The sequence below is a fragment of the Vulpes lagopus genome, chromosome 1 (genome assembly GCF_018345385.1).
Source record: "Vulpes lagopus strain Blue_001 chromosome 1, ASM1834538v1, whole genome shotgun sequence".
In the NCBI taxonomy this organism is placed as follows: domain Eukaryota; kingdom Metazoa; phylum Chordata; class Mammalia; order Carnivora; family Canidae; genus Vulpes; species Vulpes lagopus.
Genome location: NC_054824.1, coordinates 174,842,374 through 175,130,731, shown reverse-complemented (window position 1 = coordinate 175,130,731; position 288,358 = coordinate 174,842,374). Strand labels below are relative to the sequence as shown.

Here is a 288,358-nt window from a genome sequence, read left to right as displayed (position 1 = left end):
CTTCTAAGTCCACTCCACAGCCTGGGCCTCACAGTGAGGATGTGGGTCAGTGACAGAAGCTGGGGAAGACGTTCCTGGCTTACAGAGATGGACACTCTGGGCCTCGGGTGATGATGACGAGAGTGAGCCACACTAGTGATCGCTGAATTTGGGGGTGTAACTGGAATCTTCTGGCAAACCAAAAGGCCAATGAACCACACTCACATACTGCTGAGCCAGACAAACAAAGGAAGTTTGAGGATCATCTATATTAGGCTCTTCGATAATAATTATATATCGAATAAAGTTTAAAGTATGAATCCTGGGACGCCTGGGTAGCTCAGAGGTTGAGCCCCTGCCTTCGGCTTCGGGTGTGATCCCAGGGTCCTGGGATCGAGTCCCGCATCGGGCTCCCTTTGGGGAGCCTGCTTCTCCCTCTGCCTGTGTCTCTGCCTCTCTCTGTGGATATCTCTCATGAATAAATAAATAAATCTTTAAAAAATAAAGCAAAAATCCTATCATGCTTTTCTCGTGCTTATTTTAGTGACAGTTCCAAACTTTCAAGTCTGCAGCAGAATATTTATCTTAAATATTCTCCAAAACCAAAGCTCCCTTGGTTTGGGATAACCTGTACCATGAGGTGGCTGTGGCTCACCTGGTGAACTCAGGGGAGGAGCAGAGCATCTGGGAACCACCATCCAGACTCGGCTCAGGACTCACCTACACCTGTCACTTGTGGTGGCCAGGCTGCTCCAGGGACCCCATCTGTCCCTCCTCTGGATAAGTGGAGCAGTGACTTTGCTCGCTCCTCTCCCCTTTCCATCTCAGGCTCTGCTCTGCATCCCTGGTTGGGAGCCCAGAAGGCAGAGATGGGCACCCTCTGGACCTTAGGCTTGCTCCAGAATGGAGAGTCTCTCCCTCCCACCGAGGGACCCGGCCAATGTCTCAGGTCCTGGGTTGGCTGGAGCTTCCTCCCTTGTCAGAGATGCTACTGAGCCAACGAGGGGCCTGGGAGCGGAGGGCAGGGCAGTTAAGCAGGGAGATGCTCGGTGGCTCTTGGCTCCCGTGGGTCTCCGGATGCCTGGCATAGCCGGCCTGGAGGCCTCTGCAGTGGGGGTGGCCAGTAGAGAGCGGTGGACGGGGCGTACACAGGCCCTTGTGTTAGATCGCGGAGGAAATGGTTGCCTGCCTCTTACTAGCTGTGTGACTCTGGGCCGGTAACCAAACTCTCTGAGCTGAGTTTTACTGTGTGTGCAGATCAAATGCGACCATGACTCTGAGTTCCCCACACAGTGCAGGATGCCCCACAGACACTGGTTCCTGGGCCCTTCCTCCTCCCCCAGAATCTGCCTACCCAGCGAGCTGGGCACATCCCCCGGGAACCCCACAGCTACCAGGTCCTTCCATAAAAAATACAAAATCAGTCAGTCCCCAGAGTGCTGAGCCTCCTGCCCCCGCTGTGTCTGAGGCCAAGAGACAAGGGAGACAGCAAGTGGTCTTTGCCTCTGGACATTTCCTCCTCATTCAGCTCAGATGTCACCCCCCTCCCTGCAGTTCCCCATCACACAGGCAGTAAGGAGAGGGTGGCACCCTGAGGGATCCTCACATTTTTCTCTTCTCCCTCCAGCCTCCCCCTCAACCCCCAGATCCCCTGGCAGAGTGGAGTACCAGAGCAGGGGAGCCCTGGGGCCTCAGGGGCCTAGCTGGCAGGGTTCCGGGTGGAGTCCTATGCCCTCTCCGAGATGACGGATCTCTGCTGCTTCTGGTTCCCTGTGAGGATGATGGAGCCTGCCCCTGATGGGGTCATCAGTTTGGCCATAGAGGCCTCTCCAGCCGGCTATGCCTGGTCCCCATGAAATATAAATGCAGGTGGGTTTGGCCTTCTAGCAACAGAATTTGGGTTTGGCTCTGGCCTGGACTCTAGGCTAAGTCTTAACAACCACCCGTGAGGCTAGACTTGGGTGAGTCCCTTGCTACACCTGTGGATTCCCCTGTGCTTTCCAGAACTTGCTTCTTGATCTACATATTAGCACTGCTGTGTCCTCAGCCAGAGTCGGTCCAGAGTTGGAGGCTGGGCTGCTGTTTGCTCTGCAGCCACTGGGTGACAGTGTGACACTCTCCTACCTGCAGCGTCCTGCTGCTGCATCCCGCAGCCAGGATTCTCAGACTTGTGTGCACCAGAATCACCCGAAGGCTTGTTCAAACACTTTTGTCCTGCTTCTTACTAGCTGTGTGACTTTGGGTGGGTTACCAATCTTTCTGAACTGATTTCCTGATTCAGCAGGTCTAAGGTAGGGGCTGAGGATCTGCATTTCTAACAAGTTCCTAGGTGATATGTTTGCTGCTGTTCAGGGGACAGTCTGGGACTCAGAGCTCTCTCAGGTCCCTGGGAACCCAGTGGCCTGGGATCAAACTCTCTGATTTCAGGAAGCAGGTGGAGGTGGCCACAGCTCTCGCTGAAAAGGCTCCTCTGCTGACACCCCCGCCCCCAACATCCTTTGTCACTGAATCCCTAGAGCACCTCTCCACCAAAGCCCTCAATGGCCAAACAATTAACCTTTCTCCAACCGCAGGAATTCAACAGAGTCTAGGTGCCACTGGAGAGAGAACAGGAATTGGAGGAAAGTAACTGGAGAAGGTCAGAGAGGAAGGAGACAGGAGGGGGAGCCCTACACATGCATAGCAGTCCCAGGGCCCATCCCAGACGGGATAACCACCATGGGTTCTGGGCGCCTGAGACCAGGAGACAGACCTCGCCAGCTAAGAAGACCCCTGGAGGCCAGGCACTAGAGCCCCCTCGTGTAATGGGTGCTAAGTTCTGGCCAGTGGAATGGGTGCTAAGCGATGCCATTCTTGACCTGGCCCATGAAAGACTCCCCTGTGATCCTCCACTCTCCCAGCATGTGTGCTAGTTGGATGTCAAAATCCTGTCCTTCCTCGAGGGTGACAGAGCCTTTGGCATCCTACGTCATTGCATAGAGCACAGCACTCCCCCTCCGTCCCCATGCTGTTAGACTTTACATGACAGAAGCGTGAAGTCTTACTGAATTAAGCGGCTGTGATTTCAGGATCTCCCTGTTACAGCAGCTAGCATCCTCTTGACCGATGTATCCGATGCCTGCCCTGCTGGGAAATGGGAAAGAGAGAAGATGTCACTACAACATACAACCTTGCTGGTCTCTCCATGAGCCTGATCAGAATGGCTCTAGGACAGTAACAGTCACCACCTGCTGAGTGTTGTCAGGTGCCAGACACTGCTTTGCCTTCATGAATTCATTACTTCTCACAGCAGTGTGACAGGTGATGCTATTATAGTCCCCATTTTGAAGGTGTAAATCTGAGGGGGGCGGTTGGGGTGTTGTTAGGTATGGTGCCCAGATCACATCCTGATAGCTTCAGGCAAGATGCAGAGCTAAGATCCAAATCCAGGATATCTGTCTATAGCCCACACACATTCTAAACTGCACCATCTGCTCCCCCAAGGACTCAGGGCCCAGTCCTCAGCTGTGAGGAGCTTAAGCTGGATTGGGAAAACATGATGTAGACCTGGGAACATGAATTTGGGAGTCAGAATTTTTCTGACCTTTGGGTTGCTTGCTGGGATATCGTGATCTATAATAAGAAATAAATATTTGGTCTTCAGTCACTGTTTCTGGCACCCAATCCCAAAACCCTTGGGATTTCCTGTGATAAGCGCGATAAAGTGTCCCTGGTTATGGTAATTAGAGACTTTTGGAAATTACCTAAAGATGGGAACTGGTTGCCACAGGAACAAGCCATGTGATTAGAAGGATAGAACTTTTGGGCTCACCCCCCACCACACACACACACACACACACACACACACACACACACACACCTACCTCTAGGAAGGGAAGAGGGGGTGGAGGTTGAATCAAATGCCAATGGTCAGTGATTTAATCAATCATGCCTATGTAATGCAGCCTCCATCAAACCCCAATAGGACTGGGTTTTGAGAGCTTTGGGTTGGTGGGCACACAGAGATTCAGGGAGAGTATTGTACTTGGAGGGGGGCATGGAAGCTCCAAGCCCTTTCCTCACACCCTACCCCACAGTCTCTTCCATATGATTGTTCCTGAGTTATATCCTTTTATAATAAACTGCTAATCTAGTAACTGAAATGTTTCTCTAGGTTTTGTGAGCCACTGTAGCAATTTTTAAAAAAAGATTAATTTATTTGAAAGAGAGAGTAAGTGATTGAGAATGAGCATGGACAGGGAGGAGGCAGAGGGAGAGGGAGAAGCAGACTCCCCCCTGAGCAGGGAGCCCGACACAGGGGCTGGATCTGGGACTCTGGGATCATGACCTGAGCCAAAGGCAGACACTTAACCGACTGAGCCACCCAAGCATCCCTCACTGGGGCAAACTAATCAAACCCAAACAGGGATCACGGGAAGCTCTGAGATTTCTAGCCAGTTGGTCAGAAGTACATGGAACCACCTGGACTTGGAACTGGTATCTGAAGTGGGGATGGAGGCACAGTCTTCTGGGACTGAGCCCTTAACCTAGAGGAAGTGACCCTATCTCCAGGTAGATACTGTCAGAGTCGAGTTATATTATAGCACAGCCTGCTGGTGTCAGAGAGCTGCCTGGTGATGTTGGTCATCACCCCCCACCCCACATGTTGGAATTGGGTGCCAGAACTGACTTGCTAGATGCAGAGACCACTGACTCCACAGTGGAAGGGGAAGAAGGAAAGGCAGGTGGGATTAAGGCGACAGGAAAGATCCCAGTAACTTCATTACTCAGCTCGATGAAATGATGTGTAAGAGTGGGGAACTCTGCATGACTCATCACATTCCCAAACCTCCCTTCCTTTCGGGCTCTTTGCACCATCCTGCACCCTCCCCAGCTTGTGGTTCCAGATCTGTCCCAAGAGTTGAACACAGGAGATAGTCTGTTCCACTGTTGTATCCCCAGTACCTAGAACAGTGCCAGGCACATAGCAGGTGCTCAATAAATACTTCTGGAACGAACTAAGGAAGCCAGAAACACATCGGGCTGGCACTTGGTACCGAGAGTCTATCCCTCCCCTTGGAGTCTCAAATCCTGGAATCTTATGGGCAGTGGAACTCTTGAGAGGCCATTTGGTCCACACCTTGCTTCTACTGAGGACTGCCTGCCAATCATCCTCTCTCTCCTTAAAGTCTTAATGAATGGCAGGGCTGAAAGAGACCTTTAGGGACCACCTGGCCCCGAGGGTCTCAAACTTGGCTGTGTACAGTATTCCTGGTTGTGGCAGATACTGATGCCTGGACCCTCTGCCAAAGATTCCAATTTCATTGGTCTGGGCTGCAGCCCCCAGGTGGTTCTAATGTGCAGCAAAGGTTTAGAACTAGGAAACCAGTCCAGCCCCCTCATTTTACTAAGTCTCAGAAAGGGGGGGAGGAGGAGTGCCCAGGATTATTCAGCCAGTTCCTGGTAGGGCTGAGCCCCAAATCCAATGAGTGCTCTTAAAAATTCATTTAGGACCTCCTGGCTCTTGTAGCAGGATGCCCTTCCCAAGGTCACGCCTGTTACTTATTCTTCTTTTCTTTTTTTCAAGATATATTTACTTATTTTAGAGAGAAAACAGGGGGTGTGTGTGAGTGGAGAGGAGAAGGAGCAGAAGAGGGAGAGGATCTCAAGCCGACTCCACACTGAGCCCTGAGCCTGAGCCCGAGCCCCTACGGGGGGATGTGTGTGGCAGGGGTTGGATCTCATGACCCATGAGATCATGACTGAGCCGAAACCAAGAGTCAGATGCTGAACCAACTGAGCCACCCAGGCACCCCCCAAGGTCACACATTTTAAGCCTTCCTTCATCAGAGTGGATTTAGATTTGACCCAGAGTTTCAATGCAGCCCAGAACACACCTTTACTCTATCCTCCTTCCTGCTCTGTGCTGCCCTCCCTTTACAACCAACGTGTGTCAGTTCCTTGGCTTTTTTTTTTTTTTTAAGATTTTATTGATTTATTCACGAAAGACACAGAGAGACAGAGACAGAGACACAGGCAGAGGGAGAAGCAGGCTCCATGCAGGCAGCCCGATGTGAGACTCGATCCTGGGATCCCGGTATCATGCCCTGGGTCGAAGGCAGGTGCTCAACCGCTGAGCCCCCCAGGCGTCCCAGCTCCTCGGCTTCTTGGGCAGTCTCCAGCACCCCTCCCCTGGAGCATCTCTTGTTCCACTCACCTTCCCTGGCCAGTTCCTCTCTGCTCTTTCTTCCTCCACCTCAGCTGCCCTGAACCCACTCATTCTTTTGCTGGCTAAACTCCTCCCCAGAGCATCCCACCCTCACTGAGCTGCTCCCTGGCAAGACCTAGAAGAAGAAAGGGAGTTCTCCTTCTTTTTTCTCATCCTTTTCATTGGCGACTACCCCCTCCCTCCCAGCCCTGCAAAGGGAGGGCTGGCCCCAGAAGACCCTGCACACAGCTGGCAAACAGCTAACTTGAGTCATAGCCTTGGAACTCACATAATCTGCTCTCATTTGTTTAAAAAACAAACAAAACAAAACAAAACAAAACAAAAAAACCCCCCAAACACCAGTAGTCAAAAAAACACTGATAAAGGCTTTGGTGAAAGATGATCCAGAGTAGATAAACTGTTCCTTAATCAGTGGTGCAGTAAATAAACCCCCTCCTGGGGGGCCTCGCTGAGAGTATTTTGGGCTGTCTGGTGAGTTTTTAACCCTCATTAGCCCCAACTAAAAATGGACCTACTGGAATTTTTACAGGCAGCTATTAAGCCTGAGCCAAACTTCCAGAGCATTATGACAAACACTCTTACTAATTATGCCTCCAAACCCGCTCAAGAGCAGAGGAGGCTGTTCTGTTCCTGTCTTCCAGGGCTGGAATCTCTGCGGCTCTCATCCTTGACAATTCCTCCTCCACCTCCCAGCCATGCCCCTGGCCTCTCCAGAACACCCTCTGCTCTTTTAGAACTTGGCCAATCGCTTCTACTTCAAGCATGTTACAGCCACCGGAGCCCAAGTCGCCTATACGTAAGGAGCTCCAACACACTACCTGCCAGTTGCCTCCTCACACCCTGTCTTATGTAATCCTTCCAGAACCCCCGTGAAGTAGGTATTATTGGATCAATTTTCAGAAGAAGAAATGGGCTGGGAGTCACATGGCTCAACCAAGTCTCCGTAGTGCTCTGTGCACTGACTGTACCTTCAAATGTTTTCTGGATCATGGTGGGACTCATTTTCCTAAAGGCAGGGGGCTTAGAGTCTGCCCACGGGGTGGAATACTGCCAGAGGCAAAGAGTCATGGCCAAGTGAAGAGGCAGGAGGAGAAAAGTGTGTAGAAAAATCATCTAGTTCCGAGGGGGGCAGCCTGGACATGGTACTACTGCATGGCCCATAGATAGGTCTTAATAAGCCTGCACACTGGTTCATGGTGGAATGTGGGAGAAATCGGATTTCCTTTTTTTTAAAAAAAATTTTATTTATTTATTTTAAAGATTTTATTTATTTATTCATGAGAGACACACAGAGAGAGGCAGAGACACAGGCAGAGGGGGAAGCAGGCTCCATGCAGGGAGCCTGATGTGGGACTCGATCCCAGGTCCCCAGGATCAGGCCCTGGACCGAAGGCGGCACTAAACCGCTGAGCCACCTGGGCTGCCCAGAAATTGTTTTTCCTAAAAAAGATTCAGACTTCCAGGTGTATCTTGAAAACTATAGATCTGAGCACACCCGCCATTTGGCCAACAAGTTGTTGAAGCTGACGGGCAGCTGCCCTCCCTAAAGGGGCCTGCCCTCTTCAGTTCGCAACGGGACCCCTCAGCCAACTGCCCTTGTTTCTCTTATCTGACCCCTGTTGACATTTGAGTTTATGGCTCCTGATTGGTTTCCACCTGCCCCCTTCCTACAGGAGAAGCAGGACCTCGAGAGGTGAAGAGACCAGAGTCATAGGTAAATGGGGTGACCTTAAGAAGACCACTTAGCTTCCCTGTGCTGCAATTTCCTCATCTATAAAATGGGAATAATATGGATAGTTCTGTCTCAGTCAGCTCAGGCCACCATAACAAAAATACCCCAGACTGGGGTGTGTGTGTGTGTGTGTGTGTGTGTGTGTGCTCATTTTCTCATGGTTCTGGAGGCTGGAATCATCAAGGTGCCAGCAAATTTGGTTTCTGGTGAGAGTTCCCTTCCTGGTCTTGTAGACCGTGGCCTTCTTGCTGTGTCCTCACCTGGCTTTTCCTCAGACTGAGCACTTGGAGGGGCGGGGGCAAGCTCTCTGGCGTCTCTCCTTATGAGGACACTGACCCTTTCGGATCAGGACCCCACCTTTAGGCGCTCACTTAACCATAATTACTCCCTTAGAGGCCCCACGTCTGAAGAAAGCCACCCTGGGGGGTTAGGCCTTCAACATACGACTTTAGGGCAACACCAACATTCACTCCATGACAACGACGCCCACTTCCTAGGGTTGTTGTGTGAGGGAGGGATGAGCCAGGCTTGAAGAGCACTCAAAACAGCATCTGGCACATAGTACGTTTTGGGTAAATATTAGCAATAATATATGATAAGAATATTGAGGGTGAGGGCTTCCTCCGGCGTTCTGGAGGGCTCCTTCTGCCAAAAGCTACGTCATCATGGGCACCCTCTCTGCTTCCCTGTTATCTTTCATAGAAGCCAAGGAGAGTGTTAGAATTAAGAAAGGAAGACGTGCTGGCACATTTCTCAGGCGGACCCCCTTCCTCGAATGGGATACTCAGGGAGCACCAAGGGGGCTGCTCAACGCGAGACACCGGGGTGCTCTCCTCAGGGCAAGCCCAGCCACCTCCTCACAGCGCTGGGCCCATGTTCTTTCTTCAGCACATCCAGGAAGGCCTTCGGCCTCGGAACGTGCTTATCCATGGTCTGGCTACGCGTGTTTAGTTAAGTCCTCGTTCCATCTTACCTGCCCTTGCCCTGCGTCTCCACGGGTGTGAGGGTCCCTGGGAGGCACTGGGCCTCTGCCTGGGTCGTGAAGACCGAGGCCAGGGGTCACCTCCGTTCACCCCCAACCCGCTTTCCGCTCTGCCCTCTGCCCTGGAGGCTGCCCTGGGCGCACCGCGCTCCTGTCTCCTGCTCCCCCAGGGCTCCTTCAGGCCCAGGGTAGGGACCAGCTCCGGGCTCCTCAGATCCTCAATGATTCCCCCCATCTTGTCGGTGCCTCTGTCAACAGGCCCTTCAAAAGCTTTATTACACATAAACCTTTCAAAAATTTTTTTGATTTATTTATTCACTAGACACACAGAGAGAGAGGCAGAGGCACAGGCAAAGGGAGAAGCAGGCTCCCTGCGGGGAGGCTGATGTGGGACTCGATCCCAGGAGCCCGGGATCATGACCTGGGCCAAAGGCAGATGCTCAACCACTGAGCCACCCAGGTGCCCCTCACTTAAGCCTTCTTGAGACTTCCACCTGTTTCTCACTCTTCTCTGACTGATACAGGAGGAACCAGATCCGCACATAGTTTTTCAGGGGACAGAACAGAGATCTGAATCCAGAGAAACTTCTCAGTGGCCAGGCGTGATAGGGTTTGCATGCATTGTCTTCAGGGAAGGTTGTCCGACTCCAATTTCCCAGGATATTCATAATATTCATCTTGAGGCGTTCCCTACACACCAAGAAGTGGCTTCCTGCCTCACCCAGGATGTTCCAGGCAGAGCTGAGATTAGCAGGTGGTGTGCCTCTCACATCCCAGAGGGTTCCTGGACCGTCAGAAACCCCCCAGGGTAGCTCCTGTATGACATCAATCCTGTGCCTCTGTAGTAACTGCTTTAGGTCTCATTCATCAGCGGGGCAAGCCTGGGTCAGCGTGTTCCCATTTTCCTTCGGGACACAGAGGCTATATTGTTCAGCTTACTTCATTTTCACCTTCCTAAAGTACCCAAGAATCAAAAGGAGAGCTTTCTTGGGGCGCCTGGGCGGCTCAGTGGGTTAAGCTTCTGCCTTCGGCTCAGGTCATGATCACAAAGTCCTGGGATCCAGCCCTGCATGGGGTTCCCTGCTCAGCAGGAAGCCTGCTTCTCCCTCTCCCTCTCTTCCTCCCCCCTGCTCATGTGCTCTCTTAAATAAATAAATAAATAAATAAATAAATAAATAAATAGCCTTTTTTTTAAAAAAAGAGCTTTCTCACATAGCCTAACCATCACACAGCATGTGAGCAACTGGTCCTCTCTGTGTGAATCTCAGGAAAACCCCACGGAGGGGTTTCCAAGGGGTTTTGGCTCCAAAACCAAGGGGTTTTGGCTCCACGGAGCCAAATCCAAGTATTGGCAAGAGGACTGCTGCTGCAGAGTGAATGTTTGTGTCCCTCAGAAATTCATTCGTGAAATCCTAACCCCCAATGTGATGGTATCAGGAGCTGGGACCTCAGGGAGGGGAGGAGGTCATAAGAGTGGTGCCCTCGTGGAAGGGATCAGCACCCTTATAAAAGAGGTCCCAAGGAGTTCCTTGGTCCCTTCCACCACGTGAGGACACAGGGAGAAGATGGCACCTATGAGGGCCAGGAAGCGGGTCCTCAACCAGCAGCTCCTTGAATCTGCCAGCGCCTTGATGTTGGACTTCCCAGACTCTGGAACTATGAGAAACGAATGTTTGCTGTTGAAAAGCAATGCAACCTATGGTATTTTTGTTAAGGGGTAGGCACAGAGCCTTCAGCTGCACTGTCCGGAATGGGACAACAGGTTTCTCCTCTGAAAGCGGCCATTGTGACAGAAGGCAGTAATTTTACAGCAGATGATTCTCTTATTCTCTGGGTGAAAAGTAGCTGTAATCCAAGGAAGTCTTAAATTTCTGCTCCCTTGGGCCAAATGTCCTCAAAGGACCTCACAACCCTCAACCTGGTTGGAAGGACCATTGTCCAGGGTCCCCGTGCTGCCAGTGGCCTAGTCAGGCCCCAGCACCATCCTTTCCCTGGTGGCTCCCCTGGTCTTGCTCATCCTGTTTCTCATTCTCCTCATGCTCCCCGCCCTCTGGTACCCTCTCTTCAGGGGATATTAGAAAAAATAAATAAGCTTGAAATTCAAGGGACTCCCCATGAGGTAAAAGTTTGAAGCATCAGGACAGGTAAACTTTTTGGTCATAAGGACATCTGGGAATTATCTGTGATTACCACTTAAGTCCATGTTCTTCCTGCTGTTAAAAAAAAAAAAAAGTGAAAAGAAGGAAAAAGAAAAGCACTGGATCAGGAGGATCTAAGTGTAATTCCCAGTTCTGACACTTACTAATTTTATCATCTTGTGCAAGTTACCTAACCTTCTAAAGCCTCGGCTGCTTCCTTTGTAAAATGGAAATAATACCACCTATCTCACAGGCTTATTTTTTTTTCCTACAGGTTTATTATAGTAGACATTTACTCTGTTCTCAGGGGTTATTCAGTTCCCCTGCTTTTTAAAATGTTTTACTTGGAAATAACTTTGAACTTAGGGGAAAATGGTGAGTATAGGAACAGTGCAAAGAATGTCCATATACCTTTTACCCAGATTCATCTACTGTTAACATTTTGCCTTATTTCCTCTCTTTTTCTCTGTACATATGCATGGCAATATGCACACACACAAGTGCGCACACATGTGCGCACACAGACAACAGTGCTTTTGTTTCTGAACCACTTGAGAGTCAGTGGCCCTTTCCTTCTCTATGCCTCGATGTGTGTTTCCCAAGAATGAGAATCGGGATAGTCCCTGGACATCACTAGGGTAGAGTTTATCAACTTCAGTAAAGTTAATATAGATACATACTTTAAAAAAAAAAGATTTAAAAAAAGATTAAAAAAAAAAAAGATTTTACTTATTTGAGAGAGAGAGAACACATGCAAAGGAAGGGGCAGAGGGAGAGGGAGAAGCAGACTCCTCACTGAGCAAGGAGCCAGACTCGGGACTCGATCCCAGGACCCTGAGATATGATCTGAGCCAAAGGCAGGCAGATGGCTCACACAGGTGTCCCTCAACATAGACACAATACTTTTATCTAATCATACATCTATATTACTATTTCATCACTTTGTCCAATAATTTCATTCACATCATTTATTTCCCTGCAGGTCAAGAGCTAGTTTTTGGTCAGGTGTCACACTTAGTTGCCATGTCTCTTTGGTCTTCTTTAATATGGAACATTTCCACAGATGTTGTCATTTACTACACTGACAGCTAAAACATACAGTTTTAAAAACAGAATGCTCCTTATTTTGGGTTGGTCTGATGCTTGTTCTTTTTTTTTTTCTTTTTTTAAAAGATTTTATTTATTTATTCATGAGAGACACAGAGAGAGAGGCAGAGACATAGGCAGAGGGAGAAGCAGGCTCCATTCAGGGAGCCTGATGTGGGACTCGATCCCGGGACCCTAGGATCACGTCCTGGTCTGAAGGCAGGCGCTAAACTGCTGAGCTACCCGGGCTGCCCTAATGCTTGTTCTTTTTTATTTATTTTATTATTTTATATTTTTTAAAGGTTTTATTTATTTATTCATGAGAGAGAGAGAGAGAGAGAGAGAGAGAGAGAGAGAGGCAGAGACATAGACCGAGGTAGAAGCAGGTTCCATGCAGGGAGCCTGATGTGGGACTTGATCCTGGGATTCCAGGATCACGTCCTGGGCGGAAGGCAGGCGCTAAACCACTGAGCCTCCCAGGGATTCCCTGATGCTTGTTCTTTTTTTTTTTTTTTTTTCCTGATGCTTGTTCTTGATTAGATTTGTGCTATGGAGGGGGGTCCCTGGGTGGCGCAGCGGTTTAGTGCCTGCCTTTGGCCCAGGGCGCGATCCTGGAGACCCAGGATCGAATCCCACGTCGGGCTCCCGGTGCATGGAGCCTGCTTCTCCCTCTGCCTCTCTCTCTCTCATTCTCTCTCTCTCTCTCTCTGTGACTATCATAAATAAATAAAAATTAAAAAAAAAGATTTGTGCTATGGATTTAGAAAGACTGAGTTCCCATCAATACCTCTAACTCTAGTTCATCTCACATGGTCCTTCTTTGCTTCTCCCCATCCCATGCTGTTCCCTCTTCCGTATGAGGACACTGTCTCCCAACACTATCAAGGCTGAGACTTGTCTGCTTAATCCTATCAGACATCTCAAATAGTTTCAGAATTGTGCAGCCTCTTTTGAACACGCTGGTTATGTTTGGGGGATTTCCTACCTTGTGAATCTTCTTTCTCAAGGTGAAATCTGGAAAACTCCCTCTCCTATTTTCTTTGCAGGTGGGGCACAAAGTGGCGACTTGGGTTCCACCAGTGACACTTACTACATTCAACCAACACGAAATCTTGATTTCCAACAAGACAGAGGAGGACAGAAGCTCTGCACTAAATATCTGTTTTGCTGGTGAGGGTGGGTGAATAGTCCAGATTTGAGGATTTACCCTTTTTCCAAGAAAGATACAAATCCCTTCAGTCATGAAGTTTCCTTCAAGGTTGTGGCAAATTACAATCTCCAAGATCATCTAAGGGAAGAGAGTCAATGAGTAGAGCTACAGTTAGTTGGATTCAAGCTACTATAGCTCATCCTAAGGCTGGGATTAATATTCATCATCTCCCTTCCCCATGACCCATTCTAGACTTCCTTCACTCTTGTCTAACGCTTCAGCTGCTTTATCTGGATTGGTTACCTGACTGGGTCATCTTCATACGTGGGAGAAGGTCAAACACTCTTTTTTTCTTTTTTAAGAATTATTTATTTATTCATGAGAGACACTCAGAGGAGGCAGAGACATAAGCGGAGGAAGAAGCAGGCTCCCTGCAGGGAGCCCGATGTGGGACTTGATCCCGGAACTCTGGGATCACGACCTGAGCCGAAGGCAGATGCTCAACCGCTGAGCCACCCAGGTGTCCCAGGTCTAATGCTTTTAATGGAACTGCCTTTAATGAGTTTAATTGCTATTCCTGCAAAATTATTGCTTTCCCTGGAGGTACTCCAGTGAGTCCCTAGAGTTCCCTGCAATCCAGGAGAAGCAATCCAGGCCCCTTGAGGTGATCAGAATCACAATACTGTAACTCCTTTCTTTGCCCTGTGGCCTGAAGTGGCCAAAGCAGCCAGGTAGCAGTCACCGCTTCCAGGGCAGTGGAATCTTACTGTGTACCCTGGCAGAGCTATCTCCCTGGAAACCAGAACCTCTTACCTAACAGACTCCGAAGTTTCAGGGACAAAGAGCCCAAATTCCTCAAGTGGGTCATGGGCTGTAATGGTGAAACGTGCCACTTGTACTTCCATCCCTTGGTTCCGGGATGCATTCTTTCTAGCTATTGAGGATTAAGTGCCATTCGATGGTCGATGGTCGTTAGCTGAAAGCACATCACAACCTGGAGGACGTACCACAACTCTGCAAAGTGTTATACGCTAGCTTTGCCTGAACTGATTTTCAATAGGCTTTTTCGCTATATTATGGGGTCAGCTGTTTCTGGGTGTGGGATTTGTGGTAAGACCAGTAGATCATGGTCCTGAACTCATCATTGCCCCATTTTTCACCATAAAATGGGTCTCTTGCTCTGAGGAAATGTTGTTGTAAAAAAAAAAAAAAAAGAAATGTTGTTGTATAAGGTAACATGTCAATAGATAAGGTATTCTGGAAGCTTTCAGATGGTGGTACTGCCTGAAGCCCTGTGGGCAGGGAAGGCAGTAGATGTTTATATTCATTGTGGTAAAGTCCACTCACTGTCCCCTCCAAGGTAGAAAGTCCATATAAATTTATCTGCTCCCAGGTGGCTATCTGAGCAATGTTGTGAGACTGAGTGCTTGGCATCAGTCTCTCTGATCGGCCAGTTGGGCTCACTCAGCAATGGCAATAGCTTTGGGCCAGATGTGACTTAGATTTGGAAATGAGGTGAGGATCTATGATCTTTCCCTATGGTGACCACAGTCAGCCTTCTGCTCACCAGCTATTTTTTCTGGTTCTACAAATCAAGCAATAGCCTGAATGGCTGCTCCTCTGTCTCAGCCTCAGTAGGGTGACCACAGGCGTCAGTTTGACTGGGATGGTCCCCGTGTATACCACTTGTCCCCATGTAATCATTACTAGCACACCTTTTCACTCTCGAAAGGAGCTCAATGTGGAAAATAAGTTCTATGAATACCCGTCCCTTAGGGACACCATGATCTATTAGCCAGCATGAGTCCACGCCGAGTCTCATGGATCACTCTTCTCCTCTGTTGTCTGTTGTGATATGTTCACCTTGTCTTTTATGATTAAGTGCTCTCCGCTCACCTCTGCAATTTGGGGATTTTTGCCGTCTTTGCTAATAGTAGACCACCCACTTACACAGCACCCTTCCCCCTACCATCACCTCTGGACTACAAGGACAGCCGCTCCCAAGTGCCTCCTTAGCAGTGCATCCTTTATTGCCTTTAGTGAAGTGAGCGTCCTAGGGGCTAGCCCAGGGAACTAGTCCTGTGACCGGTTCTTGAGCCTTGCTTAATAAAACCTTCTAATATTCCCTCCTTCCTGACTCTTCTGATAGCTTCCTCTATATTACACAAGGAAGTCTGCTTTTCCCACTTTGCTTATTATGGAGACCAGGCTTCAAAGACCCATCCAAGCCAACAAGGGGATGAGAACAAGCTCCAGGCATCCTTGCTAAAACATTGAATGCTGAGTTCTGTATGAGTAACCCCAAAGCACTGAATTGTTTCCATTGAGCTCTGCTTCCCGCCCCCACACACTACCCCCAAATAGAACATCTTCAGGATCCACACACTTTTCCACAGTTCCTGCCAGGACACATTAGCCAAGCCCTACAATATCTTTGGCTGATAGCTTTTTCTCCCTGGAGTGGGGCTTCTTCTTCTTCTTCTTCTTTTTTTTTTTTTTTTTAAGATTTTATTTTATTCATGAGAGACACACATACAGAGAGGCAGAGACACAGGCAGATGGAGAAGCAAGCTCCATGCAAGGAGCCAGATGTGAGACTTGATCCCGGGTCTCCAGGGTCACGCCCTGGGCTGAACGTGGCACTAAACCGCTGAGCCACCCGGGCTGCCCGAGTGGGGCTTCTTCTTTCCAGTGTGGGCCATACTAGCACTTGACTCTGGGTATTAGTGGAGGCAAGAAGTGGTCTTGAGGAGAACAAATCATGGAGAAGGTGGTTTCTCTGGGCAGGAGCATTCACAAGGGATTTGAAGAGTCAAGAACCCTCATCCACTGAGACAGCCCTATACCAGGACCCCCGGTCCCACTCTTCCCCTATTGGGGCTCTGACTATGACATGGAAGCCAGCGAAGTCTCTGTATTTAGTATCCTTTGCAGTTCTGCTACTGTGTGATCAGGTCCTGGGCTTGATTTTAAGAGTCTATCCTATGGTTATAGGAAATAAGACTCTTAAACTTGCCGTGGAGGCTCTCTGGCTTTCAGAGCATTCCATGAGCTGGTAATTAACTGCTCTGAGCCTGTCATTTTCTGTTTCCAAGGTCTCTCATACCTTATAATTATCATTGTTTCCAAACTGATTGAGTGCCACAGCCACTTGATCTCCTAATGTCTTGCTCTCCACCCAATTCACCCCAATTAAACACAAGTGAAAGCTGTGGTGCTCTTGAGTATCAGAGTTACTACCTTTCCTCTTATCACCAGCAAAGGGTTCCACTGACTTCAGACAGGCAACTGGAAGTCCATCCTGAGCTCTATAGATACCATTTGTGGAACCAATTGTTTTAGCTGTTTCTCTAGAAAGCAGAATCTGAAGCAAAGATGAAATCTGACTAAGAAGGCAGCAAGGGTGAGAAAAAAGGGAAAGGGGATAGGATAGGATGAGAAGCAATGCAAGGTGGTATGTTATCATGCCAGTAACTGCTTCCTGACCAGCTGCAGAGAGCCATGGCCAGTCAACAGGCATGTCTGCTCAGCCACACAGGACGTCTCCAGACAGGCTATGTTGAAAAATCATGACTCCGAATTGTCCACAGAAGGAAGGAAGGAAAGTGACCTTATCTGCCCAGCTCCCTCCCACCTCCTGTTTCTCATTGATCAAGAGGCTCCCCACAGGGAATTGATTCCTTAAGATGCAGCATCCAGCCCCTCGGATGGCTGCTCAGAAGCCACATCCTGCAGTGTGGCATTTCCTCTGAGTCTAGAAGTAGTGGGGGAGTCAGACACTCCGCACATGTGGTTGGCCAGCCTGGCTGTGGAGCAGCGGCCAAGAGGGACTTGCCTGGGGCAAGTGCTTAGTCAGCTCCAGGCGGCTGACCTGCACAGATCTAGTTGGCTGTGGAGGTAGCTGTAGAGCCAGGAGAAAGGTGAGGTTTAGCCAAGCTTGTTTGATACACACTTTGGTAGGTTATTAACATCAACAAGTGGTGGAGCTAGAAATCCATCCAGGTCAGATTTTGTCTGAAGTCTCTTTGAGACCCAGCAGCTGACACTTGAAAAATAAGATACTATTTCGACCCATTTTTCTTGTCCCACACCTTCCACTACACATCTCTGCTATTCTAGTCATTATGTCAACAAATGAAATTGACCGTGCTCTCAGAGGTCGAGCATCTAGTCACCACGTGTCCCTGTTCAAATCAAAAGTTGGCTCTGTCCCACTGTGTGGATATATATGTGGCTACATCACTCTTACTATTTGAACTTTCAAAACCCATAATCTGTCTGGCCTGGGTTCAATGTAATGTAACACTAAATACACAAGAAAATGAAGAATAGAGTTGGCTGGTCTATGCAATGAGCACAGTTCTCTAATGCAAAAGAATTCTCAACAAAAGGGCCCCTTGTCTCTCCGCCCTTCATTGGGACAGCACAGTTCACTTCAGAAGCCTTCTTACCACCTTTCAGGAAAAGTAGGCAAATCTCCTAGCTCTCTTCCTATGCTATGTCACCTGGGTCCCTACCGTACCCCGCCCCCAGAGAAGAGAACAGACAGTTGGAATTTTGGAGATGAACAACAAAATCTTTTCAGGGAGTTCTGGGGGGCCTAGAGCAGGAACGTGAGCTGATAACCTTCTCTGGACCATAGGATTTGATTCAGGTAGCAGGATCCAGGCCCTGGTATAACAGGGTAATTATACTTGTTTGGACTTGGCCTGAGTGGGACACTGGGAATTGATGCCAAGGAAGGTGAAACTTGCCAGACATTCTTTGACGTTCGCCAACTGATCACTTGAGCTTTGAGAGCTCAATTTTCTCCTGTGGGATTGCGAGGCCAAATTCTCATCCCATGCCTACAGGTCTTCATCCTGGTATCCTCGCCTCTTGGGCTTGAAACTAGGAGGAAGTTTCTTCTTGAAACTAAGGAGAGAGGGGGCAGATTGGAGAGACGAATGAGCAGAGAGGAAGGATGTTCACGGTGAGAAAACAGATCACTCACTGAGGCATGTTTTTCAACTGAGAAATAAAACCTGAGGCAATTATATGGTGAGAGGATCATTTTCTTTCAGTTTCTTGATTTTCTTTTCAGGGGTGCTGTTTCATTTGCATCATTCACAGAATTTCCTGAGTCAGCCCATTTTTTGTTGTCTGAATGGACTTAAGTTATTGTTCTCATTGTCCAGAACGCAGGTCTCCCTGCCCAGGCCCCGGCTCTCAGCTGTGCTCCAGGGCCTCTGCTGGCCCTGGCTGCTTACCATGCCCTCCATCATCAGCGGCTGTTTGATGATCATGTTCTAAACTCCAGGTTACCTTGGCATTGCTCTCACAACTGCTTACCCTCTCAAAGCTGGCATGGAGTTTAAAGAGAAAGGACATTATGGCCAGGCTCCTGAGTGTCCCTGAGAGAGGAAGTCAGAGAATCACAGAACCTTGTAGCCAGAATAGAACTGGGTGGGGGTGGGGCGGTGGGTGGGATCTGTTCTTTTCAAAACGAGAAATTAAAGCCTAGAACAGGCAAGTGGCTTGTCCTGGGTCACACAGCTTAGCCAAGTGATAACCCTGGACTTTAAGCCAGCCCCTAGGTCAGTAATCGGGTGCTCTTCCCATCTCAGTTTTCTTTTTCTTAAGGGAAAAAAGGGGAAGGGGATGCCTGGGTGGCTCAGTCAGTTGAGTGATGGACTCTTGATTTCCGCCCAGGTCATGATCTCAGCGTTGTGGGATCAAGCTCCACATCTGGCTCTGTGCTCAGCGTGGAGTCTGCTTGTCCCTCTCCCTCTGCTCCTTCTCCCCTCAAAAATAAAATCCTTAAAGAGAGAGAGAGAGAGAGAGAGAGAGAGAGAAGGTGCCTTTAAGGCCAAAGTGTGTTGGGGACAGTGCGGAAAGGCTCCCACCTCCCCATGGCTTTCAAGCATCTCTCCAGCCCCTTCTCTAACTCCAGCTGTGATACAATAGTTGGGGCCTGGCTGACCTCCTGGATTTTAGTGTCGCATATGAGCTTGGGTTTAAAAGGAATTTATTAATCACGACTAATGTCAGAGGGTACACGCTGTGCCCCCTTTGTTGGTTTTGGAAAATCTGTGAATTGGCTGCCTTCGTGTGACAGCCCCTGCCTAAACCGCCCCTCCCTCCCTCCCTGCTGGGGGCAGGTGACTGTGTCCAGCCCTCCCGAGGGAACCAAGTTCTAAGGCCGAGCCCTCCAATACCTGGGGGCGGGGGGTGCGTTTCCTGGGCGCTTTGTTTCCGCCCCGCGCTGCACACCTGCAGCCCTTCGCTGCGCCCCGCTCCGGCCTCAGGGCCCCGGCCCAGCGCTCCGCCCCGCGGGGGCCGCCAGGACACTCCGCCCGGGACTCCGCGCGGCCGCCGGGCTCCCCCGCGCCCCGCCCTCCGGCCCGGGAACCCGCGGAGCCAATCAGAGCGCGCGGAGCTCGCGGCCGCGGAGTCCCGAGCGCGGGGCCCGCCCCTCTTTGTTGCGGTGGCCAATGGGCGCGCTCGGAACATCGGCGGCCGCCCGGGTGACTCGGGTCTATGTCACAGGATAACATTCGAGAATGGGACATGGAGTGAGGCGACGGCCGCTGCAGCCCGCGCAGCCCGCGCCGCCCGCGCCGCCCCAGGCCCGGCCGCCGCCGCCCGCGGAGGCTCCGCGGCCATGAGCCCCGCCGGCCCCAGGTAGGGTCGGGGGCTGCGGCCGCCCGCCTCGCGCCCCGCCCGCGGCCGGTCCCCGGGGCGCCGCGACCCGGGCGAGGGGCGGGAGGGCCTCCGGGCGGAGGGGGGCGCCCTGCGAGCCGCCCGCCGCTGCGCTCACGTGCCGGCGCTGCGCCCGTCCGCCCCGGGGCCCCGCGGCCTCCCGCCGCGCGCGCTCCGCACCCTCCACGCCCCTCGGGTCCCCGGGGCCGGGAGCTCGCGGCGAGGGGCGGGTCGCCCTCCGCGGAATTGCAGGGCTGCAAGCTCGGGCGCGGTTGCCGGCGCGCGGGGAGCGGGGAGCGGGGAGGGACGCGCCCCGGCCGCCGCCCCCGTGGGACTCAGCGCCCCCCGCCCCGCCCCGGTCCCCCGGGTCCGCTCACGTGTCTCCACCTCTGCAGGCCCGGCCCGTAAGCGGAGCTCCACCGCGCTCCCGGCTCGCGCGCCCCGCGGCAGCCAGAGGCATGGAGAAGGCGGTCCCCGCGGGGCGCTGACCCCCGCGCCCCCCGCGCCCCCGCGGCCCCGCCCCGCCCCACCATGACCGGCTCCGCGGCCGACACTCAGCGCTGCCCCCACCCCAAAGGCGCCAAAGGCACCCGGTCCCGGAGCAGCCACGCGCGGCCCGTGAGCCTCGCCACCAGCGGGGGCTCGGAGGAGGAGGACAAAGACGGCGGGGTGCTGTTCCACGTGAACAAGAGCGGCTTCCCCATCGACAGCCACACCTGGGAGCGCATGTGGATGCACGTGGCCAAGGTGCACCCCAAGGGGGGAGAGATGGTGGGCGCCATCAGGAACGCCGCCTTCTTGGCAAAGGTCAGAGGCTTCGGGGGGCGGGGCGGGGCGGGGCGGGCAGTGATGGGAACACCTGAGTCCGGGAGTCCGTACGGAGCAGGTGCAGGTGATGTCCATCTTCCTGGTCCCGCCGTGAACTCCTTTATACTCCCCATTCTAACGACCAGCCCCCACCCCCTTCGCTTAATTGAGATGTTTGTCTTGGAAGCCTTAGAAATGGGGGAGGGAGAGGGAGCGCGCTTGCCGTCCTGGGACTGTGTGGTCTGGTTGTGCCAAGGTCCCTCTGAATCTCCAGCCCAACTCCGTGTACTCACCACCCCGTGTATATCCTCCTCCAGCGAAAGCTGTAGCCGCCAGGTAACACCAGGGGTGCTAAGAACGCGCCCCCCCCCCCAAGGATCCCACCCTGCTTTTCCTCTTTGGAGACTCTAAGTCCCCCCTGTCTCTCCCTTGCAAATGATTTATCAGGCTGTGAATGAATTTTGCAATCAACCAGTCAGACTTCTCAGCGTGAATCATTTCTAGACTTTTTGCCAATTTTCTTTTTTCATGGGGGTGACTTTCACCTCTGAAACTTGCAAAGCAGTGAACGATCTCTTTTCCCAGCTTATCTGGGCTCCTCGTAAGGAAGAAAAAAAAAAAAAAAAAGGAAGAGTTTTGGCTATGGCTTAAAAGGGACTTTCCAGGACACATGGTGCATTAGTCTCACTGGATAGAGAAAGAGGCTCAGGAGTGAAACTCTTTCTACCTTGGAGAGAAGCCAGCGCGCCGACTGAGTTTGGTGGCCAAGGATATAGTTAGTAAGAAGGAGGGAGGGAAGGAGATGTGCGGTGGTCACTATATGAGACATCAAAATGCAGGCTGCGGAGAAATGCTGCAGATGGTTTCCGTTTCCCTCCCGGGAACACTGGTGTGGCTGAGAAGATTCCTGGGCTGGTCTAGGAATTCCAGACCTGAGACCTGAAAGGCCATCTGGCTGAGTGCCCAACCTGGAGCATCTGGTGACCTGAGCATCTGAGCCCTGCAGGCTGGAAAGCGGTGTGTGCCCTTGGGGAAGTGACGGAGCCCAGTGAGCTTCCTGCTGCAGCCCGTTAGTGTTTTATTACCAGCAGGTCGAGGAGCTCTCCGTTATGCCCCACGAGGCTCTGTCCTGCCTCAGTGTCAAGCTGCGATCACTCTTACTGGGTTTTCCTTGAGCATGAGAACGACACTGGTTCTGGCTGGTTGTTCTGACTTCAGATCTCATGCTAACGTGAGTGAGCCTTGCTTTGCTTAGGGAGGACCCGGGGACCCTTTAAACCTGGAAGAGAGGTGGCCACAGGGGCCACAGGCCTGTTCCTGCTGTCCCATGCTGCCATTCTCATTCAGCCTCCTGAGCACTTGACCCTGCTGATGTCATCTTCCTCCTGGCCTTGTGTGTGTGTGTGTGTGGGGGGGACCCCTTTTCCACATAGGAATCAGGGGATGTTTGTTTTGGTGGAGACCCGTCTCCCACCTCTCAGCACAATCCCTTCTTTCCTAAGACCTTGTTAGGGCTAGAGAGCTTGCCACCTCCCGGGCAGCTGGCCCTGGGGCCCTGCCAGATTTGGGTCTTGGTGGTTGGGAAACTCTTAGTTGGAACAGAAACTCCCCTTCTTCACCTTTAGCCCCATGTCCCCACTGATTCTCATGCTGCTCTTTGAATCGGGGCAGCACACGTCGTCGACCTCCTTTGAGCACACAGCTCTCAGCTCCCTAGAATGTTAGGACCCGGCGCCCTGAGAGTAAGGAAGGTTGTGGAGTAAAAATCAAGGGCCTGAATTCTAGCCCTGGTTGTGCTCCCTCTAGCTTTGTGGCCTCAGCCACTCATTTAAAATCTCTGGCCTTAAGTTTTCTCATCCATACAATGGGAGTAGACCAGATTTCATGTCAAGTTCTTTCCAGCTCTCATGAGATATGACCCATGCGTCTCCAGGTTTCCCGTGCCGATCTGTGTGACAACAGAGTTGACTTGGGACAAGTCCTCAGAACTGTCACCTTCCCTCATTCTGAATATTCCTTTAGTTCTTTGTTCACACTTGTAGCTCCTTTCACTGTGTTGTAGTGTCGCAGTCCCCAGATCAAAGCACTCTCCTCATCCTCTTTTTTTTTTAAATTTTTTTTTTAGATTTTATTTCTTTATTTGAGATAGAGAGAGAGCGAGAGAGTGAAAGAGAACATGACTGAGCATGAGTGAACAGAGGGAGAGGGAGAGGGAGAAGCAGCATCCCCACTGAGCAGGGAGCCTCATGTGGGGTTTGATCCCAGGACCCTGGAATCATGACCTGAGCCGAAGGCAGATGCTTAGCCAACTGAGCCACCCAGGCACCCCTCCTCATCCTCTTTCTAGGACCCTGGCTAGTTTGTCACCTCCAAAACAAGCACATGTGAAACACAATATTCGAAATGTTGCCTGAGCAGTTTCGAACACAGATTACTACTCCCTGAGGCCTGTACCTGATGCTTCCATTATTGTGGCTGAATACTGTGTTCTTAAAGAAAAAAAAAAACAAAACAAACCAGTTCCCTTTTCTGTATAGCAGTCACACCGTATTATATTTTCACAGTGACCTGAAGTCACATGAGAATTCCTGCCAAGCCAGGAAAAACCCTGGCCAAGCATAGGCCTTGGCACTTTGAACCTAAATAAAGAAAAGACCTTTAACATTTCTTTTCTTTTTTTTTTTTTTAATATTTCTTTTACATTGCATCATAATAGCTGGTCCTGCACCTCTAGCTCTTCCCTAGGCATCCCCCTCCCCCAGGTCCTGACATTCCCTGACCCCTACCTAGGTCCTGAGATGGGAGCAGCTTCAAAACAGCTCCTGGTTCCAGGGGGTCACTCCTCTCTGGTCCAAGGGCTGTTCATGCACTTCTCCCTTTGGGCCCATGTCCTTTTCTCCTTTAACCAGTGTCTCGCTGAGGACTTCGTACAGAAGCGGGCTGGGGCGGAGGTAGTAAAGGATTGGAGTTTCAGGGAGACTAACCTTTTTTGGCAATTAAATATAGACTAAGAAGCAAAAGGTGACGAGGGAAGATACCAGAGTTTAAGAGGAGAACTGAATGACACTTCTTTGCAGGACATTTTGTTAGCAGCCGTGGGAAGTTCTGCCCACAGGTCCAGGTACCTCTGCCTGGGGTCCAGGTACCCCTACCTGGGCTGCGGAAGGGGAGGCAGCTACTGCTTCTGCAAACCTCCTTTTAAATGTGTGGCTTCAGGCCTGTCCCCAGGTGGTTACTGGGTCCAAGGTAGCAGCTGACTAGGTGGAGGCCAGGGCTTTTCAGGGAAAGTATGAAAAAGCAGCAGAGTCAGTTGGAAGATGATAGAGGAAGAGAGGGGAGAGGCCGAGACAGTGGATGGCCCAGAAAAAAAAGCGAGGTGTGCTAGGAAATCGCTCTTCCTGCTCCTGTACCCGCTGAGCTGGACTCTCCAAGGGATGACTAGAATGGACTCAGCAGGAAACAGCAGTGGTTTCTTAGAGATCCCATGTTGTTGTGCCTAATCCTCATGTTGATTCTAAATTGGGAAATTAAACAAACAAACAAATAAATAAATAAATAGGGAAATAGGGAAATAATTCACTTTTAGAGGGCTCAGCTTTGCCCGAGTAGAGAAGTGTGAGCCTGAGTGGAGATGTGTAAGTCAGGACCCTGCTGCTGCCCCCCACTCCCCACAAGCTCACACAGGTTGAGCCCACTCTGGCCTCTGTCCTGGATTCAGAACCATGGTCTGTCCTTCCTGCTTGGCCCAAGGTTGAGCCCCCCCGCCGAGCTCTGTACCAGGCCACCACCAGCAGGTTCCTGGCTGCCCTCGATGCGGAGGTCTGGGGCGTCCATCCTGGGCTCATGAGTGGATGTTCCATGCTGCTTCTCCAGGTTGCCAGAGAAGACTCTTCAGCCTGGTGTCTGCACAGGCACCTGTATTTTCCAGAACAGGGACAGCAAAAGGCTTTGCTTTCTCCGTGTTCTTTCATGTTGAAGATTCCTGGTGCCCGTTCTGGCTTGCCTCGCCGGTTCCTTTTCTGGCTTCCCCCTTCTCTTGCTTGTGGGGATGCCAGTTCCACACCTGTGTCCGTTCACATCCCTCTCTGCATTCTTTGGACAGGTAATTACGTTTGCCACGAATGGGATGAGAGAGAGCCTGGCCGCAAAAGCCTTGCCTGTAGTTTGTTTCGTGTTTCTTGAACAACTGTCTTTCTGTCTACCCTGCTCGCTCCTACCTCCTGTCCCCCACTTCCCGGGGTCCCCCAACTCCAGACCATAAGCACAGTGCCTGTGTAGATCTTCCCTCTGGATTCCACCTTCATCACCTGGGCTGTGACGTGAGGGGCTGGGGGCAGGCAGCAGGAACCTTGAGAGGAAGGACCATGGGAGGTCTAGGCTGGGGTTTCAGGTGAAACAGGGCAGGGAAATAACACCAGGAGGGACTCTTAGGACCTGTCAGGGAGAAAAAAAAAAAAAAAAGGAGTGTGCTATGGGCATAAAAAGGTTGTTACTAATTTATGTTTCCATCATGCTTTATAAAGAGCATCCCTGACAGCATTAGGCGTCCACATTTCAGAATATCTCTGCTAATTGGAGGTGAAAGTGGCATTTGATATTTCTTAAATGATCAGTGAGCTTGAATATTTTTTTTCAAATCTTTATTCACTTCCTTTGGGAATTGTCTTTTCATGACTGGTTAAAAAATTGTAGTAAAATGTACATAACATATAGTTTGCCATCTTAACCACCTCTAAGTGTACGGTTCTGTGCATGAAATAATCACACGGTTGTGCACCAACACTGTTCCATCTCCAGAACTTTTCCTTCTTCCCTTGCTGAAACTTCCCTCGCTGAAACTTCCCTTCCTCCCATCGGTCCCTGGCAACCACCTTTCTGCTGTCGATATGAACTTGATGACTGTAGGAGCCTCATACAATTGTCCCCCCTTGTCCACTGCTTCGCTTTCCATGGGTTCTGTCACCCAGTGTCCCCTGCCATCTGGAAGCATATGATCCTCTTTCTGAATCTGTGCTCAAAAGGCCAATAGTAGCCTAATGCTACGTCACAATGTACCTCATTCTCCTCATTTCATTTCATTAGGTAGGCATTTTATCACCTCATATCTCAAGAAGGGTGAGTACGATAAAGAGATTTTTGAGAAAGATCATACTCATATAATTTTCACTAGAGTATATTGTTATCCTTGTTCTTTTTTATTGTTGATTATCATTTTAATCTCCTTCATGTGCCTAATTTATAAATTAAACCTTATCATAGGTATGTATGCATGGGGGAAAAAACATGGTATATATAGGGTTTGGTACTATCTGCAGTTTTAGGCATCTGTTGGGGAGGGGATCTCAGAATGGATGCCCTATGGATAAAGGGCGACTGCTGATGAGAGGTATCATATAATATTTGTCCTTTTGTGTGTGGCTTATTTCACTTATCATAATGTTCTCAAGGTTCATCCATGTCGCAGTTTGTGTCAATATGTCCTTTTCTAAGGCCACTGTATGTATATAGTACATTTTAAAGAATAAGGTATACCCAGCGTGGGGCTCAGACTCACCATCCTTGAGATCCATAGTCGCATGCTTTACTGACTGGGCCAGCCAGGGGCTCTGATACCACATTCTGTTTGTCTGTTTTTCCATTCACCTGTCAGTGGACATTTGGGTTGCTTCGACCTTTTAGGCCTTTTTTTTTTTTTTTCATTAAGGCCTGAAGAGTTTTCTTGTATTTTGTATTATTTTAAGTAATTTCTACACCCCGTGTGAGGCTGGAACTCATGATCCCTAGACCAAGAGTCGCATGCTGTCCCCTCTGAGCCAGCCAGGCGCCCCTGAAGAGTTTTCTTATAATTTTGTTGGAGGTCTTCATGAATAAAGGTTATTAGCTCATGGTCAAGACATGTCCCCATGGGGAAGTGGATGTGTTCTCTTCCATTAGGCTGAGAAGGCATCCTTGTGATGTTCTACGCAGAATCTGTCTTCTAGTTGGAGAAAAGTGAAGACCATTCATGCTTCCCCGGTCTAGATCCTAAAAACACGTCGTTGATGAATAATAACATAGCCAACCCTTCCAGACTTCCGAGGGCTGATCCCAAGTTGCCTGCTTTATACATTAGGTCCTCCAACCCTTACAACTGACCCAGGAGGTTTGAAGTAGGTGATAGTCTCCTATTTTATCAGGAGAGAAACAGAAGCTTAGAGAGGTCATGGAGCTTGACCAGGGTCCACTGTGAGTAGGTGACGGAGCAGGAACTCAGATCTTTGTCTCATAATTACCGGCCAAGGAGCCCGTCTGGTTTATTATATAGTCCATCCTCCGGTGGGGGCAATGCTGGCCTGAGGAGCTGGTTGGGAGCCTGCCCCCAGCCTGAGCCCCAGCCAGCTCTCCCAGACAGCGGGGTGAGTTGTAGCCTGATGACATCAGCCCCTCAGCTGTCTCAGTTCCTCTCCCCACTGCAGCCCTGATCCCCAGCTGGGGCTTGTGGAATGTGGCCACAGCTCCTGCATTCTCTCAGCCTGGACTGAGGTAACCAGGCAGCTGTTTTCAAAAGCCCTTGGGCGCCACGGGGCTGCTATTCTGAGGACCAGCTGCTGCCTGACTCTCCCCGCCCCCCCTACCATCATCTGGCTCTTGTGGGCTCTGTTGGGCTTGGGGAAGTTGAAATGATTTGGTGGTTGGCCTCTAGAGACACCCCTGAAACAAGTCTCTCTGGCTATGGCAGGGCTCTGGCCAAGGGACACCCATCTAAGTATCCCTTAGGTGGCCAGTGATTCTTTGGGGACATTTCTCCACGCCTACCATCTTTTGTGTTAAACAACACTTTTCTGAGTAGAAATACACTCGTGCCTTAATGCTCTATAATTTCCCTCCATCCTTCCTCCGTCTCTGCATTCCCTCCCCGTTGAGCTTGGAACGTGGCAGGTGCTAAAGAAATGTCTGTTCACATCTCCCCTTCTCTCCTCACTTCTCTGTGAAATCTCTGGCACGTTCTTACACAGACTTCCAGGTACGGGTAGATCAGTGGATGTTACTGTGAAAAAACAAGATTGAGGCTTCTAGCCTTTGTAAGGGCAGAAATACAAGGATACATAATATATACATTTAATCTCTGTGTGCCTGTGTGTGCCTGTGTGTGTGCCTGCACACAGCTGCCCACATGGGAGGGTCATGGAAGCCAGTGGCCAAATGGGCACATTTTGCTCCCTAAAATTAATTCTCCAAGACAGAAACAAGATTTTTGATGTGTTGTAAACAAGATGTAGTTTGCAGACCCGCTGTGCGTGCGTGTACACACACACCCCCTCACATTCACACACACTCAGCACCTTGGCTGTGAAATAGGACGCGTGACAAGTTTCCTTTCTGCTGAAGGGGCAATTGCTGCGAAGTACAAAAGTTGCAAAGCCAAGAGGAAAGAGAAGCTCCGAGAGGAAAAGAATGTCAGGTGGCGTTTTAAGTAAATGCCGCAAATGCCACTAAAGGTGTAGAAGGTGTGGAAGGTGCGGGAGTCTGGAACAGGCCCTGCCGCAGGCCCCGGGGCAGCGCACCCCTCCAGCGTCCCTGCTGCGCCTGAGCGTGCACAGCAGGGAGAGAGCTGGGTCCTTCGACGGTGTCCGTCCCTTGGGGCCCAGCCAGCCTCCCCCGCGGGTGCCTGGATCTCTCCACCAGCCGCTTCACCTTCCAGCGGCTGAGCACTAAATCCCCAGGGCCTCCCATTCCCTCTTTTCTCCAGGATGAACTAATCCGTCCTGCGGCCCCTTCTGCTCCTCCCTAAGTGGCTTAAGCCTGGAGGAGCCTTTTCTTTCCTTCCTGGCGGCAGCCCTGCTGGAGCACAGGCTCACATGGGCCACCAGTCTCTGTCACCAACAGCCCCGCCTCACCAGAGGCCAAGCTGAACAGAGTGAGAAGCGTATGGGGGAAGAAGGTGCACACCGTCCCTTGCCTCCCAGGAGTGGCTGGATTGGCCGCCCCTGCTTGTTTTTATTCTTGGCCTCGTTGGCAGGGGCGCTCAGAGCTGCCCGGCGTCTCAGAGCTGGTATCTTAGCTCTAAATTCCTGAGAAGAGGCACTTATCTCCCCCTTTCCTTCCTCTTGTTAAGACTTTATTTATTAGAGAGACAGTGAGAGATAGAACTATGGCAAGTGCAGAGGCAGAGGGAAAAGCAGACTCCCTGCTGAGCAGGGGGCCTGACGTGGGGCTCGATCCCAGGACCCTGAGATCATGACGCTTTGCCCACTGAGCCACCCAGGCGCCCCTTACCTCCCTATTTCCAGTCCTCGCCTGCTGCTGCTCCTTTCTCTTCTCAGCTGTGCTTAGAACTTCGTGCCCTCAGTTGTAGACACTTGGTGAGTGTTGACTCGGGCAGGAGAGGAAAGGAAGGGGCTCCTGGGCAGCTGGGAGGGGTGAAAGGTTAAGATGGCTCATGAGTCAGAGGGGCTGCACTTACCTGGAGTCATGCCAAGGGGGGAATCTTTCCTAATCCATTGGGGCCAAACTCAGGGAGGTGGCTCATGGGTGCCAGGGGTGTGGTGTTGAGGAGAGATGGCACCTGTGGCGCCACGTTGCATTTCTTCAGGGCACCATTCATCCTGTGTTCAGTAGTGCCTTGGAGTATAATGGGTCACACCAGCCATGTGATGAGAGGTTAGTCATGCAGAAAAAATGTGAGGGTCAGTGGGGCACCTCTGTGAACATCCTGGGCCGGGCTCAGTGGGGGACGCTATGGGACATGGTCCTTGGTTTCAGGGAGACGCTGAGGCTCCCAGGGGGAAGCTGGCTGCGTTCACATTCACAACACACAGAGGGCCATAGAGAGCTGTGCTGCCCCAGGGCAGAGTGTGTATGGAGGGAACACAGAGAAGCAAAATTTCAACAAGGGGACTACCTGGTCTGGGGAGACCTTGTGCAGGTGGCCGTCTGCTGTCAGGAGCAGCTCTCTGGTGCTCTCAGCCTAGTGCCTGCCTTCAGGCCTTGGGCCCTGGGGCACCTCCTTGATAATGAGCTCTCTCTCTACTTCTTTGCAGCCTTCAGTACCCCAGGTTCCAAACTACAGGCTGTCGATGACCATCCCAGACTGGCTCCAGGCAATCCAGAACTACATGAAGACACTACAGTATCCTTCCAACCAGGGTCTGGGCAGACTCAGCCAGGGGACGGGCGTGGTGATCTTGAGCCTGCTGGCAGGTCTGGCCCTGGCTGCTCCGCAAATGCTCTCTAAGGTTGGTGAGGCCGGGCCTAGAGGGATGCCCCAGTGTGAGTCTAGAAGGCACGATGCTAGAGGATGTACTTGCTGTGATCAGAGCCTTCCCCCTTCAGGGAGGTGCGGGCCGGGACAGCAAGGTGCAGTGAGGCAGCAGTGGCCACCTGGAGCCCTCTTCCTTCCTCCCTCCTTTCTCTCCCCTTCTGGGTCATCTTTGTCTCCCTCCCCTCTTCCTCTAGTGTCTTTCTCCCCTTCCCTCCTGGGCCTCTTTCTGCTCTTTTTCTCTCCTTTCTCACCTTTCTGCCTTCATTCTGACCACTCACAGTCTGTAAGAGGTCCACCTCGTGCTGCCTTTGGCTCCCCAGGTGCCCCAGACTGGCGGCCTTGCTCCCTTCCACAAGAATAAATGGTCCTCTCCCCTCATGTGAGTTTGGAGAAGCGTGGAGGAGCCCTGTGGGTGCAGGCTGGATTCAGACCAGCCAGACTTCAGTCTTTCTGTCCGCCAATGTCCTCGGGTTGTTTGTAGCCAGGATTAGATCTGCTCTGCGGGCCGTAGCAGCAGCAGCAACACTGTGAGAACAAAGGGGCAGAGGCGGGTGGTTCACTGGCTGCTGCTGGTATTTTTTTCAGGGATGGGAATCAGATGGGAGCTGGGCTGACAGAGGCATCTGTGAGAGGGACAGACCGTTTGCCCGCCAACAGCGAGCATCGCAGAGCTAAGCCAGTATCAGACCCCACCCAACCCCCCGAGGCAGCTGTCAGCACCCTCGTCCCCAGCACGTTGTCCAGGAGGTCAGTTCTCTGCTGACCTCTGTCCTTTGTCCCGAAAGAAGAATTCAGCAGAAAGGATTTCATGGGGCACTGCACACATGTCCCACGTGCCCCAGAAGAGGCCCTTCCTCTCTGTGCTACATGCAAGAATCTTTCCTGTGGATTTTTGTGTCTTCTCTGAAGGAAAGGGCATACCAGAGGGGAATAACACCAATTTCTGCTCATTTGGGCAGGGAGACTACTTCATTAGCCTCTCAGTTCCCACTTCACAGAGGATGAACTCCCCTGCATGGCATCTTCCCGTGGAATCCTGAAGCAATAGTAGAGGGGCAAGTGGTACCAGCCTCCAGGGGTGAGGCAGACAGGACAGCCCTAACCCTGAGCACACTATCTGCTATTGGTGCCAATCCCCAAAGTGGGATCCCTAGGGAGTTCGTGTGGTCCAGAGCATCAGCTTCTGCCAGGGTAGCCTTGGACCCCAAGAGCCAAGCCTTCCTGGGTGTGACGGACTTCTCGTAGAACATTCCAGAAGGTGACAGGAATTAGAAAGACTCCCCACTTCTTTTTTTTTTTTTTTTTTAAGATTGTACTTATTTATTCATGAGAGACACACAGAGAGAGGCAGAGACACAGGCAGAGGGAGAAGCAGGCTCCAGTGGGGAGCCTGATGCGGAACTCGATCCCAGGACCGCAGGACCACACCCTGAGCCAAAGGCAGACACTCAACCACTGAGCCACCCAGGCATCCCTGGCTCCCCACTTCTGTGTAGGACATGATCTTTACAAGGATCATGCAGCCAGAGATTAAAGAGAATAAGCCTGGCTCAGGATGCCCTGATGGGCGAATTTGCATGTGCTTTACATCTCATTTGCTCATTCTCCCATAAACCTTGCAGCACATTCTCAGCCAAGTTTTCATAGTTTGCCTGAAGGATCTGCTTTTTTATTCTCTTCTCTGACCCATTATGATGGTCACTGACCTAGATCACCGACTGCAGAGAAGGCCGGAAGAGGGAAAGCACTGCAGGCTGCTGGGATCGTGCTCCTGGTCACCTAACCATTGGAGCCACCACACAAAGAAGGCAGAGTGTGATCGCTTTGTTTTCTCTTCTGACCAGACTTTTACAGGCACACCTCAGAGACATTGCAGGTTTGGTTCCAGACCACTGCAATAGAGCAAATATGGCAATAAAGCAGATCAAATGTATTCCCAGTGCATATAAAGTTATGTTTACACTACCCTATAACATATCTAAAATAACGTGTCGAAAGCATGCAATAACATATCAAAGATAACAAGCTACATATCTTAATTTTATTTTTCTTTAAAGATTTAATTTATTCATGAGAGACACAGGTTGAGAGGCAGAGACATAGAGAGAGGGAGAAGCAGGCTCCCTGTGGGGAGCCTGAGGTGGAACTCGATCCCAGGACCCCGGGATCACGCTCTGAGCTGAAGGCTGATGCTGAACCACTACAGGCGCCCCTACATACCTTAACTTAAAAGGTTTTATTGTCAAGTAATGCTGACCATCATCTGAGCTCTCAGTGAGTCATAATCATTGATCACAGGTTACGATAAGAAATTATAATAATGAAACAGTTTGAAATATGAGAATTACCAAAATGTGGCACAGAGACACAGAGAGAGCAAATGCTATTGGAAAAATGGTGCCAACAGACTTGCTTGATGCAGGGTTGCCACAAACCTTTGGTTTGTTAAAAAAAAAAAAACAAAAAAAAAACTAAACTAAAACCTGCACGGTACCTGCTAAGGGCAGTAAAGCAAAGGGAAATGAAATGAGTAACGCCTGTATTTAGGTTGTTGGGACGTCCCGCTGCTTTGTCCTGGACACAGTAGGGCATCCTACCAGGCCAGCCCTGACTACAGACATGCTCATGTGGAGATATGAAAAATGAATCCTTCCTTCCCTTCTGACAGCTTCAGAGTGTCAGCCATCAGCGTCAGCTGATCGTGCATGGGCTTCTGGAAAGACAGGTGCGCCCTGAGCTCTGCTGCATGGGGAGAGGCCTTCTGAGGGTCAGCTTGGGCTCAGTCAGTCTCACTCTGAAGGCAATGTTTACAAGAGGCTTCTCCCCTGCCCCCAACTCACTTTCTGGGGCTCATAACTTTAAGGAACTGAGAAAGGAATGCCAGGCAATTTTTTGATATTTTATTTATTATGGGTTTGTCTCACTTTACACACAACGTATATAGACTAGATCAATGAACAGGGAGAAAGTTAGGCATACAGAGAGAATTTTTGCCTTTTGAATTCTACTTTAAATATACCAGGCATCTCACTGTTTGAATGAGATCTTTGGTAAAGTAAAAGAGTCACTTTATAATGAGGTCATGTAGCCCCTCATTTTTTTTCTTTTCCCTCTAAGGTTTTTTATATTGCATTTTTCAAAGGCTGGGCAAGCCTATATACTGTTATGGGCTATTCTTATGGCTCGTGCTGATAATTTCCAGCTTGGTGAGCTTGTTAAAATCATCATCTGGCTCTCACCCTGGAATCTCAACACAACGGTCCAAGGCAGGGTGTCTCTGAGTGACATCTAGGGTTAAGACCATGACCTGAGATCGGAATCTCCAGGGGTGGAGCCCAGAATCTGCTTGTAATGAGCCCTTCCCTCCCTACTAGTTGTCATATGTGCTCGTGTCGGAGGAGGGGAATCCTGACCCTCCTCAGGAGGGTGTGCAGTGCCTTTAGGTGCTCAGCCCCACCTTCTGCCACTGCCTGTACCACTGTAGGGCCACACATCTAATCTCATACACCCTGTTGGGGTTACAAGTCCTTGATTCATTGGCACCTTCCCAACATGCACTTTTTTTCTATAGGATTTTGTTTGAGGCAGGAAAGAGAAACGTGTAAAGCAACTTTTCTTTAGGCTCTGAAAAAATTAAGCTCTCGTCTCAGCATGCCATCAGGGAATCTTTGTTCTCTCTCAGCATGACCTGGTGCAGGCTTGCCAGTCCCTGACACTTTCTGGGCAACCAGCTAAATTCCAAGCTGTGGGCAATAGTGTCGTCTTCTCAGGCTTAGTAATCCTTGTCTAGCGTCAGTCCAGTGAAATGAAGATGATGTCTCCACAGTAAGCTTAGCTGCAGAGACTGTGCACTAGTGAGAAGCCCTACTGCCATCTACCTACCCTTCTACCCACAATTCTTCCATCTTTCCATTCCATCTATCCATACATCTGTCCAACCAGCCACCCACCTGCCTACTTACCCATGTATCCATCCACCTTCCATTCCATCTACTCCTTCCGAACACTCATCCACCTCTTCTATCCATCCACGCACCCTTCCAATCCATCACCCTTCCATTCTATTCATTCTTTCCATCAGCCATCCATCTATCCATCCACCCACCCACCCACCTTTCCATTCCATGTATCCATTCATCCTTCCTTCCTTCCATTCATCTATCCACCCTTCCACCAATCACCCATTTATCCATTCATCTGTTCACCCATCTATTCATTTATTTCTCATTCATTTAATAATATTTGCTAACGAATATGTTGGACTTTTGCCAGGCTTGTGGGTGATAGAAAGATAATAAATAAATGGTCCTAACTCCCAAAGAGCTTATAGTCTAATAAAATGAATTAAGACATGTATTCAACTAAACAGAATACAGAGCAGATTGAAAGTAGCTATTATAAAGGTCCAAGGCGTTTGGGAGCTTAAGTTAGAAATTAGATTTTCAAGGCAGGTCAGTGAGGAGTAAGAGGCTCTTGGCTATCTTCTGGCCACTGAACTTTCTGGAAAGCCCCTCACTCCTCACTCCTCATCCCTTTGAGAAATCAATGCCTAGCTTCCTCTGCTGAATCACTGGGACCTTTGGAATTTTCTATCACTTTCCCTTTACATACTTCACACAGATACAATCATACAGGGACCCAGTTCTTTGAAATTAGGAAAATGAGACCGCTGAGTGGGTAAGTGGTGCATGATCTGTGGGCCAAGGGTTGTCTCTCCTACTTGAAAGCTGCCAACTCCCTCTCCCACCCTTTCTCCCTGTATCCCCTGCTCAAACATCCTGGTATAGACCAGGATGGGGGTTGGGGGTGAGGGGTGCCCCAGGGCCAGGTTGGCTTGGGCTTAGGGGCTGGGCCACTCTGACAGCTAAGCTCCATTGGGGAGATTAGCTCTTAACAGGAATGCAGGAAGCCTGTGAAGTTGTTTTTTGTTTTATTTTTTGAGTGGGCTTCACTCCCAGCATCACACAGTTTCAGCCTTCTTTTTGGCAATGCAATTTCAGAGTATATTGGTTTTTAAAAATAGCTTCCATGCCCAGCGCAGAGCCCAGTGCAGGGCTTGAACTCATGACCCTGAGATCAAGACCTGAGCTGAGATCAGGAGTCGAACGCTTAAATGATTGAGCCACCCAGGCACCCCTGAAGTTTGTATTATGTGGCCTCCTTTACTTGCTCCTTATAATGCCCTTTGTCCTCGGGCAATGGGAGGGTGCTGTGGAGTATAGGCACTAACCTCCAGGAACTAACTCTTGGAGAGGGGAGTGGAGAATTGAGTTCTGCTGGGTCTAGATGTGCTTTGGTTCCATCCTGCACAGTGAGCTCTCCCCTTTCCCTCCATAATCCTGCATGGCACCTAGTGTGGAGACAGGCACGCTGTTGGACTGACAGACAGACTTCATAATTAAAAAACTCCTGAGATGCTTTGCTGTGCTCTACCCCACAGGTTAATGGAAACAGCGAAAGAAATGACTCGGGAATCCTTGCCTATCAAATGCCTTGAAGCTGTCATCCTGGGCATGTATCCTTGAAGTTATGTTTGCTCTAGTTCACTCCATAGTTGGTGGCCTCCAACTTTGGGGTTGACTATGCCATCGTTTGTTCTAGACTCACAGAGAAGATGCCCGTTGTCTCCTTGTGAGAGAGTGTCTGTCTTCTCTTTAACTTTCATCTTCTGGAGTTGAATCAAATCAGAGTTGGGCTCCTTAGATCATCGTCAGTGTAACCTGTTAGCTGAGGCCTGCATTAGGGCCAGCTCTCAGGCCAGATCCACTAGTCACAAGGAGAATTCCAACTTAGAGACCCTACAGAGAGAGCGTGATTCATTATTTTGTGCATTTATCTGGCATTGCAACAGGATAGACACTCAAGGGGAAATGGCATTAGCCACACGCACCTCTGGGGAAAATTCTAAGAGTGGATGGTGGAGGAGACCAAGCAGTGGTGTAGAGGCTTGACTCTGCAGAACCTAGAGCTGAAACAAGGGTCTGGTCTCTCCCATACTTTCTGTTCCATTTTCTGCCTGACTCCTGGCTCCTCAGCCTGAGGGGAATGTGGTCCAGAAAAGCTGTGATGGCACCGACTTGGTGCTGATGGCAATAGAATATGATGTGTTAGGAGAGCAAAGAAACTTGCAGTCCTTTGGGGTGGGTGGCCAGAAGGGGCAGTGCCCAAGGCAACACAGCAAGACATGAACTTGGTGGGTGGTCCCAGGAAAGACCAGTTGGGTCCTTGAGTGCTGTGCTGAGAAGTGTGACCTTCCTTCAGGAGGCAACGGGCAGTCCCATGAGCTCTCCGGAGCAGAGTCATGACACCATCAGGCGTGCATGTTAGAGGGGCGGTTCTGCAGGCAGATTGAAGGGCAGGCTGGAGAAGGAGCCGGGTCTGCAAAGCCAGTTAGGAGCTGCTCCGTGAGGGAATGGTGATGCTCGAACCATGGTCCTGGCCAGAGGAGTGGATGTGAGGGGACATCCAGGACATAGAATCTCCAGGACGTGGAGGCCAGCTGAGTGACAAGTTGATGAGGAAGGACCTGTCAACCAAGACAGGTTTCTGGATTGGGCGACAGCCTGCGGAGGACAGGCTGGAGCGATGAGGGCGACCGAGAGGTGACGTATTTCGGCCTCAAAGCCGTGAAGGTGGAGGAAGGAGCTGGGGGGTCATTGATGCCCCCTGTGGGCTGGTGAGCTGTCAGAGAGGAGACCGGCAAGGAGCCCACGTGTCCGCCTTGGAAAACCGGCTGGTCGGCTAACTGCGCTGCAGCCTGCTGAAGGACTCAGCGGGGAGAGTCAGATTTATGGGGAGCCGAGTTCAGATTCGAGTGTGTTCAATTTGAGAGGCCTAGAGGAGGTTGGGGTGGGGCATTCAGGGCGTGATGCTCAGGAGGGGGCTCCGCACCGGAAATAGAAATTGGGGAGCTGCGAGTGTTCAGGGAGCGGAGGCTGCTCTTCAGGGAGCGAGAAGGGATAAAGATAAGGATGAAATCACCCTTTTTTGGTTTCGTTGGACACGGCGAGCCCACAACAGAGACGAAGAAGGAAAGTCAAGAGAGGCGGAAGGAAACCCCAGAGAAAGAGGGCAGCATGAAGTCAGCGGAAGGACCGGGGGCTCAGAATCAGACTGGGGACCGTGGGACAGGTGCCGTCTGTTGGCTTGGCCTCCTGCACACGTTCACGGGAAGGCGTTTCTGGCCGTCTGCGGGCGCTGGCGGGCCTCCTCTGAAATGAGATCGTCCACAGGTGCCCAGGCTTGAGAGATGGGAACTTGAGCCTTATCGTGGTCCTCCCCCAAAGTTCTGTCCTCCCTCCTCCCCTCTTCCCTGCTCCTCCCAAAGGAGAGGAGATGTGTGCCTGGGGAGCCCAGGCAGAGGGCAGGACCGGGTGAAGGCAGCAGGTGGCTGCGGGGAGCGGGGGCTTCTGTGGCAGGAGTCAGCCACAGCTGTTGGGCAGAGCCTCCTGCAAGGTTAATGGGGGTGAACAGTTGCTGGGGATTTGCTGGGGGGGGGCAGTCAGTGAGGGAGAGCCCCAGCACAGGTCCTTCCCTGGGTGGACCAGCGACCTGCAGACTGCTGACGGATGTCTGGGTGCACCTGGGCCATCTTGCTTTACGTGGGTTCTGAGGGCTACACCTGTGACTGGCCTCTGGGCTGGTCCAAATCAGAGGACGTTCTTAGCCATATGACCCTTTAGGGAAGTGCAGGGGAGGTGGGGAAGGGTGGAGGAATGTGGCTCACACTGCTGAACGCAGGGAAATTTGACACTTGGGCACAGACCAGAAACACCGACCCGGATTCTGAAAGTTACAGCATCTTTGTCTTTTCTCTTTGCTCTTTGTCAGCATCCCTGTGGCCTGCTTTTCCCCCCGAGCCCAGTGAAGGGCATGACTTGGCCCATCGGTCCGTGTCTCCCACAGGCCCCTCTGCAGGTCCTGGGAAACAAATGGCACCTCAGCAACTTTGAAGCAGGTCAGCTCAGCTGCTGCTTGGAAGCCCATGTCCCTTGTCTTGTCCCCTCCCTTTTTTTCTCCCTTTTGATGCTAGTCCAGGGTTCAGGATTCGCTCACGAAGAGCCCCTTCTTTTGCTCTTGCTTTGCACACTTTCATGTGCTGCCGACAACAGAGACCTTTGGTTCCAAGTCACCTTCAGAATCCTGGCTGCAATTTTGGGGGCCTCACTGACCCTGAAGGGAGTTAATCAGGGTACTAAAGTGTCATGGCGCATTCAAGTGATGGATTTGTTGTTAGAAGTAGATGCTGGGTGGATCTTCCAGGAGCTTGGGCAGCTACCCCCTCCTCCCTAGAAAAGTTCAGGCCACTTCCCAACCCTTCTCTGCACTTCCTTGTCCCCTCCCTCTCCGTGCCCATTTGCTCCAGGTCCCAAGGCTTTCCTGACAGCCATAAAGATGGAGCCAATCCTAGTGATGGTGACTTGTGTCAGGATGGACCGGTGGTCTCTCCCCCCACCCATCTCTTCACCATGTGGCTGACACTACTTGTCCCACAAGACAAATGTCGGTATGGGCACCCCGTGGCCTCTTCTCTGCTTTCCTTCAGGATGCTGGCTTGCCTCTTGTACAGCACACACCACACTGAGGTGGTTCTTTTCAGTTTCATCAAACACCACTGATGTACATGCTGTGTAAGTTGAAGGTGAGCGGCATAATGGCTTGACCTACACATATTGTGTGTGAGTGTGGTGTTTTTCAGTGAAGTAAAGTATTCATACCATAAATTTACCATTTTAATGATTTCTCAGTGTACAGTTGAGTACAGTTGAGTGAGAACATTCACGTTCTGTAAGCATGGGCACCATGCTTCGTCTTCCCCAGCTGAAATGCCGTGCCCCGTGAGCACTATTTCCCCATTCCCCCCACCTCCACCCCTGACAACCACCATTCTACTTTGGTCTCCATGAATTTGACTACTCCAGATACCTCATAGAGTGAAATCATATAGTATTTGCCCTCTTGTGACTGGCTTATTCCGCTAAGCCTAATATCCTCAAGGTTCATCCATGTGGTAGCACATGTCATAATTTCCTTACTTTTTAAGGCTAATAACATTCCATTGTATGTATACCCCACATTCTGTTTATCCATTCATCCATCCACAGCACGTGTGTTGCTTTCCCCATTTGGCTCTTGTGAACAAGAAATATCTGTTCGAGTCCCTGCTTTTAATTTTTGGGGGTACATACCTAGAAGTGCAGTTGCTGGATCATATGGCAACTCTGTGTTTGTTTCTTTTCTTTCTTTCTTTTCCATTTTTTTCTTTTTTTTTTGAGGAACTACCATCCTGTTCATACTGTGTCCATGTTGAGGTCTGTCTCCCCAACAGGCTTCCAGAGAAGGGTTGCGTTCTTCATCTTTGGCTCCACGGCCCTACTGGTAGGCAGTCTGGCACAGGAGATATGCACCCTGTCTAAGTGTTTGTTATAACTAAAGATTCCCATTGTTCCAGCCCCAGAGAACTCAACCCCCCAAAACAAACAAGAATTGATGTAAGAGGACTCAGAAGGTTGTGATTTCATTACTTACTGCTGGTTAATCTCACATGAAGAAGTGAAGAGAAAACAGGTAACTTTTTATAGAGAAGAGCTATCTGTGCTTAAATTAAGGGCAGAGGACAAGGCTGACCTCGAGGCAGTGGGCTGGCTTCTATTAGCGTTTTTTTAAGGGTACTGGATTGGCCCCCACCGAGGCAGTCTTGTTAAGTGTAAGGAAGGTATGTTCACCTGGAGTTCATCCCTGCAGCAAGCATTGGCAAAGCACTTCTGTGTGCCAGGCCTGTGCAACGCCCACAGATGCCAGCTGGCAGGATGCAACTCCCACCCTTACGAGATGCAAACAAATAATTACAATACTGGATGATTAAACACCAAGTGCTACAGGGGTTCTTGGGTGGTGGAGGGAGGTCCTTAACTCATACTGAGAAAGGTCAGGGAAGGAGGTAAGGGGGGAGGGGATGGCACTGAGGCTGTTCCAGCCAGGGTGCCGCCCATTAGAAGATACGCCCACAGCATCCTTCTCACTCATGATTTTTACGAGACCCCAAAGATCTTTGCCAGGTTTGACTCCCCTGCATCAGAAGGCTTCTGTGTGAGTGAAGCCATAAAAGAAGTCATACTACAATAGGGGGCATCGTGTAGTGCACAGAGGGCATTTAGTGGCATTTTGTTGAAAGTTTCGTAGGTCACTTGGTCTCTCAGTTTTGTAATGTAAAGGTTACTTAAAAGTCATTTGAGACTTTCACTTATATGTGACTTCACACTATGAGGGAATATATGTGCCAAGGGTACAAGTGTGGATTCTTTATGGTCTTGGAATAGCCTTCAAAAATGTCTTGGGTTGACTGTAGGTCCATGAGCTAGTCCCGGGTATGGGTTTAATGAAACTGGACAAAGGAATAATAAGCAGGGGCTGAATGGTGGCAGGACTTTGGTAAGGGATTTGGACCAAGTCTGGAGAAGATGAGAGACAATGAAAACTGAAGCAGAAGAGTTGACACATGCCAAATTCGGGCTTGAATAGAACATTCAGGCCTTTGTGTGGAAAGTAGATTGGAGTGGGGCAAGAAATAGCGAAGACACTCTCAGAGAGTGGAGAACCGTACCTGCTGACCAAGCACAAACCACCTCGTGGAGCGCCTGGATTATGATTTACCTTAGAAACACCCTGGAGTCACCAATGGTTTGTAGCAGAAAAGTGACACCATGAGTTTTTAGCATCTGTCTCCAGAAATACTGGCTCCTTGCTGGAGTATCCTGGGATTTTGAGATGGGCTTGAGCTTGTGGTACTTCTTGTCCATCCCTCCAGCATGTGGAGTCAGTGGGGTAGTTACTTGATGCTGCCCCCTGTGGGATTGCTGGTCCCTAACCAATATGACAGTGAGAGAAGAGGTTGCCCAATCCAAATGGGCTGATTGGTAGAGAAAGCCAATCTTAATACCAGGTGCATTGGGGAATGAGGTTTGGGTGTTGGAGGCAGCTTTCTGTTTGGTACCCATGGCTGTTGGCATGGGTGTGCTGGGACCCATGAGAGGAGCAGATGAGGGACAGACGTGACTTGTTCTGATGCCTTCCCATACAGATAATCAGCCAGTCTATTTCTTTTATGGCTCATTGCCTTGCCTTGATTCTGGTTTTCATTTCTCTCCTGGAACATTGCAGAGGCCTTCAATTTCTGCTCTGTCCCACACAGGCTCGCCAGAATTAAATGTCTGAGAACATCATTCTGATTACAGAAAAAAAGGCTTTAATACTCACATGCCCTGTAGAAAACCAAGGGAGGGGTAAAGGTCATTATTTTGTTTTGCATTTATCTAATTACTAAAGTGGAAGGCAAGTTTTTCTCATTGCCCTGTTTTAATTTGGCTTCAGCATGCACCGTATAATAAGGTACTCAAAGATACTGAGTGAATAATTTTTATTTATTATTTATTTATTTATTTATTTATTTATCTATTTATTTAAAAAAGATTTTTATTTATTTATTCATGAGAGACACACATAGAGAGGCAGAGACAAAGGCAGAGGGAGAAGCAGGCTCCATGCAGGGAGCCTGACATGGGACTCGATCCCGGTCTCCAGGATCAGGCTCCGGGCTGAAGGCGGCACTAAACCACTAAGCCACCTGGGCTGCCCCGGAGTGAATCATTTTTAAAAGGATTAGTCTGGAAAGGTAAGATGTGGGCCTGCTCAGAGATAGAGGGACAGACACTTACTTTGCTCATATGGGCCACTTCCCTTCCTGGGAGGGGTCCAAGCTCTGAATTTTCAAGGCCTCCTTTCTCTTCCTTGACTCAGATGGTCTAAGATACCTAACCAATGGACAGCCTTCCATCGAGCGATTCCCCATCAGCTTTAAAACCTACTTCTCAGGAAACTACTTTCACCATGTTGTGCTGGGGATTTATTGCAATGGCCGCTATGGCTCACTGGGCATGAGCCGAAGGGCTGAGCTGATGGACAAGCCGTTGACCTTTCGGACTCTCAGTGACCTCATCTTTGACTTTGAAGACTCCTACAAGAAGTACCTGCACACAGTCAAGAAGGTCAAGATTGGGCTGTACGTCCCCCATGAGCCTCATAGCTTCCAGCCCATAGAGTGGAAGCAGCTAGTCCTCAATGTCTCAAAGATGTTGAGGGCCGACATAAGGAAGGAGCTGGAGAAATATGCCAGGGACATGAGAATGAAGGTAGGTGCTAAGAGGGCGAATGAGTGACGCAAGAGTGTTCCATTCCCACCCTCTCTGTCTCCCTCTTGCCTCGTGCCCCACGTTTCTGGGATGGTCAAAAAAGCCTCTTGAGGTTATCTTGCTTCGTAGCCACCCTATTAAAACAAAAAAATGTAAATCATTGGCTATTTGACATGGACAATTAAAGCTTCTCTTTGTATGTACTGCTTCAAAAACTGGAACTAAAGTCAATTTAGATGTTATCGTTAAAGCAATGTCTTGGTCTCTACTTCCTCCTATGAAATCAAATCTAAAATGTTAGTCATTTTAGATTAAGGCTCTAGTCTTGTTTTGTTTTAGTGTTTATAATAGGGTGACCAGTCCTCCCAGTTTGCCTGAATCTGGGTGGTTTCCTAGGCCATGCAATTTTTGGCACTTAAAACCAAGAAGGCCCTGGGCACACGGTGGGGGTGGGGGGGCGGGGAGTGGGTCACCCTGCTTTCTGATCTTTCACTAAGTCACCTTATATCTCTGAATTGCAATGCATTTTGGCATGAAATTCTGACCTGGTGTCACAATAACAAAGAAGCATTCACTGTGCTGGCTTCATATAAACTGTACTCATAAGCCCTTCTTCCTTCTATCATGGCACTGCCATGGTGATGTGATGGCTGCTTGTCCTCGTCCCTCTAGGCCTTGTGGAGTCACTGAGAGAAAACCTGTGTGTACCCTGAGGACCACCAGGGAAAGTGATTTTGCTGACCTCAGGCTTGGTTCTGTTTAGCTCCTGGAGACTTGTCCTCTTCACCGTGAGGGACCTGGAGAGGAAATTCTTGACCATTGAAAGCACTCTGTGCCTGTGGGTGGGGTGGGAGGGTCAGAGGGAGACGAGCTGGTTACTGGGGACAATGTATTTGGGGCTTTGCCTTCATGGGACAGCACTGGGCCCCAGATGCAGCCCCAGGTGGCTGAGGCATCGGGCTCTGCTCCTCTGCTGTGGAAGGGGGGCACAAAGTCATCATTGCAGCCTCTGGGAGGGGGTACTTTGCTCCTTGCAGGTGCAGACCGAGCGATCCCCCTTGAAGTCTTCCAACTCGGTACCATCTAAGCCCTGCAGTCGTGGCAGGTGGGGGGCTGAGATGCTGTAGGAGGATGTGGAGGTGGTTCCCTTGCGGAGCCGGTGTGGTAACTCCTCACATCTCTTCCAGATCCTGAAACCTGCAAGTGCCCATTCTCCAACCCAAGTGAGAAGCCGGGGGAAATCCCTGTCCCCCCGAAGGAGACAGGCGAGCCCCCCAAGACGGCTCGGCAGGAGAGACAAATCGTGAGTAGTGTTACCTCTTCCCCAGCTAAAGGCCCAACACACACATCTGGGGGGTTGTCCTGGCCCGAGGGGACAAACCTCTGTCCTGGGTGTGGCATCTGAAGCAGACGGAGCTCTCTAAGAGGACCGACCCGCATTCAGGGGGCATCCCTGTGGAGAAGGATCCACTATGCACGTGACTCCCCTTGCTCTGACGCCACCACTGCCAGTTATGGACTCAGATCAAGGGACAAACTCCGGACTGCAAGAGATTGAAGGATATCCCCAAATCCTGGCAGTGTGGGAGGAGCAATGGATTTAGAATTAGAAAGCCTGGGTCTGGGGCCGGGTCGGGTCCTTGTGAGCTACATGATGTTAGGCTTATGTTCCCTTAGCCGGAAGATGGGATGGTTAGAACTGAGGAAACTTCCCTAAAACCCTGTAGCCCTCCGTGCAGAAATCAGCAGAAATCATGACCGTTCTTTGGATCATGGCATCAGAAATACCCACAGGCTCATCCTCTTCCTTGCTGACTCTCCTATCTCTGTCTTAGCTCTGAGGCTGGTGATTCCACACCTACTTTTTAAGGTCAAAATGAACCGCTTGAGAAATGACAGATTGGAGAAACTGAGGAAGCCCAGAGTAACCTGTGATAATCCCCTGGCAAATATTTGGGCCATAATTATACAGGGGAAAAAACACCACTTTTCTTCATACCAGCAACATGCTGGGTCACAGTAGGCTCTCGCCCTGCCAGGGACCGTGGGGTTCAGTGGACAGAGGCCTAGGGTGAGTCCGGCTCTGCCGCCCGTGTTAGCTTTGTGGCCTGGGCAAAGCTTTTAGGAACCTTAGTTTGCTCCTCCGTCAAAGAGGACAAGAATGCTTTCCCTGCCTGTCTCTCAAGGAGCCGTAAGATCAACTTAGATGTAGTGAGGGCGATTAGCTCATGGTGAACTGCTTTTCACACGCATGTTATTGTTGTCGCATCAATCCTGTAGACTAAGGAAGGAGAGTTTGAGTCTTCACTTTCAAAGGAAGAAACCAGAACACAAACAAGGCTTGTTATCTTGTGTTGTCTTGTAGCTGGTCAGTGATGAGACAGGGGCTGGAACGCAGGTCTCCTGGCTCTGGGAAGGTGGCGGGGGAGGGAAGTGTGGGTTCTGGTTTTGGAAGAATAGGACAGGACCAAGTGTTGTCCGTTCCGAGGAAGATTCCCTGTTGTCTCCACCCTCTCTCCCACTCCCAAACCCAGGGTGCAGAACTTACAGCCAAAAGGTATTGGCTGAGATAACTGGGGTCCAGGCTTTGAAAGGGGAGGGGAGAAGAGGGTAGAGGGGAGTGTGAGTGTTGGAAGCTCCTGCAGCAAGAGAAGCTGGAAAACATGGAGGCTTCAGCGTGGCTTTGTCCTTTCAGGGAGCGAGATGGCTTCGGATCTTTTGTACATGCCCCTGACCCTAATCTTGCCTCTGCTGCTGACTACTGCCCTTGCCTTTTGACCCTGACCTTCACCCCAGCCCTATCTCTCCCCGCTCTGATACAGTCATCCATTCATTGGCATCCCTGAACAAAGTAGCAGTTGTCTCAGAGGGCTGCGCACATGTGAACCCTTCCCAGAGGGTCACGGAGCATAGAGCCAGTGACCCAGAAGTAGGAATCTGGTTACTCAAAAAGCAGAGGAGGGGCCCTTTTCTCTGGTTTGTTAGCTTTTCTGTCCCAGGAGGGTTAAGTCTTCCCTTAGGAGCTCCCAGTCTGCCGCAGACATTGAGCTGTCCATAAAGCCTTGCTTTGCCCTCTAAACCCTAAAGTCCTGAGCATGCCACCTGATGGATTTATGCACGGAATGGCAGTGTGGGTTATTCGGACCATGCTTGTTACATGCATTTTACTTGCATCCCCAGGAACTTTGCAGTCCAAGGCATGTTAAGTTTTTAACCAGAAAAAGTTAACCGTGAGTGTCCAGAGATGGCAAAGCCAGCAGGATCTCAGACACGGGTCATGGAGACAGAAATCAGATGCCACACTAGGTGGTGGTGGTCTGAGAACACTAGAAGAAGAAAGTGCATTTGAGCCTGGGCTTGTGGGATTTGAAGCCACTTGTCCGGCATCCCAGGCGAGCGTCCTACAAGCAACTGAGAATGCAGAGCTGAGTTTGAGGAATAGAGACAATGACATTAGAGCCATCTACTTAGAAGTGACAGTTGGAGCCATAGCTGGCTAAGTCGGTGAGGAAGGAAGGAAGCGCTGGCAGGCCCTGAGTAGCCCAGAGGAAGAAGGACCAGAACAGGAGACGGGGAAGGAATAGGCGGAGACGATGGATCAGGAGTGTGAAGGGGCCTGTCTGCACCTGCAGGAGCCAGCTGTTAAGATCATAGGAGCAAGGGAAGGGGGAAAATAAGGGAGAGTTTAAGGTCATGTAGAAGAGGGTAGAAAAGGCATTATGTGGCGTTTATCCTGCGGGGGAAGGAGGTGCGCCGTGAGGTGGGAGTGAGGAAGAGCGGGTGGGTTTTCCGCGCGGGGTGGAGAAGGGGCTGCACGCATCCTGAAGGCCCATCTGAGGACAGATGGAAGGATCCTACGCCCTGTTCTCAAAGTTGAGCAAGCACAGAACCCCCAGAGGGCTTGTTAAAACAGACTGTGGGGCCCCTTCCCCCAGTGTTTGTGATTCAGCAGATCTGGATGGGGCTCCAGAGCCTGCTCTTCTGGCAAGTTCCCAGGTGATGCAGATGCTGCTGGTCCAGGGACCATTCTTGGAGAGCCACAGTTTGCTCAATCAGGATGCGAGAACTGATTTGGGGGTTGACTCTAAAAACAGCAGCAGAATGTCGGGGTGCAGGCACCCCAGTCTGCTGAGGGGGGCAGATGAGGCTGAGTGTGATTCCGGGGCTCAGCTCTGCCCGGGCCTGCCTGGGCCTCTGGAGACCAAGGTGCTGAGGTGAAGGCTGTGACCCTGGCCTCACTGCCATGGTTGGGCTCCACCGAAGACACTCTGGGAAGGGCCCCTCTGGTCCTTCTAGGGGCCAAGCAGAGAAACTGGTTTTCAGTCCCCGCCAGGCCATGTCCATACCCTAATCTCTGGCTACTTTGTCACACAGCCAAGGCAAGCGACCACGCCTGTGCCTGCAGAGGACAGCTCTTAAACTGCCGCAGTCGTGAGTGCAAAGCCACCTTCTAGTGCCGGGGCCCCATGGGCCCTTGCCCCTCCTGTGGGCCTAGAGGCATGAAGTAGGACTGGGGATGGGGAGAAACACAGTAGGGAGAGGGCAGTCATCACTGGAGGGGTCAGGAAGAAAGACCTGCAGGAAGATGGGGGTTCAGTGCTGCCCCCCACTTCCCTCCACGCCCCGAAGTTGATCCCAGCCCCAGCAGGCAGGCCCCAGGAGCACAGAGGTGATGACAGCTTGTGGTTCAGTGAAAACATAAACTTCTCCAAAATGGCAAAGAGTAGTTGCAACCAGTTCCGGAACCTCCCAGACCCTTATCCTGTCCCCACAGCCCTTTCTCCTGGGCACAGCACTGGTTCCCAGGAGTCTTCCTCTATCAACTCCCCCTAGTGGGTCAGGGATTTTCTTTTTCACAACTGGGGGAGGGTGGCTTTGGAAGAGTTTGACCATCAAGGGAGCCCAGGTGGCTTTCAGGTTTCTGCGGACCACTTGACATGAGCCAATCCGGGAAGACCATAACCGTCCCTGGTAGTTGAAGCCCCTACCACTTCTTTTCCCAGTTTGGAGGTCAGGAGGGGAATCTAGAGAGCGGGCATCTTGGCTGAAGATTGATTGATTGATTGATTGATTGATTTCTGAAGTTTCAAGTGAACTGAGGTGTTACAAGGTGTCCCTGATTCCTCCTAAACCCCACCTTCTGGGTTGCAGGACTGGGTAGGGGATTACAGGGGCTAAAGGGGCCAGAGAGGCAAGGGTGGAAAGTTAAATGGAGGGCTGCGTGAGGAAGGGGTACAGAAAGGACCGAAGCTCCGAGCCCTCCCTCCCCCTCCAGATCCCAGGTCCCACCATTGCCACAGACTAGAAACCAGGACACCCTGGTTCCTAGAGGTTTGTCTGGAGAGGAGCAGCTTCTCAGCTTCCACCCATGGCCTTCACCAAGCAGGCTGTTCTCTAGGTAATCTTGATGAGGAAACAAGAAAGGGACACATCTGGTTGTGACCCAGTAACTCCGCCAAAATTCTGGGCATCCTACGGTAGAATGGCCAGGGACTAGGGAGGGTTTGGTGGCCCTGTCACCGTGTTATTTTTCCAGCATTACACAAGGCCATCAAATCATTTCTAAATGTGTTGGGTGCCATAATGGAGCTTGGGAGTGGCCCAGAGGGTGGAATATTACCATAACAGGCAAGAGGCCCAGCAGCTGTGGGGTCCCAGCCCCTTTCTGTGCCGGGATAATTTTAGTGGCTTTTTATCCCTGTCAACCTCATGCCTACAGCCGGAGCTACTTGTAGCCCTGCATTCCTCTCCATTTTTGCACTTGTCTGAATAATCCTTCTGGAAAGGAGGATCGGTGTCACTGGGTTGACAGAGGAGTCAGCTGGGAGGGAGGGCAAGCGGCAGAGCCTGCCCTAGTGTCAGCCAAGGCAAGGTTTCAAGAGGGAAGCAGGGACTCTCCCACCCTCCGCCCACAGTCCTTTGTCATACTCTGCTCCCCTCCCTGAAGCCCCCTCCACACAGAGCAGTCACATCCTTCCGTGTGGTTCTAAAAGAGACAGGGAGACCGAGGTTGAGATCTACATTGAAAAGACCTGCTGTGAACCTCTACCGGTTGCTTCCCGATGCCGGGCCTGGGTCCCCTTGCGGCTCTCGGCTGAGGGCGGTCGCAGTGCTTCTCCACGGCAGCCAGGAAGGACATCCTCGGGGCACAAGGGTTAGAAATGAAGTAGGGGGGCAAGTTTTTGCTTATAACCATGATCGGTCCCGGAGTGGGTGCCAGGGATGGTAAACCCCCTGCAAAGCTCATGCTCCCCCATTAAGAACCTTTCCACCTAAAATGCCAACAGTTCCCCTGCTGAGAACCACCGATGCTCCTTGGGGTCCTTTTTGTCTCTGACAGTCCACACCTCTTGGCTTACAGTGTTGGCCTTGATCTGGGAGCGTAGGCTTGAGCAGACAGTGGTTTTCTGGCTGGGCTGCCTGTGTCAGCATGAAAGCTGCTCATGCCAATTGGAGTGACTACGTGGAACATTCTTCGCAAATGGGGCAAGAGTCCCTAAGGACCCCTGGGAAGTCTTTGTTCTCCCTCCACTTTTGGACTCCTCTTTCCCCCTTCTTGACCCTCCTCTGCTCTTCTTGGCTATTTATGATTCTCTTCTTTCCTTTTTCTTCCTTTCTGATTCCCCGTCTTGGTCATCCGTCTCTGTGGTGGTTTGTGGCTTTAGGGGCCTTTCCTCACCCTGCTGGAGACCCTCAGGGTCACAGAGGTTACTAAGCCCCATCTTAAGATAAGGTCTCCTTTCACTGCTGGCCCCAAGCTAGACAAAGGAGTTCCTGCTCCATTCTGTCTTGAAGGATTGCAACGATGCCTCCGGGCGATTGCTCCGGAGTGAGGCCAGGAAGTCATAATGAAGTCATAGAGAATCCATTTGATTCCGTGGCCTAATCCGGTGGAAGATATTTTGAATGAGGATCAAGAAGGCATCCCATTCTCCTTTGATCCTAGATGAGAAAATGTCCCCGAAGGTGAAAAGGAGGTAATTTCCTTAGCAAGGAAAGTAGAGGGGAAGCAAAAGATAGATAGATAGATAGATAGATAGATAGATAGATAGATAGATGATAGATTTAGAGCTAAAAATAAAAAAATAAAAGGAAATAAAAGGATGACTGTGGAAGGAGAGAGAGAGAAAGAGAGAGAAGTAAGCCCTCCTGGATGATGGGGAATTTCCTTCTAGAAGCTCAAAGTAGTTTCTTTTTTTTTTTTTTTAATATTTTATTTATTCATGAGAGACGCACACAGAGAGAAGCAGAGACACAGGCAGAGAGAAAAGCAGGCCCCATGCGGGGAGCCCGATGTGGGACTTGATCCCGGGATTCCAGGATCACGCCCCGGGCCCAAGGCAGTTGCTCAACCACTGAGCCACCCAGGCATCCCACAAAGTAGTTTCCAACTCAGTTTAGCTTCCCTGGGATTTTTATAGGGTCTGGGATCCCTGGGGATGCTTGTAAAAACCAGGACGGATGATGAGCCTTATCAGCAAAGACAACATGACCCGAGTGAGCAAGAGCCTCTTGGAGTAGGGTCCTAGAGAGGTTCTCAGCAAGGACAGGAAGCTGTGCCCTGGAATCTCCAACAGTGGCCTGTGGCTCTCCAGCTCTGGCCAGAGCCTCCTATCTAGGGAGGTCTTGCCAGAAAGGGCAGGGCCTGGAGAATCTCCTCTGAGCCCATTCTCTTGGGCTGAGGCCTGTCTGCTTACACAGCAACTTCAGCTATCTTCCCAAGCTCCCTCAGCCCCCCACTCCCCACCATCTGGCAACTGCCAGCAGGGTTCCTGCTGTCCTAGGAAGTAGGGAATATGCACAGGGAGCAGGACTGGCTTGGAATGAGGGTGACAAGTGGGAAGAAATCGTCCCTCCTCCTGTGGCCCTCCAGCTGAGGCCTACCCAGACAGGTCCTAAGTCCTAAATCAGTGCCCAGCCTGACCCACTTCCTGCCAGACTAGACAGGAGAGGAGGATCTGGGGTCTGTGCCTGAACTTGTAAATGCTGGGCCGGCCCCATGCCTGATTTAATCTGTTCCACACCTTTAGCACTGAGGACCGAGCGGTCAGTGTTAGAGTTGCACCCTTACTGCATATCCCTTTCTAGAACCCCAAGTCCACAAGGAATATAGCTAAACTGGTCCCTGTGGGTGTGCTTGTGTGTGCTGGTGAGTGGGTGAACCCATGGACAATGCACTGCCCACCCCAAGGGGCCGTGACCTCAGGAGGACAGGAGTAAGAAGCGTGAATAGGCCAGTGGCCCATGGCTCCCAATCAGGCAGCCCTGAACTGGACACAGATGGGCTGCGTCCCCCAAAGTATCTCCTACTCATTCGGGAGAAGCAAGAGTTAAACATCCATCAGGAAGAAAGGGAATGGACTTTGGGTCCAGTTAGAGCAGGAGCTGCTGTTTGTCCTGGTATAACCCCAAGACCTACAAAGTACTTGGCACAAAGTGTTATTTAACAAATTGTTTTGAGTAAGTAGAAAGCAAGTTGCAGGCGTTTTGTTCTCCCGGCTGCTGCTCAGGCCCCCGATCTCTGCTCCCCAGCAACTGCTTGGGGTGGGGGCAGGAGATGCGCCAGACGCGGGCCGTAGTCAGAGGTGCAGAAAAGGGATGGGGGGCTGACGGGGAGCCCTGTAGGCTTTCCCTCCACTTTACTGCTTCCTCTCTTAAACCCAGTCTCACACAGACACAGCAGCTGGTATGCTCAGCCCTAGCATGTGCTGTCCCCACTTTGGTCCTCCACATGCTGCCGTGAGCTCTTGGGTTCTGAGGCTCCTTATGGCTTCACTGACACCAACCTAGAACCTAGCCACGCTCCTCCTGGGCACGGAGGCTGCCTCGGGGTGTCTGCGAGACTCGAGGTGCCACGTGGCACACCTAGGAGAGAGTTCGCTCTCCCCAGACCGTCAAGGTTTAGGAAGCAGTGGCGAATACTACTAGTTTTTTATATATGTACATTTGGGTCGAGTCGATGAATCACAAGCCTTATAAGATGGAGACAAACTGCAACACTCAGAGACCCCTGTCTCCCCCCAGCTGCCTAGGACCAAAGATCACATTGAAAATCTAGAGTGGGGCAGCCTGGGTAGCTCAGCGGTTTAGCGCCGCCTTCAGCCCAGGGTGTGATCCTGGGGACCTGGGATCGAGTCCCAGGTCGGGCTCCCTGTATGGAGCCTGCTTCTCCCTCTGCCTGTGTCTCTGCCTTTCTTTCTCTCTCTGTGTCTCTCATGAATAAATAAATAAATAAATCTATTAAAAAAAAAAAAAAGAAAATCTAGAGTGTAAGGCCTCTGGCTGGCTCACTTGGTACAGCATGGGACTCTTGATCTAGGGTCGTGAGTTCAAGTCCCACGTGGGGTGTCGAGATTACTTAAAAAAAAAAAACAAGCCACAAATCCAGAGGGTGAATTTCCACCATGTGGCATAAGGATGGAAAACAAGGTTTCCCTGCTACAGAATATCTTCTCTCTGGAGCCACCATCCTGTCTTCCTCAACCTACCTCCCCTCTGCTGTAGTTGGCTCTAGGAATGTAGGCCTGAGGTTGGGGTTAAGGGGACACCTGGGACCAGGCCATCAAGCCGTCACCCTAAGTCACCCTGGATATGTTTACATGACAACAGACGAGGCTGGGATTATCCATTTGTGTGCGGAGAGAAGTGCCCCCTCCTTCCATCCACAGAGTCCCCTTCCCTTCAAGACCCGGACCCTGCTGCCCCTAAAACAGAAGGTGGGCTGAGGGTAGGAACATCCTTCAATAGGAAGATCCTCTGTGATCTTCCCTTAGTTCTGGACTGGGGAGGGGCTCAGAGAAATATATTGTTCAGTCTAAAGTAATAACCGTGATCCGATGAGAGGTTCTGGGCAAGTGCAGATCCAGCTGAATCATCATCCCGGTGCTCGTGTCTCTTAAAAATAAATCCTTTTGCAGAATTCTAATTATAGCCAGGGGAGCACTTGGAAGAGGTCTCTCCACACGCAGGCTCACCCAGCTCTGGCCCTGAGACAAGCTGGCCGGGAGGGAACCGGATTTCTGGCTGGGGTCCACCGGCAGGTGGCAGGATGTGATAATCCCCTTCTGCCCTTCACCAGGCCAGGAAATTGTAGCCAGTATCGTGGTGAGAGAAAAGAGTTTCCTCTTTCAGGCAGTTCACTGGGGCTCTCAGTTGAACTCCTTTTCTGCCAGTATTAACCTTTCGTTCTTCCCTTGGTTCTGGATACCTAGGAGGAGCGGAGGGGGGGGCTACCGAGGAAGGGGACAATCTAGTCCCTCTCCTTCGGAAGCCCTGAAGCTTTCTGTTGTTCCGGGTCCACATTTAGCTTTTCAAAGAGGCAGCTTCCCCAAGTGGCTTTCAGAGGTTAGGTAAAGCCTCTCCTGTACAGACCAAAAAAAAAAAATTTTTTTTTTCTTCCTACTTGTTAGTGCTTAGAATGTCATGGGGGTGACTTGAATTCCTGCCTTCATGCTTTGTTTAAAATATCCCATGATAAGGGTAACATAATGAGCCCCCTATCAGCCATTTACATGCTAGTGAGAACTTGACCCGAGTTTATTGAGAAGTACAGGCTATTCAACAGTAGGGCTTCGTAGCTGAATTTGACTTGATCTCTGTGCTCAATTTGTCCAGTCCCTGAGGCAGGCCTAAGGATTATGAACCTGCAGGATTCTTTAGCAGATGTGCCCGAGAAAATGCCCTAGCATATAGGGGGCAAGGAGTAATGCGTTGCGAGGGAAGAAGTCAGAAAATGCTCCATGGGAGAAGTGGTGTTTGGGTTGGACCTTGAAGGGATGACAAGACATGCAGGGAGCCCGGTGCAGGACTCGATCCCAGGACCCCAGGATCACTCCCTGAGCCGAAGGCAGATGCACACCTGCTGAGTCACCCGGGCGTCCCCAAATGTGACTTATATCTGGATAGGGAAAGTATGCTTGCGTAGTTCTACAACCAGGAAAGGGTGCGTGGAGATTATATTTTAATTGCGCTAGGAAATGACCCCCACATAATCCTTTTGTAAAGCGACGAATGCACAGGGGATACTTCAAGCTTATCCTGTAGCGAGTGATTTTGTTTTTTGTTTTTGTTTTTGGTTTTTTTTTTTGATTGCTGGATTTTCTGAAAGTGGGGCGCGTTGAGGAGGGCAGAAGTAGATTTGCCTTTCTAACCGCACTGGCCTCAGGGTGATGCTAACTTTTAGGGGGTCTGTCTTAAGGAGAAAATCCCATATTAGCTGTTTGAAAGGATGACCCGCCTCAGGCAAGCAAACAAAACAGAGACTCCGTGGCAGGCTCTTTGAGAAAGTGAACCAGGTACAAGTGGACTGTGAACCAGACTGGTCTGCAAGAGCCCTGGTTCTCTGGGTGTCAGAGGGCTGAGGCTGAGGGCAGAGAGGCACATTTAAGTTTGAACCCTCGGGTGAAAGTGTGCTCCCTTTAGCTGTCAACTCAGGAATGGTCCTCACAGGGGCCCCAGTGGGCTCGGTTTATAGGGAATGGCCGATCTCTAGGGTATATATGGCTGGAGGACACCATCGCCCTGAAGGGCAGAGGCCTTGAGCTCTTTGGTACAGTGAGCAGGGGTCTACATGCAAGGAAGCGCTGGGACTTCTGTCCACTGTCCCCCGTATTTGTCAGCACCGTCTGTGTCCCTGCGGCACCATGGGCACCGGGCGCAGGACTCCTGACCAGTAAAGCAGGGCACGTGGTCACGCTGAGAAACCAGGCTCGGGCAGCACAGAGGCAAGGCCGTCCACAGGTTCCTTGGTAATGCCAGCTAGCAAGTCGGGGAGGGTTTCTTGACCACTTTGAATAATCAGGTCCAGAGGGGATGTTCACAGGCTGTTGAGAGAAAGGGAGGGAGGGGTGAAGAGGAAGGGGGAGGAGACGGAGGTGGGTAGAGAGAGAGAGAGAGAGAGAGAGAATGAGCATTTGTAGGGCGCTAGAACTTGTTGCCAAAATTTGAGCCTCATGTCCTTACGCAGCCCCCTCTCGACGTTTGCAAGCCATTGATTTCTGTTAACCCCAAAGGAGTTGGAGCACGTTCGTACCAGGGGAAGACTGTTTGCTGTTAGGAAACCCTTCAAAGGAGAAACCAAGAAACTTTTAAACAGTTCTATTTTCATCTTGGTCTCTTTTCTTCAAACGCTGAAAACGAGGATCACGTGTGGCCTAAGAATATCTTCAGTCATGAATGAATGAATGAATGAATGAATAAATAAGTTAAAAAAGAATATCTTCAGTCTTCCGGTAACAATGGCTACCTGTGATAAATAAATAAATAAATAAATAAATAAATAAATAAATAAATAAATAAATAAATAATATCTTCAGTCTTCCGGTAACAACGGCTACCTGTGAAACTTCTGAATTAGAACTCTCTAGTGATACCGAACACGCTAAGCTGGTTCATACGCTCGGTTCCCTCTCATCAGAGAAGGTAGGAGGTTCACTAAGTGATGGAAAAACTGAGAGAAGCCGGGAGCATGCTTGGGCGGAATTTTGTAGCGGGAAGTCATTGAGGAAAATGTCTTCAATGAAGACAGGGGATGTGCTTACAGATTTTCTTTTTCCAGCTTGAAGTGCTGTCTGACATGACTTCACATAAATGCTTATTAGTACTTTAGAAAATGTATTCAGGAAGGAGAAGCGATTTGCCATGGGATGATTTACCCCACTGACAGGCTTTTTCAGATGGATTGTAAAGGATTTACCCCAATTTTACACATTGAGGCCTGAAAGAAGTGATTTTTTTTTTAAGATTTTTATTTATTTAATTTGAGGGAGAAAGAGAGAGAGACAGAGTTTGAGTGGAGAGAGGAGCCGAGAGAGGGACAGACACCTGGCTGGGCAGGGAGCCCTACATGGGGCTCCATCCCAGGACCCTGGGATCAGGCCTGAGCGAAGGCAGACGCTTCACCCACTGAGCCACCCACGGGCCCCTGGAAGAGTAACCCTCTATCGAAGATAGGCGAGCATCTCTCCGTGGGAAACTGTCGCCTGAGAGGTCCTGTAGTTGCTGGGCTTCCCCCCAGGGCACGAGCACCAGGAGGCCAAGGTTTCAAGGAGACTGGCTGAGGTGTTTGTTCTGTTGTACTGTGTGTAATTTTTTTAGACCCTTGCAAGGTTTTCCAGAAGTTAGTGTGACCAAATTCAGCTTCGAGTTGGACAAACTCATTTGGCAACCTGTCAGGCCTTTTGAACCCTACGCTGGAAGCTCATGAAAATGTTCCTGAAATCCCATCAAAGTGGCCTTGAGGACACGTCGGGGGAGCTGGGGACCGGGGCTGGCGGGGTGGGGTGGGAGCCAGGCAAGCCTCGGAAGGGTTAAAAAACCAAGTCAAGCTCCCTGAATCAAATACTGAGTCATCTTTCTCTCTCTCACCACCTTCCCTTGACCCTTAGGCCTGCACTGCCTGAGAAGAAGGTGACTGACCTCGGCACGCTGAACGAGGTGGGCTACCAAATCCGGATCTAGGCAAGCCATATCAGCCAGCAAGAGGGCTTCCGTGGTGCTTCTCTCTGCACTTTACCGCAGCATCTTCAGGAGGAACTGCAACTATTTATTGAGAACCTGTGAATTTTATTTTTAAGGATTCCCTTGGACGTGGAATCTGAGTGGGTGGTGACAATGAACTCTGAAGAAATTCACGAAGGGGCAACCCGGAAAGGCTGAAGTAAGAAACCCCACGGGGGTTGGACTGCAGATAGAAAGGGTAATTCGTAACTGTGGTTTTTCTATCTTCCCATTTTTACTTTTGTTTACTTGCTTTTGAACACGATGCCTCACCAGTAGTAAATGTGGCCGAAACCCTCCCTCCCACTCCAGGTACAGTAAGGTAACTCAGCCAGTAGTCATGTCTTTTTCAGCAATAACAGAGGCAGATTCGGTGGGATTTCTTTTTTTTCTAAGCAGTCAAATATTACCTCAGCATCTTGACATCAGATATGCAAACTTAATGGAGTTTTGGGTTTTTGTTTTATATTCTACTTGTATTGTTTCCCCAGTATTTCCAAATGGGGACCTCCACAAAGTTTGGAATTTTTCCTTGGTGCACGCCGAATAGGATTTAAGGTATTATTATATCAAGTGTTTTACTAAAAAAGCACTGCAGTTCTTCTGGCAATACGGGAAACTATTTTCAGGACCTTGGAGTTACTTCTTTCTTAATGTTTCTTAAAGCATTCACTGACAGGGGTTTCTGTTCTTTCAAAACACAACAGAAAGCACGTGCAGAAGGCAGTCTACGTTCTGTCATTAATATTTAAACTTTGCAAACTCCAGCAAAAAAAAAAAAAAAAAAAAAGGAAAAAAAAAAAGCACAAGGGGTCATGGCAGTGTTACACAAATTTAGCAGTATTGCAATTACCTCCAACAATCACGCACTCAGGCAGAGGCCAGGAGTGAATCAGTGGGAGTCTTGAGAGCCGGGTAACCTTTCTGTTCTCGTTCCATCTGATTCCTAACCTCTGAGTCAGGCCTGCCTTGTTCTGAAGGCCTCGCTGTTGTCAGAGAGGTGCTCTGATGTCTTATATTAAGACCAAATGTGGCAGGATGTGGTCACTTTCCAGTCCCTTGCTTTTAGGTACCACTTCATGACGTTTAGGAACTGGTATAGGAAAATGCAGTGAGATGCAGAACCTTTTCTTAAATGGAAGTCTTCAGGTACAGTGTTAGGCCGGAGAGCGGGATTTAGTCCGTGAAGTACAGCGTGAGAATCTGTGTAACTTCTGACTGCAGACCACACAGAGTGACTCCAGCCGCCAAGTCTGTACGTTATCAACATCAAGAGTATGCTTCCGTTTCATCTGTTTCAGCTCGGCGACCGTGCCCGCTCGTGAGACTAACGTGCATACTTAAGTGGGGTCTGCTGGTCAACGAAGTGTTATTTCAGTTGTCAGTGCTCCCTCTCTGGCTTTCTTTGACTGAAGGTGATTTTAGAAAGGGGAATAGAAAAATAAGAATCTGCTTATTGAGATTCTCTACCAGTAAAACCACTGAAGGTGACTTTGTCCTTTGGCCACATGCACATGAGCTCACTTTACGCTGAAACTCAACGGTATTAGTGTTTCCATTAATATTATCATTTTCTTGAAAAAGAAGGAAGTTTAGTGTTCTTTACATGAAAAGGACCAAATAAGTGTACATGTCAATTAGGTTAAAATACAGAAGTTAAAAATTCTGAACTTAATCACTGTTTTTAACAATATTATCAGTGTTTAAGATGAAGCATCTTTGTGGATCTTCATAAGGCAAACTCATTTAAATATTTGAATTAATCAACTCATTCTCAAAATAATACTGACTTAGCTCTATGAAAAACAAGCTATATGTATCTTGTGTGTATCAATCTGAAACTTTATTATCTCCAATAAGTATACAACTTCTACACTGCAATCAATTCTAAGAGCTTGGAATAGGATTTTCCAAGTATTAGTTAAGTACTGTCCCATCCAAAATACAGAATGTCAGTAGTTGCATAGCCTCGTTTCCCACAAAAAAAGGGTTAAAGAATAGGAACACGAACTATTCTAATATTCTGACGTATAAGCCTTAAAACTGCCAGCTGGTTTGGTGATTCAATTAGTAATCTGATTTTTTTCCACTCACTTCTTAATTTTAAGATTTATTCCCCCAAAGCAAGGGTTAGTCACAGAAACGTGAAAATTAACTTTAAAATCCTCTTAGTTTTCATTGTTTTTATTAGCTATGGAATTATGCTAATTTCTAAAAGATTTGAGAGAGGCACCAAACTCTTAAATTCTAGTGCAGGAATTTAATTAAAATGATATTAAGGCAAAAAATAAAACAAAAAGCCATGACATAACCCCCCCCCCAAATGATTATAAAACTGGCTGTTATTCAAAAGAAAAAATAAAACTATAAAATGATTTGAATCTAGTTTTTAAAATTCTTAATGCAAGAGAAATTTTATGCTTAAGCCATTATGGGGTTATATGCGAAGTTTAAATCAGATGACAGAAATCTTGATTTTAGACTCCATGTTGTGCTGTTTTGAGTACACTTTATTTCAGAAAGTGATATTTAGTATTTTCTATACACTTTGAAATCATGAGCATTTCACTTTTTCTAAGTCAATTATTTCATAAGGATTTTATTAATAGATATTGGTAAATAGAACTTTGGAAATCTTAATTCCGTATTCTTACTATACCTGAGGCTTTTGTAAGCTATAGTTTTATGTACAACCTTGTACAGTTTTTTTGACACACAATTCAGAATCTTGTTTATTCTCTTGGACTTTGTTCTGGCCAATACATTTTTTTTAAATCTTTAAGGAAAACTGTGATTGTTTTAGTGGGTATTTTTCTAAGTAAAGGAAAACTTGTATAATGGTATTTTAGAGAATGCCAGATAAGTGCATGTTTCAAGTTAATGTTTTTCTCATCACTTGTATGTTTATACACAGCATGGAACTTTAATAAAACCACCCTGGAAACTTAAGGATTGTTTTTCTTCCAAAAATGTAAGACGGTGTGATTTATTTTTTCTTGTCCTTTTACTATATACTTGTCCTAGTAAACTCATTTATCACTCCCTCATCCCTGTCTTCTTCCAGTTTTCAGACTTTACACTCAACACTATTGTTTTGCGCATCTTCATTCATTTACTTAGTATCACCCTAAGAAGGTAATGAAATAGTGTAGAAGGGGCAACAGCCCAGCATACACACTTAGCACAACTACCACAAAATCTCCAGGCACAGACACACTAGAGTAATAATTTATTAGGTGATTCACTGAGACAAAGTGCCAATAACTTGACTTCTCTGTTTCTCCAATCCCTTGAACTCTCTGGATTTCTAACTTGTTTTTTTAGGAAAGCAAAGGGTTAAAAGCAAACAGGTGTTAAATTCCAAAAAAAGGACAAGATTTCAAACATGCATGTTTTCTTGATATCAAAAGGTAAAGTAAAACCAACACTTCTTACCCCACGGCATCTCTTTCCATTTTAACACTTGGCCAGTAGAACACTTGAGAGGGGGGGAAATTTGGCTTCAGCAATTAACCAGATTTAAATGTTTGGGCAGGTAAATACAGGGCTCCAACAGAGTTACCAATTTTTCTGACCAAAAAAAGTAAAGACAAGTGGATAGTTCATTTTAGTGGAGCTTTAAAGACTTGTGAGGCTATATTGACCCTTTGGCCTCTGGTCCGCAAAATACTATGTCCTATATGCTTAAGTAGAAAGCATTTTTATGGATTAACTCTACAAAGTGAAGCACATGTAAAGGGCCTAAAATCAATGTATTAATCAGGACATAAAAAATTACACTTTCACAGAGGTTTTCAGAGATGTTAGTTTAGCAACAACCTATACACAAAGTTATCTGTTAGTAAACTCACATAACACAAAGCAGTAATTAATGAATTTTCATTATTCCCAATATTAAAAGGGGTGATTATACAATTATTTGATGACGACAACATCTACTAATTAGAACATACAATATTCTGCAAACTTACTAGAAAATGTGGAGAATTTTTGAACTAGAGTTAATACTGTAAGTAAAAACCCAAAAAAGTGAGAAATTAAACATTTAAAAATACTGATTTTTAGTAAATCCTTTTAACACACATGCCTTGTTCAGGTAGTCATTTATTTTCTTAAAAAATAACTGTAGTAAATATACTTTAGTACAAAAACCTTTAAAGTCCAGGACATGGAGTAACTACTGCTTTCTAATTTGAGGCATTCTATGAGGAATATCCACTGTAAAAACTTTTATAATTTAGCATAATACAAAATTACTACTTAGTAAAAATGCACATACTTTTTTGATCTTAATGTCTAAAAAGAGGACATGTTCACTTTTTTTGTTTTAAAAATTTTTTATCCAAACATTCACATAGTGCCAACAGTGGGACTTTCTAGGCCTGCTCTTAACCACTTTACAAAAAAAATGTCAGCACCACCTCACACTTGCTGCCTCATGATAAAAGTGACATCTTAGAAACAAAACCACTAAGACAGTTAAAATTACTACTTAAGAGTATTAAGTCTCCAAGCTGGTATCTCCCTGCTAGTTCTGCGGGCTTCTTAAACCTCTGAGGCAAAACCAAAATAAACTTATAGCTGCCACTTTGTTGTAAAGACAAGTTTCCTAATAAATTTCCACAGAATAAAGTCTCTCCCCCAGCCTAGGGATCTCTTCTTGAAACTGAAGAGAAAAAAAAAACTGCCAGGGAAACAAAGGTGTTCTAACCTAGTCTCTGCCTCTCTCAGGCATGCTGGAATGCTGTCACAAGATGGAAAGAGGGCACGTGTAAAGCATCTCACCCACTAGTTATGGTGATCTACATCTCCCAACAAAATGCAGACAATATTACATGGCCTAGGGGAATAATAAGGTAGATTAAGTAATTTGTACGATTTTAGAAAACATTATCGAGACCCCTCAAAACCAAACTAAAATGGTTAGTTGGACATTTATGAGCAATCCAATGATTTCTGAGATGAACTAATTAGGACTCAACAAATAGACCTCACAATGAAATCAGGCCTTCTGGAAGGGAAAGGAATTGTGGTTTGCAAGAACTCAAAGGTACTTTGGATCCACCATAAAGCTTGCGAAAAACATCAACTGAGATTCTTTACTAACTAAAGAGGATGCACTATATTTAAAAATCACTGTCAATTTTACTGGGATTTAGAATAAAAAATATTTACAACTCTTTTACAATAAGGAGTGTTTAGACCTCACTTGTCAGGAAAATATTTTTTCATTATTACAAAGAAAATTGTTGTAAACTTGTTTCTTCTGACATCTGTTTCAAGCATTTCACATAACCTCTTCAGAAACTCCATGGCGCAAAAATAAACATGCAGACTCTCAAGAAATATTTTACATTCTTTGAAAAAGAATATAAATTGGAAAGAAAAGTATATATGTAATCAAAGAGTCAGAGTTCAAGTCTGAACTTAGCCAATAAAGGCAGATGATCTGAAGAGTTATTTTCATTTGGAAGTCCATTAACAGTCCATAAGTCTTGTTCCGTAAGGAGTGATAGTCTGGCCAGAAGTTTCAAGCCACCAACCAGAGCAACTTCAGATCCTATATCAAGGAAAACATATTTAGTGGAACTGTATCAACAGGTCATTTAAAAAATTAAATCATAATCATAAATTAATCACACAAGTCCTTTTTCATTTTTATTATTTTTTAAAGATTTTATTTATTTTATTTATTCATTAGAAACACGGAGAGGGGCAGAGACATAAGCAGAGGGAGAAGCAGGCTCCCCACAGGGAGCCCAATGCAGAACTTGATTCCAGACCCACGGATCGCATCCTGAGCCAAAGGCAGACAGTCAACCACTGAGCCACCCAGGCATCCCCAAGTCCTTTTTTAAACGATGATATATAGAACTTCAGAATTTTCTGGAGTCTAATAGGAAACAGCTTTTAGAATATGATTAAATTTCATACTGAGTTATAACCTAATTATAGTTCTCAGGCACAAAGCAGTTTTTGATGTTTGTTTCTTTTTCTGGTTCAGATTTTTTGTTTTGAGTTCTGCAAATAATCTTTAGAAGAAAATACCAGTGTGTAATACATAAGTATGTTAAAAGTAATTTGAGGAGTGCCTGGGAGGCCCAGTTGGTTGAGTGTCTAATTGTTGGTGTAGGCTCAGGTCGTGATCTCTTGGGATTGCAGATTGTGGGATCAGCCCCATGATGGGCTCTGAGCTCAGTGCAGAGTATGCTCACATACACTCCCTCCCTCTAAAATATTTTTTTAAAAATGTAATTTGAGATTGACAACTACATGAGAAATTCATCAACTATATATAAAGTAGACCCAGCCACAGCTGAGTAGGAAGTTTATCAGGTGACTGGAGAATAAATTAGTATACTTTGGTACCACAGTCAGGGCCCACAGTAGAGTTAAGAGGACCTGCTAACTGTTGTTTGAGATGCTGGCCCATGGCACACTCCCGCCACCTACTGAACACTTACAGAATGACAACTGCCAGACTTGATCTAGGGAGGAGGGATAAGCCATCTCCTGAGTATTACTAGTAAGGTTTTACCATCAATAGGGAGGAAAACACAAACAGAAGAAGAGAAATAGGAAAAAAAAAAAAAAAGAGAGAGAATAGAAAAGTAGCACATACACACAAAAGAGAAAATCAGAAAAGACCAAACAGCTGCCCACATTTTGGAGTTGGGAAGTTTTGGGGATGTTATTTTCTGACTTCCAGTCATTTTAAAATGCATTTTCTTTGCCACATTAAATCCTTTGGTTAATATTTAAAACCCTACTTTCACTGAATCATAGAAGGAAAATGTTTTATCATCTTCACTTTTTGAAACCCCATATTCATATAATGAACTCTTTCCAGAAAGATCCAACATTCCAGAGTCAACATGACAAAACTCAATAGTTGGCACCATAAGCAAGGTCCTGCGATGAAGGCAGTATGCCTTGGTAAAATTTAAGTACAAAATTATCTGATGTTGCTATCATAAACACACACAAAAAAACCCCCAGTAAATTTATCGCAAGTAAAACCAAAGGGCAATATGAGAGACCCATAACTCAGAAGTTGATTGGAACTAGAAGACGGTGCTAAGGATATAATTCTTAGGCAGTAATTTGCTTTGAGGTGCTTCACTGCCTCCATGTTTTACAAGTGACTGACAGATTTACACAATTACATTACCAATTTGAAAATCTTTTTAACTTTTTATTTAATTAAAAAAAATTTTAAAGATTTTATTTATTTATTCATGAGACACACACAGAGAGAGGCAGAGACATAGGCAAAGGGAGAAGCAGGCTCCCTGTGGGGGAGCCGATGTGGGACTCGATCCCAGCACTCTGGGATCACACCTTGTGCTCAACCGCTGAGCCACCCAGGAGTCCCAATTTTTAACTTTTTAATTTAAAACTTCACCTAGATGTTTAGCACCTCAACGCTGAGGTTGGAGTTAACTGTATTCTCAAGTACAATGTAAGATACATGCATTCTTTACCTGGCTGCTCAGCAACATCTTCCTTTTCAGCAGAATAGAAAATATAATCCACAGTTATGGCACTTCGGGAATGACAAGTGGTCACTTCTGGAATTCCAGTGTCAGGAAAATAATGTGAATAAACAGATGACAAGCTGAAATGGTGCTGTAAATTTGAAGATAATCTAAATTGAAAAGAAAAATTGCTTAGCATCCATCAAGTTTTTCTTTTTAGTGTCCCTCCTATTTAAAGTACTCTCTGGTTTAATTTCCAGACAATGTTAGACATTCAGACAAGCTTTATTTAAACAGACCACACCAAAAAATAAAATAAAATAAAAAAAAAAAACAGACCACACCACAATTTGGCATTCATTTACTCATGTGGTGATATCCAAAAGCCAGTAACAAGTGGGTAAAAGCTCAATAATTAACATATTAATGTCACTTATTAATTATATCTGAGAGTCTGCACTTCCTAATAAATATGCATTCTAAAACTAGAAGTTGTTGTGTCTTTAAGAAAATGTGGCCTTTATGAATGTTATGTACAACCCACCAGACTTTTGATGTCAGAAGAACTATATTTTTCTATGATTATTCTTACTATGTATATATTAGGTAATTGTGTACTGCATCTTAAAATAGCTTCTAATAATGGTTAATATTTATCCCATGTTACAAATACATGCGATGTAACAAAGGGTTTAAAAATAATTTCCAATAAATACATCTTGAAGTTTAAAGACCTTTTATACTGTGAAAAAAGTTATAGAACTTTTTAAAATTTAACATTTAACAAACATCTAAGTTCCAGGCACTATCTTAGGTGCTTAAGATACACAAAAAAGATGCTGCCCTGCTTTTTGAAGAGCTCAGTGTCAAGGAACAAAGGTTATTCTTCCAAGATGCCCTTACTTTCAAGTTTTAGCAACATTTTATCTCTAAGGACTTATATTTACAGTATCATCAAATATAAAATAGGTTCCCTGTAAACTTCTCTATCAATTTTTTGATTTATAGATATAAGCTCTGCATATAAGCACATTATATTTATATATAGATACTTAAAAGTATCTTTTCTTATACCTCATTTTGTTATAAAAAGATTTTAGAATTACTCAAAACCAAGTACTTGTTAGAGTTGTCCTTTTGTTAATCTTACAGAAGTTTTTACTATATTTGAAGGGTTAAGTCATGAATTTTTAAATATGCTTTTTTAAAAATTCAAAAAATGTTGCTTCGTATCTTACTAGGTTCTTATATAAGATAATATTTTCTCAATACAAAGCATACAAAGTAAAATAAGACCAAGAAGAAAGTAGATAAAATGAGTAAGAGGAGATTCTAATTCAGTCCCTAAATGCAAATGTTAAAACAAAAATTATAACTAATAAAAGAGCCACAATATAAAATCAAGACATTTCAAGAATCTCCCAAAGAGATGAGATTTAAGTCTCCATCTATTTCTCAACCACAGCCCTAAATATTCATGCTTCTTTAATAATAATGAATCCAGGTATCTTCATCCCTCCACCTTCGATAACTTTCCTCTGTAGTTCAAGAGATATAAGTATCTATGTAAACTATTTATACTGGCATATCTTCTTTCAATCAATTTTCCTATAGAGATCTAGTAAGTCAAAGGAGGTTAAGCAACCTCTTGAAATCTGAAAGGTATTTTCCTGTGACCTTGACCTTTGTTTAAATATGTAATAGCAAAAAATTTCAGAGTACTAGCTGAAGTACTCTATACTTACGCTGAAGTACCAAATAGTACTCTATTTGCTTTAACTAACACTGCTTAAGCCTTTACTTACTATGAATTAAACATTAGCTTTCCATGCTTTGTCTCATGTAATCCTCCCAACTACCCAAAGTATAAATATGGAAACTGAATCTCAGAGATGGTGAGTTTCTTGCTCACAATCACACAGCTAAAATGAAGCATAGGTAATACTCAGGTCTCCTTGACTTAGGAGCTAGCATTCTGGGGATGCCTGAGTGGCTTAGTGGTTGGGCACCTGCCTTTGGTCCAGGGCATGATCCTGGAGTCCTGGGATCGAGTCCCACATTGGGCTCCTCACGGGGAGCCTGCTTCTCCTTCTGCCTATGTCTCTGCCTCTCTGTGTGTCTCTCATGAATAAATAAATAAAATCTTTAAAAAAAAAGGAGCCAGCATTCTTCACCAGCATGGAAAAACATCCTTTTCATTTTTATCCAAGTGATTTTTAAGAAATAATTTTTTTAAAGATTTTATTTATTTATTTGATAAGAGGGAGCACACAAGCAGGGCCAGCAGCAGGCAGAGGGAGAGGGAGAAGCAGGCTCCCCACTGAGCAGGGAGCCCAATGTGGGGCTCGATCTCAGGACCCTGGGATCAGGACCTGAGCTGAAGGCAGACGCTTCACTGAGCCACCCAGGCACCCCGAGAAATGAAATAGTAAATGTCTACTGTTACTTTGCAGAACTCACTTTTCAGTTGTCACTAGGACCTCTGTTTTGTCCAGCTCTGTCTGTGTCAGATCACTGTCTGTAAGAACAAAAAGAAATACATGAAACTATCAGTATACTGTTCGGTTCTAGTTTGCCATAGAACAGTCCTCTTACTCTAGGATGATATTCAAGACGTGTCTAGTTTAGACAGATGCCTAGTTAAATGTTCTAACTGGGAATCTATATGTCTTGACGGTCTCCATAATTAGCAAAACCGAAATGCAAACATTTCCAAGGCAACATGCAAGTAATTCATGCAGATAATTTTGGAAGATCAACTTAAAGTGGTAACTTTAGAGTTCATTATAAAAAGGAAAAAGCAAGTATTATGTTTTTATATATGAATATTCATCCCTGAGATGTCATCCCTTAAAAAATTTAGTTTGAGGTCTTCAAAGGGAACACTATTATCAAGGCAGACTGCCAAAATGTACTGCAAACACTTACCTGTATTTTCTACTTTTGGTAACTGCTGTACCTCATACACACAGTTCTGTGAGATACCTAGGTTTGGGGGCCAAATTGGAATAGATAAAATTCTTTGTCCCCGTGAAGACTGTTCCTGGCCAGATACCTAAACAAAATTTCAACAGGTATCTTAAGTGAAAAGATTTTAAATAATTTATGTATTGAAAAGTTTATGTCTTAAATAAGAGGAAGCCCAAGAATGATAAATATTATCATCTATTATTATTCATCATAGTAAGTGATTATTTGTGCTTACGAAATCTTATTCAAATACAATCCAGAAAGCAGTTACTATTTACATAAAAATGGCAATATTTCCGTTTCCTGTACATGTTACTCTAATTGGGACATCTATATGATCTCTAACTTAGGACTAATACTGCCTCTCCGTTTTTTTTTTTTTTTAGGATGCCTCTCCTTTTTGCTTTGTGCAATTATATTAATATAAAATATTACATATTTTATATAATTATTATATGAAATACTAAGAGATCAATTCTTACAAAATTTTAAAACTATCACTCAAAACTTAGTGGTGGAGAGTTTACTTTGGTTCAAATCTGGAAGACCAAATGATCTGAAGTAAGCAACAGAAAGCACAATGAAGATTAAACATGCAAGAAACATGGGATATAGTCAGCTAAGAAATTAAAAACCGTACATAATAAAGAAATATTAGATTACTGTTTGGCCAACTATATTGCCCACATCCAGCATTCAAATTTCTATCAGGCCTCTTTATGAGTAGTTCCCTATTTATGAAGTATTAATGTCTATCAATGCTTTTATTTTTCTTCTTCTCTCCCATTTTGGATTTTTTTCTGCCTGCCAATTCCTCCAAATAGAACGCTGCCATGCGTTAAGACGGGAAAGATGAAATTCCACCGAGTGAGGATCATTACTTATTAGTAGCTGGGGAACATCATCATAGCCTGGTAGAGTGAGGGTACGAGGTCATCAGGTTTTCAAACAGCCACGTGATGGCTCTCCTCACATTACAGTGAACAGAGAGACTAAGTCCACCTCCTAATAATGAGGAACCAGGCACTTACCTTGCCGATGGCAAGTCCTTCATAATTCAATTTTCCTTCCTTTATAAAACTATAGAGTGGAGAACCAGGAACAGAATTAAAGTCACCACACATAACAATAGGGCAGAAGCTGCCATCTTTCTGATGGGCAACACTGGAAATCTCTGCCAGAAGCATTGCCAACTGGGTCAGCTTAATATCACCTCGCCTTGGATTATACAACAGATGTGTGTTAGCTACACAGATCACAGGAGAGGCAGCACTTGGAATTTTGGGCTGCAAGAGTAACACTAATCCAACATTGTCTCTGTCCAACAGAGGAACGTCACGGCGATAGAATTCCACAGGGTTCACTGATAAGAGTGCAAATTTGGAATGTTTGAAGCAGATGGCACAGCCATCAGGTTTCCTTCCTGTCCGCATTTTGTATTCACAGTGATAACCTACGAAGAAGAAAGAAGTTTAACACAAGGACTCCCAAATATTACATATATATGGCAAAACACAGCTCACCTAATATATCTGAACAACATTCACTGAAGAGTAATCTGCAAAGCATTAATAATGTAGGATGTTAAGTTTGGGACTGGGTCTAGGTACCAGGAATGGGTCTCCTTACAGGTAGACTTCAGTATTAAATATGTTAATGTGCATTATCATACTCTCATTTCTGTCCTAGTAAATGTTGTGACAAAGACATTAGGGCCTTATGATAGTTTACACCCCCTCGACCCACCAACCCATCTATGACCTTTCTACCTCCAACTCTTCCCTATATGCTCCACCCCTCACACACCTCACCACCTGCCTTCAGGCACCTCTATCTCAGGGCCTTTGCTTTGGTATTCCTATTGTCTGAAAGGCTCTAGGCATGGCTTATTCCTTCATCTTCTTCAAGTCTTTGCTCAAATGTGTTACCTTCTCTGATTGTTTTGTTTTGTTTTTTTTTTTAAAAGACTGGCAGTCTTTTTTTTTTTTTTAATATTTATTTATGATAGTCACAGAGAGAGAGAGAGGCAGAGACACAGGCAGAGGGAGAAGCAGGCTCCATGCACCAGGAGCCCAACATGGGATTGGATCCCGGGTCTCCAGGATCGCGCCCTGGGCCAAAGGCAGGCGCCAAACCGCTGTGCCACCCAGGGATCCCATTCTCTGATTGTTTAAAATTGAAACCAGACCCCATTCTACTTTCCTGCTTTTCTCCAAAATTATCATTACCTAATGTGCTATTTAAGTATTTATTTGGTATACTGTTGGCCTTTCTCCACCAGAAATGTGAGCTCCAAGGACAGAGACTTTTTATCTATTTGGCTCACTGCCATGTCACTACGGCCCAGAATACTGCATAGGATATAGGAGACATTAAAAAAAAATATTTACTGAGGAATGAATGCAAAGTAGGCATTTCTTAAATAGATGAACTGTTTTTGAGAAGTGTTCATTCATCAAACAAGTTTTTAGCTTGTACCCACTAGTTACTGGTAGATACTGGTGTTACAATGATGAACCAGACACAATGGTCCCTGATATGGAACTCAGAAACCTAGAGGTCTAGTGGTGGGTAGAGAAACCCCTGGCAAGGAATCTATTAAGAGATTCTTAGTATTTTCTGTGTGAATTAAAATTACAATTCAAGGGGAATCTGGGTGGTACAGTCAGTTGAGAGTCTAACTCTTGGTTTTGGCTCATGTCGTGATTTTAGGATGGTGGGATTGAGCTCACGTCAGCCTGCTTAAGATTCTCTCTCCCTCTGCCCTTCCCCACCAAAAAGAAAGAAATCTTTAAAAAATAATAAAAAATAAAATTATATATCAACCTGAAAGCTCCCACTTGAAATACCAAATACCTACCTTCTGAAATGGGTATTAAGTTTTTTCAAAATTAAGATTTTTTTTGCCCAAAATATCACACATCTTTGTTAGCAACTTATACTTTAACAACATGGGAGTCTTTCAAAACAAATCTGGCTAAAATAGAAGTTACAATGTACCCAAAGATTCCAAACTTGGCCTGATCTCTGCTCCATAATGATCTTCTTGAACTTCTTGCAAACAAAGTACCTTGGAAGAAAAAAATGGCTTGAATTAAAACAGAGAGCAAACATGAATTTTCTGATGCTTTCATCTTTAAAAAAAGACTTCTAAAATTCTAAAAGCCTAATAAAAGTTTAAATAAAAAGACATAATCCTTTTTTCTTGAAGCTATTAAATTAACATTTCCAAATCTGATTAGTCCCCAAAAATCTGGCCTTTAATTACATGAAGCTCTGTCTCTTACTATCCCAAAATGGTATTTCCCAAAAGAAATATTTTTAATTTACATGCTGGGATATTTTTACTGAATTAAAATGTTTATTAGCACTAAATTCTTCTAGTCCTTTATCAAGATGATTTCTTTGAATGCATCTAGATTTTTACAAGAATGACTTACATTTCAAATCAAAGGAAATAATTACAGAATATTTAACACACTGCCAGTCCCTGTCTCAAAACTAACTGATAAGCAGAACATTTTGGATCTTTTTTGAAAATTTAATGATTATTCATACCAATAACCATTAGCAAATGACTCTTTGGAAGTCATGATACGCTGTTAAAAACTGTTCTATCACTGCATTTAAAACTATCTTCCCTTCTTACCCCACAAACAAAAAGGATAAAACCATTTAGTTCACAAATGAACTTTTCTTATGTGAGGAATTTTGATGATATTCTGCACTTACATCTGCATCAAAGTGTTTAATTTCTTTCAGAATATTGGGAAACCTAAAGCTCCAGTGTAAAACTGGCCGCCGGCAGTGTCTATAGAGGTGTGAATTGTCTTCCAATAAATCTTGTGAAAGTATATTATAGGACATCACTGAAAAGTCAAACTTGTTATCACTGTCTTCACATGTGGGGTCAACATTTTGGTCTCCTAGGATCTTCGTCTTGTCTTTATTATGGTTACACATATATTCCCAATGTCGTTGTATTGCGCCTGTTGAAATATATTGAACAAAATATAAAGAATTAATGAAAAAGAGACTATATATTTTCCTGTATGTAAGTTTTTTCTTGCCTTTTAAAAATTCTTACAGGCAATGAACAGAATGTTTTTCCCTAGGAAATGGCAATACAGCTTTAGGTAACTAGAAGTTGTCATCAAATTGAGTACAAAGGCAATAAAATGATATAATGAGTGACCAACAGGTGTAAAATTTAAAAGGATCTAGCAAGTCATTTCGGAGACAGAGTGTTATTAATAAGGCTAAGACTATGTAGAGCTTCTCGCTTATGGTTAGGAAGTGCCTCTGTCAGACATGGCACCTTCATAACCATGATAATATACAGTTGACCTTTGAACAATGCAGGGGTTGAGGGGTGGGTTAAGGCACCATGCAGTTGAAAATTTGCATAAAACTTTTGACTACCTCAAAACTGAACTACTAATAGCCTACTGCTGACTAGAAACCTTACCAATACCATTGACGGTAGATTAACATGTACTTTGTATATGTTATATGTATTTTATAATGTGTTCTTACAATAAAGTAAGTTGAAGAAAAACTATTAAGAAAATAATCAAGAAAATACATTTATAGTACTGTACTTATCAAAAAGGTCGAGTGTTGTTCAAGGGTCAACTGTATTTGTATGTCACAGTTGAGTTTTCAGTAAGATGATTTCACACTGTGGTTTATTTCCTATTAGTAAGATAAGATCATCAAATGATTAAGTTCTAGAAATAACTCATCTCAGAATTCTGGTTTAGACACGAATGAGGGTGTATGATGGCAATATATGGAAGCGGTATTTAGTGGAACTACACAGACAAAATGAACAAAAGAAATCGTTTTAATGCACACTAAAGCAGAAGTTAAAGGTAACATAGTTACAGAATGCGAGTAAGCGACAAGGACTGGTTGAAGAACCTAGCATGCAGCAACCAGTAATGTGTGATGGTTTACATTCTACAAAGACACATGGACCCTGACACAGTGACGGAGAGAGAATCAAAAAGCATTTGATTTTACAATTATAGGTCCTCGACTTAGAAATAAATGACCTAGCAACATACACACACACACAAATATACATACATACGCCCCCTCTGATCTTGTCTCCCTCACCCCACCATGGAGGATACTCTTACTGCCATGGAATTCATGAAGAAAAATGTAGAACTTTTAGAGATTCTATGAACTCAACAGAAGGGGAAAACAAGAAATGGGAAGCACTTGGGAAAACAGATTTGGAGATAAGTTTTTCAAGCATGATTAAGTTTATAGGAAAAATCACAGTCTTAGAGTATCTCCCTTTCACTGCATGAAGGTTCTTACTCTACTGGATTACAATGCCTAAGATTCTACCAATTAAAAATTAAATTGAGGAAAAATATTCTATACACAGGAGGGAAAAAGATCAAAAGGAAATGCACCAGTATTTTTAAGAGCAGTTATCTCTGAGTGGAAGAACTGTGGCTAATTTTTCTAAATCTTCCACAATGATGATATACTCACAATCAGAATATCAATATACTCTGAAAATGTCAATAAAGTGGAATTTAAAATGCCCTCTAGTGAGTGAGTTTAGTAAGACTGCTTTCCTCAAAATCTAAATGTTGACTGTGGTTGTACTTGAGGGAATAGACATTTTGACCAGAAGCTACAAGAGGAAGATCCTTTTAATGAATAGCGAGGTCTGGATGGAACAGGGGTGTTGGAGACAGGATATCATGAAGGTACTAAGAGCATGAGGAGAAGGATAAAGGGAAAAAAGGTGGATGGAAAGAAAATCAAAAGCCTTCCAGGATTACAGAACTTAGTCTGGAGCTTGTCCCATACCCAGGAAAGGTACAGAAACTATCCCCTTCTGTATGTATCCTTCACTGAATATGGAGAATCTTATCTGCAAAGGCCCAGAACTAGAGCTAATTGCACTGACTCTGCAGGACTCCTCTGAAATTTTTAACAGTTTCTATGGGGAAAACAGAAGTGGATGGTCGACAACTGATTCTCAAGAACAAATTACCTAGAACACAATTTATTCATAAATTGGGGACTGTCTATGATGGTTTTAGCCATAAATCAGTCTTCATACGTATGAGAGATGCAAAGGGCTCTAGTCATGCAAACAAAATGCAAGCTACCATCACAAATTTACAGCACTACCCTAGTGTCACCACCACATTAAAATAGGAAAGATGAAGGTCCAAAAAAAGTTGTTCATATTTTCTTATAAAATATGTATATGTAAGGGCATATAAATGCATTGAGACTGTATTGTCCTGACAAGCATTGGTAAGCCAGCTCTTTTTGCAATTCCATTTCTGAAGTAACTGAAACCATAAGCTTATGTAATTAATGGAGTGGCTTTCAAACTTCTAGATCTTGTACAACTCTGGCATTACTTTTCATGTCATGACCATCAACTCCTGGTATACTGGGGCTGGGATGATGGGGTAAATACATACTTTCTCCTGAGCACATTTGCTTTTAATAAACATACAGAAATGTGTTTGAACGCTAGGGTTCCATGGAAGACAATTTGAAGAGGACTGATAGAGATGACAGTCTTTGGCCTTCATATACTTCACAACATAAAGTCACACTACAAAAGCTTATATACCTTCCATGTCAGGAGGAACAAGGTGATCACAGCAGAGAAGACAGATGAATCAAAGAAAGTAAGCAATAGGCCTGATCAGGTTTTTAGGGGGCCTAATTAAAAAGTCATAATTGTGTCACACAAATCCTTCAAATGCCACTTTAAAGTGATAGGCAAGTTAGAAGGCTGTTCTCTTGATGGAAAAGTATTAGTGAATTATCAGAAGTCACAAATATGGCTTAACGAAGAGCATTTTCCTTCACAATACCTAGGAAGAATGGACATATAAAGAGTCAGGTCGCAATCAAAGTTTATCAGTATGTAAATGTAATCCCCCATTCATTAAAGGGAAAACAACAACACCACGATTTTCTGAGTACCTCCTATGAAGCCAACAGTGTATTAGGCACTTTGATATATCTCATTTCATCCTCAACAGGCTTTCAAAGTAGGCATTACTTCACACTAGGAAATCAAGGAGCAGAGAGGTTCCATAACCTGTCCAGGTTCACACAATAAGTGGTGGAGCAGAATGAGAACGGGGTGGTTCCTGACCGCACACTTAGAGGTCAGTATGCCGCAATTCCACCTGAGAGCACACCAGATTTACAAAAGGCTAAACAAGAGAGCAGTGTGCTGACCTGATGAACAATGAATACAGGAATGAAAAGCAATCTTATGTCATCATACAGCCCTAGATTTATAGGTTATAGATTGATTGTTCTCAGGAACCTAATTTTAATCCCTCTAAGTACACCTTTCATTCATTCAAATGAGTATTTGTTGATGAACACATGCTGTGGTCAAGTACTATACAAACAGATTTTCACTTTCAGTGCTTAAAATTTCTACTCAAATGTATAGTAGAATTTCTACTTAAAAGAACACTAATCTTCTAGCTAACTTCTAGCTTCTTCTAACTCTGACTTCCAAGTGAGACTCACTCTGAATGTTTTCCTTTGACAAACTTATGTTAGCTCCTTATACCTTAACACCTACAAGTCTATTTCCAAATACCTTCAGAGGAATTATCTTCACCGAAAACCACAGCTTAGTAAGAAAGACGACTCGAAATTCTACTTAGATAATTCATATATACTTTGGGGGAGGAGGCGGGGCTGGCAGCACAAAGGGAGTCTCGCAAATTATTTGGAGTAAAAAGAATATGACAAAACTATAAATTATCAACATACTTAGAAAAATATTTCTCAAAATTGAATAAGATATGGTCCCCTTAGTAAAAGATAAAACTCCTCACAGACTCTCAAGATTTTATCAATAGAATTTACTATGAGAAAAAAAAAAGAATTTACTATGAGAAATACATTGAATAAGCTAAAATCTTATTTTGTAAGAAAATATCTTTCATTTATGATTGTGTCTACTTAAGAATATCTTTTTGTCTTACATAAAAAAGTTAGCATTAAAGTGGTTGGTTCAGTTGGTAGAGCATGCAACTCTTGATCTCCGGGTTGTTTGAGTCCCATGTTGGGTGTGGACATTACTTAAAAATAAAATCTTCATGGGACACCTGGGTAGTTCAGCGGTTGAGCGTCTGCCTTTGGCTCAGGGCATGATCCCAGAGTCCCGAGATTGAGTTTCACATCGGGCTCCTGGCATGGAGCCTGTTTTTCCTCCCTCTGCCTGTGTGTCTCTCTCTGCCTCTCTGGCTGTCTCTCATGAGTAAATAAATAAAATCTTCAAAAAAAATTAAAAAATGAAATTTAATTTTTTAACAGATATGTGGACTCCCAAAAACATATACCAATTAGGAAGTCTAAGGACCTCTGTTTTAAAAACAATGGATTTGATAATTATTTTTAATGTTTTAATCTAGTCCTACATTCTTTTGCAACCTATTCTCTCTCTATATATACTTTCTTCTATATTTATTACCAGAAATACACAATAAAAGATAAAAATAGATATTAATAAAGACTTAATTTTTAAAAAACAATTTCCTTTTTCCTAACGGAAAACTACTAGCTGAAAATAAATGCTAAACCCCTCCAAAACCTGGAGGAGGTCTTACGGATTATCAGATAGGAAAGTTTCAGTAATTCTATGGCTTCTGTCTTTCTGCACCAAGATAAACGTCACCTTTACCTTGGTGTTTTCTTCGTTTTGATGAAGGTTCATCTCCCTCAGAGTTCATGATGTAACTAGAGAGATGAATCAAAGAGGTCTGGCTCAGGTTGTCAGGTCTCCAGTTCCAGTACTGAAACGGAGTTCTAGACTCAAACAAACAAGGTGGTCTCCAATTTAGTGAAAAATGCCTACTACTGAAGTATGGGTAAGGAGCACGAGAATAATGTCCAGGCCACCTCATACAACTAGAAATATGTCTGTTCCAGCAACACCTTTGCAGATTCTCCCACGGTGTCGTCCAATCTCTGCCCAGACTCTTCTGGTGATGGGGTAACATGGGGTATCTAAAAGAAATAAATACACTCCTTGAGGTACCACTGTTTGTTCAGCTCTGACACCCAAAATCCAAATCTGTTTCCTCAAGGGAAGATAATGTCTAACATTTAAAATCTGACTTCTGAATCTATGAAGGCGGGGGGAGAGGGGAAGAGCCATGATTCAATTATTAGTAGCAACATCTCAAAACTCTCCCTAAACACCTACGAATGTATTTGAAATAATATAGAATCTAGCAGGCTCCCAAAATACCACACACTTCAAAATGCCCTTAGTTCACCTGAGAGATTAATCAACCATCAAACCAGTTTTCACAGTAGCTTTCTAGTATCTAATAAACTCTATGGATAAATAAAATCCACAGCAAACATAATACTTGATTCAATAGGGAACACTTTAGCCGAGTACAATTAAAGCGAACCACTCCTCCAACTTGGGTTTGGAGTAGAACCATGTTTTTGAACAGTTTTTTTTCTTTTTTTTTTTTAAGCCAAGATTACATTTTCCAAACATATGTATAGCTAAGAAAACAAAAACCTATCACAATTTCACAAAACTACCTCTCTTGCTAATCAGTAGGTAGAAAATGGATTTTTCCATCCTTTTTTTTTTTTTTTTTTTTTTAAGGCATGCTTCTCTTTGAGGGAAATGAAACGGGACAGCGATTACTTATTAATAATTCACCAATACCTCAAACCCAACAGCACCAACTTACTGATGATCCAAAATCTCTCCAAAGTAGTGTTATCATTAACTTGAACAGATAACGTTGCCCTCCAGCTCCCTTAAGAAAGAAACAATGCCACCTAAGCACCATCTTCTTACCATACTATTGTGGCAAAATTTTCAAATTCAGAGGACTTCTATCCTTTTCCAGAACTCATTAAAGGTACACTTCCAAGATATGGTTATTAATGTCCACTTCTACCACCAAAGAAATTTTACTTAAACTGTATTTGACGTTTATATATATATATATATAGTTTCATTTTAAAGGCATTCAGGTTTTTTTTTTTCATTTAGGTTTTTTATTATATACTTTTGTTGTTTATGCATTCTCAAACTGTTCTCTAAATTCGACTTAATTGTACATCTTTAAGGGCATGACATGGGCGGACTATTCTGCTTCGTGACAACTCTGAAAGCCGTGGAGATTTAGGTGCTTGCTCCATTCCTTTTCTACCCTAAAAAGCTACCGTACTGAAATACAATTCTTAGGCTGCAACACTTATTCTCTGTATGTGTAGTTACTTATATATAGACGTCTTTTTCTCAAGATGATGAGCTCCTTCAAGGCCAGAGCTTCTCTTATTCGTCTGAATCCCCCCAGTGCCTAGCACAGTGCCTGGCACACAGCTGGTACTCAGGAAAACATAGTTGAGCTGAATGGTCACCAAGCCCCGGACGGCAGGTGATTAAAACCAGATCCCCAGAACTTATACGATAATTAATGCAGTGTTGTGTTTTCCAGGTGCGGCACACCCGTCCGTTCCATGCAGCACACAATTACATTTTTTGTTTTTTTGATTTTCCGCATCTAAGTCTTTATCAGAAACAAAACAAAACAACAAAGCAAAACCCATCACGAGCACATCGAATGCAAGATTTCGTGCATACGGCTTAGGGGGCACCATAATAGGGGCAGCAGAAGTGCTTTTATTTTTTCCCCCCACCAAAAAAAGAATCAATTTCAAAAAAAAAAAAAAAATGTAGCACACACAAGTGCGGAACGAGAATTCTACCGACAAACATCGGGGCGTGCGGGCGGCTCGCGCGCCTCCGCCCGGGCCAGGCCGCCCCGGGACCCACGCGCCCCGGCCGCGTCGCCCGGAGCTCAGCCCCCCGCGGGTGCGGAGGCCTGCGAGGAGGCCGGCGACCCGGGGGCGGGGCTGGGGCGCTGCCAGGGCGGGACGGCACGAGCCCGCCGGCGACCGCTCGCCCCGGCCCGGCCCGGCCCCGGCCTCCGAGCGCCCCGCCGGCTGCGCGCCGGGTTTACCTATCCCTCGGGGTCTCCGGAGGCTCGTCCCGGCGGCAGCGCCGCCCGGACCCTCTTCCTCCGCCTTCCTCCCGCCCCGCCCCGGGCTGACCCGGGCCGCCCGCGCCCGCCCCTCCCTCCTCCCTCCCGCCACCCAGCCCTACTGACCGGCCTCTCCCCACCACACAGCGGCCGTAGCCCCTCCTCACACAGCGCCACGCTTCCATCTTCCCCTCTGCGGGCGTCCGGTTCCCAGGCCCGGGGCTCAACCTCGACCTCTACACGCGACTCGGCGGCCGAGAGCGCCAGGGCTTCCCCATCCCTAGACGTCGGGACTCCGGGCCCGGCTGCAAGGCATGCTGGGAGCCTCCGGCTCGTCGGCCGCCAAGTCCCCATCTTGCGCCGCGAAAGTCCCCGAATTGCTTCAACCCCGACTTGCGTTCAGGTTAGCATGCGCAGAGCGTGCGGAAGCCTGCGCAGCCATTTTGGAACAGGGCAAACACCCGACCTCTGTCTTAAAGAAACAGGAGCTGAGCCGCGGGCCGAACAGCTCTGTGAAGGCCTACGGGAGGGTCCCGGGGTGGTGACAGCGTGAGAGCTTAGAAGAAAAAACAAAAAAACCCAAAAAACATGTGTTAGCATATTTTTATGATGTCCTTGGGAGATTCGTAAGGCGGATGCCCGAATACCCTTCTCTGTGTTCCCGTGGAACAGTGGTGCCGGGGATTTTTGCAGTTAATTTTGTGGGAGCACATCTGCAGGGGTCGCTTTTAGGTGTGTGTGTGTCTTTCCCAAATTTAGTAGATTCTAGATTATTGGAAAGCCTTTTTTTTTTTTCTTTTAGCAAAGCAATAGAAGTTTATTAAGCAGAGCTACAAGAGAAAGCTCTCAAAAGAGAGGGGTCTCGGGGTGCCCGGGTGGCTCAGTGGTTTAGCATCTGCCTTCGGCTCAGGGAGTGATCCCAGGATCCAGGATCGAGTCCCACATCAGGCTCTCTGCGAGGAGCCTGCTTCTCCCTCTGCCTGTGTCTCTGCCTGTCTCTCTCTGTTTTTCATGAATAAATAAATAAATCTTTTTAAAAAAAGAGGGGGGGGTGTCCCGACATCGTTCCCCTGGAAAGCATTAAGTGGAGACTCTTCAGAGAGACACAGAGAGAGAAAGTGAGGAAGAAGAATAAAGGGGGGGTGGATCCTGGAAGGCAGATTCACTGCTTTTGTAGGGAGAGCAGTGGAGTAATTTATCAGGAAGGCATGTATGTTATCTGGTATGTTAATGAGGAATCAGGTACATTTGAAAGACAGTTTCCCTCTATAAATACAGTTGGTTGCCATCATTTGTTGCAGTTGTGTTCTCTAAAATGACTGCCCACGCTGAATTAAGGAATATTGAATTTCTAGAGATCTATTTTCTATTGAGTGAGAGATAGCAGGGAGTCTGGTTTGTTAGTCTTATTTCTCTGTCTTGAGGTCAAGAATTCTGTGCCCACTGGGTGTCAGGACTAGTGAGTGAGTTTTTGTGATTCTGTGTTGCCTCTAGTGGAAATACAGGGAGGGGTTCCCAAGAGCCTCTGGTGGCATCGACTAAAAAAAAACCCAAACAAACCTTGTTTTATGTGTGTTTCTGCTTCAAGTCACCTCATTTAGAGTATATACTTTTGACTCACCAACATTGAAATCGTGGCCGGTAGCACTATAACTCAGGCACCAGTGAAGCTTATCTATCACCCATGTCTTTTCATGTGCTTAGGTACGCGAGACAGCACTTAAGCAGTGCACTTGATTTTAAACAGCAAAATCACCCACAAAAAGTACAAAAATGGGAAAAACGTGGTACGAAATAAACTGTTGCAGAGGACACTCATGTATAGTGTGAGCGCTGAAACAAGAATGCCTTAAGCCTCTCCTGGGTACATGCAGGTTGGATAACTCAACTTTCCCCCACTCTGCATATGTCCGTGAATGATTGAAAAGCACCTGTGGGGCACCTGGGTGGCTCTGTGGGTTAAGCATCAGACTCTTGATTTGGGCTCAGGCCATGATCTCAGAGTTGTGAGATCAAGCCCCCATCCTCCATCCTGGACCTCTATGCTGAGGGTGGAGCCTACTTAAGATTCTCTCTCTCTCTCTCTCTCTCTCAAAAAAAGGCACTTGCAAGTATTGATTTTGGAGTTACAGATAAATTTTAGTAGTTAGGCAAAATCTGCAAATACATAATACATGAATAGTGATGGTCAGATGTATTTCTATTTTATACAGCCCTATTTTCTGGTTGTACTCAAAATTTTGCTATTTTTTAAATGTATTGACTGGTATCTTGTATGTTTTACCTCTGTAACGAGATCATTATTTTCAAAATTTACCCCACCTAGTGCTGCACTAAGTACACAATAGAATGTAGATATTTCTGAGTGAATGGTTAACACAGGACCAGAATTAGAGCAAATCGGTGAGTGAGCAGAAATTTCTCCCTCTAGTACATCCTATAACCTCTGGTTTGTGATATGTAAGGAGAAATGTAGCACCTTGAAATAACTAAAAGAGATTAATGGATGTTGGAATGCTGGAATTTGGAGGATTGTCTGATCCTAAAAGATATTCACCTTTATCTTGAATGAGACTATTTTAGAATTCTGTAGTGATTAATGTTAACTTGTCGAGAACTGATGGCAATACAAATGATTATTATCTATGAACATGTGAATGAATTCTACCCAATGGGAGGGGAGAACTCTCCTCCTCTGTAGAAAAGCCAGTTTTGCATCCATTTGCAAGGTCAATATTACTAACCTATAAAGTGTCTGCTTTTTTGGATTCTCCTGGAACAGACTGTAACATCTCTCTGGTTTCCTTATTCAGTGAGTTAAATAAAAATAATTTTGCATAACTTTTTTTTAGGATTCTCCTTTAGCAGTTTTGCAGTTCCCACCAAGATGCCCAACATATTCATCTGACAGAAACAGATGAACTTATGACCAAAGAGGTACACCTCATGGATTGTCAAGTCTAGGTGTTTCTTTTCGTGCTCCCAGAGGTAAATCTGAAGCACAACAGAATTTTTTAATGATTTTTTTTTAAGTAGGCTCCACGCCTAGTGCTCTAACTCACAACCCTGTGATCAAGACCCAATCAAGAATTTGAGGCTCAATCAACTGAGCCACCCAGGTGCCCCTCAACAGAATTTTTAAAAAATCTGTTTTCCTAATTTAAATTTTCTTCTCCACCAGTTTTGTGTTTGGGTTAGTATATGGACAATAGATTATGTCCCTCCAGTGGCAGTAGTATTTAGCAATTTGGTAATATGGTCTGACCATTTGGTGATCTCTGTAAAAGGATTAATAGCTTCTAGAGATCTATTTTCTATTGAGTGAGAGATAGCAGAAAGTCTGGTTTGTTAGTCTTATTTCTCTGTCTATCTTGAGCTCAAGAATTCTGTGCCCACTGGGAAAAACAGCTCTTTGGTATCAGGACTAGCGAGTTTATGTGATTCTGTGTTGACTCCTGACCCATAGCTGAAACTGTAGAATCAAAGCCATAAACTCTCCATATGTCTGTGTGTCTATATGTCTGTTATTCATGGAGGTCTTTATTTCTCATTATATAAATATGAGATGTCCTACATCTGGAAGATATTAATAAGTTAAATTATAAAGTTTATTTTATTAAAGGAGCTGATTGGCTTATAGGGGTAAATTAGCACTTCTATAAATTTTTTTTAAGATTTTTATTTATTCATGAGAGACAGAGAGAGAGAGAGGCAGAGTCACAGGCAGAGAGAAAAGTAGGCTCCATGCAGGGAGCCCCATGTGGGACTCCATCCTGTGACTCCAGGATCATGCTCTGGACCAAAGGGAGGCGCTCAATTGCTGAGCCACCCAGGTGTCCCTAGCACTTCTATAAAATTTTTAAAAGATTTTATTTTTAAGTAATCTCTAGATCCAATGTGGAGCTCGAACCCACAACCTCGAGATCAAGCATTCCATGCTCCCCCAACTGAGCCAGCCAGGTGCCCCAGCACTTCTATAAATTTAATTCCTAAAATTACCTGAAAAAAAGAAATAGAAAAACTTTAACTGTGATGTATTTAGATAAAAATATATTATTCTTATAGAAACTAATCGGAAATGTTTTAAGAATCAAAGTTTATATAATTAAGGTCAATCTCTAGTGAGCAGGTGATTTCTTTCTTGAAATAGTTTAATGCTAACAAAAAATGGGTAGAGACACTGATTGATGTTTCAAAATACTATCCCATCATAATTGCACAGATAGCCAGGGATTGAGACAGTGAAGAAAGGTAGTCAAGAAAAACTCAGGGTCTGAGGTCTCTACACAAAAGGGAAATTAAGTTTCTTTGGACAAGCATACAGATATTTATCTGCTACTAAAGGGACTGCTTAAGAACTCAGGATATTGAATTGAGTGGGTTGGGGTGTGAGTAGCAAATATGGCAGTAAGTGCGATTTAATAAACCTCACCTAGAGGGACTGATGTTTAAAAGATAGTGGGAGTGCTTGAAATCCCACATTTCTTTTTTTTTTTTTTTTAAGATTTTATTTATTTATTCATGAGAGACACAGAGAAAAAGAGGCAGAGACATAGAAAGAAGGAGAAGCAGGCTCTACGCAAGGAGCCCCAGGTGAGAGTTGATCCTAGGACCCAGGGATCACATCCTGAACCAAAGGCAGACGCTCAACCACTGAGCCACCAAGGCATCCCCAAATCCCACATTTCTATGATGTGGGGACTCTTAAGTATTCTGTGCCCACTGGGAAAGGGCACAACTCTTTAATATCTACACTGGTGAGTTTTTGTGTGTCTGTGTTTACTCTTGATCTATGAACATTGTTCTTCCTACCCAAAACTAAAGTAGGTAAGACTGCCTCTCTCTTCCACTGAAACTGCCAAGGCTTTGGTATACTTTTAAATCCAGTTATTATTTTACCATAGTACTCTTAATTACTCATTGTGTTCTAACACCTATTGTTGCTGATTAAAAGTCTGCTAAAGTCTAAATGTCATTCTATTGCAGCTAAACTGTCCTTTGCCCTGTTAGTTTTTAAAATCTACTTTGTATATATAAAGAATGAAATCTTGCCATTTCCAATGATGCAGATGGAACTATAGGGCACCTGAAGTTATGAGCACTGTTGTATGCAACTAATGAATCACTAAATTCTACCTCTGAAATTAATAACACAGTATATATTAATTAAATTAATTAAATTGAATTTAAATAAAAATTTTTTTTAAAATCTACTTTGTAGATATAGAATTGTATTTGTTTATTCTGATTGGCATCAGTGCATACTTTCATGTAAAGATTAATTTCTTCAGTTTAGAAATGCTGACCCCATTATCTCTGTGAATATTGTTTTTCCACCAGTCCCTCTATTATCTTTTTCTGGAATTCCTATTAGATCATTATTAAAACCTTTTTAATTCTTTTGTCTTCTGACTACTCTTAACAACTCCTGTCCTCCTCCTTCTCTTTCTTCTTCCTTTCATCTTATCTCTCTATGCTGATATCTGGGTGAATTCTCAATTCTATTAATTTTCTAATTTTTTCTTCAACCGAGACCACTCTGGAGTGTATTTTGTCTGTTCAGTGTTTGTGTTTATTTCAATGACTATATTTTGTTATTTCCAGGATTTCTAGTAGATGCTTTTCTACCTCAACCCTTTTTATTTCTCCTTGCTTTTATAATTCCTTGTATTTTTTTTCTTTTAACTCTCTCAAAGAATACAAAACATGCTTATTTAAAACTGATGTTTAGATCATTCTCTTATGTCCATTTCATCTGGAATGAATTTATCTCCTTTCTTTTGATTTTGTTGGTCACTCTTCTGAATATGAATTTCCTCAGTGTTTTGGGATTTTGATATGCAGACATCCTGATTAGGAATTTTTTCCCCCTTTTTCTCTCTTAAGTTGCCTCCATTTTCCCCAAGGAACTCCCAGGCTAGTTTGCTGGTTTATTCTTGTCTGGCTATGCTATTAAGAGATATTGCAGATCCCTCTCTGAACTAGTAGACAGCTTGGCCCAGGGCCTGGATGTGTGGTATTTTCACTTGATTTCACTTGTCTCCTGAAGCTATGGCTCTGGAAGCAGTTACTGTGGCCTTTTTTGACTTTTTTGGGGGGGTGAAGAAGTCCCTGGTTTCAGCAGTGAGCCTGAATCCATCCTTCCTTTCCTTGGAAGGACTTTTGGTCCCTGTTCCCAGTAGAACAAAATTCCTAGATGGGGAGCCTAGCAGGCCTCAGCTTTGGTGTTCTGGGCCTTAGAGAGGTTTATATTGGTTCCCAGCATGATCATGGCTTTCTGTTTGTTTGTTTTTTATTTATTTTTATTTTTTTAAAGATTTTATTTATTTATTCATGAGAGACACACAGAGAGAGAGGCAGAGACACAGGCAGAGGGAGAAGCAGGCTCCATGCAGGGAGCCCAATGTGGGACTCGATCCAGGGTCTCCAGGATCACGCCCTGGGCTGAAGGTGGCGCTAAACTGCTGAGCCACCAGGGCCTGTCCTGTTTGTTTGTTTTTAAATTTCTCTTTTTATATTGTATGTCTCATTGCTACGTGTTTGGAGCAGAGGCTGTTTTCAATGCAAGAACTTACAAGGTATCTTAGTTGGAAGATCAAATACATTGCATTATATATTGTATTATGGTCCAGAAACAATTTATAAGCGCAAAATCTGTGCCTCAAGAATTATGAGGGCATTGAGATTCAGTGTAACATAGGAAGTGGGAAGACTGTTAAGAGTCAAATTGGGGCACCTGGGTGGCTCAGTGGTTGAGTGTCTGCCTTTGGCTCAGGTCTTGATCCCGGGGTCCTGGGATCGAGTCTCACATTAGGCTTTCTGCAGAAAGCCTGGTTCTCCCTCTGCCTGTGTCTCTGCCTCTCTCTGTGTCTCTCATTAATAAATAAATAAAACCTTAAAAAAATAGACCTGGATTTAAACACAGACTCTGATACTTTCCAGCTGTGGAATTAGCAAATATATTATCTCCTTGAAACAGTTATCTCACCTCTAAAATGGAAATGATAATGCCTATGAAATATTGTGAAACTTAGATAAAATGATAACTGTGAAGTATCTGTTATAAGACAGAGAGGGGTAGAAATGTTTTGTTTCATTTGCATCAACTTTGTAGGCAAAATAAACTTGAACACATAAACTTGATTAAGTAAACTAGCATATACTGAGTAGATAATACACATATAACAGAACTTTATGCAAATTCTTTGGGAAATAGTACCAAGGAAATTACAAATAGAAGATAAAAATGTTATAAAGTCAAATGAAAAGTAACATTGTATGTATTTAATAGATAATAGAAATATCCATCTGAGGGATGGCTCATCCAGCTCTTAATTTCAGCTCAGGTCATGATCTCAGGTTCTGGGATTGAGCCACGTATCAGACTCCACGCTCAGTGGGAGTCCGCTTGAGGATTCTCTTTCTCTCCCCCTCCCCCAGCTGGTGCACATGCGTGCGTGTACTCTCTCTCTCAAACAAATAAATCTTATAGAAAAAGAAATATCCATCTGATACTTTCAGATTTTTAACCCAAAGATGGGTATGCTAATGTATTTAACAACCTATTTTTAGGCAATTTATAAAGTAGATATAATATAAAAATTATAATATATAGCTGATAAAATTTCTCATGCTTGTCAAGAAAGTTTGTTAATGAAAACTTCCTCACTAGTGAATTACATATCCATACATGTACATAACATTCACATATAAATATGGGATGTAAAAATGACTTTTACCCCTTTGCCCTTAAAAAACAAGATTTGGCAACATGTGGATTTGCAAGGAAAAGATAAAAAAAAAAAAAAAAGAAAAGATGAAAACCCAAATTTGAAATGTCTCTCAACTCCCACACATGTTCTTATACATCACTTTCAACCTCAATATTCTGAAAAATGTTTCTGTATAGCTTATCAACTCTCTCAATAAAAATATCCCGGGTTGTCATGGTGACATAGTTCTTTCCCCTGCAGAACCTTGTAGTCTGGTGCAGTGGTTTCCTAGTTCTTTATGGTTGTGGAATGTTTTCTTTCACACTGTTTCTCATTTTTCCAACCTAGTTACATCTTAGCCTGCTAGAGTGGTGGCAAACTAAAGATTTAATTTGAAATAGGGGAGATTTAAATAATGGTCTTATAATAATTGGTAAATTAGTCTAGAAAGCTGACGGAATCCTCCATCAGTATATATTCTACAGTAGTCTCTGATGAAAACATTACAGCACTCAGCTCTTGCTAGAATTTCTTTCCTAACATACGGGCTGATGAAATTAAGAACTCTTGATGTCTAGGCTTTTAAAACAGAGGTATGATTATAGAAATTTGTAGTCAGGACATGAAATTCAGGTTAGCCTTTTTCTCTTCTCTACCCCAAACCCTTTCTTATTTCCATCTCTCAGTCCTGAATGGGGACTTTGCAGAGTTCTGAGTGCAGAGATTTGTGGATGTTATGGAATTGAGCTCACCTCTGACAAATGATCTTGCTACCTGGCTTGGTTTGTTTTAGGGCTCCTAGAGTTATCTTTCTGGGAAGGTATTAGGGAGTGAGAGCAGACCTCAGCTCAGGTTCCTTGGACTCAGAGAATGAAAAGACGGATTGAATGGAGCATCAGAGGAGAGCATGAGAAAGCTGCACGTAAGAAAGAGCAGAAAAACACACTCTGGCTGTTTGATACCTATTTGAGGAGATAAACCATGTATGTCTTTTGTTTGTCTAAATAATGAATAAATCAATGGCTATCTGGTGGTGACTTAATCAAGTATTTTGACTCTGCCCCATGCCCAAACTAGACATTCAGCTGGGAGGAATGCTTCATGAAGGCTAACATCAAAGTGTAAGGTAGGTATTAACTTTCTTTCTTTTTTCCTAAAGATTTTATTTATTTATTTATTTATTCATTCATTCGTTTGTTTATTTATGAGAGAGGCAGAGATAGAGAGAGAGAGAGAGAGAGAAGAGACAGCATGAGCAGGGTTGAGGGAGTGGGAGAAGCTGGCTCCCAGCTAAGTAGGGAGCCTGATGCGGGGCTTGATCCCAGAAACCCGAGATCATGACCCAAGCCAAAGGCAACTGAGACACCCAGGCGCCCCAAGTATTAACTCTCTTTAATGCATTTTTAGTTCATAAATAGTTAGCTTATGCTTGGGAAATCTGGGATCATGGATGTCAAAAAAATATTTAAGGGAATCTTGGAGTTATTATAACATTTTGGAAAATCTCCTAGAAATTGAAGAGAATTCTGCAACAAGGAAGCAAAAGTTTACCAAACCCTCAAGTTGCTTTGCTTTTGACTGAGCTTAATATGGGGATATTTATTTGTTCTTTCATCCAGTCAAAAGCTCAGATCAGTAGTTATTTGTGACTTTGGCAAAGAAGGAAACCAAATAATTGTAACTCAACATATTTTAATTAGCTTGGCAGGAAAAAAAATCTGTAGAGCTTTAGAGCTCATGCATTTAGCAAATACCTCTTATCTTTTAGCCACTGCAATAGATACTAGAGTTACAAATACAAAGAAAGAAGAACCTTTACCTTTAAGGAGCTCACAGTGTAGTGGAATAAAAACATGTCTGCTCTAAATTAGCTAAACGACATATAACTACTCTGTAATAGGTGTTGTAGTAGAGATGTGGAATAGAGATGTGGTCCAGAGAGAAAACAGCGCCTAATTCTCCTTGAAAGAGGCTGTGAAAGAGGGCTTCACTTCAGGGAGATACTAGACCTTGTCTGAGCTGATACCTGAAGACTGGTTGGAGATGGTGGGAGGTGAGAGTTTCAAAAGAAACAGCTGGTGGGATGATCTGGAGGGTTTGGATGAAACCCAGAGAAATGACATAACAGGTGATCAGGGACCAGACATGATGGATCCAAAAATCATGACAGAAAAATCATGGTGACAAGACCCACTGAGATTTTACAGAGGAGTGACATAACGACATTCTTTTAAAATGGATAATTTTAATGGGACTATCAAGGATGAATTGGAGGGAGATAGGAAGACCAGGGTAGTTTTTATTTCTTTAAAGATTTAAGAAATGGAGCAACTGGTGGCTCAGTTGGTTAAGTGTCTGCCTTCAGCTCAGGTCATGATCCCACGGTCCTGGGATTGAGCCCTGCATCAGGCTTTCTACTGCCTGCTGCTCCCTTTCCCTCTGCCCCTGCCCCCACTCATGCTGTCTCTCGCAAGTAAATATATAAAATAATAAAATCTTAAAAATTTTTTTTAAAGATTTAAGAACGTATAATTGGGTACAACATACATACAAAGTACATAAAACTTAAATGTTCAGCTTGATAAACATTTTCATGTGTACATACTTATGTAACTGCTAACCAGATCATGAACTGTCCAGTGTTCCAGAAGAGTCTTTCATGTGCTCCTCAGGCAATACTCAGTTGATCTTTCGCCTCCCACCACCACCCTCTGTGGATAGCCACTATTCTGACTTCTATCACCATAGAATAGTTTTAGTTGTACTTGGGTTTTATATGAATGGAATTGTAGAATATGTACTCTTATGTCTGGTTTCTTTTGTTCAACATTATGTGTGTACGTTCATCCTTGTTAACACATGTAGCAGGAGTTCATCCTTTCTAATTGTTGTGTAAATTTCATAGTAGGATTTTGTATCACATTTAACTTACCCATTTTACTGATAATTGACACTTGGGTTCTGCCAAATTTTGGGACCTTCTGAAGAGTTTACAAATGTCCTTATGTATGTCTTTTTAAATGGATAAATCCACTCACTTTTCTTGGGTATATATCCAAGAATAAAACACCTATTATCAGTATTTTTCCCTTTAGTCATTCTGGGATGACAATCTGTTAGGTGGATATTTGGTTGTTTTCATTTCCATTTCTATTATAAGTAAAGCTGCTATATTCATGTGTAGATCTTCTTGTAGACATAGATATTTATTTCTCTTGGGTAAAATACCTAGGAGTGAGATTTCTGGGATATATATAAGTAAATTATGCAATATTTTGACTTTTCTGTCTGGCTTCTTTCACATAGCATAATGTTTTCACAGTTCATCCATGTTGTAGTATCAGTACTTCATTCTTTTTTATGGCTGAATAATTCTCCATTGTATTGGATATACTGTATTTTGTCTGTCTTTTCATTAGTTAGTGGACACTTGGGTTATTCCCACTCTTTGACTACTATGTATAATATTGCCATTAGTATTTGTGTACAAGTTTTGTGTAGACATATTTTCAATTCCCTTGGGTGGCATATGTTTGGGAGTGGAATTTCTGGGTCATATGGTAACTCTATGTTTTGGAGAAACTGCAAAAATTTTTTCCATAGAAACTGCATCATTTTAAATTCTCACCAGCAATGTATGAGGGTCAAATTATTCCACATCTTCAGTAACACTTATTATTGTCTATTTTAAAAAATAGCACTCTGCATTAGTTTGTTAAGGCTAACATAACAAAGTATCACAGACTGGGGGCTTGAACATAGAACTTTATATATTTTTTTGTACAATTCTAGAGTCTAGAAGTACATCAAGGTGTTGGCAGAATTAGTTTTTTCTGAGGGCTTTTTCTCCTTGGCTTGTAAATAGCCATCTCTGTATGTCTTTTTCTTTCCCCACCAAAGATTATCCATTTATTTGAGAGAGAGAGAAAGAGAACAAGAAAGAGCACATGTGAGCATGGGGGAGAGGAGGGGCAGAGGGAGAGGGAAAGTCCCAAGCAGACTCCGTGCTGAGCACAGGGCCCAATTTGGGGCTCAATCCCATGACCGTGAGATCATGACCTCAGCTGAAACTAAGAATGGGACACTCAACTAAATGTAACACCCAGGTGTCCCTCCTCTGCATGTGTCTTAATCTCCTCATATGAAAACATGAATCATATTAAATTAGAACCCACTCATGATCTCCCTTTACCGTGATTGCCACTTTTTAAGGCCCTTCCTCCAAATACAGTTATATTCTGAGGTAAGATAGGTTAGAACTTCAACATATGGAATTTGGGGGGCCATAAATCGGCCCATATCACCATCCTAATGGTGGTGAAGTTTTATCTGATTGTGGTTTTGATATGCATTCCTGATGACATATTTTCATGTGCTTATTTGTCATTCGTATATCTAATTTGGAGCAATGTGTATTCAAATCCTTTGCTTATTTTTAAATGGGGTAATTTGTTCTTTATTGTTGAGTTGGATTATTTTGTATACTAGACCCTTTCAGATACACGATTTGCATATATTTTTCCCATTCTGTGGGCTGTCTTTTCACTTTCTTCATAGTGTCCTTTGATGCACAACACATTTAATTTTTTAAAATTTATTTATTTATTTATTTATTTATTTATTTATTATTTATTTATTTATGATAGTCACAGAGAGAGAGAGAGAGAGAGGCAGAGACATAGGCAGAAGGAGAAGCAGGCTCCATGCACCGGGAGCCCGATGTGGGATTCCATCCCGGGTCTCCAGGATCATGCCCTGGGCCAAAAGCAGGCGCCAAACAGCTGCGCCACCCAGGGATCCCAACACATTTAATTTTGATGAAATTTACTTATTTTTTGTTTGGTTGCTTGTGTTTTTAGTGTCATAGCTAAGAAACCATTTCCTAATCCACAAAGGTGATACACCTATGTTTCCTTCTAGGAGTTTTATAGCTTTAGTTCTTACATTTAAGTCTTTGATACCCTTTGCGTTAATTTTGGTACATGGTGCTAGGTAGGAGTCCAGATTAATTCTTTTTCATGTGGATATCATTTTTCCAACACCACTTGTTGAAAAGACTATCTGCCATCACCCCGTACCCCTCCACCTCCCAAGCCATTGAGTAGCCATTGGAATTCTTGTTGAATATCATTTGTCTGTAATGTATTGCTGTATTTATGAATTCTCAACTCTTTATGCCATTTATTTATATGTTTACCTTTATGCCACAACCACACTGCCTTGGTAACTCTAAATTTGTAGTAAGTTTTGAAATCAGGAAGTCTGAGTCCTTCAATTTTGTTTTTAAAATTGTTTTGGCTATTCAAAGGCTTTTGCATTTCACATGAGTTTTAGGATCAGCTTGTCCATTTCTGGAAAAAAAGGTAGTTACAATTTTAATAGGGATTACATTAGATCCATAGATCAATTTGGAGAGTATTGCCATATTAACAATATTCCAATCCATGAACATGGGATGACTTTCTATTTACTTTGGTTTTCTTAAATTTCTCTCAGCAATGTTTTAGAATTTTCAGTGTACAAGCCTTGCATTTCTTTGGTTAAATTTATTCCCAAATGTTTTATTTTTGATGATATTGTATGTAAAATTTTCTTAAAAAGATTTTATTTTTTTATTTGAGACAGAAACAGGGAGTGAGAGCATGAGCTGGGGGGAGGGGCAGAGGGAGAGGGAGAAGCAGAAGCAGGCTCTCTGCTCAGCAGAGGTTCAATCCCAGAACCCTGGGATCATGACCCAAGCTGAAGGCAGATGCTTAATCAACTGAGCCACCCAGGTGCCCCTAGAATTATTATTATTATTTTTAAAATATTTTATTTATTTATTCATGAGAGACACAGAGAAAGAGACAGAGACATAGGCAGAGGGAGAAGTAGGCTCTTCACAGGGAACCTGATGTGGGACTCAATCCCAGAACTCTGGAGCCATGCCAAGCCAAAGGCATATGCTCAACCGCTAAGCCACTTAGGTTTCCCTAGAATTATTTTCTTAATTTCATTTTCAGATTATTCACTGCTATTGTCTAGAAATAAAATTGATTTTTGTATAATGATCTTATATCCTGAAATTCTGCTGAACTTGTTTATTAGCTTTCACACTTTTTTGTTTGCTTGATATGTATTCTTTGGAATTTTCTAAGTATGAGATCAAGTCACCTGCAAATAAAGAGCTTTATTTCTGTCTTTATAATCTGAATAATTTTAGTTTCTCTATCTTGTCTAATTGCCCTGTAGAAATTCCAGATGTGAAAAGAGTATACATCCTTATCTTGTTACTGATCTTAGGGAGAAAGCTTTCAGTCTTTCACTATTGAATATGATATTAGCTATAATTTTTCCATCAATGTCATTTGTCAGGTTGAAGAATTTACTTTCTATTTCTAGTTTGTTTTGTGCTTTTATCATGAAAGAGTGTTGGATTTTGTCAAATACTTTTCTGCATTTACTGAAATAATCCCCTTTATTCCATTATTATGGCCCATCACATTGACTTATTTTCATATGTTAAACCTACCTTGCATTTTTGGTATTTATTCCATTTGGTCATAGTATTTATTAGTATTTAATATTTTTAATAGGATTTGCTTTGCTAGCATTTAGCTGAAGAGGTTTGTATTTATTCATAAGGGATATTGGCCTGCTGTTTTCCTTTCTTGTGATGTCTTTGGCCTTGGTATTGAGATAATACTGGCCTCATAAAATGAATTAGTAAGAATTTACTCATCTTCTATTTTTTGAATGAGCTTAAGAAAGATTTGTGTTAATTCTTTTTTTAAACATTTGGTAGAAATCACCAGTGAAGCTATCTGATCCTGGGATTTTATTTTGTTGAAGTTTTTGATTATTGATTCAGTATCATTACTTATTATGTTCTATTCAGGTTTTCTGTTTCTTTTTTTTTTAAGATTTATTTATTTATTTATGATAGAGAGAGAGAGGGAGAGAGAGAGAGAGGCAGAGACACAGGCAGAGGGAGAAGCAGGCTCCATGCCTGGAGCCCAATGCGGGACTCGATCCCGGGACTCCAGGATCGTGCCCTGGGCCAAAGGCAGGCGCCAAACCGCTGAGCCACCCAGGGATCCCTGTTTTCTGTTTCTTTTTGAGTCAGTTTTGTATTGGCTTTGGTCAGTTTAGACAGTTTTCTTTATAAATCTGAACATATTTAAAACAACTGACTTAAATCTTTGTCTAGCAAAAACATTTAGGCTTTCTAATAGATAGTTTTTATTTTTATTGATTTTTTTCTCTAAGAAAAAAAGAAAGTGTGGGCCATACTTTCTTATTTTTTAAGGATGCCTTATAATTTTAAGATATTATTTTTAGGTAATTTCTACAACTGATGTGGAGCTTGAGCCCACAACCCTGAGATCAAGAATAGCATGCTCCACTAACTGAGCCAGTTAGGCAGCGAGGATGCCTTATAATTTTTTTTGTTGAAAACTGGACATTTTGATGGTATGTGTTGGTGGCTTGGTGGCTGAGCATCTGCCTTCAGCTCAGGTTGTGATTCTGGGGTCCTGGGATTGAGTCCTGCATCGGGCTCCCACTTCTCTGTCTGCCTATGTCTCTGCCTCTCTGTGTCTCTTATGAATAAATAAATAAAATCTTAAAAAATAAAATAAAAAAGAAAACTGGACATTTTGAATATTATATTACAACTCTGGAAATTAGATTCTCTTCCGTTACCAGATTCATTGTTACAATTTATAGTTGTTGTTTATTAAATGTACTAATTTTATAAAGCCTATTATTTGTGTGTGGCCACTGTAGTCTGTTTCATTAGCTTGGTGGTCAGCTATGATTAAACACAGATTTTCTTAAATGGTTGGAAATTAAAAAAAAAATCTCCTAGCCTTTGTAGTGGGGCTGTTTTTATGTTGGGGTACACCCTTAATACTCAGGCAGTTTACAACTCCATCTTAGCCTTCTTTTCTTGGTTTTGTAAGGTCAGCCAGACATGAGAACTCAGGGCCTTCTTAGGTCTTTCCTGAGCATGTGCACAGTCCTAGTTATGTGCACATGCTTTTCTAGATTTCCCGGAGCTTTTCAAGGTCCTCAAACTCTCTCATTCTCCAGCCTTTCCTCTCAAGGTTCTTGGGCAGTCTATTATTTGTCCAACTGCTATCAATTGCCTGAGGTGGCAATGACTAAAACATTGGCCTATAAATGTTTTGACAAATGTCCTATGGATAGTGGCTTTAGCACTGGGCCAAATTAGTTGAGATAAAGACAAGCCTTTTGAACCTATTCTTCAGGAAGCCACTAGACAGGTTAAAAAGAAATAATTACTATTCTGTGAGAATCAGGTCTCTTTTGCTCTGTCTGGTACTGGTACCAGGAAGTAGGCCATTATTTTTCTGAATACCTCTAAATTGAAAAGCAGGGGATGGGACCAGGGTAAGTTAAAATGTTAGAAAACTGGGGTTGGTGCAGCCCGGATGGCTCAGTAGTTTAGTGCCACCTTCAGCCCAGGGCCTGATCCTGGAGACCTGGGGTCGAGTCTCATGTCAGGCTCCCTGCATGGAGCCTGCTTCTCCCTCTGCCTGTGTCTCTGCCTCTCTCTCTCTCTGTGTGTCTCTCATAAATAAATAAATAAAAGCTTAAAAATATTGCCAAACTGTTAAAAAAAAAATAAAAAGGAAAGAGAGCTTAGGGTACCTGGGTGGCTTGGTTGGAAGAACATGTGACTCCTGATCTTGGGGTTGTGAGTTTGAGCTCCCCATTGGGTGTAGAGATTATTTTAATAGATAAATAAACTTTAAAAAGCTTATTGCTGTTCCTAGAGATTTAGCTGTTTCTTTTTTTTTTTTTTTAGCTGTTTTTCTTGAATAAGTTAATAAGTTCACCTTTAGGTTGCTGCAAGCTTTTGGTTAGTTTTCCAAGTTCCAAAAGAGTTGATTCTCTTTTTTTGCCAGCTTTTTTCAAATCTTTTTTTTTTAATATTTTATTTATTTATTCATGAGAGACACACACAGAGAGAGAGGCAGAGACACAGGGAGAGGGAGAAGCAGGCTCCATGCAGGGAGACCAACATGGGACTTGATCCCGGGTCTCCAGGATCACACCCTGGACCGAAGGTGGCGCTAAACTGCTGAGCCACCCGGGCTGCCCTGCCAGCTTTTTTCATTGCTTAGATGGAGAAGTGGGCTTTTGGACTTCCTTACTTCACCATTTCCCTCACTGTGTTTTTTTTTTTTTTTTTAATAATTTTATTTTTTTTAATTAATTTTTATTGGTGTTCAATTTACCAACATACAGAAAAACACCCAGTGCTCATCCCATCAAGTGTCCACCTCAGTGCCCGTCACCCATTCCCCTCCAACACCCGCCCTCCTCCCCTTCCACCACCCCTAGTTCGTTTCCCCGAGTTAGGAGTCTTTATGTTCTGTCTCCCTTCCTGATATTTCCCAACATTTCTTTTCCCTTCCTTTATATTCCCTTTCACTATTATTCATATTCCCCAAATGAATGAGAACATACACTGTTTGTCCTTCTCCGATTGACTTATTTCACTCAGCATAATACCCTCCAATTCCATCCACGTTGAAGCAAATGGTGGGTATTTGTCGTTTCTAATGGCTGAGTAATATTCCATTGTATACATAAACCACATCTTCTTTATCCATTCATCTTTCGATGGACACCGAGGCTCCTTCCACAGTTTGGCTATTGCGGCCATTGCTGATAGAAACATCGGGGTGCAGGTGTCCCGACGTTTCATTGCATCTGAATCTTTGGGGTAAATCCCCAACAGTGCAATTGCTGGGTCGTAGGGCAGGTCTATTTTTAACTCTTTGAGAAACCTCCACACAGTTTTCCAGAGTGGCTGCACCAGTTCACATTCCCACCAACAGTGTAAGAGGGTTCCCTTTTCTCCGCATCCTCTCCAACATTTGTGGTTTCCTGCCTTGTTAATTTCCCCCATTCTCACTGGTGTGAGGTGGTATCTCATTGTGGTTTTGATTTGTATTTCCCTGATGGCAACCTCACTGTGGTTTTAATAGCTATTTCTTTAAAGATGAATGAGGTATAACACGTGCTTATTTGCCCTCTGTGTATCATTTTTGGTGAAATGTACATTTAATTCTTTTGCATATTAAAACAATTGAACTGGCTCTTTTTTACTATTGAATTGCAGTCCTTTATATATTTTGGGTACAAATCCTTTATCAGATATATGTTTTGTATATATTTTTTCCCAATCTGTGGCTTGTTTTCATTCCTTAATGATATCTTTCACAGTGAAGAAATTTTTAATTTTGATGAAGTCCAATTCACCAATTTTTTCTTTTATAATTCAACTTTTTTGTTTCCTAAGAATCATTTGTTTAACCCAAAGTTACAAATATTCTTTTCTGTTTCCTTCTAGTACTTTTATAGTTTTAGATTTTGCATTTATGGCAATGATCCACATTAAGTTGCTATTTGTAAATGATGCAAGGTAATGGTTGAGGTCTGTTATTCTTTCTTTTTTCTTTGCTTTTCTCTTTCATTTTACATATGGATGTCCAAATGTCCCATCATCTTTTGTTGAAAAAATTATCCTTTCTCCCATTAAATAACCTTGGTGTGTTGTCAAAAATCAAATGGTCATATATGTGTGGATTTATTTCTGAAGACTCTATTCTTTCATTGATTTATATGTTTATCCTTATGCCAATACCACACTATTTTGATAACTGTAGCTTTATACTAAGTTTTGAAATCAGGTAGTAGGAGTTCTCTGTTTTCTTTCTCAAATTTGTTCTGGATATTCTAGGCCTTTTGTTTCTCTATATAAATTTTAGAGTGAGATTTTAAAATTTCTATAAGAACAACTGCTGAGATTTTAACTGGGATTGTACTGAAGCTTTAGACCAATTTTAGGAGGTTTGGGTTTGACATATTAACAATACTGAATCTCCCAATCCATGAACACGGTATATTCTCCATTTATTTTGCTCTACTTTAATTTCAGTTAGCAATGTTTTCCATTTTCTGTGTGGTCTTGCACATATTTTGTTAAATTTAGCATAAATTTTTGCTTTAATTCTAGTTTTCCATTTTTGTTGCTAGAATAGAGAAATAAATGACTTTTTCTATATTTACTTTGAATCTTGTGATTTTGCTAAATTTACTTATTAGTTCTATTAGTTTTTTGTGGATTCCTCTGGATTTTCTTTTTCTTTTTTTTAAAGATTTTATTTATTTATTTATTCATAGAGACAGAGAGAGAGAGGGAGGCAGAGACACAGGCAGAGGGAGAAGCAGGCATCATACAGAGAGCCTTATGTGGGACTCAATCCAGGGTCTCCAAGATCATGCCCTGGGCTGCAGGCAGCGCTAAACCGCTGCGCCACCGGGGCTGCCCTCCTCTGGATTTTCTATGTAAGTGATCGTGGCCTTTGCAAATAAAGGCAAATTTATTTCTTCCTTTTCAAACTATAACCTTAATTAAAAAAATTTATTTTATGTTTGCACTTTATGGACCCTCCCATACAATGCTGAATAGAAGTGATGAAAGTGCATAAGCCTGCCTCCTTCCCAATCTTAGTAGGAAAGCATTCATCTCTTACACGAAGTATGACGGTAGTGTTACCTTCTTTGTAGATGCCTTTCATAAGGCTTATGAAGTTTCCTCTATTCCTAGTTAAATCATGAATGGATGGATTTTTTTTGATGCCTTTTTTTAATCTCATTTTTAAAATGCTCTTATAAAAGGTTTTTATCTTAATTTCAGTTAGTTAACATATAGTATTATATCAATTTCAGGTGTACCGTATAGTAATTCAGCACTACCATACATCATCCTGTGCTCATCACAAGTGTACTCCTGAATCCCTATCACCTATTTAACCTCCCTCCCTTCAGATGCTGTCTATTGAGATGAGATGCTTTTGTGTCTCCTGAATATTCCCCACCCACTACCCCTGAATGTAGATCCAACCTTGAATTCCTAGGATAAACCTCATTTGGTCATGATGTTTAATCCTTTTTATATATTCTTGGATTTGATTTAATACTTTTAAAGGATTTTCCACTTATGCTCATGTAGGGTATTGGTCTATAGTATTCTTTTCTTGAAATGTCTTTGTTTTAGGGTAAAGCTGGTTTCACAAAATAAGTGGTAAATGTTCCCTGTTCTATTTTTGGATGCCTTTTGGCAGAATTGATAGTCTTTTCTCCTGAAATGCTTGGTAGAAATCACTGAAGTTACATTGGCTTGGAGTTTTGTTTTAAATGAAGAATAGATGTTCTTTGATAGAGATAGAGCTATTCAAGTTTTCTTTTTATTAATGAACTTCGGTAGTTTGTGTCTCTTACTAAATTTATTCATTTCACATAAGTCATCAAATTTATTAGCATACAGCTGTTCACATAAATCATTTTCCTTTTAATGACTATAGGATATGAAGTGTATTTTCTCTCATTCTCGACACCTGTAATTTGTTTTTTCTTTTTTCTTGAGTCTTTTGGCTAGAAGTTTATAAATTTTCTAGACTTTTCCCCTGAAGAATCAGTTTTTGGTTTTATTGATTGTTTTCCATTGTTGTTGTTGTTGTTGTTGTTCTTCTTCTTCTTCTTCTTCTTCTTCTTCTTCTTCTTCTTTTTTTTGGTTTGTTTATCTCTTTTCTATTTCAGAGTTCTTCTGACTTTTCTTCTTTTCTATTATAGGTCCTTAAAGGCTATACATTTACCTCTCAGCACTGTTTTAGTTGTGTCCCACAAATTTCTGATATGTTATGTTCCAATTTTCATTCAATTCCAAATATATATATATATATTTAAAGATTTTATTGATTTATTCATGACAGACACACAGACACAGAGAGAGAGAGAGAGATAGAGAGAGAGAGGCAGAGACACAGGCAGAAGGAGAAGCAGGCTCCATGCAGGGAGCCCGACGTGGGACTCGATCCCGGATCTTCAGTATCACACCCCAGGCTGAAGGCGGTGCTAAACCGCTGCACCACCGGGGCGGCCGGAATTCCAAATATTTTTTTTTTTTTTAAGATTTATTTATTTATTCAGAGAGAGAGGCAGAAACAGAGGCAGAGGGAGAAGCAGGCTCCATGCAGGAAGCCCTACGTGGGACTCGATCCCGGGTCTCCATGATCACACCCCAGGCTGTAGGAGGCGCTAAACCCCTGCGCCACCAGGGCTGCCCAAATTCCAAATATTTTTAAGGGTTTGTTGTCATGGGTTTTATTTTATTTTATTTTTTAATTTTTATTTATTTAAGATAGTCAGAGAGAGAGAGAGAGAGAGAGAGAGAGAGAGAGAGAGAGGCGCAGAGACACAGGCAGAGGGAGAAGCAGGCTCCATGCACCAGGAGCCCGACGTGGGATTCGATCCCGGGTCTCCAGGATCGCGCCCTGGGCCAAAGGCAGGCGCCAAACTGCTGCGCCACCCAGGGATCCCTGTCATGGGTTTTAACCCTTGGTTTTTTAGATTATTTTATTTACTTTCCAAATATTCAGGAATTTTACAGGTAATTTTGTTATTAACTTTTATTTAATTCCCTGAGGCCACAGAGCATATGTAATTTATAGTGATCTTTAAAATTTGTGATGTTTATTTTATAGCCCAGGATTTATTCTGACTTGATGAATATCTTGTGTGCACTTGAAAGAAGTATGTTCTGCTACTATTGAGTAGAGTGTTCTGTAAATGTCAATCAGGTGGGGTTGGTTGATAGAGCATTTCAGGTCTTCTACATCCTTACTAATTTATTTATTTGTTTTATTAATTACTATAGAAAAGACAGAATAGGGATCCCTGGGTGGCGCAGCGGTTTGGCGCCTGCCTTTGGCCCAGGGCGCGATCCTGGAGACCCGGGATCGAATCCCACATCGGGCTCCCGGTGCATGGAGCCTGCTTCTCCCTCTGCCTGTGTCTCTGTGCCTCTCTCTCTCTCTCTGTGACTATCATAAATAAATAAAAATTAAAAAAAAAAAAAAAAAAGACAAGACAGAATAGTTTTTGTTTTGTACATTTTTAAGTTGTTATTAGGTACATGCACATTTACAATTGTTATATCTTCTGGATTTTTTAAAAAATTATTTATTCATGAGAGATACAGAGAGAGGCAGACATAGTCAGAGGGAGAAGCAGGCTCCCTGTGGTGAACCTGATGCAGGACTCAATCCCAGGACCCGGGGATCACAACCTGGGCCAAAGGTAGATGCTCAATTCCTGATCCACCCAGGTATCCCTATACCTTCTTGATTAATTGAACTCTTTATTACTAAGTTTTGTCTCTCTTTATTCCTGATAATATATCTTGCTGAGTATTATGAGCAGTGTTTTCATGGTATATCTTGTTCCATTCTTTTAGTTTCAACCAATGACATTTACTGAATCAAACAAATTTGGAGAAAGTGGGAGAGGGAGTTGCTAAGCATGATTCCCAGACTTGGCTAATGTAAGTAACTAAGTGGAGAATAAAATCAGTCATTGAGATTGGACAGGTTTATGAAGAAAATAAAACTTCAGATTTTAATCTGTTGTGTTTTCAGTGGTAATAGGATACACAGGTAAAGATGTAGGTAACATGAGTCAAGTCCTAGAAGAAAGATATGCTTGGGAATATAGATTTGTAAATCAATGGGAATAAAGAACAAAGGATCAAAGGCAAAATCCTGAACAGCAGGAACACTAGATCTTCCTAAAAGGAGAAATCAGCAAAGGAGGCTGAAAAGGAGTGAATGATGCAGTGTAAAAGAAAAAGCAAAGAGAATGCTGACTCATATATAAGGACATGGAGGATTTTTAGAAAGGTAGAATTTGCCAGAAATGTTAAAATTCTGAAAATACTGCTCATTAGAATTTTTTTTTTTCAAAATAGTAATAGTAGAAGTGTAATAGTGAAGGCAGATTGAAAGGAGTATGGTAATTAATGTGTGATATTCATGAATGTATAAATGTGTGATATGTGAATAATGATGCAGATTACTTAATTTTTTAAAAAGGTTTTTAATGTATTTACTTGAGAGAGATCATCAGCATGGGGGGGGGGGGGCAGAGGGAGAGGGGCAAGCCAACTCCTTGCTGAGTGCAGAGCCAGACATGGGGCTCAATCCCAGGACCCTGAAGTCATGACCTGAGCTGAAGTCAGATGCTTAACTGACTGAGCCACCCAGGTGCCCCTGAGGCAGATTACTTTAAAAACAATTTATGCAATCTTGACAATAAAGGGAAGGAGAAAGAAGGAGGAAAAAAGGCAACTGTGATGATGTCCTTTACCCTCATCTCAGCCTGGTAATTCCTCTCTCTCTTTCAAGATTCAACCATAGTTTCCCCTCTATCAGAAGACCCTCCATTCTGAATTCGATGTGCTCTACAGCACAGCATAAATAATTTGTCACGGTACTTATAACAATATGTTTTAATTGTTGTCTGTTTTCTCCTACTAGATGGTACTTGACAGCAGGGACTCTTTTTGTAACTCCAGTGCCTAATTAGCATGGTGTCTGGCACAAAGTATGTGAATTCAGGTTTAATAAATGAAAGATAGATTTAGGCATATCGAGGTTGGGAAGAAGGAGTCAGTGGTGAGGAAGAGATTAAAGGTACAGAAAGCAGAGTTGAGATGTCGCTGGTGGATCAATGTCTTTAGGTCTGCCAAAGGGGGTGGGTTTCAGTACAGAGGTAGAGTGATGAGTCTTAAAAAATGGAAAGGAGGGTCACCTGGGTGGCTCAGCGGTTGGGTGTCTGCCTTCCGTTCAGGGCATGATCCTCAAGTTCCAGGATTGAGTCCCACATCCGGCTCCCCGAGGGGAGCCTGCTTCTCCTTCTGCCTGTGTCTCTGCCTCATTCTGTGTGTGTCTCTCATGAATAAATAAAATCTTACAAAAAAAAAAAAAAAAAAAAAAGGAAAGGATATGCCTACATCTTCTATCAGAATAGAAATGTGAGAAGATGGAGGAACGAAGGACTCCTCTCTCCTTCCCCTTCAAGAAGGGCAGGGACAAACGATGGAGGAAGGAGCAAGACTAAGAGGAACAGAGAATTGAGGACAATGGCAAAGCCTTGGAAACAATGTTAATAGGGAAGTGAGAAAACCCTGACCTAGCAAAGGTAAAGGAATTGCCAAACACTGGGTAGCAACCAAATGCATGGAAAAACTATCTTCGTAGGAGTTTTCAGAGGTCGTGTGATTTTTTTTTTTTTTTCAGTTAGACGCAGGTTCCAGCTTTTAGAACCCGAAGGGCTGAATTCTAAGACTGATAGAGGGTTGAGGGCTGCTGTGGAGGTGGAGGGACAGGTGCACACGTGGACGGGGTTTGTCTTAGGTGGAAGGGCTGTGCCTGCTAGAGTTCAGGTGTTGCTGTGGGTCTTTCCAACGACAGGCCGTGAGGAAGTAAGGAAGGACGATGCTAGGCTGGGCGGTCCCTCCGCCCCTGCACGACTCCAGGTAAGGGTGCCCACGGGCGGGGCGGGGGCGCGGAGCCCCCAGGTCTCACCTGTGCGTCCCGGCTCTAACAGCGCTCGTAAAATCTAGGAGGCTTCCGGAGCTAGCGCATTGAGATTTAGAGGAGAAGTCTCGCGTTCCGCAGCGACCCGAGCGGCGGTGCGACGACCTCATCATCCTCGGCCACTTGTGGGACCCGGGCTGGGACGCGCGGGCCAGCGCCTCGCGTGGAGTCTCCCCTCCCCCGGGACGCTGAACGGGCCTGACCCGGAAGCTTCTCTGGCGACCCGGAAGCAGAGGCGCGCGGCGGAGTGCCGCCGAGCAGCCACCGCCCCCTCGCCGCGTCGCCCGCTGTGTGCGGGGGGATCCCGGTCCGCGGCGGCGCCGGGTTGCCCTCATGGTCCCCGGCCGGCGGCCCCGGCGGCCTCGGCGGCGGGAGGATGACCTCTCCCCGGGAGCGGGGTGCCGACCTGGCCCGTTTCTACACTGTCACCGAGCCCCAGCGACATCCCAGGGGCTACACGGTGTATAAGGTCACCGCCCGGGTGAGTGCGGGTGTCAGGCGGGCGGAGAAGCCACAATTGGGGGCGCGAGGGACCCAGGGCATGGAGCCTGGGAGGGGGGGTGCTTGACCCTGGGTCAGAGCCTGGCGCGGGACTGGGTGCGCCGGGTGCCCGGCCCTGCGTGGGAGGTGGGGACCCCTGGAAGACTGCGGTGGAGGCTGGGCCGCGGATGCTCGGGGCTGTGCCCTGGAAGGTCGCCGCGGTGCCTGCCTTCCAGGGTGGGGCAGGCGCTGATGGTTTCAATGGATGACTCAGACCCTATCCCATTGGTACTTTTCTTTTTCTACGGCTGAAATCTGCAGAAGTGGTTTTGCTGGCTTCCCCGAGATCGTGTAGATCGAAATACTAATTCAATCTGATTTATGTAATAAAAGATTATTTCTTCACGTTGACGTGTTAGACAGCGTCAGCTTTGTAGGCAGACAGACTCTTGAGAAGGATGTCACCGTTAGGGTCACCAGTCTAGGCCCTCTATGTCTGGCTGTTTTTTTTTTTTTTTTTTTTTTTTTTTTTGCGTGAGTTTTTCATGATTTGCAGTAGAAGGAGACATAAAAATTCCACTGGGAGTGTCTTGTGTGAGTTGTTTCGAGGGCCTGTGTAAAAGTTGTGAAGCTCCTTTATTTACATAAGCTAAACAATTTTTATTTTATTTTATTTATTTATTTTTTAGCTAAACAATTTTTAGTGCCCACTTTGTGTTTTATTTATTTTTCTTTTTTTCCACTTTGTGTTTTATTGCCTTTGCCTTGGGTTTTTTTTTTTTTTTTTTTTTGAGATTTTATTTATTCATTCATGAGAGACACACACACACACACAGAGGCAGAGACACAGGCAGAGGGAGAAGCAGGCTCCATGCAGGGACCCTGATGTGGGACTCGATCCCCGGTCTCCAAGATCAGGCCCTGGGCGGAAGGCAGCACTAAACCACTGAGCCACCCGGGCTGCCCCTGCCTTGGGTTTTAAAGAGAGTTTGCATCTCCCTTGTTGGAAAAGAATGACAACAAAAATGAGTCTGAATGTATGTGATGTACGTATGTATGGGTATCTGTGTATATCAGGCATGTTGTACACATTACCCAATTGAATCCTAATGTTAATGATGAAGAAACTGAGGTTCAAGGAAGTTTCATAACTTGACCAACTTCACATCATAAAGCAGGTGCACGTTGGGATTTGAGACCAGTTCTGCTTAATTCCAAGTTATATAAAAAGTTAAGAATTAATTTTATCATTATTATTAGTTAAAAAAAGAGAGGCACAGGGCAGCCCGGGTGGCTCAGCGGTTTAGCACTGCCTTTGGCCCAGGGCATGATCCTGGAGTCCTGGGATCGAGTCCTGCATCAGGTTTCCTGCATGGATCCTGCTTCTCCCTCTGCCTGTGTCTCTGCCTCTCTCTCTCTCTCTCTCTCTCTCTCTCTGTGTTTCTCGTGAATAAATAAATAAAATCTTAAAAAAAAAGGTACAGATAGTAGTAATAGCACAATATACATTTGGAAGATAGCATAATCCTGTGTGTTGGAGAGCTCAGGAAATAGAATTTGAGAAGAACCTTAAAGGGTAGGTATATAAACAAAGTTCGGGGCATGTAAGTGGTACATGGTTTATGGAAGTGGTCCACAATTCAGACAAATGTGAGAAGATGAGAGGAGCAAAATTTTTTTTTAAAGATTTTATTTTTTTGAGAGAGAGAGCGAGAGCTCACAGTGGGGGGAGGAGCAGGGGGAGAGGGAGAAACAGACTCCCCACTGAGCAGGGAGCTGGATGGGCTGGGGGGGGGCGGGGGGGGGGGGGGGGGGGGGACTGGATCATGAGACTCCAGGATCATGACCTAAGCTGAAGGCAGACATTTAACTGAACCACCCAGGTGCCCCTGCAAATTTGTTTAAAGATAAGACCAGGCCTGGTTATCTCAGAGGAGTATACTGGGAAAGAGTGAAATTTGTTACCCTTCTGGTTATGCAAGTAAGGTTGTTGCATAGGTGGGAGTGTTCCAGGTTAAAACATTTTTTCAGGCTAAAATGAAGGGATCTTTATTATCCCATTCTTGAAACCTTTCTAGTTATCGGGCCTTTCAAAATCTATAGTTTTCTAACATTCTTTATGGAATTAGAACAATTTTCAACGCACATAATGTTCCTTTCACAGCACCCTATTCATCCGTTATGATAACACCACACTTACATCTATCTGTTTACATGTCTGTGTTTCTTAGTAGATTTATGGTAGGTCTATAGCATTGTATTTGTTTCTTTTATATCACTCAAGGCAATGTATGGCACACAATGTTGAAAAAAATATTGTTGAATGTTTTTTTCCCCATTCTAGGCAGCACACCCAATCAATGTTTAGTTCCAGGCACTAAAAGCTATGAGGGATACAAGGCTGAATAAAGCACGTACATTTCTTTCAAGGATGCTTATAATAGATAAAGTTAACTGGGCTTAAAGGAGTGTAGTATAAGATGTAAAATGTTAAATGATGTAAGCGACTTTAGAAAAGAGCTCTGGGATTTCAGACGACAGAGATTGCTTTGTCTCAAGGGATCAGGGAATATGTACCAGTTAAGAAGGTGAAATATGGAAAGAATCCAGACAGGTGGGATAAAAGGAGAGGGCATCGTAAGTAGATGGGTGAATAGGAGGAATAGAGCACATGAAGCCCTGGAGGTGTGTGTGTGTGTGTGGAACTTGAATAGGAAATACTGAGTATGATTACTACTTGTAGTCTTCATAGAAGGAAAGGTTAGCCTAATTTACATCTCAAATATCTTTTCTTAAGCTGTGCACTAATTTTTATGATAACAGTTAACTTATGACAACATAAGTTAGAACCTGAAGGAGCACAATGCCTTAGAAGTAACCAAGTCTGGGGATGCCTGGGTGGCTCAGTAGTTAAGTATCTGCCTTTGGCTCTGCGTGCTGGGATCCCAGCGTGCTGGGATCGAGTCCCATATCCGGCTCCTTGTGGGGTCCTGCTTCTCCTTCTGCCTATGACTCTGCCTCTCTCTGTGTCTCTCATGAATAAATAAATAAAAAATCTTTAAAGAAAAGAAAAAAAGTAACCAACTCTTTATAATATGCGTGCTGCATATTACTGTGGTTTTTTTTTTTTACTGTGGTTTTTCGAACTTGGAAATTGCTTACACTGTCTTTTTTTCTCCTTGTAAATGGCTATTTCCTCATTTTTTGCTTATGTTACAAAGTTTGTTTTTTTAATTTTTTTTAAAGATTTTAAAATTTTTACTTATTTGAGAGAGAGAGAGAGCACGAGAGAGTGCATAAGCAGGGGGAAAGGGAGAAGCAGACTCCCTGCTGAGCAGGGAGCCCAATGTGGGGCTCTATCCTAGGATCCTAGGATCATGACCTGAGCCTAAGGCAGCCGCTTAACCCACTGAAGCACTGGATCTTATGTTATGATTTAGAGATCATGACCTGATTTAAGATCAAAAGTTAGATGCTTAACTGACTGAACCATCCAGGTGCTCCTGTTTTTTTAATTTTAAGGCTTGAGGGTCAACAAGGAGATAGACTTTTAAAAAATAACTGCTTAATATTATAAAACAAGTAAAATATTTATTATTTTTTGAGACTTAGGGAGAAAAACATCTTTCCTCAGGAGAATTAACCAAATAAGTAGTGCTCCCCTGAGAGAACTTCATGAGATAAATATTAGGGATGTCTGCTCAATGTTTTCTACTACTACTTTACTTGTAGCTTTAGGGAACAGTCCCTATGTTCTTGATCCTTACAGGGTTCTTTATGTGAAAGTAGAATTAGAATGTGGGAAGTACCATTATTAAATTTTAGGTAGCATAAGAACTCTGTCATCTTTTAAAAACTCCTTGACATTTTGTTTTGCAATTCTCTGGCCTAGCAGGCTTGGATAACCTTTGGCCAGTTACAGGCTTCCTAACAGATTTCCTAGTTAAATTCTGTGTTGTTTATGAATTTCTGTCTAAAATATTTCAATTAAGAATTGGAAAATTCTTTTATAGATTTCCTTTGTTTCTTTAGTTAAAGAAGACAGATATAAAAGAGCCATTAGCAACGTTTTTGGTTGTTTCATCATGCTATGTTTACAAAACTCTTATTGTAATATAGATTTCCCAACAACATTAAGTGAATGGTAATTCTTGCCTGTATTTTCTCCATGAGTATGGAAAGCAAACGGTATGCTTTTATTTTTAAACGGCAGTGTTGTCTTATGACTATATTTTGTTTAAACTGAGGCATTCTTTATGTACAATCGAGCTCATCAATTTTAAGTGTATGGTTTGATGAGTTGTGACAAATGTGTATAGTTGTGTAATCGCTGCCACAGTCCTCGCTGGAGAAGTTCCCTCATGCTCCTTTGCATTCAGTTCCCCCTCCCCACCCCCTATCCCTAGGCAACCACTGGTCAGTTTTCTGTCACTGTAGGTTGTATTTTCTAGAATTTGATATAAATGGAATTATACCTTATGCACATTGTTTCTTGGTTTGGCTTCTTTTTTTTAAATTTTTTTTTTTAAATTTATTTATGATAGTCACACACACACACAGAGAGAGAGAGAGAGAGAGAGAGAGAGGCAGAGACACAGGCAGAGGGAGAAGCAGGCTCCATGCACCGGGAGCCCGATGTGGGATTCGATCCCGGGTGTCCAGGATTGCACCCTGGGCCAAAGGCAGGCACCAAACCGCTGCGCCACCCAGGGATCCCTTGGTTTGGCTTCTTAACTCAACATGACTACTTGAGGCTCATCTATGTTGTGTGCTGCCCAGTATTTATTTCATTGTATGGTTATACTAGAGTTATTTGGCTATTATGAATATAGTTATCATGAACATTTATTGAGAAGTATTTGTATGGACATTTGCTTTCATTTTTTTTCTTTTTCCTTTCTTTCTTTTCTTTTTTTAAACATTTTACTTATTCACAAGAGACACACACACAGAGAGGTAGAGACATAGGCAGATGGAGAAGCAGGCTCCCTGTGGGGAGCCTGATGTGGGATTCGATCCTGGGACTCCAGGATCACAACCTGAGCCGAAGGCAGATGCTCAACCACTGAGTCACCCAGGTGGTCCTTTCATTTTTCTTGATAGCACACATTTTAGTCCACATTTTATAGAACAAACACTTATATGGTGCTAATTATGACTCAAGCATTGTTCTAAGCACTTTATATAAATTAGCACATTTTGGGATCCCTGGGTGGCACAGCGGTTTGGCGCCTGCCTTTGACCCAGGGTGCGATCCTGGAGACCCGGGATCGAGTCCCACGTCGGGCTCCCGGTGCATGGAGCCTGCTTCTCCCTCTGCCTGTGTCTCTGCCTCTCTCTCTCTCTGTGTGACTATCATAAATAAATAAAAAATAAAAAAAAAATTAGCACATTTTCCACAGCAGGCCAATGAGTAGGTGCTATTATTATTCTCACATTTTCAATGAGGAAATTAAAGCACAGAGATGTTAAGCAACTTACCTGGGGTCACATGGCTAGGCTATAGTGGAATCTAGATTTGAACACAGGTATACTGGCCCCAGTCACAGTGCTTTTATCCCAGACCTGTGCTGTTGAATACCTATATAAAACACATTTCATTAGATATTGTGGGTGCATGTTTGGGGATGCCTGTGTGTCCCCACAGGGCCTTTCAGTAGTTTGGCAAAAGTGATGGATACATGGAGAATACAGTGACTGTGATAATATCAACAAAGGGGAGTAGAGAATGAATGGAAGAAATACTTAGCTTGATTTGAATCTGAAAATTGCCATTTCCGAGGCTTTAAATGGAAACACTATTTGTATTGGTTGAAGGGAACCTGCTTTCAACTCCTGACCGTATTCTTGTAAGGCCTGCTTGTGCTAGAGAAAGGAATTATTTGTAGTTTCCCAAGTATGTTAGCACTTTTCTCACATATTTTTAAAAAATTTTTATTTATTTATGATAGTCCCACACAGAGAGAGAGAGAGGCAGAGACAGAAGCAGGCTCCATGCACCGGGAGCCCAACGTGGGATTCGATCCCGGGTCACCAGGATCGCGCCCTGGGCCAAAGGCAGGCGCCAAACCGCTGCGCCACCCGGATACCCCTCTCACATATTTTTTATGTTAGATGCTGTTTCCTCTGTCTAGAATGCTCTTCCCTTTTGTTTTGCCATCCCTGCTCATCTAAAGTGTCAGCTTCTGCCCTATGTTTTCCAGGAAGCCTTTCTTAGTTATAGAACTCCATGTGTATTGTGTATTCCTCCATTAAAGCCTTTATCATAATGTTTGCTTCCTTCTCTGAGGGCAGACTGCCTGTTTGTATTCATGGTGCCTAGCACAGAGCTGGATGATAGCAGGAATTTGAGAGAAGGCTGAAAAGAGGCAATATTTTTCTTTTTAAGTGTTCCTTTTTAAATTGATATATAATTTACTTATATAACTTTATATATATTTATATATAATTTACTTATATAATTCTATGAATTTTTACACAACAGAGTCAAATATCCACCATTTTCATTGGAAACAGAACAGTTCCATTATCCCCTAATACTCCCTCATGCTATCCCCTTTACATACTCTTCTCCCCACCTCTTAGCCCCTTGGTGACCGCTGATATGCTCCCTACTACTCTACTTCTGCCTTTCTCAGAATGTCGTATAAATAGAATCATCCAGTTTTTAACCTTTTGAGATGGTCTTTTCCCATTTTTTCACTGGGTTGTTTGTATTCTAACTGTTGAATTTTGAGATTCTGTATTTGTTTTGGATGTAAGGGTTTTTTTTTGTCAGATATGTGATTGCAAATATTTTCTTCCAGTGTGTGGCATATCTTTTCATGATCTTAACCATGTCTTTCATAAACCAAAAAGTTTTAATTCTGGTGAAGTCTCATTTTTTTTTCTTGTATGAAGTGTGCTTTTTAGTATTATATCTAAAAACTCTTTACTAATTCCAGGTCACCAATTCCCCCCCCCGCCCCCCCCAGTGATTTATTCTAGAAGTTTTGTGTTTTGCATTTAACATTTCCATGTTGAGTTTATTTTTGTATAAGGTGTGAGGATTAGGCTGAGGTTCGTTTTTGCATACGGATGTTCACTTGCAGCAAAACACTTTAAGAGACTAAACCTTTTTAAAAATTTAATTGCTTTTGCATCTCTGTCAAAAATCAATCAGCAATATATGTGTGGATTTGTTTCTGGTTTCTCTATTTTGTTTCATACCACCCTGTCTTCGTTATTGTAGGTTTATGTTTATACAAAGTCTTAAAATTAGATACAATTCCTCCAACTTTCTTCTTTTCAAAATTGTTTTGGCTATTCTAGTTCCTTTGTGTTTCTATGTCAATTTTAGGATCAGGTCTCTATAGCTATAAGAAATCCTGTTGGCATTTTGGAAGGCAGCTATGCTAACCACTATACCACCAACGCTCCCCTGTTGGCATTTTGATTAGAATTCCACTAAATCTGTGAGTCAATTTTGGGGGAGAATTGACATCTTTACCCTGTTGAATTTGCAGATCTGTGAATGAACACAGTATGTCTTGGCATCAATTTAGGTGTTCTTTGATTTCTTTCATCAGTGTTTTATAATTTTCAGTATACAGATTCTGGGCATTATTGTTAGATATATTCCTTAGCATTTCATCTTTTTGTAGCTGCTGTGAATAGCATTAAAAATTTGATTTGGAGGTGTCTGGGTGGCTCAGTTGGTTAAACGTCTATCTTCAGCTCAGGTTGTGCTAGTTGGGTCCTGGGATCCAGCCCTGAATCAGGCTCCCTGCTCTGCAAGGAGCTTGCTTCTCCCTCTCCCTCTGCCCTTCCCCTTGCTTGTGCTCTCTCTTGAGCTCCTTATCTTTCTGGAATCAGTAGATTAAAAAAAAACTAAAAATTTTTTATTTTCAATTTTTCATTGCTAGTATTAAGACATTTGGGTTTATTTTTGTGTTATATGGGTTTATTTTTGTGTTATATCCTATGACTTTTCCAAAGTTATTTGTTTTAGGAGTTTTTGGCAGTTTTCATTTTTTTCTACATAGACAATACATGTTTGCCAAAAGGAATAGTTTTATTTCTTTCTTCCAACCAGTATGTCTTTTCTTTTTCTTGCCTTATTGTTCTAGCTAGGACTTCTAGTCCAATGTTGAATAGGAGTGATGAAAGTGACATCTTTGCCTTGTTCTTGATCTTAGGAGGAAAACATTCAGTCTTTTAAGTATGATATTCACTGTGGAGTTTTAATTTTTGGTTTTAATAGCTTTTTATTTTGAAAGTATTGTATATTCATAAACATTTCAAGTAAAACTTTAAGTCACTATAAGGGAATAAAAGCCTACTAAATTTTAAACCCTTAACTGCTTACATTATTACAAATGTCTAATGTCAAAGCAGTGAGAATTAATAGTTTATAGTTAAGTCAGTAGCACCATGAAGGTTTCTTGAAAAAATAGTTGGTGTTGGCTTACTTTGGAAATATTTTCAGCAAATGGAGTAGTTACAAGGGTAGGGAGGGAGATTAATTTGTTGAAAAAATGTATTTATGATTAAAAATTTTGAAAACTCATGGCTCTCAAATTGTTCAGTTTTTTTTTAGCACCTTGTTTTATTCTACTTTTCCTTTGTTTTTGACTTAATTCTGTTTAGTAGAAAACTATCTCATATTCAGAAAACTTTAGTAAGCAGAATTTTAAAAAGAAAGATTTTATTTATTTATTTAGAGAGAATGTGAACAGGGGGAGAGGCAGAGGAAGAGAGACAAAGAGAATCTCAAGTGAACTCTATACTGAGCATGACCCTGAGATCCTGACCTGAGCCCAAATCAGGTCCGACGCTAAATAACTGAGCCACCCAGGTGCCCCTAGTAAGCGGGTCTTAAAAATGTAAACCAATCCTGTTTTCATTCTGTTTATTGACAACTTATATGCTCAGATATTAAGATTTTAATGATTTTTTTATTTTCCTCGAAATTAGATTAGAAAATATTTTTCCTTAGAGTGGTGCCATTATAGTTGGTAAATTTGAAGTGAGAAAAGCAACATTTATTGAGTATCCAAAGGTAACTTGCTGTTACTGTTTCTTAATTCTCTCATTAGATTTTGGGATTTGAATGGTATAGAAAGCAATTATTCCTTTCAATGTATTACTTTTGTTAAAACTTTTTTAAAAAAGATTTTATTTATTCATGAAAGACACACAGAGAGAGGCAGAGGCATAGACAGAGGGAGAAGCAGGCTCCTCACAGGGAGCCTAATGTAGGACTTGATCCTAGAACCCGGGATTATGCTCTGAGACTAAGGCAGATGCTCAGCCGCTGAGCCACCCAGGTGTCCCAACTGTTGTTAAAACTTGTTAGAAAGTGGAATGTCTAATTTTTTTTCCCATTGACTTATCTATCTTGTACGGAAGTTCTTTCATTCCAGAGAACTAAATAAACAATGTTGTAAAATGTCTAATTATGGTTTGTGCAGGTGCTGTCTCTTGGGTCCAGACTGCCTGGTTGGTGGGTGATTAACCAATCCAAACATTCCTGCCAACCAGTGACACCTGCAGCTCTGCAGGGAAAAGAGGGAGAGAGGAACTAGATGCAGGTGATGGGGTGGGAGGGAGGTTGAATTTGGTAAGAGGACACTTGCCTATGTGAGCTGGGTGCTATGAGGTACCTACTATTCTTGCCAGAGGGGTGTGTGTGTATGTATGAAATGCAGCTTAAAGGTGTCAGTATGTTTATATGAAACTATGGATTTTATGAAAGTCAAATGCCTGAAAGTCAGGATTGTGTACATTGCATTGATGAATGTGCCATTTGGTTTACCTAATCACCACAATGGGAAATGTTCAGTGTAGTATAGCCTTACATTTTTGTATATCCAATTATTCCCATCCCACATTTGGAGAGTCATATCTTTGAGAGATGAAGAGTGGGCATGTGGTTTGGCGCCTGCCTTTGGCTCAGGGCGCGATCCTGGAGACCCGGGATCGAATCCCACGTCGGGCTCCTGGTGCATGGAGCCTGCTTCTCCCTCTGCCTGTGTCTCTGCCTCTCTCTCTCTCTCTCCCTCTCTGTGACTATCGTAAATAAATAATAAAAAAATTAAAAAACAAAACAAAACAAGGGATCCCTGGGTGGCGCAGTGGTTTGGCGCCTGCCTTTGGCTCAGGGCGCGATCCTGGAGACCCGGGATCGAATCCCACGTCGGGCTCCTGGTGCATGGAGCCTGCTTCTCCCTCTGCCTGTGTCTCTGCCTCTCTCTCTCTCTCTCCCTCTCTGTGACTATCGTAAATAAATAATAAAAAAATTAAAAAACAAAAGAGTGGGCATGTGGCCCGCCCCTCCCCGCCCTTTTTTCATGTTTGATTATTTGTATCTTGACACTTAGTTTTTTTTTTTTTTTAATGTTACTTTTGCTAACCCTTTATCCTCTTAGCTCATTTACCAAGCTGGTAGCTGAACAGCCATCAGAAGATTTGACTATAATAAGTTTTTCATAAAAGTAGCTTCTTAAAATCTATAACTCATTTCTACTTGGTTCTAAAGGGACTTATTTTGTGGTCCACTTTTGTAGGCGATATAATAGATTTGACTGATTTTTGTAGTTCTGTTTTCCAGAAGTTATCTTTCAATCTTATGAAGAAGACAATTCTTTTGTGTGGGATTGAGTTAAGAGGGTGATTTCAATCATAATTATGATGGTAATTAGATAAATGAGTATTTTAGACTTGACTTTTAAGGGAAGTTGGAAATACTTATTAAGAGGTAGATAAAGGAACGCCTCAGTGGCTCAGCGGTTGAGCATCTGCCTTCAGCTCAGGGCGTGATCCTGGGGTCCCAGGATTGAGTCCCGCATTGGGCTCCCTGCATGGAGCCTGCTTCTACCTCTGCCTATGTCTCTGCCTCTGTCTCTTATGAATAAATAAATAAAATCTTTTTTTTAAAGAGGTGGATAAAATAAGTTAGCACTCTGAAAAGGATCTAGAGGACCTAATGACTATATGATCTGTTGATTATTATGGGTCTGAGGTAGGGCAAGCCCTAATCTCAGGTCTTTGTTTTATAGATAGGAAAGACGGCTTGTTTTATGGTTGCTTTCTCTTTAGTTTATCACTAAACTGGCAAAAAGCAGTTCATGGCTTTTTCAAGGACTGTAATCAAACTCCTTTCTTTGTAGCTCCTTCTCTTCTGTCAAAGCACTTCTTTAGCTGCTATTTTTGGTCAACTTACATTTCTCTGTAAAAGACAAAATGGGTTCATCTAACAGGCATCAGGAATATTACTTGCATACTTGGAATTTTAATCTTTAAGAGGGCTGATTTATTTGTGTCCTAGGAGTACTTTGTTTGGAATCATGGAGTTTTGAGATCCAGTCTTGCCTGTAACTGATTAATATGATTCGTATTAGTATGTTACTGTGTGCTCTTGGGCTTGGTTATCTCATCCTACCAGGCAGGATTGTTGTGGTGATTAAATGAAGTAGAGGACTTAATTTCTTAGCACAGTAAGAGATAGTGACCTTCACTGTAAGCCTTTATTTGTTTTCCTAAACTCAGAATTTACTGTTGGCATTAACAGGGGCAGATGGACTACAAGCATTGCAGTAGTGTTTCCCAACTGTATTCCACATTTAGTGGGTGTTGCACTAAATAAATAAAATAATAGATAACCTATGATGGACATAAAAAGTCAAGTGGATAGATACTACATCTTCCTTTTGGAAATTTACTATGCATGATAATATATTAAAGGACTTGAGAAATTCTGCTGTAAAAAATGTTTCTTTTTTTAAACGAAGATAAACTGAATTGGTCCTTAAGCCTTTCCTTTGAAAGCACTGATTTTAGAGAATATTGATATTCCATACAGCACGATTTGTGAAGCACTGCTTTAGGGTAATAATTTTGAAGATCACTTGGTAATAGAATTCTCTATACCAAGAGGCTCTGCGAGATATATGTATAGTATCATACTAGTGATAGGTAATGCTTACAGTGGAAATTTATGAAATTTAAACAAAAGGAATACTGCTTTATTTTTTTTAATTTTTAAAAAGATTTTATTTATCCACGAGAGAGAGAGAGGGAGAGACAGACAGACAGACAGAGACATAGGCAGAGGGAGAGAAGCAGGCTCCATGCAGGGAGCCTGACGTGGGACTTGATCCCGGGTCTCCAAGATCACGCCCTGGGCCGAAGGCGGCACTAAACCACAGAGCCACACTGCCCAGTATTCCTGGGCTGCCCTGGAATACTGCTTTAAATTCCATCCTTTGTGGCATTTATTGACTACATCTTATGATAAAATATTAAAATTCACCCCCAGAAAAGTTACTAAATGATAGTTAGCAACCTATATCAGAGGGAATTTATAGTGGTTTTATTTTTTTAATTGTTGAGATGATTATTAATAGAGCTTTATATTTATAAAAATCTGGGTCTGAGCACTCAGTTTGTTCATTTTCATTATAATCATGTTCTTTCTTTAGATTTCTGATTGATATTCTTGTTTCTCACTAATTTTATGTTCCTCATGAACAGAATTACATAGAAAGAGTTGGATATTTGGGCTCATGTTATTCTAACTAAAACCCTTTTGTGTTTTTTGGTTTCCATCTCAGAGGACACATTCCTAACTATTTAAGAAGGTTACACATGTGGAAATACTGAATCTCTTATAGTGGGGCGCCACATGGTTGAACTTGCTAATGTATTTGCCAGGTGATTATATTTTTATAATATAGTGGTGTAGAAATCAGACCCAGTTGTATTTTCTATTTATAGTTCAATATGCAGAAGTGGAATAGGCACTAATATTTGTTGAATGAATAAGTGGAAGAATAAATAAAACCTAATGGTGATAGGGCTTGTGGAGGTAAGTAAACTTAATTATTACTGAAAATATTACAGATAATTTGAGGGATACAGTATAGTACAGTGGAAAGAACACTGGACCAGGAGTCAGAAATCCAAGTTCTAATTCCAGATCTAAAGGCGGATAGTCATGGGACCTTATACAAGTCTCTAGATCTTGTTTTCTCATTGGTAAAAGGGGGACTCATAATAACCACTCCTGCCTAGTTCATAAGTTGTTGAGGGAATAAAATGAATCATAAAGAAAATGTTTTGCAATTATAAATCTACAAAATCAGATTTTTTTCCCCTCTCCATGCCTAGCACAATACTGGTATAGATTTTCTCTTTTCATACTGAAAAGGAGAGTAAACAGCACAGTCCAGGACTGATTCTTGGAGTGCTCACAGATTGTTGGGGGATAGGAGGAGGAAGAGGAACCTGCAAAAGAGAAGCAAATACCAAGGAGGAAAGAGGAGAATCAGGAAGGTATAGTTTTATACTTTCCAAACATAATTTTCACTAAGTTTTGCTTATACTGTTTGGGAAAGGGATAGTTAATACTCAGCAAATAGCTTTTGATTTAATTTTCTGAACTCCGCCTGAGTAAATCCCCCACCCCCTTCACATGAGAAGTATTTGAGGGTGAAGAGAAGTTCTTATAAGCTTAAAGACCTTCACTTAGGTAGTTTAAGAATACTTAAGCTTTGGTTTTCTGAGTTTTCTATACTGTGAATAATTGATTTTCATGAAAACATGAAAAGTCCCTCAGCTGTTCTTGACGGCTTCGGGGATGCCACTGTGGTGTGGATAGCAAGCCTCCAGTGTCAGGAAAGGGTCTAGGATAAAGTGCTTCCCAACCCACTGCTTAGCATACTGCTGTTGTTTGATATACTAGAAGTTTGGGAAAAACAACCCTCCTTCTCTTCTCCACTCTGCATTTCCTCCTTGCCCCTCCCAGGTAAACCCCAGTTACACATTTTGTAAGACTGTGCACTCTGGGAAGATGTGAAGGCAGGGGCTTTGCTCACCATTGTAGCAGCCGCACAGAGAACTCCATGAGCCACTGAGACTACAGATGACAAATCATAATCAAATTGGTTATTTCCGATAAGATGATTTTAAAATTGTGGGTATGGGCACCTGGCTGGCTCAGTCAGAAGAGTGTGCAACTCTTGATCTTGCAGTTATGGGTTTGAGCCCCACGTTGGGTGAAGAGATTACTAAAAATAAATAAATAAACTTAAGAAAAATTTTGGATATTGTTAGGGACGGCTAATGTATTTTTGCTTATGCAGTATACTTATATTTGATTTCCAGGAATGGCTTACCTGAAGAAAATCCAAAATGTGATACTTTTAATTGCACTCCAAATCAGGAAATAATTCTTTGGCCACAAAAAGATCATTTGCATATGTAGAGGAAGATTATTTAAAATAGTAAGATATCTTCATATGTTTACAAAGTGATTGAGTTGTAAATTAGTAAATCTTATCAATTTTCCACAAAAGAAAACTTGTAGAATGCCAAGTGCACCTGAATAAACTTTGTTGCCTGTGATCATATGTTGACTGTTATTGGTGGGTGGATTATTAGTGGATTGATTATTTCTGACTTCTCATTAGCATATTTTACAAAAATTTAAGAAAAACTCATCGTAACCAAAATTAAATCATTAATTATGTGAAACACTATCATAGTTTTAGAAAGGTATGTGTGGGGATCCCTGGGTGGCGCAGCGGTTTAGCGCCTGCCTTTGGCCCAGGGCGCGATCCTGGAGACCCAGGATCGAATCCCACGTCGGGCTCCCAGTGCATGGAGCCTGCTTCTCCCTCTGCCTGTGTCTCTGCCTCTCTATCTCTCTCTCTATGACTATCATAAGTAAATAAATAAAAAATTAAAAAAAAAAAAGAAAGGTATGTGTGTATTGGGGGTGTTAGTATTTGAAAGTAATAGCTAAAATTCAGTATTTGAGGGTGCCTGGGTGGCTCAGTCTGTTAAGCATCTGCCTTCAGCTCAGGTCATGATCCGGGGGTCCTGGGATCAAATCCCGTATTGGGCTCCCTGCTCCCTGGGGAGCCTGCTACTCCCTCTTCCCCTCCTTCTGCTGTGCTCTCTCTCTGTCAAATAGATAAATAAAATATTAAAAATAAAATTCAGTATTTGAATAATTTTATGGTCTAAATGGGTGTTGTCTAATACAGTAAGGATCAATCATGTGGCTATTTTTATTTAAATTAATTTAAATGAAATAAAATAAAAAATTCAGTTATTCAGTTGCATTAGTCATGTTTCAGGTTCAGTAGCAATGCACATGCATGTGGCCAAGGGTACTGTGTTGAACAGTGCAGATAAGGAACATTTCTTTCTTTCCATGATCAAAGAAAGTTCTGTTGGACAGCACTATTCTAAATTAATGAAAAGTACCAAGAGATTTCACCAAATTTATATATCTTGAAAACTGGAGAATAAAGTGGTAAGAAATTGGAAACCTTACCTGTCTGGAATTCTTAGGTGGAACCTCTCAAGATAGTTAAATTCTCTGATAAGGGAGAAAAGGAATGAACTTTTTATTATGAAGTTCTTGCCGTGTTCTGATTTGATGTCCATCAGAGCCAGTCAGGCAGGGCATTTTATTCCCCATATTGTAGAGGAGATCAAGCCTGTAAGTGGAGGAACTGGAATTTGATCCCAGATTTGTCTGACTCTAAATCGTATATTTTTTGTTTTTGTTTTGGACCTCAGGAGTAATGTTGATTGGATCATAATCTTCAGTTCATCAATCTGTTACCAGTCAGTAAAGACATTTTTCTTCCTCTCACCCATAGGCAAATATTTTAATGTGTTTGATATATCTTTTGTCTTTGCAAAATGCATATTGTACCATCCAGTTCATGAATTTTACATTTACGTAGATGGTATTATGTGTCTAATGTGAGATTTTCCCACTCTTCAAAGCTGTTTGATGATTTAAACACCTAGCTTTCTTCTTTTCATAAGTTTTGTGAAGAAATCTTCCTTAATGGTGTTAATACTTTTTGGCTTTGTAATTAGAGAGGTCTGAAACAATCCCCCATCTTTCTTTTTGCTCAGGAAATATTGATAGGATTCTTTGTCCCTGAATGCTGTATGTGATTCTAAGTTACATTTGTTTTTTTCTTTACCATTTGGTGGTCAGTGATTACTTCTCACAGATATTGGTGTGTCTGAGCATTGTGGCTGCTTTTTTTTTTTAATTGAAATTTTTTATTGAGCCAATTGTAGACTCACATACGGTTGTAAGACATAATACAGAGTCATCCTTTGTATACTTTGGGTACAGCTCCTTTTTTTTGCTTCTACTTTCATATGTAGGCTGGGAAGGGCGATAGACAAGCTTGTTAGAAATGTCAAGTAAGGGCAGCCCAGGTGGCTCAGTGGTTTAGCACCACCTTCAGCCCAGGGCCTGATCCTGGAGACCTGGGATCGAGTCCCACATCGGCTCCCTGCATGGAGCCTGCTTCTCCCTCTGCCTGTGTCTCTGTCTCTGTCTCTCTCTCTCTCTGTCTCTCATGAACAAAAAAATAAAAAAAAGAAAAGAGTGAAGCCAGGGCATTCTCTTGTGAATGTAATCCATGAACTTTAGTGTGTGGACTTTTTTTTTTTAAGCTGCCTTTTTCTTAATTTTTTAGCATGTGTTTCAGATGGTGGTGAAGTTATTATATAGCTGAGTTCTTTGTAGGTGATATAATTCAGTGTTTCTTTGAAAATTGAAAGTAATTATACAAAGGTGGAATCTTAAATTTTGGTAATGATGAAATATTTCTGTGTATGTTTTGTTTTAGGTTGTTTCACGAAGAAATCCAGAGGATGTCCAGGAGGTAACATGTTTACACATATGAAAATTTTATTTTATATATTTGACAAAAATTTAATAAATGCTTTGTTGAGAAAACTAAATTGTTAGTATGTCTGTCTTTGTGTTTATGTGTTTGGAGGTTATCCTTAGCTCACAAGACTGTAGTGTAAGTTTCTTATTTCAGGCTTACTAAGTACATGTTAAGTTTTAGTAGGTGTTAAGTTATACAAAGAAGAATTTAAGGAATTATAGTGCTGTTTAATAATGTGATAATGTTTTTGATAACTAACATTTGTAAGATTTTAGTATTAAGAGTTCTTATCTATTTCAAAATCATGATAACTTTAATAAAAAATGAAAAGTATTTGGTAACTAGTATTAATTTTAAAGACCATAATAATAAATTTTGGATTCCTGTCTACTCTCACTTTTATATTGAGTTGACATGTTGATGCTTTGGAAAACTGTTTTGGGTATAGATGTCTGTTTCTTTTCTAAATTTGTAGTTCTTTTCAGACTCTATCTCTAAAATGATACCAGCTTATCATGTTTTTGCTTAAAACTATGGAATTCTTTATTTGTAATTACTTTGTGCTTGTTATATACCTTTGGGAATCCTAACTGAGGAGCTTGCTTGTTTTAACGTTTTTTGATTTACTTTCATGTTGGTACCTGCTCATTTACATCAAGATTAGAAGGATATGTGTTGGGGATTTTTTTTTCTTACTAAAAGTGTTTTAAAAGACGTAAATTGGCAGTCTTGATTCTGCAGCAGTTTTTCCCCCCATTTGAATTTTAACGTCTTTAGGTGGAGTATGTATTTTCTAACAAGCCCCACTACTCTGTATTTAATAAACCTGGCTTGATTCATACATTTAAATTGATTGTTTGGTACTGGTTGGTTTGAGTGTGTGACATCAAGTTTAGACCATATTTGAACTTTTATACATTAGCATTTCTTGCTATATTTGATCCAATATTTGAGTTAAAAAAAACACAATTTAAAAAGATTTCGTACTGTTTTTCTCAGGGGCTTTAAGATATTTCATTTTTCCTTCTCAATAGCCAGGAAGAGAATATTGTAATATAGTTATTTGGAAAGAAAAGGATATATCTATTTCTGTATCTATATCTTTCCCAAATGGAAGTGAAAATAATTTGCACCATTGTATAAAGTACTCTCTCTACTTAAATGTCTATTGGTTAGTATGAACTTTCTTTAGAATTCCTCTAAGTATGTTGAATTAATAGTCAGTACAGGGTGTTGTGCTGTTAAATTAAAGATGGGTTGTGTTTCCTTTGAATACATTGTCTGATTGCTCTGCTGTAGTTTGTAGCTTGATGTTCCCGTTTTCCAGGGAGAATCCTGAACCAACCTATCCATGAACATACTCTCTGCCATTTCCTTAATCCTTTTTTGGGGAAAACTCTTTTATAATAACAACTGTTGGTGAACCATTCATCAGAAAACTCTTGTAAGTGTCCTTTAGTTAGATGATTGCATGGTCCTTTGTTAGAAATGGTATAAAGATTTTAAAAAATGTCTTCTGTCTCACCGGCTTCTTGAAATATAGAATAACCTTGAAATTGTAATACTCTAGCTTCTCATGTATTTCATTCAAACATGGGAATTCTCATTTAGGAGAGAAATTTGCTACCTAGAATTTGTTTCTGTTTCCTTTTCCTTTTCCTTTCTTTCTCCTGTTAACGGATTCATTTAGGTACTGCTTTAGAATTTAGTCAGGCTTCCCAAGAGCTATTGAGGATTAAAGATGTCATGTTAGTTTAACCAAATACAGGGCTAATAATATGCTATCCTTATAAAAACCAGAGATGTTTTGCTGGTTTTCTTTTATAGATATGTTTGAACACCTTGACGCATGCTACCAAGTAGAAGTGTTTTCTTCCTAAGAATGCTGAAATACTCACATAGAGTAAATAATTGAAAATTATCCAGAATTTCTTTTACAAAATTTTATCCTTAGAAATTCCCTTTAAATTTTTATTTATTAAGAGCAGCATGGGGTGGGGTGCCTGTGTGGCTCAGTTGGTTAAGCATCTGCCTTTGGCTCAGGTCATGATCTCGGGGTCTTGGCATCAAGCCCAGCATCAGGCTCCCTGTTTAGTAGAGAGCCTACTTCTCCCTCTTCCTCTGCTGCTCCCACTGCTTGTGCTTTCTCTGTCAAATAAATTAATAAAATCTTAAAAAAAAAAAAAAGCAGCATAGGAAACTCTGAGGGGAACAGCAGCAGTTAATGTGGTCTCTCGTTCAGTAGATTTTCTAAAGCATGAACACCTGAAGAAGGGCAAAGAAAGAACTAGAGATGTTGTGCCCTCCCTCCTGTACCTTTTTAGAAAAATAACCTATAACTCTGTTTCTCTATAGGTAGTAGATTTCACTGATGGAATTTGGGAAAAGGAGAACTGAAATAGAACTTTTCTATGTATCATGTCAGAAATCTGTTAAGTCATTTCATAAATAAAATAGTTTGATAAAAACCATTTGAGAACTCTTAAAATGTGTCAAGATAAAGAAAAGGCTCTTGGAAAAGGGAGAAATAAAATATGTAAGCAAATATGGTAGTGATGCTGGTTATAAGAAAAGATGATCCAGCAATTTTAAAATACTGTATGAGAGGACAAATTTAATTAATTGGTTTTGCTTATGGGATCTGAAGGTTTTTGCTATCATTAAGTGAAATTATCTGAAAAGAAAACATTTTTTGCAAAAATTATTTAAGGATGTTTTTAATGAAACTTAAGCTTTTACTAAATACATATATGATTGTCACCGAATTAATTTTTAATTGAGGAATTCTATACAGAGTAACTTTAATGAATACGAAATTTCTGCAGGGATTGGTTCAATAGAACAGTAGTTATACAACTTTTTTTTCTAATAGGAAAGAATTACCCGAGAATTTCTGCATGCGTCTTTTGGGACTTTGTATATAGTCCAGTTATAAACATCGGTACTGCTAATGTAATGGAAGTGTGCTTTTGTTCACTTTTCCATTTTGAAGATTTCTAGAAATGTCCAAGGTTAAAGGAGTACAAAGAAAAGGAGGCAATAGATGGTGACACTTGGTGATGCTTTGGTTTCCTGCATTTCTTGAGGGTTTATGTTTATTCTTAGATATTTGATTTTGTAGTTCTTGTGTTGAGAATAAAGAGAAATGTGAGTGAATAAATTAGGCATGATGAAAAAGTTTTACCTTGGAGGCTCTAATTCTTACTCTGACATACTATATACTAGTTTATAGACCATGTTGTTGTTATTATTGTGATTAAGTTACTGACTTTTTTCCCTTAAGTTACTCTGCCTTTACTTAAAAATGACCCTAACTAGAAATTTTATCTGCACATTTGTTTCCATGAGCTACAGTCTTTTGAATAGCTCTCATGTCTAGTTTATAATGGTTTTAAGGGTGGCGTTTATCTTATGTAAGGTTACTTTCACAAGCCCATCACCCATTTTTTCCTTAAGCCTTTGGCAGCGAGGTACCACCACTATTTGATCTATTTTAGAAATATAAAAATAGCACTTTTTTTCCTCCCATGACAGAATTATTTTCATGTATCAAAATTAAATATTATAAAGAAACAAAAAATATGAAAATTAAGGTCATTTGTAATCTCACTTGTCTTGAGAATGTTTACTTTTCAGGTGTTGGTTTGGCTTTCTTAGTTATTCATTCTTTTTGCTCTTTTGCTGGGACTGTTGGTTCTTTGCTACCAGCTTTTGTTTCATTCACTTCCATTTTAAAATAAAGTCTTTTCTTCCATCCAGGTGGTCTGTCTCATGGTACAACCGAGCTTCTTAAACACTTACTTTGCACTTGGTTTCCTCTAACTTCTGGCTGACCTCTCAGCATTAAGGTTCCCCATCATTTTGTCCTTAGACTCCTTGCCTTGCTACAAATGCTAAGAGAGCTTTCTTGAGTGATTGCCACCTTTCTGTGATGATTCCCAAATGAATAATACATCTTGCTTAGTTCTCACTCTTTAACTCCAAATCTGTGTCAGATAGGTCTATAATTGAATTTTGTTCTTAAAAGTTTTCTCTTCCTCTTTCTTTACCTTAGAGAATGGGCACTGCCATTTATCCAATTGCAAAAGCCCAACTTCTAGTGATTATATTTGGCATCTCACTCTCCTTTTAAAAACTTCATCCCCCCCCAAAAAAATAAATAAAAAAATAAAAAAATAAAAACTTCATCCCCAGTCTTGTCTCTCTCTCTTTTTGTTGGTCTAATCACTAGTTGCCTTCAGTATAGGTGCTCCTTTCATAACACCCTTGGGCTTCCCTTGTCTGTATTAATCATACCATCTTGTGATGCAGTTGTTATTGTGTTGGCTTGTCCTGCCCAACCAGACTGGAAGTCATGGAAGGCAGGGGCTGTGTTTCTCATTTCTTCATCCTTTGTGCTAACACAGAGCCTGGCACAGAATAGAGACATGAAAATACTCGTTTTGGTGATTATTTTTGTTGTTGAGTAAATGAATAAAAGGAAGCATCAGAAGGAAGCAGTTTAAATTAATTCATGTTATAATCTTTTTAGTCTCCTAGAATTGTAACTGTAGTAAAAACAAAAAGCTCATCATGGTAGAATTTTTGGTAGTATGATACAGTTTAGTGGAGGATTTCTTATATCCAGAGAGTAAATTTTTTGACAAGAGTCTCTTAAATCCCACTAGATTACCTGCTTGGCCTAAGATTTGCTTATTATTGTTAGCAGACATTCTGTTGAGTTTGTTAAGTGAGGCAATAAGGTTTTTTTAGAAGCAGAGGCCCTAGTATACCAGGTAATGAATTTTAAACTCAGTTTTACCCTATTTTGTGGAGACTAAGGGGCTGAATCAATGATATCACAGTCATGTGTCAAATCTGTTTTCTTTATAAGAGTTTTTTTCTAATTTAATCTGATTAAGGTTAGAAAGTAATTCAAATTGGGCAGCCTGGGTGGCTCAGTGGTTTAGCACCACCTTTGGCCCAGGACGTGATCCTGGAGACCCGGGATCGAATCTCATGTTCTGGCTCCCTGCATGGAGCCTACTTCTCCCTCTGCCTGTGTCTGTGTCTCTCATGAATAAAGAAATAAAATCTTAAAAAGAAAAAAGTAATTCAAATTAATGGACGTAAACTTTTATGTATTATATAATCTAGATGACTTATTTTCTGTTTGAAATATACTAGTTTTACCGGTATTTAGGATTCATCTTGTCTTAAATCCTTATTATTACTTTAAACTGAGATTTGTGAAATAAGATTTATGAAATGTTAAGGTTAATTGCTACATAGACATTTCTTCTTCAGTATTATTTGGTTTATCCTTTTAGGCAAAAGCTGTGTAGGTACTTTATGTTTAAAAATTGTTTAGGAGTGCCTACATGGCTCAGTCAGTTAAGCATCTGACTCTTGATTTCAGCTCGGGTCATGATCTCAGGGTGGTAAGATCAGACTCTGCATTGGGCTGTGTGCTCTGGGTGGAGTTGGCTTGGATTCTCTCTCTCCCTCTCCTTCTGTGTGTCCTGCACCCCCCCGCCCCACCCTGGACTTGTGCATGTACTCTTTTTCTCTAAAAAAAAATTTGTCTAAATTAATTTGCATTTAGAAATATGCTGTTTCTGAAGTAGAATATGTATTTTGACATCTAGCTCATTTCCAGGGCAATCATAATTGATTTTTGAAGAGGTTAAGTGGCGGTTTAGGTGGTATAGACTTTCTTTGTACCAGGTTGAATATTTTTCCAAGAAAACAGTATTTGTGTGAAATGAAATTTAATAAGCAAAACAGAAAACTTAGAGAAAGAGTTGCTGCTTTTTATTTTTAAAATAAATATTATTATTTAATTTCAGACAGTTAACCATATTGGTTAGAACATATATTTATTTGCCTTTGCATGACAATTTTGGGCACTTTTATGAAAATATTTTTTGTTGTTGAGATATCTAAATCTACGTAATTTCACTACGAGATACACATTTGATTTTTCTTTTTCTTTAGATAATCGTATGGAAGAGATACAGTGACTTTAAGAAACTACACAAAGAACTATGGCAAATTCACAAAAACTTATTCCGACATTCAGAATTGTTTCCTCCATTTGCTAAAGGAATAGTGTTTGGTAAGTGATTATTTTGAAATTGTGATTTTAAAAAGTGCTGTTTGGCTAATTGTGTGTATATGCTGAACCCTGAAGTACTGTACAATGAGGTCAGATGCACTTATTAAGATCATTCACATCATGCAGCAAACACTTGAAGTTGTTTTTTCATGTTCCTGGTGTAGGTTTGTTAATTCTGAATGCATTTACTCTTCCCTTCTGTGAAACAGCACAACTTCAACTCCAGCCAGTCAAGCAAATTAAAAAACCCCAACATGTAGGACATGATGATGAGATGATATTGAATTATTCTTATAGTTCTGAAATTTGGGGATTTTTAAAAGTTACATTTTTTTCTGACACCTTCCTTATAATATGAATGGTTATAGTTTGAGGCACACAGCCAGGCCAGATGCAGACATTTTAGAGTGGTGTTCTGGATATGTTATTGATGGAGTCACAACTGTTCGATTTATGGCTTCACAAAATTTTAACAGAAAACTGAGGCACAGAGATTCCTAGTACTCTGCTCTGCTTGCTCTGTGCTGCCAGCGGTGTTTGTGTGTGTATGTGTGTGTACCTCACCCTCTAGCAGATTTTGTTGCCAGTTCCTATCTGCAGCTTTCTGCCTTCTACTCTTGGCATGCTGGCACCATAGTAGAGAGTTTCCTGCTTATCGTTCCTGGCCTGCAGGTTCTTGTCCATCAACTTTGGCCTTTCTGTCATAGAATAGCTTTGGCTGGAGTAACCCAGCTAACTTCTCTCATTTAGTGTACCAGACCCACACTATCTCCAGTGAGATATAAACTCTAGCCTTGGGAAGAAGGTGCCCCTTCCAACAATTGCCTTTGTTTCTCTCCCTCAACATGGGATATTTCATAGAGTTTTCTGCTCTTGCCTCTTAGTAGTTAATCCTGTACAAATAGTTAATAATTCTTTTTTTTTTTTTAAGATTTTATTTATTCATGAGAGACACACAGAGAGAGGCAGAGGGAGAAGCAGGCTCCCTTTGGGGAGCCTGATGGGGACTTGATCTCAGGACCCCGGGATCGTGACCTGAGCCAAAGGCAGGTGCTCAACCACTGAGCCACCTAGTTGCTCTAATAATTCTTTATAAGACTTTCCCTGTACAAACTGCTGTGTGGACTCCATTTTCTGGCTGGACCCTGGCTGCCACAAAGACCACTATCTGGGCAGTAGATAGGCTCATTGCAAGTTGCTTCTAACATTCTTTCAGCAGCTAGTGTTAGGAAATATGATGCATTTCTGCACATTGGGTACATTATACTTCCACCCATATATACATTTGCATACATACATATTTGTGTGATATATACTTTTATATATAGTACATCTACTATATTTTAGAATTATTTATAATAGCTTTTGCCAAACAGATATTTTTTTTAAAGATTTATTTATTTATTTATTTATTTATTTATTTATTTATTTATTTATTTATGATAGACATAGAGAGAGGCAGAGACATAGGAGGAGGGAGAAGCAGGCTCCATACCGGGAGCCTGACGTGGGACTCGATCTCAGGACTCCAGGATCGTGCCCTGGGCCAAAGGCAGGCGCTAAACCTGAGCCACCCAGGGATCCCCGCCAAACAAATTTTTTATATTCAGTTCTATTCCTGCCCCCTCCTCCCCCTAAGATTTTGGGTTTCTGTTCTTGATTAGAAATGTCTTCTAGGGCAGCCCCGGTGGCTCAGCGGTTTGGCGCCGCCAGCAGCCTGGGGTATGATCCTGGAGACCCGGGATCGAGTCCCACGTCGGGCTCCCTGCATGGAGCTTGCTTCTCCCTCTGCCTGTGTCTCTGCCTCTCTCTCTCTCTCTCTGGGTCTCTATGAATAAATAAATAAAATCTTAAAAAAAAAAAAAAAAAGAAATGTCTTCTAGTTCCTCATTTTTGAGGAAGTTCTAAGATGATTTTTAGAGCTTAAAAAAATTCTTCTTAATACCCATGTGGAATTTATATTTGAATGGGATGCAGGATGATACTTCATTTTATGTTTCTTTAGGATGGATAGACATCTATTCCAAGATATTTATTAAATAATGTTTTCCCAATGAAATTGATACCATCTTTTTTAAAAAAAGATTTTATTTATTCATGAGAGACAGAGAGAGAGAGAGGATGAGAGAGAGAGGGAGAGAGAGAGAGGCAGGCAGAGGGAGAAGCAGGCTCCATGCAGGGAGCCTGATGCAGGACTCAATCCTGGGACTCCAGAATCACGCCCTGAGCCAAAGGCAGATGCTCAACTGGTGAGCCACCCAGGTTCCCAATACCATCTTTATTATGGTATTAACTTTTATACATATTTTTATACATATATACATATACATTTATTATGGTATTAACTTTTATACATATTTTTATACATATATACATATACATTTATATGTATACATATATACATATACATATATGTTTATTATGGTATTAACTTTTATACATATTTTTATATATATATAAAGTTACACATATTAACTTTTTATACATTGCCACTAATTTAAAGTTCTTTTATGGCATTTATTTATTCTTATAGTAATACCTATTTCTATGTCATGTTGGTTTTTGTGCAATGGCTTTAGAGAGTATGTTCTGATATCAGTTGTATTTCTCATTGACACTGGAGAAATTGCTGCCTTTTAAGATAGGCCTGTAATTCCTGGAGCTTTTACATTGGTAATTCTGAGAAGCCACTCCAGTTACCCATCTATTGCCACTTTGCTTCAAGTCCCTTTCATTTTCTTTTACTCATTAACGGATTGTATTCTAAGTATTTTTCCTTTACAGTGAGTATGCTGTTCACAGTAGAGGTTGCTGGAGGAGGGGCATTGCAGGAGGGTAAGGGGCTTCTCTTCGTCCTTCCAGTGTGCTATGGTTTTATTTTTCTTTTTGTTCCAACTACACTGTTGCTAGAGGCATGTGCCTCAGCCACACATCTAAATACAGTCTACTGACAAGGTTGCATCCGTAGCCAGTTTGGTAGCCACTTGGCTGAGTACACCAAGGCAACACAGCCCTAGTGGAGACTGGGCTTCTGACCCTCTAACTGCCTGAAGGTTGTTTCCTGTGCCCTGGGGACACTGTAGACCCCAGACCTCATTGCCCTGCAGGTGAAAAGGCTCCTGATGCCCTGTCTTCTCTGCATGCCTGTCTGCCAGCCTTGGCCTGCCTTTACCCCTAAACAGATTTCGTAACACATTGTGTACCCAAGGCCTGGTGTTGCCTTGCTTGTGAGTGGGCTCCCAGCACTGTGATTCCCTCTTGTTGCTTGCCTGATAGTCTTGTCCTTTTGAACTCTGTGGGGGTTTTTCTCTCTTTCCTGGCAACCATAGGCCACCTCTGGCCTAGGGAACCCATCTAACTTCTCTCTCATCCAGTGGTTACAACCACATCTTCTCCAGAAAGATCCCAATCCCAACTTTGGGGAGGGGTTCCCTCTTCCAGGTTGTTCCTTTGGCACTTTCTTTTACCCTGGGGGTATTCCTTAGAATTTATAAGTTAACTGTTGTTGAATAGTTTTTGTATTAAGCTTTCCTTGCTCAAATTACCATGTGGATTTGATCTCTGGACTGAACCCTATTGATGCTCTCTTTAATTGAGGAAGAATTCTGGGTGATTTGAAATTATCCAATCTCCACCAGCTTGTAGTTTACCTGGAATAGTGATTTCTTCAGTCTGATTGCAGCATCACGGTATTCCCTGAGCTTTACACTTGTTTCCTTAGGATATTTTGCGTGTTTCACAACTTCTTGAGAACTGGGGACAAGAAACAAGACACATGGGGTTAGGCCCCGTGGCTCAGCGGTTTAGCGCTGCCTTCAGCCCAGGGCGTGATCCTGGTGACCCGGGATCGAGTCCCACATCAGGCTGCATGGAGCCTGCTTCTCCCTCTGCCTGTGTCTCTGCCTCTCTCTTTCTCTCTCTCTCTCTCTCTCTCTGTCTCTCATAAAAAAAAAATCTTAAAAAAAAAAAAAGAAACAGACACATGATAGTATAGTAATATCAATGGCATTTATGCCAGAATGAGGTGGCCCTCAAAAGCTTGTTGCTACAATTCTTTAATTTTAACAAATACTTAATATTAATAATTTATGATATATAGTGATATCTTGAAATTTAAGTAATGTTGAGAGGTATCTTGGGTTCATAATTACAGAGGAAAGCATTTGTATTTTCTTAGGTGAAAAACAAGTGAGGGATGTGGACAACAGGTTAGTAGCACTATAATCCATTAGTTTTGATGGTACCATCAATTCATTTTGTTCCCCTATGAAGCATTGGGGGATCCGTAAACTCTTGTTAATCTTTGCATGCTTTGGCCTTTGAGCTCAGACATTCCATGGTATTCACATTTCTGGTGCCTTCTGTTCATTGTTATCCTTACTTTTTTTCCTTGACACCTTTTCTTATTAAAGTTGTAGTTACTTTATGTCATTGAACCTACTACCTCATTTGATCGTGGTTCTGCTGCTATTAATAGAGTCCAACCATAATTATCCGGAAATTTTATAACACATTTAATTCAAGAAATATTTTAAAAATGGGCACTGTGGGTATGGTGATTCAGCCTCTGTCTTCTGAGAATCTTAGAGTCTTTTATAGCTGAAATAAGCATCATGATCTAGAAGTTCTGTAAAGGGAAGTGCTTTGATATGACATCCTTACTGTCAAGTTTTTAAGTTTTGTGACACTCTACTTTTTTTAAAGATTTTTTTATTGAAGTATAGTTGACATATAATACGATGTGAGTTTCAGATGTACAACATAGTGATTAAACATTTACGTACATTATAAAATCAATATAATGAGGCTAGTTACCGTCTATCACCATACAAAGTTATCGGAATATTATTGACTATATTCCCTATGTTATATTTTACTTCCCTGTGACTTACTTATTTTATTTATAACTGGAAGTTGGTATTTATTTATTTATTTATTTATTTTATTTATAACTGGAAGTTGGTACCTCTTTATCCCCTTCACCCCAACCGCCATTTTGTTTCTCTTTTGTTTGTTCATCTCTTTTGCATTTTAGATTCCATATATAAGTGAAATTGCACTGTATTTGTCTTTCTCTGTTTGACTTATTTCACTTATGTAATACCTCTAGGTCTATCCTTGTCACAATGGCAATATTTCATTCCTTTTGTGGCCATTTTAATGGAATAACATACCATTGTGTGTATATGTATGTGTGTATATACCGTATCTTCTTTATCAATTCATCTGTTGAAAGACACTTTAGGTGGCTTCCATATTGAAATTGAAATAAACATAGGGATGCATATATCTTTTTGAATTAGTGGCTTCATTTTCTTCAGATAAATACCTAGAAGTGGAATTGCTGGATCTTATGGTAGTTCTATTTTAATGTTTTGGAGAGCCACCTTAGTGTTTTCCAGTGACTGCACCAGTTTACATTTCCACCAAAATTTGCAAGAGGATTCCCTTTTCTCTCCGTCCTTGCCAACACTTGTTATTTCTTGTCTTTTTTAGCCTACCCATTCTGACCGATGTGAGGTGATATCTCATTGTGGTTTTGATTTGTGTTTCCCTGATAATTAGTGATATAGAGCATCTTTTCATGTGTCTGTTGGCCATCTGTTTGTCCTTCTTAGAAATATGCTTATTTAGATCCTCTACTCATTTTTTTAACTGGATCATTTGATTTTTTGGTGTTGAGTTGTGTGAGTTCTTTATCTATTTGGGATACTAACCCCAGTGACACTCTATTTTAATTGTGAAGATGCAAATAATTAAAACTGACCAATCTAGGAGTGGTTTTTAAAAAATATTTTATTTATTTATTTGAGAGAAAGAAAACCTTGCTCGTGAAGGGAGGAGGGACAGAGGGAGAGGGAGGAGCAGCCTCCCTGCTAAGCAGGGAGCCTGACACGGGGGCTCCTTCCCAGAATCCTGAAATTGTGACCTGAGCTGAATGAAGTCAATCTTAACTGACCGAACCACCAAGGTACCCCCACTCTGAGGAATTTTAAGAATCATGCTTCTTCTTCTTCTTCTTTTTTTTTTTTTTTTTAAGAATCATGCTTCTAAATGCAGAAAGTATTCTTTTATATTCTAAAAATAAGAAACCATGGTGCCTGGGTGGCTCAGTTGGTTAAGGGTCTGCCTTCTGCTCAGGTCATGATCCCAGAGTCCTGGATTGAGCCCTGCATCAGGCTCCCAGCTCAGCAGGGAACCAGCTTCTCCCTCTCCTACTTCCCCTGTTCCCCCTGCTCGTGTGCTTTTTCTGTCAAATAAATAAATTAAATCTTAAAAAAATAAAAAGAAACCTCCCTCACACTTAACTGTCTTTTCCTCCTAATTTTTCTCTGATTTTTTAACATGATTGTGTGATTAGAGACTGCTTTATTCTTACTTGTGGCTATATCTTTAGTATGTAGGACCATGCCTGACATATAAAATGCCTAAGAAATTAGTTGAAAAGAAAGAAAGAATAAGTTAAAATTTAAGAGACAGAGTAGTTATAGGCAATGATGTCATCAAAGTCAATATCAAGGCAAAAATAAAGTTTGATTATACTTAGTATAGGGATATAGATGTACAACAGGAAGAGAATAAATTCACAGTTTTTGGAGATCAATTTAAAATCTACCTTTCTGGGACACCTGGGTGGCTCAGCAGTTGATGGTCGGCCTTTGGCTTATGGTGCGATCCTGGTCTGGGGATCTAGTCCTGAATCGGGGTCCCTGTGAGGAGCCAGTCTGCTTCTCCCTCTGCCTGTCTCTGCCTCTCTCTCTCTGTGTCTCATGAATAAATAAGTAAAATCTTTAAAAATAAAATATGCTTTTTCCTAGGGAAAAAAAATATGCCTTTTCCTAAAAATTCTATTTTTAGTAAGTTTTACTACACACCTATTTTCCTTGCATAGGAGATATTTAGCAATGATTATTAGATGTTTTAGTCTCAGAAGTCTCCTTTTTTGACATCTCAAAGAACTATTGATGTACTTATACCTATTAATATTTACCATTCTAGAAGTTTAGAAATATTGTATTAAATAAAAATAAAAGGTATATTAAATATTATATTGCTATGGAAAATAATTGTCAGAAGTGTGGTATTAAATTACATTTGTGAATCTCCAGTGCTGGCATTGAGAGAAAACAGCTAGATTTTCATATCTGCTTCTAGATCTAATCTGTGATGATAGATTGTTTTGATTCAAGTATATGAAGAAAATTCAGAATCACACAGATGATTTAGTTGAAAAAGGGAGGAGCATTTTAATAGCTTTTTAGACAATTGAAGATAATCATCTTATACACCAAAATTTAGTAAGTGGTAGTTTCTTAAAAGTTTAATTGCATTATGGAATCTGAAATCCTATCAACAAACCTTTGGTACTTTGTTTTATTAAAATTCATTAGTCTGTCTCAAATTTGAATGGATTTTTTAATCTATGCATGAACTTGTAACATCATGCATTGGTCATGTGAAAAATATTGGTTCCCAGAGTTATGCAGATCTTTGATATGTTGACCTATTTCATTATATCAATATAAAAAATAGTTAATGTCATCACAGATCTCTAATGAAAATATTTTAAACGTTAAGAAGCTGTCAGGCTCACAGTGACTTGATGACTTGAATTTCATCACTGATAGCAATGCTGTGGGGGGCACCAGGGTGGCTCAGTTGGTTAAGTGACTGCCTTCAGCTTGGGTCATGATCCCAGGATTGTGCCGCTGATAGGGCTCCTTGCTTAGCAGGGAGCCTGCTTCTCCCTTTTCCTCTGCCTGCCACTGCCCTTGCTTTTTCTCTCTCTCTCTCTCTCTTTCTATCTGTCAAATAAATAAATAACCCTCCCTGCCAAAAGAAACCAAAAAATAACCAATGCTATCGTAGTTTTCTTTGAGTTGTTGGGCTCACTTTATGTTTGTTTTGTGTTTTGTGGGGAGTTTCTACCAGATACCTAAATATGAATGGTTATGAAAGAAACTATTCTTTCCCCCACAGACTTTTGAAAGAAGTGGTCTTGGGGCACTTGCGTGGCTCAGTGGTTGAACGTCTGCCTTTGGCTTAGGTCATGGTCCTGGGGTCCTGGAATTGAGTCCTGTGTCAGGCTCCTCCCCACAGAGAACCTGCTTCTCCCTCTGCCTGTGTCTCTGCCTCTCTCTCTCTCTCTGTGTCTCTCATAAATAAATAAATAAATAAAAAAAACTTTTTTTTTAAAAAAAGAAAAGAAGTGGCCTCAAGAATTGAAATTCAATAAAGTTAGTAATTTTTATTGCTTCATCAAAGACATTCTTTTTTTTTTTTTTTTTAAGATTTTATTTAAATCTTAAAAATTAAAAAATCCCTGCAGGGAGCCTGATCCCAGGACCCCAGGATCACACCCTGAACCAAAGGCAGACTCTCAACCACTGAGCCATCCAGGAATTCCCCATCAAAGACATTCTTAAATGAAACTGACATTTAAACATTTTTAATTTATTTTTATTTTTTAATTTTTAATTTTTATTTATTTATGATAGTCACAGAGAGAGAGAGAGAGAGAGAGAGAGAGAGAGAGGCAGAGACATAGGCAGAGGGAGAAGCAGGCTCCATGCACCGGGAGCCCGATGTGGGATTCGATCCTGGGTCTCCAGGATCGCGCCCTGGGACAAAGGCAGGCGCTAAACCGCTGCGCCACCCAGGGATCCCTAAACATTTTTTTAATATGAGTAAGTGGCAGTCAGGAATATGGTCATTACAAGTAAGAATAGTTTGGTGCCATTGTCTTGATTCATACTAAGAGGTTTGCAGTTTTACTGTCATTGCTTTTAGGTGATCAGTGTAGATATCAGTGCAGTGAAAAATGCAACTACTGTCTTAGTAATATTATGAAAATGGCTTTGACCTTGTTGATCCTTGCGAGGCCTTTGGGAACCCCCAGCAAGTTGGCAGGTCACATTTTGAGAATGCATACACACACACACACACGCACATAAATATGAGTGATAAATATGAGTGTTCTTTGCAGTAGAAGAAAACTGAACAAAAACTGGATTTTTTTCATTATATGATTGTACAGATATGCCATAATTTAGCCAATTAATAGAATTCTTTAGCTATTTGAGATATACTGCTGTGGTAAGATGCCCAGGCTATATTTAAACATTTTTTAAAATTTAAATTGTTAATTAATTTATAGTGTATTATTAATTTCAGAGATAGAGTTCATGATTCATCAGTCTTATGTAATACCCAGTACTTATTATATCACACGGCCTCCTTAATATCCATCACCCAATCACCCCATCGTTTCACCCCCCCACCCTCTATCGACCCTCAGTTTGTTTCCCAAGATTAAGAGTCTCTTATGGTTTATTTCCCTCTTTGATTTCATCTTGGTTTATTTTCCCTCCCTTCCTCTATGATGCTCTGTTTTTTTTTTTTTCTTTCTTAAATTCTACATATGAGTGAAATTATATGATGGTTGTCTTTCCCTGACTTATTTTGTTAGCATAACACCCTCTAGTTCCATCCACATCATTGCATTTTTTGATGGCTGAGTGATATTCCGTTTGTATCATCTTTATCCATTCATTGGTCAGTGAATATCTGGGCTCTTTCCATAGTTTGGCTATTGTGGACATTGCTGCTATAAATGTTGGGGTCAGGTGCCCCTTCGGATCACTACATTTGTATTTTTGGGGTAAATACCTAGTAGCACAGGAGTCGGGTTGTAGGATAGCTCTATTTTCAACTTTTGTGGAGGAACCTCCATATTGTTTTCCAGAGTGGCTATACCAGTAAGCATTTCTACCAACGTAAGAGGGTTCCCCTTTCTCCACATCCTCTCCAACATCTGTCATTTCTGGACTTAGCCATTCTTAGCCAATTTTAGCCATTCTGACCAGTGTGAGGTGGCATCTCGTCGTGGTTTTGATTTGTATTTTCCTGATGCTGAGTGATGTTGAACATTTTTTCATGTGCCTGTTGGCCATTTGTATGGCTTCTTTGAAGAAATGTCTGTTCATGTCTTCTGCCCATTTCTTGGTTGGATTATTTGTTCTTTGGGTGTTGTTGAGTTCAGTAAGTTTATTTTTTTTTAAAGATCTTATTTATTCATGAGAGACAGAGAGAGTGAGTCAGAGACATAGGCAGAGGGAGAAGCAGGCTCCCTCTGGGGAATCTAATGTGGGACTCCATCCCAGGACCCCAGGATCATGCCCTGAGCCAAAGGCAGATGCCCAACCTACTGAACCACCCAGGTGCCCCGAGTTTGATAAGCTTTTTTTTTTTTTTTTTAAAGATTTTATTTATTTATTTATGAGAGACACAGAGAGAGAGGCAGGCAAAGACACAGGCAGAGGGAGAAGCAGGGTCCATGCAGGAAGCCCGATGTGGGACTTGATTCTGGGTCTCCAGGATCACGCCCTGGGTTGAAGGCAGATGCTGAACTGCTGAGCCACACAGGCATTCCTGATAAGTTCTTTATAGATTTTGGATACTAGCCCTTTATTTGATAAAAGACATTTGCAAATATCTTCTCCCATTCTATAGATTGTCTTTTGGTTTTGTTGACTGTTTCCTTTACTATGCAAAAGCTTTTTATCTTATGAAGTCCCAATAGTTCATTTTTGCCTTGTTTCCCTTGCCTTTGGAGTTGTGTCTAGTAAGACGTTGCTATGGCTGAGGTCACAGAGGTTGCTGCCTGTGTTCTCTAGAATTTTGATGTATTTCTGTCTCACATTTATTTAGGTCTTTGATTCATTTTGAGCCTTTGTTTTGTGTATGGTTAAAGGAAATGGTCCAGTTTCATTCTGCTGCATGTGGCTGTACAATTTGCCCAACACCATTTGTTGAAGAGACTTTTTTTTTTTCCATTGGATGTTCTTTCCTGCTTTGTTGAAGATTAGTTGACCATATAGTTGAAGATCCCTTTCTGGGTTCTCTATTTTGTTCCATTGATCTATGTGTCTGTTTTTTGTGCCAGTTGCAAGCCATATTTTTTTAAGACACAGAGAACAAATGTTGCACAGCAAAATGTTTACTAGTAAGATTATATCTGTGTTTGAATAGATATATGTAATTGTGTGAGGATATGACTACACACATTTATATAGTGTGTGTACCTTCTCAGGATGTGGGGAGAGGGATGTTTTTACTCTTTATTTTTATTATTTTTATTTTTTAAAGATTTTATTTGTTTATTCATGAGAGACAGAGAGAGGCAGAGACACAGGCAGAGAGAGAAGCAGGCTCCATGCAGGGAGCCCGATGTGGGACTTGATCCCGGGACTCCAGGATCACATCCTGGGCTGAAGGCAGGCGCTAGACCACTGAGCCACCCAGGGATCCCCTACTCTCTATTTTATACCTTTTGTACTATGGAATTTAACTGTATCCATGAATCTTTAATATTGGGGGATACACAGCCCAGCTTTTTAAACAATAAGCTTGTCACTGGGTGAAAGGGAATGGTTTCTAAATTGGTTGAGATTTGTAGCTATTATTGATATTGCTAATAAATTATCTTCACCTTTTCTCCACATCCTTGCATATTATAGAATGAAAGTTTCTTATTAATCTTGGTAAGTAAGCAATTTATCTCTCTCAGTAAATGGTACAGTCCATTTGTAATACTTGATAACTGCAGTGAACCCTGCAGACTGCAGCTGTGCTTGTGTGGAGGGACTTCTTTTTTAATCATCCATCTTTTTAACTACTCTCACATTTTTAGTATGTAAATCTCAGCAGCAGTAGTGAATCCTATTGTAATTTACACAACCATCAAAAATGTAGTTACTAGTCTGGCAATAGAGTGAGAATAACATGCCTTTTGAAATCAGATGGCCTTAGGCCCAAATCTTCCATCCATGATTTACTAGCCATGTGATCTTGAACAAATTAACATCTGAGTCTGTTTTATTATTGGTAAGATAGGGATAATACCTTCCTGTTCTATGGATTACATCTGCAGTGTGTCTAGCTCAGTGCTTGACACGTATCTCCTACCGTTAGCTATCCTTTGTTGCTCAGTTACCACTGATGTACCATATTCCCTTGTGTCTGTGACTTCAACATTGCACTGCTGCACTGTGAACTTTGTTAGCCTTTCAGACTTTCAGATGTCTCCTTTTCTAGGAAGTTTTCTGTTTTCTTTAGGCTAAGTTTGTTGCTTTCCCTCTGTTTTACATCTTACCAGTATAGTATCTAACTTATTTTTTCCATTTTTTTTTAAATTGCAAAACTTTTAAGTGTACAGGAAAAAAACACAAAAGAGTGATAAATGCTTTTATACCTTTGGCCCAAGTTCATTGATCATTAACAGTTTGCTGCATTTTTTATTACTATCTATCTCATTTTCTTGGAACCACTGAGAATAAGTTGCAGATATTGTGACATTTCACCCCTGTGCTTCATATTTCCCCCATAACCACAATCCCATATCACACCTAAGAAATTTAACTGATGACAATAATATGATCAAATATGCAGTCCATATTCTTATTTCCTCAGTTCTAAAAATGTCCCTTTTAGGTTTGTTTTTGGATCTAGGATCATGCCTGTAGGTTAATCTAGAGTATTCCTCATGCATTTTTTCTTTCTTTATTTTTTTTTTTTTGTCTTTCATGACACTGACATTTTTAAAGTGTGTAAAGTTTTGTAGGTTTCAAAATCCTTTTCCTGTCTGATTGCTTTTTCAGGATTAGATCATTGTTTTACTTGTTTTATTAGATCTGCTGTCACATTTTGATTTCCTAGGAGAAAGAGAAAAGCAGCTGCTGGCAGTTAAGAAAGAACTGGCTTTGCACGGCCTATTCCTTCAACCTTTTTATTTCCTAGAGTTGGGCTGGTATTCACATCTAGGCTGTGTTCTCCTGTTGAACGTAAGCAGTTTCACACAACAGGGACATTAGGTAAGGCCACTCTGTATCCTTGGATCAAGACAAAAACAAGACCACTTTGAATTGTATCTGAGTACAGACAAAAACATGAACATTGTTAAAGTCACAAAAATGATCAAGCATATCTTCATCCTGGCCACCATAAGGGACTGCAGCTTCTTTATATAAATCATGGCCTTAGCCTGTCTTCATTCTTTTTGCCTCATAGTAAGATTTATTAAAATCGTAGACTCACAGATTTAGATAGAGCTCATAGAACCATAGAATTATCCCCACTTCCCGACAGCATCAAAACCAGGGCAAAGCCCTCACTTTTTTAAACCTTTCCCAGAAGTACCTAACATGCAAGTCCAAATCTGATAAGTCCATTCTAACACTCTTTGAAATGTCCCAAGATTCCCAATACTATACATTTTCTCTTGTTGCAAGGAGTAATAAATCCAACTTGTTCATTTAGAGGTATGTTCTTGTTACTGTTGACTGGAAAGAATTCACACCCAAAAACCTTGGCCTGTCTTTGTTTTTATTCTGAATGAATTTTTGTTTCAGTTAAGAATCAGCATCAAGCTTTTCTAGCTAGTTTCTTACTGGTCAAGGGCAACTTTTAGTTTCGTATAGCCAGCTTTTGATCATTGATATTTGCATTTTTAAAATGTTGTCACTGCTCTGAGATCTAGATGTTGTTCCACGTTTAAAAAAAAAAAAAGACTATCTCAAAGACAGCTTATAAACAGAGAGGGAGAGAGAGAGAGAGAGACTTTATTTCCATTGATTTATCAGCTTATTAGAATATTTGTATTTAATTTTTCCTCCCACAGCTTTTTTTTTTTTTAAGGATTTTATTTATTCATGAGAGACACACAGAGAGAGGCAGACACACAGGCAGAGAGAGAAGCAGGCTCCATGCAGGGAGCCCGATGTGGGACTTGATCCCGGGACTCCGGGATCATGCCCTGGGCCAAAGGCAGACACTCAACTGCTAAGCCACCCAGGCATCCTTCCTCCCATAGCTTTTAATAAAGAAAGCATCATTGGGTAATTGGAGGTGGGAGGCTGGCTTATATATAATACACACACACACACACACACACATAATATCATATATAGTATATAATCCCACATAATAAATTTTCTTATGAAAAATATGTTTTGCATTTTCTTTTGGAAATTACCTATAATTCTTCTATTCTGTTCACAGGAAAACAATGACCCTGTGAATGGAAATTTAATGCAGTGATAAGCTCCTGTTTATGATCTGTCATTGCTGCTGCTGTCAAGTGAGGTTTAGGTGCTTCTAAAGGACTGTCAACTAGAGAACAGCCCTCACTAAGGTTGTTGGCTACTGTTAGGATGACTGTTGAATCTTGCTACTTTCTTTTTTTAATTTAAAATTATGTAGCTTTGTTAAATATACTAAGGCCAGTAGTTATTGGATTAAAATTCATCTGCTTCTCTTTTGTTTATGCTACAAATACTATTTTTGTTGTTATTGTTATTCTGAAATTCTTGGGAACAAAAAAGTGAGCATGTTCTGTCATCTGTTTGTTCTGATGATAGGATTCAGTGTAATTGAACCTTTTACTGTATAAGCCTTTATTTTTGGTTGTGCTTGCTCCATTCTGAAAAATATTTTAATTCCTCTCCGCTTGTCCAAGTTTAGTGGAATGGAAATTTATAAAGATGTGTTTTGTTCTCTTTAGAAGTTGATGTACTCATTGCTTAACTAGCTTTATAGGGAGATGGGATGAATCCCTGGTTACAGTTAGGGTTGAAGCTCCCATATTAATATGTATTTGTTTTAGCTACAAAACGAGATTTTTTAGTGTGTCATTAAATATTATTGAGTTTTCCATTAAAATTTCTTGACAAGTAGTTAATGCATTTAAAGATAACTTCAGTTGGTTGTGTGGGTTGAAACATACTGTAGTATTTTGTGCATTTTCTAGATTTTTTGTTCTGAGATTATAAATGTTCGTAAAATTATTAATATTAATTCACAGACCCTGGAATTAAGTTTTATTTAAAGGATAAACATATTGGACTAATAATCATAAGTACCAGTATACTTAATTTCTTATTTAGATAAGAGAAGGAATAATGGACAATTAGCTGTAATTTTAACCTATTTGGCCAGTGAGTTTTCCCCAAGACTGAATAACTTACATTGTTGTCAGGTCAGAAAATTTGCTTTACAGGTAGGGGCTCTTGGAAGTTTGTTTGCAGATAATATTACTGATAGGTGTAAGCTAGCCCATCATTTTAGATTCTTATCAGGAGAATTGAGTTTAATTGAATTGTTGCATACGACCTGGGAAATAATAGAAACATAGATTTACCATAATGGTATTAGGTTTGGTTTCTTGTGATAAACCTTAAAACCTGGTAGAAGTCAATTTCCTTCTCATGGTATGAGACCTGAAGGTAGCTTTAGGCAGGATGGCTCCACAGTGATCAGAAATCCAAGCTCCTGACTTGTTGGCTCTGTCACTTTTAACCTGCCATGTCACAGTCCTTCCAGAGAAGGGGCAAGGAGAAAGAAGAAAAGGCTATCTCTCAAAGAGGTTTTTTAGGAAGCTACAGTATAATTTTTGTTTATATGTTATTGATCAGAATTTAGTCCATGGCCCATATGTAACTGCAAAGCAAACTACAAATGTAGTGTTTTTTTTTCTTTTTTTCTGGATTACCATGTCCTTGGTTAGAAATCGGGAAATTATTTTCCTAATTATTTTAGAAATAATTTTAATTAGAAATTATTTTACTAAGGAAGAAGGTGAAAACAGACACCGGGTTAGCAACTGGCACCCTGTTGTGTAGTATAAATAAAGCAGTGTTTTGAATGTCTGGGATCCTCTAATGGATTCCCTTTGGGCTGTTAACCTTTATTGGGCCCTGGGCTGATAAAAGTTGCAGACTCGTTCCCTAGAAAAACCTACCTGTGGACACATGCACAGAATTTTGTAGGACCGTTGTCTCTGGAACCTATCCATTATGCTGAGTGGACCATGCTAAGATCTTTTATTAATGAAAGATGGCTGTTTTCTAAGATGGACTGTTCCACTGTTAAGACTGTTCTTTTTTGAAAAATTTTCTGAATTTCCACCATTCACGCATACAGTCAAACATGAGTTAATTAACATGCTCTGCGTGCTAGACACTGTGATGATACTTGAACATTCAAAGGCATCATCATTAATTTATTAAGTGCTAACTATGTGCCTGTCATGAAACTGGAGTCCTAAGTACATTGTTCATTTTCTCCATTTTGTAAATGAAGAAATTATCTAAGATTTTATAGCTAGTGAATGGTAGAGCTCGTTACACCTGGTCTAACTCTAAAACCATTTCTTTTAGTTTGAAGTAGGTGCTTCACCATAAGCATGAGACCTTGAGCTGAGAGTTTTTAGTGATTCAGTTTCAAAATCTTGTCTTGGGTTATATAGCTAGGGATCTCTTTGTGCCTCAGTTTTCTGTTAACATTTTGCAGAGTGGTTTAAAATGTTTATGTGAGTTCCTCTTTTGATTTTGTATTTTTTAAGCCTGTATTGCCATCAGTGTTCTACATGGCATGTGACAAATGCCAACCAGTAGTCTGATCTAAGTAGTACAAAATGATAATATTTTAAAATGTCTTACCAGCATTCAAATTGTATATAGCATTAAAAAAAATTCTATGAAAACCACCTTTCGATCACCTTGTAAATCACAGCTCACTGGTACTGTGTGTACTGTCTTTTTTCTCACAAGCATGCTGTCACGTACATTGACAGCGGTACACATGGAGTTTGGCTTAAAAGCTTTTTTGCTTCAAGCTGAGGTTTTTGACCCCACTGATATACAGATGTTCTCACAATTTCCTCTCTTCAGCCTCTTTATAAATCAAAAAGAGTGGGAAAGAGAAAATTATATGGGTAATTACAGTATTAAATTACTAGGGAAAACCATTTGAATTCTTTATAATTCGCTTTTCAATTTGAGTTTCAAATCATACCAGCTTCTTAAATGTTGAATTTCTTCGAGTATGGCTGCACCACTAATTTATCAGTTCATACCTCTGTGTCTTGTATCAGAAACATTATTGTCTTTTGGGGGGAGAGTACTGCTGATTCCAACAGTGCAGACTTGACTTTAGAGGATTGTGTAGTAAGGCAGATAGGCCTGCTGCTTCTTTCTGATCTGTGAATGTAAACTCTCAAAAAACCAACCTACCTTCCTTCTTCCTTCCTTCCTTTTTTTTTTTTTTTTAGGTCTTGCTCCTTTTTTAACCTTCCTTCCTTCCTTAAGTCTTGATTCTTATTTGATTCTAGGACGATTCGATGAAACTGTTATTGAAGAGAGAAGACAGTGTGCTGAAGATTTGCTACAGTTCTCTGCCAATATCCCTGCTCTTTATAACAGTAAACAACTTGAAGATTTTTTCAAGGTTTGATAGTCTTTCTGAAATATTTTGTACTGTATTAAATATTTTTGTTTTCTAATTTGTAGTAATGCAGGATTCAAGTTGTTTTTTTAACATAAAATATCATTTACTATTGAATTTCATTCACTAAAATAAGAAGTTAGTTGCTAAACAATGTCTTTGACATATCTTGTTTTTAGTGTAGAAATGTGTAAGATTTTTGATTCATAGATTTAAAAATATTGATGCAAAGGGCTTAGAGATGATCTCATTCACTCCACATTATAATTGAAGTACATTTAAAAAAATGTAAGTATCATGAAATTCCAGTTGTTGCCTTCACTTTTTGAGGTGTCTTTCAGTGGTAGACTTTTTAGGATAGAGACCACTATAAGTCTGTTTTCACTTTGTTATTATTGTACTAATTTGTGTAGGAGATAGAACAAAAGTAGTCACTATACAATTTTAGAGAGATAGGCTAATACAAACTATGTGATCAGGATCATTAGATATTAGTGTTTTCAGTTTCTTGATATATAAGGTTTTCAGTTCTGAGTTCTTTAGAATTTTGTTTTATTTTTTTTTTTAAGATTTTTTTATTTATTTAAAGAAAGAGAGTGCCAGTAGGGGGGTAGGGAAGCAGAGGGAGATAGAGGGAGAGAATCCCAAGTGGACTCTGCACTGAGTGCAGAGCCTGATGCAGGGCTTCATCTCATGACTCGAGCCAAAAATAAGAGTCAGACACAACCAGCTGAGCCACCCAGGTGCCCCAAAGTTCTTTGTCATTTTAAATAATAATTTTCTAATTTATTTTGCATTGAACCTGTACAGTTGTTATTTGATATCAATGTCTTTAATGACCACAGTTTTCCTGTTGCCTTTAGACTTCTACAAAAAGCTAGGTGATTGTGCCATCCTTGTTTTTCCCCTTCTTTAAATATCTACTCATTTGTATAAATTGTTAGAACATATGAAGTATATGAATAGTATATGAGTAGTGCAATTTTTAATTTTCTTGATGCCAGTGGATCTACAAAAGGAAATTATTTTTTAATAGTTTTTTTTAAAGATTTTATTTATTTATTCACGATAGACAGAGAGAGAGAGAGAGAGAGAGAGAGAGAGAGGCAGAGACACAGGCAGAGGAAGAAGCAGGCTCCATGCCAGGAGTCCGATGTGGGACTTGATCCTGGGACTCCAGCATCACGCCTTGGGCCAAAGGCAGGCGCCAAACCGCCGAGCCACCCGGGAATCCCAGGAAATTATTTTTTATGACCTATTTTAACTTACTGAAGAAAGTTGATCCTTTGAAAGATAGTCTAAACTTATGACTTTACACTAATAGAAATACAAATAGTAATAGAAAAGTTTATAGTACCAATAAGATTTCTAGAGATGGACTTCATTGCTTAATTTTCCGTCACTGTGTAAACAAGGCTGAAATGATGAATGTGGCTCTGCTTATGACATACCACAGATCTTTAGGATAAAATGCCAAACCAAATTGATACAGTTCTTTGCTACTCTTAGTTACAACCCTATCTATATGGCAAACAATCTATGCTTAAAGAAAAAGGAAGCGCCTGGGTGGCTCAGTTAGTTAAGCATCTGATTTTGATTTTAGATCAGATCATAATCTCTGAATCATAAGAGCCAGATCTTCATTGGGCTCTGTGCTCAGTGGGGAATCTGCTTGAGATTCTCCCGCTTGCCCCCCCTCCACTCACTCTCATGCACACATGTGCTCTCTCTCTTTCTCTCAAATTAATAAATCTTAAAAAAAAAGAAAAAGGCAGCATTACTAAAAAAGAAGGGTATGGTTTTGTAGAAATTGTGAAAGGCAGTCATGCAAATTAACACATGCCAAGGGCTAAAAAAATCAATCTGGGACTATGGAAGTCAGATCTTAGACTTCGAACAATTTATTTATTTATTTTTAGAGATTTATTCATTTATTTGAGAGAGCGTGTGTAGGGTAGGGTGGGTGGAGGAGCAGAGGGAAAGGGAGAGACACTCCTAAGCAGACTGCACTGAGTATGGAGCCTGACGTGGAACTCAGTCTCACGACCCTGAGATCATGACCTGAGCTGAAACCAAGAGCCCTGTGCTTAACTGCACCACCCAGGTACCCCCTGACTTTGAGCCATTTAAATATGTTACTTGTTCATTCTGTTTCTTTTGGATATGAGAATTCCTTTTTTTTTTTTTTTTGGATATGAGAATTCCTGATTGTAACTGCTGCTGAATAACACTTTTTAGGCTTTGTGAATTGAGAGAAAGAAGAAAAGAAGGAAGACATTGGTCACTTTAAGGGAAGTCAAGCCAATCTTAGAAAATATATTAGAAATACCTTAAGTAGTGTGTTGGTCAGGAGAGAGATACTGATTTAATAATATTACAACAGTAGGGCAGCCCAGGTGGTTCAGCAGTTTAGCGCCGCTTTCAGCCCAGGGCCTGATCCTGGAGACCCAGGATCGAGTCTGATGTCAGGCTCCCTGCATAGAGTCTGCTTCTCCCTCTGCCTGTGTCTCTGCCTCTCTCTCTCTCTCTGTGTCTCTCATGAATAAATAAATAAATATAATCTTAAAAAAATTACAACAGTGGTAGTTAGTCTCTAAATAAAGATACGAAAATACGATCCTTGAGGGTTATTTACCTGCAAGCAAAAAACAAAAAAGCTTACCATATTAGCTGAAATAAGAAAGGGGTTTATTGTTTCATACAACAAGAAGTTGAATGAGGAAGACGGGACAGGATTGGTACAGACCTTAATGATGTCATCAAAGCCTTAGGTTCCTGGTTTGGGGTGTGAAAGGAAAAGGGCTGATGAATGAATGAATACATGCATGCATGCATGCATGCCAGTTTTTAAAAGCTTTCCTAGAAATTCTACTTAGAAGTAGTCCTTCTTACATCTTATAGGTCAGGTCACTGGACCAATTTTTAGTTTTAATGGTCTAGTTTATCAATTTTTTTTCTTTTTTTTGAATCACGCTTTTTTGGTCATATCCAAGAACTTGGATTAATTAGCCCAAAGTCTTCTGTGATCTTTTCTAAAAGTTTTGGTCTTAGATTTAGGTCTGTGATCCATTTTCAATTAATTTTTGTATACAGTGTGAAGTAACAGTCTAAATTCATCTTTTGGAACAAGAATATCAAATAGTCTCAGCACTGTATGTTGAAAAGGCCATCCTTTCCCCATTGAATTACCTTGGCATTGTTGCTGAAAATGAATTGAATGTAAATATAATGGTTTCCTTTTTTTTTTATTATAAAGATTTTATTTATTTATTCATCAGAGATACAGAGAGAGAGAGGCAGACACAGGCAGAGGGAGAAGTAGGCTCCCCACAGGGAGCCCGATATGGGACTTGATCCCGGACTCCGGGATCATGACCTGAGCCAAAGGCAGATGCTCAACTACTAAGCCACCCAGGCGTCCCATGATGGTTTATTTCTTGACTTTTGATGTGTTCTATTGATTTATATGCTTGTTCTTATAACAGTACTGTCTTGACTTCATTATTGTAGCTTTATAATAAGTTTTGAAATCAGATAGTTTAAGTTGTCCCACTTTATTCATCATTTTTCAGAATTATTATGGCAATTTTGAGTCCTTTGAATTTCCATAAAAAATTTTAGCATCAACTTGTCCATATGAACAAAAAATCTTGATGGGAGTTTGATTGGAATTCTATTAAATCTGTAGTTCATTTTAGGGAAAATTGTTTCTTAACAATATTGTCTTCCAATCCATGAACATGAAATAACTCTCCATGTATTTAATTAGTCTCAGCGGTGTTTTGCAATTTTCAGTGGATAAGTCTGCACCTCATTAAAATTACTATAAACGTTTTATTCTTTTGATACCTTTGTGAACAGAATTGTGTTTTTAGTTATTAGCATTATGTTTTAAAGGTTTAATACATGTTATAGCATATATCAATATTTTTGTCTTTTTGTGGCTATATAGTATTCCTTTGTATGGATCTGTGGATTTACTTCATTTTGTTTATACATTCATCAGTTGAGCACATTTGGGTTGTCTCTCCCTTTTTGCTATTATTAATGATGCTGTTGTAAATAGTGGCATATAAGTTTTTCATGTGGGCATATCTTTTCATTTTTCATAGGTACATACCTGATATTAGAATTAATCTGGGGGGATCTCAAATTTTAATTCAATTTATTTACTTGTTATAGGTTTATTATGATATTCTCTTTCTTCTTGAATTGGCTTTGGTAATTTGTCCCTTCCCAGGAATTTTCATCTAAACTGTGTAATTTATTAGTGTAAATTGTTCATAGTATTTCCGTATAATGCCTTTGATTTCTGTAGGGATGGTAGTGATGTCCCTTCTTTCATTCATCATTTTGGTAATTTGTATATTATTTATTTTTTTCTTGGTCAGTCTAGCTAAAAGTTTGATACTGTTGATTTTTTTTCAAAAGACTAACCTGGTTGGGGTGCCTGGGTGGCTCTCCATTGATTAAGCGTCTGATTTGGCCCAGATCATGATCTCAGGGTCCTGAAATAGAGTTCCATATTGGGCTCCATGCTCAGAGCGGAGCCTACTTCTTCTCCCTTTGCCCTTCCCCCTGCTCTCTCTCTTTCAGTTGAATAAATAAAATCTTTAAAAAAAAAAACCTAACCTGGTTTTGTTGATTTTTCTCTATTTCATTTTCCTCTCTTTTCTATATTTCCTTTTATTGATTTCTACTCTAAACTTTATTTCCTTCCTTTTGCTTGCTTGGATTTACTTTGCTGTTTATCATTTTTATTCAGTTTTTTTTTTTAAATTTCTTTTGTGATTTTTAAAAAATTTCTTTTTAAAAGAAATTTTAAACTTTAAAAAAAATTTTTTTAAAATGCATTTTTAAAATATGCATTTTTAAAATGCATTTTTAAAAATTTCTTCTGTGATTGTTCTGTGAACCCATTGGTTATTTAGAAGAATGTTCTTTTAATTTCCAAATATTTATTGATTTCCTAATTTTTTTTTTTAAGATTTTACCTATTTATCTATGAGAGACACACAGAGAGAGGCAGAGACACAGGTAGAGGGAGAAGCAGGCTCCTTGAGTGGAGCCCGATGTGGGACTCGATCCAGAGACTGGGATCACGCCCTGAGCCGAAGGCAGATGCTCACCCACTGAGCCAGCGAGGTGTCCCCCCTAAAATTTCTTTTACTGTTGAAATCTAGTATTGTTTTCTAATGGTTGTGGTCAGAAAACATGTGTTGTATGATTTCAGTTCTTTTAAATTTAGTGAGGTTTGATTTATTTCTTAGTATACCACCTGTCCTAGAGAATGTTCCATGTGTGCTTGAAAAGAATACATGTTCTGTTATCAGGTGGAATTTTATGTAAATTGTAGTTAGTTCAAATTAGTTGCTAGTGATGTTTAAGCCTTCTGTATCTTTGCTGATTTTCTGTCTAGTTCTATCAATTATTTTGAGTGAGGTATTGAAGCCTCCAGTTATTATTGTTGAATTTTCTGTTTGTCTTTTCAGTTGTTAATGTTTATTTATTTTGGGTCTCTATTGGCATGTGCATGTGTATTTATTTATAGTGGTTATAACTTCCTGCTAAGTTGATTTTCTTAGCCTTACGAAATGTCCCTCTTTATCTTGAGTAATATTTATTGTCTTAAGATCTATTTTGTGTGATTTTAATATAAATCACTCTTTAATAAAGACCATCTAGGTCTCTTTTTGTATGGAACCTCTGTTTTTATTCTTTTGCTTTCAATCTATTTGTGTTATTGAATCCAAAGGATATTTCTTACATGCACTATGTAGTTTGATCTTATTTTTTTTTATCCAGTCTCAAAATTGCTATTGTCAATTGACATATTTAGTTCTTTTATATTTAAATATGCTATTTTGCCAAATGTTATATATCTCATATGCTTTTTGTTCTTTTGTTTCTCCTTTATGTCATTTTTTGCATTAGATACTTTTTGTACCATTTAAATTCCCCTTTTATGCTTTTTTAAGTTAAGAGGGTGAGAAAAAATATCAAGCAGACTCCCTGCTGAGAGTAAACCTGATACAGGGCTGAATCTCACTATCCTGAGATGACCTGAGCCTAAATCAAGAGTTAGATGGTTAACCCACTGAGCTACCCAGGTGTTCCCTAATTTATATTCTTAATGGTTGTTCTAGGGATAAAAATAATGCATTTTAATTTATGCCAATTTTCTTGAGGTTAATATTAACTTAATTCCAGTAAAATAGAAAAAGTTTGCTCATAAAGCTGTAGTCAATCTTCCTTTTTTTTTTCCAATCTTCCTTTTTTTGTGTTATTATCATGTATATCTCAAATATATTGTACACCCAACAATATAGTGTTATGATTGGATGTCTTTTAAAGAAATTAAGGAGATGAAAAGAGAAGAACATATATTTATGTAGTCATTTATATTTACCCTCATAGTTATCTTTTTTTGGTGTTCTTTATTTGTCCAGGTAGATTTAAATTACCATTTGTTGTCAGCTTGAAGGATTTCCTATAGTTTCTTTTTTTGTGTTTGTAAGGTGGGCTTGCTAGAAACAGATTTTCTTATTAGTCTTCGGAAGTGTTTTTGTTTACCCTTCATTTTAAAGGAATAGTTTTTCTGGATATATGGAATTATTGATGAACAGTGTTTCTTTTAGTATTTTGAATTGGTAATTTCAGTACCTTTTGTTTTCCACTGTTTTTTCTTTTTTTTAAAGGTTTTATTTATTTATTCATGAGAGACAGAGAGAGAAGCAGAGACATAGGTAGAGGGAGAAGCAGGCTCCATGCAGGGAGCCTGATGCGGGACTCGATCCTGGGACCCTAGGATCACACCCTGGGCTGAAGGCAGGTGCTAAACCACTGAGGCACCCAGGGATCCCCTCCACTGTTCTTTATGAGAAGTTGTTTGTTATTTTTTACTGTAGCTCTGATATAGAAGTCTTTTTCTGTTTGCTGCTTTCAGAATTTTGTCTTTGTCTTTTAGTAGTGTGACTCAAGGTGTTCATCTTTTTCTGTTTATCCATTTTAGGTTTAATTTGTCTTCCTATATTGGTAGATGATTATTTTTCATCAAAGCTTGAAAGTTTTCTGCCTCATCTTTTCAAATATTTTTTCCAACTTTTTTCTCTCCCTTGTCTGGTACATGTAAGTTGGTATGCTTACTATTATCCTTACTGCTCTCTGATTCTCTTACTAGGTGTTTCTTTCCTATGATTTTCATTTTGGAGAGTTTCTATTGATCTTTAAGTTCATTTATTATTCATCTTTCTCAAATCAGTTGCATTTTGTTACTATGATTTCTATCTGGTTCTTTTTTTAGAATTGAGATTCACGTAACATAAAATTCACCATTTTAAAGTATAAAGTTTAGTGGCATTTAGTATATTCACAGGGTTGTGCCACCATTATCATTGTTTAATTCCAGAATATTTTCATCACCCCATATCGAAATCCTGTGCCCATTAGCACTTAACTCTTCCTTCCCCACTTGCCCTAACTCCTAGCAACCACTAATATATTTTCCATCTTGATGGATTTGTCTATTCTGGACATTTCATGTGAATGGAATTATATAATATGTGACCTTTTGCATCTGCCTTCTTTTACCCACCTAGCTTAATGTTTTCAAGATTCATCCATGTTGTAGTGTGTGTCAGTGCTTCATTGCTTTATATGGCTGAATAATACTCCATTAGATGGATATGAATATGCCATACTTTATCTATGAATCATTTGACAGACATTTGAATTATCTCTACTTTTGGATCTTATGAATAATGTTGCATTTGGTTCATTTTTATAATTTATATTTATTTATATTTGTTATTTCATGAGTCATAAATATCATACTTTATTTATTTATTTTAAAAATATCATACTTTAAAAAATTCTGTAGGGGCACCTGGGTGGCTCACATGGTTGAGTGTGCCTTTGGCTTGGGTCATGATCCTGGTGTTCTGGGATCGAGCCCCATGTCCCCACTGAGCTGGAAGCCTGCTTCTCTTTCTCCCTCTGCCCCTCCCCCTGCTCATGTTCCTCTTGGTATCATCTCTCTGTCTCAAATGAATAAATAAAAATCTTTAGAAAAATTCTTTAATCGCAACTTTCTTCAATTATTTAACTTCTATAAATAGCTGCTTTGAAGTCTTGGCCTTTTAAGTCCAATGTCTTTGCCCCCTGGAGTTAGTGCCTATTGATTGCTTCTCCTACTTATCTGCCATGTATGGTGCACACACTTTCTAATTTCTTTGAATGTCTTGTGATTTTTTTTTGTTGAAAACTGGAAGTTTTGGGTAACATAGCAGATCAGAGTTCCAGTTTTTGCCCTGAGGATTGTTAGTGTTGTTTTGTTAGTGTGTGTAGTAACATGCCTATACTGAATCTGTGCAGTCTGTTTAGTGGGTAGTGTATGCTGATATCTATCTCTGCTCAATTTTTAATTTCTATTGTATTTTTAAACTAATCCCTATTGCTAACCAGGGATTAGTCCTGCATCAGCATAGCTTAATGGTCAGCCAGTGATTCGTCTTTGCTTATATTTAAACATTTTGTTCCATTATATGCTGCTTCCACATGCTGATGATTCCTGGTGTATTTTCAGAGTTTGAGCAGTTTTTAAGTTTGTACTGGCTTTTGCTTTCTTTTGGGATCTCTTGGATCTCCTCTGTGTGTGTGTGTACACATCATGGTTTGCCAGGGACTTGTAGATAGCTCCATTTCTTTTCTTTTCTTTTTTTTTTTTTTTTTTTGGAGATTTTATTTATTTATTCATGAGAGACACAGAAAGAGGCAGAGACATAGGCAGAGAGAGAAGCAGGCTCCCTATGGGGAACCTGATGTGGGACTCCATCCCAAGACCCTGGGATCACGCCCTGAGCCAAAAGCAGACGTTCAACCACTGAGCCACCCGGGTTCCCCCAGATAGCTCCATTTCTCTCTGATCTTCTGCATGGATGGGTAGAGAGCTTATTAAGAACCCAAATGGCTGTGTATTTCCTGTATCTCCCTGCGAAATGTCTGGCTAATATGCTGGTTCTTCGCTTGCTGCATGTTTTGCTGAGCCACTGTGCTTTGGCACTGAGATTATTACTATTACTGATATTACTGTTTGGTATGGACTTTTTTCTCTGCTTCAATCCAAATCATGCCAGCCTCCTCTGCAAGTGAACCCGCTGAATTTCAAGACTTGTCTTGCCCTTGTATAATTACCATGGCAACCCAGCTGGGATGGAAGGTGGGAGCAACCCCAGGCTATTGGTCAATTTCCAGAGCCCTCAAATGGTCATCCTGACGGTTTTCTCTACATCATTGCCTTTTGGGGAGAGCATTTGCTAATCTACTTATTCCGTCATACCTGAACTCCATCACTCCCCAGATTGACATTTCATTAACAAAAAAAAAACTTAGATGCTGTGTAATAAGAGTTTCTGTCTACTGTGTAATGAAGAACACTAAATGGTTACTGTTTTTGGTCCAGAGATCAAAATAGCAACTAATCTAGAGATTTAATGTGGAGATTAAAATAGAATTGTGGCTTATTTTCCCACTACTTCCCTTGAGTTCCTATGGAACAGTTTTTATTATTTTGTTTAATTAAAGTTTTACTCTTTATTATTTACTTTGTATAATATTGTTTGTTAAATTAGGTAAATAAAATTTCTCTGGAATTCTGAGCTAAATGTTTTTTGCATTCTTTAGTATTTTTAAAAATCTGATAAACAGATCTTGTATCAGCTAATATTAACAAAAATTTATTGAGTGTTTATGTTGTTCTAAGTACTTTACATGTATGAAATCTTGTAGTCCTAACAACTTGAGTTATAGATAATGTTTTCATTTTATAGATAAGTAACTTAAACTTACACACCTGGTGGTCGAAGAGATAGTAGTTGAAGGGCACTTTCTGTTAAGTAAGATTGTAAATAAAATCAGCTTTGTCTATTAAAATTCTTAAGATATTTGCAGATTTTTTTAAGATTTGGTTTGGATGGCTTAGTCTGAAGTAGAGACTGTTTTGGAGAAAAATTCAGATATAAACTGTGATTTGAATATTTTAATAAACAAATAGAACTAAGTCATATAAATTCTTGCCTCTAAAGAGAATAATTGTTTTAAAGTTATAGTTCACTTAACACTCTTGGAAGTAAAAATTGGTAATTTGAGAGGGACCATTTCTAATTTCTCTTAAAGATAAGCGGGAAGGGAGAATTTTGATTATGTAAAGAGAGTTGTTGAATTCTTTGTGCTGAAGAAGAGAGGAAATAGAGGTCTTATGTTTCTCTTAGGTTTTGCTATCCCGATAGGAGTGTTTGGGGGCATGGAACTATTGGTGGAAGGTAGAAGGAAAGATGTTAAGGAGCAGAAAAGCTATTTTTTAATTAGTTATAATTATTTAAGGATTATAAGCCTTTATACCTGTGATTGGCACTGTCTACAAAACCACAGCACAAAATCACACCACCACTGCTTACCTGCTAAGTACATTCTCTAGCTGCACATGGAGTAAGATTCTCTAGTTGCACATAGAATAAGAGAAAACAGTTTTTTAATAGTTTAATTTGCAAACCTAAATACAGAATTAAAATAATGGTCATATGGAAAAATCCATTTTGTATTTATTAAATAATACAAATATCTTAAATTTGTTTAATTTTAGTTTTACATACATTATTATGTCTAAATGATTTTCAAATTTAAGGTACTTCTGGAATCGCTGAGATATGGTGTGATATATTGTAGTTTCTATTTTATTTTAAAATTTTTATTTATTTAAAAAAGATTTTTATTTATTTATTCTTGAGAGACACAGAGAGAGGCAGAGACATAGGTAGAGGGAGAAGCAGGCTCCATGCAGGGAGCCCAATGTGGGACTTGATCCCGGGACTCCAGGATCATGCCCTGGATTGAAGGCAGGCGCTAAACCACTGAGCCACCCAGGTGTCCCATATTTGTAGTTTTTAATTTGATAAAATTAAATGGCTTTTAATGGAGTCCCAATATTTATTACTAATTCGAATGACCAGTCACTAAGGATGCTGAATAATGGTTTTTAGTTGGTGGATGTTTTATTTTTCTTGTGTTTAAGTGAGTATTTTTTATAGAGTTTTAAAAAATATGCTTTTATAAAAAGCCATACGATATTATAATATTTCTTTGAATTTTAATATATTAAAATAGATTTTAATTAAAGATTTTTTTTTTACAGCAATTTAGTTTACAGAAAAATTGTGCAAAAAGTATAGTGCTAAAAAATAAAAGTACAGTGCTTTCAGGCATGCCTGGGTGATGCAGTTGGCTAAGCTTCTGACTCTTGATTTTGGCTTATTAGGTCCTGATCTCAGGGTGATGAGTTCAAGCTCCATATTGGGCCCCACACTCAGCGCAGAGTCTGTTTAAGTTTTTTTCTCCCTCTGCCTCTTCCCCTGTACGTGTGTGCCCTCTCTCCCTCAAATAAAAAAAAAAAAAGAAGAAAGTATAGTCCTTTTCTATATACCTCTTTCCCCTTCACAGAGATTCTGCTATTGTTAATACTTTGTATTGGTGTGGTACCTTTGTAAAAATTGATGAACAGTACTGATATTCCTATTGATTTTTTAAAGCTATTATTATCTAGTTTAACAGATGAATAGTTTCTGTAATCCTTATGTAAAGTTGAGATAACTATTGTTCATTTATTACTCATTTTAAAAATACTCTTATTAACAGTGAAACACAATTACTCTCCTCTTTTTAGGGTGGAATAATTAATGATGGTTCTGAATTGATTGGTCCTGCTGAAGCTTATTCTGATTCCCTCGTTGATAGCTTTCCTGAGTGTAGTACAGAAGGTATGATATTTTGATATTTTTTTCATTTCATGATTTTGACTGCAGAAAACTATAAATCATATTTGAATCGCAAAAGAATAGATGGCTATAAGAATTTGAGAGTATTTCACCAATTCTAAGATACTATTTTTCCTTCAATATCACTGATACTGAGCAAGTGATATTGGGTCGATGATATCTTACATTTAATTGACAGCTTTTTTTCTTTCTTAGTGAAATATAAAGTAATGATTTATCCTACAATTAACAGCATATTGGATTTAGTGAAATGTGGTACAATGAATGTTCACAATTTGTATTGTCTGGTGTTAAGAATATTTTGCTAAAATTTATTTAGTAGCGTCTGACTTTTAGACAATTTCAAAACTGGTTTTATTTTTTTATTTTTAATTTTTAAAAAGATTTATTTATTCATGATAGAAAGAGAGAGAGAGAGAGAGAGAGAGAGAGGCAGAGACACAGAAGGAGGGAGAAGCAGGCTCCATGCTGGGAGCCGGAAGTGGGACTCGATCCCGGGACTCCAGGATCGCGTCCTGGGCCAAAGGCAGGCGCTAAACTGCTGAGCCACCCAGGGATCCCCTCAAAACTGGTTTTAAAAGTTTAGTCATGGGGATCCCTGGGTGGCGCAGCGGTTTGGCGCCTGCCTTTGGCCCAGGGCACGATCCTGGAGACCCGGGATCGAATCCCACATCGGGCTCCCGGTGCATGGAGCCTGCTTCTCCCTCTGCCTGTGTCTCTGCCTCTCTCTCTCTCTCTGTGACGATCATAAATAAATAAATAAAAATTAAAAATAAATAAATAAATAAAAGTTTAGTCATGTTCCGAGAAAGAATAAACCTAAGCAGTTTTAGTGTTTTAGTATGTTTTATAATAATGTGAATCTAAACCAGTGCAATTTTTGAAATTTTAATCATTTTAATTAAAAGATGCTTAATCTCTTGTTTTTATTCTCTAGTTGAGCCATCCTTGAATTTTTATGAAGAGTTAAAATCCATACATTTTATTCTTTAAATTTCCTTAGCTAGTTTTCTTGCAGGGAAGATTTTGGAATTAAGAAAAAGAGATTTGGAGACAGGGAGGGAGAGTTTTTAAAAATAGGTAATTAGATTTATTTGAGGAAGCTTAGGTTTGTTTTATATAAAAGTAAAATCATAGACTAGATATTTCTTGATCTTTTTCATGGATTATAGGTTATGGTAGAGGAGGATGCTTAATATGGGAGGCCATAATCTCATTTCAGTGATGTTTTTGTAGGGATATGTACTAATATTATATATCAGCAGACACATTGATATAGGCTTATTGCAGTAAGTTCCTATCTTAATTTGGTAGGAGCAGCAAGTTCCCGTCTTGCTGTAGGCTAAAGCATTTAAAATTTGTTTCTCAGGTGCCTTGTTAGCACAGTAGGTAGCATGTCAGTCTCATAAAATTTATTTTTCTTTTGTTGCCACTGCATTGAGACATGATTGGCTCTTCTTTTTCTTTTTTTTTTTTTGTGGTGGCTCCCAATGACTTAAAAACAAAGTCCATTCATTTATACCTAGTGTTTTGTGTAATGTATGGGGACCTCAGGCCCAGGGGTTTCCATTAGGTCTTCAATACCTTTGACTCCATACTGAATCAGCCAAGGTCATAAAAAACATTGCTGACAGTAATTTTAGTTTACAATCTATTTTGTCTTGGGGGGAAAAGTACCTGTTCCCTGTAACCTGTTTTGATCTGCAGATCCTTGCCAGGCTTTGGAAAATCTGGTCCCTGCTTGGGATCCCAATGTGATTCTGTTTCTAGAGCCAGTTTCCTTGGAAGGTAGCTTTATTTGGGATAATCTGATCTGGCCATTACCTCCGAGATACTCTTTTCCTGAGAAAGGAGGAGAAGGGTATCTTTTGCCTGTAAATGTGCTAATTTGGTGACATCCAATAATGGACAAATGAATTAGAAAGATTTATAGGAGAGTGTTCAGTGAAGAGTACAGTTCTTGGAAATTGTAGAATGCTTCTTAATTTCTCCTCTTTTGTGTTTTGTTATAGGAATATAAGGTTGCATGACTTGGGAATGGTTATATTCTTTTGATATCAATAAGCCTTTTTATTCTTTCTTTATTTTTTAAAAATATTTTATTTATTTATTCACGAAAGACAGAGAGAGAGAGGCAGAGACACAGGCAGAGAGAGAAGCAGGCTCCATGCAGGGAGCCCGACGTGGGACTCAATCTCGGGTCTCCAGGATCACACCCTGAGCTGAAGGCAGCGCTAAACCGCTGAGCCACCCGGACTGCCTAATAAGCCTTTTTAACTAGGTGTGAATCAGCTATGGTAGGAGATGTATGTCTGAGAACCTATTTTAGTGTTAGGTCATCATGAATGGAATGATACAGAGGTCTTTGGTTGTCATCTGGAAAAGAAGGGGAGGAGCATTATTATTGGGAATGTGTTTTCTTCAGATAGTGTTCTAGAATCTGGAAAGCTGTTCAGGGTAAAAATGTGGTAAAAAAAAAAAAAGATATTACCTAGAACTAGGATGAGTTTGTAACTTATTGTCCAAACTGGATCTCACACTTCTGAGAAGTAAAGAGGATGCTTTAATAAGTATAGCAAGACTGGGGCTGCCTCTGGCACAGTGGGATGGTATGGGCTGCCCTACCTAAAGCAGTTGTTCCAGAATTTACCTTTGAAATTTCCAAAAGATGCATTTTCCTTGGAAGGATTTATCTTTTAGGAATATGCTTTTATGAGAGAAATTGGGGGCAACTTTTTTTTTTTTAAAACCCCAGAAAAGGACAGCCCGGGTGGCTCAGCGGTTTAGCGCCGCCTTCAGCCTGGGGTGTGATCCTGGGGACCTGGGATCGAGTCCCATGTCGGGCTCCGTGCATGGAGCCTGCTTCTCCCTCTGCCTGCTTTTCCCTCTGCCTGTGTCTCTGCCTCTCTCTCTCTGTGTCTCATGAATAAATAAATAAAATCTTAAAAAAAACAAACAAACAACCTAGAAAAGACTTATGCTACCTAAAAGTAATACTGGCATTTTATCCTTTCAGCGCATAGAAAAGCTGTTAATGGTTGTGTTTTTTACCCCTTCCCTTTAAAAGCCTTTTTGCCTGACTAATTAATCCTGCTGAAAGACACCTTGTTGACTAATACAGATCACAGTGTCAGCTTGCAAATTCATTGTTTTTTGAGAGGGGAAATGACTTTTAAATATCATGAGATTGTCTGGCATACTGGGGAAGTGGAAGATATACTTTCCTACCAAAAGGTCTGCAAGCCCCTGAGATAGCAAAGGGAGAGGGCCTCTCCTAGCAAAAGAGCAGAAAAGCTGGCAGCCGGCCAAGCCCCACAGGTACACAGTGAAATGGAGGGTTGTAGAGGGATTGTGGTGGCAAGTGCTTGTGATTTGGATTTAGAGCCAAAATGTGAGGAAGTGATTCACTCTATAACAACTCCTCTGAGTGTAGTATTTTAAATGATGTTTCAAAGGTGTATTCATTTTTCATACTTGTGATTTAGTTTGCCAGTGAAATGAGCCAGAGGGGCAAATCTTAATATATAGTCTGCTATTTCAAGGTCCTTCAGTAGTTAGAATGACATGGCAAGTATATCACTTCTCAGAGAACAGATGTAGAGGCTAAATGATCATTATTTTTATTAGTACCATAAAAATGCAATCAACAGGTCTTAATTTACCTTGAAGGAAAGTTTTCTGAGGCAAACATAAAGAGCTGGATTAATGTTTTTTTTTTTTTAATTATCATTATTTGATAGTGGGATAGAGAAAACTTTAAGGTTTCATAAAACCAATAATTTGGTAATTAACTGGTAAATATATTTTATCTAATATGAAATTGAAAATTATAAAATTATTCAGTAGGTTTTTAGATAAAAAAGTTAATATTGTTTTATGTTTTTAAAATGAAGTGGTCACTCTTTATCTCCTTTGTCCGGAGAAATTAAACTACATATATTTTTAAAGATGAAAGAAGATTGACTTGATTGTTAACATCTTATTTCCTTTTTAAACTTGCATCTTTTCATTTGATTAAACTTAGCTATGAAGTTACTATGACATTTGTGGAAATCTGGCCGAAATGGTGCATGGGAATTGAGCTTCTTGACATGTTTCTCTCATCTGTTGGCCTGTTTGAAGGATGTAGTTGCTTTACTGCCATGCTGGCCTTTATATTGGAGCCTTTGATGTTGGTAGACTCTCATCTGGTAACCTGTGTCATTTCCTCTTCCTAATACGTTGCTTGACTTCCTTTGCAGTTATGGGAGGGACATTTTCCAGGTGTATGCAGCAAACAAGAGAAAATAATTAGGTGATCATAACCACAAATACAAATTGAGAGATCAGCTTCTTATATGTAGATCTTAAGAGTGAATGTTCTTAAATGTCTCCTGGAATAGCCAGATCTACTTTTTTTTTTTGGTAGTATATTGTGGATTAAGAGCTCCATGGGGCTCACTTGTGGCAATTGTAGACAAAAGAAAGGATCTATTAAGTTGTCTTGAAGTAGCCATTTTAGAGTAAATGAAATGTACATTTTGATAATAGCATCTATTGCTGGTCTATGTAAAGGATCTCTAAAATCGCCTTCAGTTCAAGATTTGTGTTTTTATTTGATGGGGGAATTCTTTAAAGCATGAAGATTAGAGTTAAACTGTATTAAATTGAATAATGTTGATGAGTTTTAAACTCTTAGGGGAGACTAATTGGAAGGGTGTATAGTTATTTAAGCTTGAAGAAAATCATCTGTATCAATGTACCATTTCATTATTATGATATTTTTCTTTTTGTTATTTGTATTATTTTCGTTTAGTTGATTTAAAGTTGATGCTTTGAAATGGGATCATTTAAAAAAGGAATATTCTTCAGTAGATTGGCTACTTAATAGCCTAAATCTATTTTTCAGACGAACTTAAAGTCTACGCACTACATGGAGTAGTGTAAAATGACAAAATCTAGAAAGCCTAATTAAAAGTCATTTAAATTTAAAGTAGAATTTAATGTGAATGTCCACTAGGTGGCACCATGAGAACTCTAAATCTAGTTACTCTGATTATTTTAGGCCCTCCTGTATTATGAGAGAAGGCTTATTCACTTTGAAGTTCTTTTTTCTCTTAAGTGCTTATCTACTTAACTGTTATTCATTGTCCCTTATTAGTTGAATTTTATTTGGTGAGGGAGCTTACATAGGGAAAAAGGAACGGATCATTATTCTCAAGATAAACACAAATGAGAATGTGTCATTCTGTGTGTGCATGTAAAACAAATGATACAAATTATACATATTGACTCTTAAAAACCCTAGGGCTATTGAGGATAATGTTGTGTATTAGGATTTTAGGGCTGGGGGGGAAATAAAAAAATCATAATATGTCATGGAAAGTGTTTTAGAGTAGAAAGAATGATATAGATAAATCCCTTACTCTACAATTAAAAATTGGAATTTCAGAGAAGTAAAGCCATGTGCCTAAGGTGGTCCAGGCACTCCAAATATTCAGCAGCAAGTATATTTTGAAAGGGGAGATTTAATTTTATGGAGAGGTAAGCAATGAGAATACCTATTTGTTTATAGAAAGCTCAGTGTGAGCTACTTGAGTGCTCTGTAGCAGGTTTGATTTGCAGAGGAGATTATGGTGAGTAGCAACATAAAAAGTTCATTAAGTAGAAAGGGAAGCCAACTCAGGGATCTTTGTTGTTGATAACAGTATTAGGGTTGTAATTTTGATTGATGTGTTGTTTTCTGAGGTTATTCTGTTTTTCACCAAACATGCAGTAGATATTCTGATGCTCTTTTCATAACATTTTCAAGGGTGAAGCAAAGACTTGTCCTCAGGACATTATAAAAATGTGAAACATCAAAGGAATGGTACTTTTTCATAACAGCAGTTATTTCTAAATGATAAGTTGGTAATCAAATACTGGAGTCTTAATTAGCATCAAGTTTTAGATTTAGATAGTCATCTAAAATCATATTTATAAGGGCTTGTTTCTTAATGGAGATTGATATGTATGTCTTCTACCTCAGGGTGACCTTTGTTCTGCTGGCTAGATATTTTGCTTTGTGTGTGAAGCATGAGTCATTGCTACTAGGAAAAGTAGAAATTCCCTTTCGTTGACTGAACCTCAGTGCTCAGTGAAAGCTATCAGCTAATAATAATGAGGCCATGTATTTTATATATAGTTGACCATGACAGACCACCTGTTGTTCTAAAGGAAACTGATCTCTTTTTGCAGATGGTCTTCAAATACAGATTTCTGATAGTTTATAGTATAAAGATTTATTCTATAGCAACTCAACCTTTTCCCCTGGTGCCTGTCTTTCAGAGGTGGTGTCCTAGACAGATTTCACTAGACTGCCCTACTCTGAGCAGTTCAAAGCACAGAAGGTGAGGGTAGGTAGGTGAACTGGGATGCTATATAAACCCCTCATGTCTGTAGCTGCTTTTTAACCGGTCACCTGGGGCCCTCTAATAGCCCTGAGACTTGAATCTCTGTGATATGAACCTGGAGGCAGAACGCTTTCATAGAACCTTTGACTCTTCCCCCTCCCATCTCTTCCCAAAAAGGCTTAGGTTTTTGTCTTGATGGTGTTGGTGAAGCATGTACCTTTTACTCTCATGATGGCTCCAGAGGGCCCCTTTAAACATGGATTGACTTCAGGTTGGTTTCACTTTTGACAAAGAGTCTCTGAATTGTCAATTGTTGCCCTGCCTTATCCACAACGTTCTTCCTACTCGGCCCAACTGAGAACCTCTAGCTTGTTTGCTGCTCTTTGTATCCTATTCCCTTTCTTTCTGGGTTTTAGGAAGCTAATCTCCACTTCATGCGATGTTTATATGTAGCTTCATATAAAACAGGTTGAATGACAGGACCATGATTTCAAGGCGTTGGGCTAGCACTTTATTATGTATTAAGCATATAGGATGAAAGAGCTGGTACTGAGTCCGTGTGTAAATAATGGTTCATTGCTGCGGTGGTGAAAGGGGAGTGTTCTTGAGTTGGTTGGGGAATACTTCATTGAGAAGAAGGGGGTTTAGAAATTGCTTAAATACAGAAGGGAAAGATTTCGGAGAGTGCTGGAAGATGATTAGTTGCAGTGTATGGTTGCGATAAGATAGTTAGGCTTTTCACATCTGGTAGGGTGCATCTTAGGAGGAGAATTAAAGGAAGAAGACAGGTAAGGAAGAAGTGTCCAGGGTTAGTCTGCTTCAAACAGATCCATCTATAATCATTTTGGTCTTTTCTCTTAAGTTAGGAATTCCTAGGCTCCGGCTGCTGGGTGATTCATACGGGCCTATATTTCATAAATTTTGTCTGTAAAATATAGATTTATTTACAAGCAAATTCCCAGTTTTAGCCCTTGCTGCTGCTTTGGTATCCTTCAAATACCGAGGCTTAAGAACTTGCCATACACGTATAAGAAATGTGATAAGAGTTACCTGTAATCCCACCATACAGGGAAAATTACTGTCAGTGTTTAATATACTTCTCTAGCCTTTTTTCCTGTGTTTTTGTTTTAAAATTAGAATTATAGTATATGCATATACTGCTTTACAGTTTGTTGGTTTTGCATAATAGATAATGAATACCTTGCATTAAACATTCTTCTATAATATAATTTTTAATAGCTGTATAATGTTTTCTCAAAGGGATGGACCATAATCTCCTATTGTTAGGAATTTGTTATTTCCAAATTTTCACTAAATTTTGTGATGGATATTCTCATGTATAGATTTTTTTTTTTATCATATCTCTGATTGTTTTTGGTATAAGTTGATGAGCTTCTGGGTAAAAGATATTAGCGTTTTTTACATCTGATATGCATTGTCAAATTGTCCTCTAGAAAGATTAAATCAGAAGTCTTTTTGCTTCCCTTTGCTTCTAGTTGAACCAGAATAATTCCTCATCCTAACCTGCTAGTTTTTCTTACTTTGCTTACTTTGAAAGATTCTTCATTTAGAATTGGGTAGAATTTGAAAAGGAAACAATTTGAATATTATTTATTATTTTGTTTTATTATCTGACTTTTTTTCTAGGTATTTTGATAGTCTTACTCTTCTGATATAATTTTATTTAAGCATGATTTCCCTTGCTAACAAAATACGATTGGAAAGGTAAGAGAGGAAATAAAACTATGTCACTAGATTTTTGTGGTCAAAAGCCAAGAAACTGAGTACACATAATTTTACCCCTTTGCCCTTTGGTAATATTGTTCTTGTTAGAAAGGAAAATCAGGCAAAACATGAAACAGTACAATGTGATAGATGATGTAAAGGTTATAGTGGCAAGACACTGGAGAGCAGACAAAAGATCTATAACAACATTTTCCTTTCTTTTATGATTAGCTGTATAAACCAGAACTTATTTTTTTTTAAACTTTGTATATTTGTTTATTAATATCAATGGACCAGCTTATATAATGCCCCCATTTAAGGAAATAAATGTGCATTGAAATATATAAAATATTTTTGAATCACTTAAAGAAATCTCATAAGGTTTGTATGTTTCTCGGATAAATAATTTTGTAGATAGCTGTAAAAGATTTGGATTTTGAAAGCTGTCTGTATAGCTGAAATGTCAGAGATTGAAAAGATTTCCACTAGGTCCAATGAATCTCATCTCAGATTTTGGATTTAATGAAGTCTTTTGCTTTTAGGGAATGAAATGAGCTCTTTATGGACATTCTAAGGATTTGAAAAAAACCCCTGAAAACAGGATATGTTGACAGGGTGCCAAAGTAGTGTCTGAAGCTGATTTGAAATTTGAGTTTAGCTGCCAGTAACATGTTTTTACCCTAACTTATTTTATTTGATATGAAGTAAGCAATTTGAGTCTATAATAAGGGTTGACAAACTATGGCCTGTGGGCCAAATCCGACCTACCACCTGTTTTTATATGACCTACTAGCTAAGAATGGTTTTTATGTTTTAAAATGGTTGGCAGAATTCAAGAGAATATTGTTTTGTGGCATGTGAAAATTATATGGAATTCAAATTTCAGCATCCGTAAATAAAGTGTTACTGGAACACAGCCATACTTATTCATTTACATATTATCTGTGGCTGCTTTTGTACTACAATAGCAGAGTTGATTAGTTATGACATAGATCATATGGCCCACAAAGCCTGAAATATTCCCTGGCCCTCAGAAAAAAAAGTTTGCTGATCCCTGATCTAGCATGTGTAGTCTAATCTACCTTTAAGTTTGACTTTGTATATGATCCTGAAGAAATAATTTTCTTTTCTGAGAAACTTGAAAGTCAATATTCAGTGGTGATACAGATCACATAGTTGTTCCCAAACTTAATTTTTACATAACTCTATTGTCAATCGTATTGAATGATATAGATCAGTAACTCTCAAAGTATGGTCTTCAACCCCTGGGTATCTTGGAGATCTTTTCAGGAGGTCCCCAAGGCAGAAATTGTCTTCATAATAGTCTAGGAAATTATTTGCCTTTTTCACTGTGTTGACATTTGCACAAATGATGTAAAGACAAATGGTCAACTGCTGAGTCACCCAGGCATCCCTCCTCACACCTTTCAACCAGAACAGCATGACAACAGATTGAGGGCAGGATCAGATGTGGGAATCTAGGCACCTTCTGTTAAAAAGATTTGTAAAAATGTAAAACAATGTCACTTCTCTCACTAAATACTTTGTTTCTGAGAATATAGTTTTTTTTGTTTTTTTAAAAGATTTTATTTCATTTGAGAGAGAGAGAGAGCACGAGGTGGGGTGAGGTTGAGGAGAGGCACAGGGAGAGAGAGAGAAGCAAACTCTCTGCTGAGCAGGGAGCCTAACATGGGGCTTGATCCCAGGACCCAGAGATCATGACCTGAACTAAAGGCAGATGGTCAACCGACTGAGCCATGCAGGCACCCCAAGAATGTAGTTATTTTTAATAAAAATTATGTTAATGGAGTGCCTGAGTGGCTCAGTCGGTTGAGCATCTACCTTTGTCTCTGGTCATTGTCCTGGGGTCTGGGATTGAGTCCTGCATTGGGCTCCGTGCTCAGCGATGAGTCTGCTTTTCCCTTGCCCTCTGCCTGCCACTCCCCCTGTTTATGCACTCTGTCGGCATGTGTCAAATGGATAAATAAAATCTTAAAAAAAATGATATTAATATGTAATGGACTTCAGTGTTTAATTAAAAAATTTTAGTCTATTTAATTATTAAGAGTGGTAAATTTTACATGTATAATCCACAAAAACAAAAAAGTTTTTTGAGGTTCTCTATTATTTTAAGAATGTAAAGGGAGGTCCCAAGACCTCATGCTCATTTACCATGAAGTCAAATCTATGAAATGGGAGAAAGAATTTTCATTGCTCAGTATTTCAATACCACCTATTTATTAATTTTCTGTCAGAAAACTAAGAGGCAAATATAGACCAAACCTCTCTCCAAAAGCATGTAGAAGAGATTGAAACAAAGATTTCTAAAAATTTAGTCCTTTTAAAAAAAAAAACACAACTAAATGGCATACATTTTCCAGATATGGATGATTATCTAAAAGCACATCTCTGAGGGTACATCGTATAATAGTTAAATAATGATTATATAATTACTATAATACTTGTAATTGAATGATAGTCTATTATGCTTTATATGCATTAACTCTATTTCTAAAGTCATACATAATAAGTAATATTATTAAGTGACTCACTGTTGGTCACATAGTACGTTTTAAGAGCTGGGATCCAAGCACTTGGTTTTGTCTTACCCTGAAGCTCTTATACTTTTCCCTTTATCATAATGATGTTGTTACAAGACATGTGGTAAAGCCTCTTCTTTTTTACAAGAAGACTAGATAAAGACTTGCCTTTGGTTTTAGTGTGATAATTAAGGCAAAGGAGATTGGCTTCTAGAGCTACGTTGAGTGCAGAAATGAACGAAGTAAGCAGAAACAAATTGCCAGGCCCTGATCTCTATCAGGCAATGACAGCCTTCCTAATCGACTTGGATAGTATGAACAAATGAATAGTGTGATTTGCATTCTTTCTGGATAATCCTTAATTTAATATCTATTTACTATTGTGATCATATTTCTAGGTTTCTCCAGTGACAGTGATCTGATATCTCTTACTGTTGACGTGGATTCTCTTGCTGAGTTAGATGATGGAATGGCTTCCAATCAAAATTCTCCCATTAGAACTTTTGGTCTCAATCTTTCTTCGGATCCTTCAGCACTAGGGGCTGTTGCTTCTGACAGTGAACAGAACAAACCAGAAGAAGAACGAGAAAGTCGCAGCCTCTTCCCTGGCAGTTTAAAATCTAAGCTTGGCAAGAGAGATTATTTGGAGAAAGCCGGAGAATTAATAAAGCTGGCTTTAAAAAAAGAAGAAGAAGATGACTATGAAGCTGCTTCCAATTTTTATAGGAAAGGAGTTGATTTACTCCTAGAAGGTGTTCAAGGTACCATTTTATCTGTATTAATATGTTTTGGAATGTTATGTTGGTGCCTGGAAAAAAAAGTGTATACATATAACTATAACTTGTATAAAGTCCCATGTAAAATTAAGACTGAAAATGAGAAAATACTGAAGATTAAATGGCCTACCTTTGGGAGGCACCTGGATGGCTCAGTCAGTAGGCCTCTGACTCTTGATTTCAGCTTAGGTCATGTAGGACCTTGGTGTCGTGAAATGGAGCCCCCATCCATGCTGGGCATGGAGTCTACTTAGGATCCTGTCCTGCCCTCTCTCCTTTACCTCCTAGGCCCATTCATGTGCATTTTCTCTCTCTCTCTCTCTCAAAAAAAAGACCTATATTTGGGTATATACCTTCTTCTTCTTCTTCTTTTTTTTTTAAGATTTTATTTATTTATTTATTTGACAGAGAGCCAGAGAGCACAAGCAGTGGGAATGGCAGAGGGAGAAGGAGAAGCAGGTTTCCTGCTGAGCGGGGAGCCTGACATAGGGCTGGATCCCAAGATCCTGAGATCATGACCTGAGCCAAAGGCAGGTACTTAATCGACTGAGCCACCGAGGCGCCCCTGGGTATATACTTTTAATTACATGAATGGAAGACAGTATCAGAGCTGCTTAACTCTCTACTTTGATCAATTAACCAACAAAAACAGGTCTTAAAAAAAAATCAAATCTCCACATCTCTTGTATGAATAATAATCTATTTTTTATGATGTGGCTAGTGATCACGAGCCTTCACCTCTCTCAGGAGTATTCACAGAGATTCTTTAGTGCATTTACTCTTGCTCGCCTAAAGAGAGGGGATGAAATGTAAAGGTTCTTGATTTGCCTGCTGTTCTGTTCTTTGTTAGTTGCCATAAATTCTCAGCTAATTACTGGGGTCAATTGGGACATTTAGAGCTGAATGTTTCTGAATGTCTGTAACTAGGACTTAGCTTTTTTTTTTTAAGCATCAGATTTTTCTTTATAGTCATTTGTCTTTTCCTTATAGAAAGAGTGTGAAGCATACTGCAGTTTCATGATTTTCTGGACACAATAATCAGACGTTGATAGGACCTTCTTCCAATGGTTTGCTTTCTACAAAATCATCATTTTTCCTGTGGTTCTATGAGCTTTGACTTGTTAGTGCTGTTCAGATTACTATAATCTCCTGTAGCACTAACTCTTTTCCACCCTCACTGTGCTTGGTGTCCTGTAGTACAGAGCCTTCTGTTTTATTAGAGTATGGACGTTCGATCTTCTAATGTGGTAAAAAATGAGTACTTGGCTACGTGGACTAGAAAAGGGAGTAGGTGTAGTAGCATCATTGCTTTTTAGCCAGAATTTTGACTAATTCTCTTGTTTTTAGCCCTTACTCTGATTTCCATAGCTACCTAGTGCTACCAGTTCCCAAACTTTGGGAGAGATTTACAGTGTAATATAAGTCAGGCAATTTTCTTGAGTTTCCCAAGTCAATAACCATTCATCTGTCTGTTATCTAGTTGTAAAATATTTCTGCAGTTTTCTCTCTTAATCTCTTTGTCCTTTTGGGCTTTTGCTTTAAAAATAAGTCTTTTACTGCCACGTTAATGGAGTTAGAGAGAGCACTTCTCATGGTTTGACTGATACGTCATTTTGATACAAATTTTTGTTTCTCAAGTAATGTCATAGGGTTTTTTGTTTGCTAGTAGAGCATTCTGGTCTTTAAAGATCTACACGTTTTTCTTTGTCTTAACTCATTTCGGGTTGACAGTTTAAAATCGGGTTGAGTTGCATTTAGGTTTCATATTTTCCCTTTTCTTTTTAGATCATTTTGTGCTAAAAATTCACTTGTGTTTAACTGACACGGATATATCAGCGTGATATTTTTCTATCTTAGTAATTTGCATTTAAACTTCGAGCACTTCATAATGTTACCACTTGATGGCACCAGAAAAATAAAAATCTTTACTTCAAAATGAGAATTCTGGATATATATATCAGCAAATAACAAACATCATTTAGATATTTACTTTGTGATTATATGGTGAATTATTTCTCACTAGAACTTGATACCAAATCTACTAGACCTCTGTCTCAAGGAATGTTACCATTTATATATGTTTTTCCTATTTAACATATCCCTGTCTTTCTGAAAGCACAATATCCGTTCCAGCCATGGATTGGTTTTAGTTGTTCTTGTGCCATCAAATCCAAAAAATTATACTTGACTAATTGCTTTTAGCCTTTTGTTATTTATTCATTCTGTGATCAATTTCTTTATACAAACTGTGGGAACCACAATCACAGAATTCTAATTTTTAGCCAATATGTAAAATAACCTTTGCTTTAGTTCTTTTTTTTTTTTTTTTTTTTAAAGATTTTAGTTTTATTTATTTATTTATGAGAGTGAGAGAGAGAGAGAGAGGCAGAGACACAGGCAGAGGGAGAAGCAGGCTCCACGCTGGGAGCCCGACGCGAGACTTGATCCCGGGACTCCAGGATTGGGCCCTGGGCCGAAGGCGGGCACCAAACCGCCGAGCCACCCAGGGATCCCCCCTTTGCTTTAGTTCTTATGCTTATGTTTTTAACTATGTGTCACATGTAATGTCAGGGCAATGCTTTTGGTTGGTATGTAAGTCACCACCTAACAGACATATGGACATTATTGGTTAAACTCCCCCTCCCCCCCGTTTTAATTAGATACAATTGACATATAACATTGCACTAAAGGTGTACATGATTTGATACCTTTTTATATATATATTATGAAATGATTACCATAATGAGTTTAGTTAATTAGCATCCTTCCCCTCACAAAGTAACAAATTTTTTTCTTCTTATGACAAGAATTTTTAAGATCTACTCTTTTAGCAATTTTCAAATATGTGATAAGGTATTTTTAAACTATAGTCCCAATGTTGTATATTACATCATGGGACTCGTTAATCTTGTAAATGGAAGTTCGCACCTTTTGACTACCTTCTCCTACTTTTCTCACACCCCTATTCCTGCCTCTGGTAACCTACCAATCTTTTCTGTAAGTTTGGTTCTTTTTAGATTCTACCATAAGTGAGATTGTATAGTATTTGTTTCTCAGAGGTATTTTACTTAGCATAATGACCTCAAGGTCCATTCATTTCACTAATGGCAGGATTTCCTTCTTTTTTTTTTTTTTTTTTTTTTTATGATAGTCACAGGGAGAGAGAGAGAGAGAGAGAGAGGCAGAGACATAGGCAGAGGGAGAAGCATGCTCCATGCACCAGGAGCCCGATGTTGGATTCGATCCTGGGTCTCCAGGATCACGCCCTGGGCCAAAGGCAGGCGCCAAACCGCTGCGCCACCCAGGGATCCCTTCCTTCTTTTTTATGGCTGAATAATGTTTCCGTGTGTGTGTATGGACACACACACGTATATTGTTTTTTTTTTCTGGGATTTAATGGTTTCAGGTCTTATGTTCAGGTCTTTAATTTTAAGGTCTGTGAATTTTATGCAGATGTTCAGGTCTTTAATTTTGAGTTAATTTTTGTGTGTGGTGTAAAATAGGGGTCTTATTTTTTTTGCAGGTAGCTGTTCATTTTTGTCAATACCATTTATTGAAAATATCCTTCCTAGTGTATATTTTTGGTTCCTTTGTCAGAAATTAATTGACTATATATGTGTGGCTTTATTTCTGTGCTCTGTATTTTGTCCCATTGATCTAGGTGGCCAGTACCATACTGTTTTGACTCCTATAGCTTTGTAATATAGTTTGAAATCAGGAAATGTGATGCCTCCAGCTTTGTTCTTTATTCAGAGATTGCTTTAGATATTTAGGGTCTTTTGTGGTTCCGTACAAATTTTAGGATTTTTTTTTCCTACTTAGGTGAAAAATGTTATTTCCTACTTGGATGGAATTTTGGTAGGGATGAATTTTGGTAGGAATGCATTGATAGGGAAGCTATAGATTGGATTGGGTAGTAAGGACATTTTAACAATATTAATTCTTTCAATCCATGAGCATGGGATATCTTTCCATTTATTTTTGCCTTCAATTTCTTTTATCAATGATTTGTAACAGATTTCATGTTATTAATTCTAACAGTTTATTTGGTGGAATCTGTAGGGTTTTCTGTATATAATATCATACTACCTGCAAATAGAGACAGTTTTACTTCTTCCTTTCTGATTTGTATGCCTTTTATTTCTTTTTCTTGTCTGATTGCCATGACTAGGACCTTTGTAGTACCATGTTGAATCAAGTGGTGGGAATGAGCATCGTTGTCTTGTTCCTGATCTTAGAGGAAAAGCTTTCAGTTATTTACCATCGAGTGTAATGTTGAGTATGATGGATTTATTCTTTAATTTGTGGGGAAGTTGGGGGCTCTAGCTTGTGAGCTGACTTGATGTCTATGGGTAGAAGAGATATTTTCTTCAGGAAAGTTTGTTTTAGTAGGGTAAAGTTACTGAAACATCGCTATAACCATAATGCCTATGCATCATTTTAATTTAATTCTTGCTATAAGAATGGTTACCTGTTAGGAAAAAAACAATAGAATTGTTATCTGTGACCTTGGTTTGGTTTAATATGCTTTATAATAAATTCATTATTTCTGGATATCTGATAATCTAGAGAGAAGGATCTTTCAGAGCTAAGTAAGAGTGCTTTATACAAGGTTCTTATGATTTGGCAAATTTTGTTATTCTAAATACTAACTATTCATCCTAACTAAAGTATTCACCCTAAAGGAGGTTATCTGCGTTGTTTGTAGATCTGATAAAGATGGCTTAATGTTTTTCTTACTTAACTGGTGTTTGCACAGCTGAGACTAGAGGCAGAATGCAATAGCAGCAGTTCTGTTTGCCCATCCAGGAGAGAAGGAGCATACCCGGATACTGGTAACTTTGAATTCTCCTTTTGAATCTGACACTTATTTCCTCAATCTAGGAATGGCTCTTGAAATTAAGGTGCCTTCTGCTCTTCTAAGTATCAGGTCTTTATGTGCTTAAGACAGAAAATCCAAAAATCAAGATTGAAGGAATCAACTTGAATCTTTGAAGAGAATGTTTCCAATACATTTCCTTTCACTTCTGTCTTGTTTGTTTTTGCAATGGCCTGGAATGATTAATCTATATTCTGAGTGTTGGTTTTCTAGAATAATTATGGGAATGTAGAATGGCAAATGGATGACATAAAGGCATTAATAAAATATTTAAATAACAGCAATAATTTATTGTCTATAGATGCCTGTCATTGTACAAGGGGTTTTTCTTAACATATTTTTAACCCTCAGAACAAGCCTATAAGCTGAACTATGACTGGTCATACTGGGCTTTGTCTAAGGACACCAAAATTTAGAGGGTGCAAAAATTTAATGTAATGATTCTAGAAGCTTGGCACCTAGTTAGCAAGAATAATTATTTAAAACAGGAAGCTACCAGATGGCGAGCATTGTTAGTAGCACCCATCTGTGGGCTACATTATGAATTACAGAGTTGATTTGAGAACTGGTTTTGTTTGGTTTGTTCTAGGTGCCAAAATTGCTGGCTTATTTGTTTGTAAGGTAGATACTGTAATCCCCATTTAATAGGTGGAGAAAACTAAGACTTGTATAAAGCAAGCAATTTGCTCCATTAATAAAAGCCACTAAGAGTTTCAGTTTTAAATCTGGGTCTTTCTGAGTTCAAATCTTATCTTGTTTCCACTGTGCCATGTTACTTCTTAAACATTTCTTTTCTAATTATAGTAGCTTTTTAAAATGGAGAAGAAACAAGTCTTCAGAGAGTATCAAATATTTATAAACTTTATTTTGAAATTCATTCTTTTTCCTTCCATTTGATTATTTGCTTATTCAGCCATCTATTCATCCAATTGAAGTTTCAATAGGTATGTACTGAGTGTTGTGATAGTGACTATAAAATGGTTTTTAAATATAGAATTGAATGATGACCCTTCAAAATAAGATCTCTTTTCTGTTTCTTTTTAAATTTTCTGCATATATTATAAATCTCACATTGAAAAGTATTCCTGGATGCTGTTGATATGTAAGTTTTCTATGATTGTTCTTGGGGATATTTTTGACCAATGGGATAACTCTGAAGATACTATGAAAGTATTGTCTAGTCCACTTACTTTTAGGGGTTGTCCACTTAACTTCAAAGTATGGTATAGTATAAAGCTAACAACACTGAAAGCTGTAATTTTAATAGGCAGTGGTGGTATAATCATACTGTCTTCTAATGCATTGGCTCTTAGCTGATTTGATTTATGATCTTCTGTGGGAACTTTGTTCTTTTTCAATATTATTTTGATTGTTTGGGTCCCCTTACAACTCTATATAAATTGAAAATCACCATTTAAAAAAAATGAGCTATGGTGGATTTTATTTACTTTTTAATTTTTTCTTTTAGAAAATCAGGTTTTCTGTTTCTGCAAAAAAGGCTGTCTGAATTTTGATAGGGATTTCATTAGATTTGTAAATAAATATGGAGAGTATTACCATCTTAAAAGTATATTCTAATCCATGAACACACTGGATGTCTTTCCATTTATTTAGATCTTTAATTTCTTTCAGCAATGTTTTGTAATGTTTTGTAATTTTCAGTGTATGCTCTTCACTTTCTTGGTTAAATCTATTCCTAGGTATTTATTCTTTTGATGTTATTGTAATTAGAATTGTTTCATTAATTTTCTTTTTGGATTGTTCATTCCTGGCATTATAAACACAACTGATTTTGTATTTTTATCTTGTATGTGGCAGCTTGCTGAATTCATTTATTAGCTGTAGTAGTTTTTTGGTAGATTCTTTGGGATTTCTATAAGATTATGTTCTCTGTGAATAGATGCAGTTTTGCTTGTTCCTTTTCAATTTGGATGCCTTTTTAAAAAATCTCTTCTTCTTGCCTAATGCTCTGGTTAGGACTTCCAGTGAAATGTTTAATAGCTCCAGTAAAAGCATGAATCACATGCCTTCACCTCATTTTTCTAGCTAGGGAATAACCTAATTAGGTATAGGTTATTTATTCATCCCTGCAAAGGAGCGAGTCATCCTTGGCTTGTTCTGGATTTCAGGGGGAAACCTTTCCATCTTTTATTATTGAGTATGATATATTTTTTTAAAAAAGATTTATTTGAGAAAGAGAGAGAAAGTGGGGGAGGGGTCGAGGGGGAGAGAGAGAGAATCTGATTCCCCTCTGAGCATGGAGCTCCACCATGACCCTGGGATCATGACCTGGGCTGAAACCAAGGGTCCGATGCTTAACCAACTGAACCACCCAGGCACCCCTCCTTTGAGTATGATGTTAGTTATTAGTTTTTCATATGTACCCTGTATCATGTTGAAGAAATTCCCTTCTATTCCTAGCTTTCTGGATGGTTTTATTATGAAAGAGTGCTAGATTCTGTCAAATGCTTTTTCTCCTTCAGTTGAGATGATCATGTGTCTCCCCCCATACCCCTGCCCTTCGTTCTATTAATGTGTGGTATATTACATTGATTTTCTTTACCTTTGCATTGCTGGAGTAAATCCCACATGCCACAGAGATTTTTTACCTTATATTTAAACCTGATTGTGCTCTTAATATCTCTTGTATATTTGGTTCATCATTGTAATATAGTTGGAAAATATGGGCTGCTCGTTGAAGTATGAACCTGCTTGTCCATTTTAATCTGTAAATCGCAATTTTACTTTTCAGAGAGCAGTACTAAACAAACATAGAATTCTTTTTAATGAAAGCTTTCCACTACCTTTTCTGTTTTTTTTCTTTTCTGTTTTAAAATAAAACATGTGCTCTTCTCTATAATTCAATAAATTGAATAAATAAGTTATGATTCAATAAATTGCTTTAGTTGAGGAATTTTTAGATCTTAACTGTTTTGAAACTGGCTAGAAGAAAGCATTTTAAAACAGTAAAACTCAGATTTTAAAAATAGAGATTTGAAAGTCGTTTTTATGTTGCCTATTCTGTTTTCCTGTCCCCATCATTACCCTGTGTGTGTGTGTGTGTGTGTGTGTATTTCCTTTAATTATCTAGGAAGTGTCTGTAACAGGAAAAACCAGGTACTAATGCAGTGTTCTTAGAAGAAACTATTTCATAGGTTCAGGGTAAAGGTGCCATAGACTGAATGTGTCTTCCCAAAATTCATATTGAAACCTAATCCCCAGAGTGATGGTATTTGGAGGTGGGGCCTTTGAGAGATGATTAGGCCTGAGGGTTCTGCCCTCATGAGTGGGATTAGTGCTCATTAGAGACCTCAGAAAGCTGCTTTGCTCCTTTCACCACGTGAGAAGGCATAGTGAGAAGGCATAGTGAGACGGTAGCCATCAATGGACAAGGAAGCCAGCACCAGATAGCAGATCTGTTGGAATCTTGCTCTTGGCCTTTGAGCCTCTAGACCTGTGAGAGGTGCATTTTTGTTTATAAGTTCCATGGTATTCTGTTCTTACAGCCAGAATGAAACTAAGAGAAGACTTTAGATTCTCTGGTTGTGATGTTCACAAATGGAGAGACAGTTGCTTTTTAAATTATCCTGTACTCAGATCAGTCCTATCAAATTTTGTGTTATACTGGACTCTTTCAGTTATTGGCAAACAAAACTAACTCAAAGAAGCTCACGTAGAAAGTGTTGTAGCCCACATAAATGAGTGGTCACATCTGGCTAGATTCAGGTGTTGAAGAACTGTCACAGGGTTTCTATGCTTGTTTGCTCATCTTTATACATGGCCTATCCTTTTAGTCCCCTTTCTCCCGCTTACTTTGATCTCTGGGTGGTGTGAAAGATAACCCCCTCATCCCATCCCTGGGCAGCTGTAAGTTTACAGAGGTTTTTTTCCCTCTGAGTTCTAGAGGAAGAGTGTGTTTTCCCTCTAGCTCCTGTACAAGCATGGGTCACATGCCTTTACCTCCTTTTTCTAGCTAGGGAATAACCTAATTAGGTATAGGTTATTGACTCCTCCCTTCAAAGGTGGGCAGAACTATCCCTCATGAACCATACAAACTAAACAGCATAGCTGTAGAATATGAGGGGAGTGGACCAAAATGAGAAAGGATTATTAGGCAGAAACAAAATAAAATGAAAATGTTACCCTCTACTTAACCCTTCCTGACCCCACACTGACCCTTAATATGCTTTCTCCCCCTTCCCTGTTAAAAAATGTTTGTTTATATGTTTTCTCATACATGTTTCTTAGATTTTCTAGGGAACAAGCATCATATCTATTTTTTTTAACTTTTAATTGAATTGAATTTACAGAAAAGTACATATTGTAAGTATAAAGCTTGATATATTTTCACCCATGGAGCACACTTATGCTACTGGTACCTGGATTAACAAGTAGAACTTGATCAGTACTCTTGAGGCATCCATATGTTCCTTTCCAATTACTACCTCCCCAGAAGTGATTGCTATCTTGATCTCTAAAGAACGCTGATTGCATGAGATCTGCCTTTTTCTATTCTTACCTCTTGTGAGGGTACTGTTCCAGTTTATGTCCTCTTCTGTACGTCCACCCCTCTTCTGTGTAGTTTCTTTTATCAGTGAGGATGGGGGAGTGATTGGTGTTTCTCTTTTGTTTTTATAGGCCCCTTATCTTTGTCTTCTCCTTTCCATTATTCTCTACACCCCTTTACTGTTACATTATCCCTCCCTCTCTTTCTTTCTTTCTTCTTTCAAGATTTTATTTATTTATTTATTTGACACAGAGAGAAAGAGCACAAGCGGGGGAGCAGCAGACAGAGGGAGAAGGAGAAGCAGGCTCCTTGCAGAGCAGAGACGGATCCTGGGATCATGACCTGAGCCTAAGGCAGACGCTTAACCGACTGAGCTACCCAGGTGCCCCCATCATACCCTTTTCTTTAGGGTCTGTTTCTTTCCCAGAAGAAAAGCTTTACTAAGGCTCTCACTTTTGGTTCCACTCACTTTCAAGTCTGTCTTTATATTTATAGCCTGTGTTTTCAAACTGCCAAGTCCCAGTTTATGTTTCATATTTTGGCATTTAATTGAACTTTTTCTTTCTGGGGGTGTTTATGTTTCATTTTGTTTTTCTACTGTTCTTTAAGTCCTGTGTACCCTTGTCTACTTTTTTAAGGGATCTGTTAATCTCTCTCTCCTCTGGTTTCTACATTCATGCGCCTGCAATAGTGGGGCCTTTGGAGCTCTGTTGTAATTTGGTTTATTTCTCTATTTACAGATAATCTAAAAGTCATGGTATTCTTTTCTTAGGAATGCTGAAGGTGTGGGTCATATGTGGTTTTATTTATCCCTCAAGTTTTTAATTTGTTTTGTTTTTTGTTTTGAGAGATTATGTGGGGAGATTTGAAATTGGGTGGTTTTCATTATCTTCCAGACTTGAGATGCTACACTTACTATTATTTAAAATTTTCAGTAACTTTTGCATTCCTGAAATAAACCTACTCAGTTGCAGTGTGTCTTTTTTTATATATCACTGGGGTTTGTTGCTATTATTTATTCAAGATTTTTGTGTGTTTTTATTTTTCATGTTTATTGTCTTATCTATATATACAAATATATTCATAAATCTATATATGTATTAAGATATATTTACTGAATCAAAAGTAAATTATAGACATCATGGCTTTGACCTGTATGTAAAAGACATTTCCAGAAAATAAGGTCATTCTTTTACATATCCACAGTGTAAATATCATACTTAACAAATTTAAGAGCAATTTTAGGGAAAGGATTTTAATACTGGATTTAATTTCTTTAATAGATATCCAACTGTTAAAATTGTATATATTTCTTCTTTTATCAACTAATTGGTAAGTTGTATTTTTCAAAGAATATGTTTCATACAAATGGTCAAGTTAGTTTTTTTTCTCTGCCCTTTTGCTTTATTATTCTTCTTGAGATATAATTGACGTATAACATTATGTTTTAGGTGTATAGCATAATGATTTGATATATGTATATATTGCAAAATGATCATAGTAATAAGTCTTGCTAACATCCATCCCCAAACCATTGCAATTTTTTTTCTTTTGTGATGAGAACTTTTAAGATATATTCTCTACACAACTTTCAAATATACAATACAGTATTATTAACTATTGACAATATTGACAATATGTTGTACATTATACCTCTGGGATTTATTTAGTTTATAACTGGAAGAACTTTGTATTTTTTGAACCCCTTCTCTCATCTGGCAACTGTGAGTCTGTTTTCTGTGGCTCTGAGCTTTTTTTAAAAAGGAGATTCTACATGTAAGTGAGATCACACGGTATTTACTTTTTCTGTGTAACTATTTCACTTAGCATAATGCCTTTAAGGTTCATCCATATTGTTGTAAGTGGCAGGATTCCGTTCTTTTTATGGCTGAATAATATTCCTGTGTGTGTATGTGTATACCACATTTTCTTCATTCATCCATTGATGGACACTTTGGTTGTTTCTGTTTTTGCTGTTGTAAATAATGCTACAGTGAACTGGGGTTGCAGATATCTTTTTAAGTGTTTTTGTTTTCTTTGGGTAAATACCCGGAATTGCTGGAACATGTAGTAGTTCTATTTTTAATTTTTTGAAGAGCCTCCATATTGTTTTCTGTAGTAGCAGCACCAACTTATATTCCCACCAACAATGCACAAGGGTTTCTTGTTCTTCACATCCTTCCAAACTCCTGTTATCTCTTTGATAACAGTCACTCTAACAGGTGTGAGGTGATTTCTCGTTGTGGTTTTTGATTTGCATTTTTCTGATGATTAGTGGTATGGAGCACCTTTTGACGTATCTATTGGCCATTGGTATACCTTTGGGATAACCTTTATATAGATTCTGACCATTTTTATTTTTATTATTTATTTATTTATTTATTCATTCATTCATTCATTCATTTATTTATTAGATTATTTATTTATTTATTCATGAGAGACGGGGGTGGGGTGGGGGCAGAGACACAGGCAGAGGCAGAAGCAGGCTCCATGCAGGGAGCCTGATGTGGGACTCGATCCCGGGTCTCCAGGATCATTTCCTGGGCTGAAGGCAGGCGCTAAACCACTGAGCAACCCAAGAATCCCCTGATTCTGCCCATTTTTAAATTTTTTGTTAGAGAGTTGGATGAATACCTTAGATATTTTGGATATTAATCCCTTTTATAGTTTGTAGGTATTTTCTCCCATTTGGTATGTTGCCTTTTCATTTTGTTGATGGTTTCCTTTGCTCTGCAGAAGCTTTTAATTTTGATGTCTCATTTATTTTTGCTTTTGTTGCCTTGGCTTTTAGCATGAAACCCTCAAATTTATTGATTGTGGAATTATAGTATCTTTTTATCTTTTTGGTATCTGTTGGATCTTTCCTGATGTTGGTATTATATTTTCATTATCAGTCATATTAAGGATTTACCAGTTTTATTAATGTTATAATATTTATACATTGTTTTCTATTTTATGTATTTCTGTTTCTTTCTCTCCTACTTAACTTTAGGTCTGGTGTTTACTTTTTGAGTTAGGAGCTTACATCTTTGAATTCGGCCATTTTTTCTATATATGTTTAAGTTTATAAATTTCCCACTAAGTACTGCTTTAGCTACATTCCATAGGTTTAGATACATCAGATCTTCACTGTTACCAGTTCAAAATATTTATTTTGTCTCATTAGTTTTCTATGGCTGCTCTAACAAATTACCATAAATTTACAACACAAATTATTATTTTGTGGATTAGAAATCTGCTGTGAATCTCAGCTATAAATCAAGGTATGGGCAGGACTATATTCCTTTCCAGAGACTTTAGGGGGAGAATCTGTTTCATTGCCTTTTCCAGCTTCTAGAGGCTGCCTGCATCCCTACCTCCATCTTCTAAGTCAGCAGAGTTATATCCCTTTGACCTTTCTTTCCTAGTTACATCTCACTCTGATTCTCAGCAAGGAAAGGTTATCTGATTTTAAGGACCTTTGTGATTTGGTTGGGCCTACCCTTACAATCCAGGGTAATTGCCCTATCTGAAGGTTCTTAACCTTAATCATTTGTAAAGTCACTTTAGCCAAGTTAAATAATTTATTTACAGGTTCCTGGGTTAGGACATGGCCATTTTTAGGGGTCCATTAGTCTGTCTGCTGTACCTGGGAATTACTCCTATGTAATATATTTCTAAGTATCATAAGTATACTAATTAATCTCTCAGCAGTTGAGATTTTTCTAGTTATCTTTTTGTTACAGATTTATAGTTCAATTCCATGGTGTTCAAAGAACTTTGAATGATTTCAGTGTTTTGAAATTTGTTGATGGTTTATTTATGGCCAAGCCACCCTTCCTGTTTAATCATTTTAAATAGTGCCTTGAAATGGGAATGCTCGCTACAGTCAAAAAATTAATTGAAGATTTCACGATACTTTCTATTACATGGTGATCTTTTGTTTGTAGGTCATTATCCTACTTTCTGATAGTCTCTGTCTTTTGCGTAGTTAACCAATCATTACAGAGTAGTCAGTCTATATTACTGAATAGTCATAACTACTTATGATTAAATTGATTTTTGATCTGTATGAGATGTTATTAAATTATTCCCTGATTAATGAAAACATACCAATTTTATTGGCTGTGTATGAAAACCTCACAAATATAGTCAAATCATATTTTGATTGAGTCTAGATCAATGATAACTCATTCTCCTACAAAAGAAAAGTATACTCTAGGTCAATAAAGAACAAAGACGTTGAGTAACCAGGGCAGATAAAAGTAGTGATTAGAAAAAATACCCTCCAAATTGAATTTTTTGTTGTAGTTGATCGGTGTAGTATTTGCTGGAATAGGGGTAATGCCCTGACTTGTACTATTAATGAAAGGCCTGTCTTTGCCCAAACAACTAGAAGCAGGATTAGAAGGAATAAATAATAAGAGGCATAGATGTGACATCAGTACATGTAATAATCCCTTTAAATGAAGTGATCAGTAACATATGAGATAGACTATAGAATTCGTACTGTGGATCTAGAAAGATCAATTTTGTTCTATTTAACTAAACTTTAATGGATGACTATTATGCTCAGTAAAATCAATGAGCAGCTTACAAGTTATCGAGGGGAGAAAGAGTGGTAAACAATTTAAAAAGTGCCATTATTTTGTACTTTCCTCCATTTTTCTCTTTAGCATCTCTCAACTCTTCCATTTCTCTATCTTAGTTTTCATGATATGTCATTTCAAAAAAGTCTTTTGGCAGGCACCTTAACCCTCCTTCTGATCTTTTATCACATTTACCCGGCCAAACCCTAGTCCTGGATTAATTTATCCGTTTGTTTTGTAGTATCCATTTTCCATGATTTCTGGTTTATAGAGATGGAAAACTGGGCAGCTGAGTGCTATTGGAAGAAACCACACCTTCTGGACAGATTGGTAACTAAAATGAATTCATTGTTATTAATCTTAACTGGAATCTCAATAATACTTCTTATCCTTAATGTTCTTTTGTTAACTTATGTATATATAATCATCAGTGTCTATTTTATACAACCTCTGCTTTCCTAAATTGACTTCAAATGACACCATGCTTTTCTTCGTTTTCTAATTCTTAGGTTAACCTTTTTAAGTCTACTTTGCCAGCTCCCTCTTTCCCATTTGACCTTTAAATGTTGAAGTTTATTGAGACTTGGTTGTCAACCTTCTTAGTCTCCTTACCCTACTTTCTTAGGGGATTTCAACATTATATAATTTCAGTGGCTATGTAAAATAACACTGTGTCATAGAAATATAATGTGACACACATATATAATTTAAAAAATTTCCAGTAGCCACATTAAAACTAGGACTTTCACTTACTCATATGTGGAATTTAAGAAAAATGAACAAAGGGAAAAAAAAGACAATTCCCAAACCAGACTCTATTATATAGCTAACAAACAGATGCTTAACAGAGGGGAGGGTGGGTAGGGGGACTGTATTCACCCTACTTCCTGAAGAAACTAAAAAACCAGACAAAGTATGGGTATCTGTGGTTTTCAAGACACTGGACCTTAGACAGTGAAGGACAGTGGCTTTTGAGAGAGACAAAACGGATATGATGAGTCTTAAGATTGCTCAGCTTACCATCTTGAGTCTTCAGGTTGTAGCTTAGGAAGAAGGATGACAGACAAATTGTGGCAAAACCTTCGAGTTGAGGAGATGGGGCTGAATCCAGCAAGACTAAAGCAGAGTTCACAGAGTTTGCAGGACCATCGCTTAGTGTCTAGTATTTTATCTAGAGAGGAGATAGCTATACAGAGATGTGCAGAATATCCCCTAGAATACTTAGCAGAGTACTGATTAGTGATGGCTGTGGAGAAACTATCCAAGGCAAGAGAAGGATCCACTGAAAGGGTTAGGGTGCTCACACAGGACTGGGAATAATGTCTATTCCTAACAAGTAGTCTTGCAAACCTCTTTCGTGGAGCACTGGGTAGAATATTCAAGAGTCATACCCCATTAGTATGGCATAATATTTTGCTCCAGACCTGCCCTAACAAATCTCACAAAAAAGAACCAAAAGATCAAGCTACTTTCAAGAAGCATAGCTGTATTCCAAAACAAAGCTCAATAATATTTGAAAGCATAAGGAGATATCTACCACCTAATAAGGGTAAACCCACAATGGCTGGCATCTAATAAAAAAATTACCATTTATTCAAAGAAACAGGAAACATATGACCTGTAGTGAGGAAAAAAATCAGTCATTCAGAACTACCCAGAATTGACACAGATGTTAGAATAAAATGATAAGGACTTTAAAACTTAATAGAAATATATTCATATGTAGAGTTAAGTAGAGCAATGGAAGATTTACTAAAGACCCAAACTGAACTTCTAAAGATGAAAGCTACAATATGGGAAATGAAAAATAGTGGCAAATTAGATATTACAGAAGAAAGGAGTAATGGAGTGGAGGACATGGCAATAGATACTATCCATGTGAAACAGATATGAAAAAATAAAGCAAAATTAATATAACATCAGTAAGGTATGAAAAAAATTGTTTCTGTGTAATTAGAGCCCCTGTACAATGAAGGGAAGAGGGACTATTATTTGAATGATTAATGCCTGAAAGCTTTCCAAATTTGATGCAAATATTCTACAAGTCCAAGAAACTCAACAAACCTCAGGCATAAGAAACATGAAAACCTATACCCAGGCACATTCTAATCACATTGCTCAAATCACATTTCCTTTAAAGTGTTAAAGAGAAAATCTTTAAATTAAAAGGAGGCAGACACAGAAGAACAAAGATGAGAATGATGTCAGATTTCTTGTCAGAAACAATGCAAACAAGAAGACTGTTAATACCTTTAACACATATAGAAAAAAAAGTCAAATGAATTCTGTACCTAGTGGAAATCTATTTCAAAAATGAAGGGAAAATAAAGAATTATTAACTGTAGGGTGCCTGGTGGACTGAGTTGGTAGAGCATGTGACTCTTGATCTTGGGGTTGTGAGTTCAAGCCCCACATTGGATATGGAGCCTACTTAAAAAAGAATTGTTAATTGAGAGTGATGGATATGATATGTTCATTATTTAGATTGTGGTATCTTAATTTTTTTGGTTGGCCTAATTAAATATTAATTTGATCTTTTCAAAGAACTAACTTTTGTTTTATTTGTTTTCTCTTTTTCAATTTTCTATTTAATCGGTTTCTGCTTCCTCTCCTCTTTTTTCGTGTGATTTGCTCTTCGTTTAGATTTGCTTCATCTTGAGGGGTGGAAGACTAGGTTACTGATTTGAGGTCTTTTCAACGTAGGTCTTTAAAACTATAAAGTCCTTCTGAGTACTGCTTTTGCTACATCTCAGAAATTGTAATTATGTTGTTTACAGTTTTATTCAGCTTGAAATTCTTCTTTTATTTCTGTCTATTTTTGCTTAATCTGTTTTAGGACTCTTATTAGATGCATGCGTATTTATAACAGTTATATCTTTTTGATTAATTAAATTTTTAATATTACAAGTGTCTTTTTGTCTCTAGTAACATTTTTCTTAACATCTATTTTGTTGGGTATTAGTAAGGCTGTTTACTTTCTTTTTTTTTTTTTTTAATTTTTATTTATTTATGATAGTCAGAGAGAGAGAGAGAGAGAGGCAGAGACACAGGCAGAGGGAGAAGCAGGCTCCATGCACTGGGAGCCCGATGTGGGATTCGATCCCGGGTCTCCAGGATCACGCCCTGGGCCAAAGGCAGGCGCCAAACTGCTGCGCCACCCAGGGATCCCGGCTGTTTACTTTCCATGTGTTTGTTTCTCCGAATCAAAGTGTGTCTTTTGTAGACACAATATACAGTTGGATCATTTAAAAAAAAAATCTAGCTTTATAATCTCTGCATTTTGATTGGCATGTTTAATCCATATACATTTAATATATTTAATAATGTGGTTGGATTTATGTTTGGCGTTTTGCTGTTTTTCTCTATGACTCTTATCTTTTTTGTTTTTTATTGCCTTCTTTGATAAGTACCTTTTTTTTTTTTTCCTAGTGTATCATTTATTCTCTCTCTGTCTCTTTGTCTTTCTCTCTTTTGGTAGACTATGTCACTTTGGGTTTTTTTATTTTCCATAGTGGCTTTTCTGAAGATTATAGTAATAACCACTTTAACTTAAAATATTGTACTTTAGAGTAAAATTACCATAATTCTAGTAATATATAGAAAACTTTACTTCAGTATAGCTCTCTTCCCTTCCTACCCATCTTTTTGCTAGTATTATTGTATGTGTTACATATTTATGTAAGCTCTACACGTATAATTATTGTTTAATTGGACTTATCCTTTAAATCAGTTTAGAGAAGAAATGAGGTTATCTTTTCATTTTAAGATTGTTTTGGCTTTTGATAGTTTGGTTATTATGTGTTTAGGTGTAGATCTCTTCGAGTTTATCCTTCTTGGTGTTTGTTGTATTCTTTGCATTTGATGATCTTCTTGGATATGTAGATCAATGTTCATCAAATTTTTTTTTTTTTTTTTGCCATGTTCTGTCCCTTTTTTCCCTCTTTTCTATTTTGTGGACTGCATTATGTATATGTTGGGGTGTTTGATGGTATTTACAGGTGTCTTAGTCTGGTCCTCCCTCCCTTTTTTATTGTTTAATTTTATTCAGAGTGGATAATGTATATTGCTCGATCTTTAAATTCGCTGATTCTTTTTTTCTGTTAACTCAGTGTGCAGTTGAGTAATTTTTAATTCCAGAATCTCTATTTGTTTTTTTTAGTTTCTGTGTTTTTATTGTTAAAATGTATTTGATGATTCATTATCTTCCTTCCTTTTTTACTTTTTTAAAAAGATTTTATTTATTGATTCATGACAAATACAGAGAGAGAGAGAGAGAGGCAGAGACACAGGCAAAGGGAGAAGCAGGTTCCATGAAGGGAACCCGACGTGGGACTCGATCCTGGGTCTCCAGGATCCCACCCTGGGCTGAAGGCAGCGCTAAACCACTGAGCCACCCGGGCTGCCCTTATCTTCCTTCCTTGATTCTAAACCATTCTGTCTTTATCAATAGCCTAACTGATCTTTTGAAAATGGATTCTCATCATGTCACTTTCATGCATTAAACTCATTACTTTGAGGATACAATCCAAAGATAGTGTGATCGCTCAGGCTATGAATGATTTGGCTTCTGTCTTTCTCTCCAGGCTCATACTGAACCAGCCTTATTAACTTATTCTTTTTTAGTCACAGTTGCCTTTTTTTAACCTCTTGACGGCAGCATGTCCTTTCCCATGTTCAAACTTTCACATAAGCTAGAGTCTGTGTGAGTGCTTTATAATGTACTTTTTCAATTGATATTTCCTCATCATTCATCAAGTCTCAGGATCAATGATAGTTCCTCAAAGGAAGCTTTCCTCACCTCTATTCACATCAGAGTAGACTTCCTGAACTTCGTTGTCATTGCACACTGTTTTGTTTCAAGTACTTACCATATTTACAATGAAATAATTATTTGTGCAATTATTTGTCAAGTGAATATATTTTTATTTATTTGTAATATCCTTGAAGGCAAGTCATTTTCTCATTCATTGTATTTTCTAGCACAGTGCCTGTTACATAGGAAATTCTCTATAAATATTTTGAATGAGAATGATTCTATAAATGGACATTTGACCAGGGAGAAGGAGAAGGCTTACAGGGAAGGCTTTAGTAGGAGGTAATGAGTTGAATTCCAAAGAATGTGTAGTAAACAGCCAAGATGCAAGAAAGTAGCTCTTGAAAATACCAAATAGGTTTAAAATGACTTCTATCTAGTATATCAATACTCTGCACAGACATCAGTATATTTGTCCCAAAGGTTTGACGATGTGTAGAATTCAACCATTTGAAATGGCTTGTGTTTTTTAAAAAGGTTTCATTTATTTATTTGTTTTAGAGAGAGAAAGCGTGTGTGGGAGGAGGAGCAAGCAAGGGAGAGGAGGAGGGAGAGAGAATCCAAAGCGGACTCTGCTAAGGGCAGAACCTGGCTTGGGGCTTGATTCTGTGACTGCAAGATCATGACCCTAGCTGTGAAACCCAAGAGTCAGACGTTCCACTGACTGAACCACCCAGGCACCCGCGTTAATTGTATTTATTATTACAATTATTTTATTTGTAGTAATCAATATAAGTAGTGGAACTCAGCATTGAGACTTATTGCTTGTTTGACCCTGAGTTTGGTTTCTAGCTTTAATAAATAAGCTTCTGTCCTATTCCCTTACCTTGTCTGAGTCATGACTTTCCTATTCCAGCATCCTTTGAACAGGAGCTTTATTCTGTTTTGATTAGACCCAATCCCAAATTCTGCAAAATAAGCATTTGATCTAAAATTAAAGCTTGGCCGCTAGAAAATTGTTATTTGATTTGCTGTAATACTTCCTTATGTTCTTATTGGGAACAAGGTGGGGGGATAGATAGGCACTTTTAGCATGTCACAGTAGCTAATTTTTAAGGGAAGAACAAAGTAGATCAGTTTAGAAATATTTGTATCAAAAAAAGGGTTCTATAAGCTTGGACGCAGAAGGGTTAATTCTACACTATTTCTAAAAACTGTGGTTGTGAAAATAAACAGAAAGCCTTGTTTACTAAGAGTTCTTATTTTCAGAGTTTATCTGTGCTATATGTAATCATCATAGACGTTTTAAAAATTGCCTTTTTTTAGAAAGAGAAAGAACCTTAAAAAAAATTAAAGGCTTGTGCTGCTTCCTTGATTTTAGATTTTATTAGCTCTGGAGACCAGAAACCTTTGGCCTTCAGGACTGTCCATTTGAGGATGATTATTGGTGTGCAGTATTAGTGCATAATAGTAATAGTAATGATGATCTTTTTTATAGTTAGAACCAAAGTGTATTAATATGAAATCATATTTTGATCAGGATTTGCTTCTTCATTTGTTGGTCTCATGTCAAAGATATATGTGTCTGGTGGGTCTAAATGGAATAGATATGGGCAGCCTGGGTTGCTCAATGGTTTAGTGCCACCTTCAGCCCAGGGCGTGATCTTGGGAGACCCGGGATCGAGTCCCACGTTGGGCTTCCTGCATGGAGCCTGCTTTTCCCTCTGCCTGTGTCTCTGCCTCCCTCTTTCTCTGTCTCTCATGAATAAATAAATAAAATCTGGGATCCCTGGGTGGCGCAGCGGTTTGGCGCCTGCCTTTGGCCCAGGGCGCGATCCTGGAGACCCGGAATCGAATCCCACGTCGGGCTCCCGGTGCATGGAGCCTGCTTCTCCCTCTGCCTGTGTCTCTGCCCCTCTCTCTCTCTGTATGACTATCATAAATAAATAAACATTTAAAAAAAAATCTTAAAAAAATAAACGGAATAGATATTATACATTAAAAACCAATAATGAGTCTTTTAAACTTCTGATGTTCAGGAGGCTTGGAATCCTGCAGCTGATGGGCATAAAGTGCTGTATTTCTCATAGGTTTACAACTGCAGGAAGAAAGTCTGGGTGAATTGTTTTCTGTCAGATTTTCTTGAATTGTTGGTTACTTTGTGTCAACTTTTATGTTAAGAGTTTTGTGTTTTAATGACAAACATGTTTACTGGAAATTATAGCTTGGAAAAGAGAACCGCTTTCCTGCTTCTACAAAAAAAAAAAAAAGCTAGGTAAAACATTGATGTAGGGTAAAGTAGCTGTGGAGTTTTATATTCAGATTGTATGAACAGTAAACAGAGCATCTAAAATAACCACTTGCACATTGCAACAAACACATCATCATTTGCTTAAAAAAGAGTTATAATTACAGTTGACGAAGCATGGACACCATAAAAAATGCATTAGTTTGGCTTGACACATTAATTACCTGTTTTTGCAGATGTTTTTATGTATTGTTGTGTGAACAGTTTACAAAATAATTACAGGAAAGTCGTATGGAAAATAAACTAAGTGGGTGGTTTCTCGTCTAAATATTTTCATTCATGTGAATCTGTGTGAGGCACAGCTGCTCTATTGCAAACGCAGAGAGAGAGATGAGGATTCTCGAAGGGTTTTTTACTAGATGGTCTCGGTCATCAGTATCCCCGCATTTTTATATCTTTAGCAACACAGTTTAAAAACATTAAAATGAGAGGGTTGATTTTGTTCCTTTGATTACTGAAAAAAAACCTTAATTCTGCTCAAAAGAAATATGGATATCTATGAGTATTTTCAAGTGAACCAAACAAAACTAAAAACCCTAAATCGAAAACTGCTGTTTCAATACTAGCAGGTATTAGGCACTTGTGGAGTCAATCATTATTTCATAATTACGTGAGTTGCATAGTTTTATATAACTTACAGCTTAAGTCAATCTTAGTAATTAAACATTGAGTTTTGTGTATATTACACAGAAGTTCAGTTTATCTCTTCTCTTTTAGAAAATATTGAAAACGTAAGTCTGCTTTTTCTCAGAAGCTTACTGTGTTGCCATTAGTGGTCTCAAAGTGTGTTTCATTGGAAAAACCAGATTGTTGTACAGGCATATTGTACTCTTACAAGCTGTAAAGAAACAGATTTTCCAAAATTTTAATTGTCAAGCAATAAAAAGTTCATAGACTTCATTCTGTTTTACACAGTGGTTTACAATTATGTAGAATATCTGTGCTTGTGTTTCCTCGTTGATGCTGTCATGGCAATTTTTCATAAAACTAAATAAAAATGTAGATTGTCCTTTTAGTCCAACTATACCACTTCTATGCTGTGTTCCTCCATATTCCTTTCTTATGATTTCACTTACACACAAGATAAAGACAGTAATCGCAGACATTTTCTGAAATGCATTTATTTTAACTGTTTAAATTCAACAAAGGTACTAAGTTATAGAAAGAGGTAATTAGAGTGTCTCTAGGCATGAAGGTATTGTTATCAGACCATGTAGTATTGGTACAAAATCATTCATTTGGTTTTCCATTCATTTATTTAACAAAATTTTATTGAGTCTTCTGTATGTGATGTTCTGTGACAACACCGAAATGACTGTAAACATTGAGGTAACTGTGTCGGGAACATACTAGATGCTCAGTAACTATAAGGCATCTTTACTTCTGAAAATGATAGGAGGAACAGGAATATGTGGTTATGGAGAACTTTTTCACTATGGTGGCTTACTTACTTCCTGGGGAGGATTTTCTTGTTATCCTGAAATGGGCATCAAATGTGATGTATTGTGGGTGTATTGCTTGACACATTCTTTGAATTGCTTAAATGGATATATTTAATATCATGTTAAATAAATTTGGAGATGGAATGGAGTCTCTTCTAATTCTGATATACACTAAGTTTAATTTTTTAAGGTGAGAATGCACTAGAGGAGGCTGTGAAACCTCTAGCATTCAGAAGAGTTAACTGCTTATAATCAGTAATTCTGTTGATCACTTTACATCATCTCAAAGGAAAATATGTGATCGAATATCATGACATCAAGAAAAACAGTTGTTGGACTTGAGAGTCTTCTATGGATTTTCTACTTCTTAAGATGTCTCTAACAGTAAAAGAAATGAACAAAAGCTTTGTTCACATAACCTAAGAACTTAGAACTTTTATTTTCATATTTTCCCTTATTTTTATTCCATCTCAGAAGGCAAAAATTTAGCTCCTAATTTTTAATTCTTCATTCCTTTTCCTTCAATATATCTCTAGTTCTTTTAAAACTTTTTATCTTAGTCTTTTAGAAGCCATTGATTACAATATAAGGGACACTTTGGGGATTGATTACCTAGGTATCTATCCATCTATCTGGACAAGAGTTTATTGTCACAAAGAGACTGGCCAGGCAATGTTGTTATGAAGGGATTGAATAATTAATGTTTTGGGTACTACCTTTTAAAATTGCAAAACAAAAAATGGGTTAGAAAGCAGGAAAAAAATAGTTGAATCTAAGATAAGACTGTCTGTAGGCATTTAAAGACTGATTTAATGATGTGTTAGTTTTCATTCATTAACTGATAGAAAAACTGCTAAACAGCATTGAAGGCAGTCATAACCAAGGCAATGCCTGGAGATATTATTATGACTTTTGCTTTTACTATTCTTTGATGACTCTTTGAACTTCTAGGGGTCACATAACACTTGGTTTTGAAAAGACATTAATATGGGGTTGGTTAAATGCAAATGGGAAGCAGATTCCCTGACTGACCAGGTTTTGTTCTATACCGAGAGGCTGATGGCTCCAGTTGTGGTAGACACGTAGAACCATAAATTACTGTTTTTCTCAAGGTTGCCTTTTGTTGTCAGAACACTTAGCATAAGTCAGAAATGGTAGGCTATACCTGAAAAGAACAAAAAACCCATTAACTATAATAAATCAGCACTAAGAAAAAAAAGCAACTGTAACCACCAAGGCCATCTCAAACAGGCATATTTTTTTTTATGTTACTAAAGTTGTTAAAAAAAAAAAAAGCACCAATAAAAACTCATTCCTTCAAACTCAGGTTGATGTGAATGTTCTTTCTAATGTGATAAGTCTGTGTTAAAAACCAGCATATTTAGCCAAGAATACAGTGGCATAGGGGCTATTCGAGAGCGTTTGTTGGAGTAGAGAAATAGAGATAAGAATATAAGATGTGCCTAAGTAGAGTCTTATGTGGGGATTGAATTCTGTGCCTGTGGCAAAAATCAGGTATGGCCAAAATACTCTTAAAAACTCCTTAAAATTTTTTATAAAATACAGATGTAGATATACTGTCTTTCAAGTAGTTTAACATGGCTAGTTTTTCCTTCAGCATTGCTTTTCTTTTGTTGAACCAATGATGAGGCATTAGCTATATTCTTCTTGGTAAGTGAGGGTAGAATAACAGAATTGGAAAAACTGCTTTTTATTCTAGTTTTGAAACTGATATTCACTAGTTCTGTGAATAAAAATGCCTTTTTGGTTTTTTTATGGGTAAATGAGAAAAGGCCCAGGTTTTCCAAAGAATCCTTGGATAACCAGGATGTTTTGAGAGACCACTTTTTCTCAAAAAGGCCCATTCTCTTTAACACAGTGTGAAATTTATACCTCTTTGTCACTCTAATTGTCCTGTGTCCTTGTCTGTCATCTTTAGTCTATTTCTGTCCAATTGTATTCTACTATGTTGTCTGATAGGCTCCTGGCTTAACTCTTATGCTTATTTTCTCTTCGTCTTTGTTCCCATACTCACTCGTACTTGTCCCATGCTCTGTATTTTTTTTGTTCCACTCAGTAACAGCATGATTCACTTCAAATTCAGTCACCTGAAGCGTGGGATAGCATAAGACCTGGTTTCAGTTTAGTCTCATATATTACTTTTCAACTGCGGAAGACATTCCACATCTCTGAGCCTTAAGTTCCTTAGTTGTATAAGGAAGATACTATATCTCTTTTGAATAGGATTTAATATAATGAAGGAATGCCCAAATGGTGATGGCTTCTTGAATAAATTAGAATTCTGCGATTCCATCATCTATAGACTGTGCCTTCTATAAACTTAGTAAATTAAGTCAGAGTTGGTGCTCTGAGACATGCAGGATAGGCAGTGCAGTGTTTCTAAAAATTTCAGGGACAACTTTGGACTTTCTCCTCATTTCTATTCAGCTATACCCAATTCTTTCACAGGTTATACTCTGTAATCATCTTATATCCATCCTCTCTCTTGATCAGCAATTGATAAGGTAAAGACATACATAAGACATTTTTTTCTGGTACAGTGGACTTTTTGACATAAAGGTTAGTAAATAATGGGAGTAGATTTTTTCTTTCGAATGCCCAGTGGAAAGTCTTACTGTATCCAAATTATTAACAGAAATGGAGAGAAACTTAGTGAAGATACTGGTTTATCTTTAGATGGAATGTAAAATATGTATCCATATTTAAAAGCATTTATTAAGTGTCTACCTGGATATAATACTGAAGAAATAATGGCTACATGACCCAATATGGGATTAAAAGTTAAATTCCAGATAACCTAGTTTTCCTTGAAAAATAATTATTATGGGCTTTGTGTATGTGTCTTAACATGAAGATTAAGAAATTAAGGTTACAGCTGATTTTAATCAGTTAATACCTGTTTAAAGTCATTTATCAGTAATTTGATCAGTTAAAATTATTCTGGAAATCCATAATTAATCTTTTCTTCCTAGTACTTCACAAACCTCAGTAAGTGTCCAGCAGTAGAAACCTGCAAGAGGTGATTTTCATCCTTGGCCGCTACTATTGATCAGCAGTGGTTGTGACCTACTTTTAAGGGGCTGGTAGGGAACGAGTCATAGTATGTATATTTAAGGTTATGTTTAAAAAGCCTTCCAGTATTCCATCACTTCATTGTTGTTTCCATGGAAGCAGAACCACTGTCAGCAGCAGGAGTCCATTTCAACTGCTGGCTTCCGGTTCTTGTTTCTCTGTTACTATGGAGACTGCCTAGAAAGCAGCAGAGATACCAAAAGTTTAAAAAAACAATGATTTGATTACAAACTGTGGTTTTACCTCTAGCTTGAATTAGGTGCTCTATAGGCTTGGCAGTTTTGAATCTCAAATTATTTGGGAAGACAAACTGATTTTTTTGAATAAAGCAAATTCTGAAGTTGTCTGAAAGCTTGTAATCACACTGAGTTAAAAAACTAAATTAAGTTTTTTTTTTTTTTTTTTTTTTTTAACAGCTTAGCCTAGGCTGAATCAGAAATTTTAAATGAGGGATTTAAATTAGGGCATGAAAGGTAGAACCTGAAATGAGAAGCTCTCATAATGATGGAAGTAGCAGTTCTATGAACAGTAACTTCAAAACTAAAGGTCGAGTAATGAGTAGAAATAGTGAATGTTTCTTATTTATGCGCACATATTAGCTTCACAACATGTTTCAATTAGGTACCTTTCACAGATATATGAAAATAAAAACTTGGGTTTAGACACTCAGTAAGTCTTAAGGGCAGGAATCATTGATATTTGAATTTGAATTGAAGTTTGAGGAGTTGGAGAGTTAATAAATGTAGACTGTTCTGTGGTTAAGAAGTGATAGAGATTCTCCCCACCCCCAAGACTAGTTATATTTTTTAACTACTCATGAAGGAGAGAAGAGAGAGAACAGTAAAGTAAAAGATATGAAAGGTTTTTTTTTTTTTTTTTAGCAAAATTGCAATCCCAATTTGGTTGCTGTTTTTCTTTGAATGCTCTATTCAGTCAGGAATCTTTGGTTTGTATGTGAAAAAATCCACATTTGAACTACAGTAGGCAAAGAATGGCAGGAATGTAGCTTCAGCTGAAATCTGGGACCCCAGTCACACCAGGATTCCTTTTTTTTTTTTTTGTCTCTCATAACTGCTTCTCTCTGTTAAATTCCTTCTTTCTGATTGGTTCTTTTCGCATTGGCAGAAACTAAGGCTGCTGGCAGTACCAAGTCCTCTGATTTCCAGCATCAATAGCCGAGAGGGACTGATTGGCCCAGTTTGTGTTGGGCCAATTCCTCCCTTCTCCCACTGTGGCCAAGAGGGTGGGGCTCTGTCAGTGGCCCAGCTTGTGACAGAGGGCTCACCCTTGACTAACTAGTAAGGGGCAGCGGGGCAGAGATCTGAAACACGACTGCAGCTTTCATTCGAACCCCTTGTTAGGGGGATGCTATTGGTCGGAGAGAAGTAGAGGCCATGAAGGAGAGGAGAGAGGGCCATTCCCCAGAAGAAAAAGAAGATGCTATTCTAGGCAGAAATAAGGTTTTTCTACTACTAGGCTTTTGGGAGAAAATACCTGCTTTCCTATAATTCAGATCAGTTCACTTCAGTGACACAGGAATGCTATTTTGTAGGTCTTGGTCTAGAGAGAAACCAAGATTGAAAGCCTTTACAATTTAGTGCTTCCTGTATACAGCTGTCTTTGTTGTAGTGTCTTTTATGTATATTGTCTCCTTTAATCTCTGCAGTCATTTGAAGTATCTGTTTCCGCCTTAGAGAATGAGAAGGAGGGTCAGAGAGTTGAGATGATTTATCATTGGTCACATGACTAGTGAGGCAGAGCCAGAATTTAGATAACCAGGGTTTCCAGAACGTACTCAAGGGCAATTTCCACTATTTGATACTTGGTTTTTGGTTAACTTCATTCGGAAGATGCATAGGATGAATTATTTTTAAAAAGTACTATGTATGAAGTGCTCTGAAAAAAATGAATCATGAATATGTAGAATATTATTTATCAGAGGAGCCTTAGTAATCCTATAGTATAGTGGTTTTCAAACTTAAATTTTCAGTCATGGAATCTTTTCTTCAGATGAAATGTTATATCACCGTCAGGTCTATAAAAAGGATAAAAAGCTTAGGATCATTCCACTCTTGAGAGGAGAGAGCCCAGTATTTCCTTCATGGGCTGGACCACCTCTTTTTTTTTTAAGATTTTATTTATTTATTCAAGATAGATATATATATAGAGAGAGGCAGAGACACAGGCAAAGGGTGAAGCAGGCTCCATGCAGGGAGTCTGACATGGGACTCGATCCCAGGCCTCTAGGATCAGGCCCTGGGCTGAAGGCGGCACTAAACCGCTGAGCCACCCGGGCTGCCCATGGACCACCTCTTTTTTGAGATCTTGAGTTCTTTGGTTATCCTTTATTCGGAGAAACAGAGCCAGACAGGGTAATGACTTGTTCATTTTCATATAATTGTATATTACAGGGATCTGAGTTATATTCTTCTTTTTTTTTTAAAGTTATTATTTTAATTCCCGTTGGTTAACATACATTTGAATTACATTCTTATTTTTAGTTACAAGGTGGGTCACAATTCGTTGTTAATGAAAAAACCAGGAAAAGCTTACAAAACTCAAGAGTGAATTCAGATTTACCCTAAATAATTTTATTCTCCAGTTTGGTGGTACTTATAGAGCATATCAAATCCATGTCATGGCTCTTTCTACACATCTACTGCATTTAGTCCCAATTTGTTGAGTTGGACAATTGCATACTACCTGAACTAGGCTAGTCTTCTGTCTGCAGAGCTTTTTATTTTTTTTTACTTTTTTTCCTCTTTCTTTTTTTTTTTTTTTGAAGTCCTCTTTTTTTTTTTAAGATGTTTTTATTTACTTATTTATGAGACACACACACACACACACACACACACAGAGAGAGAGAGAGAGAGAGAGAGAGAGAGAGGCAAGGCAGACAGAGACACAGGCAGAGAGAGAAGGAAGCTCCATGCAGGGAGCCTGACGTGGGACTCGATCCTGGGTCTCCAGGATCACGCCCTGGACTGCAGGCGGCGCTAAACTGCTGAGCCACCGGGGCTGCCCTGCAGAGCTTTTTATATGACATTTCTTGTCTGTCAACGCCTCTTAAAAAGGTATCAAGTTCTCTCTATTTAAATAGGAAAATTTCCAAATTTGCATAAATCACATTTTTGGTGGTGATGTTTAGACCTTGCTAACTTTGATGTCTGTTCCAATTTTGAATCTCTCTTCTTTTTAGTTACAAATGTGAGCAAGTGGTGAACTGGGTAAAAAAGAAGTTAATCTTCAGACTGATAAAAGAAAGTTTATTTATTTTTCACATGTCCTGGCTTTGTTTTTTCCTTTTAGGAGAGTCAAGCCCTACACGTCGAGAAGCTGTGAAGAGAAAAACAGCAGAGTATCTCATGCGAGCAGAGAATCTATCCAGCCTTTATGGAAAACCTCAACTTGATGATGTATCCCAGGTATGTCTTATGTTTCATTTTATATTTTTTCTTTTCTCTTTTCTTTTCTTTTTTAAAGATTCTATTTATTTATTCATGAGAGACAGAGGCAGAGACATAGACGGAGAAGCAGGCTCCATTCAGGGAGCCTGATGTGGGACTTGATTCTGGGACTCTAGGATCACAGCCTGAGCCGAAGGCAGACACTCAGCTGCTGAGCTAGCCAGGCATCCCACATTTTATATTTTCTTTAGCCATTTTTACTGAATTGTCTCCTGGCTTTATTTAAATTAGAATGTTTAAGAATTTTGGTCTTTTGAATTTTATCAATAATTTTCTAACAAGTTACTGGTGAAAAGAAAAGCATTAAAGCAAACCACCAAACGTGGAATAAAACGGGACTTGCTTTCTCTTCTTTCTCAGCCCTTTATCTTTTACCCCTAAAACTCCATGTGTAAAATGACAATAATTTGTACCAAATTTTATTTGAAAAAATGTTAAGGTTAACTAATGGTTTTTGTAAAATTCATGTACAGTTTTGTTGACTCATGCTAAAACTATTTAAGCATAAGTCCTTCAAGTAGCTCTGTTGATCACTTAAAATTATAAAGGCATAATTCTAACAGGGTTATTTAGATTATCTGGGACTATCCTTAGTCTGGTCTTGAAAGCAGGTGAATGCTTAAAACATTGGAAACACTGTGGTTTATTATTGTTTTCATGTCATATCTATCTGAACTTGGCACATATCAAGAAGTAACTTTTTTTTTCTTTATATAAACTAAGTTTTTTTCTGATATGATTTAAGTATTCTATCTTCTAGAGATGGGAGAAAATGCCTATTTTTTTAATTGATCTAAGATGCATGTGGGCTTGCTCATATCGCAACTGTGTCATTTGAAGCCATGGAAGATTGGACAGTCTTAGCTCCAGTTTCTACATCTGAAAAATGATAATAGTAATTCCTTTCTGGGTTATTGTTAAGGATTAAATGAGTTTTTAAAAAATTACTCATTTTTATATAGGTGCACACATACCCACACCAATACTGCAAATCAAGTGCTTACCTCATCAAAAGACCACCTATAAGCTAAATTTACAAGAGTAGCTTAATAAGTTTTAGCCCTATTTTTCTTCTCCTGTCACATATTGCTTTGTATAATTTTTTCCATATTTTTTAATGCTTTTATACTTTTTGACAATTATAATGTGTCTCAGTTTTCTAGTTTTAAAAATAACCCAATACTTAATCGTGATTTGTTGGACCATTAGACTTTTTGTTGCTGATTTTCTGAATCCTTTTCATTTTGTGTGTGACCTTTTAAAACATGCAATTATCAAACAAATACTTATTAGTGAGAATTTTCAATGTTAAGTGTTTGACCATTTCCTTTTTTTTTTTTTCCTTTGAGAGAGAGAGAGTGCTTGTGGAGATGGGGGTGTGTGGAGAGGCAGACGGAGAGAGAGAATCTTAAGAAGGCTGCATGCATACCCAGCACAGAGCCCAATGTGGGCTGAGAACATGACTTGAGCTGAAATCAAGAGTCAGGCACTTAACCAAATCAGCCACTCCAGCACCCCTGACCATTACTTTTAGGAATTAAAAAATTATAGTCCGACTTTTGTTGCTTGTTCTTGTATAATGGAATATGTTTTAAATAAGATATCTGCTGTTTCATTTTCAGATTATTATTCTGTGTTTTATTTGCTGATCTTTTCCCATTTTCTATCATTGTTGTTTTAATTGTATTATTAATTAAGTTTACTTTTTAAACTCCTTACTATTTTATTTTTATTTTGTTTTATTTTTTAAGATTTTATTTATTTATTCATGAGAGACACAGAGAGTGAGAGACACAGGCAGAGGAACCCGATATGGGACTTGAACCCGGGAATCCAGGATCATACCCTGAGCCAAAGGCGCTGGTGGGGTTATTTTCTGTGGGGTTGACAGCCTTCCTTGTGTCTAATCCTGATGTGTCCATTCTCAATTCCATTTTGAGGGACAATTATAAAAGTATTAAATAGGATGGGCCTCTATAAACTTACCTGTTTTACTAATTCTCCTTGTATATTAAAAAAAAAATTCTCCTTGTATATAAATATTCTAAAAGTTTTCAAAAATTACTAGTGTTCTATTCTTTCCATTAACGTTAACTTTGAATGTGCTACCTATTTCTTACTCCTTCAAACTCCCTCTTACGCAGCCCCCATTTTTAGTTCCCCATTACCACTTGTGAACACTAATTTATTAAGCAAGTAAATATATAAAGCCTGCTGTATGGCTTTTGACTTGGAGAAAGGAACCATGAAGTACATTAGTCAGAAATTCCCTTCGAGAATAACTTCTAATGAAAATAAAACAAAGGAGATTTAATACAGGAGAACTGGTTGTATTAGATTATATATTAATTCACTAAGCATTGGTTAAGACTATGTATATATACAGTACCAGACTAGATATACTTTGAAGTTATACAAAAGATTAACAACACAGTCTCTGCTTTTGCAAACCTTATGTAGTATATGTACCTCATTGAGGAAACAAAAGTTAGAATGGTAAGAGTCATTTAGAATAATGGGAACTTGTATTAGAAAGGATTAAAAGGATTACCCCATGAATCAGATTTGAGATGCTAGGATTTTTTCAACTCTTAGGCAAGGAGGCTAGAGGACCGTCCTTGCTAGAACAAGATGTTTTTCTTTTGTTGTTAGTATTTGTTTTTTATTTCACTTCTGTATTTTATTCTGTAAAACCTGGCCCTTAGTTAGGTCAGGGGCATGCCCTATTATTTTCTTATTTATTGTTTAACTTAAATGTCTTCTAGAGGTTCTTGATGAGCTTGGTGATTTCATTATTTCCTTCTTTAGCCCTTGTTGGTCCTCAATTTCAGCCAACACAATGAGAGGATCAATATAAATGATTTCTAAGGCCCTTTTAGCTCTTAAATTCTCTGCAAAGTAGATATTATTTCTCTCTAGAATCAATGTGCAAACATTTCTTTCTAGCCTGGCTGATTAGGAAAATAAAGGAATTCCTTCTGGTTTTAAAATTTTGTGTTGATTATTGTTTTCCCCCATTGGCGCAGTCCAGGTCATGACTCATTCCACCCGCATATTCTGTGATGATTTAAGCTTTTGCTTTATTGAATTTATTTATGAGACTCTTTTGTGGTAAATATAAAAGTTGTGAACTTCCCAGTCATTCATGGTAATATTCTTTTTAAAAAAGGACAGAAAGAAGCAAAAGCACTCTTTGTTTTCTTCATTACTTCATTATTAATAGATTTGAAGAAAACTTAAGGGGCAGGATTCAGGAAAAAAAGAAAGTGAACTTTGAAGTAAAGGTGAAGTCTTATGTGACAGAGACAGAGTTCTTTCTCTCTTCATTTTTTAAAAATTGGAGATGACTTTGGATGATTTAAGAATTAACATTAAAAGAGGGTTTTCCTGGAAAAGACTTGGAATAACTTTTTTGCTCTTTTTAACTCTAGGAATTTTAAACCAAGATCATTGAAATTTAGAAAAAGACAGTAAATGGTCTAAATTTAGGATGTAAAATATTCTATAGTTTCTAAGGTATGAATAAATTTCTTGTCCTGCAGTTAAACAAGGTGTGAATGAAAATTAATTGTAGAATGCATGCCTTTCCTGAATATTTGTAGATTTTGAGTATAATTATTATAATATGGAAAATATTTTTCTGTTGTGCATTTTGTTGACTAGTACTATTGATATCTCTCAATTTTCCCTTAGAAAATATTTTAAAATTGTGTCTCTCTTAGTGAGACAGAGATAAAAATAGTGATGGCAGTCAGGGGCAATCCACATCAGTAATAGGACTGCAATGAAGAGACATCCTTGAATGTGATCTAAGAGAGGCTTAGGAAACCAGGTTTGAGGGTGAGTAAGTGGCTAGTGACAGTCTTGGCAAAGCCAAAATTTTACAGATGAAGCCAAGTTCAGAAACTAGTATAATTAGCCATCAGGTTTTGGAGTGTGGATTCTTGATGTATTTTTTGTAGTGCTTTCCTTTTACCCTACTCCCCACCGCCCTCCAACCCCCTTCAACTGTGACTTACTCTTAAGTTACTTAAGGACAGGTAGCTAAACCTGTTTCAAATGTGGTTGGTGACCAGCAGCATCAGCATCACCTATTAGTTTGTTGGAAATGCAGAATCGTACCTTCTCTCAGACTGATGATCTCCATTTGAATAAGATCCTCAGGTGTTGTGCAAACACATTAAAGTTTGAGAAGTACCACACTCACAGATTGGTAAGAATGGAGGTAGATTTCAGTGAGAACAGGGAATAATATCAAGTGAAGAAGACTATGGACAGGATAAACAGCAACTTTAAAGAAACCAACAAAAACACAGGTAAGCATCACTCAGCCATTTAGAGAATATAGTACAGAAATAGTAAACAGATTTTATTGGTGTGTTTATTCTAATCCTCTTGTAATAGCAGCCAAAAACACTGTATTATGAGACAGAGTGTGAGATTAACAGAGATACCTGTCAAGGGCTTGAGCAGTAGAGTGATAAGTATTTGCCATCTTTGGTTTTGAAGATTGTTGAATCATTATACTTTCTTATATGATCCATCATGTATCCTCTCCCTCCTCTTTACCTCCTGTGTTTTGTTTTGGTATAGATGAATATACCTGTTCCTTGCTTCTCTAGGCATCTTCTGTTACAGTAGTTAATATATGTAAGTAAAAAATTTTACATTTTTATTAAGGAAATCAGTCACGTTTCCTAGAAATATAGTGTATACTCTCATCCCTCATTCCCTTAGCATTGGCTGGAATTTCCAAACAATGTTATATTATTTTATAAGTATTTAATCCCCTCTATCTATTATCTAGTTTTGTCATCTTAGACAAATTGCTTAACCTTGCCGCTTCTCAGTTTTCTCATCTGAAAAAAAAAAAAAAAGAGACAGAATGTTGGACTTGATCTCTGTCTCTTTCTGTTCTTAAAATTCTGTGGATTTATGTTTCCTTTTGCCATCTGAAAAAAGGAATAGATCTATAGGGATTCTACCCAATTTAAACGCTGCGTATAAGGAATACAGGATTTTTTTATTGATGATTTTATTTCATGATCTTTCTTTGTTCATTTCTCTGATCTTAAACTTTTATAGATGGTTAAAGTGGAAAGAGAACTTTAATGATCACTTTGCCTTTGGTCTTTCCCCATTACAATTTCACCATTCCCATCTTTGCAGAAGTAACCTTACTAAATCACTGTTTTCATTGGATTGTTTCTCATACAAAAACTTGTTTCCTAGACTCTGGAGAATATGGTCCAGAGCTGGCATTCAAGGCCTGTGAAAACTGACTGACCTTAAGTTTGTAATTTTATTTTCCTTTGTTCTACAATGTGAACATTTTTTTCCCCACCAGGCTAGTTACCTTCCAATCCTATATTTAATATCTGTTTCCTAACCTGATTTCAACAAAACACTTAAAATCATATGTAGTTCCACTTCTTTCTGAGACTACAATTTATCATATACGGACTCCTGACTTATCTCTATTGTCTTGTACTTTTAAAAACTTTTTTGTTGTTACTTAGTTTCTTATGTATTTGTCTTACCTCCTCAAGTAAATTATAAACTTCTTCAAGCTAGGGATCATGCCTTTTGGTGGTTTCTGTTCTCTTCAGTTAAAATGCACATAATGGGCACACAACCATTATTCACTGAAAGGTACAGTAGAGAGATTTCATAGTTTGCTATCTTTGTTGTTGAGATTGCTACAGTGAACCAAAACGTTTCTTTGGAAACTGAAAGATCCAATGACATCAGTGAATATGAAGGTATAAGGTAGAAGTAGGAGATGGGGGGCACCTGGGTGGCTGTCAGTTAAGCGTCTGATTCTTAATCTCAGCTTAGGTTATGACCTCTGGGTCATGCATTCAAGCCCTGTGTCAGGCTCCATGCTGGGCTTGGAGCCTACTTATAAATAAATAGATAGATAGATAGATAGATAGATAGATAGATAGATAGATAGGAGATAGGGATGTTAGACCCATTTGGCCATATTTTCAAAGAGAAATGTAATGGATAAATTATCACTTACGGTATTTTTTTCCCCTGTAACTTTTCCTCAACGTTTCTCTTACCAAAAATCACAAGCAGCTCTTATTCTTCCTTGATAATAGCATAAGGGGAGATGAATTTTTAATTATCACAATGTGTTATGGAGTAGAAAGACTGCAGGCAATCCAGTAAGAAGTTGGGGCACATTTAAGTTAGTCTTTGCTTGCTAAACCTAAAAACTAACAAACAAAAATTTGAAAGCGATTAGAATTGCTGATGTTAGAAAATCTCATAAACGATGGTTTTCCCAGTTGTAAATGACAGCTTATTTATCTGTTACCTCTTTCTCTTGTATTCCTCCTCTCTTCCTCCTTCCGCTCTTTTCCTCTCTACTTCCAACTAACATGCTAGGCATTGTGAGTATGAAGATGAATAGGTGTATTTCCTGTTCTCAGGGAGCTCCCTGTCTAGTGATACTGGTCTGCACAAGGACTTGAAGTATCAAAAGTGGTATCTCAGTAACTATTAATCGTGACATTTTATTAATCAGAATATTTATCTTCCATCCACAAGGAGAATAGTGTTTCCTGTATATTCTGATAGATGTCTGACAACAAGTCTGCTTTGAGGATACATTAAAGACTTTGTGTCTCCTGTCATCCTTTGCAGAATTACCTTTTCACTATGGGGATTAATAGAACATTGCTTTCTGGTTGTAAATGCCAAGTGGAGGTGTCTTTGGAGTTTATTTAGTTTAATGTCATACTTTACTGATAGGGAAAAACTAAGACTGATGGATGGGGAGTTAGGGTTATTCTTTTATTGTGTTTGGTCCTGAAATATCCCTCCTATTTTTAGTGATCTTTTTTGTAGTCAACAGACCTAGTTTTCCACATCACCCATGTTCAAATATTTTTTAAAAAAATGTTTTCTCCTGTAAATCATCTCTTTTCTAGGCTTAAACAACCTCACTTGTAACAATTATTGGTTATATGATGGAATTTCTTAATTTTTCACTGTTATTGACAATTCTTTCAGTTAAACTTGAATCTACCAGTCCTCTTAAAATACATAGTATATATTTATAAAGTAACTTTAAAGGACTGTAGTTTCATGATGAGAGAGAATGCCTTGTGTTGCCTCTCTCCCCAAGTTTATCGATTATTACGTTGTTTTTTAGTACTCCCTCTTCTAAATTACTCAAGAGCCATCTGGGGTAAATATAAGGCTGTGATTGATGGTTGGCTCAGTTTTCCATTTGTTACAAAGTTTCATTATAGCTGTACAGTTCTGAATTGAATTATTTCTCTAGAAACTATACCAGCTCATTATTTTTTCTATTTAAATTTTGTTTTCAATGTTATCATGATTTATTTACTTGCAACTTTTTTCTTGCTTTTTCTTTTTGATTTTCTTTCTTTTTGATTTTTTTTTTTTTTATTTTACATTACAGACAAACAGAAACTTCCTCCTTTCATCTTTCCATTCTCTGATTTATGATAAATTTAGTTTCCTTTGGCCTGGCATTTGCTTCAGCAGGCAGCCTTCCTTCAAGTACCTCCCTGATTGATGTATAATCTTTGATATCTTCCATTAGCCTCCAGGATCACGAAGTTCAAGGCCCCCTTGGAACCTAAGGAGTCCTGCCGAGGAGCTGAAGGCCTTTAGAGTCCTTGGGGTGATTGACAAGGTAATTCTTCAGCGTCTCTTCAAGAGTTCAGTCATAAATCGACTGCATGCTGACATTATGTCTTTGAAGCTTTGGATCTTAAGGATATGAAACAAAAGGAGAAAATGACTCAAATGCATCTGCACTTTAAAATAACAAAAGCAGAAAAGAAAAAGCTTTTATCTAAGCAATTCATGTAAGGTCATGCAAAATATATTTGCGCTAAAGGAGAAGGTGCGTATTTGTTGGCATTCAAGTTGAGTCAGGGTTTGGTTTTATAAACCTATTGGAGTAGGGTAAAGATACACTTTTTGTTAGTTACAAAGACTTTTAGTTGTTAGTTTTCAACATTAACTGGTAGAGTCAATCTAATGATCAAAAGAAAAATGGCACTTTCCTAAGAACTACCATTTCCTGAGTACCTACTATGTGTCAGGCCGTCTAATAGGCATTTCATGTAAAACAATCTGCTTAGTCCTTTCCACAATCCTGCGTTTTCCATCATGGTGGGAAAGTGATAGAACAGGGTAATAAGTAACTTGCCCAGAAGTCACATAGCTAATTTAGGGTAGTACTGGAATTCAAACCTAGATTTTGTGACTCCAAAACATTTTTTTTCCCTAGTACACCAACACCCCCCATCCCTGGGGCACTTTTATACACACACATTTTGTATCTGGAATAAAAATAAAGAGATAACAGAGATACCTGCTATTGAGTTTCCCCACATTTGGTGACATCTCAGATATGCCAAAAATTCACAGTACTGGCCAAGAGCTTAGTATAATTTAAAAACTATACAGAGTAAACCGTGTTTTAAATGTATTTATCAAAAAAAAAAAATAAAAACAAACAAACAAAAATAAATGTATTTATCAACCACAACCTTACCTTTCAGAGTAAAAGAAAATGCTTTATTTAATATTAAGTTATAAAATTAGGCTTTTTAAAATATTAACTTTTATGAAGCACCTTAATGTTCATTTGTAACTTACTGTTCATTGAGTACTTCTAGTGTTCTAAAATATGCATATGATTTGTTGCTAAAATGGAACAAGAAGCAGTATATCTTAGGTAATTTAGATAGGAACTAATGGTTTGAGGTATTCCAAAGGGAGCATTAGGTTGGATGTTACATGAAGCTCTTAGTGTCTTATTAAATCTTTAAGCATCACTTTTCTCAAATTCAAATAAATTCATATAACTGAATTTTGACTTAAAGAATTCTAAGCAGTAGTACTTTTCAGCTTGAAATATTTCTTTAACCATGTTTTCTGTAGCTTTTCCAGTTTGAAAACATTCTATTTGAGAGTTCAGAGAAGCAAAATACAAACTGAATAGTTCCTAGGTTCTTGGATTTCTGTGCAAGCAAAAATGCTTTTTTGATGTACAGTGTCTGTTCCTTCTCTTTGATGTATTTATTTTGATAAAGTATGACCTTTCATTGCTATATGCTCTAATCATGAGTGAGTCACCATGAAGTCCTGGTAATATCTGTGAGTCTCATAGGTTTATCCAAACAAGCATTTTTAGCAGTGGAGGAATTCTTAAATTCTGTGCTGAGGCACAATTTGCCACTGTCTTTATTTCTGTTAACCTGGCAAATGTGTTTTTGTGTTGAGAAGGTGACATTTAACTTTCTAAGTAGAGATAAGAAAATATGTATTTGGGAATTAATAAACTTGGCAAATAATCTTTTAAAAGTTATTATAACAGTTGCTCTATGTGAAAACATGAATAGATTTTTTAAAAATTGAATTAAGAGAAATTCTTTTCCATTCGGGTTTTGGAAACTCGAAGTTTGGAGGAACAGTGTTGAATACATTAAAATGTCTAGAAAATACACAGGATATGTTAATCTAGCCTGTACAGAGCACAGTTTCTCCAATTCTGTGTCATTGCAGTATTTGTTCTTTACGGGTTATTTTGAGTGTTATTATCTGTTAACTTAGGAAAATAAAATGTCCCTAGGAATAATATTTTTACAGATTTTAAATAGAAAGTAAATAAAAACAAATTTGTTCATCATTATCTAGACTGTAAGCTCCATGAGAACAAGATCTTGTCTTTCTTGTTCTCTTTTATCTTAGTGCCTAGAATCATGCTTGGCACATAATGGGTGCCTAATAAATATTTGTTGAGGGAATAAATTGAAACTTAAATAATTTTAAATGTATCATATATAGAGTGACACCTACTGGTATAATGTGAGACTGCTCCCTAGTACCATTGTTCAAGACACTCAGATATCTCTGTACCCAGAGAGTAATAATTCCATAGCTATATCTTGGTCTTGTTTTCAAAGGGAAATAAATGACTTTTTATTCTTTAACTGTGGTTACAAAATCCTTCATTAAAATATGTGCAGCAAGGAATTTAAGCATTGGGGCTCTTGGAATATAAATAAACTTGTGTACATTTAGAAGCAAGAATGATAAGGCTAGTGAAGGCCCTCAAAATCATATACAAAGGATAGCTGAAAAAATGAGTTATGATGTACCCGATAAAAGCATATTTTTGAGGGCTACCCAGGATAACGTAATTAAATGATGTTTTGTTCAAATCTTGAGGATGGAAGGGAATATTATGCCCAGATCAAGAGGTGCAAACTACAATCACCTTAGGCCAACCAGGATGTATGGTTTTCCTGGAAAAAAGGTAGTGAAGGATAAGACTTGCTTATTAACATCCCCATAGGATACAGCCAGAACTAAGTGAGTACGAATTTTCAAATTTTAGCTGATGATTAAAGATACCTTTTAAAAATTAGGATTGACCAAGGGCAGGTAAAGACAAATCAGTTTTCAAAGCTGAGGGGTCATTGGTGGAGATATTGTTGAAAGAATTCAAGCGCTGGAAGGATTTTTACATTAGATAACTTCTAAAGATTTCTTTTAGCCCTCAGAATCACTTACACATAGTCTTCATGTATACTAGCAAAGGAAAGTAGAAATTAGCAGAAAACCAATACTTCAATGAGAAGAATGGATTGCTGTTGTTTTCACATAAGTTTGTACATATGTGCATGCAAACTTTTGTGTTTGTGTGCATGAAGTATGTATATATAGGGTGTGTATATGATTGTGTGTGTAAGGATTGTTTATATATAGGTAATTTGCAATTGAGTTAAAAGTCGGGATTGGTTATTTGGTAGTAGAATGCCCAAATGTAGGAAGAGTTTCTTTAAAAGTTCACTGCTGTATAACTTACCTACACAAAAAGGATAAAGGAGTCTATAGTCTAATAAATAGTAATATACTGAGATGCCTGGGTGGCTGAGTGGTTTAGCGCCTCCCTTTGGCCCAGGGCATGATATTCTCTCTCTCTCTCTCTCTCTCTCTCTCTCTTTCTGTGTCTCTCATGAATAAATAAATAAAAATCTTAAAAAAATAAATAGTAATATACTAATGGCAGTTTCCTGGTCTTGATGTTGTGCTATAACTATATAAGATATCACCATTGGAAGAAACTGGGTGAAGGGTACATGGGACTCTACTAGTTTTGCAACTTCCTGTGCATTTAAAAAAGAGTAAAAAAAAAAAAAAGATTTAGAGGACACTGACTTGAACAGCAGAGTAATAATACCAAGATATGATCCGTTTATGTCCAGGTAACTCTTCTGGGTTGTGTGTAGCCAGAGTTGTCCTGCATGTAGGTATGTGTCTAGTATTCGCAAGGTCAGCGACTGAAGATAGTATGACTGGATTGCTCAAATTCACTCTCCTTAAAAAACAACTTCAGTAGGATGCTTGATAATGAGATGCCACATACTTTGTAAAACTAATCACTGTTTGTTACATCAAATGCCTTGGCATTTTGTAGTCAAGGTAGCTTCTCAACTTTACCTCAGGCTTGCCAGGCAGAATTCTTAGTTTGGTTTGCCATTGGAAAAATACAGTTTTAGCTAATATATTTTTGAGAAAATTTGTATAGATTGTTCAAATTGAGTAGATATTGAGAGAACCTTAAAAGATAAGTATAGGGGTGCCTTGATGGCTCAGTTGGTTAAGTGTCCAACTCTTAATTTCAGCTCCGGTCATGACCTCGGAGTTGTGAGATCCAGCTGCCCTTTGGCTCTGCTGGGCATGGCACCTGCTTAGGATTCTCTCTTTCCTTCTGTCTCCCTACCCCCCCCCCACCCCCATTCTCTTTTTCTCTCTCCAAAAAAAAAAAAGTACAAAATAAGTACTTATTTTTTATAAGTTTTCTTTTTTTTCTTTTTAAGATTTTATTTATTTATTCATGAGAGACACACAGAGAGAGGCAGAGACACAGGCAGAGGGAGAAGCAGGCTTCCTACAGGGAGCCTGATGCAGGACTCGATCCCAGGACCCCAGGATCACACCCTGAGCTGAAGGCAGACGCTCAACTACTGAGCCACCCAGGCATCCCTATAAGTTTTCTAAATATTTTCTATGATGATATACAGATAAAATATCCTTATTGGGAACACAGAAGCATCAATATTTGGGTATTGATTGAAAGAAGTTTGGGTTAAACTAGATTAATAGGAATTTGTCCTTTATTTAAACAGTGTGGCAACACTGTTACCTAAATGATATCAAATTACAACTGTTTTTATTTATTTATTTTTTTCTTTCAAATTACAACTGTTGCACTGTGGCTTGTAGAAAGATGGAATTTCTTGTAGAAAGAGATCCTTTTTCCATATTTTTTCTGCTAAGCATAACTGAAACTCTGAATATTATACAGAAAACAAAAAAAGAGAAGACTGAAAAATAGAGAGTTGATGGAAGACTGGCTAATGACCATGGGATCCAATGACTACGTAGTGGTAAATTCCCTATAATTTTTTCCCCTCACGTATTCCAGACTGGATGTTGAAAAAATGAGCAACTTAAAGCAAAGCTCTAATAGGAACAGACAAAAACAAAGAAACAAAAGCCTATTCTTTCTAGCCAAAGGACTATGAAATGGGCAGCTTATTAGTAAGAAAACTTTTAGACAATAACCACTCTATTCCAGCCAACACCACAGAAGAACTTTGGTACTACCCCACTATCACTAGCAAGGCCATGTGAGTTGCCTGTACTTTCATCCTTGCAAGACTGCAATGAGGGGGTTCATTCCTCCTATCATGGTGGTATCAGGAATGGCCAAGAGGAGGGATCTGGACTTGTAGCCCCAGCTGGTGGTAAAGAGGCTCCTTGACTTTTCCTCACGGAGGTAGTGTTAGAAGAGGCCTGGTAGATATTCAGGATTTGACCACTACCGAGTGGCAATGAGGCCACCTCCCACATGGTGTAAAGTGAAGGCTACATGAGGAGCAGTTAATGAAGCACCTCTGTTCTCCCCAGGCAGGGTGGTATCAAGCAGAAGCCTGAGCTCCTACCCCTACCCAGCAGTAACTAGGAGTCCCATTTTCCTCCCCCAGATATCACTGAAATACTCCTAAAATGAAATCTTGAGGCCTAAATGATTTTACTGGAGAATTCTACCAAAATTTTAAGGAATTAACACCAATTCTCTATATTCTTTTCTAGAAAATAGAAGAAGGTGAGATCGTTTCTAGTTCATTTTATGAGGTCAGTGTTGCCCTTAATAACAAAAACAGCATAAAAAAGAAAATTACAGGCCAATGTTTCTCATGAATATAGATACAGAAATCCTCATAAAATAAAGCAAATAGAAACCAGTATCTAAAAAAGAAAACACAAAAAAACAAAAAACAAACTAAGAATAGAGGGGAACTTCGTCAACTTGGTAAAGAATAGCTACAAAAAACAACTAATAGCATACTTCATGGTGAATGATGCTTTACCCCTTACGATTGGGAATAAGGCAGATTCTTAGCACTTCTATTAAACAGAAGTTCTAGAAAGTGCTATTCAACAAGAAAAGGAAATAAAAGGCATATGGATTGGAAAGGAAGAAATGTAGTTGTCTGTATTTGAAGAGGCCATGATGGTTTACACATATAAAACCGTGGAATCTACAAAAAAAATCAGAAATAGTGAATTCAACAAGGTTGCAAGATACAAAATCAGCATACAAAATGTTATATTTCTGCATACTAATCGTGAACACATAGAGACCGGAATTTTTTTTTTTTAAGATTTTATTTATTTATTCATGAGAGACATAGAGAAAGAAGTAGAGATACAGGCAGAGGGAAAAGCAGGCTCCATGCAGGGAGCCCAATGTGGGACTCGATCCTGGGACTCCAGGATCATGCTCTGGGCTGAAGGCAGACGCTCAACCATTGAGCCACCCAGGTGTCCCTAGAAACTGAAATTAAAAATACAGTACCCTTCATAGTCATAACCGATACACAGTTTTAACATAATTCCTATCAGATTCTCAGGAAGGTTTTTTTGTGTGTGTTGATGTAGGCAAGATTATTAATAAATTTATATGGGGAAAGCATAGGAACTGTAATAGCTGAAACAATTTTGTAAGAAGAGTAAATAAACTAGGTATAATCATTTTCCTTGAGTTCAAGAGTTGCATAGCTATAACAGTCAAAAATGAGTGGTATTGGTGTGCAGAGAGACACATAAATCTATTGGGACAGAATAGAATGTAGAAATAGCTTACAAGTATGGCCAGCTGACTTTTGACAAAGGTACAAAAGCAGTTCAATGTAGGAAGGATAGTCTTTTTAACAAATAGTGTTAGAGCAATTGGATATCCATGGCCAAGAACCCCCCCCTCCCCCAAAAACCTAAAAAAACCTAAACCTTTGGTCTATATCTCACACATATACACAAATCAGCTCAAAATGGACCACACATTTAAATACAAAACATAAAACTTTTAGAAGTAAACATAGGAAAATCTTCAGGACCTAGAGCCTTGGGTTTAGAGATTTTAGACATGATGCTGATAGTATGATCCATAAAAGGAAAAATTGACATATAGACTATCAAGATTAAAAAGTTTTGGTCTGCAAGAAACCCATTAAGAGGCTGAAAAGCCACAGACTGGGAGAAATTATTTGCAAATTGCGTATATTAGAAAAAGCTCATTTAGAATTTATATAGAATTCATGAAACTCAACATTAAAAACCCAAATAATCCAACTAGAAAATTACCAAAAGATACAAAAAACCATTTTACCAAATGAAATTATGGCAAAGTAGGACATTAAAAGATGTTCAACATCACTAGTCATTAGAGAAATACAAAATAAGATCACAGAGATATCACTATACACCTATTAGAAAACTTTCTTTGTAATAGCCCCAATATGGAAACAACCAAAATATCTTACAATAAATGAAGAGTTAAGCTGTAGTACATTAATATACTATGTGATATTATTCATCAATAAAAAGGAATGAATTGTTGAAGCATGCATCTGCTGGGATGAATGTATGAAGGTCATTATTCTGAGTGGAAAAAAAGCCACTCTCTAATAATTATATACTGTATGATTCCATTTATATATACCATTTTCAAAATGACCAAACTAATATTTCTCTTCCTTCACTTCCCATAGTTCATTCTATTTAAGAATTGAGGTAGTATAGGATGAAGACGTATAAAAACAACTTTTTAAAAAAGATTTTATTTATTTGACAGAGAATGAGAGCACAAGCAGGGAGAGCAGCAGAGGGAGAGGGAGAAGCAGGCTCTCTACAGAGCAGAGAGCCTGATGGCAGGGCTCGATTCCAGGACCCTGGGATCATGACCCAAGCCAAAGGCAGACTGAGCCACCCAGGCACTCCATAAAAGAAATTCTAATAAAATAGATATGGATTAATTATTACTGTAATTTATTGATTACATATTAAAGTGAGAGGGAGCTGATTTAACATGTTCCATAGTTTTGGAAAAATTTTATTTTGGGCGCCTGGGTGGCTCAGCAGTTGAGCGTCTGCCTTCGACTTAGGTTGTGATCCCGGGGTCCTGGGATTGAGTACTGCTTTGGGCTCCCTGCAGGGAGCCTGCTTCTCCCTCTGCCTATGGTCTGTCTCTCTCCTTCTCTCTCTCATGAATAATAAAATCTTTATAAAAACATTTTTATTTTGTTGTAATCTTTAAGAAATCCTGGGATGCCTGGGTGGCTTAGCGGTTTAGAGCCTGCCTTTGGCCCAGGGCGTGATCCTGGAGTCCTGGGATCAAGTCCCACATTGGGCTCCCTGCATGGAGCCTGCTTCTCCCTCTGCCTGTGTCTCTACCTCTCTCTCTCTTTCTCTCTCTCTCTGTGTGTGTCTCTCTCATGAATAAATAAATAAAAAATCTTAAAAAAAAATCCTCTCCGTGATTAGTTTGTCATAAAAATAAGGAAACAATATATCCTACTACTATATTGTTAGTTTTTAGCTTAAATATATAAGTATATTCTAAAAATAGTGGTTTACAGTAAAAATTCTCAAATTAGAACTTGCAAATACAATATAACCATAGTTTCAATATATTATAGTATATTCAACAGCACAATAGATGTAGATATATTTAAAATGAAGTAGTCTATTACTGTGGTTTTGTGCATAACATGTTACTAATAATTTTGGTGCCCAAAACCTATGTTTATAAATACTTAAAAATACATTTAAGAATTGGGGCTGGGTGGGTCAGTTTATTAAGCATCCCACTCCTAATCTCAGTTTACATCTTTATCTTAGAGTTGTGACTTTAAGCTCCCATGGTGGAGCCTACTTAAAAAAAGAAAAAAAAATACATTTAAAAATCAGTGTAATACCTTCTGGTTTCTGGTCTGACACGGAAAGAAGTTGGAAGTTTCCACTCTATCTTAACAAGAAGCAAAGCACTGAACTAATGGAAAAATCAACAACTCTTCTTAGATCCGTCAGAGAAGTGAAGTTATAGGGCAAGTGGCTGCTGCAAAATTGGAGAGACAGACATACAGATACAGAGAAACACTGCTTGCTAGAACAGAAAGCCACGAGCAGAAACATACCTGGGGACTAGTACCTGGGTAGAAAACCAGACTGTAATTGACAAATTGCCAGAGGCTCAATGGGACTTCTGAGAGTTAAAAACTCTGGGGGTTGTCCCCATACTTCTCTGGGTTTTACCTTTTGGAGCTCTGCCAAGGTAGTTCTTTTAGTGAGTATTGGCGAAACATCAGGCTTTCATTAGAGAGAGGGGAGAAGTAGCCATTTTGAAATATACCAGAGCATTCTATTCTTTTTTTTTTCCAGAGCATTCTATTCTTAACAAGACCTGTCTTCAAGAGAAATGATTTTACCACAGCCTAACCAATGAAGTTTCATCAGAGCCTAACTGGCTTTGGGGAAGGGAAATAGCCAGTTCCAGTCAGCTTTAACCTTGGGTTAAATAAATAATACCCAGTTCTAATCTCCCTCTGACCTTCCAATGGGAGGAAGGAGAAATATCCAACTCCAGTCCCCTCAACCATTTAATTCTACCTAAAGCTGGGGAAAATCTGATAGGAACTTGTGAAGTTCATAGCCAATGGCCACAGGCTTACTAAAAGACTGAGACATAATCACAGGACGATAGCATTTTTTCCTTCTTCCAACATCTATCTTACCACATTACTAAAGGCCTGTTTATTGGAGTTCCTTTTACCTAGTACATCGCATACAACTTTCAGCAAAAAATTGTAAGGTATGCTAAATGGCAAAACAAATACCCTCCCCCACCCCCAGAAAACCCCACAACAACAGTTTGAAGGGACAGCTAGAATCAGAACCAGACTCAGCTGTGAAAGGATGTTGGAATTATTAGACCATAAATTTAAAACAACCACGATTAATATGCTGTGTGCTATGACAGACAAAGTAGACAACATGCAAGAACAGATGGGTAATGTAAGCATAGAGATGGAATTTCTAAAAAGAATAAAAAATGCTAGAGAAAAAATACTATAACAGAAATGAAGAATGCTTTTGATTGGCTCATTGATAGACTGGACAGTGCTAAGGAAAGAATCTAGCAATTTGAGGATATGTCAGTAGAAACTTCCAAAACTAGAAAGTAAAGAGAAAAAAAGACTAAAAAAATATGGAACATCTAAGAACTGTGGGATCACTGCAGAAGGTGTAACATACATGTAATGGGAATACCAGAAGAAGGAGAAGAAAGAAAAAGGAACAGGCTGTTTAAAATAATAGTAACAATGTGTTCAATGCTGTATGCTTATGTATGTGTATGCTTGTGTATATGTATATATACTCATATATACTTATGTGTAAGTGAAGTGAGTAAGAACAGGGATGCCTGGGTGGCTCAGCGGTTGGGCCCCTGCCTTCGGCCCAGGGCATGATCCTGGAGTCCCAGAATCGAGTCCCACATCGGACTTACTGCATGGAGTCTGCTTCTCTCTCTGCCTGTGTCTCTGCCTCTCTTCCTCTCTCCCTGTCTCTCATGAATAAATAAAAAATCTTTTTTAAGAACAATGATAGAAGCTATAGGAGAGATGAATTAGGAACATTTTGCTATTATCAAGTACTTACCCCCTGAGAAGCAGTATAGTGTTATTTGAAGGTGGATTTGGATTAGCTGTAAATGTATACTGCAAACTCTAGGACAACCACTAAGAAAAGTGAAAAAAAGTATAATTAATATGCTAAAAAAGAAAAGAAAGTGGCATCATATAAAATCCTCAAAGCCACAAATGGCAGAAAAAGAATGAGAGGAAAAAATAGGAAAGAGAACAGGGTGTGAATAGAAAGCAGTAAAAAGTGTGATAAGTATCCAACTATATCAATAATCATAAGCATGAGTGCTCCAAATGCACCAAGAGACAGAGATTGTCAGAGTTGATAAAAACAAAAACAAGAACCAACTATTTGTCTATAAGAAACTCACTTAGGGGATCCCTGGGTGGCTCAGTGGTTTTTAGCACCTGCCTTCGGCCCGGGGTGAGCCTGCGCTCCGGGATTGAGTCCCACGTCAGGCTCCCTGCATGGAGCCTGCTTCTCCCTCTGCCTGTATCTCTGCCTCTCTCTGTGTGTGTCTCTCATGAATAAATAAATCTTAAAAAAAAAAAAAAAGAAAGTGGGAATAGCTATAATAATTTCAGACAGAGCAGACTTCAGAGCAAGGCAAATTATCGGGAATAAAGAGAGACGTTACATAATGATAAAGGGGTCATTCTCCAAGAAAATATAACAATTTATAGAATGTATATGCCTAACAACAGAGCATCAAAATGCATGAGGCAAAAACTGATAAAACTACAGGGAGAAGAAGAAATAGGTAAATCTGCTATTATAGTTTTTAACACCTCTGTATCTAAAATGGACAGTTCCAGCTGGTGGAAAATCACTGAGGACATAGTTGAACTCAGCAGCACCATCAACATAATTGGGCATAGCTGGGCTTCTGTAGATTTTATTATCCAACAAAAGCAGAAAATATGTTCTTCTCAAGCTCACATGGAACATTCACCGAATTAGACCACATTCTTGCTCGTAAAACACAACTTGACAAATTTAAAATGGTAGAAATCATGGAATATCTGTTTTTAGACAACAGTGGAATTAAACTAGAATATCCCTAAATATGTAGGGATTAAGTAACACACTTCCAAATAACACATAGGTCAAAGAAGAAATCTGAAGAGAAATTTAAAAATATTTTGAAAATGAAAACACAACTTATCAAAGTTTGTGAGATGCAGCAAAAGCAGTACTAGAGGGAAATTTATAACATTGAATGTATATGTTAAAAATGAAGAGATCTAAAATCAGTCATCTAAGTTTTGACCTTAGGAAACTAGAAAAAGAAGAGCAAATTAAATTTAAAATAAACAGAAGGAAAGAAATAATAAAAATTAGAGCAGAAATTAATGGAATTGAAAACAGGAAATCAGAGAAAATGAACAAAACCAAAAGCTGATTCTTTGAAAAGATAAATAAAACCAATAAGCCCTTAGCCAGGCTAAATAAGAAAAAAGGACAGCTGGCATAAATTTCTAAGATCAGAAATGAGAGAGAGGACATCACCACAGACACGGACATTAAAAAGGCAATAAGGTGATATTGTGAACAATTCTACGTCCACAAATTTGATAACCTAGGTGAAATGGACCAATTTCTTGAAAGACACAATCTCCAAAACTCACACAAGAAGAAACATACAACCTAAATAGGCCTGTATCTATGAAAGAAATTGGATCAATAATTAAGAACCTTCCAAAACAAAGTATCAGCCTGGATGGGTTCACTGGGGAACTCTACCAAACTTTTAAAAAAGATATTATACCAATTCCCTGCAAGCTCTTTCAGAATATAGGAGCAAAGGGAATATTTCCTAACTCATTTTTGGCTAACGTCATCCGAACACTAAAACAAAAGCTATTCTAAGAAAAACTATAGACCAACATCTCTGATGAACATAGGTGCAGAAACTCTAATTGAAATGTTAGCAAATTGAATACAAATTAAAAAGAACTATACACACACAAAAAAAAAAAAAAAAAAAAAAGAACTATACACTGTGAATTAAATGGGATTTATCCCAGGTATGCAAGGTGGTTTAACATTTGGCAGTCAATTAATGAAATCCAGCATATCAACAGAATAAAGAAGAAAAGTCACATTGTATCAATCAATTCTGAAGAAGCATTTAATAAAGTGCAGCACCCCTTCATGAAAAAAACTCTCAGGGACGCCTGGGTGATTCAGTGGTTGAGCGTCTGCCTTCGACTCAGGGCGTGATCCTGGAGTTTTGGGATCGAATTCCTGCAGGGAACCTTGCTTCTCCCTCTGCCCATGTCTCTGCCTCTCTATGTATCTCTCATGAATAAATAAATATTAAAAAAAAAAACTCAGGAAATTGGGAATAGGAGAAACTTCTTCAAGTTGATAAAGAACATTTACAAAAACCTACAGCTAACATCATTCTTTATGATGAGAACCTTGAAACTTTCCCATGAAGATCAGGAACAATGTAAGGATATTCCCTCTCAGACCTCCTTTTCTCAGCCTTCCTCCATAGTGGACATTCCTCACTGATGAGTAAGACAATGAAAAGGAAGATATGCAGATTAGAAAGGAAGACAGAAAATTTGTTTGTAGATGACATAATCATCTATGTAAAGAATCCACAAAAAATCATCTGGTAGTAAATGACTATAGCAAGGTTGCAGCATGCAAGGCTAATGTGCAGAAGTCAGTCATTTTCTTATATGCCAACAATCAATAAGGGTAATTTGAAATTACACACATGCACATATACACAAACAGTATCGTTTATAGTAGCACCTCAAAAAATACTGGGGTGCTTGGCTGGCTCAGTGTGTAGAGCATTTGACTCTTGATCTCAGGGTCATGAATTTAAGCTCCATGTTGGGCATGGAGACTACTTAAAAGAAATGAGATACTTAGGTATAAATCTGACAAAATATATATGCCATCCATATGAAGAAAACTATTAAACTCTAAGGAAACAAGAACTGAATAAATGGAGGGGTATTACATGTTCATGGATAGGAAGACTATTCATGTCAAGATGTTAGTTCTTCCCAATTTGATCAATGCATTGAGTTTAATCCCAATCAAAATCACTGCAAGTAATTTTTTGGATATTGAGAAAATGATTGTAAAGTTTTTATTGAGTGACAAAAGACCAACACAATATTGAAGAAAATCCAATATAGTTTTGAAGAAAAAGAACAAACTCAGAGGACTAACTCTATACCCAACTTCAAGACTTACTGTAAAGCTACAGTAATTAAGACAATTATGAAAGAATAGACAGATTCATGGAACAGAATAGAGTGCCCGGAAATAGATCTACATGAATATAGTCTAGGGATCTTTGCCAAAGAATAAAAGCAATACCATGGAGAAAAGATAATGTCTTCAACAAATGATGCTGGAACTCCACATCCAGTGGACAGCCACGTGAAAAAAAAAATGGACTTAGACACAGACCTTAAATTGTTCAACAAAATGAACTCAAAGTAGATCATAGACCTCAATGAAAACACAAAACCATAAAACTCCTGGAAGATAAAATAGGAGAAAATCTAGATGCCCTGGTGTATGGCAATGACTTTTCAGATATAACACCAAAGGCATGATCCATGAAAGAAATAATTGATAAGCTGTACTTCATTAAAATTAGAATTATATGGGACACCTGGGTGGCTCAGCGGTTGAGTGTCTGCCTTTGGCTCAGGTCATGATCCCAGGGTGCTGGGATCGAGTCCCACATCAGGCTCCCTGCAGGGAGCTGCTTCTCCTTCTGCCTGTGTCTCTGCCTCTTTCTCTCTGTGTCTCTCATGAATAAATAAGTAAAATCTTAAAAAAAAAATTAGAAATGTATGCTCTGCAAACGACACTGTCAAGAGAATAAGACAGGTACAGATTGGGAAAAAATATTTGTAAAAGACATATTTAGAACGAATGTTTTCCAAAATATGTAAAGAACTCTTAAAACCTAACAATAAGAAAATGAACAACTTGATTTAAAAAAAAGGGCAGAAGTTCTGAATAGAGATGTCACCAAAGAAAATATATCAGGGGCAGCCCGGGTGGCTCAGTGGTTTAGTGCCACCTTCAGCCCAGGGTGTGATCCTAGAGACCCGGGATCAAGTCCTGCATCGGGCTCCGTGCATGGAGCCTGTTTTCTCTCTGCCTGTGTGTCTGCCTGTGCGTCTCTCTCTCTCTCTCTCTCTCTCAAATAAATAAATAAATAAATAAATAAATAAATAAATAATAAAAAAAAACTCCACATCATTTGTCATCAGATATATTCAAACTTAAAAAAAAAAAAAACCCAATGAGATACCAGTAAACACTTATTAGAATGACCATAATCTGGAACATTCACTACACCAAATGCTGACATGGATTAGGAACAACTTTCATTGCTGGTGGGATTGCAAAATGGTACAGCCATTTTGGAAGACAATTCGGTGGTATTTTACAAAACTAAACATAGTCTTAACCTAACATAGGATCCAGCAAATCCCTTCTTGGCATTTGCCTTAAATGAGTTCAGAGCTTATGTCCACACCAGACTTTGCACATGGATGTTTATAGTAGTTTTACTCGTAATTGCCAAAACTTGGAAGCAACCAAGATGTTCTTTTGTAGGTGAATGGATAGAGATACTGGGTTATATCTAGATGATGGAATGTTATTCAGGGTTATAAGAAAATGAGCTATCAAGTCATGAAAAGACATGGAGGAACCTTAAATGCATTTTACTAAGTGAAAGACGATTAGAAAGGGTTACATACTGTATGACTTTAACTATATGACATTCTGGGAAAGGCGAAATTATGGGACTGTAAAGAAATCAGTGGTTTTAATTGGGAGGGGAGAGAGATGAATAGTGGAGACAGGATTTGGGGAGCAGTGAAACTATTTTGTCTGATATTATAATGGAGGATACATGTCATACATTTGTTAAAAACCATAGAATGTACAACACCATGACTGAGCCCTAATGTAAACTGTGGAGTTTGAATGATAATAATGTATCACTGTAGTAGGTTCATCACTTCAACAAATGTACTGTCTTGTGCAAGATGTTCATAGTACGGGAGGCTGTGGTTGTTTGGGGGCAGAAGATTATATGGGAGGTCTTCTTTCTACTCAATTTCGTCATGAACCTAAAATTGTTCTAAAATATGAAGTCTTTTTAAAAGGGAAAAAAAGTCAACATGGTAATTACCACGTCTGGTGAAAGCTTATGGGAACCTTCAACCGTGCCTTCACCTAAAATTGTTATATAATAGTTGATTAAAATTGCAAAAGATACAGGAGAAGATTGTGATTGTGAGCCACCTGGTCCTGACAGCCAGTTTACTATTACAAATGTGCTTCAGATTCCTGTAACTATTTAGATTCCTTTCAGTTTTCCAAAAGCCAGACTCTTAGGATTTTATACCACCTCCATACCACACACTATTCTAACCTTTCTACAAGAACTATTTAATGCTCTCAAACTTCTTGCAGGTAAGGAACCTGAACTCAGAGAGGTTGAGTAGCGTGTCTAGGGACACTACTGAGTAGCAGAGCTAGGGTTTGACCCCGAAGACCCCCATCTCTTTCCAAAACCAGAGATCTCTGCAGTTATTCAGAATGGTATTTTATGTGATGTTTTTAACATTTATGTCCCTTAGCAACTTCTTATCAATTTCAGTGCATTATTCCTTTGGTTTTGCTTTTTTAAAAAAAATCAAAGTACTTTATTAATATAAATAAATAATAACATATTTTAAAACTACGGCAATCAAAAACCTCCATAATGACTAATGGGGTTTTGCTGTAACTAATTGAATGCCTGAGTCAGCATCTCATTTGATCCTTACTAACCACCGTACATGGTTTATTTTATCAACACTTTGATGCTTTCAAACTGCATTAGCTTAAAAGGTAAAAATATTGAAATAATTATTATATTTATTGATTAAAGCGTTAGAAATTGAAATACACACTATTACCATTTTTAAAGTGTGAGCCTCAAAAACTCTGTGTGATCCAATTGGGAAATGCTGTTCTAAATTATTCTGTTTAATGGTTTCATACTATTCTATCATATACTGTAATTTATTTAATCAGTTCTCTATTGTTTGGCTCTTCAGGTTGTTTTCCTGTTTTTCTCTGCCTGTGATGAATATTCTTACAGATAAATTATCTCTTATGATGATTTCCTTGGTATACTTTTTCAGAGTTGGAGATCATGAGTCAGAGAGTATTCATGTATGTGTACATCCAGAAATATTGTACTAATATATATTCCTACTAGTAGTGTATAAGAAGACTTATTTCCTAACATCCTTACCAACAAATGGCATTCGCTGGATGAAAATTTGGATTTCATTATCATTTTAATATGCAATTTTAATTGCTAATGAGGATGAATTTTTAAAAACGTTTATTGGCTGTTTGTGTTTCTCCATTTATGAAATGGTTTCATTTCCTTTTTCTGTATTTTTTTTTTAAATTAGAAGATTATGTTTTCATAGTGATTTTTAAGACTTTAAGGATTTGTACATCTTTGTCTTGGACATATATAGGAGTTATTTTTTCACATTTCTTCACAAAAAAGTTTCTCATCATGTGCATTATTCATTGTAGAGAAAGAAAAGAATAAATAAGCTAAAATAAAGAAGATACAGTTTACCCATAACTCTGCCACCTGCTGAGAATCCTTTTTATATTTTAATGTATACTCTTCCTCTCTTTTTGTGTGTGTTTTTATATATACACCTAGGCCCCATTAGCTTATGGTTTCAAATGAAGTCATAAAGACATTACAACTAAATTATACTGACTTTTAGCTCTTACCCACATCATAGTGGGACCTCTCTCTCTTTCTTCCCCACCCCAGGAATATTTTTGAGATTCTTTACGGCCTCATATGAATTTTAGAATGAGTCTATATCTGTCTACTAGAAACTCCTGTTCTTCTGCCACCATTGCTGTTCTCCAGGATTTTACTGATGGTCCCGTGTCTGAATTAGATATTGTTCTTCATTCCAGTTGGACCCATAGTCCTCCAGCAGAGTTCTTAGTAAAGTGTTTGTAATTGCCTCTTTCCCATGTGAAACTTTAAGGTCCTGTAGGGTAGGGACCATATTTGGTGTGTTTGTTGTGCTTTTATTCATGGTTCATACAGTGCTTGCACATAACGGGCATTCAGTAAATATAGGTCAATTTGTTGAATTTTAATATATGATGGGGGTGGGAAAAGGCCCCTGCCCATCATTTGCTTTTTTAATTTTATGTATGATGTAAATTATCTTCTATTATCTTCTCATTCTTTTTCTTTATGATTTGCCTTTAGTGTTGTTGGTTTATTTCTTTTTAATAACTAGAGAACTTTTTGTATCCTTTGTATTTTTCCGGTACAACAGTCACAGTTTAGTTTTCAGTGCTAGTGATTCTGAGTAATCCCAGTTTAGCATTGTTAGAATATACTGGAATAGATTCCATAAACACCTTTGAATTCTCTCTTCTAGCAGCCTAAATCTGCTAATGTTGTAAAGAAAAAGCTTTTCATAATTTGCTACTCAACAATTTTTTAATGTAGTTGTTAAATACAATGTAGTTGTCTTTTTATAATAGACTTGAAGGAGTCCATTGATTTTGCAAGTACTGTGGCATTTAGTGATCTACACCCCTCATTTTCATAGTGGCCGGACTATTTTGGGCATTGTGAACATTTTACCAATTCCAGGTTTGCTTATGGTATGAGTTATAGTATGAAATACCTCTTTTTGGATCCACACCTTAAGAAGAATTGTGTTTTAAATCTTGCTTAATCCATTAAGTTTATGCATCTTTGAGGATGATATAAAGAAGTTAGTGTCAGGATGTGCCTTTTACTTATTAATTTAACAAACTTCTTTTAAATGCTGTCACTTGGCAGGCACTATGTTAAAGTCTGGGAATATTATGCTGTATCAGACATGGTTTTTCTCTTTGGTTTAGTAGGAGAGATATGTCAGTCTGTAAATTCTAAAGCAGCGTGGAAAGTGCTGTAAAAAAGCATGAATAAAAGCAGAGCTTTATTCATTCCATTCCAAGCCAGTCATTCCATTTTACACAGTTTAAACTCTGAGATGATTCTTGTTTCTCTTGAGCCAAATACTGCTGGCTGTGTTAGGTCTTCATACTGCCTTTCTCCAATAACCAATTTTTAGCTATTTCAAGATAGTTATGTTGTTTTTTGATTGATATTATTTTTATGTTATTCCTTCTAGTTTTATTTTGCTTACATATGGCCTAAATTCCATTTAGGAACTTAGGATCCGGTCTAAAGATCCTGTCTTTAGAACTCTGTCTTTGGATCTTCCTTGTACAAAGTTTTGTTTTTTTGTTAGGGTTGATCAGTTACCTCCTTTTTTTATTTGCCTATTTTTTTTCTGTATACCTATCATTTATTCTTTAAGCCCTCTGATACCACCTTAAAAACATCTCTCAATACAATCAGACACCTTAGGTAACCGGTCGAATCCATCATTTTCTGAGCCTTGCCTACTGGATTTCTTCACTGCTCTGCTCAAGTCTGGAAAGGTTTGTCTTTTGGCCTGTGGCATTGCTCACCTCTGCTTCCTGTTATTCTGGGAATTCCCCTCATCATTTTTCTATATGGTATTTCCTGATCCTTGTATGTGACCCCCCTCCCCCTTTCCCTGGAAGTCTGTAGAATCTTCTCTTTGCCTCTTCTGTTCTAAAATTCCACAATTTCACAATGTTTTGGTGTGGGATTTTTTTGTTTTTTCATTTGCTGAGCTGGACATTTGATGACCTTCAGTTTAGGTAACAATCCAGATGTTTTGTTAGGAGATCTAATGAATGTTAATATCCATGTATCTTTTAGATCAATTGATTTCCTTAGAAAAGAACCTTAAACTAGCTCTCCTACCTAGACAGAGATGGCATAAGGCCAGCAACATTCTGGGAGCCTAGTGGTGGAAGGGGGATTGATAGCCTTACCAATTCAGTGTTTTCTTAATGCCCTTGTTCTCAGCACTATTCCTCGATTACACTTTCAGCACCTGTAGTATCTGATTCCACATTTCAGAAAATAAACCTCTCATCTTCTGCCAGGGAGGAGGAGGCAGCCGCCTGGCTGGGTGTGCAGCCACATAGAGTGTGTAGACTTTTTCCCAGTCTTATTTTCAGGAAAGACCTCGTACCTCTCATTTCTGGATTTCTGCAGTAAGAATTGGCTTGCTTTTTGTTGGTTTTTCCATGTAGAGACGTTTAGCTTTTTTTTTTTTTTTTTGTGATCTAAAATTCTGCCATTTGTCCTCATTTCTGTGGTACCCTAAATGGGGTGTCTCTTGATGGGATGGGGGCCCCCAAACGTGGAGTGATAATCAGGTGGAAACCAATGGAACTGGTGGTGAAAGGATTCACTAGAGGCAGAACAAAGGAAATAGAAATTTCTTGAATCCACCACAGCGGGCAGGCCAGCCTAGGAGAGGCTGTCTGCAGGCAGGCAGTGGGCCAGGCTGGATTTAAAGAGGGAAGATGAGGACGTATGGTGCATATGGAATCCTCTCTTTTTGGGGAACAGTGCCTGGTTCTAAGTGGCCCATTGGTTAGTTAGGGCCTACGGCTGTTTTGAGGTGGGTCAGCTGATGGGCCTGTCTGTATTCAGCCAAGTGGTCACTCTGGCCCTTTCTGCATTCCATTGCTTAAGCCTGTTAGCATAAAAGTGGCCTCTACAGGGGATCCCTGGGTGGCTCAGTGGTTCAATGCCTGCCTCCTGGAGTCCTGGGATCAAGTCCTGCGTTGGGCTCCAGGCATGGAGCCTGCTTCTCTCTCTGTCTGTCTCTGCCTCTCTCTCTCTCTCATGAATAAATAAATAAAAATCTTTTTTTAAAAAGTGGCCTCTACAGTCTCCTCTCATGTTTTCTTTGCAGTCATCATTGTGGATCTTTTAAAATTTCTTTACTGGTATCCCTGGGTGGCTCAGCGGGTTAGTGCCTGCCTTCAGCCCAGGGTGTGATCCTGGAGACCTGGAGACCTGGGTCCCACATTGGGCTCCCTGCATGGAGCCTGCTTCTCTTACTGCCTGTGTCTCTGCCTCTCATTCTCTCTCTGTCTCTCATGAATAAATAAATAAAATCTTTAAAAAATTAAAAAAAATTTCTTTACTGTTATTTAGTGATGTTTTTATAGGGGATAGTGATCTATATTTAAGAGAGTGTTAGTTACATTTAACACAGTATGTAGCCCTTCTCAAGTCTCATAGCTTTAATTTTGACCAACATGTTTTTGTTGACCTTTTTCACATTGTTAACAAATTTTTTCAACAAAATAGAACAAAAAGTCATGGGGTGACATGCAGCTAGAGTAATCATTTCAGGTTGCCTCTGTAGCCTCTGGGTACTGCTGTTTACATCTAATTCATCTTCAGCTGTGGTTCAAATTAAAATTTAGAAATCCCAAATTATTTGTAAGTTTAAAGGTATACATTATTTTCTTTAAAACCCTTTTAAGATGTACTATCATTTACTTCTAGGCCAATTTTCCTCTAGCTCATCGTTAAGCACTGCTTCCAGAATAATTCATAAAACTGATACTTTAGAAAAATGATCTAAAACTAAAAATCCTCTTGCTTAAAATCCTTCAATACCTTCATATAGTTTTTAGGAGAAAGTTTTAACTTCTTAGCTAAGCCTCCAAAGACATTTGTGACTTGGCCTTTTCTCTGTTGATTCTCAAGTTGTCCACCACTGCCCCCTAACTGGCCCCCAGACCACCACAACATGCTCTCCTGATTATGGCACTATTGAACTTGCTGGTATATACGGTATCCTGTTTCACTCATGTACCTGTCTGTCTAGAGTAAATTTTGCTTTTATTCCTCAATTTCATCTCACTCATGATTATTGTCTTCTTTTGGAAGGCTCCTTTGCTTACCTGTACTGTCTGATTTACATATCTTTTGCTGTGTCTTTTCAATGTCTTGAACTTATTTGTCATAGCAATCATTTGTTTTTTTTTTTTTTTAAAGATTTTATTTATTTATTCATGAGAGAGAGGCAGAGATACAGGCAGAGGGAGAAGCAGGCTCCATGCAGGGAGCCTAACATGGGACTCTATCCCGGGACTCCAGGATCAGGCTGAAGGCGGCACTAAACTGCTGAGCCACCTGGGCTGCCCCATTCATTCATATTGTATGGTAGCTTTTGATATTATTTCTGTGCCTCCAGCAAACCTTTATATGCCTCACAAGCATTTTTCTTTTTTAAAAAATTAACATTTTTATTTTGGTACAGTATTTACAGACATTTGTTAGAAAAGATACTCTTAAGTACTGTGCTCAAGATACATGTCTTTGGAGAATCAGTCTCTTACATGTCAAACATCAGCTTAGTACCCGTATTTTATTTAATTCTGTATTTTGGTCTATAGAGTAGTGACTTGCAGATAACAAATACTCAATACATAAAATTGTTGAGAAAAATCAATGAATGAATGATACCTCCCTGCTCACATTATCTCAAAAAAGTGGAGACCATTTATTCTCATTGGCCTGCCTCTTCAGCATTTCTCTGCATGTCCCCCCCTCCGCCCCCGTTTCTGTTTCCTTATTTATTCATCTAGCAAATATTTATTGAGCTTCTGCCCATGTGCCACGTTTGGTATTAGCTAATACCGCCGGAGATACAATGGTGAACAAAACACACCTTATCTCTGCCCTCTCAGAGTTTACCATCCAGTGGGAAATATAAATAAACTGGCAGTTAAAACGCAGTGTGAAAAGTGCAGGAAGTCCACTAAGGTAATGTGAGAACATATGTGACGGCTACCTGTCCTGGGGCTCTCTGTAGGCTTCTTAGAATTGAAGAAGCAAAGCCAAGAGGAAGAAAAAGGACTTCGTTCACAGGAGTGTTCCAGGCTGCAGGAAGAGCAGTGTATCCATGGCTGTGGGAGTCTTCAAGAACATGTTTTTTTCTCTGGTTTCTTCAAGCCCTTTCAATTTTCCCTTCTTGCCCACCCCCATATTTTGTTCAATCTTCAACACTTGGCTGAAGCTTACCTACTCTTTAACTCTCTGCTCATCTTTTCTGTCTTTGAATTAAGCTCAGCATTCAGTTGTATGTTATTTTCACCTCTTTGACTTTTTTTTTTTTAAGATTTTATTTCTTTATTCATGAGACACACACAGAGAGAGAGAGGCAGAGACATAGGCAGAGGGAGAAGAGCAGGCTCCCTGTGAGGAACCTGATGTGGGACTCTATGCTACTGATGAAGTGTTGGAATATAGGTGAGGTCCGGAGCCAACCACCAAGAAAGAATTCTTGAGACATCTTTCGTGCAAAATGGTGGTTTTTATTAAAGCACAGGGACAGAACCCATGGGCAGGTAGAGCTGCTGCCCTGGGCCTGTGAGGGGTGGCTGATTATATACTTGGGAGTTGGGAGGGGTTTGAGGATAGTGTACTCTCTAAGGAATTTTGCAAGCAAGGTTTCCAGGACCTTGAGGGGCCTAGCTATTGTTGGGAAAAGGTCACTTATTACCATCTAATAAAACCTTGGTCATGAGACCCTTCAGATGTATATACAGCCTTCAGATGTGCTGGGGGGGATGATTGCCAACACTATCTTGGAGGCTCTATTCTATTCTATTCTATTCTATTCTATTCTATTCTATTCTATTCATTTTTTATTTAAAGATTCTACCCATTTTTTCATGAGAGACACACAGAGAGGCAGAGACATAGGCAGAGGGAGAAGCAGGCTCCATGCAGGGAGCTTGATGTGGGACTCGATCCTGGGACTCCAGGATCACACCCTGGGCCAAAGGCAGGCACCAAACCGCTGAGCCACCCAGGCGCCCCATCTTGGGGGCTTTAGAGATAAAGGACATTTCTAAAGGAATTTTTATATGTTTAAGTAGACTTATAGGATCCTGGGATCGGGCTAAGATTGCCTTCTGCCCTTAGCAAAGTATTAACATCGAGGCAGTTGAGTCCGTAGAGGATTGTCCCTGTGCCTTTCAAGGACTTGTCAATGTGCCTTGTCCTCAGCTAGGCTTCTGTTCCCCCCACAACCACCAGGGATCACACCCTGAGCCAAAGGCAGACCCCCAGACACTGAGCCACCCAGGTGCCCCTCACCTCTATGACTTTGGTTGCCTTAAATATATTGTTAACCTGACCTAGAGTGCAGGGACTATAACTTACTCCTCTGTTTTCTCTGATAATGCCTAACTACATACAATGTTGTCCATGCCCTAGGGATGTAGTAAATGCTTGCTGGATAGTGGTGAAGGGAACAAAGACAATCTATGTGCTTTAAGATTTCAAATGCTCTGTGAATCTGCACCTCAAAACATAGCACACCTGCAGGATCACAGAGGTTCTTTTGAGCTGAAAATGGCCAAAACATTCCTCTTGGTGCTCCACTCCCCCTTCCCTTCTCTGCCAGAGTACACTGTAGACTATTAGTAGGGTACTTTGTTGCAGTCCATGAAATTGTCAATTTGAGAATGAGTGTTGTGTCTTTGTATTTCATAGTGCTGTAAAATATTTTGGAAATTTTCAGAACATGGATACATTGTATTCTGATATTAAATAAATTTTCTTGGTCACATGAAAACACTGTTAAATTTTAATCAGTACTAGAAGTTCAGCTCCATCTGCTACAGAGGTACAAAGCTCATTTAAAACATTTAAAGGGACGTCTGGGTGGCTCAGTCAGAGCATCTGACTCTTGATTTTAGCTCAAGTCATGATCTCAGGGTCATGACTCAATGCTGGGCGTGGAGCCTGCTTAAGATTCTCTTTTTTCCTCTGTTCCCCACCGCTAGATATTTAAAAATAATAGCATTTAAAGCTTCCTTGTTCTGGAGGCATTTTCTTTTGAATTGGAATCAGGCTACTTTGACATTGGCGATTTAGTTGGATATGTATTCATTGACTTGAAGATGTCACCTCTGTGTCTGTTATCATCATAAGATAGGATTTATTAACTGTCTGAGTACATATTGCACTGATTCTGAACACTTTTGTGGAAACTATGTAGACATATTTGCTTTGTTAATTGCAATTTTCAAGGCCCATAAATTGATTTAGGTGTATTTATATACCCAGCATATCTGACAACAGAATGGAAATACTAACATAGAGTATGAATGAATATAGTTTATATTAGCACTAGAGTACTAGGTTTTTCTAACAAATGTAAATAAGAAGGATCTAAAGTAAAGCTAAATACAAGAGACTATATACTTTTAATTGAATTTTCATCTAAATTTAACAGTGTCAAGACATTATCCCAAGTGAACTTTAGAATTCAAACCAGAGAAATAGAATAAATGGTTTCATTATTGAATTGAATGGCATGAGCTGAACTTGGGCCCCCAAACCCAGAACTTCAGAGTTTTAACCTCTCTTTTGCATAATCTCTTTGTGGCCTTGGGCAGGTCGCTTTGCAAAAACAGAAAACAGACAGTCACAATGAGAATGACAAAGGTGTAGAGATCTAGCTTTTAAAGCATTTGGATCTGAGAAGAGCCTCCTAAGTGGATGTTTTTCCTAGCTCTTCAACATGTATGTTTTAAAGCCAATTTTTTCTTTTATATTCTGTCTTCTGCTATATTTATATCCAGTTTTCTTACAAAGACACATCATGTCCTTTGGAACCTGGTTTCCTGAAGTAATAGATGTGTAGGCCTGGGATTTAAAAAATTATACAAAGTAAAACTTTTTAATATATGTATATAAAAGATATTTTGTGATAACTTTATTGTTCACTAAATCATTAACCTCACATTCCTGGTAGAAGACATCTTTGAAGAATGGCTTACATTCATTGACATTTGGCTAATAGGAATGTAAAAGATTTTGAATTCATGTTTGTGGTTGGGATAATTACTCCCTGGATTATTTTCTAGAGAGTAGCATTTTGCATTGCTTTTGGGCAGGACCAGAGTTAGCTCTTTGCCTAAAGATGAATAATCCAGGGGTTTGGCTAAGTAACTTCTGATGGGAAATGGGGAAATATTTTTGAATCCTTTTTATCTTTTCTGATCTTGATAATAGTCTGTCAAAGAAAATAAGCTTTGCCAACCTTATTTCAGTGCCTCCTGAAGGAATGAAACCATGTAGAAATGAATGGCCTTTACATTTTGAGTAAATTACTTGTATTTACAAATCTGTTTCACTACTACCAAAAGTATGCTTATTTTCTTTTTCTAATATTATAATTAATAATATATTCATAACATCCTCAAAGATAAAGTTATTGTGGTAGTGTTTATTTTTCGCTATCACAGTGACAAACTATGATCCTTAAAAAAAAATCACCATGATTATTAATGAAGTTGTGAAATACACAAAGGTGTAAATTGAGTTCACATGGGGCATACACACACAATACAGTGTTGTATTAGGTTATGGAGACCAGAGATGGTTGCACTCAACAGATTAGGGTTATATTCAGTTTATTTTTATCTATTTATTTATTTTTAAAATCTTTTATATTCAGTTTAAATAGAGGGACAAATGGGCTTCATTATGACAGTTCTTATAGTACATAAATGCTTAATAATGCCCTAGTTCTAAATTAATTTATAACTAATTCCCTATGGAAGCTTTGAAGAATTTTTAAAAATCTGGATTAAGATTAGAATTATTATAAACCAAATGCATCTGTTGCCATTTTAAAGCCAAGAATTAAAAGATGCTTTTGGTATTATTTTTTAAAAAAATATTTTCTATATTGATTTTCTCCTAACTGCATTTAAAATACGGAAAAAACCCCAGAAACCCAGAAAGCAAAGATGACATACAGGAAAACTTCCTATTAGTCCATTTCTTTTAAGATTAATATATGCCAGTTATCCAGTATTGTGGTTGAATATAGCCAGGTTCTTGAGATTCTCTGTTTTTAATATTTTAAGAGATGCCACAATATTTTGTTTCCGTGTGAAGTACCGTGGCAGATAGAATCATTACCTTAAGTAAATGACATTTTTGAGTAGCCAGAAATCAGAGTTTTAAATTGCCATTTTGTAGATATTATTAAACTTCATCTCAAAAAGTACATTTCCTTGGGTAACATTTGGATTGTGGGAGGGTACCTAGAAAACCAACCTTTCAGGACAAAGTACCTTATTTTATGACTGCATTTAAAAAAATACCTTTATTATCATTCATAGGCTGATTAAAACACTTTAGATTTTATATTTAATTTTATTCATTGTTTGCTTATTTTGAATAGAATTATGGGTGACTTTAAATATGACCCCCCCTCCCTCTTAAGGGAAAAAATAATCACATTGACTTAATTTACTTAAGTAAATCCCATTAGAGGGAGTATTTCTTATGTTTTTTGTTCAGCCACTGGAGTCCCCTGTGACCTTGGGTAGGTATTCTAAGGGGTGACTGTTGGTTCATGATGTTCTGTATTTTCTGGTAGCTTGCCTGTTGCCTGCCTCTGGGTTCGTCATCCCCCTTATGCTGACTTAGGCAGTATTAGGCAGTCTCTTATCTTCAGGCTTTGATGCATATGTTCTGAAGGTGGCCACAGTGACTTTGGGTAGCAGCAGATGGTAAACCTTCAGGCTGCCACCGGCTATACTGGTGTTAAGTTGGAAAGTTAACGTTTGATGAAGAATCAGTAGTGCATATGAAAGAGCTTTCACTGCTGAAATATCTTTTAATTAAAAAATTAGCATACTAAAACCTTTGCAAATGTCTGGGCATTTAAAGAAATTTAAAATTAGTTGTTTTCTTATAGAGAAATTAGTTATTTACCAGCTAAGTTTGTATTGCTTGCATTTGCTAATGGCCTTCTTTTCTCCCTTTTCCTGCCCCAATTTGCCTGTAGTTAAGACAGAGTGTAGATAAACTGAAACAGGAGATGTTTTTAGGAGTTAAATGTGTTTCTATAAACACTTCAAGTATACTTTGAAATATGGTATTTTGGATTTTAATAGTGAGAAATGTGGATCTTCAGTACTATCTCCATACAATTCTAGTAAATTTGGTCTTTCATTTCCTACCTTTGAAGAGATTTCTAGGTTATATAGAGGCCTGAAGAACTCAGCCTGCCTCAAAAAGAGATTTCACTGTGTTCTGAGTTGGTGATTTTTTTTGACTTTTCCATTCATCCACAAAGCAATATCCTTTCTGGATTGTTCACTCACTTCATGATAATGTGCCATGTTGAAGGTTCTAGCACAAGTAAAACACTGGTAAGACTCTTAAGGATTTTTGTTGGTTTGTTTGTTTCCCTTAAATCCTAGGGGTACCTCTTATCCTTTGCTAAACATAGATCCTTGAGTGTAGTAAAATGAAAATACCCATTTAAACCTGACTCATAAGTATCCATGTCAAATCTTACTCTTTGTATTTGAATTCTCATCAGTGAAATACTTTTGTGAGCATATGGTCATCAAGAACAGATTGATTTAATGACATAACATGAGAGAAGTGCCTCTACACAGTCTGTTCATGCTGATGCTCTTGACACTGTAACTTCTTATGGACGAAAGCTGTAGTCTCAACATCTTTTGCTTTTGGAGTTGCAGGACAGTGGTACAGGGAACATTGTTAGCCTTCCAGTGTCAAAGAAGGAGAAAGTTAGGGCCCATTGAGGGGAATTGTTGGTATTAAAGGTCACCTAGTACTATTCCTTGTTTTCTGGTAGTTGAAATTTTATAAGAGGTCTCTCATGAGAATAAGGTATTGAAATAAATAAGAGTGGAAATACAGTTTGAATATTAAGCATACAAAATGAAATAGGTTTTTAGCAGTAAATATCAATAACTTGATTATCATCATATTGTATTGATGGGGGGGAAGCAGATTTAGAGCTCTGTGTTTGTTGCTTAAAACCATTTCTGCAGAAGAGTAACATTATAGCTCCTGTAATGCTGCCAAGATGAGTTCAGTTAAAAACTTAATAATGGGTGAGTTCGTTAACAGAGTACAGTGAATATATGAAATTCTGTTGAGAAAAACTGTCTAACTTGCAAAATTGGGCTTCTGTATTTTCTCTAGCTTATTATGTTGATCCCATTTTTTCTGTTATGTTTATTTATGTGTGAATTCCCAGTATAACTTACACAATTGAAGTTCATTCAAATTACATCTAGCAAACACGAATAGTACTGTGATGTCATTAAGGGAAAGGCTGTGCTTGTCTAATATGATTACCTCTGTAGACTTTTATTTTTAAACATTTTAAAAACTTTTATTAATTGTTGTGGAGGCCTGTGAAGTAACTGGCACCAAATTAGAGATAGATGTTCCCTCAAATTACTCATGTAATCTTTCTTTTTAAAGGAATTGGAGCAAAAGATATTTTTAGAGACTTATATATACTTTGAATATCGGCATTTAAATATGTCAAAAGTTTCAAAAGTGGCACTTAATCTTCGCCTGCCGGAAGGAAGTCTTTCCTCTTCCTCATAACGGTGGTAGTGTCTTGATAGTAGCATCTTCCCCTTTTCTCCAAATTTATTCTTCGTATTCTTAAAAAAAATCATTGGATGCCTTTGTTATATTTCCCCACCCCTCCTGTCTTCCCAAAAGTGGTACCTTGTTAAATATCAGGCCTTCCTTATTCTATCATTAGAAAAAAAAACAGACTTTCACCAGTTGGAGTTTTCCCTACCATCATTAGGAAAGAAGAGTGGGCAAGTCTCATTGTGCTGGTGGAATTGAAGAACAGATGAGGCTAATCCTTAAGGGATAAGTTGTCTGCTTATCCCCCCCACCCCCCCATTAGAGGCAGTCATTCTATATATTATTATGGGCAAAGATGGAATAATCTCTTCTGTTAGACCATATGCTAATAGAGTGCTGATAAGTGAATGTGAAAAATGAAAGGGAGAAATACATTAATTGTATTCTCTCAATAAGGTATGCTATCCAAGGTAATTATTTCATGACAGTTTTAGTTATAGTACTTGTTTTATCATGAAATAAAAGATGGTTTTAGGAGCCTTTTATTGGAAAGACAATTGTATCAAATTAGTACCAAATTAGATTTTTGTCTTTATAAAGGTGAGCAAACCCATGAGCAGTTTTTAAATTGATGTGTTCTAGTCCACAAATGAACAAATTCTGTTTGAGGGTTAAAGAAGCTATTATTTTGTCCTTTATGCTGACAGCTTCATTACAGATTAGCCTACTGTTGGCATTAAAAAAATGTTTGGCTCCTTATGATCTTTGTGCATGCAACTATAATATTAATGCAGTGCCATAGCACTGTTCATTAAGAAGTGACTTTAAATGAGGTTGAAGCGTGTAAATTTGGAAAGATACAGATGTTAAATGCAGTCGTTTCTCTTTGTATACAGCCGTATGGCTAATAATTTCCAAGTGGCTAAAGCTCTTGTTAGCAAGAGTGCTGGTGTGTTAAGAATGGCTCTATAAATAACTTTAAGAACTGAAGTTGAAGGTGCTTCTTTTAAAGACTATTGTTAACTAAACATTATTGCCAAACAGATGGAAAGCATTCACCAGCCTGATGTTTTTAGGTCTAATTATATTATCACCAGCCCTGTACGGCTCAGTTGAAGAGGTGTATCCAGAGGCCAATTTATAATCATTTAGCCAACACCTGTTTGGGAGAAATTGACAGTCAAAGGGCACATTTAAAAAAAAATCACATATGTTCTTGTGTTTATTGCCTCAATGTGAACGTTGTCTAGTTGCAAACAAACTTGGTAGGAGAAGAAAGTAAATGTAAACAGAGCAGTACTTCCCAGCCATGTTTATCGATCTTAATTTGGCCTTTTTATCTGATCCACTTCATGCTTCATGGCCAAGTAAGATCAGCAAAGAGATATCACTCATGATTTGTGTAGGTATATTCTGTTAGGACAATTAAGGGGTTTCTGGTAGGAAAAAGAAATTCTTTCCTTTGTACATGTTCCTTACCTTTTACCTAGTGAAATGTTTTCTATTTCATATATATGTATCTTATTTAAATAGGATTGGCATTCCGATGAGTGGCTTAAAACAGTCACAACTTGATATAAAAAAGAGGATTTAAGGAACACTACTTTTCTTCACAGATTCAACTGAGGTTCATTAAACCCTCCTTTTCGGAGAAAGGGCCAAAGTGCCTATTTTTGCACTTATATGTTAATTTAAATCTCAAGGTTCAAGTTCTTTGAATGTGTTTCCATGCTTTGGAGGTTCAACATTGGTGATGAGTATAGCTCAAAGGGAAATTATGGGGAGGATAGATCTAGTCCATCTGAAAATAGTTTGAACTTGATGATCTTATTAATTCTTTCATTTTAGTATTTTTTCTTCTTTTGGCATAGTTCTCTATTGAAAAATTTATATACGTTGTCTCCATTTTCTTATCACCCATTAACTCAGAGCAGTCTGGCTTTGCTTTCACCATTTCACAGCACAATGCAGTACTGAAAGTTACCAACAGTTTCCTAACTGTCTTTGGCAGTAATCGATTCTCAGTCCTTATTGTTTGTGGGTTCTCTTTGTTGTTTAGAATAGATGATTACTCTCATCTTATACATTCTCTTTCCCTGACACCTAAACCATTATATTTTCTGGTTTTCTTTGTACTTTTTTCCCTCCACTTTTAGTTGTTGTCTTATATACTGTAGATATCACAGCTATGTATAATTCTCAAATTCAGACATAAGTATAGTTTAGCGGTTACAGAGGAAGAACCTGGAGATAGACTGCTGGGGTTTAAATTTCATCTCTACTATTTTTTTTAGCTTTGTGAGCATGGACGGGTTAACCGTTTTGTGTTTATTTCCTCATCTGTAAAATTGGTTAATAAAAAATATACTTCTGAAGAATCATTTGACAAAATTCAGTATCCATTCATGATCAAAAAACTCTCAACATACTGGGTCTAGAGGGAAAATACCTCAACATAATAAAGATTGTATAGGACAAAAACCCAAAGCTACCCTCATACTTAATGGTAAAAAGCCAAAAGCTATTCCACTAAGGTCAGGAAAAAGACAAGGATGTCCACTCTTTTTTTTTTTTTTTAAAGATTTTATTTATTCATGAGACACACACACACACACACACACACACACACACACACAGAGGCAGGGACACAGGCAGAGGGAGAAGCAGGCTCCATGCAGGGAGCCCGGCGTGGGACTTGATCCCAGGTCTTCGGGATCACGCCCTGGACCGAAGGCAGCGCTAAACCGCTGAGCCACCTGGGCTGCCCAAGGGTGTCCACTCTTACCATTTTAATTCAACATAGTAGTAGATGGCCATAGCAATCAGACAAGAAAAAAAAATAAAAGGCATCAAAATTGGTAGAGTAAGTAAACATCACTGTTTGCAGATGACATGATATTATATATAAGAAATGCTAACAACTCCACCAAGAAACTATTAGAACTAATCAATTCAGTAAAGTTGCAGTAAAATGAATATATAGAAATATGTTGTGTTTCTATTCACTAATAACTAGCAGAAAGAGAAATTAAGAAAATAATCCTGTTTATAGTTGCATTAAAAAGCATCATAAAATACCTGGGGATAAATTTAACCAAAGAAGTGAAAGACATGTATTCTGGAAACTATAAGACACTGATGAAAGAAATCGAAGATGACATAAAATAAATGGAAAGATAGATAACACCCAGCCTGCAGATTACAATAATTAATATTAAAATTTCTATACTACCCAAAGAAATCTATAGTTTCAATTCAGTCCTTATGAAAATACCAATAGTATATTTCACAGGACTAGAACAAATAATTATAAAGTACATATGGACTCCCAGAGGACCCTGAATAATCAAAGCAATCTTGAGAAAGAAGAATAAGACTGGAGGTATCACAATCCCAGGTTTCAAGCTATATACTACAAAGCTGTAATAATCAAAATGGTGCTGTACTGGCACAAGGAATAGACAATAGAACAATGGATCAATAGAACACAATAGAGAGCCCAGAAATAAGACCATGTTTATATGGTCTATGAATTTATGACAAGTGGCAAAATTCTGCAGTGGGGAAAAGAAAGTCTCTTTAATAAATGCTGTTGGGAAAACTGGACAATTGCATGCAAAAGAATGAAACTGGACCACTTTTTTACGCCATACATGAAAACTAAACTAGTCAACTAGAGTGGACTAAAGACCCTAAATATAAGACCTGAAACCATAAAACTCATAAAAGAAAACATAGGTAATAAGTTTTTGGACATCAGCCTTAGCAATATATTTTTGGAACTGTCTCCTCAGGCAAGAGAAACAAAAGTAAAAATAAACAAATGAGACAACATCAAACTAAAAATTTTGTGCACAGAGAAGGAGACCATGAATAAAATGAAAAGGCAGCCTACTGAATAGAAGAAGATGTTTGCAAATGATATATCTGATAAGGGGTTAGTATCCAAAATATATAAAGAACTCCTACAACTCAACACCAAAAAAAAAAAAAAAAAATCTGATTAAGAAATGGGAGAGGATCTGAATAGACATTTTCCCCAAGAAGACAGGTGGCCAACAGACATAAGAAAACATGCTCAACAGCTCTTATCATTATGAAAATGCAAATCAAAACTACAGGGAAGTATCACCTCATACCAGTCAGAATGGCTAATATCCAGAAGATAAGAAATAACAAGTGTTGGTGAGGATGTGGAGAAAAGGGAATACTCATGTACTGTTGTGGGAATGTAAATTGGTACATCTGTGGAAAACAGCATGGAGGCTTCTCAAAATATTAAAAATAGAAATGCTATACAATTCAGTAATTACATTGCTGGGTATTTACTTGAAGGAAGTGGAAACACTAATTCGAAGAGATTACCTGCACCCCATATGTTTGCTGCAACCTTACTGTGATAGCCAAGATATGGAAGCAACCTAAGTGTCTGTATAGTTGAATGGATAAAGATGTGGTACATGTACTCAATGGAATATTACTTAGCCACCAAAAAGGATGAAATCTTGCAATTCGTGATAACATGGATGGATTGATCTAGAGAATATTATGCTAATTAAAATAAATCAGACAGAGAAAGACAAATACCATTTACTTGTATGTAGAATCTAAAAACAAACAAATTAATAACAGAATCCTAATTATAGAGATGCAAACTTGTTGCTAGAGAAGAGGTGTGATTGGTGGGGGGGTATGGGTGAAATCGGTGAAGGGAATTAAGACATACAGACTTCCAGTTATAAAATAAATTATAGAAATATAAAGGGCAGCATAGGGAATAAGGCCAGTAATATTGTAATAACTTTGTATGGTGATGGATGGTAACTACACTTATTGTGGTATTTCATAATGTATATGATTGTTGAGTCACTATGTTGTGTATCTGAAACTAATATAATATTGTGTCAACTATATTTTAATTAAAAAAAAAAGCCAGTCACAAAGGAAAAAAATATTTGCCAATAATCATTGGATTGTTGAACACGTTATATGATTTAATTCTTTGGAACCCAGCATTAGTACCTGGTTTAAAGTAAGCACTTCACTGGAGGTACAGTCCCATATTTTTCACTGTTTCTTGATGGAGAATGCTCAAATATAAATCTTTAGTCCTGACTTATTTTCTAAGCTCTATTTGCATATTGCCAGTCATCTTCTAAACATTTATAACTGAATTTGTTCACATGTGTTTATGAACATTTACTGTGGCAGAGGGATGTGTTATATGTTGGAGGAAATATAGTTTCTGCCCTGTATTAGTTTTCTATTGCTGTCATAACAAATTACCACAAACTTAGCATCCTAAAACAACTCTATTATGCCAAAGTTCCTTGGTTTTTGTTTTGTTTTGTTAGATTTTATTTAAATTCAAGTTAGCATATAGTGTATTATTAGTTTCAGGGGTAGATTTAGTGATTCATCAGTTGCATATAACACTCAGTTCTTATTACATCAAGTATCGTCCTTAACGCCCATCACCCAGTTATCCTATCCTCCCATCCCCTCAGGCAACCCTTAGTTTGTTCCCTATTGTCAAGAGTCTCTTATGGTTTGCCTCCCTCTGTTTTTGAGTTGTTTTATTTTTTCTTCCCTTTCCCTAGGTTCATCAGTTTTGTTTTTTAAATTACACATCTGAGTAAAATCATATGATATTTTTGTCTTTCTCTGTGTCAAAGTTCTTTGGACCAGAGGTCTGACATGGGTCGCAGTGGGCTAGAATCAACGTGCTGGTAGGGCTGTGTTCCTTACTGGAGGCAGTGGGGAAAAATCCACGTCCAGGTTCATTCAGGTTGTAGGTTGAATTCTTTTCTTTGCAGTTGTTGGACTGAACTCTTCCTTACTGGCTATCAGCAAAGACTGGGCTTTGCTTCTAGAAGCTGTCTGCTCCTTCTTATTCTTCCTGTGAGCTCCCAGAGGCCTGTCTCCAGTGCTGACATGTGGGCATCTATAGCTTAGTGCCAGCAACCGTGTATCCCTCTCATACTTCAAATCTCTCTGATTTCCCTTTCTGCCATATCATTTCTGTGTTTCCACTTCTGGCCAGAGATAGTTCTCTGCTTTTCAGGGTTCATGGGATTTGATTGAGCCCACTCAGATAATCCAAGATAATCTGTTTTAAGGTCTGTACCTTAATTACATCTGCAAACTCCTTTTTGCCAGGAACACAACATATTCATAGGTTCTGGAGATTAAGGTATGAATATCCTTGGCGACCATTATTCTGCCTACAATATGCCCATAAAAAACTTGAAATCTGGTTGGGAAATAGATAAGTGAACAAATAAATCGAAGGGGTTGGTTCTATATATAGTGGAAGAACAAAGAACGGAGAGAATCATTGTTACCTGAGTGGAATACAGAAGGATGAGAATTTGTTTGATAAAGTGGGGGTGGGGGGTGAGGGGTGGTGGTGGGTGGTGGTGGCACATGTGAAGAATAAGCAATAACAGCAATAGCAATAATAGTAACAAGTGGCTATCCCAAGCACTTTTATAAGACGACTTCACTGAAATTCTCACAAATGGTAGATTCTGTTATCTGCCATTATAGCATCTGCAGATGAAGTTTTAATGTTTTCTTATTTATTGTTTGTTTGTTTATTATTTATTTATTTATTTATTTTTGTTTTCACTTTTAGAGTAGAAAGGGTAAAATTATATGGGGTAGTTGAGAGAATTAACAAGGCAAAAGCATAGCACATAGTAAACACTTAGTACAATGTAGGCAAAGAGAGGAGAGGGTGGATAGGAGAAATACTTAGGTAGTGGAGGCCAGTGGAGTGGTCACTGGCTATGAAGGTAGGGGACAAGGATCTTCATAGGGACCAAGGGAGCTTTCTGGTGGGGTGGTGGTGTTACAGTGACAGTGGTGTTACGCAGTACCACAGGAAGAGAAACAGGGTCTGGTTTTATTTCTAGTGGGGACAGGGCTTGGGAAGAGGAAGGGGCAAGTTCAGAAGGTATCTGTGAGAATATTCAATGGAATTTAAGTGGAGACCTACGTAGTGTAGGTGAGACACTCGTAAGAGAGTTCAAAGAGGAAGTGTTCACCATCACTTCAAATTCATCATGTCTAACATGGAATTTATTATCTTCTCCTTAGGCCGGTCTTGCATCTCCTGACCATTCTTTCATTTTCCCAAACTTGACATCTTTTTTTCATCCTTGACTCTCAGCTCTCTGGAAGGGGAACCCAAAGCCCTGTTTACAGTGTTTACAGGTCTCTGTGATATAAATACTCCGAACCCATTTCAGGTAGTGGCTGCTTTTGTGCTACTAGGCTGGAGATGAAGAGCTCCAGAGGAAACTGTGTGGGCCCGCAAAGTCTAAAATCTTTACTGTTTGGATCTTTATAGAAAAAGTTTGTTAGCCTCTGCTTAGAGTCTCTAAAATAATAAAATAGTAACATGGTAGAATAAATATCTATCTCTAGTCATTCTATCCATCAAGATGGGTGGGGGGGAGAGGGGAATTTGAGGGGGTGATGTATGAGATCATGTATGGTCTTGAGGTGATTTTTTTGGACTTAGGTTTTTATTTTTATTTTTTTCTGAATGAGAGGAGTGATATGATGTAACTTACGTTTTTAAAAGAAAACACTGCCTGCTATTTAGAGAATAAGCCATAGAGCAGCAAATAAGGAAACAGAGAAATCTGTTGGGACGCCATTGTTATAATCCAGGTAAATCTTTGGATCAGGATAATAGCTATGCAAGTGAGTTCATGTTTTGGATACATTTTGAACAAAGAGCTGACAGGATTTACTGATGGAAAAAGAGAAACTAGGATGAGTCTTGGATGGAGAAATAGTACCAAAAGGGGGTCTTAAGTTGGAGCCTGAGTTACTGAGATCACATTATACCATGTTGCTACATAAAGGGGTATTAAGAAGAAAATTGAGACTTCAGCAATGCTTGTGATTTTTAAAAATTTCTTCTTAACCATGTATGTTCCATGAGGAAAATTTCTCTGTGTAAAATAATTTTTCCTTTTAAGCAATATTTTTTAAAACAAGTCTAGGAAAACATAGAAATGTTTCTAAAATATGGGATTTTTAGAAAAAGAAACTATAATAAAACCTACTTTAGGTAAGACTGTTTTAATGCTGTGATTTGGTGGCTTAAAAAAAAAAAACCTGTTTGGAAATTAACAGTTTTGATGGAATCAGTTCTAACACTCCCCCCCCCTCAACACTTGATGGGATGAGCACTGGGTGTTACTCTATATGTTGGCAAATTGAACAATAAAAATAAATTAAAAAAATAAATTAATAAATGAAAAAAATACTTTCCCCCCTCAACCCTTAAAGTATAGTTTCAAAAAGTTACAAGTTAGTGTTTCATTGTACTGTGAATAAATTATTACTCATGTTTTTTATGTAGGTTTTACTTGTAATGGATACAAGGACAGAACAGACATTCATTTTAAAAGTAAGTAGAATTTGTATGTTTAATGAATTTATGCTTCTGAAAGAGAAAGTATTTAATATTCCTGGGTCTTTGGATGTTCTCTTATGTTTGTGGTAGTCTATATTTATTTTACTCTCTATTCTTTATCACAGTTGATAAATATGTTATAGCATACATGTAAAAAGTTTTAGGTTATAGAGTATGGAAATGATAATTTGGATAAATTGAAGACTCATTTCCTGCTGTTATATAGTGAGTACTTTTAAACACATCTCTAATGCATTTTGTATAGTTTGTGAAGACTGTACATAATTGTACTTTTGATTATGATTACAGCCCGAAAGAGCTAAAATTTTGCCTTACAGTATCTGTTTCAGGTATTACACTCAGGGGAGAGTGTAATCTACATCCCTGGTCCCCTTTTTTATCTATACCCAATTCTTTTTCTCCGTATAACTCAATTTATAACTAAATGAACGAGGAAAGAAAAAGTCCTTGATTTTGTAATTTCAAATTGAAATGGATTGTGATAGTATATATTCTAAAATATTCTAATTTAATCATTTCTATAGCATCTAGAATTAATTTCAGATTAGTTTAACATTTCTTTTTCAGCTACTTTTTCTTTTACTGGCAGTATGGTAGTATGTCACATTGACATAGACTGAAACAAATTTCTTTCTGTGTATACTTTATCACTGGCATTTACCCACATTTTTAAACCAGGGTATGATACCAGGCACTGCATACACCTTGTTACTTTGGAGAAGGCTTAAAGTAATCTTTATATTTTTTTGTCATAAAATTTTCAAATCGCCTGTTTAATCCAGGAATACCTTTTGTATCTCAGAAATTTGAATGATCTCAATGTCTACTGCTTTAAAGATATATATATATACACATATATCTGTATATATGTGTATATATATATCTGTATATGTATATATATATAAAATAAAACTTAAGAAAAGGTCATAGAGAAATAACTGTGTGTCATCCTGATGACTTAGTTTGAGAGCATCTCTAATAAAAACACTGACCCACGTAATTGATTTTAATGGCAGCTTTGTGGCATCTTCCGTTCTCTGGATTCACGCCAGATGCCATCAGCAGAGCCTCCAGGGACTGAGGGGCATAGAGCAGCAGATGAGTGGTTTCTCTGAAGCCCAGAGTAACTCGGATAGATTAGTTTGGTTGATAAACACAGAGCACAGCAGGCTCCAAAGGCAACTGAGGGTACAACTGACCTTTTTGTTCTCTGTCAGGGTCTAAGGAAAAGCAGTGAATACAGCAGGAACAGAAAGACCATCATCCCCCGCTGCGTGCCCAACATGGTGTGTCTGCACAAGTACATCGTTTCTGAGGAGTCCGTATTTCTTGTGCTGCAGCACGCGGAAGGTTAGTTTGTGGTTTAAATTGTTTACAGAGCAAAGAATGTCATCTCCTTAGCTTTTCAGTGTCTATAATGTCCTTTTTACTTCTGTCATTGCATGGGCAGATAAAACATACGAAACACATGTAAGAAACTGTTTCCTCATACCTCCGCACTCTTTGAGTTGTGAGGGAAAATGAAAACCCAGGTGAACAGCAGATTTCATTTGAACTACAGTAACATTCTTAGATATACATAACTACTTTATTTTCTCCCAGAGTTGAGCTACTGTGATGAGCACTTTAAGGTGAATGTGTGCTAAAAGAGCTAGGTTTTATTTTTGGGATTTTTATTTTGTTCTCTTGTTCTCTACTAAAAGGATACATTAATGTTAGATGACAAAAATAAAAAGCATCCCCTGAAGAATTAATTAATTACCTCCTTTTTTAGAATGCATGGGTATTTGCTTAACATTTGACATTACCTAGTTATTCTGATCTGGGTTTTTACGAATACAGCCATTGGCATCACATATGGGTACAAAGCAGAGGCATGGTGCTCTGCCTTCAAACTATTTATGAAATTTCAGCTCATGGTAGAGGGAACAGGTGGCAAAAAAATACTATGTTTTGATTTGTTTTTGCCCTTTAACACCTGAATTTAAATAAATAGTCTTTTATTTAGAACGACTGAATACAGCATATGAATATAAATCCACATAATAAAATATTGCCTTTTGGCCTTAGGAGGTGTTTTTAAAATAGTAAAAAAAAAAATCTAAATTATTTTCCATGTTTCATGAAGGTGTTATTTTTATTTTTACATTACTGAGAATAAAGAACTGTTGTGTTTTACTAATAGGCATGACATTTGAATTTAATGCATTTTCCCGGGAAAATGAGTCATTGCTTTGTGGAATGAGGTCTTTTTTATGATAACTAATGCAAGATTTTTGACGGGGGCAATAAACTATTAATATTGTTTATTATGAAGTACAGCACAAGATAACTACAGATGGAGGGAAGACCTCCATATGTAGTACTTAATAGGAAATTCAGAAGGGGCTCCATGGTCTCTCAGGTATTAAGAGAGTTAATTGCGTGTGTGAATTGGATAACTAATTCACCTTTGTTCAGACATTATAGACAGCTTTTATCTGAGGATACCAGTGCATTACAGACATTATTGAATTAGAGGTCATGTCATCTGATAGCGAAATACAGCCACCTCTGGTGTGGAACAAAATAACTTGCGTAGTAATAATCCATAATAATTTAGAACAAGGTCAGTAGGATGAATGTAATTATAGTCAATATTCTATTACCCAGTGTGGATTATTCATGTTGGAGATTATCTGTGGCAAATTTTCGATTCTAGTTTGCTTCTATTTGCAGCTTCTTCTTGCTCTTTCTCTTCCTTCTCCAGAACACACTTCAGTTTTTCTTTTGCCACCTTATCACTTTCTCTTATACTCCTTAAAGCTGCTATTTCAACTGATTTTACTTTAATACTGACAAAATCTTTATAATCTGTTTGAAAGCCAAATGTCTGTGGCTTTCCTCTATTTTAGATTATCTTCACCAAGCTTCTTTTTCTTTATTATTGGCCACATCTGACTTTGAATGGCTGCATGATACTGAATTTGTCCCGGATTATATAAACTTGCCAGGAAAGGATCTCTTTTTGACTGTTGATTTGAGGTGTCTATTGCTTAATTTTAAGCAATATTGCTTAATTTTAAGAAGATTTTATAACATAAAGTTATTAAATTATAGTGCAAGTAGGGACTGTAGATACATTAAATATCCAGCAAATTTATTGAGCATGTATTATGTACTAGACTGTCTCTTAGATGAGCAAGGCAGGAAAAGAGCTTGCCCGTTTGAAACTTACATTCTTCTGAAGAGTCAAACAGAAAACCAAAAAGTATGATAATATTGGCTAATAATGAGGACTATGCTGGTCTCTAACACAGTGAGCTTTAAAAAAGAACAAGGTGGGACACTTTAGGTAGTCAAAGAAGCCTGTTCTACAAAGGTGACATATAAGAGGAATTTTGAATGACAAAAGAAGTAACCATTTGGATGTAAACAGGAAGCACATCCTAGGTACAGGAATCAGTGTAAGAAATCAAAGGTAAAAACAATATCTGATGAAAAGAAAGGAGGCCATTTGGTTGAAGTGTAGTAGGTCAGGGCAATCCTGATATATGAGGCTACAGGGGAAATAGGTAGGGGTTTTGTACTGCAGGGTAAGGACTTTGGCTTTTATTCAAGTGTATTGGGAAACCATTGGATATCTAAAGCAGTGGCAAGATCTGATTTACATTTTAAAAAGATCACTCTGGCTATTCTATAGGAAATGGAATATAAACAGGCAAGGAATAGTAAACAAGCAGGAATTGTCTAGAGATGATGGTGGCATGGCTCGCTGGGGTTAGAGCTGCTATGCTTTAAGAGTAGACTCATTGGGACCTGCGATGGATTCTGGGTTAGGGAGAAAAGAATCTAGGCAAACTTTTTGGCTTTAGCTTGGGCAATCAGGTTAACTGTTTGATGGGCAGTGTGCTATCTTTTACATGTTAGTGGTGTTTGTTACCTCTGTGAATTAGAAGGTTGTGGATATATCATAAACACATTGCTTTCATATGTATAAATAGCTATTCCTGAAAAAATAAGTGTTGAACAATTGTTTTCTCTAATATGAATGCTTGAATATTTATGATTTGTGGCTTTAGCTCCCTTCTGCTTACAGGACTGTTCAAGATTCACGTAAGTCTCTTGGACTCATTTTCTTTCCATTTTTAATTCATTTAGTCAGAAATATATTGGTGCTTAGTAGGATGCAGGTTTAGTTCTAATGCAGCAGTGAACAAAACTGATGAGGACTTTGCCTATGTGAAGTTTATTACACTGAGAGGCAGAACAGACAATAAGCAAATACATAAGTAAATATATGTCAGATGGAGATAAATTTTATGGCGAAAATTTAAATAAAAGAAGGGAAAAGGGAATGCAAAAGGATGATGTGGGGGTTACTATTTTATCTAGAGTGGTCACCTTATTAAGTAAGGGACTTTGGCCACTGACCTGAAGGAAGTGGTGGGGGGGGTGGCATTGTGGCTGTGTGAGGGAAGGCCATCTCAGCAAGAGAGAACAAATAGGCTTGGAACCAAGAGTATACTTGGGGTATAAGAAACAGCAAGGTTACCTGGCTAGAGCAGGATGGGAAGAGCTTAGAGAGGTGTGGAATGCAGTGAGATCCTCTGATCCTCTGTGGTATTAATACACCATTTTAAGAACTTGATTTTTTTTTTTTTTTTGGAGAGAGAGAGAGAGCATGAGCAGGGATGGGGGGCAGAAGGAGAGGGAGAGAGAATCTTAAACAAGCTCCATGCCCAGAGTGGAGCCCAGTGTGGGGCTCGATCTCACAACCCTGAGATCATGACCTGAGCTGATATTAAGAATTGGACCCTTAACTGACTGAGTCACCCAGGTGCCCCAAGAACTTGATTTTTTATTCTGAATAGATGGGAAGTCGTTGAGGGATATTGAATAGAGGAGTGATATTGAACAGAGGCCTCTCTATGGAAAATGTAGTCTAGGAGGGCAAAGGCGAAAGCAGGGAGACCAATTTTGGAAGTTTTCACAGCAATCCAGGTGAAAATAATTGTGGCTTGCACAAAGCGTTGATGGTAGAGGTCATGAGAAATGGTTATTAGATTAGATATTTGAATTTATTTTGAAGATGGAACTAACATGATTCTGCTTTATACACCTGCGAGGTTTTTGGCTCACAGAATTGAAAGAATGGAGTTCCCCTTTACTAAGGTGCAGAAAGCTATGGGAGGGGTGGATTTAGAGGGAAAAAATCAGGGGTCAGTTTCGGACTTGGAAGTTTGAGATGCTACTGAAATGTCCAGGTGATGTTGAGTAGGCAGTTGGATATACCAAACAGAATTTTAGGGGAGGGATTGAAATGTTTATTGTTCCTCTTAATGAATTCCTTATTTTAACTCTGGAGAAGAAAAGGTGAGAAAATAATTGTATTCAGTCAAGACCATGTGTGTTATTAAAACCTTAAGTTCCTAAACTTAGGGATTATGACATTTTCATCATCTGTAACCCAGCATTTAGCAGCATACTTCATACATAGAAGGTGCTCAGTGTATAACTGCTGAATACGGAGTAGGTCAGAGAAAAGGTGAAATGCCTAGATTAGAAGGAAATGACTGGAAAAGCCTGCAAATGTGGATACACCAAATAGGTGGGGAATGAGAATGGGCTTGGCCTCAAATTACTTAGGGACCCAGAGGGTGAAATGATTCTCTTTTTATTAACTAATTCTTTTTAAAAAAATTATGAAACAACTATATAAAGCAATACATTTGAATTATATATAGAAGTATATAAAGTAAATATAAAACTTCTCCCTTTCTTGTCATTTAATGTCCAGTTCTGCTCTCTAGAAATAGGGAGAAATTTTCCAACGTGTATAAACATATACTACTGACCTGTCTGGTTAAAATAAAATGGATGTTACATGTTGTTCTATGGCTTGTTTTCTTCCTCCATCTTAACAATGTGCCTTGGACAACTTTCCTTATCAGTATGTATAGGTCTGCATTAAGAGAGATCACTATAGGGATTAAAAACAAGGATTCTGGAGTCAGACTGTGTTAGTTTGTGTGACCTTGAGCAAGGTATTTAACATTTTTGTGCCTCCATTTCCTTATCTGTAAAATAAGGGTGATAATTACCTGCCTCATACAGTTGATGTGAGGATTAAGTAGTTGATATATGGAAAGCACTTAGAATAGTGCCTGGCATATGGTAAACACTATGTAAATATTTGCAAATATTGCTGTTGTTTTTTTGAATAAAGAATATTTGGTTGTACAGATACCATAACTTATTTAACTACTCCCTTATTAATTAGTGCTTAAATTGTTTCTTGTACTTTTACTGTATATCTTTGTGTATTTTTGCTTTCTTTTTTAAGAATTTTATAGCATGAGTTTTTTGACATAGAATTGCTGGTTCAAAAAATAATTTTGGTCATTGTATTCCAGCAATATTTTTCAAATATATAAAAGTCAAATCCTAATTCTGGTCAAACAAATTTAACAGATATTCTTTGTGGTCTTTCAGAAAACCAATTAATTAAAATTTAATGAGAGAATTTTTATTAAACTTTATGAATTGCTAATTTCATAGCTTAAAATAGCTAATATTTCCAAATTTTATATGCTTTATGCGGCTTAGAAAGATGTCATTCATATTTATAAAGAGTTAAAAATTGTAAATACATTAGGTAGATACATTATATTTTCAGATTTAGCAATAATGAGCTTTTTTTAAGGATAATGTTTTTAATGTTATAATAATAATGTGTAATTGTGTAAGCTTATCTATTAGGCCTGATATTAATTCTATAGAAAGTAAAACACACTCAGCTTTTGTGAGTGAGAAATTTCAAAGGAAATAATGTGTTCTTGTAGGTTTTGTGATTTTCATTATTTTGTAATTGAAAAAAGTATGAGATAGAAAAAAAATTTTGTATCCATATTTCTGTATCAAACATTAAATTTAGCTGGGCAAAGAATGGAAAAGGGCTAAAATGGTTTCATTCTCTCTTGTGAAAAACACAGTTTTTACAATTCATTTGTTTTGGCCAGGAACAAGTGTCATAAAGAAAGTGCCAACCATCACATTTAAAAATTCTATGTAATAATGAGAAGAATGGAAATTAAGTGAGATGTATTCGATTAATCAAATTGGTCAACTTGCTAACATCCAATATGGGCAAGTTGCTATGAAGATGGCATTAACACACATTGATTATAAGAGTGGACTCTGGTACAGCCTTCCTGTAAAGCAGTTTTGTAACACATATCAGAAGCATTAAACATATTCATGCTTTTTGATCTAGTATTTTCATTTCTGGGGTTTTCAAGGTTATAAAGTACTTCCATAAAAAGTACATATTATTTTAATTCTAATAGTAGGAGATTGGAAATAATGTAAATGTGTAATAATAGATGAACATTTAAATACCTCATAATATCTATCCCTTGGATATGCTACATAGCCATTGAAGTTCATAGTCTCATAAAAATTAGAAAATGTTTATGATGTGATGTTAGTCACAAATAAAAAGCCTGAAAATAAATGTAATGTACAAATAGTTGATATTGGTGTTTTTAAAAGATTTATCCATTTATCTGAGAAAGAAAGCGCGCGCGTGTGTGTGTGATATCAGCTCACAGCTACACACGTGTAGGGGAAAAGACAGAGGGGAGAGAGAGAATCCCAAGCAGACGCCTCACTGAGTGTGGCCTGATGTAGGGCTGGATCCCACGACCTGTGAGATCATGACCTGAGCCAAAATCAAGAGTCAGACGCTTAACCAACTGAGCCATCCAGACGCCCCTAGTTATTCGTGTTTATAGGTGATTTGTAGGTTTTGATTTTTTCTCTTCTGCATTTAAATTTTGTAAATGAAACCATGTATTTGTTTTAAAATAGGAAGAAAGCATGACCCAAAATAATGACATTATTAATATTTATAGACCCTTATTCTTAAAAGATTTTCAAAATACTTGGAAAGATGTCATCTTTTTATAACCCAATTTCATAAGTATTTATTGAATACATATTATTTTATATGTAGGCAGAATTCTCTCCTTTGTAGATATGAAGACCCTGCAATCTGGTAGAGGAGATGATAAAAGTATAAAAGTAATATTAATATGAAACAGAATATTTTAAATGTTATAAGAGGGACTAAGTGATAGAAAAGATTCAGAGAAGATAGGAGTAATATCCACTGAGGAGGGATGTCAAAAAATTGGTAACAGAAAACAAATTCTCTTTTTTTTTTTTAATTTAATTATGATAGTCACAGAGAGAGAGAGAGAGAGAGAGGCAGAGACATAGGCAGAGGGAGAAGCAGGCTCCATGCACCGGGAGCCTGATGTGGGATTCGATCCTGGGTTTCCAGGATCGCGCCCTGGGCCAAAGGCAGGCGCCAAACCGCTGCGCCACCCAGGGATCCCCAAATTCTCTTTTTTAAAATTGAGAGAGAGAGAGAGAGAGAGAGAGAATAAATTCTGAGGAACCAGAATATTTGTTTGTACAGATTTGGTTAGGATTTTGACAAGCAGATTTTGGAGAAACTAATAAAATTCTTAAGTGGTCGATGTAGTTTGAGTGAAAGCCCTCACATGGGTTATATTTGGAGAAATTCAGTTCAGATGGAATTATTTGGTGAGTGGAGGGGGAGGACCAAACCATAGCTTGACACTTTGTATTCCTGAGGGGTTCAATGCCTCTGTGGAGTTGGTACCTCATTCAGTAGGTTGAGGGGATTGGGTTCTTGAATGGAGAAAAAATGTAAAATCTGTGCTAGAATGGAAGATTAATTGGGCAGCAATTAGTATGAGAGAATGATGCAGAAAGGAGTTAAAGCAGGCATCTGATTGTAGCTATAAAGTTATTGCAGGAAGCAGACTGGCCAGAGGAATCAGTAGAAAAGGAAGGCTGTGTGAACCATTATGGGCATATCCTATAGGACTTGGAAACTTGCCAGAAAGAACAAGGGAGAAAAAATAATCTAAGTTTGATCTAAAGCTTTTGTGTCAGAATGGCTTGGAGGTCAGAAGGAGGAAGTGATCTGGGGGGAAAAAGAAAGAATTTAAGCACATGGAAGTTTAGATTTCAGCAGTTCATCCAGGTGAAATTGGCCTAAGAATGAATGAAACTTATCTTAGCACTTTACTCTAGGTTCTGTTTCTTGCTGTTATTAGAACTTTGCAACTGCAGAGACTGTCTACTTTGTGTTGGCATATCTCATTCTGAAGAGTTATCACCTGAGTTAAAGAAGCACTGACTGAACGCCTGTCATGTCCTGCACACTGTTTAGACAGTAGATACAGAAAGATGAAAAAGACGGCCCTGTCCTCACAGTAGTCCCCATCTAGGAGGATGGAAAACAACACACGTTGTTTTAGTTGGATTATACAAGGTTTCCAGCTTCAGGTTCAGGCTTTATTGTTAGCATGCCACAACAGGGGTATTTGTGATAAGAGGAATGTGGCTGTTGTCAAAAGATGAAAAAAAATGGAATCAATGCATAGCTTCCTTTGTGAGTGAGTTTCAAAGCTATATATGAACCTTAAATTTTATTTGAATATGATATGGGGCATAGTCTAGTAAGGACAAAGTTAGCTAGAAAAAAATGAGAGGAAAAAGTTATACACCATAATGTCCAATACTACTAATTATTAGTATAAGTGGGGGGGAAGGTTGTTAACTGGGTCATGGGGAAAGGAGCTGAGTATCTTAGGATTAATATTATGACAACTACCCCATATTATGCACTTACTCTGTAGTAGGCACAGTACTGGGTGCTTTTTGTATTTACTGAGTTCCTCTAAATGAAATGAAGTGTAAAGTACAAGAAGATTTTTTGGGATGCATCCACTGACCTTTTTATACATATAATTGATTGTCAGAGATTATTTCTCTTAAGATTGTTACCCTTGGTATAGGATGCTTACTTAATAAGGACACTAAAAATGTGCTGAAAAAAAGTTGCCTTCTCCATGTTAGTAGAAGGATTTATTTTTAACATATTATTTCCCATATTTGGAAGCTACAGTTATTATATCTTCACAAAATATGCATCTATAAATTATTGTTTATAAGATTTCTAGATCAAGGTTTTTTTTTCCTAAAGATTTTACTTATTTATTCATGAGAGACACAGAGAGAGAGGCAGAGACATAGGCAGAGGGAGAAGCAGGCTCCCTGCAGGGAGCCCAATACAGATTCAATCCCAGGACTCTGGGATCATGACCTGAGCCAAAAGTAGATAGATGCTCAACCACTGAGCCGCCCAGGTGCCCCAAGATTTCTAGATCAAATTTAACTATTCTTCTTGTAATACAGTAAAGCTTTGGTAGGTTTTTGATACTTATTATAGTTATTTATTCAAAGATTCTAATGAGCAAAACAAGTTGAGTTTTTTGTTTTTGTTTTTGTTTTTTTTAATTTTTATTTATTTATGATAGTCACAGAGAGAGAGAGAGAGAGAGAGAAAGGCAGAGACACAGGCAGAGGGAGAAGCAGGCTCCATGCACTGGGAGCCCGATGTGGGATTCGATCCCGGGTCTCCAGGATCGCGCCCTGGGCCAAAGGCAGGCGCCAAACCATTGTGCCACCCAGGGATCCCACAAGTTGAGTTTTTAATGGTTAACATAAAACAAGAAAGATAAGGTGAACATTTAGTACATCATTAGTTCCAGATAAAGAATTCAGTTATTCTTCAGTTGCATATAATACTCAGTGCTCATCACATCACATGCTAATTGAATTTAAACTAAAAAAAAAAAAAAAGAGAAAGAAGGTAAAATAACAAGTATTGCTGTTAAAACATTGGATTCCTTTGTGTTTATTTGATTTCTATGCTTTCTTTGAAATTGCTTTTTATGATTTTACTTTTTTATAGGTTTCTCATATGTATCAGAATACAAAATCAGAATTATAGTACCTGGCCTCTTTCATGGTTGCCCAATTAATTTTCCTCAATTGCTTTACTTGGTTTTATACAGTACACGACATGTATGGTGAGGGGGAAAATGGGAAAAATGTTATTAATATATCATTTACAATGACATAATTATATACCATATGCCATATCTCCCTTCTAATCTTGAACTGGATATTTTCTTTCTTTCTTTTTTTTTTTTGAACTGGATATTTTCAAAATGGAATAATATTGTTGATTCCCCCCCCACTATAGTACATACAATTTTAAGTAGCACTTATTTATGTATTTCCACTTGACCAATGGGCCATGCTTGAAAAAAGTATTACATAGACAACCCAGAACATAATCAGATGTTTCAAATCTAAATCATATTTAAAGCAGTGTGCAAGCTGTGGGATTTCATTTTAGTATTTGTTAAACTAATTTCCAAGGGAGAAATAGGTTGTCAATTAAAAGATAATTGGTATCAGGAGATATGTTTAACACTATACTCACCAGTCTACAATAACAAGAAAGCATTTCATTAAAATGCTTGTTTTAGAGCATACTTGATATTAATGGATATCATTGACTTGTTCTGGGTTGATTATTAGAATACTCTTTGTTTTTCTAAGGGCTTCAATAAGTAGCCATTATTTTGGGGATCTTAAACATTTTTTTGGTTATACTTGTTCACAGGTGGCAAACTCTGGTCATATATCAGTAAGTTTCTAAACAGAAGCCCTGAAGAAAGCTTTGACATCGGGGAAGTGAAAAAATCTACACTTACTAAAGTTCACCTGCAACAGCCAACTTCTAGTCCTCAGGACAGCAGCAGCTTTGAATCCAGAGGAAGTGATGGTGGAACCATGCATAAAGTTTTGCCTTTGAAGACTAGTCTTACTCCAAGCTCTCAAGATGATAGCAACCAAGATGAAGAAGGCCAAGATAGCTCTCCAAAATGGCCAGATTCGGGCTCAAGTTCAGAAGAAGAATGCACTACTAGTTATTTGACATTATGCAATGAATATGGGCAAGAAAAGATTGAACCAGGATCATTGAATGAAGAGTCTTTCATGAAGATTGGAGGGAATGGTGTTGATGCCAAAGTTATTGAAAGCTTCCCAACACACCTTGCTGCTGACAGTGACAGCCCGAGCACCCAGCAGATGGCTCATGAGCTGAAGTTCTTTGCTGGAGATGATGCCGTAGAAGCAATTAGTTCTCCAGGAACGTCAGATTCCCTTAATAGATCTAAAAACAGTCCCATGGAGTTCTTTAGGATAGATAGTAAGGATAGCACTAGTGAACTCCTAGGCCTTGATTTTGGAGAAAAATTGTATAGTCTAAAGTCAGAGCCTTTGAAACCATTTTTCACTCTTCCAGATGGAGACAGCACTTCCAGGAGTTTCACTACTAGTGAAAGCAAGATAGAGTTTATAGCTCAGGACACCATTAGCAGGGGCTCAGATGACTCTGTCCCAGTTATTTCTTTTAAAGATGCTGCTTTTGATGATGTCATTGGCACTGATGAAGGAAGGCCTGATCTTCTTGTTAATCTACCTGGTGAATTGGAGGCAACCAAAGATGGTGCAGCAGTGGGACCTACTAAGTTTACACAGACTAATGTAGGCATAATTGAAAGTAAACTATTGGAAGCCCCTGATGTTTTATGCCTCAGGCTTAGTACTGAACAATGCCAAGCAAGTGAAGAAGAAGGCACAGAGGAATTGAGTGATCCTTCTAGGCCTAAATCCCATAGTATAGCAGAGAAACACAATGCACAGGGGGATCTTGGGATGTTATTTGTAGCAGCTGTTGATCATAGTAGTTCAGGAGACATGTCTTTGTTACATAGCTCAGATCCTAACTTCCAAGGACTTGGAGTGGTTGAGTCAGCAGTGACTGCAAACAACACCGAAGAAAGCTTATTCCGTATTTCTAACCCACTCTCAGGTGCTAATGAATATAATGTAAACACAGACACTTTAAAAACTGAAGAAGTATTGCTGTTTACAGATCAAACTGAGGATTTGGCTAAAGAGGAACTGACTTTATTTCAGAGAGACTCAGCGACTAAGGGGGAGAGTGGATTAGCACTAGAAGGAGACAAGGAAATACATCAGCTTTTTGAGGACCTTGATAAAAAATTAGCACTAAACTCCAGGTTTTACATCCCCGAGGGCTGCATTCAAAGATGGGCAGCTGAAATGGTGGTAGCCCTTGATGCTTTACATAGAGAGGGAATTGTGTGCCGCGATTTGAACCCAAACAACATCTTATTGAATGATAGAGGTCAGGAACTTTTGCAAATGCATTTCTTTTTATTCGCTGTTGCTTCCAATTAACTGAGTAGGCGTTTTATCTTGTAATTAGTATCTTCATTTCCTGTCTAGAGCTTCATTATCAGTGCGGCAAATTCACCCCCAGTAATAGCTTCTAGTACTTAATGATGCCATTATTCTTAATGATACTGTTTTTAGCTACAAAAGGAGTAATTACAGTTCACTTCTGCAGAAAATGGAAGAGAAAAATGTTTTGATTTCTCCTGTCGTTTTGTTTTTAGGACACATTCAGCTAACGTATTTTAGCAGGTGGAGTGAGGTTGAAGATTCCTGTGACAGCGATGCCATAGAGAGAATGTACTGTGCCCCAGGTTAGAGCAATCTCCTAAAATGTTTCACTTGAAAAAGTAGTTCGGCAGCTTTCCTTTCTTTTTAGAAGTTGTATTTTTCACTAACAGTTCACATATGTGTTGGGTTTGAGTATCTCTTTAATCCTTCAAAAGAGAAAATTTGGGGATAAAACCATTATATATTCCATAGAGGTGTGTGTGTGTGTGTGTGTGTGTACATATTTGTTGTTGTTAAACAGGTTTGTACTTCTCTTAGAACTGACAGTGAGTTCTTAGAAATGTCTTAACTTCTTACTGTTTAGAAAAGACCTTTAAATACCCCAAGCCTCTTTAAATGGGTGGTTTTTATTTAGATATGAGAGGTACTGATGAAAGAGGTAAAATCCCTAAGGATAAAAATGGGCAAAATGTGGAATTTTTAAAAAATGCAATATTGTGACTTCAGTGATGAGTCAAGCTGGCATGGTAGAGCAGATTTGAGAGTCCTTTCTGTATCTGAGACATTTTAGGAAGCATGTTCTTCTTGGTTTAAAATAGCCAGTTTAGCCAAATATTTGACACAACAGGTTTCTCTTGCTCTTACGGCATTGTCTTTATTTTTTTAAAATTAGAGATTTCTTTCTGGGGTGTGTTAGATCCTTTGCTGATAATTACAGGTCATTTAAGCATCTGAATTGGATTTGAGTTAGTGTCTCTGTCAGTGCAGATGGGGCTATATTTGAATCCAAAGTTCGTTCACCTTTTGCCTAGCTTTCAGCCTCTTTGGATGGTCAAAGTTGCTTCACTTGTCACCCCACTGGCTTTCAAAGGAGGTTCAAGCTGATTATGTTGACATGATCTGCTTAGTTGTTGATTAATACAGTATTTAATGCTTCCTAGCTAACCAGTGTATTATTGATGCTAACATTGTTTCCCTGCATAATGGGAAATGATTATAATTAGGATTGAAAGAGCTATATTGTTTTTAGTTACAACCTTCATTGTTAAGAATTATATCTGTATTGGGGAATAGCGAAGTTTTTCAACCTGTGAAGCAAATATCCTAAAACTATTTCCTGAAACCAACGATTTGGATTTTTTTCTTACTATTATACTGTTTCCTTTCTTCTTTCCTCAAATTAGGGGTATTTGATTTTATTTCTTCCTAGGGGCAATAGAGCATGCCCACATTTTTTGTTTCTCTCAAGTAGATAATATGTTGTTTTTTGAAGGCTTATTAGTATGATTTAGTTAATGGGATAACAAAAATAATTTCATAGTGAAATCACTTTATTATGGTTATCTGGTTTTTTGTGTTTTTTTTTCTCACATCCTTTTCTAATTTGATAATAACATTTTAGGTACCAATGTACATAAGTACATATATTAATTGAATGATGGGAGGTTTTATGAATTTGGGAGGTTTTATGATCAAAATTAAGTCCGGGAGTTCTTTTTTAATGAAACCTATTAAATCCAGAAGTGAAGTAAAATATAAACCTCACATCAAAACCAAATGTTTATGAGACATTGTTTAATGTTTATAACTGACACCTTATTTACTATTTTTATTTTCACTCTTTTATTGAAAACTATAGGGTCATCCTTTGCCATTCTAGCAAATTGTTTCTTCAATGTACAGTCACATTTAGCATTCATAGCATCTAGAGAATTTTAATATATGTGGGCCAGAGCTATACTACATTCACCAACAAATACATACTTTTAATTTTGTGTATTGAAATACTGAATTTAATCCAGATCAGTTTCCAAATTTTCCTTTTTAAGCCTTTCCCCGGAAATCACAATGCTCACACCTTACCAGCAGGTGGCAGTCTACCATTAATGGATTTTTGCTGTCCTCTTCCAGGTTGCCCTTCACTAACGTTTGAAAAAAGCTGTCATCTGAAGAAGGGCTTTGTTTTAATTATTTGCATGAAAGAATTGTACTTTCAAGCTTTGTGAATTTGCAAAAGTGTCCTAGCATTATGGCATGCATTGAACAATGTGGAAAGTCTCTTCTTCTATTCTTTGGGCTCATTAATTTGTTTTATCAACGAGGGAAGAAACAAAACCAGGAATGGCCTTCACTGAAAAGTAAAGCTGGTGTTGTTATGTAGATGATCGTAAACCCAGAGAGTTACAGAACTCAGTTAAGTCCATGTTCTCCCTCCCCTTGCTTATCATGCAAGGGGAACTAGGACCAAAAAAATGGTAAATTACCATTTGTTTCAAAAGCGAATAGCCCTACTACTGATAAAAACTGTAAGTAGGCTCTCCTCTTCTATTCGAAGGGTGGGTGCAATGCTAATATGCTAATATTTCAGTGCCTAAAAGTCACAAATCCATTAACACATGGAGACAGAGAGTACTTAGTCATCTTTTGGTCTGCCCTTAGAAACACTGAAGGGTTGCAGTAATTCTCTCCCACACCCCCCTGCCTTTCCGTTTTCCAACTCTAACCTTAGTATTATTGTCCAAGTAACTCTAAAGCATGGTAAGCAGCTGATGTTTGGTTAGAAAGTAAAGTTGTCATAAGATTGTGATGAGAACGATCCACTTCTGTTTAAACAGCATGCAACCTCTACCCCGACCCCTCCTCCCTCCTGGGAATCCTTATCACATATTTGTCCTAAAAACATGATCCACCTGCCCTGTACTTTATAGTATCAGCAGTGTATCTTTTCATCTTGTGGATGGTGTGCCTTTATATTTTGAGAAAAATTTCCAGTAACAGATTCGATTTACATGGACAGAAACCTGAGCACATGCCAAACTAGCAGGGGGGCCATTATTCTGCTCTATAAATAAGTTTAAAAAAGAAACAACACACACACAGAAACCTGTGAATCAACATGTTTTGGTCTAATTGAGGGGAAAAGCAAGATAGATAAATTTTGAAATGCAAATGATCACCTTCTGTTATTTAAGTATACTTTCTGCCAACTTTGCGATCTCCGATTTTAAAAAGTCACAGTCCTTTCAACAATGTGTACTACCAAGGATATCTGATGTTCACAAGTTTCTACAACAACACGAAGAACTCTCTTAAAAAGTTGCCACTTTTTTATAGTAAAGAAAACAAGTCCGATAACAAAAAGACAAAACCCATGGAGCTTTCTCTGTCTACATCTGTGAAAAAGCCAGCAAATAAATGGCTGCAGCTGCTGGCCGATCAAGAGGGTCTTGAGAATACGAATTCACTGATCAAACCCAGCCCTGTTTTCAAAGTAGAAGCCATTCCTTTTAGCTTCACTTTGTATCCTTAGATTATATAGGATGATTCTCTAGAAAGGTTTTATTTTAAATAAACATCATTCATGGTAAATAGGTTCCTTTCATACGAGAGAAACACAGGACAGAGTTCAGGAAGGGAAAAAGCAAAGAATAGACTCCAAAGTGGGAATAGATTGTCTAGCGTGACAACATAAACACAACACTGTCTAGTTTCCATATTAGGAGACCGTTAGATACTTTATCAAGAGACTTTGAGACAGGTTCTCCTCTTTTTCGTTGTGAGAGGTTATAGAATAAAAACTGGAGTAACTTGATTATTCTTCTCTGGAGGACTTCCTTGTAGCTACTCTGATTTTATTTCTGTATTTCTGCGCATGCGCACACACACACAGGATTTTATGTGCTGTCTCATAACTATTCATTTATCATAACATAAAATAAATTTTTGTTACAGTGTTTTAAGTATAAAGGAAGAATAAAGTGTCAAGAAAGTATTTTTTTTACCAGTATTTTTTTTCCTTAAGTCTTGACTCTCATCATAAAAAAGCAGCTAGAAAATAGAACCTCTAATAGTAAGCATATAAAATACAAGACTATATTTGAAAGTTTAATACATTATCTAAGGCAAGTGAGTAAAATTGTTTATATGTTCGTTATTATGCTAATATAATCACTTAAGTTTCTCATTCTGGTCTTCACAAGTCGATATGGTATCCTATCAGTGTGTGTCCTTCACCTTTATTTTCCACTCCATTATGAGCCTTTTATAAATGCTTGAAATTTACATTGACATTTCTCGTTGAATACTTTTCAGACTTGAGAATTTATAGGTGAATATGTGTGTAAATTGAAGAAGTCCAAAATGCTTTTTACTGCAGTCCAATCTCCACGCTCCCAGATGTCAAATGACAGCTTTGCTTCCTCTCTTAGGCGATTTCACACTTGGAAACAGCTCACAGCTGACAGTGAAAAGTGAAACATAGAAAAATCATGCTGAAAACTATCTGCAAAATTCAGTTTTAGAGCATGACGTTTATTTACTACCACTCTTTGCTCTTCTAGCCTGACTTTATCAAATAGTCCATGAATATATTTTTTGAGGGTAGTCTCCTCTGTCCTTTTTCATAAACGTGTCTTACATGTTATTTGTTGCTTTTTAAGTGTGGTGCTCTATATGATAGTTATGTATTTGATACTTTAGATCTAGGACTCAGACCATGGATGGTTTAAAATATGAGGCCATCCAAAGTTTAAAATTTAGAATATTAAGGTGGAATTGAGAATTACCACCCTTCAGTATTTGTCCTACATCAGCCGTTAACTCATTGCATGTTATTTAAGACTTTCTAGACCTTAACTTATCACTAGTAAAATAGATTTGTTGAGTATAAAAAAGATCCAGATATCAAGTCATCTAATACCCTTCTTACACAAAATGTCAGAAATCAAGTTCATTTTATTAAGGAAGAATTTTTTTGCTCAAGGATAAATACTGATTTCTTATCTAATATTAGTGGGGTGAAAATAATTATTTCACTTGAGGACTTTCTAAATATATATTTTTACTCATTTATATAGAGTGTTTACATAATATATATGATGTAGAAATGAGGGGTTTATGGATAGTATTTTCATTTGGAGGAGAAAAGCCAAGACACCTTTTGAATAGGGTGAAATTTGATTGCCAAGATCCTCAACAAAATTGTTTAAGGAAGAAAGAGTCATTTGGATATGAGAATTTTTGGGTCCTGGGTAACTTCACCAAACATGAAGGAATGCAAAGAGATACCAAGTGAATATAGATGTGTATTTTGAAATAATAACAGTATAAGCAGTAAATATGACTATCTCCCTGGTGTAGGCTTTAAACTATTTTTTCCCCAAAGGAGGAAGAAGAAAAAGGCAAGAGGGAACTATAGAAATAATTTTTAAAAGGGTAAAATATTTGTGGTTAATATTTAAACATTATCTTTCAAACACTAACTCTTTTGTTTAATTTATCCTAAAGCAAAACTCCACCAGTAACTCTCTTATACATGGTAGATGTTTTAATGTTTTCCATGAACGATTAGCAAGTACTTTTAATCCTCTGCCTCTAGCTCTTACTGTCATAAAGACCAAATCTATATCTTCTTTGGGAGAACCAGTAACTTATTAAGTTTGCCATAGAATAGTGAAAATTTTACACTGAGGAAAATTCTCTGACGCATTTCACCTCTGTATATTGATGAAGCTTGTGCCAGGAATATAGAGTTATATGAAGATAAGCAAAAAGAACTTCAAGTCAACTCAAATATAACCGTGTCCAGGCAAGTCCCTCCTGATGGAAAGATGAAATACTTGCTTTATATTAGTTTGAAGGTCTGGGACCTTGGGATCCATCCCTAGATAGAATGTATCTTGGATCCCTCGCAAATCCCCCAGTGATGAGCCAGTCATCTTCATCTCTGCATTAAGGTCACTCCATGTTGAAATAGACCCATTCTGAAATTATTCTTCTCATTAGGACAAAATGTGGTTTGTTCCTACTGATGGGAATGAGGCAGAGTAATAGCAAAGTGTTCCATCCTTGTTATTTGCCATCTTAGTGAATAACACATTAGCTCTTTTCAGGAGAAGAAATTCTTCAGCCGTTAGAACTGAGCATTTATAAGAGCCGGTTAAAAATGTTTTCATGCAGAAGAGGTGAAATACAAGATCTCTGTATGTTTCATGATACTACCTGATATATTGGAGATATACCAAGCTTTAGATTATTAAAAGGAAGTTAGTTTTAACCTCTTATTTACTCCAAACTTTTTCTTTATGATCTTGGACAGATTCTTTTTTAAAAGAGGAACATGAGACTAGATAACTTAAAGTTTTAAGTAATAGCTGCATTGTAATGCTTCTAGATTTTCAGGCCTAAGTTGATTTTTGGCAACTGTTCAATTACTTGGCCTCACTACCATATTGTTATAAAGAGGAAAACTATCTCTTACCTCTGATTTTTTTTTAAAGATTTATTTATTCATGAGAGACAGAGTCAGAGACATAGGAAGAGGGAGAAGCAGGCTCCATGCAGGGAGCCTGATGTGGGACTTGATCCCAGGACCCGGGGATCATGCCCTGAGCCAAAGGCAGACACAACCACTGAGCCACCCAGGTGCTCCTACCTCTAATGTTTAATGCAGAAGGGGTAATGCTGAGTCCTAAACATTATGTTCCAGGGCTATTGGCTAGCTACTTTGACCAAATCATCAGTTTCTATACCATGGAAAAAATCTTGTCAGTTTGAATCTCCATGAAGTAACCAGGGCTTTCTCCTTCCAAGCAATTATTCACAAATGCTTCCTTCAAATAAATGTTTAAAAATGCTAAGGTTTTAAAAAATTGATGACAAAGCAAATGGGACTCCTTAAGCTCCTTTAATAGTGGTGCATGAAGCTCTGCTTGCCTAACATGGCAACAGCACTGGAGAGAGAGGGGTGGGAACTGCGTCCATCATTTTCACAATTTTCAGTTAGCCTTTTTCTCATCAATCAACTTTAATGGCTTTGGTTGGGTAACACTGTGACACCCGATGGCTATTCAGAATGGAGTTGTTGTGATATGATCAATGGAAAATGGAGCATGCTGTTGGTGTTTTTTTTTTTTTCTTTCCTACTAGAAATGCAGGGTGAGAGAGTAAGCAAGATTGTGTAGAGCTCAGAATTATAATTATAATCAGTCAACCAGAAGTCATATGGTGGTTACCCATTTCTTATTTTATCTCACAAGAAGATGGTATAGTAATGATACCTATAAACTCCCTTGAACAGGTAATTCTTAGCTCTGGAATGCTGAATCAAGTTAAATCGAGTTTTGACACAACTTATGGAGATAGTTGCAGGAAAGCTCAGCATATGGTTGCCAGGTCACCCCCACAACAAGAAATTCAGAGCAAGATAATGGGAAAAAAGCAGAATTAGGTATTTGGTCAAGCCTAGCCTAAATTCTCTGAGTGTGATGTGTCCTTACATTGGAGTCCCCACAAGAAAACTGGCCCAGAGTTTCAGGTAATTAAAATGTGAAAAACATCTGGATTAATAATGAGGTGGTGGTAGGAAGCAAGGCTAGAGCCTGGGAGGAGCCAAGAAGACAAGTGTGTCAGAGAGGTAGAGCGGCACAGTTCTCCCATCACCTTGTGGTGCTGTGAGGAGCAGAGCTCTAGCTGCTGCAGACTCTTCTCTCTGGAAAGTGCTAGCTTCTGTCACTGGCCTTCTCTGGATGATACTCCAGTGAACGAGAGGAGTGTGATACTGGCAACTTTTAAGTAGTTCATACACCTTACTCAACAAATAAGGTATTTGAATAATCAGTTGGGTACCGTGTTGGAAGACTTTATGGAACGTAGAATGGAGAAGTGGGCAGCCGCTGTTTTCTAAAGTAGGATAAAATGTGGGAAAAAGGGAGCAGGGCAGCCTGGGTGGCTCAGCTGTTTAGCACCTGCCTTTGGCCCAGGGTGTGATCCTGGAGATCCGGGATCGAATCCCACATCTGGCTCCCTGCATGGAGCCTGCTTCTCCCTCTGCCTGTGTCTCTGCCTCTCTCACTCTGTATCTCTCATGAATAAATAAATAAAATCTTTAAAAAAAAGGGGGGGGGGAGCAAATTGCTCATTTGAAATAATGGCCTACAAAGTGCAAATTTCAGGCTCTAGCCAGTCTGTCCCTCTGAGGATTAAGATCTGCCTAAGAGATGTGAGACCTTAGGCAAGCTACATTTCTTCTGTCCAGATTCTTTCATTTAAAATACACTTCCTCTTGAACACTTGTGTACCTTCAGACTTTTAAACTTTAAATGCCTAAACTTTGATAATGTAGTTCATAGGTATTAGAGAAACAATTCAACCCTGGAATTAAAATGAAACTTTACTCTCCTAGTTGATAACGGATGTAGTTTTGCATTTAGTTGCAACGTGTGGTCTTGTTTGTGAAAACTTAAAAAAATTTTTGTCTCTATATCTAAAATAATACCCTTGGGAAACTAGTGTATTTGGTCCTGCAGTGTACTTAAGTGAATTTGCGTCTGATGACATTAAAAGAATACTGACTGGGCAGCCCGGGTGGCTCAGTGGTTTAGCGCTGCCTTCAGCCCTGGAGACCCAGGATCGAGTCCCACGTTGGGCTCCCTGCATGGAGCCTGCTTCTCCCTCTGCCTATGTCTCTGCCTCTCTCTCTCTCTCTCTCTCTCTCTCTCTCTCTGTCTCTCATGAATAAATAAATAAAATCTTAAAAAAAAAAAAGAATACTGACTGATGCTAATGACCTCACCAGACTCACAGCGGATATGGTAGGCAGCTTACACACTTGTAGCACCTTACAGACGACCCTGTACCTGGATTCCTCACATTGAACAGGGGCACAGGCGACCTTGAGTTACCTCCCAGTCCTGTCTTCTTCCTGCTGCCAGGGCTGTTCAGCTTTTCCCCTTGCCACATACCATCCCTGTGGGAATAAACCATACTGGTCACTGTGCTCTGCAGTGGGGAGCATTGGACAGCATCCACCCTCTTTAAGCCACCAGCATCTCTTACCTGGACCAGTGCAGTCATCAACTGACTGCTCACCTGGCTTTAATCTGCATTTCATCCAGCAGCCAGGGTGGGCTTTGGATAATGTTAGAAACTTTCTAGCCTACCACATATAAAAGTGTGAAAGGACTTGATGTAGACCTCAATGCTCAATGGGACTTAAGGAAAATGAATGTGATGAGGCCTTTGTAGATGCTTTGAACGCCTTGAATGAACAGTGCTACAGAACACAAGATGGATGTACTTATTCAACAAATACTAAGTGCCTCCTGTGTCCCAGGCCCTGTGCCTAGGAACTAGAAATAGAAGACATAATTGGTATAGTATTGACAGTTAATTTTGAAGACTTAGGTTAAAAAAAAAAGAGAGAGAGAGAGAGAGACTACCCAAACAGAAGACGTATATACAATTGGTTACCTAGAATGTTAATAAACATTTATAGGTGAATAGTTGTATTATTAGAATTGTAATTTACCACACTAACAAAAGATGTGCTTAGCTGTTTCTCTTCTCATCATTTAGTTCCATATATTGTTGGATTAAAAAAAAAAAAAAGCTTTCTTCTGTGTTTCTTTCTCTTTGTTCTTCAGTCATCAGCTGTAGTGGAAGACTAATGCTCAGCCCCTGCATAGAAAATCTTTATACACAGCAAGAGCTGGTGAGAGAAATTGACTAGAATTTTGTAATTCTAGTCCCTTTCAATTAGCAACAGATGCTGCAGGGAAAGATTGTCTGTGTAGGAACACAGTACTAATGTTTCCATGCTCTAGCTGACATGGAATGCTCATTGCAGAAGAAAGATGTTCTTTTCCTTGGTCCAAGTATGTTGCTAATGATAGATCAGATTTTCTTTTTCTTTTTTGCTTTTTTCTATTCCTATCAAAGGCCATTGTGGCTTAATTTTTATATTGTTTTATTCACCAAAGATCTCTTATTCTAAAAGCTAATATATTTGTGTTACTTGTGTTTCTTTTCCAAAAATGAGAATTGCAATCCTTAAAGTCAGATATTTAGAATTGTTTTTTTTAACAAAGATTTTGTCAGAGAGAGAGAGGGAGTGATAGAGAGTATGAGCGGCAGGCAGAAGGAGAAGCAGGCTCCCTGCTGGGCAAGGAGCCCAGTGCAGGACTCAGGATCCTGGAATCATGACTGGAGCCAAAGGCGGATGCTTAGCTGACTGAGCCACCCGCGCATTCCCTAAAATCACTTTTTAAAAAACTCCATGGCATTAGAAAACTATATCTCCCCTTAACTCCCAAGGTATACTTACTACAGATTATCATTTTAATTTATTGCATAGACCTGTGCCTTTAAAATTGTTCCGTCATTCAGATATTTGGATAAAGTGCTATATCATTTATGGGACAAATTCTTCTACCATCTAAATATTGGTTTAATTTGACTGTTCTATAAATACTTTATTTGCAACATTTGTTGCTTTTTCATTGAGTTTTATATGATCTCTTAATTGTTTCACAGTTACTAAAACTTTGAAAAGAAGTGAGGCTTCTAAGATTCTATTTACTTAAAGAAGTGTAGGTAGAAAACAGTTTGGGAGAAATATTTAAAAACTTTTCCTAAGTGAAAATAGAATTTTTCTATATGTGAAATTCTCTTCTAAGAAAATTCTGAACTTACTACATTTCCTACCATATCCTATAAGGAAGATAGCAACAACAGAACATACTGCCAGAGGGAGGTTATGGAATTGTCTGGAGATTTTTGCAATGGGTCTAGGCAACTGTTCTGTTAGTAAGGGTAAAGTGGGAGGATGAGATGACCCGTGTGGGCCTCCCTTGGTGAAAAACCAAGGAATAGAAGCAAGTGGTGTCATCAGTCTGAAAGTGTGCCTTATCAAATCCATCAAAGAACTGAATGTTGAATAGCAGATTCCCTTATTTATCAAGCAGTATAATAATAACAAACCCTTAAAGAAAAGTAAATTCTGAATTTGGGATGTTGAGGGTACCAAATTGCTTAAAAAGCAAGTTGATTCATCTTTGTAAAGCTTTGGTAGAAAGGTTGGTCTTTAAAGTATGAGTTTGACACACGTTTTCTAGCTTTTTAAAATTACTGTACAATTTCCAACATAGTTTTATCATTATCTTTGGTTATTTTTGAGTCATGTCTTTGGCAAATCCATGTGGTTTAAACTATGTAGTTAGTCCTAAGAGGCAGGGCCTGTGCTTATGCTTAAGTATTTATCATGATTTCAGTAATACTGTCTGAAAGGAGAAGTGTATACTTCTTTTCCTTCACTTCTCATGCAGGTATAGACATTTTATGATTTCTTAAGCCCAAGCTTTCAGCTTTTTTGCTCCTGTATTTTTGAGGAGTAAGGATTGTTATAGCTACAGTTTTGGGGTCAGGTTAACATTATCATTTTTGGCTATAAGAGGGAGACTTAGCAAATTGATTATCATAAGGACTGTAAAACTCTCTTACTCTACGTTTTAGTCAGCCTTTGACAATATGGGTTACCAAGGCAGCATTATTTTTCTGAAAAATATCTTGGCTTGTTGAGATGTGTTCTATGAGGTGTTAAACATGAGTAAAACAAAGATAGGCAAAGCACATTTTATGTTGTGATATCTTTATTGTTTTATTTAAACGTGTTTATTCACTTGTGAAATATGATGGTTTGAATCATTAGTATGAATTGGTAAGATTCTATATTGTGTTAGAATGTGAGACTTGATAGTGCTAAAATGAGAATACTAGAATTTTACTAAACTGTTCTCACCTATTTGATGTCCTTAAAAAGTTTTAGATGGTTTAAAGTATAATCTGGGGCCAATTCTGTGTCTCTATTACATTAAAAGATGATAATGATTAGATTGAGTAACACTGATTCATTTCGTTTGCTGCCAGGTCTCTGTGGATAGAAAGGAGAAGAAGGAGGTTTGAGGAATGCTAGTCATTTTAGCATAATCCCACTCTTTGGGCATTTTAGGTTAATGGAGGGAGAAGAAATTTTGAGAAAGGCTCATGAGTGCTTTTGAAGACACTTTCAGGGTCATAAAACAACAGGTAGAAAGAATGTTATAGGTCTGGCTCTCCTCATTTTCAGAATAAGCTTAGTGTGACATACTCAGACAGAATCCAACAGTAGCACGACTTCAGCCCCATCAATACATTTCTTTGATTCAAACACAAAAATCTAGGATGCTTTGATAACACCATCTCTTTTTGACTTTTTGTGGGAATTATCTGAGAATTTGTTTTTCTAGAGAATAGTTTATTTTTCTCCCCCATCACTTAAATGCCTATGCTATAGTAAGTATTGCTGCATTTATGGAGAATAAAGATACTATTTTACCACCCTGGAAATTGCAAATATAGAATGTAATAGCAGGGGAAGGGCATGTGTGGAAGCTTTTGCACGTTGGTTTTTATAGGAAAAATATTTAGAAAATGGACAGAACAGTGATCAATTTAACCTTTAAAATTTTTTTTGGCTTTTTTTCCCCCTAGAGATTTAACAAAATTCAAGGTAGGAGTTTAAAGGGATTTCTCAATTTCCCTGTGTTATACTTTTAAAACAGTCTCACAGACTTATTTGGTATTTCTTTATGTTCTCTGCTTTTGACATTAGATACATATACATGACTATTCACCTAGTGTTTGGGGCAATCCTCATGTAGCTTTGTATATAAATTAGTACTCTTGGTTTATGCTTTAAGTTTTGTATAGATTTTGTAAGTAAAGCAGTTGTAGAGCAGTGGTTTTGACAGCCACACAGTCTTAGGCTTCTTTTTGGCAGTGTAATTTCAAAGTATATCTTTTTTTTTTTTTTAAAGTAGGCTCCAAGCCCAGTGTGGAGCACAATGTGGGGCTTGATCACAGCCCTGAGATCAAGACCTGAGCTGAGATCAAGAGTCAGGTGCTTAATTGACTCAGCCACCCATTCGCTAGCCCCATATCAGTACTTTTTTTTTGCATTACTTTTAAATATAAGAATGATTGGTCCTTAATGTTAAAAAGAAAGACAAAATCCTTCATTCTGATTTTTTTTTTTTAAGATTTTATTTATTTATTCATGAGAGAGAGAGACAGAGACAGAGACACAGGCAGAGGGAGAAGCGGGCTCCATACAGAGAGGCTGATGTGGGACTCGATCCCGGGTCTCCAGGATCATGCCCTGGCTGAAGGTGGCGCTAAACCACTGAGCCACCCGGGTTCCCTTTCATTCTGATTATTAAAAGAAAAAGAAAATTCTGTTTGAAAATCCTAAAGAAATTCCACAAGTACTCACTCCAGTTGTAATATTTAAATTTCCTAGTCGTTACGAAGTTTTTCTGTGTGTCTTACCTAAATACAGAACTCTTTGTTGTATTTTTGAGTCATCTGTGAAAATCAAGGTCGATGGGTTATGATGTCAATTTCACATTAATTAATGAATCCCTGCTTAATATAAAGTCATCTTGAAAAGCTTCAAACTACATTCTAAGAGGATGGATCTGAAACTTTAGTCTTTTTTTTCCAGATTTCCATGAACAAAAATTACCTTTTCAAAGTTGTCATCCTTCTTTACTGGCCCAGTCAGAATATAGACAGCATTCAGCCTAGGCACCTTCATACTTTTTCTTAGATTACACAGCAGTTTTTCTTAGATTAGGATCAGCAGTCTCCTTCGGCCTGAATATCATCAGAAAGCGTAGCCAATTGACATCCAAGAGGAGGGAAGAGGAAGTAAAGGGAGAGGAAAAGAAGATGGTTATCACAGGAAGAAAGAAGATCAAGGAAAGATGGAAAAAGAAATGGGGAGCACAAAAAGTAGACTAATGTCAACAGTACTAGAGGAAAATCAGCAGTGATGTCAGATGCCAGTTGGTGCCTCCTTGACTAGAGAGCAAGCCAAGGGAGGAGTGGGAAGTAATTGGCTCTAGGGCCTACTTGGTTCTCTTGTTATTGCCTGTGTTGCCTCACTCAAAATAAGGCCCATCAGACACTGGCAATCCACATTTGAAGCAGTATGATGGTCATTATCTACCCGTTAAAGGACGCTGGCAGAAAATTGTGAGGACTTTCAAAGCAGCATAAAACCAATGAACCTAGAACCTAGTTCTTAGCCTCTGTAGTTGAGCAAGTTCACAGAAACCAGTAAAGAAATACATCTTGTCTGTCTCATGAAGTGCCTCTCAAATTTTCTCCCCAAGTACTTTTGACTGTAGGGGTGATATGAAATGGGTACCCTAGGGGACAAGTAAAATGTGATCCTGAAGCTTCTCTGAAGTCGGTTTTTTTTTTTTTTTAAAGATTATTTACTTATTTATTCATGAGAGACAGAGAGAGGCAGAGACATAGGCAGAGGGAGAAGCAGGCTCCCTGCAGGGAGCCTGACTCAGGAATGGATCCCAGGACCCCAGAATCACAACCTGAGCTAAAGTCAGATGCTAAACCACTGAACTACCCAGGCACCCAACATTTCAGAATTTTGAACAGGAAAGTGATATAATCCATTGCTTGCTTTAGGCTGGAAGGAAGTGTGCAAGAAGTTATTTGATGACTGGACTATGGTCAATATTTTTACTTTTATCAAGTTTCTAAGAACTTGTACCCTTCCTAAAGTTTTTAAAGCACACTTCCAAATGAGACAGTGCCTCTCAATGGAGAGGTTGGGGAAGGTGATTGGGGGCAGTGAATTTGAATCTGGGAAGGGCAACATGAGTACTTTGAGTGAAAGCTGCCAATGAGTTGTCCTTCAAGAGAATCACTACATTCAGAGATCTTTGAGTATCAAAATCATAGAAGTTAGAGCTAAATTTAACCAAGAGGCACTCAGATGTAACCCTCTAACAACCCTCTGTTACAGATGAAGTCAGCTGGTTTCCTCAGGGCTCTTCACCCAGGCCTCCTGATTTCCAGTCCCCAATGCTCTCTCTCATATGTAACACATTTACCTTGTGGGGAAAGGATGGAGGCAGATGCTTGGGGAGGATTGGCCCGTGTAGCTTCATCTTCCTGCTTCAGCACACCCAAATGTTTCATATCTTCTTGCTCTCTGTTTAAAATTCCCCACTTAGCTATTCATGTAGGTTCATAAGTATAAGGGATGAAAATAAACATCTCATCCCTTCAGAGGCAAATCACTAAAATATTTTGTCATTTTTCTCACCAGGCTTTTTTTAAATACATACTTCTAAAATTGGAATTTTATTGTTTTATAGCTTTTTAAAAATTTTAATATACCCATTTACTTCTATGCTTAAACTTTAAATACATCATTTAAAATGCTTATGTAGGGACACCTCGGTGGCTCAGTGGTTGAGCGTCTGCCTTTGGCTCAGGGTGTGATCCCAGGGTCCTGGGATCGAGTCCTACATGAGGCTCCCCGCAGGGAGTCTGCTTTTCTCCCTCTGCCTGTGTCTGCCTCTCTCTCTGTCTGTCTCTTATGAATAAGTAAATAAAATCTTTAATTAAAGTGCTTAGGTAGTAATATTCCATCATATTGATGCGTGGGTATGTGTGTGTGTGTGTGTGTGTGTGTGTGTGTGTATATATATATATATATATATATATATATACACACACACTGGTACATATAAATATACACACACAAATATTTGCACAATGTATATATAATTAAATCTCTTGTCAGGTAGTTCTGTTTTTCAGACAATCTGCTACAGGAGGAAAGACTGGACAGGGGCTAGTGTGGAGGGAGATAATTCAAGGCCACTTGAATTCCAAAAGAAGAGGGTAGGTGCCAGGATATGGAAGATGATATTGAATAGGAGGAGTTTCAGTATTTTCATAGGAATGGGTTTGTTTTCTTTCTCTGGTCCACTTGACCTTTCCTCCAAGACTTAAAGCTCAAGCTGTTTTCTTAGTTGTGTAGTTCCCCTGTGGTATAGATTTACAAAGTATTGGTTAAAAGGCTGGTCTTGTGAGCACCACTTCAGTTATTTCCGATTTCCAACCTAACTACTTAAAAACTTTTGAACATTATTTTTATGATTTGTGGGTTACCCTGCACACAAATACTAAGTGTGTTATGTCGGTCAAATGGACCTGAAAGGATAGACATTGACAGGCTTAAGTGACTAATCGAATATCATTAGGAAAGGACAAGAAGGCATCAAACAGACATAAGGGCTAAAAGAACTGGTAAAATGAGTGTTGCTGATTTGTGGAGAAACCTGGAAGATGACACCTGAAAACTCATATTGCATTTAGAGAACTGGTGCTGGTGAAAGATAGGGCTAACACAGATAAGACTGTAATTTGTAGATATCCTAAACACCCTTATCTTAGCCAGTAGTTTCAGTTAGGGCTTAAAACAACATATCTATCTGTACTTCTAAATATCAAAATGGGTGAATTTGCATTTCACACGCTCCTCCTTTAGTTGAAAGCAATTGATTGTATAGGAGAGAGATGGTACTATAAATCAGGTTTTAGTTCTGCTGCTGATTTACTATATGACATTGGACAAGGCATTTCACCTCTCTGGCTTCTAATCTGTAATTAAAAGGATAATTACCGGTTTAAATAATTTTTGAAGTTCCTTCTGAACCTACAGTCTTTATTTCTAAAACAAAAAATGACCCCTGAGGTAGAGTTGGCTATACTTTCTTGAATTTTAAAAATTAAGCAAAATGCTGATCTAGTAGATTCATATAACTTTTAAGTGTAGCTTCTTGAAGGTGTCCCTCTATCAACTAAAGAACAAATGTCTCAGTTTAATATATGACTGCATCAAAAAAAAAAAAAATGCAACCACAGTAGGTGACCAAAGAGGATAAGTAACTTTCAGGAATTTTGAAAGCCCAGTAGTATTTAGTATATGCTCTCTCAGCATTAAAAAGGTCACCTTGCTAATACATGTTAATTTTGAAAGTTGAATTGACCTTTGGAATTTTAATATCAACCTTTTTTGGTGTGTTTAGAGGTTGGAGCAATCACAGAAGAAACAGAAGCCTGTGATTGGTGGAGTTTGGGTGCTGTCCTCTTTGAACTTCTCACTGGCAAGGTAAGCAGTGACCTGGACATTTAATAAGTTTACCCAGATGCTACCTTGATTTCAAATTGAGAACATTTAGCCTTTGCCTTTAGTTGTTATATCAGGGACTAAATAAGAAAATCTTTGATCTAAAAAAAGGCAGAAAAATGCAAGTTTATCTAGATTCCAGATTTTTTTAAAAGTAGAATTGTATTACATTGAATAAATAAAAATTCTGTTATGTCATAATGTTAGTATTTAGCTGTGTATGACTAAACTTTCTTTCTCTTCATTTTCTGTGATTCAGTTTTAACAGCATTAAATCTGTAATGTTCATAAAGGATGTATTAGAATTCTCTGAATGTTTTAAACATCTTGCTTGATGCAGGAGGGAATTCTCATTTTAGCAAATGAATGTAGATTTAAAAGGTAACATTACCTTTTTTCTCAATACTGTAAATTTATCCTATCTGTTCTAGCTTAAGGACAGAATTTATATTCTCTCTGATCAATAACTTTTAAGTAAGATGTTTGAGGTTAATAGACTTTAATAGAGTATTGGTGCACATTACCGCCTGGAAAGAAGAGAGAGGAAATGAGCAGCCCTACTTTTGTAAGTAGTCATTTACCTTGAATATGTAGGCAATACTGAACTCTTAAGGTTGTTGTGGATTGTTACAAACCACTTAAAGTACAATTAAAACATAAAGTGCTATTAATATAGAGTGGTATTATTAACCAATCCTAAACTTAGATTTTTTAGAATATTAAACAATTCAGAGGTATCAAGTCCTTTTTTAGTTTTTGTGTATAGTGTAAACTTTTCTATTATGAGCCATTCCCTGTATAACTAAGCTTATGTTTATGCTGTGATTTTGATGATTGCCTTCGTTTCAGTTAGAAGTTCTGTAGTCTCATGGCCCTTAGCCTGACACTGTGTTGATTACTATACCTCCAGTTAAGATGGTTGTTGAGCTTTCTGTCTTGCTGTCCATAAATCTTGTGATAGAACAGAATATGATGTTATTTGGGATAAGAAGTATACCTGATTGATTATTTCAGACTCTGGTTGAGTGCCATCCAGCAGGAATAAATACTCATACTACTTTGAACATGCCAGAATGTGTCTCTGAAGAGGCTCGCTCACTCATACAACAGGTAATTTAATTGACCTACTGGCCTAATATATCATCCATGCAAATTAGCAGAGTCCATAGTTATAAAACCTTAAGGAAATTAGTTTGGGGCAAGAAAGACTCACCACTAATTACAAATTCAGAACTGCTACTGTGTATGGTTAGGCTCCTGCTATTATTTAAGTATTAGTGAGGTCAGAGGGAACAGTTAAAGCTTATTGGTGTTTAAGTCTTTTTTTTTTTCCCCCAAAAAATCCAGGCTACCGTTTAGTCCATTCCATGTATTTGTGTAGGTGTGAGATTTAAGTATCGTTTTTAGCTTATCTAGAGCTGCTCAATTTCTGCTGTTACATTTTGTAACCATGTATGATGACTGTTTCTTTCTTTCTTTTTTTTTTTTGACCGAATATTTTCAATCTTTAATTCATATTTAGAAATTTAGGAATAGGCTATTTAGGCTGCTTTGGAGAAAAGTGGTGTTAGAAAATCTTGCCAAGTTAGATTACTCCTAGCTTCATCCACTGATGGAAATTGGGCATTGATGTCAGCTAGTACATTTTCAGTGGTTTTAGACTATTGATAATTAAAGTTCAGTATTCCAGACGTAGGCTTGGAACTCTAGTGAGCTTCTTAAAAGGATTCCTTGCATTTAAGATGCTCCTCTAGTTTTGAATAGTGAGTTTGAGTGAGTATACTGAGGGTTGTCAGTAATGAGGTGTGATAGGCTCAACAGCAAATCAGCAAGAATTGTCATGTCTAGGATCCTTACAGTTTTTTTTTTTATAAAGATTTTATTTATTTATTCATGAGAGACACAGAGGCAGAGACATAGGCAGAGGGAGAAGCAGCCTCCTTGTGGGGAGCCTGATGTGGGACTTAATCCCAAGACCCTGGGATCACAACCTGAACCAAAGGCAGATGCTCAACCATTGAGCCACCCAGCTGCCCCAAATCCTTCTAGTTTTATGAGAAACATAAAGGGAAAAATTATTTGAAAAAGATCAAGAACTAACATTTTTGTTTCATGAAACCGGAATTATTTTTCTTTAATCAGAGAAAACAAAATTTAAATAAAAGGGAGAGGGAAGAATATATTAAGAGAATTACCTAGTATTCTCTTGAAGAGTGATTTGGGTTCCATTCAAGTACATGCACAAATATATGCAAGATATAGTGCTGTAAACTACAAAGGTAAGACTCACAAATAATTATATTATGGATGCATTTGATCAAAGCTGTCAAAGGTTTAAAAACTACTCTGGCAAGTCAAGATAAGTAAGGAGGGGTTATAATTGATGAAGTGATTGCATTAGGAAAGTTTTTGTGTAGTGGATGTTATTTTTTGTGGAGCCCTAGAATTTTGGCTTGACAAGGTGGGATGTGGGGGGGAATAGCTAGGTGGGGTGAACAGCTTCAACAAGGAAAGGAGTCCAAAAGATCCAAAGTAAGAAATGAGAAGTTTGGTTTCTCTGGAGTGGAGGGGTGGATATAGGAATGAGTAATAGTCATGGATGGGTGTGGAAAGGTAACTTGGAGTTCTCTTATGGAGTTTCGTTATCATGATTACCAGGGAAGAGTGATCATACTTAATTCAGTAAAAAAAAAAAAAAAAAAAAAAAAAAAAAGTATTTGAAGTTTTTGTGCAGAAAAATAAGAGGATCAGAGTTGTGCTTCAGGAAGATTCAATTTTCCCGGGGAATGTAAAACAAAGAAACATAACCAGGTTGGAAATGAGATGAAAATACCTTTGAGCACTTTGCAAAAGGATTAAGAGGTAGTGCAAAGATATAGAATACATTTCATTCTAATAGGAAAAAAGGACAGCTGTCATTTGATTTCATCTTATTTGTTGTGGCACAAGATAAATTCCAAGTATTTTTTTCTTAAATAATTTGAAGAAGGCTAGCAAGTGCTTTTTTGTTGTTCATTTCTCTCCTTAATGTCATTATTATATAATACTGAGAATAGAATTCCCTACATTAATTTATAAAGATCTGCTCCTGTTCTTATTAGAAATTATGTTATAAAGGAATCTTGGCTTAAGGTATGTTAAATCCTCCAGTACAGATATGTATATATTATATAGTAAATCAGCATTCTGTCATTGGCCTGCCTAAGGAAACTACCACTCATTTTGAGGAAACATCATCAGGAAAGGGAAAAGGGGTCTCTTGGCATGATTAGCCATTTGTCATTTTGACTTTCCTCTTCCACTACCTCACAGGTCATAGGGGTCATTTTTTAAAAAATCACAAAATGATTTATATGGAAATAATTATTCTGTTTTGGGAAGGTTTCCCCCTTTAGTCTTTCAGCTCCTTGCTTTCTTCCTAGATTTCGTGATCCCCTGTCCCCATGGTTCAGTCATCTCAGTCATGTGAATGGTGCTAAAGTAGACATAGTTACATTTTAAATGCAATTAAAAGAAAGATGCTTATATTTTACAAATCCTCAGAGCATGTATGTTTGTACTTCATGCTGTACATTTAGTTAATTTTGGTGTACATTTAGTTAATTATGACACAATTGTTTTGTCAGTTGAAAAATATTACATGAGAAAATAGGCCTTCAGAACAAATTTTTGGGTCTTCATTGTTCAGCTTATTGCCTGAGTGTTCTTCAGGAGAAGGGATACTGGCAGTGACTATTTTGATTTTGCCACTGACTGACACATTTGTTTAAGCAGTAGAATCTTTGTGTGGTCTTTTTTGAGGCCTGGTATAGTATTTAAAATGGCAGGATAAACAAGATAGTCGTAATTATACTTTTGCCTATAGATTTATATTTACATTTTGTAGTGAAGTCCATGAACTAATTAAATTGACTTTAGTAAAAGTCAAAATAGGAACCTTTATTGAAATTTCATAATGAGGTCATGTTTTTGGAAAAAATAGGGGTGGAAAAGCCAATTGCAGTGAAAAAGAAAGAACTACATGTTCATATGTTTATTGAAATATTAAAAAATATGCTATAGTTATATGTAATTCTTACAAGTGTTTGATATTTTAAATTTAATTTTTTTTTTTATTTTTTTATTTATGATAGTCACACAGAGAGAGAGAGAGGCAGAGACACAGGCGGAGGGAGAAGCAGGCTCCATGCACCGGGAGCCTGATGTGGGATTCGATCCCGGGTCTCCAGGATCGCGCCCTGGGCCAAAGGCAGGCGCCAAACCACTGCGCCACCCAGGGATCCCTTAAATTTATATTAAATTGATGCCTTCCACATTTCAATCAGTTAGACATGAATTGTTGGATTTTGAAAATGAATTTGATATATTTGGGATATTCTTACAATGTTTGTTTTATAATAGCAGCTTTTCACTTAACACCTTTTTCCAATATCTAATATTAAAATTCTTTGAGCAATTAGCTTTAATAAACAGTGGTCATTTTGAATACTAGATATAACAATTTCAAGTGAGAAGATTGAGTACAGTCTTTTGAAGTATATGCTTCACACCCCTTGTGTATTTGGTAATATTGAAGTAGTAGATTCTTGGCATTTGCAGATCACATACTCAGGAGGCAGTGTCATGTTATGCTTAAGAGCATGGATTCTGGGGATCCCTGGGTGGCACAGCGGTTTGGCGCCTGCCTTTGGCCCAGGGCGTGATCCTGGAGACCCAGGATCGAATCCCATGTCAGGCTCCCGGTGCATGGAGCCTGCTTCTCCCTCTGCCTGTGTCTCTGCCTCTCTCTCTCTCTCTCTGTGACTATCATAAATAAATAGAAATTAAAAAAAAAAAAAAAAAGAGCATGGATTCTGGAGCCACAGTGCCTAAATTCAAATCTTGTCTTTGCTATTTACTACTTGTATGATCTTAAATAAGTTACTTAATTTCTCTGAGTCTCTTTTTTTCTCATCTATAGAGAGAATAGTAATGATTCATAGAGTTGTGAATTAAATTAAACTATAATAATGCCTGGAACATAGTGTCATGTCAGTGTTTTCTATCATTATTGACAGGGCAGTGGTGAAGATTCATAATACATAGTAATTTTTATTTGCTGAAGCATGTGTGGAATTATAGGGCTGCTAAAGTAAGAGTGGGTGGGGCAACTGCTAGTGATAAAGGTATAAGGCCTAAAAAAGTAGTGGACTGACACATAATAGGAAATCAGTTGATATTTTTCATATAAATAATTGAATTAATGAATAGTGAATGAAAGAAAAAATAGAAATAAAGGTAAAAAGAGAAGAAACAGAAGTTTTGGTTGAATTTGAATAGTGGGATTTCCTAAATGTATAGAAACATTAATGTAAATAAATCATTTAAATCTTTCAGTTGCAGTTGGCTAAATCCTGTGGAAAAAGTTACTTACTATAGGAATATTCTCAAATTTGAATGGCTATAGCCATATGAGGGAGTTGGCAAATTCTTTCTTGAGAAAGGAAGTTATAACATTGGACAGAATTGGCAAAAACAACCATCTCAGTGCCTGGAAATTGATCAAAGGGATACAACAATCTGTAAAGTGTTTATACTTGAAAAACAGCCAAACTTTGGGAAAGAAGAGTGATAGTCTGTGGCAATTTTGCCTGGACTGCTCCCATTCTCTTTTCTCTGCTTGGTCAGGTGTTAAGTTTCTTCCATATTGAAGCAGGCCACGAGAACCAACCCTGAGGTTTTGTGCATGCAATAGGAAAAGGGAAATATCCCAAGTTGAAATGAAAGTAAAAACCGGGGGAGATTTGTAAGTGACCTAAATTTTTAATGTGTTCTCCTTCACTTTGGCAGAGGACAGAACTTTAGGGGCAGAGGTGTATTGTAACTTCTTTTCAATCACAGATTGACTACTAAGTTCTACACACACAGGATGGTCCCTAGGAAGTGAAGCTCAAAAATAAAAACAAAAAAAGAATGAGCAGAGATAGCAACAGCTGCTTACTACAAAGTGATGGAAGGAGCAGACTTACAGATCTAGCTGAAAGAAGTTACCAAACAAAAAACAAACCAACCAATAGCAATGATTAATGGTCTTCTTGGGAAAAAAGTTGGGAGCTAGAGTTGCTAAAATATAGCGTCCAAAATGTCCCATTTTCAGCAAATATTATATGATATACACAGAAACAAAAAGTATGACTCATAAAGCAGTCAGTAGAAATTAACTCTGAATGTCCCCAGGTTGAATTTAACAGACTTTAAAGTGGTTATTATAAATATGTTCAAAGAACTAAAGGAAACCATGTTTAAAGAATTAAAGGAAAGTATGACAATAATGAATCAACAAGTAGAAATTCTCAATAAGGAGATATAAATTATATTAAAAAATAGAAATTTTCAAGTTGAAAAATACAGTAATTGAAATGAAGCATTTATTAGGGGGAAATTGCTTTAGAGCATCTCAGCAGCTATTTTGAGATAGGTGAGGGAGGAATCAATGAACTTGAAGATAGAATGATAGAAATGATCAAATCTGAATAAAAGGCAAAAATTTTTTTAAAAAAATGAACAAGGCTACACAAATCTATGAGATAACATCAAATGTGCCAGGAAGGGGAGGAAAGAGAACAGGGGAGGAAAAAGTATTTTAAAAAATAATGGCTAAAAATACCTCAAATGTGATGACAAATATTGATAGTATCCAAGAAGCACAATGGACCTTAATTAGGAAAATATACCTAGTCAAATTATTGAAAGACAAAAACAAAGAGGACAATCTTGAAAGCAGCAATAAAGAAAACAAAACAAAACCCACTCACTTTATACAAGGAAATCTTAATATCTGACTTGACGGGATGAGCACTGGGTGTTATTCTGTATGTTGGTAAATTGAACACCAATAAAAAATAAATTTAAAAAAATAAAAAATAAAAAAATAAAAAAAATGATGGAAGACAGTACACACTTCCAGTTATAAAATAAATACATCATGAAGATGAAAATTACTGGGTAGGGAATGTAATCAGTAATATTGTAATAACATTGTATAGTGACAGATGGTGACTACATGTACTGTGGAAAGTGCTGAGTAAAGTACAAATTGTTGAATCAGTAGTTGTACACCTGAAACTGTACTTCAATAATGATGATGATGATGATGATGATGATGATAAAATCAATGGAAGACAGAAGACAGTGAAATGACATGGTCAAAGTGCTGAAAGGAAGTTAACTATCAACCAAGAATTCTAACGTGAACTATCAACCAAGAATTCAATATCCAGCAAAATTATCCTTCAAAAATGAAGATGAAATAAATTCCTGAATAAAGAGTGAGAGAATTCATTGCTAGACTTGCCTTACAAGAAATATACAGGAATTCAGGCTGACAGGAAATGACACCATCCACTTAGTAACTTGAGTCTGTAGGAGAAAATGAAGAGTATTGGAATGGTAAAATATAAGTAATGCACTCAGCATAATACCTTCCAGGTTCATTGATGTTGAAGCAAATGGTGGGTATTTGTTGTTTCTAATGGCTGAGTAATATTCCATTGTATACCTATACCACATCTTCTTTATGCTGAGTGAAATAAGTCAATCGGAAAAGGACAAACATTATATGGTCTCATTCATTTGGGGAATATAAAAATTAGTGAAAGAGAATAAAGGGAAAGGAGAGAAAATAAGTGAAAATATCAGTGAGGGTGACAAAACATGAAAGACACCTAACTCTGGGAAATGAACAAGGGGTGGTGGAAGGGGAGGTGGGCGGGGGTTGGGGTAACTGGGTGATGGGCACTGAGGGGGGCACTTGGCAGGATGAGCACTGGGTGTTATGCTATATGTTGGCAAATTGAACTCCAATAAAAAAATTAAAAAAAATAATAAATTAAAAAAATAATAAAAAATATAAGTAATGAAAAAGATTTTTTCCCCTCATTTTTTTCTCAACTTCTTTTAAAAGACATAGGATTGTGTGAAACAGTAATTATAACATGCTGTTGAATTTATAACATACAAATATATTACATATATGACAATAATAGATGGCAGAAGATACAGAGCTATAGTGGAGCAGTTTCTACATTTCACTGGAATTAAGTTAATATATTTATTTTTTTTTAAATCCTTTTTTTTTTTAATTTCTTATTTATTTATGATAGTCACAGAGAGAGAGAGAGAGGCAGAGACACAGGCAGAGGGAGAAGCAGGCTCCATGCACCGGGAGCCCGACGTGGGATTTGATCCCGGGTCTCCAGGATCGCGCCCTGGGCCAAAGGCAGGCGCCAAACCGCTGCGCCACCCAGGGATCCCGAATTAAGTTAATATTAACTTGAAGTGGATTGTGATAAATTTTATTGATTTTTTAGAGAAAGGGATGGGGACAGGGGCAGAAGGAGAAAGAGAACCCCAAGCAGGCTCCATGCCCAGCACAGAGCCTAATGTGGGTCTCTATCCCATAACCCTGAGATCATGACCTGAGTTGCAATCAAGAGTCAGATGCTCAGCTGACTGAGCCACCCACATACCTTGTAGATTATGATAAATTAAGATGCTATTGTAATCCTTACAGCGACCACTAAAAAAACAATAAAAATCAATAGAGAAACTAAAGTAGTGCATTAAAAAGTATTGACACAAAAGAAGGCCATAGAAGAAGAAGAACAACAACAAAAAACAGTAGAGGTGGAAAACAAGTAGAAAATGGCAAATTTAAACCCACCACATCAATAATTACAATTCAACATGGATGTCTAAACATGCCAAACAAAAAGCAGTTATTAAATTGGGTAAAAATTCAGTTATCTAAGACACACCTTAAATTCAAAGACGCAAATAGGTTGAAAGGAAAAGAATGGGAAAAGATCAATCATGCAGATGGTAGCCATAAAAGAGCTGAAGTGGCTATATTAAATTCCTGACAAGGGGCACTTGGGTGCCTCAGTGGTTGAGCATCTGCCTTTGGCTCAGGTCATGATCCCGGGGTCCTGGGATAGATTCCCGCATTGGGCTCCCCGTGGGGAGCCTGCTTCTCCCTCTGCCTATGTCTCTGCTTCTCTCTCTGTGTCTCTCATGAATTAAGTAAATAAATCTTAAAAAAAAAAAAATTCCTGACAAAATAGATGTGAAGCCTAGAGACTTACGAGAGGCTAAGATATTTCATAGTGATAAAAGGTCAGTACATAGAAAGATATAACAATAAATGTATATGCTCTAATAATAGCCTGTATATGTATGAAGCAAAATCTGACTGAATTGAAGGGAAAATAGACAATCCAATATTAATAAATAAATGGAGGCTTCAGCACCCCATTCTTGATAAATAATAGAAAATCAACAAGGATATTAAGAAGACTTCAACAACAATATCCAATATCTCTGACATATATGGAACAATGATTGCAGAATACATTCTTATCATGTATATAAGGAACATTCTCTAAGATCATATGCTATACCACAAAACAAGCTTCAGTATTTAAACAGATTGAAATCATACAACATACTCTGATTATAACAATTTAATTAGAAATCAGAAAGCGATCTGGTGAGTCCACAAATATTTTGAAATTAAACATGTTTCTACATAGCCTGTATGTCAAACAAATCTCAAAAGAAGCTAGAAAGTGTTTTTAATAGAATGAAAACACAGAATATATCAGAATTTATCAGATGTAGCTAAATCAGTTCCTGAGGAAAATTTATGGCATATAAACACCTATATCAGAAAATTTATGGCTTATAAACACCTATATGAGAAAAGAAAGGTCTCAAATGAAAATCTCACCTTGCACCTTAGGAAATTAGAAAATTACTAGAAAATTATGGTGTTATTAGAACAAAGATAGGCATATAGATCAGTGGACTGGAATTGAGTATCCAGAAATAAACCCTTACATTTATGGTCAATTGATTTTCAAGAAAGGTGCCGAGAGAATTTGATGGTGAAAAAAGTCTTTTCAGCAGATGGTGTTGGGAAAATCAAATAAGTCACATGCTAAAACTGAAATGAACTAAAGACCCTTACTTCATACCATATCCTAAAATTAACTCAAAATAGCTCATAGACTTATATAGATGGGAGATTAAAAATTACAGAAGAAACCATAGGAGAAAATCTTCATGACAGGTTAGGAAAAGAGTTGTTAGATATGACTTCAAAAACAATTGATAATGTGGGCTTTTATAAAATAAAATAAAATAAAAACTTTTATACTTAAGAAGATATCAGTAAGAAAAATGAAAAGATAAGCCCCAGAGTGGGAGAAAATATTTCAAATCATGTAACTAATAGGGGCTTGTATTCAGAATGTATAAAGAACTCTTATCAGGGCTGCTGGCTGGCTAGGTTGATAGAACATATGACTCTTGATCTCCGGGTTGTAAATTCAAGCCCCACATTGGGTGTGGGGGATTACTTAAAGTCTAAAAAAACCCACCAAAACTCGTATAACTCGATAAGTAAACAATTCAGTATAAAAATGGGCAAAGATTCACGATGGAAGCTATATGAATGGATTAGAAAGCCATGAAAAGATACCATTATTACTCACTAGAGAATACAAATTAATATCATAGTACGATGCCACTAAAACCCACTAAAAGGGCTGTGATCAAAAGATGGACAGTATCAAGTATTGGTGAGGATGTAGAAAGACTGGAACCTCTCCTACATTGCTGGTGGGAATGTAAAATGGTACAGCTACTTTAGAAAGTTTTGGCAGTTTCCTAAAAAGCTAAACATAAATTTGCCACATGACCCAGCAGTTTACTCCCAGGAATGTCCATGAGAGAAATGAAGGCATATGCTTACACAAAGACATATATGTGAATGTTAATAGCAATAACTCATTATAGCCTCAACCTGGAAAATACGTGTCTATTTTTTTAATTTATTTTTTTGAATATTTTTAAGTGAAATTCGATTTGCCGGCATATAGTATAATATCCAGTGCACATCCTGTCAAGTGCCCCCCTCAGTGCCCGCTACATGTCTATTAACTGGTGAATAGATTAACAAAATATTTTATATCCAAAAAATGGAATGCTATTCAGAAATAGAAGATAACAGGCTGCTGATACCTGCTATAACATGGATGAATCTGAAAAACATTGTGCTAAGTAAAAGAGGGCAACTACAAAAGGCAACATGTTTTATGAGTCCATTTACATGACATATCCAGAAAGGTCACATTTTACAGAGACTAACAAGCAGATCAGTGTGTGCCTAGGGCTGGGGATGGAAGTGAGGATTAATACCAACTGCATGAGAAAACTTTTTAGGGTGATCGATGTGTTCTGAGATTGGATTGTGTGATGGTTTCACAACTTTTAAAATTTACTAAGAATACTGAATTGTATACTTAAAACAGATGGATTTTATGCTATATAAATTACCCCTCAGTAAAGCTGTTAAAAACAAAATTTGAGGATGCATGAACGTCTCAAGACACATTATTTCAGCACACCCATGAAGGAGTAACTGGATCTCTCAGATTTGGGCGCAATATCTAATTAACATCATGATGTGCTTTGGAATAGGAAATGGATAGGTATAACTGTCCTATTACACTATGAGTTTGAGAGAACCAAAGTGAATTGCTCAAGGTCATGTTTCAAATCAGTTGAAAAGCCATGAACTCCGATACCCCCACCACCCCACAGCTCCAGTGATGTTAGACATAGCTCCCTTTTCAAGGTCATCTCATCAGTTGGGTTATTAATCAAATCCATTGTCACTAGGGTTGAATCGAGCAGTTCTTTCCTTTCATATATTTTTGATTTCCTTTGATTCATCACTTGGATTCCTGTTACTTACTTGGATTCCTTTCTTTTTAGCTCTTACAGTTCAACCCTGTGGAGCGTCTTGGTGCTGGAGTTGCTGGTGTTGAAGATATCAAATCTCACCCATTTTTTAACCCTGTGGATTGGGCAGAACTGATGAGATGAGCATAAGATGGGGTTATCTGCACACGTTCCGATCTTCTCGGGGACAGGCATCTCCGGCACAGAGGCAGCCCTGCCTCACACTCACTGATGGAGCACCGAGACATTGGGATAAAGACCTTTAGACAAAATGTGGGAAGAAAAAGGCTGAAAGAGAACAGTTCCTTTGCCACTATTCTCTGGACAAGATATTGGCTACATTTGCAAGGGGTGTTTCTGTGCAAACCTTTAAATAAGGTGTGATCTTTATTTTATCCGCATTTAGTGTTGCACATGAGTTGTAAACCCAACTGAAAGAGGGTTTCAAGAACTTCCTCTGAAAGCTCCAATTGTACATTTAAGTGATACTTGAAAGGAGGACCTTTACATGGCAGCTAATAGTGCTTTCATCTAAGCAAGATTAGTTTATATGATCATAATTAATATTTACTGAATAATACACTAAAAGTGCTTCATGAATCGTGTCATCTTTGGAGCTTAAAAAGTGAGAAAAAAAATATATATCATGTCTGATAGAAAACATGTACCACAATGCTATGTAATTGATGTATGCTGAATGTGGTTCCATATTGATTCATACTTTCAGAGGTCCACGTGAGAAGAAAACACGTTGCCAATTTCCTCTACTTTGTTGGTTGGTACTGCTACGGAAGGTTCATATAAACACTCCCTGTCTCTCTTCAAGTTCATCTTTCTGCTCCCTACACCCATTGCCTATTCTCTCATATCTTCTTCCCCCTTCCTTTGTGAGTACATATGCAACAAAAAGGGAAGGGAGTATTTATTTCCCCTGATTGTATCAACTTAATAAGGACTAAGAAATCATGACTATAAAATAAACATGATAAAAATTGAAATCTCAGCTTCATTTAATTGCTTAAGTTTTTTGTTTTGCTTTGTTTTAGAATGGCCTTTCATCTTGGAATGTTAGCAGTTTCTGCTGTTTCTTATACTTGACTTCATCTTAGGTTTTTGGTTTGGTATAATAAGAACCAAAGGTTCTCATCTAAGTGGAATTGAATGGCAATCCTATTTTATACTTAGTGATGGGATTTCCAGATTTGACCTCCTAATCTACTTGACATTATGTAGAAAGAATATGAGTTTGTACACATCTCCAAAGGTTTGTTTGTTATTTCTGTATGCTGCCAAGATAGCTCTTGCATTTGTGCCTTGTTTATAACAATTTACAAATGTTTTTAAAGCATTAATGTCTGTTTTTTAAACTTTATCCAAAGAAGAAAGAGTAAGTCACTTTTTCGGAGTCAGGAGCCATCAGAAAAAATGAACATTTTCCATATATTTTAGTCCTTCAAGTTTTTGAGATCTATGTGAAAGCCCATTCCTACTCCAAGAGCATCTTTACAGCTTCCATCTGCCATCAGCTAGGTCTTCCCATCAAAGTAAATGGGAGCCGAAAATGCTTTAGTGAAACAAAGGAAATGTGCAAGCATTTTTTCTCTTTCTATTTTCCTACTTCCCCTTTTTCCTTCTGGTTCCCTTATAACCTGAACCTCAGATGGAGGACTGCAACAACACCAGGATGGGGAGCAGGTCACCAGGATCAAAGCGCAATCAAGATGACATCACTCCCTGGAACTGGATTTCAACTCACCAGCCCCCTGGCCTCATAACAGGAACTCGTGCAGGTGAGACTAAAGAATGACTTCCTGTGTAGGACCAGTAGGAAATCTGCAAGTGCTTAGAGCTAGCCACTGCAGAGCTTCCTTCCAGAAGTGCCCTATGACATGAAAGTGGGCCTTCACAACTAAGGTGAAGCTCCCAGCCCTGCCACATGATTTTGGTTTCTTGGATTCAGGACAGTAATGTCAACAGATGGCTGCTGTGTCAATGTGTTGACAGAGTTCCATTGCTTCAGTTCCCTCTTTCTATTTGGTTGGAACTTAATGTAAATACATCATTTGCAATCATGGTAGACATGAATTATTATAGTAATAAACACATAGGATGTGGCTTTGGGATGATGAACCCAAGTCTGTTTTCATTTGATGATGTGTAAGTATATTAAAATATTAGTATTTCTAATGCTCTGAGTGATACTGCTGTTTTGTTTTTAATTTTTATTTTTTTGAGCATGGGTCCTATGAGTCAAAACATAACTTGCCACTTCGCATTTTTCATTTACTTTTTTTATTGAAGTAAAACATACATAACATAAAATTGACCATTTTAACCACTTTTAAGTATATAGTGGCATTAAGTACTTTCCCATTTTTATTGAACCATCACCACAGTACACCTCAAAACCTTTTTATTATTCCAAACTGAAACTCTATACCCATTAAACATTAACTTCCCATTCCCCTTCCCCCCAGCCCATAGTAAGCACTATTCTATTTTCTGTCTCTATGAATTTGACTCTCCTATGTTTCTTATGTAAGTGGAATCCTATAATATTTGTCCTTTTGTGTCTGGCTTATTTCACTTAGCATAATGTTTTCAGGGTTCATCCATATTATAGCATATGTCAGAATTTCATCCCTTTTTAAAGGTTGAATAATATTCCACTGTATGTAGAGACCACATTTTGTTTAGCCATTTATCTCTCATTGGACTTTGGGGGTGTTTCCTACCTTTTGGCAGTTATGAACATGGATGTATAAACATCTGTTCAAGTCCCTACTCTCATGTGATTTTATATTTTTATAGGAAGTACCAGTGTCATTGACTGTTCTTTTATGGTGCTCTTTGTAAGGGAGCTTTTCCACCAGGTGGTCAGTAACATGGTGGTATAATGCCGTCTATCTTAACAAAAGGATGTGAAAGTCTACTATTTCTGTTTCACAGAAACACTTAAACTCCCTAAGAGTAAGCATTACATGAGTTTTAATTTAAGCATTACATGAGTTAAGACTTTTTGAGACATAGAAATTGTCAACTTATTGCTTATAGTAACTGAACTCTTAATAACATATTTAAACCTGCCTTTTAAACATTTTAAAACACCTACATTTCTGTTGTGTTTTGACCCTCAAGTCTTTTCTGTCCTGTCTTAATTTCAGTTGTTGTCAACTGTGATCGAGTTTTTCTTTCATGTAATACATGTACTGAAGAGTATAAAATTTATAAATAATAATACTTATGCTATGGCCAGAAACACTATGTTAGGACCCCATACGTAGTGAGCCTTCATTGAATTCAAGTTTCCCGTAATTATGAGTCCAAGCAGAAAGAAATATGACTATAGTACTGAAAGGCGTTTTGCTTTTGCAAGGGACCCCTTACAGCATCTTTATTGGGCTCACTTAGGGTAATGCTTTATAGCAAAGGCCAAGGCATAAGCTGGATCATTTTTCTTCTTAAGAATAGTTGATTTAGCCTCTAGCATAGCTAAAGCTCTGGATACAATGAAGACTGGCATTTCAAGCTTTCTCTTTGAGGGTTGTGGAAAATAATAGAAAGTCTTAGAGTGGTGGCCTGGTCCTAGCTCTGTGAGTAACTACATTTTACCTTAATCAAATAACAATATTCTAGATCTATTCCCTCTCCTATAGAATGAAGTAGTAGGTGAGTTCAAAGCTCCATAGTATATGATGGACTTTCTGTTTCTCAGAGTGAACTAATTTGATAAACTAACATTGTAGGAAGACAAGGCTAGTGAAAATCTTAAATTGGTTCTTAACTGCTTTCTTACAATTTTTTTTTCTAGTAATGCCAGATCCTTGGGTTGCTGCCATGTACCCGCTCAGCAGCATAGCCCTTAGTGGTTATGTGGCTATAAAAATTATAAATAGAATGAAATATTAAAAGGTTATTTCTCAGTCAGCTCTACACTGGAAGAGGAGAGTTGAAGGTCCAGATAGAAGCACAGAGAGGTGAAAAGAGGTTAGGACACACCTACATTTGCTCACTTCTTAGACCTTTCTCAACAACTGTGGTGGTATTTCTACCCCCTTGCCCTCATCTATCATATGTTATGTGTTTATTTGACTCAGTTCTTTGGCAGGCATAATCAGAGTACAAAATTGATACTTTCTGTTCCCATTTAATGCAGAACATTAACCTCTACCAGTCTAGGTAATTTGGACTTTTGAGTATTTGATGTCTACTCAGCTCATTTGAAGGATTTCATATTAAGTCCTTATGTTGAAGGGTTCCTGAATGGCAAAAGCTGTGAAGTCAGCTCTTTCTTACATAAAGTTGTAAACATAATCGCAGCAGGGAAATGGGAAGCAAAGTCCTACAGGTTTTTGTGACCTGTCATCACTTACTTTCTCAAGGACAGTAAATAGGAAGCTGAAGAGTAAGCTTCCTCTTTGGGAAGATGTACAATAGTGGTGACATATAGTCAGATGGCATGGCTTTGCATTTTTTGTCCCTACCATATGACTTCTTCCCCTTGGATCCAGGTATCTCACCTCAGGGAGAAGGAGAGGCAGGAAAATTCGTGGAGATGTGGGAGAGAAAGTAACTCGAAGGAGGTGGTCTACAGAAATGAAGCAGGGCACTTGTCAGGCATGCTGACAGTTGTCTGGAGCAATAAAGAGCCTGCTTTGTTGAGCTCGATTTAAAGGGCAATGCTTTGTTCTTCTCCCAGGAAGAGGTAGGCAGAAACTGAAACTCTTCCTACTCTTCCAGGAGAAGAGATCCGTGAACTGCCTTTTTGGAAAAGGATTAAGTGACAAGCTTATCAGAGTCTGTTCTATCTCCATCTCCTCGTGGAAGACAGCTGGTATGGCTGATAGTAAAGGAAGAGGCCATGAGTGTCTGCAAAGAGCTCCTATGATTTCTTTTGGGCAGGAATACCTCCTACTGAATGTTGTGAAAAAGAATGACAAATGAACCAGCTCTCATCACACTTAAGAGTTGCTGCTATCCTGTTTTTGTAAACCCCAAAGAAATTTCGTATCAAAAAGATAACCCTCCTGGGGTTGATCAAATTCCTCCTAAAAAAGCTAATCCACGAGGCAGGAGTTTGACCAACCCCAGCAGAAAAAGCAAATGTCAAAGGGGATGTGACAAGTGTAAAGGGATTCAAATCTCTTGCAGTGATGATTGCGGTGTGATGTTGCCTTTTTCACGTGGGAGATACACATGAGTGACTCACCAGTGACAGAAAACAAGAAGAAAAGGGAGTGTCGTGTTGGCAAAACAAAAGAAAACTCGGATAACTATTCAGTCTCTTGGGATTGTCCTGGAAAGAAAATGTGTTATAAATATTTGAGGAATCTGTCTTCAGCAAAAAGATTCTGAATGACTAAGAAAACTTTAAAACTGAGTTTTTTCCCCCTCACCATGACCTCCTACTGTTTGCTCATTTCTTCCTTTCCTCTCTTCATCTCCTCTTCATCTACCCTTCTTCCCTGTTCTGGACTTCTCTGGTCACTGAACAAAAGACATGGTGCCTATCTTCAAGGACCTTGTAAAAACCCAGGGGAAAGAAAGCATAAATAATAAGTAGGGCAGAATGTTGTAAGTGTTATAGGGTACAAATAGAGTATGGCGAGCACACAGAGATCTGAAGAACTGCAGGAAAGCTTCTTGTATTGGAGCAGTAGCCTGAAGTTTGAATAGTATTTTTAAACATAGAGATTTTTTTTTTTTTAAAGATTTTGTTTGGGGAAAAGGGAGAATTCCAGGGGAACAAAAAAAAAAAAAGCCACCCACAATTGTATACAAAGAACATGGAGATGGGGAAATGGAAAGCTGTGCCTATTGTTTGGGCTGGTTTGTAGGTACGGGAATTTGAAAGGTAGGTTGGGGCCAGATTAAATGCCATGCTGAGACATTTGGATTTCATTTTCTAGGTTGTAGGGAACTAGTGAAGGTTCTTAGCTGACATTATTGCAGCCTGCTGTTGAAAAGATAATTTTAGGGTTAGAATGGAGAATAGATTGGAGAGAGAACGGTTAGAGGCAGAGAGCTCAGTTAGGAGTTATTGCAGAAATTCAGGCAAGAGATAAAGTCCTGAATTAAGGGGGTAGAAAACAAAGGAGGGGATACATAATCGTCTTCTTGTCCATGTCTCTTGTGTATAGAGTAGAGTTTCCCTATCAAATAATTGCTTTCCTTTTTTCTTGAAGCCAGTTTATACCAGGAGATTATGGATTTGTTGTTTTTAAAATCACCCCCAAGGAATCACCAGAGAGACAGACCAGGGGAGCTTATACACTCTCCCCATTGGTTGATAATGATACTTACTATTCAGAGCTTAAAACCCCCCAGGTCCCAACTCACTTTCTTTTATCATTTTGTGTCACTCCTTCCCACCCTTTGCTTTTAAAACGTTGGTTTGCCTTCTATTTGGGTAGTGTTCCACTCTTGCTCTTAGAAGGCATTACATCCTGCCAGGTGATTGCTCTGTCCCAGACCTCTGACACACATTTAGCTCCACTCAGTGGTTCTCAAAAACGGGTCCCAATCTGGGTCAAGAAAATAGGGTGATTTTTACTTTCTTGCAACTTTTCTTTAAGCTTGAAATTATTTCCAAATTAAAAGGTTTCAGCAAAATGAAAGAAAAAGCGATCCCCGGACCATCAATGTTAGTTAGCATCACCTGGGAACTTGTTAGAAATGCAGATTCTCAGGCCCTATCCCAGATCTGCTGAATCAGAACTCTGGGGGCCGGAACAGCAATCTGTTTTAACAAGCTCTTCCAGGTGATTCTGATGCATGATTAAATTGGTGAACCACTGGCTTAGTTTAACGAAAGCTTATTGCCCCTGCCTTGTATGTTGACCATATGTAACCCTCCTTGTGATATGTGTTTTGAGTTTTGAAGACAGTGCCCAACACTTAGAGTATTTCCCAGGAGGCTGATCCAGGGAGGCTTCCCATCAATGGGAATCAGCAGCGTAAGTGAGGACAAGGAGGAAGGGAAATGGCAGGGGGAATAGCCAATTGCATAAAGAAAAGGGGGGGTGGGGGTGGGGAGTGATTCATTTCTTAGCCAATGCTTATCTTGGTTTTCTAAATTCAAATAACCCACCCCTTACAGATAGCTCTGTTATCTCGAATCCCTTTATCAAATAGAATAAACACCAAATTATAATTACAATTCTTCCCATTATTTGTTGTATACCGTTGGGTTATTTGTCCTTCTTAAAACAGGGCCACAGTGAAGGCCTGTGCTTAGGCCCTGCATTGTCCAAAATCTGAACGTA

General features: G+C 39.3%; 3 protein-coding genes across 16 annotated transcripts; 2 read left to right on the top strand and 1 right to left on the bottom strand.

Moving 5' to 3' along the window:
* Positions 1 to 19,804: 19,804 nt before the first annotated feature.
* Positions 19,805 to 58,634, top strand: VASH2 (vasohibin 2). 2 transcript variants are annotated; one of them, XM_041757193.1, is made up of 8 exons: positions 19,805 to 19,938; positions 20,352 to 20,763; positions 29,784 to 29,872; positions 34,625 to 34,681; positions 35,445 to 35,519; positions 41,811 to 42,192; positions 43,380 to 43,495; positions 55,578 to 58,634. In XM_041757193.1, exons 2-8 carry the CDS (start codon positions 20,488 to 20,490, stop codon positions 55,648 to 55,650), a joined length of 1,068 nt encoding a protein of 355 aa, XP_041613127.1. In that variant the 5' UTR covers positions 19,805 to 19,938; positions 20,352 to 20,487; the 3' UTR covers positions 55,651 to 58,634. The 2 variants fall into 2 exon arrangements, with proteins under 2 accessions (XP_041613127.1, XP_041613132.1); XM_041757198.1 differs by lacking the exons at positions 34,625 to 34,681; positions 35,445 to 35,519.
* A 267-nt stretch (positions 58,635 to 58,901) lies between these two features.
* On the bottom strand, positions 58,902 to 77,584 carry ANGEL2 (angel homolog 2). Of its 6 annotated transcripts, none has more exons than XM_041757148.1 (9): positions 77,303 to 77,502; positions 74,842 to 75,167; positions 69,870 to 70,126; positions 69,138 to 69,207; positions 67,169 to 67,590; positions 66,096 to 66,222; positions 65,628 to 65,685; positions 63,174 to 63,337; positions 58,902 to 61,249 (listed from the first exon to the last, which is right to left on the bottom strand). In XM_041757148.1, exons 1-9 carry the CDS (start codon positions 77,359 to 77,361, stop codon positions 61,098 to 61,100), a joined length of 1,635 nt encoding a protein of 544 aa, XP_041613082.1. In that variant the 5' UTR covers positions 77,362 to 77,502; the 3' UTR covers positions 58,902 to 61,097. The 6 variants fall into 6 exon arrangements, with proteins under 6 accessions (XP_041613082.1, XP_041613097.1, XP_041613088.1 ...); XM_041757163.1 differs by having other exon boundaries at positions 77,344 to 77,467; XM_041757154.1 differs by lacking the exon at positions 77,303 to 77,502 and adding an exon at positions 77,156 to 77,228.
* Positions 77,585 to 101,692: 24,108 nt separating this feature from the next.
* On the top strand, positions 101,693 to 282,091 carry RPS6KC1 (ribosomal protein S6 kinase C1). Of its 8 annotated transcripts, none has more exons than XM_041757136.1 (15): positions 101,693 to 101,823; positions 118,472 to 118,507; positions 124,493 to 124,613; positions 141,781 to 141,896; positions 153,610 to 153,703; positions 164,756 to 165,118; positions 193,993 to 194,108; positions 201,733 to 201,825; positions 238,982 to 239,029; positions 240,274 to 240,406; positions 250,611 to 251,141; positions 252,478 to 252,567; positions 269,209 to 269,291; positions 270,324 to 270,419; positions 281,127 to 282,091. In XM_041757136.1, exons 1-15 carry the CDS (start codon positions 101,719 to 101,721, stop codon positions 281,235 to 281,237), a joined length of 2,136 nt encoding a protein of 711 aa, XP_041613070.1. In that variant the 5' UTR covers positions 101,693 to 101,718; the 3' UTR covers positions 281,238 to 282,091. The 8 variants fall into 8 exon arrangements, with proteins under 8 accessions (XP_041613070.1, XP_041613011.1, XP_041613031.1 ...); XM_041757077.1 differs by having other exon boundaries at positions 250,611 to 252,206; XM_041757097.1 differs by lacking the exon at positions 164,756 to 165,118 and having other exon boundaries at positions 250,611 to 252,206.
* Positions 282,092 to 288,358: the final 6,267 nt, after the last annotated feature.

Coding starts and splice junctions, on each gene's coding strand:
- VASH2 (XM_041757193.1), top strand. CDS start 20,488: ATGACCGGCTCCGCGGCCGACACTCAGCGCTGCCCCCACCCCAAAGGC. Junction 29,873..34,624: donor AACTACATGAAGACACTACA/GTATCCTTCCAA, acceptor TACTTCACACAG/ATACAATCATACAGGGACCC. Junction 35,520..41,810: donor GAAGCTGTCATCCTGGGCAT/GTATCCTTGAAG, acceptor AGATGGTCTAAG/ATACCTAACCAATGGACAGC.
- ANGEL2 (XM_041757148.1), bottom strand. CDS start 77,361: ATGGAAGCGTGGCGCTGTGTGAGGAGGGGCTACGGCCGCTGTGTGGTG. Junction 70,127..74,841: donor AAAACGAAGAAAACACCAAG/GTAAAGGTGACG, acceptor ATATTTCAACAG/GCGCAATACAACGACATTGG. Junction 65,686..66,095: donor ACCAAAAGTAGAAAATACAG/GTAAGTGTTTGC, acceptor TTGTTCTTACAG/ACAGTGATCTGACACAGACA.
- RPS6KC1 (XM_041757077.1), top strand. CDS start 101,719: ATGACCTCTCCCCGGGAGCGGGGTGCCGACCTGGCCCGTTTCTACACT. Junction 101,824..118,471: donor TGTATAAGGTCACCGCCCGG/GTGAGTGCGGGT, acceptor GTTTTGTTTTAG/GTTGTTTCACGAAGAAATCC. Junction 153,704..164,755: donor TCCTGAGTGTAGTACAGAAG/GTATGATATTTT, acceptor TCATATTTCTAG/GTTTCTCCAGTGACAGTGAT.